Here is a 259972-nt window from a genome sequence, read left to right on the forward strand (position 1 = left end):
CATGGGTTTTCACCTCGCCCCGGACCCGGACAATATCCGAGTTTTTCCCATTTTTCCGCCAAATCCCCGCCCTTTGTGTGCCGTTCAGTCGTCCATTATTTGCCGTCGCCTGTCACCGTCACTTCCCCTTTGTCCGACATTGTTTGTTTTCATCCGTTTAATAATTGCAATGTTGCTAGTGATGTCTCTTTTCCAGCCAGGCCATTCTAATTTCCATCTGCCGGGTCGAAAGGAGGATGAGGATGTGAGTCCTAGGTGATGGACCACACCGCCGGACAGTTTGTTTTGCCGATTGTCTGCAGTTAATGCGAAATCCGCTTACGTTTCCCATATTTGCGCATTCGCCGAGTTAATACTTAAATTTGCAACTTTTTAATTATTGTAAGCGGATTTCCTTTCGGGAGACTTGTTCGGCTGGAAAACATAATGCACCTCGGCCTTTTCACTTGTCCGCGGGACTTTGTTCGCCATTTCAGCACCTGACGTTTTAAAAAATCTGTTTGTTTATTCAGTCAAGGAAAAACCTTTAAGCCAGCTAATTTATATAATTTTCACATCCTTCGAGCAGTTAACTTAATTCAAGTGAACAATATTGCCTGCCAGGAGAATCTCTTCCTGCCCACTTCCTCTCCCTTTCAACCAATTGAAAATTATTTTCTTGGAGCAGCAGCAGTCGCAGCATAATATGTAATAAGCATGGATAATAGCTCATTGTTAGAAACTTTTTTAATATAAATATGCACACATGCAGATGTACCGCATCCTGCGGATCCTGACAGGCTGGTTGTCTCTGAAAGACTGCGTTATTGTTAATCATTAAACAAAAAGTGAGACGAGACAAAAATACTCTGGCCGCAGCATAATTAAACTCGGCGCTGCTGCCTGAAATTAAAATAGAAAAGCGCCAAAAAGTTGGCTGACAAAAAAAGGCCAAGGAAAATAAAATAAAATAAAATATGTGCTCGCATGGCAAAAAGGAACCAAAGGACGGGCATAGTACATTGTGATAAGGACTGCGGCGAAATCTGAACAAAACCAAAAATATTTTAATGACAAAACCAAATGTTCGCAAACAAAGCGAGCATGCATCCAGGTCCCAGTTCCGAACACAGAATACCGAATCCCGAATGCCGAAAACCAAAAACAGAGCAACCACCACCGGAATGGAATGGAGCTGAAGCGCAGAAATACAGAAATACAGAACCAAAGGCCACAGCAACCCATTATGAGCTCGCCCGTAATTATTTGCATAAAAATATATGCAAAGGTCTAAACAAAACAGTTTAGCAATCAATTATGAAAACACGTTAAATAGCTAAGTGCGAGGCCGAATGTGAGTGTGGTATCGTATGGTGTGGTATGGGATCTCCCGACATAAGCATCTGATACAGGGGCTGCTCCATGGGATGGTTTTCGGCCTGGCTCTCTGGGGTCTTCGAAGGGCTTTGCGCACTTGAAGGCGAGACAATCGGCAGATGCCATTGTCGCCGAGGCGCTGGTTTAAACACACGAATATTTACCAAACCCAAACCCAAAACCAGACCCAACCCACCAATGCGGCGATTCACACTTACGCACATTAACACGACATCCAAAGTACAGTGTGTACTCTGCGGCAACACACGGCACATATAGTATAGCTGTAGCGCGATAAGTGAAGGCAAATAGCCGAGGTGATAAAAGTTTGTTTGCTAGGCCAAACAAAAGTAACGCCTCATGAGAATGGGTGCTTACCCAAGGCAAAGCCTTCGCTTCACCAATCAGATCTCGGTTTCATTAAAACTTCATTAAACACGGGAGTTTGTCAGGTTGACCTTTTGTGTTTGGAGAACGGTGTGTACTCATTTGGAACCGAACTCTTCCACTTTCCTAACACAACATTTACCAATAATGTGATTTCTGCGTTACTAAACAAATCAAACATTCGAGTAACCTTCTCTTATTTCATTTTGCTATCTCTGTTGGCAAATACCTCTATGATACTAAAATTACTATATCTATATGGAGATATAGATTCATTTAGATTAAAACTATTATTTTAAAAATAAATATTAAAAATAACTAAATTCTATACTCTAAAAAATATTAAGAGTTCTATAAAGTTGATTGTAATGGATTTTGCTATCAAAACTAGTAATAATGTTTCGTGACAATAGACTTGAATGTATCAGTGTTTATTAAATAGGTACCTCTATAATTATTAAGCTATCTGGGAATAACCCTCGTCTTCGCCGACCCATAACTTACTCAACCAATCCCGAAATAAAGTACACTCGAGAAGTAGAAAGTCCATTGTGCATCGAAGAGTTCGACATTGTAAATTACTTTTCCGTATGAAACACACATTAGACGGGCTCGCGAGAGCTTTCCTTCTATGGTATTTCCATTTCGCGCAGAGACCAATCAAAAACCCAGCCACGATTTATGGGTCTACATAAATTCAGGGAATATTGTATGCCGCTACCCACCGCAGTTAATCCGATTATGAAACGCAGCGTTTGGGGGTTCCGTTGGCGATTGTGATGTGAGCGATAATAATATCCCACATTATTTTGCATTGCAGATAGGCCCAAACACCTGGCTAGAGAATGCTCTCAAGATTTGGGCCCAGCCTAACCCATAGTCAAATCGGCAGAAGTCATCGTGTACGAGAAGTGTTAAGTGAAATGGGCTTTAAAACTTGGGCATTAAGCGATGCTGGGTTCCAGGACCACCCAATAATAAACTCCAGAACGTCCACTCAGCAGTGAGCAACTGCGAATCCTCGGCTCAAGTTGAGTTGTTATGCTTCAGTTGAGTGTTGGCAAATATTTAACGTAGTATAAATATCTCTCGGTCCCCTCGCCCAGAATCCCCATCCCGGGGCATTGTTATCTGCCCACTTTCGGGGGTGGAAAGCCCTCGGCCTGTGTATAACACAGAAAAAATCTAATTTTCCAACTTTTTACGACATTCGCTTGCCAGTTCTGCGGCAATTTCATAAATATTTTCCGCTTCTTTGCGTTTGCATACTTTGTATGCAAAAAAACATGCCATCATCAGAACATTATCCCGCCGCGTGTAAATGAAATTCTCCTTGTCTGCCCGAGTTCCTCCTGGTTTTCCCCCAGCCCCCGGGATTTATCCTCCTCCGCCGGTCCGCAGAAGCGGGAAAACGACTGCGATTGTGGTAACAGAAGCGAAAATGGGGGAGCATCGCGAGCCAGTCGAGGGTTGTTGACTTATATCATTTATCATAAGGAATTAGGTTCAAGCTTGTTATTAATATTAGACCCGGTACTGGGTGCTGCGTACTGGGTTCTGGGCACCCCGTACTCCTTGGGCGAGAAACTCCCCGGTCGGCGTGAAGCCGTTAACGTGCGAGAGCGTTAATAAAGTTCATAAAATAAACAAAGTCCGCAGTCAACATGTGAAATTAAAATCTTTGCCGCTGTCAATTGGCGTTGCAAAGAGCTCCAGCTCTCCGGCAGTCTATTAAAAAGTAAATCTTCCACTTTATCGCCCGGCGAGTGCGGAACTTCGACAGATCCCATTAGGCTATTCATTTTTATTGGTTTATGAAAGACGATATTGACAATCTGGCGCAATTGTTGCGTCGGTTAATTGAAGTATCCAAATGATAAGGAATTGGAGTAATGTGCAGCATATCTGGGAGCGATCAAATGGATCGGTTGAGATAAGATGGGAGATAATTTCAAAGTTTGAAAGTGGCTTATTATGTAGTTTATTATAAAGGATGCTGTTTAATATTGATTTAAAGTGTTATAATCAATGTATACTATTTGAAAAACTTTAACAGCTTTAAGAATGAAAGCCTATCACAATCTTTTTGTACCAATAGGAAATATTTCTATGAAATTATTTCAACCATAACATAAAGAAAAATTAGTACCATTTCCTTGGGAAATACCCATTAGTCACTTGATTATTGTTTTTAAGAGAATTGGAAAATTAAACGAATTTGCTTAACTGTGGATAAAACATAGAAACCCCCAATTGTATCATTGTAATCTATTAAAACCCTCTGAGGACAACTTAATAAATAAATTAGTAAATAGATTGTGTACCAAAAATCATGGGATCAGAAAACTTGAGGTCAAACAAAAATAAATAAGCTGGGCAAACTTGTTTACTTGTACCTTGATTTAATGCTGAGGCAAGAGAAAATAGCTGCCACTAGTTCTGGGCTGCGGAATAAAATCGATGAAAACAACAAGTTTGGATGGTACAAAGTACTACCTAGACGTGCTACCAATTTTCCGTGTTGCGTAATGTCCGAGTGGTTGAGGAGCCGACAACTGCACGGCATGCGATGACAATGCAGCAGAGTCCTCACGACTCACCGCATCCCCTCGAGATCCCGGTCGCATCCCTCGGATTCCCGCCATCCCTCTCGCATCTCCTCGGAGGTCCTGCGGCTCCTGCATGGCGGAAGGGAAGCGGAAAAAGCTGAAAAAGCAGCGGTACGTGTGCAACCCCCTTGAGCGAGTATATAGCCGGCTGCTTCCCCTAGGAGCGGCTTTATTTACCTTTTTTCCGTTCTCCGAATACCATACCATACCATGCCATTCCATTCCATTTTCGCTGACCGTAAGCCACGCCCTGTGCATGTTGAAGCGAGTGCAACAACACGAACAACTGTTAGATACGAGCGAAAAAGTCGAATGAAAAGAGCCAAGATAAACACTTAAGCCTAACAAAAAACGATAAAACCGCCAGGAGGAAAAGTTGCCAAAGGTAACAATCTATGTAGAATGTTTTATGGCCAAAAGCGGTGGGGTTCCGGGGGGGTATAGAGGGGGCCGGTGGCCGGGGGCCAGCACACATGTCCAATATTCTCTTAACGCGATAAAAATGAAGTAGCAACATTGAAATCTGGCCAAGAGGGAGCGAGAGGGGTGTTGGCCATTTTTCCGGGAGGTGGCAACAGACGGCCGAAAAAACACAGAAACATCAGTTACATTTTGTTCGGTCTTCGGTCTCTTTCTCTTTCTCGCCCAGCCCCTCTGGGATATAGATATTTCTGTGTATCCATGGGTCTAACCCACCCCCCGAACCACTTTCTCCCAAAATCTCCCCCGCCCCCCCTGAACTTTTTCGGGACCTGCACGCGCCCATGAACGAATAAAAAGATAGCGTGGTTAAACGCGCTTATTTCGGTTTATGATTAAATTTATTACGTGTACATCCAACCACAGCCCAGCCAAAAATAACGAAACAAAAGCAAAGAAAATGGGTTTTGGGGCTGGGAGAAAAGTTTCTTGTTTTTTGTGGTGCCCTTTTAAATTTAATTACGTTTTGCGGCCCCGAAAAAATCTAAAAGTTTGATCTAATTGGTCATTCCACTAAGCTTAACCCTTATTATTTTTGATGAGCGCTCTTTCTAATTAGGTTGGCGAAATTGATTTCAACGAGCAGAATTCCCAAGTGGCAATAGTCCTTCTCGTTCTGGCCAAGCGCAAAGGCGAGTGTCGCCGTGCAAAAGTATCTTTTTATCTGGCTGCCCGGCCTGTGTTTCTACGATTGCCAGCAGGGATGTGGCTGTAGCTGTAGCCGTGGCCTCGTAGGATGTATCTGTATCTGTGAATGTGCCAATCGAACCCCGAACTGGCGCTAGCTCCGGCGCTCGTGCTCGCTCGCTCTGCTCCTGGGGGACAAAAAAAGAGGAAAAACAGAAAAACAAAAAAGCTGGAAAAAATCGTAGGACCACCACCCCCCGAAGTATCTGCTCCCAGCGATTGTAGCTCGTCCTCTCTCTGTCGTGTCTTCGGTTCTCGTACCTTTCGGACTTTTTCGTCGCTGGTGCCTCGTTTATTTATGATTATCTGTGTACAACTTGTTCCATGTTCATCGCATGTCGATGATGGCTGTATGCTGTATGCCGTATGCCGTATGCCGTATAGAGAGCATCAGTATCTATCTGGTTTGCTTGCTACACTCCGAGCATTAAACCCTGCCCCGGGGTGCATACAGGTACGACTGCAGATATAGGTACACCTCCCTCTCCACAGATACACAGGCACTCGTGGCTGAGCCCCCTGCACCGTCTCCAGTCTTCATTCTTCAGTCTTCCAGCTCCAGTCCCACCGATTCGGATGCCCAGATAGAGAAGAGCACTCCTTTGTAGCGCTTTTGTCTTCGGGCTGGTCGTTCATTAATGGCTGGTTGGTCGGTTAGCTGGTTGGCTGCGTCTTGGCCCACTTGCCACTTGCAACATCTCGGATTGCAGCCGTGTAATCGTCAAGACGGCAGGCGCTTCCAGTTGCTCCTCCCCCAGAATGAAAATATGTTCTTGCTATTCAAGATTAACAATATTTCTCATTATTTCTTTACTTTTCATTGTTTAATGTCATGTTTCTTATTGTCAAATTTAATAATATTTACAATTTTTAACTCTGTTTTGTTAAAAATTTTTAAATTAACAGATTATAACTGATCCCTTACTGTACCTTAAGTTTTCATCTTTCGATTACACTGAACAAGAAATAAATAAATATTAACGTTGATATTGAACTCGAGATTAACGTCTTTATTCAAGGCTTACATAAAACAAAAATATATTTATTTTCAAACATTTAGTATAGATTGACAAACTCAAGGACAACATCTTTTAGCTACGATTGAATTTAAAATACTCAAACAATTACTAAATGATTGAATTTATCAAAAGATCTGTAACCCTGTCTTTTTCATTAAATAATAAATTCTCATTTTTCTTTACCAGTCCTTAAGTAATATCGTGACGTTTAAAACCTTTCTCTATAACCAAACTAAACTATTTTTTGAAATCTTAAGAAATATATTATAATAAATCTATCTATAAATACTATCATACTATTTCAATTTTAAATACTTCAACTACACTTTTTTTTAAATATTCTATTCTATTCTATTAAAGTAAATCAGAGTTCCTTCATTCACCATTAATTTCCATAACAAGTGTCTGAAGTTCCCCGGCCCCCACCTTCACTACATTCTTTCAATAAGAATCCTCGATTTCGGTACTTATTACAAGTTTTCACTGCTCTTCAATAAACCCCTCGAAGAAAATCAATCAAAAACATTGTATAAAGAGGCGAAATCCAGCCGTCGCACAGCACAGGCATAACCGCAGGCTCAAGGGAACTCCCGAGATAAGTCCTCCGGGAAAGGGGGGGATGTGGAGGCAATAAAATCCCCATCGAGGACTGGAAACGAATCAATACTCCAACTACACCGCTCCTTGGGAAGGCCCGATCCGATCCGACCCGGCCGACCGCAACTATACGCCCCAAAAGCCCGGCGAGTCAAAGCGATTACACCGGAGCGGAGCACACAAACACCTTTTCATTTGTATCTATTAGATTAAAATTCATGTCGACGTTTGTAGACGCGTACTCGCGTACGCACTCCGCACCGCAACACGCGCTTGCAGATACAAAGATACATAGATACGGAAAATGGTGTGCCTGGCTTGGCGCTCTCGACTCACAATCATCATTGGCCTGGTCGGGTCTGCAGCTCCTCAGCTCTCGACGAGCTATCTGCAAACAAGAAGAGATACATTTGGGAGGTGGGGGCTTGGCTACGTATCCCCAAGATACGAAGCCCAACGAAGCGAGGCGAAGCCATCAATACAAGCCGTACGACTACAGATACAACCACTACATGAGCGACACACAGATACTCGTACTCTTTGGCAACAAGCGAAGTACAAAGGATACAAATATATCTCGTGTTCGAAATATAAAAATCGTTAAACAAAGACTGGCGTTGTTTCTGGATTTGGATCGACTGCGACTAACGACTATGGAGGGTTGAGTGGGGTGGGGGGGTTTCGGGGGTTTCGGGGGTTTCAGGGAGTTTCGGGGAGTTGGCTTTGGCATCATCTTGCCCTCCCGCTTTTGCTTGCGGCCATTTGGGGCAACTTTTCCCCTGCAATCTGTCTCACTCTTTCTCGGCTCTCTTAGCGCCAGTAAGCCCGCCTCGAAAAAGGTTGCTGCTGCTAGCTGGCCAATCCCCCCCTCCCTTCACCCCTCTTACTTATTTTTTTGCGGCACCCCCTTTTCCACCATTTTCCCCGCCCATGGGAGAAGTTGCTGCTGTGGCTGCCAGTGTTGTTGCAGTTGTTGCTGCCGTGTTCCTCTTGTTGCCGCTGTGTTTCTGCACAGAAGGCGACGGCAATTTTGTAGGCGCGCCAATGGGTTAACGTGATCTGAATTTGTTGCTCGCGAGCCAATTAATGTCGCTCTGAATTAAAAAGAAGATACTGATGGCAGATACAGATACGGATCGTAAAAGTCACTTAAGTGGGTTAACCAGGAAACACCATTTTCTTTTTCTCAACAAGTATTTACCAAGAGTATTTAATGTATGTGTTTTATTTCAATTAAAAAGTTCGAAAAATTCTTAAGTCTCGCTAATATTTAAAATGTTAGGACATTTTAAAAATAAAATTTTTAATAGGTCATATAAGAAAATAAAATTTAATTTTTAGGTTTTAAAAAAAGTTTTTAAAATATAATATGATTTTTTCAACCTAAATAATTTATAACTCTTATTAAACTTGAAAAGATTCTTTAAATTTAAAAAAGTTAACTCATTTTGAAAAGTTTTATTAGTTAAGTTATTTTTATTCATATGGAAATACCATTACGAAGACAAAAAGAATATTTTTCCAAAATTTTGTGTTTTATATGATCCGACGCTATTTCAATATTTTTGTAACGGTGGTTTAATATGTAACTGGGTATTTTTAAACTATAAGTAAAAAATATGTTTTAGAAATTGATAAACAACATTTATTGTAAAATATTAAAGATTCAGTAAGGGATATTCTTTTCTGTGGAAATGTTAAAGTCACTCGGGATAAAATTCGCATATCCTGTTCAAGAAAAACATCTTAACCTCATGTAAGTGACCTTAATACGGTGGTTGGTTAAACTTTTATTTTGGCACCGTCGATCCATTAATTTTCATGAAAACTTGCGAGCCGTCGTCCCCGTGGACGAGGAAACCCCTAATAAATGACTATCGAAAAACTAATCGTTAATGTCGGGGCAATGGAAAAGGATAAAGCTCCTGGTGACTTCATTTAAATGTTGTAAGAATTTGTTTACTGCGTGTGCGACACCGAGCTGAGGTGGGCGGAAAATGGGGTGGGGAGGGGGGTGGCTATAACCACCGATTGCCGGGAACGACAAAGTAGCTTTCGAATGTACGAGTAGTCGGTACTCAGTAGGTAGTAGATACATATGTAGCACATAAACGCCATCCCGCTCTAGCAGCTGCCGTCACTCCTCTCGAGTGGCGTTTCAATTAATTAGAAAAAGTTAAAGAAACGCCACGGCAGGAGGCAAAACAAAAAGCAAATACCTACATAATAAAATGTAAGAGCGTATGTTGTAGCAGCCAAGGCAGCAAAGGCGGCAAAAGCGGCAAAAGCAGCGACGGCAGCTGCGGTGTCGTTTTTGTTGGAGCAGCGCGAAAGATGCCACCAATCCAGCCGAAGAGCCAAAGCGGTCAAGAGGGGGGGGGGGGGGGGCTCCATGGGAGGGTTCTGCAAGGGGGTTTCCAGAGGGGAACGTCAACTGCGACTGCGGCAGAGGCGGATGATAAAACATTACCCATTGCGCTGGGTTGGCCCAACCTCTTCACGAGTCTCTCGTTCATGTTCATCAGGCTTTTCTTTTTGCTTTCCACTTTTTTCGTTTTTCATCAGCGGCGAAAAGCGAGAAGCGAGCGTAAACACTTTGCTTTCATACGTCGCGACGTTCGTGTTGTTGTGTTGTTTATGGCAACAACTACACGTAGCAACACCCACGGCAGCAGCAGCAGCAGCAGCAACTGCGGCAGCAGCAACAGCAGCGGCAACAGCAGCAGCGGCAGCAACAACATCAAGTAGCAGCGTTGCAACAGCAGCGGCAACAACAGCAGCAACAACATCGCCTACAAATACATACATCGGCATTTACAACAACACGCAATAACAGCCATTTTTCTAGTTGTTAAGTTAATTTTTTCATGTTCTGCCGCTCGGTGTTGCTGCTGCTGCCGCTGCTGCTGTTGCTGGCTCGCTTGCACGCGAGCAACACGACAGCCAACGCGAGCAACTTGCGATATTGCTGCTGCCGCTGCCGTTGGATGCGATTCGTGGCCGGCTATAGCCGTCTCGCTCTCGCCGGCCGCAGCTGGCAGATACTTTATTTATGGTCACACAGGCGGTAGATACTTTTTTGCCCCCCCTTCACTGCCACTAACCAACCGGTCTCGCTCTGTCTCGCTCGCTCTCGCAGGGGTTCAGGGGCAGGGGAGGGGGGCTGTACGCTGTACTATGCCATACCGATCCGATTCCTATCCCCAGAGCGCCAGCCCACTTATAATGATAATCATTATTGCCGTTGTTGCCGTTCGTGTTGTCGTCGTGCCGCCTCGTTTGCTACTTTTTTCCCACTCACAGATACTCTTGGCACGCACACTTCACCCGCCTGCACACACAGATACTGCACACTCGCGCAAAGAGCTCTCTTCGCACGAATACCAAGGGAAAAACGAAGTGAAAACAGGGGGAGAAACCCGTTTGGGCTCTCTCTCTCCCTCGCTCGCTCTCTCTCTAGCCCACACAGATAGGCGAGCGGGCTATGTGGTGGTGCGCGGGCCCGTGGTTGTTGTTGCTCTTGCTGCGCTGTTTTTCGATTGTCGGTTGTCGTGTAATTCCCATTTGTCGTACACTTTGTAGTTGCTCAAGAAACTCATGTTAGTCTACTTTTGACTGTTACGCAGATTGTTCGTATCGTTCGTGTCCGCAGTGCCAGTGTGAAAATAGTGCTCTCTGCCCGCCGCTCGCCGTCGATCTGCGAGCTGGATTCGGAACTCGGAACTCGGAACTCGTAACTCGGAGTTCAGAGTCGGATTGAGATTCAGATACAGCGGCGCCCTCCTCGTCCTCCGGCTGCGCTGATCCATCCGCCAGCTCCTCCGTTCGATTCCATTGATTCTGGCCCGTAACGCCACCAAAACCCCCCGTCGGATTTACCGGATTTACCAGTGCCCAGTCGAGCGCCTGGCAATCGAACTGTTGGCCGAATTGGCATTGGCCAGCTCCTTTTAGCCGTCGGCAAGTGAAAAATCAGTGAAAAAATACGAAAAACTATACGACATAAGACCCCGGTACGGATCACCACCAAAAACTAGCTCGGATCAATCGCAGATCACCCCCGGATTATACATATACCCACAGATTATACACCTCCGTTTAGTGCGCGACTCCATCGGTGCATCGTAACTTTAAGATTTGCTTTATAGTTTTAGTTAAAAGCAGAAATTAATATTAAATGACAGTGCACAGTAATGAAACCGGTATCTGTTTAGTAATGGTGCGTATTCCAATTTGTTTTCAGTATTATTACTTGTAAGATGGCCCGTTTTAGCTTGTCTCTTGGCATTTGGAGTAGAGGCAATTAGATTGCACTCGGGCAAACCCGTTTCTTGGTCGCGAAATCCGCTTAAAGATCATCAGAAGTAAGCGAGTGCAACACATGTACTAGTGCACAAACAGTGGGATTACTCTCGGTTCTCTGGGTTCGAATGCCTTAGCATTTTGATTTGGCAAACGGAAGACATGGATTTAAAAATAAAACAGATCAAAATGTTCGGATCGAATGTACTGCCAAATCCGTGGGGAAATGTCAGGACCACAAGTGTGCTACATAAGCTGAACACACGAAAAGCAGTCTGCCAATTCGGAAAATCTCTTTTATCTGTGTCTTTGGTTGTTAACCAAGCTGGCAAGGTCACCACCTCCGTTCTTTTCCCTATAGCAGGCCCAATAGGATTTCGGCCACATTTTCTCCTCCCTGGCCATAATAATCCCGGTAACCCGATCCGCTGGCAAATATGACCAGCTAATATTGCCTCTGGGCCCAAATGTAATCACTTGCACTCGACACTCGAGCATATACACACACTCGATCGTCGAGTGCAAGAAGCAACTTGTGGCGCAACACGAAGGCTGAAACAGAATATCAAAAATATTAAATGCTCTTTAAGCAAACATGCCCAGTGACATGAATAGCTGTCATTCTATACCCTCCGCAATGGCTACCCGAAAATATAATAATTTCTTTTGGAGTCCAGATACATGGAGGCATAGCCTGCAGCTAGATGGTCGATAATCATCGGCGGCTGATTCAAAGAGCCAGTTGATAAGGCTGCCTATAGTGGATCCATCCATCCGTCCGGCAAACACCGGGAATTAATTTTTAATCGCATAGGGCCACTTGAGTTGTCACTTGATGAAAGCACGAGACGCAACAGCAACAGCAACAGCAACAGCAACACCGAATCCCAACAGCAACACATTGCGGCGGTATCAATCACGACCGATACAACATGCAGCTCTGTGACCGCCGGCCTGCGATAAAAATCGTATCTTACGCCTCGGATCATTTGTAAAATGTTAAACGGGAAGAGCGGCCCCAAGAAGTGGAGAAGTTAACCAAAGAGGCAGCGATAAACAAACCTGAAACTTGTTTGTCCCCCCATGTCGCATGTGCGAATGTGTACGTTGCTCTTGTCCACTGTTGTTGCTGTTGCAGTTGACTAAAAGTGTTGACAAAAGTGCGCGATAGGCTTATGTGCACACACTCACATACTATACCATACCATACCATACCATCCCATCCCATGCCATACTATATAGAGCCCCGATCCAGGCAGTCATTGGACAACTTACAATCAAATTGCTCTTAGGACGTTGCCGTTGCTGCTTGTCGATGTTGCTGGTTGTCGTTGCAGTTGTTGCTGTTGCCGTTGCCGCTGTCGTCGTTGGCAGCAATCGGCTGTGTAATTTAAATCAATGTTGTCAATCGAAAACATGATTTGTTGGTAATGGCGGCCCCACTTTGAAGATCGGCCAGGGGAAAGGGGTTCGAGGCCTGGAGTATTGGTGTTTGGGTCTCGTTTTATTGACTGAAGAAGACAGCGGTTCGGGATCTGAGTTCTGGTTCTGGTTCTGGGGATCTGAAGGGCCCGTGGACAGCAACCCACAACCCACTGGAGAGACTCGCTTATCGCGCTGATAAGGGGCTACGTTTTTAATTAAGTTTTAGTGCCAGCTGGTAGCAGGGCCCAGTAGACCCATGCCGTCTATGGGGCTTTTTATCCATCGCAAGAAGCAGCGCTTTAATGGGCCGCCATAAACTTGAGAAATGGATTCGAAGAGTCCAAAGTCGTATAATCAAATTTCTGAAATAAATATCGGAGAAGGGAAACTTTTTGGGAGAACATCGCTGTAAATTAGTCTCGTTTTGGGAATAGCTCTTAGTAGTTTTTATTTGGGTAAGGCTAATAATATTTATGTATTTTTATTTATTTAATTTTTAACAAAACAAAGAACTAGGATCTTTTTTTTAATCAGCACATGATGAAATCGTAGTTTTACCTACATTTATTAAATTCAACACCATTAGGATGCTTTCTTAAGATTTTAAAACCAAAATAATTTTAATAAGTCTACGAAAGTTTATTCAAAAGATTTAAGTTTTTTTAAACAATATTTTAAAGTAACTCGAACATATCTGTCTTGAATTTTCAATATATATTGCATATCCTATGTATCAATAAAATAAAAGATTTTATAAAATACCACTTTATTTTCTAATGATCACACTTTTTTGTTCAAACCTTTTTCCATTTGCAAAGGCTAGCATCATCCAGCCACAAAATATAACAAAAATATAGGAATAAAGTGAAAGGAAGACAGGAAATTAGGTGATATAAATATAAGTTTTTAATTAGGGGATACTCTTTTATTTTAGAAAATTAACCAACCACTTCCCTATCCCCTTCCACTTGCAGAATGCCGTTTCAACTCACCTTGCCACCTCGTCGCCCAACACGCCTCCAACCAACGCTCCGCAGAGTCCGCCCTCGACGCTGCCCACGCTCGCCTGTCCCGCCGCCCAGCCGCTGAGTGCTCCCGGGATCTCCGGGCCAGGCCACAGTGGCATGGTGACCTCGACGGTGCCGCCGGGCGCCCGCTCCACCTCGCCGTGCGGTCCGTCCGCCGGCCTGCCCGCCCTCTCGTTGGTCGGGGGCCCGCCTCCGGGACCGCACTCCTCCGCCCCCGGAGGAGCCCCGGCGCCCGGGGCGGGCAATCCGCCCAACCGCTGCTGTGATACCGGCCGCACCATCTACACGGATCCGGTCAGCGGCCAGACGATCTGCTCCTGCCAGTACGACATGCTCAACTACCAGCGCCTGGCCGCCGCCGGAGGAGTGCCCCTCGGCGTCTATCCGGAGGGCATGTCCGCCTACCTCTCCGGCATTGCGGCGGACCAGCCGCCGTTCTACGCCAATCCGGTAAGTGAGCTCAGGCAAGAAAAATCTGAAGAATTGGGGATATACGAGGGTCTTACACTGAGCCAAAACCGAGAGCAGAAGGCCAAAATGAAAATCTTGGAAAAATATACTTTGACTTTCATGGTTATAAAGATTTTACAATATTCTGATATAAATATAGGGCATCTAAAAAACATTTCAGAGAGGAAAGCCCGCTTGAAGGATTATTTTATTTTTAGGTTATCCTAAACTATAAATTTCATTTAAATTCAGATTACTTTGATATCTGTTTTTAAATATATTCAATTTCTAGTGATCATATCTACTATTCTAAGCTTCTAAAAATATTGTTCGCTGTGCACAATAAAGCCTGTTCATAAGTCATATACCCCGAACAATGGCGCAATAAATTTGTGAATTTGTCGACTCGAGGAGCGGGAGACCACCATCGAAGTTGAAGTCGCGTCGTCATTTGATCGTGAACCGAGTACCGAACACCGAGTACCGAGGGCCCCGTCTATGCTTCCGAACTTGTGCTGGCCTACAGCAGAGCCTCGCTTGGAGCGATTTGTCAGGCTGGGGGCCACGGGTCCCCGGGTCCCCGGGTCCCTGGTACTTAGGGCCTAAGCCTACGCCTGACCTTTCGTTCGCCCGGTGATATTTCAAGCCACATTGTGCAGGTCTCGCCTGGTCGGGAGTTGCGAAATATGGCTGGCTTAACTCGATCTGCAATTGAGTCGGGGATCCCTATCCCGCTGCACTGTCCGAATTCATGGACAATGGACTGGGGACTGTGGCACGTCTTGGTCACCACATGTCCGGCGCTTCGCCGTCGGCCCTTTGTTCGCCTCGCTTCTAATAGCATCATGTAATTTGCCTTTGTTTGCCAACAATTCTATTTGGACACAATGTTCTCGGGACCACATGCGGAGCCCAAGGACTGGACACCCAGTGGTTTGGATTGGTTTGGTTTGGTTATGGTTTGGGTTTTTGGCTCCGGCATGTGTTCCATTTCAGTCGAAAATTTAGGTGGAATCGGAGAAACTGCATTTACCAGTCAATCGAACTAGACACAATGTATTGACCCGGTTCCTTGTTTCCTTGTCTCATAAAATGTTTTGAGGAATGGGAGAGATGTAATTCAATGTGTATCTTATTTTTAATTGTCTGCAAAACTGTTAAGAGAATTGTAATTGAATGGGGCAAGACAATTACAGCAAAGGCAGTTGATTAATGTGCATAATGTACATTCCCTGAACTTGTTGAATTGCGGTGGAATTTGTCTTGAAATAGCTTAAAATTAGTTAAAAGTGGTTTGAAATATATTATAAATTAGTTGATGCATATTATAAAACTTCCCCTGCTTAAACTTCAAATGCCATTTAAAACGACTCAGGTATCTCCTCCAAATGATGTGTTCAAATTTGTCTCCGAATCGGTGGGCTTTCGGCCCTCCTTTGTCGAGGCCTCCTAACAGCGCCCATTAAATATGATCCGATAAAATGTCGCATTCAGAAGTGAACACATAAATTTATTTGCTTACAAGCCAAAAAGAAAAAAGTCTAAAAGCTGACGGCACTCGGGGCAAAAAGAAACAGAAGCAGAACTCGAAACGAGCTGACGACTGTGAAATTGAAACTGGGAGTTTAATGAATGGCCCGTTGAGTATTTAGAATGCCACTACTGGAGATGAAGTGGCAAACTGTATAGGCATACGGATCGGGAAATAGCTGGCTCTGCATAAGTAGTTGCTGTGACTAAACGCGGGTGGAACGAATATACTTTTTGCTGATCTCTGTAAACGCTAATGTGGGATTAAATATTATCGCCGCCAGGTAATTTAAGTGCAATCGCTGTCCACCATTGGTGTTTCGCCTAATCAAACACATGCTCGATAAAAAATTCAAAACGAAATTTGCATTTGAACTGGTTTACTTCGAGGGAATAATGTGATAAAATTAGAGAACCAGTCTGCTCTGCCGGCCAGTAGCTGGCACTTTGTATAAACTTAGCCATTGTCCGCGAAACAAATTATGAAAGTCGCAGCAAAAAGCATCGATCAGCCCGTAATCGCGATCGATCGCAATCTCTCGATTGCGGGGCATTATATTTTTATCCGGACGCTGACACAGCAATTTAGCAGGATGTGATTGAAGTGTCGTGTGTTCGGGGCACTTGAGATCACAGAGGATTTACAGGGCCGTATTGATGGCAGCGTTTAAAGTCAGAACAGGTCGGGTCGTGGCATCTGCTAAATAAATCATCCGGGTCGTAATTAGTCACTTCAGCCGCCGGCGCTAAACTGGAGCGATTTCTCTCCGCCGTATAGATACGGATATGTAGATACAGCCTAGTTGTAAAAGTGTCTGCTCAATGCGGTGGATTCATTACTTTGACACGAGCTGTCAAGCGGCTGTCAGTTTGCCGCAGCGCGGGAATATATATCCCGCTCCCAAAAACTCCGAGTGCGACTCCGGTTCGAGTTTGAAGGTGGATGACGACGACAACTCCGGTGGATGAGATGGCGATGGTGCACCGCTGTCATTTCGAATGGCAAGATACATTTGAAGAGCGCCGCCCGCTAACAAATAGGCCGAACCAGGGCCGCGCCCGGTGTTTTCCCTCCTTCGCTTTTCCGTTTTCCCGTTTTCCCATTTCCCGGTCCCCGTCTCGGTTTTTCATCTAGTGTTTTTGGGGGCGTCGACGGCCGATGCCGCCTCGTACCTTATTAATAAATTTGTCAACACGCAAGTGACAGCCTGTCAGGCTGTCCGCCCTTAGATCATCCCATTCCATTCCGCTCCGTTCATCCGTTTATCTGTTTATCCTTAAGTCCGAAATTGACTTCGACCTCGGCGCATATGTTGCATCCTGCACTCGCTGACACTCGGAGAAATTAATTTTGTTAATTGCCGAATGTCTGCCTTAATTTAAAATGGGTCTTTTGTTGGTTTCCTATAGCTGTACTTTTTGGAAATTATATTTGGTTGAGAGAAAACTGGCAGTTAATAGAGACAATTGGGTGTTTGACTTTAAGGTAATGCCTCAGCTGCTCTCCCAATTCAATTATATTGAGCCGGAAATGTATATTTGTGCTCCATATTTGTTTGATTAAAATATTTTATTGCATACTTTTAGACAGCTTTAGAAGTGATTCCAAATCTTAAGAGATTTATATAACTAAACTGTGTAATTTGAAGATTGTATATTTGTTTTTATGCAAAGTGGATATGATAATCTAGAAATAACACTCATATGTTGAGGTGCACCAAAGAAAAACAAAGGATGTTAGGGCCTAAACCACATATTTTCCTTTTGGCAAATTTTAAGTGCACTCACTTTCAAAGTCTAATGAGTGGCCTCCCCAGCTACACTTAAACTTTCCCCACGCGGGGCATTTTCGCAGAGCTCCTGGAGCCTTTTCCACCCGAATACGAACACTCAGGCCTCCCAAAAACAGGGCGGATGGGTGTTTTTAGACACTTGACGCCGGGCAAGTAGCCAAAATGGTATATTGACTTTTCCCCAGTTTAAGTGCCGCAACATCATCAACGACAACAATGCAAGCATGAAATTTCACACTCGACAACATAGTCGCACTGGGTTTTCGCCCCAACAAAGGACTGCCTGTGCCTGGCTGGCTCAAATGTGCGGTATACGCTCATATCCTGTGGGAGCTACAAAAACTTTTGCCCCCAGCAAGTTTGCTACGTTCTACAAAATGTAGCAGAAAGCAACTACAAATCGGACCACCCCCTCTCGCTTGGCACCGAACTGAAAACTGAAGCGAACCGAACGGAACCCACTCCAGATATCACACTCTGGCATTATAGAGAAAACAACCCCGAGATACTACGGCCAGCCTCCCGAATTCGAGTTCCCAGCTCCCATCTCCCGATCCTGGAACATCCTGCTCCTTGGAACCTTGGCTACATGCACTGATTTGTCAACTTTTGAAAATGTCGAAGTGTTGTCGTGTTGTTTTGGGGGTTGCTTTTCTAATGGCAAGGTGACGGCTAGTGGGTGGTGGGGAGTTCTATTCAAGGGGTGGGGACTTGAGTTAGGAGGTTGTGTGCCAAAGTACTAAATACATTTACTGCTCGCACCAATCTCATTGTTGTTGCCGTAAGTGTTGTGGAAAGTTTTTGTGTTGCTGCCGTTGTTGTTTGGCTTTTTGGCAAAGTTGAAAATGTTCGTTAACAGTAAATTTTGCACTTTTATATGGGTGGCAAAGGAAAAAGGAAGCCCGGCGCCTTGGTGTTGGTGCTGTGTGTGTACTCTGTGTGTGTGACGGCCTGAATGGCCGCCCTGCCTACAACAAACAAATTAGCAGTCATGGCAACGCATACGAACAACGCACAAACAAACAGGCAACACGACCAGCAACAAAAGCAACTTCGACACCAACAACAGCAACCTCAGTGGTACAACTTTATAAGCGAGTTGTGAAAAAAAGTGTCATGGGGAGTTGGGAGCTCCAGTTTTAAAAGGGGAACAGAGCGAGGGTGCACCGAGGAAAAATTTTATAACAAACTGAAATTCCGTATCTCACACAATATAACAACCATATATCTTTAAACTTAAAATGGGATAAACTCTTTCTTAAACAAAAACAAAAACTCTTTAAAATGTATAATATTTTAAAGATCATTCTTCTCGAAAATTATAATCCCTTTCTTATAGATATACTAAGAAACACTTGCTTTCAGTGTAGATTAGCTCTCCTAGCACAGAACGCATTCTTTGGCGCGACTCAAACTCCACGCTGTCGTCAATTTCAATTTCAATTTCGATTCCGACTCCCATTCAAAGTACGAATCCGATTCCAATTCCGATTCCATTCATTCTTCGCTGTACAGGCGGGAATGCGGCGGGCAAACGTGCGTTTATTTTTAAATCGAAGCAGCAATTAATTAACTCGACCCGTCATTACGCGCATCGCTCAAATCGTGGCGCATCAGGGCGACAGACCACAGGAGCCGGAGGCCCCTCAAGACCCCCGGTTCCACAAAACGGATCCCGACCATATAATCCAACGGGCCTGGCCCATTGACGTTTGGCGTGAAGGGAACACAGTCGCAGAATTTCCTTGGTAATGAAGACAAAGTCCCATTTTAATTTGAATTATTTAATTTGCTGGCAGACAGGAGGTGGAAGTGGGGAATACACTAGGGACCAGGGACCTGGGAGCCGGCAAACCGCACTTCCCGATGCGTGAAACGACGCACTCCGGTTGTTAAGATCCAGCGGATCAGACATCCAACCACTTGAGGTCTTGCGGCCAACAGTGGTCACTCATTCATGTTCTTGTAGTGTCCAGTGGGCGGGGAAAGTTTCTCGAGCTTGTTCCACTCATATTCTGACTTTTGCTCACAGTTTCCTAACCAAATATTAGCTTTGCCTTCACGGCGATGATTAATGGGAAATGTTAACAGGCCTAATATAAGAGGTTATTATGGGTTCTTGTGGGATATCGGATTTCGATTTGTTACTAGCCAGCTTATTTGCAGTCCTCCCTTTAAGGTATAGATATATTATAGGTATATTTGATTAATATTATTCATTTCTAACATCTTAACCATTTCTATAGAAATACAAAATGAAATCCCATTTATTTACCAGAGATATTTAAAGAAACCAGTGGGCAAAGGTCGAAATCTATCCCACACACAATTTACAAACCGAGGGAACAAGCTCTAGTGCCAAAACTACAAACATTTTGCAAATGCATAAACATTGTTGCGGAAGAACAAGCTATCGACAATATGCGATCTGCGCTACAGAGCGCTTTTACAATTGCAGTTGTCGTCGCCAGTGGTAATGCAATATTTAACTCGAAAACGAGTTGCATCTGTGCGGTGGCTGTGGATGTTGCTGCTGCAGATGTTGCTGCTGCTGCTGCTGCTGCAACTGTTGCATCGAAGTATTGGTTATAATAAACGCAGACGCAAACATGTCGAATGTTGTTAATATTAACCGCCGCCAGCGCAAAAATCCCGGCACGGGTGCGTTTTCCACCAGAAAACCAAGCCGAATCGGGCTGCATTAGCTTGGTAGTAGCTACTGTTGCTCCGTGGAGATACTTTACTTTAGCTGGTAGCCAACCGGCAACAATTTATTATATGCGCTTTGCCCGCATCGACATGGCCTACACGCACTCGCTGCCAAACACGCACGACACAGATTCGGATTGGGATTCGGGATTAGGGATGGGGATCCCATCCTCAGCCCCGACTTTTGGGGCTCCACAATTCCCGTGATAGCCGGGCGTGATTATTGTAAAGGTTGTAAAACGTAAACCGGTTTCGGGCTCGGCTCGCATCGAGCTTCCATTGAGAAATAGGAGCAGCCCGTGTAATTTAATATAGTCTGTCCCGAAATCGCTGTCCATGTTCGGCTAACTGACTTCTGCACTGGCAAGGAGTCAGAGAAAGAAAGACTCCACTCAGAAAATAATGTACATTTTTGCCAGTTAAAAAACAACAAACGACATACATATATTTATTCGAAAAAGTCCACCCATAGCATACCCACTCAGTCGAAATAGAATGAGGTATCATATCTCTTCTAACCGAAGACGGGAAGAATTATTTGGATCTACGGTTCAATTCCAATCGAAACAGCTTGGAAGAGCTTTTTGTGTCACTTAGAAGAATTCACTCATATTATTTCTATTAGACATTAATCGTATATCGTAAGCAGTGTAGACACTGGTTGGAATGTAATGATCAGTGTTACTATCGATTAGCTTGTAAGCTTTAAATGGGAGATACAAAAGTCCATCACTTTTATAACCGGAATCAGCTGGGCTATATCACTCAGTTGTTTCTGACAAATTGCTGTATTATTTGATCAATTAAAAATAATGTGCTCCCTAAGTGCGAGTTATAAAGCAATAACTTAATCTCTAAAACGTTTTCCAAGGGTAATTCAAAAGTGCATTCGTTTACTGTATATTGGAGAGATGGTTATTATTATTTTTCCGAGTTTCGGACCTGTCAAAGGGCCTTGGCCCTGCAGTTGGCCTGGCCCTCGAGATCTGTGGCTGTTGCTTTTGCTGTTTATCAGTCTATCGCCGCTGTACTCGCACTTACCACATGCTGGGCAGCCAAGCAACCAACCAGTCCCGAAACCTTTTGGCCAGCTCCAGACCCGGACCCCGGGAACGACTCCTACTCCTACTCTCACTACCAGTCGATGGTCGGCGATAGCGATGTTGCAACAGCAACAGCAACATTTTCGTGTTGGCGACATAAAAATATTTCCGCTTTGCAGCAATCTGGCGCAGACGCTCGTCGCGACACCGAGACAATAGATTTTGGGACCTGCATCCGATGCGAGCATCCTGCACTCGTCCTGCGGTGCCATGTAGATCCGTATCGGGCTCGTTCTCATTGATTTCGCATCTTGTTTTCGTACCCCCGCTGGTTTTCGGCCGGCGACTATTTGCAACATGCCTGTCATAACTGCGGCGGCGGCTTTCCGAATCGCCTCCACTGACGAATATGCGTCGAGTACTATATGGTATATAGTATAGCGTTTTAGTGCTCCAGCAGCTGCCTCTGTCACTCCACCATTATCGCCTTAACAACTGGCGAATGTCGCAGCGAGTTGGGACAAGACGCGCAGAGATAATTGTCGTGTTTTACTTAATCAGCGCTCTATATTACACGCCTGTCCCACGCCTATCAGTGCCAAAGTCTGTGTTCCTAAATGTTTTCTCTGGTTCCCCAGTGTGATTCCAATCGGGTGTCTAATGGCGAAATGTGCATGTAGCAGTGGCGCGATTAAGGGGCAATCGCTGACAACTCCAAACGCAGTGCTCCTAAAGTCACTGCCAGAGTCACGACATGCCCACATGCTCGCCTGATGCTGGTCAGATTGTTTCGGGCTTATCACTTCACTCTGTGGCACAGTGGGGCTAAATTTACGTTCTTATTAAGAAATCTATTCTATTAAAATTTCAAGGAAAAAGTACTTTCAAATATACTAATATATTAAGTACCATTTTCGTATTTAAGGTACTTCAAAAGCATACAAATTATTATAACAAAACCAGTTATCTTTCATTTTTCTCAGCACCCATACCCACTGTTCGCTGTTTTCTCTGATAAGACAGACACATAACAAGCCATCCATCGACTCAAAAATAAACTCAAAGACGTCTTAATGATTTGTTAAACATGATTCTTAATAATTTTGGTTCAAGGTCTGGCCCATTGCTCTCGGGTTCAAGCTAAAATCAGAAATTCGTCTAGAAATTAGTCTGAAATTATAAATAACAAAGCCACTAATCGGTTATCTCTGTTTCTTTTTTCCTACAGGCTGGCATCGATCTGAAGGAGAACCTGGTGGCCGGAGCATCGCCCTGGCCATATCCCTCGATGTATCACCCATACGACGCGGCCTTCGCCGGTTATCCGTTCAACAGGTGAGGATTAGTCATAGTTTGGCAGAAAGTGCGAGTACGACAGATACTTCCCCCATTCCCATTCCCATTCCCATTCCCTTTTCCAATCGATAAACCCCGATGGTGGTCCGCTGAAAGGCGTCGATCGGAACGTGAGCGGGATTGGGATTGGGATTGGACCCGGGATTGGGCTTGGGATTGGGATTGAGGTGCTGCAGGTGCGTGCAGGTGTATTTAAATTTAAATGCCGGCTCGGAAAAGTGCGTTCGAATAGTAAAAGTCTGGCATATTGGCACGCAGGCCCAGTGGCATTCGAATTTCGAATTTCCATTACCAGCCGGCAATTTATTCGCTTGTAATTGATCGTTTGCACGTCGGCGGGCTGCTTCCGCCGATCGCAGTGGAGCGCACCTCCAAAATCGGAGAAAAACCACAAGCACACTGCAGTGGCCAAACCAAAGTGACATAAATTTCCAAACACAATTGCCGGTTAAACAATCGACAACATCCCGTCACGTCACCTCACGATCGGACAGGTACAACGCTGGGCCCATTGTTTCCCCTGTAATTGACACTCATAACAAAATTTGATAGTTGACTCATGCAGCTACTGTTGATGTTGATATCGATGCGTTGTTGTCTATCGACTATACCCCGTACATCGTACATATTCGCCATAAATCAATTTTGAGTTATTTCGCCGTGACGTGCTGGTAGTTGGCGAATTCGATTCAAAATTCAGGAGGAATACGCGCGGCCCCACCTATAATATTTCGTTGTTTTTGTGCCCCGCAGCAGCATTACGAACTTACGGAGCGTTGGGGGCGTTGTTGTCGTCACCAATCATTTACAGCGCTGATAGGAAAATTAAAAAAATGTATTCAGCTGTCAGGTGATCAAAGGCAGAGTGCCTGTCTGCGCAGGTGTTTCGCATTCAAACTTAAATTAATTAATGCAGCGGACCCAGAGTCGTTCCCATATAGCATCCAGTTGACATCGTTGTCATCCTCTCCGCTCTCTGTTTGGATCGGATCGGATCGGGCAGCTGTCTGAAAACTACAAATGAGACAGCTACACATGTATGCGATGCGATGGCGATGGGTATTTCTCTCCCCCGTCGGTATTTTGCATTCCACGCACTGCAAAAAAATATAACATATTTCTTAGGTCCGGGAAGTTTCAGGTTTCAAAAAACTATCCAGTGAAATATTTTACTTCCGAATAATATATACATCACACTTAAAGGCAAAAAACCTCTTCGTCACTTTTTTCTAAAAAACAAGTTGGGAATTATAAGTCTAGAACAAAAGCTGCACTCCACACACTCCTAAATCAGGGATGTTATCTGCTTATCCGAAACAAAAACACTTTTTTTGCAATGAAATAAAATGCAATCCTTAAGATTAAAGGTCACTACTCCAAATTTTCTAAAAAACAAGTTGAGAATTATAACGATAGAACAAAAACTTGCAGTAAAGTCGTTCCATTTTGTAAGGCAACCTTGTTTATTTTAAACATAGTTTGAAGGCACCTTATCCCCCAGTGTAGTGAAGCATTGAGGCATATATGTATTTACACTCTGTTCCGCGATGTATATATACCAATATACTAAAAACGTTCATGTTAACTGCCCACAAAAAGCGATAAAGGACAGTTGTCGTCCGAGAGGCATGCGGCAACATTCGACCATCGACCATCGACCACCGATGGCACAGTGGGATGGGGAGCAATGTGTCAGACCGCAAACTGCACGGGCATAAATGTTCGGGCCCATGCAAATGCGTTTATGATGAACAAATTTAACGCAAAACAAAGCCGCCCGCCCACCGTCCCTGGAGAGTTTAACAAATTGCAACAATTGTTCGGCCCGGCGCATATTTAAAGAACTCCAAACGACCTGGCAACAGCTGGGTCTGCATTCCATTCCGGCCTTAATCACCTGCTGGCAATTCGGGGAATGGTTGGACTTGGGTCTCTGGGTTCCCGTTCCCTTATCGCGCAAATGATGTCCGCACCAGACTTGAAAACCCCGTCTAATTTGGCTCTTTCTTTCGATTTCTTGCAGCTACGGCATGGATCTGAACGGGGCCAGGAGGAAGAACGCCACCCGCGAGACCACCTCCACCCTGAAGGCCTGGCTGAACGAGCACAAGAAGAACCCCTACCCCACCAAGGGCGAGAAAATAATGCTGGCCATTATCACCAAGATGACGCTGACGCAGGTGTCCACGTGGTTCGCCAACGCGAGAAGAAGACTGAAAAAGGAGAACAAGATGACCTGGGAGCCCAGGAATCGCGTCGACGACGACGATGCCAATATCGACGATGACGACGATAAGAACACGGAGGACAATGATCTGCTAGGTAAGATAGGAACCGCACTCTATAAGCTCCTTAAGGGTATAGCTCTGAAAGCACAGGGTTCGAAAGACCCATTACACTTTCCACTTTCTCATCAAAATATATTGCATAGCATCTTAGATAAAGTTGTTGACCTTTACCAACTTAGAAATTAGTTTTCAAAACGGTATACTTGAAAAAAAGCTTAAAATCATGCGTTTTAAAGCATTTTAAGCAGTGGTCAACAGCAGAGGCAGCTCAGACTGTCCCATGGGATACGAATGCTCTCTGCCGACGCTCTACCACAGTTATACTCATTTAACACTCATTTATTTTAAAAACGTACATTGCTATATAAAGTTAAAGCTAAGTTGATGGTAATTGAAAGAAAGTATAAAAGAAAGGGTTTAGTAGTATTGTTGAAACACATTAGGGTTTCTTAAAATAGGCCACTATTCCGCCCTTTAAAGTAGGCAACTAAAATCTTTTTTTTATTTTAACCTTCTACAAACTTTAAAATATTATCTTGAGCTACCTCTAATTGTTTCCCCTCTCTCTCTTCCCCTTGCAGACGCCAAGGACTCCGGCGTGGGCTCCACGGACGACAAGGACCGTTCCGGCCGCCTGGCCGACATGATGGCCGACCGCCCCGGGGAGAGCAACAACAGCGAGTGGTCCGAGTCGCGGCCAGGATCGCCCAATGGATCACCGGACCTCTACGACCGCCCCGGCAGCATGCCACCGGGCGCCCACCCCCTCTTTCACCCCGCCGCCCTGCACCACCACTTCCGGCCGCCGGCGGGATCGCCACCGGACATCGCCGCCTACCACCACCACCAGCAGCAGCTGCTGCAGCAGCACCAGCAGGCGCAGCAGAACTCGCTGCAGACCGCAGTGGGGGGCACGGCGAAGCCGAGGATCTGGTCCCTGGCCGACATGGCCTCCAAGGACAGCAAGGACTCGAGCTCCGGGGCCAAGGACAGTCTGCCCGAGCTACCGCCTGCGCATCCCGGCTTCTATGGTCATCCAGGTCAGCAGCCCTCGCCGGGGAAGATTCTATCGCCCCTGGCCGCCCGGATTCCCAACTACTCGCCCTACGTCCGCCCGGACCTGTACCGAGGATTCTACGGACCAGCTGCGGCGCACCTGAGCGCTCCCACGCAGGAGTTCCTCGAGCATCAGCGCAGCTTTGGAGCCAGCCTGGCGGCCCACAACGGACCACTCGGAATGAATCCGCTGCTGTGGAAGGCGGCGGTGTCGGGAGCCGCCAATGGACCCCACTTCGCACCGCTCAGCCTGACCACTTCGGGTGGCTCCGGCGGAGCCCAGCAGGTGGCGCCGCCGCCCGTGGCCTCGCCCTCCGCCTCCAGTTCGTCCTCCTCGATGGGCTGCGATGTGGTCCACATACCCACGAGCAGCGGCCAGTCCGCGGCCCAGCACATGATGGGACCAATATCCAGCAACTCCACCGCCTCGTCATCCAGTTCGCACTCCGGAAAGATATCGCCCGGCGTGAATGTGACCTCGCTGAGTGCAAAGCCATGACATCCATCGGCGGCTTCTCCGGATCCGGCCGCCCCCGTGGCCTCTCCCATTTCCGCCTTCCGCTCGCTGATCGCCTTCCGGGAGCAGCAGAAGCTCACGCTCCTGCGCCCGTAGTCACTTCCAGTTTCGAATCAGATACAGATACAGACGCAGACGCAGATACCAAATCCGATTTCGACTTCGAGGCCCGGGCTTGAAAGGTATAATTACACTTTCGGACAATAATTTACAATGTGATTATTCGGTATTTTGATTAACGCCGCTTATACCAAATAGCAAGCAAAATGAGAGGGAAAAACCAGCTGAAATGCAGCGGTTCCTTTGGCATGGGCCCCCAAAAATGAGTAAACCAATAAAATTCGACAAAAAAAAATGTAATGAAAAACCGAACCGCTGCCCCAGACGTTGTGCAATTTTGTGGAGAAGATAATCCAAAAACCATTTGAAGATACGTTAATTTAATTACATACAACTTATGCAATCAGAGCTTATAGGATGTAAATTGGAAGATATATAGCAGGGCGACATCAATGAATACATACATACCCGACCACTAACATATAACCGAGACGGCAGATCAGAAACACCCACTAAATTATAGAAGCACAATTCCTGGCAGCTAGGTCCACTTCTATCACTTCCGTAGATTTCATTATATCGTTTTTACCCTTCCCTCCGATTTGAGTTCGAGGCCAGCGGAACTTTGAAAGGCCCTGTGGGAGGACCCGAAACATATCAACCCAAGTCTGCTGAAACCCCCAACCCTCCCCATCCCAACCGACCGAGCCCAAACCCAAGCCAAATGTACACGAGCAATCATTGATTTAGCTGTTATTGTTTTTTCGTCTTAAGTTACCAATTTGTTCCTGTCGTTTATAAATATAATTTATTTTACTTCGTATGTACCATAATTTTCTACGCGTGTAATTATTTCCTAAACTAGAGATCCATGTATTGCTGTACTTTATGCACAAGTTGTAAGTATGTAAGCTCGCGTAATTGTAGCGCCCTAAGCGTAGTGTAAATTAGTAAAACTGTATATACTTATAATAAAAGAACGATAATGAGACACATTAAACAAAAGCCACAATTATTGGTATAAATAAACACAATTGCATTTCATTATTTCAACGGGAGCTAACTTTCTAAATGATGGGGTCATCTTTATAGGTAGTTAATAAAAATCACTTTATATCCATGAAATACTTGTAGTTATATAATGTTTGCCTACTTTTCTTATAAAGAAGTCTAGACTGCATTTAATGGGACAGCTTACCAGTGCTTTTCGGTTTCTTTTTTTAATTCAAATAAATCCGAAATGAAAATAAACCAAGCTAAACAAAAATTTGAAGTTTCCACTAAAAAATACTTTTGATGAGGTTTGTATTTGCAAACCAATCACCACAAAATCCACTAGTGAAAGAAAATACCTGATAGCCCAACAAAAATATATAATTAAAAAAGTGCAAACAACAGCTATAACATTTAATCGAAGAATATATAACACAAGAACAAAGAGGTGTTAATAAATTGGAACACAAACGAGAACCGACGGTTCGTTTCATTTCCTTTCGCATATGCATAATACAGTCTTGTTTTATTGGTTAATCATAGACAGTCTCATGTGGTGATTTAAGGGCTTGCGATGGTGTACGATAAGCCGAAGAAAAAACAATATTTTGCTATAAACGTGTTTTCCTGTGTCGCTGACCGGAAACGCATTCGCCGACATAAACAGAACAAGAGCAAAGTGAGCAGAAAACTTATGAATGGAGGTAACAAAAGGCGGTATATGGAATGGAGTGACTGGAGCGGGCCAGGGGTTAATAAACCCTACAAGTTATTTATGGCCTTCCATTATCGGCTATCGAAGCTCGATTTGCTGGGACTCATCTGTGGTTAAGTAAGAGAGATTGGAGCTACAAGAGATGTGGCATCCTTTCGATATCAGTAAGGGATAAAGTATATTTATGATGACTTTAACTTTTTGCAATATCATTTTATAGCTTTTGGGTGGACTAAGATAGTGTCCTTCATACTACTTCTTGAACTAACTAACTAAGTACGTTGTCAAATGGAATGTTCGAACCCTGTTTCTCACTTTTCCACCACTAATGCTTCGAAAATTGGATCATACCCCCACACTCAATCGCATAACAAATGACCTGTTCCGAAAGCATTCAAACATATTAATTTAGTTGTTAAACAAATATGAATCGAGCATTCCTGTTTGGCCTGCAGTCGAAATGCCTTTTGGCTCCCGTGAAGGCCGTTTTTATAGATCCGACTCAATTCGAGTAGCGTAATCTGGGCTATTGAATAGGAAAAAACCAGTAGCACACAAAGGCGGTCCCCGAATTTTAAGCTGACATCGGTTTTTATGGAGTAGATTATTAATTCACGGGTACAGCTCTTTGTTGCATTGTGGCACCGTACAAAAGCCTTACTCAAAAGTAACAAATCCATATTGTCAGCGCCGTTAAGACTCAATCGTCATTGGAAATTGGAACGGATTTCGGTTGTCAGCTTAAATCAATCGTGTATCTTCTTATAGTTTTAGAGGCGGAATGATTTAATTATTGTAGAGCGATGCACATAATTTCCATCACAAAACACAACTTTCTTCCCAACAAATTGTTTATTCTCAGCCAGCTTAGGGAAATTCCAATGTTATTGGTAGTGTCTCCATTTGGACCCCGCGTCTTTAATCGGTTTACAGTATTCTCAAAGCCCAGATCCAATAGGTAGGCCATATATACCCACGTTTTATTGAGAAACTGTCGACATTCGAAAAGTCACGGCCTTTATGCTTTGCCAGCTTAAGCGTGTTTTCTATTGTTTGTCTAAAATTGTTTAAGCTTACACTGGTCATGGAAGTTACGATATTTCGGGGTAAGGAATGCAGAATTTGTTAAATAAAGTAAAGTAATATTATAGTACCTAAAACTAATTATAATGTTTCGAACGAGAAACTGCATTTTATAAATATTATTTGCAGAACTTGTGAGTGAAATTATAGGTGTCTTGTAGGTCTCACCTGAAACCATGATATTTTCCAATCCCGAACGAAATCCACAATTATGCTAATCTTAGCAGACACACTTAACATAAGAACATGTGTTTCGAGCATTTAGCACATTGCCTTTTTACCTCTGCGTACTACCATGATATTTATTCTGGAGATTCTCTTCTGATCCCAGAAAGAGCTGAGCTGGCAAACAAATAAAATGATAATAACATGTTATTATGCAGACAACGATCACACTGGAGCCCAAAACAATGATGGGACTAAAACAGAGTGCAGCAGACGGCTGTTCGGGCTTTTTCCAGTCGATAGGTGATGTGCAGCTTTCGCGAAGAAGTAAAACCCACATTTCCGTATTCAACCATGTGGAACTGCGACTCAAAAACATGTCCAGGGCTCTCAACCAAAGACAGTTCATTGTTTTTCGAAATTAAATTTGCCAACATCTCCATCAAACGTGGATGTGTATGTTTTGGACCGCACTTCGGTTCCTGTTCCTGTGCCGAAAACAGAGTGATAAATAAATTAGCCAGTTGAATGGTACGAATAACTAATTTTAGGTCGGAAAAACAATTAGCTTGCGTGGTGAGATGATTTATTCCTCGTAAGCGCATAACTACAAAGTAGTTTTTATCAGGAAATCCCATTTGTTTTACATGGGGGGAACGAGTATGTCACCTTCGCTGGATGGTAATTATATTGCACTCTTTCAACAATTATTTCGTTAATGCCGTCACAAATATTATGACACGTGGCCGTATCCCAACACTTCAGCGGCCTCCCTTTGATTTAAACTGTATTTTTGCAGAAAATTAAGAGATCAAAGCGTTTCCTGACATATGCAAGCCCGCTCTTATTTACCTCAGATACGTTCACACATCTGTAGCTAGAGTGCGTTCTATATCCACAGATACAGCAATATTGGGGAACGAAAAATCGTTCAAGGAAGGGGTGTTCCCGAAAAATAAGAAATGCACACTGGTAAAAGAATAATATAATAAATAATAACGAGTATTATTTTATAATCGAAAATATTATCAGGAATTTTTTATTAAAGTTTATAAAGTTTTGAAAACCTTAACCATGTAATGTCATTTTGTCAAAATTGCATACACCTAATTTGATACTATGCGCTTTCGTTAACATTTCGAGTACACTCAGAAAAAAATCAAGTATTTCGTGCTTAAATCAAGTATTCTCGGTGTCAAAAAGTCACCAAGCAGGGAAAATCCCAATCTCGAGAGCATAATATTTTAGGCGCCTCGTATACTGAACACTTTCATAATAAACAGTTGGGAATTTTTAGAGATGATCGTATATAAATCCAAATTGTGCTTAATTTAAAAACTTTCCTGTACGAACGTTCTTAAAATGTTAAGCGTGAAATTGTTCTTAGGTCAATACTGTTTGTATTTGATTTTGGCACGGTTTTTTTTTCTAAGTATTATCTACATCTAGAAGAAGTAAAGCTAATCATTCGAAAAGTTAAAATTCTTATATAATGTTCATATCTCGTTGATAACATTTTTTTCAATAAATATTTACAGTTTTCAATATCAATTTCACATTATTCAAAAATACAAATAATTAGTGTAAATTTTATAATTTTTTTTATTTTCTGTGTTTGAAAACAGCCTGTAACAGTTATTTAAAAATATCTTATAAGGTTGAAATTTATTTTTCTGACCGCATGTTTACTACATTTGTTGTGAAACCGATAAATCTAAAAATATTATTGCAAACTAAATATCAACCCTATTTTTGTAAGCCTTAATAACAGTATTTTTCTAACTGCAGTTCCACATTTTGTTGGGAATTTGGCAAACAGCTCCCACAGTACCGCCTCCGCGGGAGAAGTGTAACTGGGATTCAGTGACCATTTCGGGGGAGCTGGGCGGCCAGGAGTCGATCGCCTGATCGCCTGAACAACATGAGCTCTTGTTTACTCGCATGTGGGTGGAGTGCCTGGTGGCTCGGGATGTGACGGGACGGTGATTGCGATTGTGGTGCTGATGGTACTGGGGCTCGTACTCGAACTCGAACTCGAACTGCCAGTGGTGCTAGCAAGGAGTCCTGGTTCATTCAACGACTGCCACATTTCAATGGCAACCGAGATCGCTGTCGCAGATACCACAATTCGGATGTTCCTTATTGCATGTCGTGATTGCGTCAGCTTGTCTCCACTGCCTGGAGCTGCTCCTCCGGCCAATGCGAAAAATTAAGCGGCCACCAATCATTGTTGTGTATAATGCTCGGCCGAATGTTCAAATTGAAAAGTTGTAAATTATCGAGCACCACCATCGAGATCGGTTCATTCCAATTAAATTTGAATCCAAAGCGGTGACAGACCATCGTGACCCTATGAAGCCCACCTTTTTCTGGTTGGTTTCACACTTTGGAGTCTGCTTTCTATGGAACAGCTTTTCTAAATTAGAATTTTATATACCATATCTTAGAAGATTTACTAAGATACTATATTTAAAATACCTTTTCTATTTTGGATTTATAAATACATTTATTTAATATCATTCTTGCCTTTCTTTTCGTCTTGAAATATTCTTCAAAATCTCCATAGATTTATAGAAAACTTAGTTAAAAAGGTTTGCAGTTTTTAATTTTTCAATTAAAAGTAAAGACGTACAGTTAAAGAGCTTCCTCCAATAGTGCTAGTATTAGCACACCTTTTAAAGTTAATTCCGATCCCCTTAGCTATTATTGTACTTTGAATTACAAACGTCGACTGACTCGCTTACACTTAAACCAAATTGAAAGACACCTTTTGTGGCCAGCACGTTTGATTAGGCCATGTTCGGAGGAACACTCGCGGGCACATGGACGCGATAGTTGGGATAGCAAATTGTTTTACGCTCAAATAAGTGGTACATGCGGCTACAAGTTCCTCATGGGGATTTGAGCTGTTGTCAGCGTGATCGCGCCACATGAACACGATGGTTCTGTTGATGTGGATGATCTTAATCAGTATCAGAGATCCTACGGCCTCGCTAAGTGGATGCATACCCATATCATCGCATTGTCGTTGTCGGATCGCAGTTTTCTGGGGGCTTCTCTTCGGGCTTCTCTGGTATCTCGGGGATCCGCGGGAATCGGGGTTCGGGGGATCCGTAGAGGTGTGCGTCAGATGCTTAATTTAAATTACCCGAGGGGCGGGACGAGCGAGTCTGCGAGCAGCGCACAGCATGAGTAGCTGCGATTTGACACCTCGACTGACAGCTGGAATTGGGGAAAATTATTGAGCGCACTGGAACACAAGGGGCGCCCATTAGACGACGATGACTGGGCCGTAAAAACAGAGCGTCCCTGTGTTAAAGACCTGTGTCGAGTCGAGGCACAGTTGGAAGTTGTGAACAGGAGAGCCCGCAGACCGCTAATTTATTCCACATAAATTAGGCGTATAATTAAAATGTTTAAACAAGCCCGGCACTATATTGCAGCCTGAAACGCTTCCACAAAGAGATAATCAAATATTTTGTAACTCAATCCGCCCATCATTTCTGGGCGGGAGTACCAGAGCTCCAAAGTACCACCACACTGCCATCACAATTGCCTGAAACTCAAGCTTTTTAATTATTATTATGGGCACACAATCGTTTATTTGGCTTTATAAATATCTCGTTAATCGGAGCGGAGCGGAGGGTTCCGTTTTGGTCCATCGGTAGTTGAGCGAGTGCATAACCATTAATAATTTCAGAATCATGTCTTTTGTCGCCAAAACATTTACCGCATCGAAATGAACATAAAACTGTCATATATTTGATGACTTTATATTTATGAAGGCCAAAAATGTTGATCGCCAGAAAAACCAGTTGTTTTTACGATTGCGAATTATGATGAATTCATATTCCCCGACGACCAAGGAGTCCCAGAAATATGAACGTCGGGATGTTGGGATGTTGGGATGTCGGAACACACAGGCGGTACGTGCTTTACATTTGAAATGATGTCAAGTCAGGCGCACTAATTGATCGCTTTCGAGCGTGGAATCCTTGGTCCAGAGATAGGGACAGGGACTGTCTGCGGATCGGGTTGTGATGTTTGGACCTGTGCCCATGTCCCTTGTCAAAGAACTAGATTACCGCGTCCTGTCCTGTCCAAAGAGCAAACATCCCGACTTTCGTCCACCGATTGCCCATCACTGCCTGTCCGGGAGTAATTTTTGACGGTCCGCGCTCCACATTTCCCGATACTGTTCTTCCCATTCACTTAAGATTTATTAATTTATGTTACTTTCGGTCCGGTCTGGTCTGGTCCTCTTAAGCCTCCTCGAACTCATAATAACGATGTCGCTGGCGGGACAGAAACCAAGCAAACAAACAAAAAAACACAAAATATGAACAATAAAACACGAGTAGAAACATACAAAGTCGAACGTATGAGAATATTTATTGTCTTCCACCAAAGTACAACTTGTACAAATGTATATGAATTCCATTGTTTTAAATTATAAACGGGTTCCTCTAAATGAATTGGTATAAATATGAGCATCTGACAGAAAGGCTTGTTAATGCTTGTTGGGGGAAAACATACAGACCATTAAGTATTTATCTTGTCCTGAAAATCTTGGCTTGTCTCTTTAATAAAGAAAAATGGTTCTATTTAATTCTAAGAGTATTCGCTGGTTTTACTTTGTATTTTTTGCGACATCAAAAGAATCACTTCTTGCACGGGAAAAATATAAATAATCTGGAGTTTAGTGTTAGTTTATGTTAAACTACGAAGTGAGTTTAATCTTTTACATTTCAGTAAAATGTATATGGTTAAATTCTACATAGGGTTAATTCTAAATGAGAAAACATTTCTTTCTGCTAGTATAACATCCTGATAAATTAAAAGCATGGATATTTTCGCAAACAAATTCAGCAAATACATGAGCACGAAAATATCTCTATTGCTTAAAAAAACAACCTCAGCATGATCAAAAAAACTTTGACCGGCGTAAGAAACACAAATCACGGCTGTTCAAAAAATAAAAAAAGAACATGCGGCAACGTTTTCGCTGAGCACTCAAATTGATAGCGTAATGTCAACACCGCTGTTGTCGTCGCTTACCGCCTTACCGCACCCCTTACCGCTCACCTGGGCCGCTTACCACTCACCTGGATGGGCTAGGACGTCTCTGGTTTCCAGTCTGGCCCCGGTCCCGTTCGCTGTCGCCGAAATCGGAGTAATCCAAGCTCCAAGAGTGCTGACCAGCGGATTTGGCTGGTTTCTGCTGCTTTACACCGAATTCCGGTACATTTTCTCGGAACACTTTTTTCCCAAGCATTTTTGCAAACGCGCCACGGACTCTCCCCTCTCAAATTATTTATACTTTTTATACTGTTTCGGAATACCTCAATTTGGGCGAATAATAATGCTATCAGGTGGAATAAAATATGAGCGTCCTACAGCAGTAATATTATTGCTTCCTGCAGGAATTACGCCCCAAGAATTGAATTTGTGATGAGGTTAGGTGTTAAAGTGCGGTAAACGCGGTGGAACATGGCCAGAATTCGAAAGTGCTATACACGGGATGATGATCAATAATGCGCATTGTGTGAATGGGTTCACACAACCCCATCGCCTTACTATATTATTGTATGTATGGCCTTTCAGTTCTCGAGAAAGTGCGAGGCACTTATGATTACTTTGATTATGCTGGGCCAGGCCCATTTGTAGCACGTGCTGCTGTCACAATCAATTTTATTCCCCTTTCTCCGGCGTGCTGTAAAGTTTTAACACTGTTCTACATTGATTACCAAAACAGTGGTTGGGTGGCGGCAGCTTCTTAACCCCACAGTTGTTCAGGCTCTATGATTTGAAAGCGAACTGGCAACACACATACGCATACACGGAGAAAAAATATCAGTGCTCTTAGGGGTGAAATTACTAAACAAAATAAAATTAGAACTTCCTGGTCCTCTTTTTAATTTTAGTATTATGTTTAATAATAATATAAGATATTTTTAAACAATTATTTTAAAACAATTGTGTAAATATGCATTAATTGTGCTTCGTGATATTTAAAATTTGACAATGCATAAGGGCCTTAAAAACTTTAATTTATTTTTTTAACAAAATAAAATCGATATCAGTTTTAGAAATTCAATTTATTTACATATTTACATAATGTTTAACCTTTAATAATTAACTTAAATATTAGGCGTTATGAAATATTAAAAAATTTTAAAGACAGTGCATAAGTTTGAAAAAATTGTATTCTAAAATAAGTTTTTATGCATGTTCAATGAACATTGAATATTTTTCGTGTTCAAAATTAAATCTATTTTAAGTGATCTGTAGTTAAAAACATATTTTAATATTACGAACATATTAAACATTTTCCTAAGATTTGTATTTATTTTTTTTTTGTCATTTTTTTAGTGTAATTTGTATTAAACGCATACACTTGTGCAGCTGTGTAAAGGATTGTTTAAATTGGTGTAGCCACGTTTTCGGGGAAATGTCGAAGCGAAACAATCTGCTACATTGTGTAAAATGTTCAGACAACCGCCATCCGCTGCTTGCGTCAGGGAAATCTACGGAACACGCCCCTCAAAAGCGCTCCAAACAGCCAAACAGCCAAACACCCAAACATTCAAAGAGCCAAACATCCAAACACGACAATGTCGTCGACAAAAACAGAAAACGGCGACTGAAACAGCAAGCGAACAACGTCGACAAGCGAAAAGGCCCGCAACTGGAGGCCCAGGAATAAATGGCTTAAAACTGTAATGATTATTGACGCTCTTTATGTTTTAATAATGTGTCAGAGAAATATATTTTAAGGGTTAAATGGGCCACCCACGTCACAAGCACTCGTCGCGTTTTGTGCAATAAAACTTTGAAATTCGTTTAAAATGACGCCGGCTGTTCTAAATTTATAGCATCCATTCTCTGGCAACAGGCGCCGAATACATTTTAAAAGTACAATGTTAATATGTCTGAATAATATCCACCCCCCAAGAAAGGGTTAGGCCATATTTTTCCGAGCCCTTCAATCACCTCACGAATTTTCACTTTTCATGGACATTAATGGGGGGTTAATAAAGTCGTTACCCGTTTTGAAATTTTGTGAGGCGTGGTGAAGAAATATGTACTCAGCTCTTATGGTTGGTCATCAGCTTGACCACTAATGTGGAGACCCTTATTAGTGGCTAATTGAATTTCATGGTCTATGATGTGGGTGGATGTGGATGTGCATTTGATTTGGTATATAGACCCTTTTATTTTCCGTAAACATTATATTTTTAAAATTTTAAATTCTCTGTAAATTAAAGTAAGGATACACTGTTTCAAAACAATGCTTTAAATATACATAAATATTTTTTGATTTGCAGTAGGTTTTCATTTAATTTGGTTTATAAGCCTCCTTATTTTCCACAAATATCCTTTTTATTTAAATATTAAAATTTATTTTAAGTCCTTTGTTAGTTATAATTACAGAATGTATATATATTTACCTTTTTTTTAATGCTTGGTATATTTACAAATACTTTTTAGTACTTCCAGGAAAATATTTACAAATATTGCTTATGTCCCATCAATCAAACTCTATACCCTTTCTATTCAAAACCTGGACTTTTGCAGTCTTGATGAAACCAACAATTTTTTTATATATCGATTATATAGCGTTGGTCATCAGCTTGACCACCAAAGTCCTGTCCTTTATTAGTGGCTAATAAAATTTCACGGACCATTCTGTGGCCTGCCATTTGTTTTAGTAAATAAGCCCCAGTTCATAAATGCCCAAAACAAACATAATGAAATGTTTTCGGGCAGCCCGGGTGACAAACATGCTATGGAGTTTTTAATTCATGTTCTTATAACCCGAGGAGAGGAAAATAAATACATTTGTCATTTGTCGCCGGGAGCAGGAACTGGCCGTGATGGACCACCCGTGGCCGGCTAAGGAGCACATCCTGTCCTGATTGGCGGCCAGCACTGTGGTCCCGCACTAAATTCTGGTTTTCCTGTCCGAATCGCCACAATATCCTCTGCGACAATGGGCCGGGCAGAAGGCAGAAGGCAGTCAGCAGGATACTATGCGATACTGGTGCTGTGGTATCCTTGCACACTGGATACGGGGACCCACACAATGCCCGGGCCATTTATCACTTTGGCATATTGTCCGACTCCAAGATTGGCATCGTATTGAACCCATTTCCCGCTTCAGTGCCACATCTCCATCAGCCTGGCCATCAGTTGCTCCGTTCGCACTATCATAATAAATAAATACCAATGCCAATGCCAATGCCGAGCTGCCCGGCCAGATTCGATTGAATGGGATGACCTTTTCGCTGTCATTTAATTTCGAGCATTGTCTACTCGCTTTGGGAACGGAAACCCCTAATCTGGCCATGATGTTATTCGAAGTGGTATCATTAGGACATTTCGAGGGATGAAACTCGACTCTGCTCGACTCGATTCGAATCCAATGAAGGAGTCCAGTGCGAGTCTGTTTGTCTTATTTTGTTTGCTTTCCCGGGCAGGGAAACGCATTTGGAGTCAAAATATTTACTGTCAGCATTTTTCTTCTTCCGAAACCTTCGCTTTTCCCCGGTCGAAATGAGCCAAGTAACCCTTGGAGGAACAGCTTCATTACATTTATATTAACGAATGCCTGGATTCATCATTATTTATGACATGCGTTCGTTAATCCCGAGACTTAATTAATTGTCAAGACGTCGGGTTATAAGTAATGTAATTCCATGGAAAACCTGGCGACGATATTCGTCTTTATTACGCAAAGAAATATTTTGGTGTGAAATACTTTACTTTATTGGATTCTCAACAGTTGGGTATCACACATAAGGGGAGAACTTGGTTATGTCCAAGCTTTTATGCTTAGGTGTTATTTGATTGGCATTAAATAAAACTTAATGGTACTTTTTTATTGAGCGTATAATGGTCAGAAGAAAATGGAGAGAAGCGAATGTACAAGGAATTTTATAGTCGAGACACTCAAAGTTAGGATTCCCACTTCTTGTCATTGTGGTTTTACAAACCCATTGTTCGGTGGGTCCTGTAGTTGTCGGGACAGGACTGATTATGCTCGGTTGGACAGGGACTTCGTGACTTTTCGACGTTGCCGGGGATAATCAAAATTATAATTTGACTGATTACCCAAGCATGCCTCTCAATGCACACGCATGAATTGGCAACTCCCATAAGCTGACGTACAAACGGCTTCATTCTAACACACAATATGTTTACGTGTATGCCCACAAAAACATACGAATTAGTAGTGAATCGACTAAGGGATACCCTATAAATACCCTATAATTTTTAATATCATTTATGAAAATATGAAACTAATTAAAATCCCTTTATCAATGTTCATTTTCATATTATTATTAACATAAGTTATAATAACGAAATATTTAAAGGACAAACCATAAAGGATCTACGTTTCGAAATCATGTTATACCTTTCCACCCCGCAAAAAGATGACACAACATTTTTTTGGGTGTTCTGCGCATCTGACATTTTAAAGGGGTTGATTTCAGTTTTTGCCACTTCCATCCATCATATGTTCCCCTTTCTTGTTTAAATTTACATTAACACATATCAAATAAAAAGCTAACTAGCTATTTATCAAACGATTACAGTTGTTAACGGAAAATAAATTACTAACCTAACTACTTTGTTATTGTTGATGCAAAATATTAAATTATAATACAAACAATTCAAAATTTCAGTATTAGGTTAGAAATAAAAAATATAGAGTTTAAACAATATTTAAGTCAAGACATTGGTCCAATCCTAAAAACAATGATTTCTAGAATCTGATAATCTGTACTTCAAAGATAGAAATTAATTCCGGACATTAAGGCAAACATGAAGAAAAACATTATTTGCATTCAGGGCAAATTCGACCTATGTTAAGTAATAAAAATACTAATAGCCAAGGAAAATATTACGGCCAAACATTATTCCACAATAATTTGGGTACTTGCGCCGAAAACGTGTCCAAATTCTGTCGGCACGTGCTATTCGAACCGAAATGTGTAGCTTATTATGCAAGCCATGCCCTTCAGCCGGTTGCTGTTTTTGCAAATTGTATGTTTATGCTGGAAAATACGTTTTGCTAGCTAATTAGTACATTTGTGCGGTTCGATTAGGCCGGGGACACGTGACGTCAGATAATCCCTTTTTGCCGGCCAACTAACTTCTGTAGTTGGCCGGAAGTCTCATCTGCGGCATCCAGCCGAATCTCCACCAGACGGTAACCAAATTCGGCGCCCTGTGACACATTCACAGTCGCATTGTTATGGCCGCAAACCCAATGATGTTACATCCTCGGTTGCCTTTGCCTCGGGGCACTCAAAAAAGCAGGGGGTGTGGGCCACTTTGCGACTGGCGGAGTCCACCGCCCGGGGATAATACAAAACATGTGTTGACGTTGCCGCAAATACACCCAGCCCATTGCCAGGTCCTGCACCACCGACAGGTGCGCAGAAAATGTGGTGCGGGGCGGGGCAGTGGGTGGAGCCTGCGGATGCACCACCAGTGATGCCAGGGACTTAAAAATATAACCTAAAAATGGTCAGAACACTGGTATCCTTTGTTTAAAGTTATGAAACCACTACTGGTCATAGTTAATTCATAATTTCTTATACAAATTTATATTGACAATTCCGAATATGTATTAATATTTATTTTAATAAAGATTTTCAAAATGAGTAGGACTTACAATACTATGACTAACATGGGTCGTTTGAGTTCTAGCTAAAGACCTTCCACTTCATAGTTATAAAATTTACAAAATATAAGAAATATAAAAATAATGCTGATACAGCGGTCGGCACGGAATACAATGACATTTTGTCTTTTATGTGTGTGATTGATTGAGCTTATCGATAAGCGTGACATGTGTTCCACACTGTACGCGTGCCGGCAGAGGCTAAGCAGGCCATTCCCTGATTTTATATGATTTTGAAATTTTTATATTTTTCAGAATATTATTAAACTAATAAAAACCTACAATCGATTATACATACTCTTAAAAGCAGATTAAATTTATGTTCTATAAAATATCCTACAATTTCTGAATGATCATTTAGATTATTTTAAAAAATATTTTAGTTATTGTATGAAGAAAAGTATGTTTGCAAAGATCTTTAAAGTTTAAGCTTCTTTTTAAAAGCAATTGTTTTTCAGTTATCCTGGTTTAAATAATTAAGGTTTTAGAAATGGAAACTATCTGACTTTTAAAGTTCTGGATTGGTGCTATAAAGTGGTTGCATCCATCCGGAATTTGGCCAACTTGGCATCACTGGATGCACATGCACACATGGCCGCGGGGTATTTGGGTTCATAATACTCTCAATTTCGCCGGACGGCTGAAGGCTCATTAAATCGCTCGGTGGCGGGCGGGTCCCGCGATTCGGTTGCAATTTCCATATGGAAATTGAATTTTCGCCGGCCTTGATGTGGTTTTTCCAATGATGCGGGGGCGTGGTCGGGGGCTTGCATTTTGCGTGGGCGGCCGAAACGATGTTTTAATGCCCTCCTAGGCACTGTTGACACTTGCCAGACCCACTGTCGGCTGGATTAAAGGCCGCGAAGAAGCCGGCATAATTTAATTAAAATTGTAAAATATTTGTCGGATTTTGCATAAGCTTGTAAAATCCCATTAATTCACAGAGCAACCCATTGTTGACCGCAACACAATCAAAATATGCAAATTTATCGCATTAACTCGAGAAACTCCAAATGGCCGCCGCCAAACGAGCACCGAATGGGATAGACAGTCGGCGAAGAAATCGCGAAAGCCGGGATATTTAATTGGGAAATGAGCCTCCGCCCATGTACACGTACCTCCCCCTTTCTCCGGATCCCAGATCCGGGAAAGTAAGGACAAAGTGGATGGGCTCAGTTGGCGGTTCTAAGGTCGCTTGTTTCAGCCGCCATGATTTGCATTTTTAATACTTTCAACCGTCGACGGAAATCCATTGGTCCCACCAACAAATGCTTGCCAGATAAATCCGGGAGTGGCGATTCACTTTATTTATATTGTGTAGTACATATTTAGGCGTATCAAATGGCCGAATTAAACTGTCGAAGGCTTCTTTGGGCATTTTTTGATTACAACATTACATTAAGAGCCCTGCGGAATTTCGTACATTTTCAAATGTTCCTTGTGGCGGCCATAAAGCAGGCTCAAGTTCCGGTTATTTATTCTGCCCAATATGTCACTCCAAATCCTCTTTGACCGTCTACATGACGCCTGGAAAAGGTGTGATTGACCTAATCTTCGGCAAGCCGTAAGGATATCACCACCGTGGACTAATAAGCACATCAAAAATCCGCACACACACGCCCGAATAAAAAGTCAATCCTGTTTAAAATTTTCCATGCTTCACGGAATTCAATGAGAAGTAAAAGGAGCATTGTTGAGTAAAATCCCAACAACCACTCAGAGGCGTATATACATGTCCCTATATATATTATATCCGTTCGCATATGGACGTGTGTGTAACGCCTCATGTGTAAATCCTGAGCTCTCAAGGAAAACCTATGGCCACAATAAGCGAGTGTTCCCTTTCTTCTCGAAGTGTTTCCTTATTGTTACTTATATTCTGCCATAAAATGGACAATGGTTTTGTAAGGGATCCAATTTCATCGATGTGTTCAGAACCTTGAAACATATTTCGGAACTTTATGACAGATCCATTTGCAATTTACACGTTACAAACTTTGATATTACCTTTTTTAATAATTTATTTTATTTGGGGTCTGGATCCGATCGGCTATCCTTAAAATAATATAGTATAGTAGAGATTTACGATTGTTATTCCTTTAAACCTATTAAGTCATTTTCTTTTAACCTCAACTTAACTAGAGTATAAAAAAATGTACATAACCTCTCTTGTACATATGCCAATCTTTCAATCCTATATTTCTAACAGCTGCAGAAGTTGTTCCTGGCCAGATCTTCGTATCATACAATTAAGACTGACAAACCTTTATGCTGCAATTAACATTTGACGGACATGTTAACATTAGGATACCGATTCCGCAGGTGACACGCGTCACTCCCAGGTCCCCAAGGCCTACCAAAACTTCCCGACTATATCCCTTCGGTGCGGGCCAACTAGCGAAAGTGAAAAGAAGGCAGCAAAGTAGAAACACTTGTAAAGTAAGCCCGATCTAAGTGAGGAAAGACGTGTATTTGTCAGAACCACATGTTCGCATTTTCAGCGGAAGACTGGCGGAGCATGAGCGAACATTTGTGTACACTTAGAGTGCCGGGGAAATGGAGTGGGGCAGCGGCTAGCAAATGCGTGATATAATGTAAATGTAATGAGAAAGCATCATCAATTTCGGGCGAGAAGAAAATCCCCTTTAAAGCGCACGACGACAAATGAAATTGTCTAGTTGGCCTTTCCGAAGTCCTCCTCGCCCACTCTAATCCTTCAGTACATATAAATGAAATCAAATCCGAAAATTGGATTGCAAAGCAACGCCCACACATCCGCAGCTTCCGTTTCCACAGTCTTCGCCTGCACTTTTCCAGTCCGCTGCCAGTTTTCCGGGGTGGAAATGGAGATGGAAATGGAAACTGTGCGGACACTTAATGTGGCAGCCAAATGTTCAATTGCGGTGTCGCAGGACATGCCGAAGCGGGCGGAGAGCGGGATTTCGATCCGACTCCTTTGTGTTCCCTTCCCGGCAAAGTGGCTCGGCGATGCTGGTGCCGAAAATGTAAACAGAGCCAAATGGAGATCCAATTACTTAAACGGTTAGTCCATTGTGGAGTACACCAGAATTTACATATTTCTTATTTGTTTGTTGGTTTAGGCGCTGGCTTGAAGGCCGCGACGAAGTGCGAGTGCCAGAGGTAAGTTGAGGTTTCGAGATTTGCGTATGGTGCGTACTGGCAGGCGAAATCACTTTGGACCATTACAAAATAGCAATTCAATTTTTTGTAAAAAATATTGTTTTTTAAATGAAAAACAAGAGTAAACGCTATAGTCGACGGCCTCGGCTATCAGATACCCCTTACTCAGCTAGGAGAAGTGCGAGGAAGATGGAGACATGCAAGCAGCAAAGCAACTGTTCTAATATTGCACACCCCGCCGCACCGCCACCTAGCGTCGGTTCCATTATTTGCTTATAACTTATTATTGGATGGTCCGATTTGGACAATTTTTGGCATGAAGGTAGATATAATCAAAAAAGAATTGCATTACCGCTAGACAAGTTTTATCGAATATACATACTTTCGATGATCCAGTATATCCTTTTACTCTTTAAGTCACGGTATAAAAAATAAAATGAAAAATGCGAGAGTCTCCACTTCTTCAGACTTTAAAAAGATATTTTTACCTTTTTAAAAACTTATTCTAAGGTAAACATAAGAAGTATATACTAACTTCCCAAAATTTGTAGTACCAGCTTGTATTAAGGCTAACACACAATTTTGTAATACTAAGTTCTTAAAAAAAACAAGGAAGAACGCTATAGTCGAGTACCTCGACTATCAGATACCCGTTACTCAGCTAAATGGAGATATGCAAGCAGCAAAGCGAGATTAAAATGCGCCACCTACCGGCGGTAGACAGATTTAAGCGTTATGGGCGTTAGAGTGGGCGTGGCAAATTTATTTTTGGATAAATCGATAGGTATTGACGACACCAATACATTTCAGTTAAAATTTTTTATGTAGCATCAAAACTGTTGGATTTACAGTTTTGGGCGGTTTGTGGGCGTTAGAGTGGGCGTGGCAGTCTACTGAAACAAACTTGCGCTGCGTAAGAAGCTCAGGAATCTGTACGCCAAATCTCAATAGCCTAGCTCTCATAGTTTCCGAGATCTCAGCGTTCATCCGGACAGACAGACGGACAGACGGACAGACGGACATGGCTAGATCGACTCGGCTAGTGATCCTGATCAAGAATATATATACTTTATGGGGTCGGAAACGCTTCCTTCTGCCTGTTACATACTTTCCGACGAATCTAGTATACCCTTTTACTCTACGAGTAACGGGTATAAATAGTTCAAATCGTAGTTTCTATATTCCTTATTATATGAAAGTGATTTGTCCAAAAAAACATTCCAATCGTGACACTTCTTATGCTCACACCCAAAACAACCAAGATAGCCAAGAATTGTATTGTTCTGCTGAGAATTTTCAAAAGCCTTTCTGCGCAAAGTCCCAATACCATTGACACTTTCCCCATTTTAAAAAGAGAGCAGTTTTCTAATACTTATTGTCCCGAGACTACCTACTTACAATCCAAACGTGACACTTGAAGTGATTTCGACCGGACACGGACACCCAGAGAAAGTAAAATGGGACAACAGTATTTGTTACATCTTTCACATTATTCGAAGGCTGTTTGTTTGCCACAAACAGTAATGATAAAAAAACGAGACGTCGAAAATGAGTTGGCAATAATTCTTCGGGTCATTCAGGAAACATGTGTGGCAGTTGTCCATGAAGGATATCTATCCTGGTGGTCGTGCACCCAAAATATTGACTCCTACAAGCGTTATTGCATTTCATGCTTGCACGCATGCACCGTAAGTGGTCTTTAGAAATCACTTTCCATTCACATCGCTGCGTCGCCTTTAAGCGAGTGTAAACTGTCACGCGGAGAATGGAGTTCTGCCCGATTGTTGATACCCATATTGCGATTTATTTATTTATTCCACAGCCCCTCTTCACTTTTGTGGGCAGAAAAGGAAGTATTTCGCACTTTGTAAGCGAGTGCGTGAATGTGAATGCGTTGCTCATCACAATCAGCAGGCAGTGTGCACTGGAAGAAAAACAATACTTTTCTAAGTATTGAAATCAATGGTTTCACAGGCTGGAACCTTTAAAAATTTATTTTATAATTATTTGCATACTCAAGGGTAACTAAAGATAAAAAAGTACAATCCAATAACCCTAAAAATAATGTTGGAAAACTTCTCATGATAACAAAAGATTAATAAATATATTTTAAGGTATTTGATAAATGTACCCATTAAAAATATACTAAATACGGAATACTGATAATATACTAAAAAGTATAATTTATTATATTAAAGGATTGGGGTCTTATTAAGTTTTAGTGTTTAAAAATTATATTAATCCAATAAAAAGTACATATTTAAATTAATTATATCAAGTATGAACCGCTACGTTTTCAATTTATTGTTCAATATTATGATTCAATATAATTTGTATAAAAATATTTTTTGTAGATCCAAGAACTGCTACTAATATTTTATTAAATGATCCCGTTCCAAGAAACCTTTAAGAAGGTAACTTTAAAACACATATTATCAGATTTGTATTTCTTCTAGTGTATGTAAGGAGTAAGTCGCAGCAATTTAGTACTTCGTCAAAAAAGCGCTCGATGTACACATCTGTAGGAAGCATGTATCTGAGCAAGTCAAAAAAGAGGAGGATGTGACCGAGGCTGCACTGCCCAGGGGGTCGGAGTCCGCTGGTCGAGGATGCGAACTAATGCCCCAGGCGAGAAGCTAAAAGCGAAAAGCAAGATGCGAGATGCAACCCTCTTGTCAGGGCCATTGTTTGGATGTTTGGATGTTTGGACTTGTTCTTGCGAAACAATCCCGAGCCAAGGAAAACCCAGTCGATACCCGCAATGACAGGGAAATAAGACAACGACAAACTGGCAGCATTCGCTGTAGATTAGCCCGCCCGATCACCGCAAATAAACAAGTTCACAAATAAGCAAGCCGAGAGCAAAGAGCATTGTGTTATGTTAGCGGACCAGATCTCCGATGAGCTTTGGGCTGAGGATTAGGATGCGCCGAGCTGGGAACCCAGATTGCGGATTATGCCACAATCCACAGCCCAGAACCAAGAGTCAACTAGCGCCCGCTGTGCCATCGGAACTCGAACCTCGAACCTCGGACCTCGACTTCGGTTTCCCTGCTCTGCACGACACTGAATCACTGCGGACTTCAGTCCAATCCTACCCAGCACAGCCTATTACAATTGCAGAAACAATAAATAATTATTATGTTTATGTTGCGGTCTTTTGTTTGCCTTATTAAAACATTTTTCACGCAGAGCCGAAATCTGAAGGGAAACTGACCAGATTTGGGGTCTCAGCGAGACACTTGAACAAACATTGTTAATATTTTTATCAATCCAAAAATCTTTAATTTTAATTTTTTAATTGCAAAATCGTCGCTGAATAAATTTAGAAGTTCTCACCGAGCTGAAAATGTTCTTAATATTAAAACGACATTTATAAAGTTGATATTGTTTTCGTTTTGCACGAATCAAGTTAGTTGGGCGGTATTTACATTGTATATCTCAACAAATACAGTACAGTCAGTAGTAAATAATTTCTCACTTCTTTTAGAATTGAGAACATTAACACCAAAATGTTTTTACACGGTTTTTAAGAACGAATATTATCAATTCAAGAACAATGTACTTAAATATATCTCTCTGTGCTCCCTGAGAAAAATCATATAACGTTTTGATTGAATTGTATTATTTTGTTTTATTAATCTAATTACCTCCGTATTCTATCTCCTATGTTACAAAACAATCTCTAAAAATGAGAATTATTTTGGATTATTGGCGAAGTGTTTGCTACATTTTATTGCAAACTCAATGAATTTTATAAAACATCCCTTATAAATCTATATTAGTTTCATACACTCCGAGTTCAGATTAACTTATTCCTATACATACTCAAAACAATTTTAATATTATTTATTGTGAAATATGAAAAAGGTCGCACTACTTAGTATTCTGGATGGACTGTTTTGAGAGGTATCCGAACATAAAATCAAATATTATTGTTCCCATCCCCTGGGTTCCCAACTCGGATGCGTTAAAAGGGTTCGAGGTGCCGGCTATGAATAGCACTGCTGGAGAGCCCTAAAACACGTGCCGTTTGCCATATTGTTACCGTTGCGGCCCGGGGCTACTATCCAAGGTTGTGGAGGTGGGTGTGGATGGGTGGCACTGGGGTGTTAACACAATCATCGTGTGTCTGCTTGGCTTTTCCTCGGCCGACCACCGACCACCCCCGTGGAAGCATCCGTCGATGCTGCAAATGATGAGTTGTGCCTAATTCATAACCACATCGAACGAATTAACTCGCAGTATGGAACCGCCCGAAAGATTTCGCAGGGCGGGGGTGGTACAATGGGACATACGTACTCCATACAGAATGTGGGATCGGATCGCTGCTGCCTGTTTAAATCCGGCTCCTGATACACGTGTCGCAATTCGTCTGGGCGAGATATTTACAAGCGGACCGGGGGCTTGAAAGTGAAATTAATTACGGTAACGAAGGGTAAGTGTCACCAACCGGATGCGTACCAAATGGATGGCTGAGGACGAACTCTGTCTTAATATATTGCCAGATAAGTATCTGCCCAATGGCAGTTCCAGACAATAGACGCTTCCCTTTATGGGTTGCCTTTTGTAAACACCCATTAAACATCCTCTGTTCGTGTCGTTAAAAAGATACTTTGGGTATCTGAAAGATGCAGAATCAGAAGTTGAATAATCTATTAAAAGTGAAAAAGTCTTCTGCCTAAGCTTTTTTGTCATTCCTCAAAGTATAATTACCTACTTTGTGATAAAAACATTTTAAAACTAATTCAATTAATAAATTCAATGTTAATAAGAGTATTAATACATTGAAATATAGATAGGTGTTGATTAATATAATTAATTTTAATTTACGCTTAAATAAAATCGTCAAAAATGTGAGCGTTTGTTGCCGTTAGAATGGCGCAGGAATCTCTAGAATCTGTTTTATTATTCCCAACTTTATAGCTTTTATAGGTAGCGAGAGAGAACAGAGAGAACGTATACTTTATAGGGATGGACACGCTTCCTTTAATACAACAGAATACAATACACCCATTTTCTCCACGAGCTATGGGTATAAAAAAACTTTTATAAATATGTCAATAACCTAAGCGTTTCTAGGTAGGCTTCATATCAAAAGAATAGAACATTCTGATGTATTAACAGGTGAGTAAAACATTCAGTTTTTTCACATATCCCTACACATGAGTAGGATCAAAGAGAAATACTAGCAGTGGCTGTTTATTTGCCAGCAGTCACGGGCACAAATATTCATTAAGTTGAAATAGCGTACAACCCGAGCTTGGACGAGTGTTTACATAAGTCTTGAGTTTTAACTGAAAAACATAATTTTCCGTCTGAGGGCGCCGTGAAATCAAGTGGCTGCCGTGTCGCAGAGCTCCGCATTCAAAACTCGGGAGGGCCGGATGGCCGAGTGAGTTTCCGTGCAGCTGGCAGTATTTGCGAAAGGAATGGAACGGAACGCTAATTAATTTAATGAAACCTGTCTGTTGCCACAAGCTCTAAAGAGTCCTCGTCCGCTCTGTTCCTGCCCTCGTATTTACATGTGCACATTACGCTTGTACATTTGATGTGTAAAATATATGACTACTTGTGAAATTCTAAAAATGGGGAAGAATATAATAAACAGAAAGTAATTAAGGGACTTTTTATTGATATTTACCCTCCGTTTTACCAGTAGTTTGTACACAGGATATTATTTAATAAGCAATGAAGAATATATCTACTCAAATATCATCTCGTTTGCCAGGAAATACTAAGTAGTTAGCAGGGTAAATTAAAAATATCTAAAATAAATCAGTTATTTATACCCTTCAACTAAAATATAATAATTTTAAAAGTATTTAAATCTATTTAAAATATTTCCTCATTATTTCCTAATTAAGGCTTTCTTATTGAGCCATCAACATCACAAGGGGTTGGTTCAACATGAAAGCAACTTTGCTGAAGCTATCAACTTAGTATCGTTTTTATTTGTTTACCACCTTATCGCAATGTTAAAACGCGGCACGTGCTGCGTCGAAATGTCTCAGTTCGAGTTAAAAACAAATCCATGAATATATTACAGAAATAATTAACATTATCGCCGAGCAATGGGCAATAGTCGGACGCGTGCGCAAACTGGCTGGGCTATAATCATCGTTATCTAATAAGGGCACCGGGAACCCAGGGCTCTGCACAAATATTTGCCTACTTCAATCCGTCATTTGGAAGTCACATGCGTGAGAATGGTAAACAAACCGGTGAGTTCACGGGGGAGTTGGCACCCCTCCAGCCCCGAAAGTCGGACGGAGGCTGACTCAATGTTACGTTCAAAGATCTGGGCCGAATTGGAATGGCCACCCGGAAAAGTCAACCGAGGACTACGAAAGTTACACAGCATTTAGACTGTGCATTTCGGCGGATGGTCTGGTCCTCATCCGCAACACGTGTCACTGGGTCGCTCGACGTCGTCGTCCTCCCAGATACGCAGATACGCAGTGCACACAGTCCAACGATCCAGCAATAGCAATCCCACAACGCTCACATAAAAAGCAATAAACTAAAATTAAGTCGGAAAACGTGTCAAAGTCAGTACTCACTGCACTGACAGTGATGCAAAGACAAACATAAACAGCGAGCGTGGGTCCTTGTTTACCTTAATAAAGTCGGTTTCGATTCTCCTCAGTTCTCGGTTCGGTTTGGCTCAGACTTATATCGAATCGGTGGGTGCGTTTGCCTTGCGATTCTATGCGCTTTGGGCATACCCTGCTGCGAATTATCCTGCGATTGAGTTATGACACCAACTTAAAATAACACCGTCAGCACAGGGAGGCACTTTTCAAACAAGGGAGCATCGTACAGTGGGAACCTTTCCTTAATCTGGATTTGAATTGCATCATATTTTATGTTACTGTATCTAACACTATTTATTCTATTCAATGTTTCAGCTCGTTCAAAATAAGGCGATCGTTTCACTGTAAAATGAATCCTAAGATATTACAGCTTTATAATCCCTAGAAAAGGGATATTTATTGCGTAAAAATTTGCTTGTACTTATGTAAATATAATCTTTTATATCTGCAAAGTATTTCCACTTGTAATGTATTGCTAAAATAAATCCGAATGTTATTCTTAATATGTCACCTTCCTTTACTTTGTTCCATATGAAGATATTTGATGATATATTTCATCTACTTATTGCTTGTGCTCGATGCAAATAAGATTATTTTTTCAGTGTAATGGTATATATGATATTGCAGCTTTAGAATCCCTATAAAATTGATTCAACTTATGTTAATATAATATCTTTTATAATCTCTTTAGTATCTGTACTTATAAGGTATTGCTAAGGGACATTTGAATATTATTCTAAGTAAATAAAGGTTTATATCACAGTTTCGTATTTTTACAGCTTGCATATTGGAACTCTATGTTTGTATTTATGTCTAGACAAATATTATAACGCATTCCACTTCACATTGGACTGCAGGATACTTAACAAAGGTACTGTATCCTTAAGTGCAAACATTTGTTTGTCTGACATTATGTCAAAATTAATTTGGTTGTACCCAGTGGATTTTATTTCTCCTATCTTAAGAAGATGCTTATCTTGTTAATTTTGCGATTCATTTTATGGCAAACCTTATGCGGACCGCGGCCCTTTTTGTTTTATAATTTATTTTGATCAGGCCGCGGCATGCATTTTCGATTGATATTGATGGTTCCTTCTGGAGGAACATGTTTTGCTCATCAATGGATTTGCGCTGAACCTGTTTGCCCTGCCTCATTTAGTCTAAGGACCTCGGGTTTACGCAGTAAAAAAGACAAGGAGGCGATACAAACTTTCACATGGCGAAATACAGACACTAAATTACGATTCGGCTTTGTTTCTTGCCGAAGCATCATTATTTAACTGCCCCATAGTTAAATGTGACGCTCGAGTCTTGCGGAATATCCATTAATTTTTTACGATAAAACTTACAGCGGACTAATTTGAGACTGTGATTTTCATTTATACCAAGTAAAACACTTTACATCTTCACCGAAGTATTCTAAAGTTTTGATTCACAAAAGATAGCTCCATGTTTTCATGTTTTAAATAGAAATCAGATATGTAAAGCTCATGCCTGTTTCTCTCTATTATTTGAAAGGCCTTGGCCAGGGGAACTGTGGTATTGTGAATGTAAAACAACATATCGCCTTGTATTTCTTCTCTGAAATATAGGAAATTAAAAAAGGTTTCCAACCAAACAATATTTACTTACAGTAAGTAAACATTTCCAAAATTGGCTATCAAAAATTGTGCAATAACGTTTATTACAGCTTGATTACTTATTTCTGCTCGTCCGTACCTATAAAAAGGAGAATATATTAAATCGTTTTTTAGATATATAAATGTAAATACCCCAATTCGTTAACCAATGCATGAGGTCTAGCCTTGACCATTAAAATCAAGCCACGAGTCGATTGGTTTCTATAGCTCTCGACTGATCCGATTGCCATGAGTTTTCCACGCTTTATCAAAGCTAGTCGATTGCATAGGGACTGGAAATCTTCAATGTTGTTCGAGGATAGTAAAATCGAACTGCCACAATCATTCACGCTCTTCAGCACGTCCAAAACATCGGATCGATGTGCCTTCTCAACTCCAGCAGTGGGTTCATCCAGAATTATTAGGGGAGGTGTACCAATCACAGCTATTGCTGTACTCAGCTTTCGTTTATCACTTACGGTGTACATTTCCGACTTCTTGTCTAGATGTTCTTTGAAGTTAAGATTTTCTGCCAGTTCTTCGGATACATCGCGGACCTTTTCCGACCTTATACCTCGAATCAGGCAAAATACTTTTAAGTTTTCTCTTCCCGTAAACTTTGGCTCAAAGCTATCTTTTTGGGGACAATAGCCTATGTATTTGAATGCGTGATATTTATTCTCCTTTTTGTCTTGAACATCAATTCCTTTTACTGAAATACGACCACTTGACAAATCGCGTTCTGATATAATCATTTTATTAATATTCGTCTTGCCAGATCTTTCGCCAACCAACCCTAGAACATCCATACTAAGAAATGTATATTAAGTTCATTTTTAATATCTTAAGTTCTGACAAAACTCACGGCCTTAGACCAAAGGATATATCTTTTATCGATCTTCTAGACTGGTTTGACCTTACATTTTCCAGAAGTAGGGTGTGGTTTCGCATTTCGTTTCTTGTCATACTGTTTAAATCACAATTTCCTGGGCATTCCTCACCAGCAGTTCTAAATAAAAAGGATTTATAAACTGAGTTACAAATTATTATTTCCAAATACCTCCGCTGTTTTTTACAAGGAAATCCTTTTTCGTACATCATGAGCAATATAAAGTAAAGTATTGCTAAAAAAGTAAGTATCAAAACATATAATAATCCAGTCCAGTGTGAATGTTGTTCTGTAAAAGGAAATAAATAACGAATATATTTTGTTATTACTAAAAATTACAATGTGTTAATATAGATATGCATTTAATACATGTTTATTTACTCTGACATCCAAACGATGTTAAGTTAACTTAGTTACTAATAGACAAAGAACTTGGCCTGAAACAATTTCCCTTTATTTTTATACCCCTTATTTGTGAAGGGTGTAAATGTACAAGAAAATGCTTTCAACCCTTTTAAGGGTGAATGCATTCCCGAAATTGGATTTAATTAGATTATCTTGATTTCATAACTTACTGCACTCATCATACAAATTTGAGTTGTTTCCTTCACAAACTTTACGCATTTCATCCTGAATGCAAATTCTATGAAGCAGTGCAATCACTGAATAAGTGGGTAATAAATAGAGAACTCCAAATGGTATATCCGGAGCTCCAAGCTCAAATGGGATGGCTAAAAATATATAAACATTACGATTAATCAGCCAATATTAAGAACTCACCCAAGAGTAGCAGTAAAAGTATTGGTATTATCCAGCCATAAATTTCGCGATTAAAGAGATGCAATAAAAGATACAAGAAAGGCAATTGCGCCAGATTAAAAAACATCAATGCAATTATATAGGCAACTGAAATAAAATAGAATAACATAAATTTGGTAAAAATAGTTAAATGTACTTACCCATTTCATTATCGAAACTTTTACGTAGAATGATGGTCATTAAAACCACTAGTAATGTTGAAAACAGTGAAAGCCACATCCAGTCCCAAAGTAAATGGGAAAGCCAAAATGTTGCCATATTTATGCCCTCAACTTGTTGCATAAGTTTAAATCCAATGATGCGTTCCCTTATAATGTATGCAGCAAAAAACCCAGTAAAGATACTCAGGCATAAAAGTAGTAAGTATAATGCACCCCTTTTGGAACATTTGATTTCATATGGGGTAGAGTTTTCACTATCCTGAGTTGAGCGATAGGGATGATTATAAAAATCAATGGTTTTCTCCGACAATTTAGCTTCCCTATCATAACTCGAGCAAAATCTATCCAATAGGTCACTGAAAAATAAATCTTTATAGATAAGAAATAGTTTTGATAAATAATTTTTTACCCATTTGCCAAATATCCCATCAGTGCTGCAGCCACGGCCTCAGAATGCAGGTACTTCCGACTATAAAATATTTTATATTCGCACTTATCCATTTTCAGAGCAAAGACATATTTATCATTTAACAGATCTTGATTTTTATCTAGATCATTTTGTGATACTTCATCAGCTGAACAGCCTTGTATTTTATTTTTTAAAAGCGGTACTAGTGGATGCTGACTGCTTTCACTTTCCACAAATGCATAACTGCAGTCTTCTCCATAAGAATCTAAATCCAATTTTCGAGCGCTCTCCGGTGCCATATTTTTATTTTCTGCATAATGATGTTTGGGTAATTCAGGTGATTTATAAAAATAAGCAAGTAGCGCCGCAAAGGTCAAAAGCAAAAGCAAGGGAGGTCCAAGGAACAACAACGGGCTATGTTTGATGTGGTAGAACTTTTTTAATATCATCGCTTTCCATTGATTCCAGCACAATTTTTGTCCCTTTAGCAGACATTCATCCGGTTCTGGTAGGTTGCAAAAGTTACTGCACTTGTTTAAGTTGCAGCCAGCCGAAGTGGCATTAACAAATTTATCTATTACCGGAGTGGTTCCGATTTGAATGGATTCCATATCGACACACTTTTCGGATAGTTCCAACTCTTTTAGCAGGGGCACAATTCCACAACAACTGGATTGCGGAATATTGTAGGCTATTTCGCAAGGTTTGTCACAGGATGCACAGGAATCGGGTATATATTTCGTAACCAACGAGGTTATCTGAGGCTCTGGACATATTTCACCCTGCGAGCATACCTAAATAACAGTGTAGTCAAATTGATTTTCTAGTTTTTTAAATTATATATTTTAACTCCCTTACCAATTGATAGCCCGACCCATAAGAGTTCTTCAAGAAGACGGAGGTTCCATTGAATATTAATTGCCCGTCGCATAATATAGCCACTCGATCCGCCAGAACATCCGCTTCTTCGATTTGGTAAGTGGCTACTATTATAGTGCGACATCGTTTCTCAGACTGCAGTAAATCCCAGAGTAATCTTCGATCACAGGGTTCCAATCCTTCGGAGGGTTCGTCCAAAACAAGGATCCGTGGATTTCCACAAAAGGCACATGCCACCGATAGTTTCTTTTTGTCCGCTTGTAATAAATTTCGACTCTTCACATTCCTTACGATCAAGAGATCCAATGCTTTTAAATAGTTGTTCATGGAATTACTTCTGTACTTTCTAGGAGAATTTCGCAGAGATGAGTAAAAGTCCACGTGTTGTTTTACCGTCAAGGAATCGTATAAAGCATTGTGCTGAGGAGATAGTCCCAAAAATGTTCTGGAACTATTGGTTTTGATAATATTTTTATTGTCCACTTTAATCCACCCCGATTCTGGAGGACTACTACCCGTGATTGAATTAATTACTGCCGACTTTCCCGAATCGGAAAGACCCAATATAACGGTTATTTGATCATCGTACATATTCATGGTAAAATTTCTTAGGGGAGCCTTTCTTCTTTGCAATTTTCGCAACATATTAGCTTGAACAACTGCTGGAGTTTCATGCTGATTCGTACGGTTATCAGGTTTCGATCTTCTACATTTTGAAATTCCATACCGTCCCGGAAAACACAATTCAATTAGTAGGCAAAGTAGCAAAGATATAAATGCTACTATTAACATTATTAATATAATATCAACGAAATTATAAGTAAAGTCTTCACTATTTGTAGTAGAATTAAAGATATTTTCTGTTTTAGAAATATGATACCACTGCAAGCCGGTATTATCAAACCATTCGAAGTAAAGAATTAAACTCAGTCCCATTAGAAATGCATATTGAAATAATATGCAGAGCATGTGTAGCAAGATTAATAATTTTGGCTGCCAGAATACATAGAGAAAGAAACTAAGTATGCAAAAAAAAGCAACCACAATCGCTGCCAAAGTGACAGTCTGAGTTAAACTATATACTAAAAAACAAAAACAAATACCACACACTGCCCAGACTTCAAAGAAAAACAACAAAGCTGTGAAACTTGAGCAATTTAAGACGTTTCCATTTTCACAGAGCGGCGCCTAAAAAGAAGGGAAATAAAATAAGAAGTTTAATTAAAATACATAATTGCTTTGGTTCTAAAACTTGAAATTGATAACCGGTTGGCGCCAAACATTTAGCGAATGCACAAACCCAGGCCCCGATAAGAAATCGTAAATGTTTCACTCTTGCATTTCGATTAATTATCGGAACCAGTTTACCAGGAATCGGAATTTAAATGTCTTTAACGGTTACAGTGAATTTTTGTGCCTAAAACAAAGTCCTTTTATGATTTAGACCCACATTATTTTGTACATTTTGGAACATTTTTGATTATTATGTTAAAAATAAGTTATTCAAAAATATTAATTACTCTACCGAAGGCCATTTTTGCTGGGGCTCATCAAAAAACACCCATCATTCGACATCATCTCTGTAAAATTTTTCCATTAGTGTAGGAAGTATTTGAAAACAATGTAATTTGAATTTTTGACGAGACCTAATTACAAACTAACTTTCTACTTATTGGGTTTAAAAGAACGTACTATCCTTTGCTTAATATAATTCCTTCAATCAAAAAAGGCTAAGAGTTATTGTGGCAACCTGCTAAACGGTCTAAAATCATTAATTTCTACTCCTATATCTCCCAAAATATTGGGCCGATCGAATATAATTTTTGGGAGTGTGATTTAGAAATTTTAAATCAATCTATAAAAAATCCTTTCTTTTGAAAACTCTCTATAACCACTAAGTTCAAAATGATTTCAACTAAATACTGTTTTTGGATTTACATTGTTTGCTTACCGTTAATAAAAATATTGTTAGAAAATTAATCATAGTAAGTACAATTAAAGTGGAAAAGAACCAAGATAAATAGTGAAGAAACCGATTTGAACCAGAAATGTTCATTAAATCCACTTGTTGTTTGCTTTTTTCTCTCACCATATGCTGGAATATAAATTAAAATTAGGACTTTTGCAAATTGAAAAATATTTACTGATTATTCTTACCATAACTAAACGAATTAAGGGATATATGTATAATATACCCAAATAAAATGTCAAAATAGTTTTGCGAATTGATTTAATTGGGTCTAAGAGTTTTTCATTAATTTCACCCTTATATTTGTTATCCAAAATAAGTGGATTTGACGAGATTGTTACTCCATTGTCTTCGTATTTCTGGGCGGGCTTGCTTAAATCAGATTGACTCAGAAATGCAGTAATAGCATATAGTATTTGTAGGAATCCTTCATCTCTGTAAACAGAGGTCGGCCTATTTTCTCCTGATTCCGATTTATCCGTGTTCCACAGATTGTTTGGCTTAGTTCTCAATGAACTAGGAAATCTAAGTGTAACAACAGTGTTATCACCTTCAGCCTTCCAAATAACACCAGCCAAATAATTTCCTTTTCGAAGATGTTTTTCAATATTTCCCTCGGACTTTATCTGAATAATTTTCTTGAGCTTTAAAATATTTTTCAATGCAGGTATTAGGTTGTCTGACACAGATTTGTCGTTTGTATGCACTAAAAGTTCCTTTAAAGGACTTTCTTTGGACATTCTCTCCATTGAATTGCTTAAATTAAGAAGATTAATATTAGTTTAATTGTTTAAAAATCGAAAATTGATTACTGCTTCGGACTTACTAAAGTGGAGTAAGTCTGACATTATCCCCAAGCACTCCATCTCGCCGTGCAAAACAATGGACGGGGTTTTCATGATTTGGACCACATCGCATCCAAACTAAATGTATCATTAGCAAGGGAAGCAGTAAATAAATCAACATTTCAAGCCTAGTGTAGGTCCTAAAGTTCTTGACCAATAAAGTGACCAATTTTACAGCCATTGTATACGCATATGATAATTTTTGGAATGTTTCTTAAATAAACTAAAGAACAACATCGGTGTTAAATATCTTTAAATCATTTTCTAATATCTTTTTCAATACAATTCATAGAAGGCAATCTTCTTTTATGTATATTTTCTGAAGGAATCTACATCTGGTAAAAACACATTTCTCATGAGTTACTACAAATAATGATTTCTTAACAATTTGTATTCAGGTATAGTTCCTTTACTAGATGAAGTAGACAATTGTCAATTGTTCGATCATAAATGTATACAAGATAGATTTATCCAAAGAATATTTATATTCTATATTTATCGAATATTGTTTATTAGGTGTAGCAGTTACAAAGATTAACGTCGGCCCGAAGCTCGGCCCCTTCCACGACCCCTCGGTCCGCCCCGTCCGCGGGCGCCTCTGCCCCTGCCGCGATTTCCAACCCGGCCGCTGTCCTTCTTTTTTGTCTTCGACTTCGGGGTGTCGTCTATGAGCAGCGTCTCCAGCGGCAGGCTGTCCGGCAGAATGAAGTATCTGATGTTGTTGCCGCGAATGCTCAAGGTCTCCAGGTGGACGGGGTCCCGGTTCTTGATCGTCATGCGCACGCTCTTCAGGTGAGTGTTCATGGCCACATCCACGCCGGTGATGGTGCCGTGGATCTGGGTGCCGTTCTTCAGTTCGATGGTCACAGTCTCATGACTTAGTTTCATCAGGAATCTACAGGATACAAAAAACAATATATTATTATTAAATTTAACAAACACCAATGATACTCGAACAAAGATCCAATATATTTGGTCAAACAACTTTATTACTTATTGAATATGAAAAGGAGCCCTTACAGTTCACATTAAATACAAATCTCAGAACTGAAGCCTATAAGCTGGTGTACAATGCATGTTAATGTATCTTATTGTGCGGTTAGAAACAGGAGTACTCTGGAATAACTTACTAAATTCTTTACAAGTCTTCCCTTGTAAAGTTCGTATACTTCTCACAGCACAAAATAACAAGAAATGAACATCATAATAGTAGATTAACATTATTTTAATATCAGATTCATGGCTACTGTAAATATTGTGTACAAATACAACAAATGGCAGCATCGCTTCTACATGCGTACATGTGTGCCTATTTGCACATACCAAAAACTGAATGAAACTCACAAACACACGGTTTCTAACAGAATCGTCGATGCAGTAAGTAATTAACACATAGCATACCTTACTAATTTCATGTTTTTATTTGATTTCCAATGATTTTCTGCAAAGAAACGCGCACAAACAATGCCGGCTAGTTACTTGGGATTTTAGTAGGGATGAATATATCAAAATATCGATATATTTTGAATAAAAATAAATATTTATATCGTGATATTTTTAACACCTGATATATCGAGTATCGCTATTTTATTAAAACATAAATATTTGATTTTTTATAATTTATAGAGTGAGAAAGAAAAGGACACTCCATGGTAGTTTTGTTAGTAATTGAAGTCTTTAAGAAAATTTCAAAAATTACTTGATATATTTAAACTATTTGCTATTTTTAATAAATGATATATCGTTGCTACGATACTTTTATGCACATATTTCCACAATATATCGAGTGCTAAGGTAGCACCGCTGACGAATGAAGAAGAATATATAGCATACGAAACGGAACGGGAACAAAAATCAAATTCAATACTTAAATTATTTAAATTTAGGCATAAACGCAAGTGGGTGGTTCCCCTGAAAAACAAACCAGTATGAACGGCGAGAAGGACAACATCAGGGCTGGGATGTCAGCCCAAACGTCGATTGGAAGTACGACTGCTACCATCGGCGGGCACGGGGAGGAGCAATCCTCCCTGCGTGTCGCCAGCGGTCGAATCCCTGGGAAGCCGGGAGCAGGTAAAGCTACTTCCATGACGTCTCAGGCAAAGTTGAGCCGCACGGGTGTCGTTGTTGAAGTAGACTCGGGCTCGGAGAGCGTGCTACACGAAGCCGAAACCAGACATACCCGCTTGCCGGAACCAGGTTCCAACTCCACGCGTAGGGAAGGCCCGAAGCGTTCAAGCGAGGGGATGAAGGCTAAGGCGCAATACAAGGCAGCCCTCAAGATCAAGAGCCGGCTCCAGGACAAAGCGGACCTCTCCCAAGAGGAGAAGGAAAGGCTAGCCTGGGCAGAGCAAAGGATTGAGGAAGGAAGGCTGCACTTCGCAAGCAAACCGTCGATGGCGTCGTCGGGCGGATTTGCGAACAAGGTGGAGGAGATGCTTGCCAACAAGAGGCAACGCGCACACGAGAGTGCCGCCAAGGACATTTCAATGAGCAAGCGGAAACGAGGGCCCATGGAGGCAGGCACTCCGCCACCCAAAGTAGCAAGGATGCCCAACAGGAAGGCAAAGGTCAGTGATGTAGACAACCGACACCTGATCGTGGCACTCATTGACAGAAGCGACGAGAATGGAAAGATGACGGAGGCGCGCTGGAAGATCGTCCATGAGCGACTCGTTCAGGCTCTATTTGCACGGATAGAAGAGGCACCCACAGCCCCCATGCCCACATTCGATGGTGCAGGGTGGTTGAACGGTGTCAAAATCCTGAAGTGCAACGACGATCCAACCAGGAAGTGGCTGACGCAAACGGTCTGCCAGCTGGAGGCTTTGTGGGAGGGGGCCAAGCTAGAGGTGGTGGACAGGGAATTAATCCCATCCATACCGAAGGCGAAAGTGCTCCTCCCCATCGCAATCCAAGGGTATCGGGCGCTAAAGCTGCTTCAACGGCAGAACCCAGACGTTCCAACGGCGAATTGGAAGATTCTGCACATGGCCAGCCCACTACCCAACGAGGGGGGCCAAAGTGTGGTTCTCCAAATCAACAAGGAGGCGGAGGATCTGCTGTACCCAAGATTCGGGAAGATGGCGTGGGGCATGGGTAGTGTCTACCTCCGTCTTAGGAAGCGCCACCCTGACGACAAAGGCGCACACATCCTGCAGGCAGGCGAGGTGGAGAAGGACCTAGGTCTGGAAGCCGTCGTGGATGCCGCCCAGGACATTGCGGTAGACGACTCGGAGGACGAAGAGGACGGTGACCTGACTGTTATAGCCAATCCGTCGAGCGGAGATGAGCCAGCCACCTATGACACTGAGGGTGCTGCAGCTCAATCTCCATAAAAGCAGACTCGCGTCGGCGGAGCTCCTGATTGCACGTCGACATAGCCTTTGTTCAAGAGCCATGGATTGCCTTGGGCAATATAGTGGCCGGACTAAGGTCCTCCAACTACAATACATTCTACTTACCAATGGTAAGCAGGAACAGAACCGCCGTACTTGTGCGGAAGGGTATCCATGCTAGCCTCATGCCTCATTACAGCTCTGATGACTTGACTACTGTGATGCTAGAAAGCGAGGAGCAGCGCCTCTTGGTAGCCTCCTGCTACATGGCACACAACAGACCGGTGCCACCAGACGAACTGAGCAGCTTGGTGTAATTGGGCTCGAAGGATGACCAACTCGGGGGCAATCGAAACCCTGGAACATCTGATCTGCAATTGCCCGGCTCTCTCACGAGCAAGAAGAAGATACCTCGGTGCCCCAGAACTGGCATCACTAGGAGAAGCCTCCAGCAGGAAACCAGGCGAACTTCTTGCCTTCGACAAAAACACCTCGATCCTTGTGGACATAAAAACCTCTTAACTAATCACAAGGTTCATACACATCAACCGGACAACTAAGGGCCATATTGGCCTATGCGTGGCCCCTTGAGGACCATCCGGGTTAAGCTAACCTAACCTTATTTATATATATATTTAAAACTCTAGATTTTGTAGAAACGAAGAAAAGTCTTTGGGGATATGATTGTATTATTGAATGTAATATGTTCGTCAAATTAGCATCGATGAAAAAGCAACTAAAGTGGAACGTTGAAACTTATAACATGGGGGCTGTTATTATTATTACATTTTCTCTTTATTTTTATTTTTGAACTAATAGATATTTGGAGGCCTAATAAAAATAAATAAAATTCAAAAATTTTGAGAAAAAGAGATGTGATCATATGCTAGATCGTTACATCTTTTTGCCTCAGAAAATCCATAATTTGTACTGCTCCCCTTATGAACGACATAACAATATGAAAGGTAATTCAAGCTACTTGCCTTAAAATTAATAGTTTTTAAGAAAATCGCTTAGCAGTGAATCCACCTCGGATTTTTCTTATACAACAATTGGGGCCAACATAAAAATGCATAGGGCTCCATCCCTAAATGTTTTGCAAACTTGCGCGGTATATTAACAGATTGGGGTTAACCTACAAAAAAGTTTTGTTAAAATATCATGATGATAAATATGTTGGTTTTTCAGAAATTATCTTTACAGTGGGTGGTGTTTAAAGAGGAGGCGCCAACTTAAGAGTCACCATGCTCCAAGACATGAACCACAATGTAATTAATTTAACCCCATGTAAAATATGTTATCTTCGACACTAATGCAAGGAATCTTTAAATTCATTATTATTTATGGCTTTTGAGTTTAATTTTATAAAGAAAATGAAGAAAGGAAACGCAGGGTATTTATTTTTATTGGTACATTTGGTATATTCACAAAACCATAATGGTATAAAAAGTATATTCCTTAAAGCCGGGCGGTATAATGGACCACTTATACCGCGGTCACACTGGAAACAACAAATTAATGAAAAAAAATAACGATTAATGAATACTTCTTCGCGGTTGCCGTCTATTAAATGGTTTTTTTAAGAACTCCTCTTTCGGGTTTTCCTATTCGCCGCGTCATTAACGCAACATAGAGGACCTTTTTTACGGAACACAGACATCGAATATAATTTTTGACATATGTATTTATCCGGTTCGGAGTGAGAAATAAGCTAGCCATGGCGTTACTCCGCCGACGCATGTCGATGCTATTGAATATAGTCCTTGCATATATCTTCCTTTGTGCGATATGTGTGCAGGGAACGTTGAAACAAGGTAATGTTTCGCAAGGGAGTTCCTTGATTTTAGAATGGTCCGCAGGCCGTATAGCATAAATGCAGCTTACATACGTACATACAAGAATGGTTGGTGGGTGTCAACAAATTGCAGTGTCTCTTTTTTGTTTTTGCAAATGTGATGTGAATCTTTTTCTGCAGCTTATAACTAGATTTATTAATTAAAGGGTTGTAAATCTAAATGGGTTAACGAGATTCAGATACAGCGGTATTCGAACTATGTCGGTAACGCCCAAAGATTACGGCGATGGGGTGAGATTTCAATTGGGGCTAAACAAAAGTAGTCGACCATACGTATGTATGTACACTCTTCCCGGTGCACATACATACAGACGGGCCCATGTCTGTGCGTACATATGTACATCCGTACGGTTTATCTGAAATATGTTTATTTGTAATATTTGTGCAAGGAAATACGTGTTGATTCCGGAATTACATTGGATTACATCGCCAATTTTGTGCGCCATGTAAAGGGTGGAGTTTTACTTTTATGTCTGGCTTTTGCCGCCCATCGTTGACCACCCAACCCCCCTTTTGGGACCCATTATAAAGTTTGTAACTGATCAAAGAACCATAGAATTATGTATCGGATGCTAATTTTATTCATATTTAAAAAATATTCAAAATTAAAAAAAAAAAAAACTTAGTTTTAATAGTGAAATGCTTTTGCTAAGTACTATGTGTTGTATTTGATCCCAAGTAAATAAAGCCATAAACAGACTTTGTATATTTAAGATAAGTAAATGAAAATCTACTTAATTATTCGATTTTCTTTTATAATTTTTTTGGTAAATAACATAGTTTTGGGCTGAATACTTGAATAAAAAGTTCACCAATGAAACACCATTTCTATATTTATTTGAAATGTAAATGATAACTTTTTATTTATTGCAGAATGGGCAGAGATAGGAAAAAACTTATCTTTAGAGTGTACCTCTGAAAACGAAGGAGTAATTTGGAGATTGGGAAATCAAACTATTACCAAAAACAATACGAGGTAAATATCTTATATTTTGTTGTATAAATGGATGAACCTTATTTTTATGGTTATCAATTTGTTATTTTTCAGGTTTAAAATCAGAACTGAGCCCTTGAAATCCAACGACGACGTTAGTGAAAACAATGAAAGCCAAGACTTTATCAAGTATAAAAATGTCCTGACGCTTCTCGACGTTAATATTAAGGACTCGGGAAACTTCACCTGCACAACCCAAACAGGCCAAAATCTTTCGACTGAATTCCAAGTTAGGCCATACCTTCCCTCCAAGGTCGTGCAAAGTACCGCCGACAAGATAAAAAGAAAAATCAAACAGGATGTTGTGCTCCACTGTCTGATCGAGATGTTCCCGCAAAATGAGACGACGAGTAAAAGCCTGAAATGGCTTAAAGACGGAAGCCACTTTGAGTTCCTGGACACCTTTTCTTCCATCTCAAAGCTGAATGATACACACCTTAATTTTACCTTGGAATTTACCGAGGTTTACAAGAAGGAGAATGGAACCTACAAGTGCACCGTCTTCGACGAAACGGGTCTGGAAATTACCTCCAAAGGGATAAGCCTTTTCGTAATGGAAGTGCCACAAGTTAGCATTGATTTTGCCAAGGCTGTGGGGGCCAACAAGATATACTTAAACTGGACGGTGAACGATGGCAACGATCCGGTTCAAAAATTCTTCGTCAGCCTTCAGGAGGCCGGAACACCGACTATTACTTACCATAAGGACTTTATAAACGGCAGCTATTCATCGTATATTTTGGACCATTTTAAAGCAAACACAACCTATTTTTTACGAATTGCGGGAAAGAACTCGATTGGCGATGGCCAGCCCACCCAGTATCCCCAAGGAATCACCACGCTCAGTTTTGATCCCATATTTATACCGAAAGTCGAGACCACCGGCAGCACAGCGTCCACAATAACGATTGGCTGGAATCCCCCGCCGCCGGACCTCATTGATTATATACAGTATTACGAGCTGATTGTCTCCGAATCGGGAGAGGTGCCCAAAGTGATTGAAGAGGCCATTTACCAGCAGAATTCTCGAAACTTGCCATATATGTTTGATAAGCTTAAGACCGCCACAGACTACGAATTTAGGGTAAGGGCATGCAGTGATCTAACCAAGACCTGTGGACCATGGTCCGAGAACGTAAATGGCACAACTATGGACGGCGTGGCTTCGAAGCCCACCAATTTGACGATCAATTGCCATCACGACAACTTAACGAGGGGCAACTCAATCTCCATTAACTGGGATGTTCCCAAAACGCCAAATGGCAAGGTTGTGTCGTATTTTATTCACTTGCTGGGCAATCCCATGAGCACTGTGGATAGGGAGACGTGGGGACCCAAGATTCGAAGAATCGACGAGCCCCATCACAAGACCCTATACGAAAGTGTTAGCCCGAATACAAACTACACAGTGACGGTGTCCGCCATAACACGCCACAAGAAGAACGGCGAACCGGCCTCAGGAAGTTGTCTGATGCCCGTATCCACGCCGGACACCATTGGTCGAACACTGTGGACAAAAGTTAATCTGGGCTCCAAACACGTTCTCAAATTATACCTACCCAAGATCAGCGAACGAAACGGTCCCATATGCTGTTATAGATTAAATCTAGTTAGGATTAACAACGACAACAAGGAACTGCCGGAGCCGGATAAGCTTAATATCGCCACATATCAGGAGGTTCACAGCGATAACGTCACTAGAAGTAGTGCATATATAGCGGAAATGATCAGTAGAAAGTACTTTAGGCCCGAAATATTTTTGGGCGATGAGCAGAGATTTAGCGAAAACAATGATATTATCAGGGACAATGACGAAATTTGCCGCAAGTGCTTGGAGGGTACTCCATTCCTGAGAAAGCCGGAAGCCACGCCCCCACCTCCATTGAGTTCTCTATCAAGTAAGTAACTTCAACTTGATTTCTAAACCGTATACCAATGTTCGATATTCCTGCAGATTTTGATTCTGAGCTGCCAAATTCCCCCGAAAAAAACAACTTGATCCAAGGAGCTAATCTAACAGATCATGCTCTTAAAATCTTAGAAAGTAAGTTGAGAGATAAAAGAAACGCGGTGACTAGCGATGAGAATCCAATTCTAAGCTCCGTCAACCCAAATGTGCCACTCCTTGACACTAGTCGAGATGTTTTCGACGGTGAGATAGATATTAACTCCAATTACACTGGTTTTCTAGAGATTATAGGTAAGTGGAAATATAACATTTGTAATAAAAATAATTTATATTTTTCATTTCTCTAGTTCGGGATCGAAATAATGTGCTGATGGCATATAGCAAATACTTTGATGTAATTACTCCAGCAACAGAAGCGGAACCCATTCAATCCCTAAATAATATGGACTACTACCTAAATATTGGAATCAAAGCAGGAGCCGTACTACTTGGAGTTTTCCTCGTGTTTATCGTGCTGTGGGTTTTCCATCACAAGAAAACCAAAAACGAATTGCAGGGCGAAGACACATTAACTTTAAGAGATTCCTTGAGGTAACTACTTAATGATAAATATTTTTAATTAACTTATAATTAATAATTACCTCTCTTACTATCAAGCAGGGCTTTGTTCGGTCGCCGCACTAACAACCACAGTCATTTTATTACGTCCGGGAATCACAAAGGATTCGATGCTGGCCCCATTCACAGATTGGATTTGGAAAACGCCTATAAGAACCGCCATAAGGACACCGATTACGGATTTCTCCGGGAATATGAGATGCTGCCCAATCGATTCAGCGATCGAACAACTAAAAACAGTGATTTAAAGGAGAACGCCTGCAAAAATAGGTATCCCGACATTAAAGCCTACGATCAAACGCGCGTTAAGTTGGCTGTCATAAATGGACTACAGACAGCGGATTATATTAACGCAAACTTTGTAATTGGATACAAGGAGAGAAAGAAATTTATCTGCGCACAGGGTCCAATGGAGAGCACCATCGACGATTTTTGGCGAATGATTTGGGAACAACATCTAGAAATAATTGTGATGCTTACTAATTTGGAGGAGTATAACAAGGCAAAGTGTGCGAAATATTGGCCAGAGAAAGTATTTGATACAAAACAGTTCGGAGATATTTTAGTGAAATTTGCACAAGAACGAAAGACTGGAGATTATATTGAACGAACCCTGAACGTTTCTAAGAACAAAGCCAATGTGGGCGAGGAGGAGGACCGTAGACAAATCACACAATACCACTATTTAACGTGGAAGGATTTCATGGCACCAGAGCATCCACATGGCATCATCAAATTTATACGACAAATCAATTCCGTCTACTCCTTGCAAAGGGGTCCAATTTTAGTGCACTGCAGTGCTGGTGTCGGTAGGACCGGCACCCTGGTGGCACTAGATTCTCTGATTCAACAACTGGAGGAAGAAGACTCGGTGTCCATTTACAACACAGTGTGTGATTTGCGACACCAACGAAATTTTTTAGTCCAATCCTTGGTTAGTAATAATATAGCATACCACTGAACTATTTAACCTTAACCTTGTATTTCGCTTACAGAAACAATACATCTTCCTTTACCGGGCTTTACTAGACACTGGAACTTTTGGAAACACGGATATTTGCATTGATACCATGACGTCAGCTATTGAATCTCTGAAGCGTAAGCCCAACGAGGGTAAATGCAAATTGGAACTGGAATTCGAGGTTGGTACAATTCGATATCTACTTTCCGGCGATTTGCTTATTATCGTTTACTTCAGAAACTGCTGGCCACAGCGGATGAGATAAGTAAATCGTGTTGTGTGGGCGAGAACGAGGAGAACAATATGAAAAACAGAAGTCAAGAGGTTATACCCTACGATCGTAACAGAGTGAGTAATAATGTCTTACTTTCATGGAAATTCTGTTAAACATGTATGCCTGTTTTGATGAAATTCTAGGTTATACTGACACCACTTCCAATGCGGGATAACTCGACCTACATTAACGCATCCTTTATAGAGGGCTATGATAACAGCGAAACCTTTATTATTGCCCAAGATCCACTTGAGAACACTATTGGCGATTTCTGGAGAATGATCTCGGAACAGAGTGTTACCACCCTCGTAATGATTTCTGAAGTGAGTATTGTCTTAGCTTACTTTTTGGTTTCCAATTAAACTGATTGCTTAAATTAATATACAGATCGGAGACGGAGCCAGAAAGTGCCCGCGATACTGGGCGGATGATGAAGTCCAATATGACCACATACTTGTAAAATACGTGCACAGCGAAAGTTGTCCGTACTACACTCGCCGCGAATTTTACGTCACGAATTGCAAAATAGATGATACGCTGAAAGTCACACAGTTTCAATACAATGGTTGGCCAACCGTGGACGGAGAAGTTCCTGAAGTCTGCCGGGGCATTATCGAACTTGTAGATCAAGCATACAACCATTACAAGAACAACAAAAATTCTGGTTGTCGCTCTCCACTCACAGTTCATTGCAGGTAATTATAAAAGATTTGCTTTTATTACATTTATCACTAATCGACACTATTTTTCAGCCTGGGAACTGACCGAAGTTCAATTTTCGTCGCAATGTGCATTTTAGTCCAGCATCTCAGATTGGAGAAGTGTGTCGACATCTGTGCCACAACAAGGAAATTACGATCTCAGCGAACGGGACTTATCAACTCATACGTAAGTTAAACCTTAAAAATGCTTCGTACAATTAAAAATTAATCAAACTATATCCTTTTAGGCACAATACGAGTTCCTACATCGCGCAATAATTAATTATTCAGACTTACATCACATAGCCGAGTCAACATTGGATTAAGTTAGTTTTGTATATATACGAGTACATAATGCACGTGTTGGAACATCAATGCATAGTGTGCCATGATAAATTATTTGTATATTTATAAAATCTTTTAATAAAGTATTTACAAGGGCAAATGTAATTTTTTTAACGAATTAGGTTTGCCCGAAACATAATATACATACAAATATAAATGTAGTGTATACGTATCGTATTGATAAAACTACCAAAGGAAAATAAGTAACATATTTTATAAGATACAATGTAATAAAAACTAAGAATAAGAATTGTACTTTTTATGAGCTTGAGTGGAATGGAAGGCATTTTTTATCGTTGTGCTATGGAATGGAATGGTAGTGTTTTAAAACACATTATTTTTTACTAAACATGAAATCATATTTTGTATCTCCCTCACCTTTGTTTTTAAGCTGCTTCTGACTTTAGGTCGACCGAGGCTGGCGTATTGATACGGGAGTCTATACCAGGCTCCCACGCCGCAACTGATGTCCATTTCGAGTAAAGATGTCGTGTTGTGCCGGATCGTAACTGCTGATGTGATGATACCAAATATCTATAGGACTGTCACCAGAAAAACCTGAATAGATCGAATGGCTCTTAGATTCAAAGGGAACTCTAACTCTGCTCATGCAGGGCTATAGTAAATACACAGGTTCTAATAAGCCTTTGGTACTACGTTTTTTATTGTGGAAGTACAAAGAGTCCTTGGGGCCATGAGAGTGCCCTCAGAATGGATCTCGAATCTCGTGCGGAAGTTAAAAACAGGATTTTTCTCCTTACTCCTAAGTTCTTGCAATTAAAAAAAAAACACATATCTTAATTTAAAATATACAGTTTTAGGCTTACACGTGTTATCAACGTTATTTTTAAATAGTAAAATTAGATTTTTTAATTATTGGGTAGAGCATATTTGAATTGTTCCACATTCCACCATTCCAAATCAATAATAAATCGTGTCACTACCCTGACATAAAAATCAAAACAAATTTGTAAAAATATACATTTTTATATTAGTTTTCAGATTGGTAGTCATATAAAAAATAAGAAACCGAAAATAGTTGTGTACATTTTAAAATTGCAAGTCTTATCACCATGGATGTTTCTACTCAATTATCGATAGTGCGATAAGGCCATCTCCATCGGGTTTATTATTATTTAGGCAAGGAAAACAAAAATTCGGCATTCGGCAATGCCTCCTAGTAAACTAGATAGTCTCTACCGGCGAATGCTGATAACGAGGTTCTTCGAAAAAGGGTGGGGAAAGCCGGAGAACTTGCGCAGGTGAGCGTTCTGTTTTTACAGAAGAATCACAAGAATTTGGTACTCTTCAGATTTTTACGTAATACTATTATAATTTGTACCCGGTTAAGGTTATTTATTTGGATGTACAAAACTATAGAAAAAGAATAGTTTGGCATGCGTGTAATAAATAAAAGATCTGATTTAGTTTCAGTTATGCTGGAACAAAGGTTGAAGATTTATTGCAACCGGTGTCCTATGTTTTTAACAAGTTCTTAAGTCAAATGCTAATCGGAGTATTCTCCAGCGGACCTAAGGTTTTTCTAACTTATTAACTCAGGTCTTAATCCCACATGGCATTGATAAATTGGACAACTAAATTTAGACCGGCAATCAATCTTTATGGCCCTAATACACGTTGGCTAGAATGTGCATGCTTGTTATCACTAGACGTCGGATTATACATATGTGACATCATTTTAAAAACATCCATATTTCTGTAATACCTGATTTGTTATAAATTTATGGTATTAATCCATAGTTGAATTAAGGCTAGAGGTAATTATGATTTTTTAAATAAAATTATTAACCAATCAAGTATTACTGTAAACCGGATGTTAAGATTAGATGTAAAATCACTAATACCAAAATGAATATGTTACTAAATACAATTCTATCAACTTGGTAATTTATTGAACTTCAGGTTAACATTTTCTGTTATATCATTTCAAAAAGTATATTTAAATGGTCAATCATACTATGTTTACAAAAAAGGTGTGGTTTATACATGTTACAGTTTTTAGTTAAATTCATTACATGGAATTTTATATGAGATGTAGATTACTTATTTTTTTGTTTTACGAAGCCATTATTAATCTACATTTCAGTGCCCTTCAACCAGTGGACACTGGATATGACAACAATTTTTTATTCTCACGTACAGGTTAGTGGGAATTAAACTTTCAACAGAAAAGGTCGTTTTATCAAAATTGTATATGTTAATTGATCTAGGTTTTTAAAAATTATCGCTTCTCATTAAATGCATTAGCTTTTTAATTGCCCAGTTGCTTTTATTAATTAAAATTTCCATTCCTTACCCTAAGCAGCAATACTTTAGAAAAAATTTGGTTTAAGGAAATTGTATATTGAAAATTGAAACAGTAATTAGAAAAGATTCCTGAAGTTCAATCATGCATACACCTATTTTATCTAAAAAGTGCTCATTAAAATACCAAAATAGTTTTATTTTTTTTATTAGTGGTATTATTAGAGCCCATCTTTTAATATATAAACCTTCATTAATTGTCTTTGCTTTACAACAATTGTTTCAGAGTATTTCAGTTCCGAAAAATAATATCGAATAGGGAATTGTGTTTCAAGCTAGTTCCTCGGGACTATCCGGTGGAGATCACAAAGAAACATATTTATGCGGAGAGCACCCTAATAGAAGGCCAATTTAAAACCCCCCTTGAGTTACATTTGCCTGGAGTTGTTCCAAAAGAATCCCAACAGGCGCATTTCCAATTGTTGATCCCGAACAAGTGGAAAAATGAAAAGCACAAGCCGGTATGCATTCACTTGGCTGGAACTGGTGATCATGTAAGTACCATTGATGGGTCCGTGCTTCAAATCGAATAATGTCTGTTTACTTTCAATAGAGGCCAGATGTCAGGCGATCGGCCTATCAGCATTTAGCCAAAAGTGGGTCCCTCAAAATAAAAACTTTTCAGTTGTGTCACTTTGTATTATCTTGTACAATTTAGATTTCTTTTAACTTTTAATACCTCTATTTGATTTCCCTGAAATTAAGAGTCATTTAATTGGTGGATAATCTTTCTATTTTTAACTATTTTTGATTCCTGCATAAAAATAATTTCCTTTGGGACCATTTCAACCTTATTTTTATGACAATAGATATAAAATCCAGTTGTTCTTTAAATCCATAAAGTAACATTTTTAAATTTTTTCAGTTCTTTTGGAGGAGAAGAAATTTCATAGCGAAACCCCTTCTGAAGGATGCCAACATTGGATCCATAATACTTGAAAACCCGTTTTATGGTCTAAGAAAACCAAATAACCAAACGTAAGTTTAATTGATAAATAGATTCTCTTAAATTCTGGTAAATAATATTTTCTATTTTTATATAGACGATCCAACCTTCATAATGTGTCTGATATCTTCGTGATGGGTGGGTGCCTCATACTTGAGTGCCTTGTTCTGCTTCATTGGTGTGAAAGGAATGGATTCGGTCCTCTAGGCGTTACTGGATTATCAATGGGCGGACATGTAAGTTAATGTTTATGAAAACCATTACTTGATTTCTAAACCTATTTCTATTTTTCAGATGGCATCACTTGCTGCAACTAATTGGCCAAAGCCGTTGGTACTTGTACCATGCCTATCCTGGTCCACCGCCTCTGCTGTTTTTACCACTGTAAGTGTGGTTAAAATAATATCAACCAATCAAATTCAAATCAAATCCTTTCTTAGGGAGTAATGAGTCAATCCATCAACTGGGATATGTTGGAAACGCAATACTTCTCTGACGGACAGTATAGGGAACGGCTATCCAAAATGGTCACAGTGATAGACGATGCGTTTTCAGCGGGCCAAAGTTTCATCCAAAACTTCAACCAATCTCTGCAAGAACTGAAAGAAGACATAAGTGATACGAGGAAGATCCAGGAACATGAGAACAGCAATACCTGTGGCGACAAATATGAAACACAGGGCATATGCGCTCAAGAAGACAGTTCAATATTCCTAACCAAGTCTCTGAAGAACACAAAACTTGACTCTGAAAACCTGACAATAGATATTAAGGACACCCTCAGTAAAAAGGTCGCGATCGAAACAGATGAACCTTCTAAGGAGACGGGGTCAGCGTTGACAAACCTCATGAAATTCATTCTCCCCCTTTCGGCGCAAAACAAATCCGATAAAATAGATATAACCAAGACGAATTGGTGGGAACGGGAGGCGCTCCAGTTTATGCGTGGAATGATGGACGAGTGCACCCATCTGAAGAACTTCTCGGTTCCCTTCGATACCTCTCTGATAATTGCGGTATGCGCAAAGGATGATGCCTATGTGCCGCGGGAAGGATGTTCCAGCCTCGAGGATATATGGCCCGGAGCAGAGGTACGATACTTGGATGCTGGTCATGTGAGCGCCTACGTTCTGCACCAGAAACTGTTTAGGTGGGTACAACCTTCCCTTGTTTTATTAAAGATCTATAGTTTTTTATTTCAATTATTTTCAGATCCTGCATTATAGAGGCTTTTGAAAGGGCAAAGAAGGTCTATGAAAATGACATTGGCGAAGGCCCAAAATGTGATATAACCTATCAGCAATTGTTGAAAAAGTATGACAAAAATATTCAGTAATAATAAGTTAGTAAAATTTATACAAAATAAAGAATACGTTGCCATATAAAAAAAGGTTTAGAATTTTTAAAAATAAAGCTCTTTTTATTTTGGGGTGGGCACTGTTCAAAAAATAAAAAATGTGGGTTTACAAAAATATTTCATGTTTTATAAATCTTTTAACTAAATAACGATACAAATTCGGTAGTACAAATCTAAGCTTTTTCTTTTGGCCAAATCGGAACTTTGCACTGTTAAGATCTGGTCACACTCGAGTATAGCTTTTTGTTTTTGTTGACTGAAACAAATAAAGAAATTTTGATAAAATGGATCCGGTTGTCTTGGTTTTGTCTTACGGAGCTACTCCTCCTATGGAAATAGTCGAAAGTATGAATAGTTTACTTGATTAGTTACTAACAATTATTTAAAGGCATTGCATTGGGTGTCAGGGAATTCTCACGTTGTTGCAGCTTTGTTTATTTGTTTATTAAAATAGTTCCACAATTTTGTGAGTAATACCTACTTACCAAAGTTCACAGAAGGATGCTAATTAAATTAAACCATCTTGAACCAAAAAACACTAAAGGACTTTGAGAAAAGCATTATTGGGCTATAAAAGTCCTACACAGAAAGGGGGATAAGGCATTTATCTGAAAAGCCAAGATGTTGTTATTTATTCCTCATATCTCACCAATATATCATTTATTTTTTCAGATATTTTCTCCGAAGTGGACCAACCCAAAGAAGCTACTTCAACAGAGTGTTCACTGAACTGTTATAGATGCATTATTAAAACCAAGTACTACAACACCTCAATCAATTTAGTACCTTTTTCTGGAAAACTGGAAAGTGTTCCGGAGAAAATTTTACAGGCAACTGAAGCGTTAATCATTTACTTTGACTCCAAAGATGTAAGTAATATTAAATACTTAGAGAGCTTTGTATAATGAGATTCTTGCAGAGTTCGTTTATTGAAACTATTCCCAAGACGTTAGCAAAAAATGAGCAGATCCAATTGGGATTTCTGCTAACGTCTTCTACTTCAGAAGAAAGAGGATTGTCCTTCGGGGAAATAAAAGAGCGAACAAATTTCTTTTTCGACATCATTACACTGAAAAGTAATGTTGAGAGCGACTCTGATGAAACGGAAAGGGACTACGAAGAAGTTGTAGAAGGTTTAAAAAATGTAGTTTGGTCCAATGTCAAGTTTGGGTCTGGTAAGTACAAATACATTCTCTTGTAAACCATAATTAATCTGATCTATTTTATTTTCAGAACACAAAGAAGATATCAGTTCTGACGAGTTGGATAGTCAATTGAAAGACTTTGAAAACCTACTTCTCACTGCGCAAAGTTTACGTAATGATACTAGCCTTACCCGAGAACAATTTCTTGACAGAGCTGAGCAGTTTGCCGGAATTGTATCCTCAATTTTAAACGACAATGATAGCGAGTAAGCAAACTTATTGTACTGTTTGTTACCATTAATAAATTTTAAGTTGAATTCCATCGCAATTTATAGCTTTTAATTATGGACCACCACACACAAAAAACCCGTTTAGTTAAATATATTTGGTTTATTATTAAAAGCGGTACATATTTTTTTGACGAAATAACAAGGTATAAAACGTTGTTTATTTGCTAATGTATGCTTGAGAGCTTATGTATATTAAGGAATGAATAAATAAAGTGTGTGTTTGTTGTTAACTTTCAATCATAAACATAAAGATTCCGTTGTGGGCGATGAACAAATAATATTTTCATGGTTTCGCATTTTTCTGCAACGATAAAGATCAAGGTTTATAATCTGCGGTTAGCTATCAGAACTTGGGGTATTACCTCTTCGGAGAAATCCATATCCTCTTTAATTGCCTTTGATCGTCGCTTTTCGTTTGAAGTTAGCAGTTGTGAGACCTTTGTTTGTTTAGCTAGATCGTAGGCTTCTTTTTTACTTCTCATTGCACAGTCTTCCAGGGTCTCAGCAGCTTCAAACATGCCTTGACGCCGGTAAAGTGCTCCCAGATTTTTTAGAGTGGTTGTTACCGTGGGGGAATCCACTTTAGCAGCCTTATGCCAACCGCCGTATTCGCCGTATGGTGTGTTCTCCCTGTTATCAAATTTGTGCTCCTCACGCTCCTCGGCCACCTGAAAGTCAAGGTTTGCAGCCGGTCTTTGTAGTATTTGCTTGGCCAAAAAGTAAAACAAAAACTTACCTGCCAAATGGGCTTGTTTTTGCTGTCAATCGCTCCGAACTCACGTTCGTGGGCTCGCGTCAAGACCTGCTTATAAAGGATTTCGGCCTCGGTGTATCTTCCTTGCTTCAAATAGCAGCCAGCGAGGTTGTTCTTTGTCTTGGCCACATTTGGATCATCGGGACCCAGTTTTGATTCGTAGATGTCGAGAGCTCGCTGGTAGTACTTCTCAACCTCGTCGTATTTGCCCTGATTCTGGCACAGCAAGGCGAGGTTGTTGAGTTGCTTAGCAACATCGGGATGATCCTTTCCCAGGACCTTCTCGCGGATCTCCAAGGCACGCTTGCAAAGAGGCTCGGCATCTTTGTACTTTCCCCGTTTGCCGTAGAGGACGGCCAAATTGTTCAACGTGGCCGCCACGGCTGGGTGATTCTCCCCCAGAGTCTTTCCTCGAATCGACAGCGCGTCGTTCAGCAAATTGGCGGCCTCTTTATACTTGTTCTGAATGGCATGAAGTGTTTTTAATTAACGAATGTATGAATTAAGTTAATCAAAGCAAAGACGTACCTGATCACGATACACGAGTGCCAGAATATTCAGCATTGTGGCTACATCGGGATGGTCGTGGCCACTTGTCTTTTCGAGATCTTCCAAAGCTTGTTTGCAGAGGGGAACGGCTACTTCATACCTAAATATAGATACAATTATTATGAAAATGATTGAGAGATGTGCTATAAATAAAAACTTGGAGTTTTCAGTCGGTAAGTCAAATTAAATTAAATAAATTTGAACTTGCTGTTAACCATAGTTTTCTATCTTCTTAATCGCAAGTAAGGGAATATTTTTGGATGAAACGTACCTGCCCTGCGATGCGTACTGAATGACCAGATTGTGCAGAGTTCGCAGACGTGCTGGAATCTCGTAGCCGGAAGTCTGGTTGGCGAACTGGCTGGGCGGAGTGGGCGACATGTTGTTGCGGTCCTCGTTCTCCTCGTCCGGAAACAGCTCCACCACCGGATCGGTGCGCGACTTCTCGCATGTGTCGTCCTGCTCCTGATTTTCGTCGTACTTCTTCACGGAGGCCATGAACTCCAGGTGCTTCTTCTCCTCCTCCAGTTGGGCGACCAGCTGCTCGGATGCCTGGAACTTCTGCTGCGTATTAGCCAGCTCGTCGCGGAGCCAGGCGTTCTCCTGGTGCAGGCGGCGCACCTGTGTCTTGAGCTTTTGCTTCTCGGCCTCGATGTTCTGCAGATGGGACGTCAGGGCCATCATCACCTGAGCCTCACTAAGGCCCAGTTCGATGTTCTCGATGTTCTTCCGCAGCATGTCCGACTTTTCGTTGTCCTTCTGGACCTCTGCGATTCCGTTCATAATCGAAACATGCTCCACTCGCAAGGCTTCGAGGCCTTGGAGGACTGTTTTCGTATTGGTTATTATTTCGTCCTGCGACATTTGCGTCATTTTGCCGATTTTCTCAATTTTCTGTCTGCAAAACATACACAAAATCCTTATTAAAAAGTGCTTGAACCAACCTTGGAAATCTTTAAGTGTAATAACATGAATGATCTCTGATCTTATAGATGTTAGTTTCGGTATTTAATGTGTTTTACAGCCTGTATGATTTTATAGCTTTGGAGACAATCATTTTAACCGTGTATAAAATGATTCAAGCTGCGTTAATCAATACAATGAAAAAGAAAATTGGTAGTGCGCATGTTCGATAAGAAAGGGGGGTTGCAAATCGAAAACTGCCGCTTTATTATATTCGTATTTACGATAACTTTTGGGAAAGTAATATTAAAGGACTAAATCGTAGGAATAACATGAAATACAAGTCAAGTGTGGGTCTTATAGCCAATTGGAATTTATTCCTTAAAAATCCGATTTGGTTTGTAATGTTTTACAAGGGGAAAATAAGGGTGGGTAAATATTCGATTTATATCGAATATGTCCTTCTAGGACCTAAACTTGTTTTATTATTTATCAACATAGCCGGTGAAATTTACATAAACATGTCACTTTTATACAAAGTATTAATGCCTAATTGAATCGTTTATTATAGGTATAATTATGGGCGAAAGTTAATTACACTTGGCGTCATGCAATAAACAAAAAATGAATGAAAATAACTGCTTACATCAACACCAAGAAGACGATGTCTTTAAAGACCGAAGCTTTTAATACCCTAACAGACTTGTTCAAAATATTACCACAAGAGTAGTCTACAATTAGATATTGGTATTATACAGTATTTCTATTATCTTAGTCTTTCGTCACACGCCTTTCGAATTGGAAATCTATGTAGATTGCGTAAAAAGAGATTGTGAGTCGTATATGACGGGATCACTCGATTCTTTATCAAGATCAACAAAGTTTTCCCACCTTTTCAGCCGGAAAAGCTTCTGGCAGTGGGTTTAATATTACAAATAGGGTTAGAACACCCTAGCTCACTTTATTCCAGTCTCTTAAAAAAGTGAGTCACTTTATGTACATTAATCCATTAACACATAAACATAAAGTTTCGGTGCATTAGACACTCGATTCCACATTCGTCACTAGTACGGCAAGAGTAGGGGCGGCAAATGCGCCTCTAGTTTCTGTTTATTTTTGCCACACGAGATGCAGATGGGGTACTTTCCCAATCGGACTCAATTATTTATGTAAAATGGATCATATTTTCCAGCACAAACTTTTCTTCAAGTGGCAGCCGTGGTTATATTTACTTGCAACATACACACATACGCACCAGTACATATGTTTATGTGTGCGTGCATAGAATTTTGCTTTCAAAATGCCGTTTATTGCTAATAGATGATATCTTGGAGTGCTTTTAAATATTTGCCTTATTACCAGCTGTATTGCTTTGCAAACTCCTTAAATAATCCTAATTTAACAACGAATTTTTTATAAAAATAACTTACACTGCAACACTTCTAAAATAAAACCGAGTGTGACCGTAGTCAGGGCGTTGAGATATCTTCGTTACGATTCTGTATTTTTAGCCGTTCGACCAGCGGTCATACTGCCAAGAGCAGAAACGCAGTGGAATCGGAACACGAACTAGATAAATAACTTCGGTTTGATGAAAAAAGCGAAAATTACAATTTCCTCAATAATTAATTGAAAAATACATAATCATGATCCTTCAGAAAAACAGTAACCATCAATATAATGTTCGAAAGCGACAGAGAAACGCACTTTGTTGGAGGAGGTACATTTTTAGTTCAGGAACTAATATTAATAAAGAATTTAAAATTTTTGTGTACCATTTATATTAATTTAAATGTGTTTATATTTAAGCATTTGCAATAACATAATTGTTCATAGATCTACATTAATATATTCGCAAGCCGGCGTATTTATGCATTCAAGATACGGTCGCACTATTAATTTTGTATTAAATTTTGTAAGACTTTAACAAGTCTCTGTTTTTGTTCTATATTTTAATTTTTACAAACTGAACAAAAGAGTATGCCACCCCCAAGACCGAAGGGGATAGGATTTAATACAGGAGCTACCCAACCTAGATCGAATTCAAATACGCCGATGTCTGAAAGGCAGCAAATACGCCTTATTCAAATGACAGCCACCACCTCTTCGACAGGTAAATATACAAAAAGTGAAGTGGAAAACAATGTTTTCATGTTTGCTTCATCGGGTATCCGGAGTAGTTAGAATTATTTGCCCAGCATATTTTATTTTGGTCCCCAAAGCGCAATTCATGCCGTGGGAACTTAGCTTCCTACATATCTACATACAGAAATGGTACTACACCTTCTACATATGTACACAAATGTATCTGATTCTCTACGCACGTAAAACAGGAATAAAGTAAGGTACAAGTATCCGAAAAACTGGTTTCGACTTTTTGTTACTCAATTCCCTGCTAAGAAGCACTTCTTTCAATATTTAAATTTGTAATACATTGACTAAAACCAGAAAAGTTTTTTTTTATGAAATCAAACAAAATTACAAAGAACACAAAAAATAATATCTGTTTGATCCCATCTTACTATGCCACATATTACTGCAACATAAATCTCACAGCCGTCAAATGTATTGTATAAGATTCTCGCTCTTGCAGATTCATCCCGCACCAATTTAAAGAAGAATGAATCCAAGAAAGGAGACACCGATACTGATGAGACCTGCCTGAACGAGAAGCAAGAGGTCCTGGACAGCAAAGACAAGTCTTCGGCGGAGGAAAGCAGCAACGATGGTAAAAACAGCGATTCGAATCATCAGGGTACTTCGGCGGCCAAGCGTTGTTACTCAGACATAGAGGAGGACTACGAGGAATCTGGGGAGGACGTGAAGAAAAAGAAGCGCAAGGACTCGGAGCATGGCAAGGACCTGAAGGGGGCCTCCCTAAAACTTTCCTCCAGGGTGGAAAAGGGTTCCAAGCTAGCGGCGACGAAGGGATCCCCATCAGGAAATAAAAGCAGTACATCTAGCAGTGCCGACAAGGAGCAGGCGGAGACTAGTAAGAATGTGGACATCGAGAACGAAACTGAGTGCAGCGATGATTACAAGAGTAACGACAGCCTGTACAACGGAGGACTCAAGGTGCCGCCACTGAAGATTGTGATCCCGCAACAGAACTGCTCCATCGACACCGAGGGCAATGTGCTGAGGACCGGCAAGGTGACAGCCTCCCGCAATGCGGCCCTGCCCTATGTGGTTAGCTCCAACAGCGATTCCATCGACACCGTTCTAACCAATCAATCTATTAGTCCGCACGAGAGTCCCCAGAAGAGCAACAGCATTTGCTCCACAGTCCTGGACGACAAGAACATAAAGCTCTTTAATGATGAAAAGAATCTGAGAGTCCTGCGCAGCTCTCATCGCACAGGAGTGACTAGTGTTGAGCGCAGTTCCAATAACTCCTCCCCGCAAATGCAGAGCAGCTCCCCATCGCCGGCGTCATCCAATCATGCCAACGATCCTGCGGATGTGAAGCTACCCTATGGCAACATGACTTCTAGTCCGATCCCGCAAGGCCACCAGTTTGACCAGGAGACAATCACCAATGTTCCAAGCCCCTCGACGTCATCAACTTCCTCGTCTAAGGAGATAAATCCCTCAAACGTGGAACTCCATCCGCGAAAGCGTAAGATACGGCCGAAGAACACCGACGACAGTTCGAAGAACTCGAATGCCGCAGATTCCGGAGTGAATTCCGAAGAATCACACCCGCATGACCATCCGTTCACCAATGGCTTCCAGATGTTCTTGAGCATCCGTCGTCAGATCGAGAAGAAGTGGAAGAGCTTGTATCCGGTGAAGCCAAGACCTCCGCAGGGATACAACGACTATCTTCTGACGAAGAAAACGTACTTATTAAGTCGCAATGCGGATACTTCAAGTCCGGATATTCCTCGCACTGTACCGCAGGCCATGGAAAGTATTTATCAGGACCAGGAGAAGGCCAGGCAAAACTTGATCCAAGCGCACACCGTGGAGCGTGAAAAACTGTGCATGAACGTTGAGCAGGAGATAATACGGGTCCACTCGAAGGCTGCTAGGAGCATATCTGGCCAACCGGCTCCCTATTCCGTTTGTACATACTTAAAGGACGATGAGGTCTACAACATGATCACTCCAGAGCAGGACGAAAAGGAAAAGAGTGCTCGCTGTCGATTCAATGGGCGGTTGCTACTCAGCTGGTTGCAAGACGTCGACGATAAGTGGGAGAAAATCAAGGTTCGTTTACCCACTTAGTTAATTTCCTTTGCGATTATTTATTCATATTATTCTTTCAGGAATCCATGGTGTTGCGGCATCATAACGAGGCCGAAAGTCTGCACGCCGTTCAGGTCATGGATTGGAATTTATTCGCGAAACGAAATAGGCTCTGCGACAATCCGATTGATGTTAATTTGGAACACGTTCCGATCGTTTCAGTTGGAGACGATTTTGACACATTGCCGACATAACTGACAAATTGAAATTAATAAATTGTTACAAAATTAAAAGCACAGGAATGTGTTTTCCTAAAAGTTTTGTAAATTAGATATACTTTCGAAACTGTTTTATTTAGATTAGGTTTTACGTGAAAAACTGAATTGATTTAGCCCTTAACGTGCATTTAAGTTATCCACAATAATTCTTGCATATGTAACCATGTCCTGTAAATAAAGTAGGTATGAAATTTGATATATAGCAATATATATATTAAAATCTTACTTCACAATTTTCGGACTGTTTGTTCTTGGAAATGATTTGTTGGAGAGTAGACAGGATTTCCTCGCGTTTGTCGGTAGAAAGTTTTAGGTCTGATTCCAGCGAAAGTGATGATAGTGCGAAAAGAGTGGTTTCTGTTTTGATATCAAAGTCCTCAACGGGTTTAAGGTTGTCCACTAGCACCGGAAATACGTCTTCTTTTAGAAAATCATCTGCGGGATAAAGGTAAAGATTTCACGTAAATTGAAGAGTTTAAAAGCGATTCCCACATACCTTTAACAGATTGGTCGATTGATGATAAAGATGCGATGAGGAACGCAGCTTTAACGTAGACGTTTACATTTGCAATTTTTAAGCAGGTTATCAGAGCACTGATACCCTGGATTCGCTTAAACTCAAGGTATCCAGGCTCAAAGTTCCGTATCAGCGTTGATATTGCGTACAAGGAACATCGTACTATGTTTTGATCGGTATCACTCAAATTCTTCAGAAGAACAGGTAGGAATTTATCGTTTACGAGGGCGTTCTGGCAAAACACATTGTTTTGCGCCACCTCGGCAACCGTGTTGAGGGCCGCGGATCGTATTTCGATGTCCACACCAGTTGTTATATAGCGAAGTAATGTTGCTGTTCCGCCCAGCTTCACCAGGGAGATGGCATTATCAATGTCGTCGATGTGGCTCCTTATGACATCTAAGCTTTCGATCTGGTCGTCTGTGCTGGCCTGAGGACTGTCCAATATGAACAAAGCTTCTTTCATAACCGCCACAGCATCCACTGTCATGGCATTCAGGGCATTGGCCAAAAATTGAGTTCTCTGAAATAATATGTGTTTTACAGTCACAAGATTAAATAGAGCAAAGGCTAGGATTGACTAAAACGGATCTAAGCTTTATTATAGGGTACATATAAGCTGAAATTTATAAAAGGTTTGGCGGTAAAGATAAGATAATTTGACAGATGTCAATATTAGGAAATAACTTTTCAATTATATATGACGCGAATAAATAACATGCTAATTTTTTAATTATTTCGGGTTTCCAGTAATTTGAAGAATACCCTAAAATATGAATAGAATTCCAGCTGAGAGTAGCACATGGCCATTGGCCAAAGTTCTAGATTATTCGACTGACTTACTGTAAGCAGTCCCGATTATTGATCTATCTATCGACAAGTTACTATTATTCACTGTCATATAAATAATTATACATAACTCTATTGAAATTCAAGATAGAAATGTTTACAAACCTCAACATCTGCTGTTTCGTCCAACTTTGGAATTTCCGCATTAGGATTTGGATCGTGGTGTTGCACTGTATATTTCAGCACATTCTAGGGAAAGGAGATATTTAAATGGTTTTTCATAAAAAAGAGGGTTCTAATACAATACCTGCAAACTTAAAGCTCCTCTGGGTACGTTGGGATCGGCCATTTCAAAAAATAAACAGATTGCCTCGGAAACGCAAAATAATTTTTGTTTTTGACATTAATTAGTGATGGTATTGTGGGTTATCGCACATGACCGATAATAAAATTGTCAGTCAGAAAACAGAAACAAATATTTTTGAATAAAAAATTAATTTAACAAATTACACACACCCAATTTAATATAAATTAGTATTAAAACAATATTTTAAAATATATATTATATCATATTCTCATATATTTAAACCACCTGTTTTCTCAGACCCTCTCTGTTTTCCCAACCTGTTCCAGTTCCACGTTCCACCTGGTTTCGGCAACATTTGTGCGGTGCAGATAGTCCCCAATCATATGTTTATAGTTTTGGTTCCAAGGAAAGAAGTTAAAAACAAATATTTAATAGGATTAGCGTCCTCGGCAAATAAACAAGCATGTTGCGGGACCTCATAACTTGGGTGTTGAATACGTATCTTGGAAAGTACCTGGAGAACTTGAATTCCGCGCAGTTGTCAGTGGCCCTGCTATCGGGTAATGTGATATAATTGTTTATCTTTATTCCGCATCGAATATACCATATCTTTTTCTGTGCAGGCGAGGTTGAGCTCGAGAACATACCCATTCGCAAAGATGCCCTCCGTTCGTTCAATTTGCCGGTCGAAGTCACCGCCGGCAGCATACGCAAAATCAAACTGCAGGTCCCTGTCCGCCAGTTTAGGACCTCACCCTGGTGCATCTCCATCGAGGGTCTGTTCTGCATCATTTGTCCAAAGAACCTGAACAACTGGGACTACGAGAAAGAGAAGGTTCAGGATTTGGAGTACAAGCTGGCCGTCCTGGACGCCGCAGAAGCAGGATGGCGGTCCGAGAAGGGCAAGCAAATGGAGTCGTACTACTTCTCCTCCTACAACAATTGGCTCAAGTACGGCACCAACATGGCCACCAACATCATTGACAACATCGAGCTCAAGATATCCGATGTCCACTTTCGCTTCGAGGACATCGTGGACACCGGCAAGAGCAAGATATGCACGGGCATCAAGATCGGATCCCTGACCGCCCAGAGCTGCGACTGTGATTGGACCAATGGGTCGTACAAGATGAGCAACAGCGAAATGAACTATAAGCTGGTAGAGCTCAAAGAGCTCTCGGTCTACTGGGATCTGCTGCACGAGGACATCAAATGTCAGTCGTACTCCAACCAGGAGATCCTCGAGAAACTGCACGCGACCTGCGAGTTGAGGCCGCACAACTTCATCATCAAGCCCATTTGCGCAACGGCCAGGTGGAAGCGCGACAAGTGCCTACAGGTGATACGTACCAAAGACAAGCCCAGGGTTTCCTGCGAACTCCTGGTTCCCGAGGTAGTCATAGACATATCCAAGGTGAGTTGCGGAGCCAACGTTTTAAGAGGGAAGAAGAAGGGAAGTCTAAAGTTCATAGCAATAATTTTTTCAGTTTAGACACTTAAAATGCCTAAGCCAATTCGAAACTTTCCCCTCTACCGAAAAAAATGTCTATTTGGTGATAAAATAATATGGTAAACTTTCATTATCGAGTACTACAAAATGTGGTTCTTCCTACCTAACCAAGCCTTAAAATAAAAGTAATTATATGTCAGTTAGATAAACATTTAAGTAACTTTCCTATCCCCATATATGTATTATATTGTTTGTTTATATTTATAAACCATCCTTATAATTAATTTGTAATTTTGCAGGTCCAGCGTCTTCAAATGCTAGATAAGCTCTCAGACATCCGACAAGTTAAAAAAGTTCGGCAGTACAGGTTAAAGCGGCCCAATTGCAGCGTGGAAAGCAATCCAAGCTCATGGTGGAAATATGCTACCGTTTGTCATGGTTTTGACTTTAAAAAGAATGAAGAAAAGTGGTTGGTTCTTAAGGAAAACCTTCGTTACATGCTTCTCTATAAAACGATTATTCTGAATCCAAATGAAAATCTGTCCATCGAAGAAAAAGAGTTCAAAGCTTACATTGAAAGCGACAGAAATATCTCGGATTTAACCATAATGAGAAGGATATGTTTCGAAAAAGTGTTCACAAAAGGTTTTTCCTTTGAATCGCACAGCGAGCAAGGAAAGAATATGCTCTTTCATTGGTTTCCAAACTGGATGGGCTGGTACGCCAACAGTCCCAGTACCCCCAATAACGAACAAGATGAATCGTTGAAACATTTGGAAGACGATATTCTAGTTGCCTTGGAAAACTCACTTCAGAACTCTTCGGATTTAAAAAGCGATGCTGTCTTTGGGCACTTTTCAATAAAGCTACTGAAAGGATTGGTAATCCTTCAGACCGAAGATAAATTAAATGATGGCCGAAGGAAATCAATGGAAATGCAATTAAATAACTTTTCTGCCTACCTCCAGTTAAGCCCACAGTTAACTTCTTACACTGTGGGCATATCATTACAAGAAGTGTATTTAATAGATAAAACCAGTAGTGAAACAATGCACAATTATTTAATAAAGCCGCAAACAGGGAATATAGCCACACCCAACCAAGTAGTTAAGAATGCGCTTCAGGAGGATACCCTATTCCAATTACAATACGAAAATTGTAATCACTTACGATTTCAGCTGAATATAAAATCAAAAGGATTAGATCTTATCTATAATGAGGATGCAATTCAGTGGCTCTTGGATTTCTTGGCTGATGCAAATTCCAATAAATACTCACCGCCCGATAGAGTCGATAAGAAAACAGACTTTATGAAAAACTGGAATGAAATGTTTAGCGGCAATGAGGTGAGTAAATCTTTCTGAAATAAAATTTCACTGTTCTGATATTCTTCTTTTAGGTAAACCGAAAGATTTGGATGTTCGAAATTGAAATTTTCGCCCCTCGTATAATTTTCTTGGAAAATTACAAAGTTAGTAATTCGTTAATGGTCTTGTTGGACTTTGGAAAACTGGAAATGCGAAAAATGGAGGTTAAGAGAGTTATACCTGTGATAGAATCGGCTGTAACGGAAAATACAAGCGATGATGATGAAACCTATTTGACACCATGCTCTACACCACCTGCATCAGAGAAAAGTGGTTCAGAATCTCCTACCCTTCTTGAAAATTCGAATAAGGAAAGTTTTCTGAACAAAAATGTTCAGTTGGAGTACGTTCTGCATAACAAGATTTACGATAAATACTTGATAAATTTCACCAACCTTCAAGTTTTGGTTTGCAAATATGAAGAAAGGTGGCAAGCTTGCTTAAAAACATCCTCGAACTTCCATCTTATTGATAAATTTAACATAAACCTTACTCTTGAGCAGAGAAATATATTCACTGTCGATCCTGAATATCCTTCGTTTATGCTCTTTGGCACCTGTCCAACAATACTAATCCATGGGAATGAAGAACTCATAAATAATTGTTGTAACATTATGAAACCCATCATTAAAGCATCAAAGGAAATGGAAGATATTTACAGAGGAGGCAACACGATTTACGCAAGTGAACGAATTAAAAACTTGGCTGAAGACGATAGAAGTCGAGTCGTCATTGAGTTTGTAATGGACCAACTGGTTATAGAAATGCAGTCGACAGAAAGAAGCATTGCCGAGCTCCAAATTATCGGGGCACGAGCTGGATTAGTAAAAGAATCGAGCGAGACTAATATTTCCATGTCGGTTCACGGATTGCTCTTAGTAGATGCCATTCAGTCTTTCGGTCCTGATTTCGAACTATTAGTAGCTAGCCACCGACATGTCGGGTATGTACCTCTTTTATAGTCCTATGCCAACGCTTTATAGATTGCTTTTCATTTCGTTGCTTAGCTTAGTAATATTTTTTTTTTAATATCCGGTTGAATAATTTGTTCTGTGTGCATGATTGCTTGTGCATTGTATATGTTCATATTAAATTTAAAATAGTCAAATCAATTTTCAAAAACATTTATGCGTTTTATAGAATGGATAGTTTATCTGGCAGCCTTAAACATAGCGCAATTGTTTCTCCGACTTCGCCTGGATCTCCAAATTTTTTCGATAGAGCTACTAGTCCGCACATGATTACAAAAGCAGTTCAAAATATTAAGATGGGTATGTACGAATTGAGAAAAGGATAATTTATTTGTAATGCGAGCTAACTGCATATTAACAATTTAAATTGTGCTGATAAAAAATTTCGTTAACTAATATCTACTTAACATTCAACAAATTGTTATTAATTTATTTGTTAATGCATTTTTTTTTAGGAGATAGATCAACAGAACTATGCGAGGATGAGGATTCACAGGCGCTAATATCGGTTGACATTAAAATTGTTCCGCCCAATGATAGCAATTCAAAGCAACTTCACACCACCAACATCACGTTTAACAGTTTGGATATAATTGGTATTTACATGATTTGGTTTTTTCAACATCATACAACTTATTTTTCAACATTTTTAATCAGCTAATCAGGATACTATTCTTGAAATTCTTAACTTCGCAAAAAGGACTCTTTTGGCACAAAATATATTTCAAAATGAAAGCCTAGAGCCAACAAAAGAATCGACTGAAATACCAATAGAATTGGATGACCAAGTCGATCGTAAAAACCATAACGAAATATTCTTTGATTTTTTCCGATTGAATATTTTACTTTTGTATACCATCAAAAGAGACAAATTTAATGTTGGTCGAAAAGTTGGAACTGTCACTTTGACGGAGGCCAAAATCAATGCCTCTTTTCAATCGGATCTTTCTGTTTTCGGATCTCTTGGCGGAATACAAGTTATCGACATTACTTCTGAGGCCTTTTGCCATCCCAGGATTCTTTCTGTGGGCCGTGATCAAATTTTGAGAGCTTCCGACACAAATAAGCAAACTGTTCTTAGCCAGCTTTCCAATGAAATATACTCAAATAACTACAATGAAGAAAAGAGCGACGAAAGTGACGCAATTAGTTTTCAAAGTCATTGGAGTGACAAAACAACTTGCACTTTCCAAATGCGTATGGCTTCCGCTTCATATACTCATTGTCCCAGGTTTTTGCGGGATGTGAACGCTTGCATTACGTATTTCAAAAGGAGCCTGCGGTAAGTTTGAAATCATATCATTTTGCATATCTTATAACACTTCCTGATATTTGTAGAGAATTTGCCACCTCCATTGGTAATAAAGCTACGGATATGGCTAAGGAGTTTGTGCAGCAGATTAGGGCTGTCGAGCAAATCGGACCAGTTCATCCGCAGCGAAATCACCAGGACAATTGGTAAGCCTAGACATTTTTGAAATTTAAACAATTCAACAACTAAAATTTGTGTTTCTTAGGCTTGATATCATAATTAGTAGCCCAATAATTATTCTGCCGATTTCCAACGCGAGTACAAATGTACTGATAGCAAATTTGGGAAAAATAAGTTGCTCAAATGCAGTTAAATGTGATTCAGATGATTTCAACGAGTCGTATACAATTGAAATCAAAAACACATACGTTTACTCATTGAATATTGATGAACGGGAATACAGTTTCAATGTTCATCCTGCTAAAAATAAGGATGCCATTCCCATACTGCACGACACAGCAATTACTTTACATCTGTATGCTGGATATGGTGAAGATAGTGGTCAAGAAAAACAATTAAACAGCTTATCAGTAAGTATTAAATATGCTAGGTATAATTATTTATTTTTCAACTTCTTGAAACTCGCAGGTGAAAGGAAGTATGGTTGAAGCCCTGAAAGTATCCCTAAACCGAAAACAGTACGAGTTACTTTTGGAGTGCATTCGTTACGCCACTAATTTCTCAAATGGAGCTTTTAATGACTCGGAAGATCTTGATCAAAACGGAGATAGTGAACCAACTTTGAGTAGTGATGATGAACCCATCATTAGCACTACTATTCAGTTTTCAGTGTCTGTATTTCAAATTAACCTGCAGAATGAATACCACAACGACTTGATTAATTTGACATTTAAAGACTTTAATGTAAAACATATGGCCAAGGGTTGTGACAAAGATTTGGAAGTCGTGTTAAAGTCTGTACTAATGGAGGACTTAAAATCGGACCTAACATCGCCGTTTAGAAATATGGTGACTTCGGTTGATCTTGAAAAAACTGTTAAGAAAAATGAAATGTCATCATCTTCGTGTCCCGACTTACCAAGTTACTGCAATTCCCTGAAAAGTAGATCCAATTCCGTCCCTTCGTGCTTCTTCAACTATATGCAGGTCAAAGTTTTCAGCGGAGACAAGAAGTTCACTTCTTGTAACAAAAGTGAACTGGGTAGAAAAAAAGAAAGTCAAACCTTAGTTACTTACAAATCACATACAGGAAGATCTGCTCAGAAGGGTAAACTTGAACAATCCAGTTCAATTCAATTTAATTGCTTGAACTTGGCCATTTGCGTGGAACGCTGGTATACCATTTTCGACTTTTTTGGCCTTGTTTCGGTTGACAACTTCAATGAAAAGTACACAGAAGAGAAGAAGCTTGTGGAAAAACGTAAGTAGCCATTTGTAAATTATCCTCATTAATGCTAATATTTCTTGTTTCAGATATTGACCAATTGTGCAGTAAACTGAAGGTGTCAATAAGAAGTTTTAACTTTACCTTGATTCGGAATGAGTCTCTTTTATCTAGGGTAAATGTGTCGAATGCTGTTTTCATGATTCTTCAGGACCCCTTTTCCAAAATTGTTGAAGGCTGCCTGGGATCCGTGTCTGTCTATGATCTTACAAAGTATGGAAACATTTATAAGCAAAAGTTTCTTACAAGTGGGACAGAAGCCTTAAACTTTGTATTTAAAAAGTAAGTTTAAAAAAACTGTATTCTATTTTTATTTAAATATTTATATTTTTTAGAAAACTGGTCGACTTGGAAGCTTTAAAAACTTTGGACACCGACTCAACCCTGCGAATTAACATGTCTGCAGTGCACTATATTCACACCAAACGCTTTTCCACTGAACTACATGTTTTTGTTAAAGATCTGCTGCAACTGCAAACGGTAATATTCAAGAATCTTTGCGTGTTCCTTGTTTGTTTAAATCCTGTTTTATGTTTTTACAGCCTGTTATAAGAAAGCTAAAGAAACAAAGTCATGGAAATGAACAGAATATGCGTCCGTCGAAAATGAAGCTTGTGATTCAAGCGGATTCTCCAGTTATTGTACTTCCGTCTTCCTATAACAGAAACGAAGTGATAATCGCTTACCTTGGCAAGTTTACCTTGAAAAATAGTTTCCATTTTGCCAGTGACGATAATATAATAAGCAAAATGAGTGCAGAGCCCAGTAAAAGCGAAATCCTGGATGTAATGCGAATTGACCTGGTAAATATAAACTTATTCTCCGGCGAAAGGAGCTCAATGAAAGCAAAACTTGACCAGGAGAAGGATCGAATAATAATTGCTGATATGAACTTCCAAAGATTAGGTCAACCATTCTTTAACGAGTCGTGTTTCCTTCACCTGCAATTGGAGCGAAATCTTTCGGTAGATGTAAACCGTGTCTGTCCAGACATCAGTGTTCAAGGAACATTCTCCAAATTGAATGGCTTGATCAATATTCAACAATACAAGTTAATTCGAAGTTTTTTGAACAACAATATTGGGGAACAAACAGATGACATCTACATAAATTACCATAATAACAGCTGCACATCCATTGAGAGGCTATCGACAATTAACCTATTGCCGAAAAATGAAGTGTCAAAAACTGTATCGATTCTAATTTCAATAAGAATATTACTAGAAGACGTGTCGCTACTCCTTGCTTTAAACACTTCGCATAGCGCTGTTATAGAACCCTTGGCATGCATCCACTTTTTGAAGTCCACTCTGGAAATCGACTTGTTCAGCGACGGTTCACAAGACATCGATTTGATATCAAGCAATATTCTCATCGTTGATGAAAGGAACGAAACCGATAGGAGCAATGAAAACGTATTCAAAAACATATTGGAACCATCGAAAAAGGAAGTGCGGATAGAGAATTCCGTGCAGGTTGAGATCCACTGCAGGAAGAAAGGGAATCTAAGCAAATATACTATAATGCTCAATAACATGAGGGTGTTTGCCCTTCTCAGTTTTCTGGACCAATTAAAATCATACTTGCAAGAGGACTCACCGGCACCCGTTGTAAATACCGTGGCAAGTCAGATTCCACAAAAGCCTCAGATCGACAACACCATTTCCACGGAATACGTTGTAAATATCACAGATTCAGAGATCATATTTGCAGAGGAGTGCAGTCGGCTGGACTCGAACGCAATAATTTTGAAAAGTACAACTGTCATATGTTATAAGCCGAATAGTAATATTGTGCCGATATCCTTGGACATTAACCATTTGGAAATATTTTCTTGCACCCTAGACGCCGAAGAAGAAAGCGCACTGTCCATAATCGATCCGTTCACTTTAATTATAGAGCTGCGAAGTAATTGCTTGAACATCCTTATTCAGAAACACTTGAATATTCGGCTATCCTATGTGGACGTTAAGTTATTTTCCAGAATGGCTCGACTGTTGCCCGCACAAACATCGCGTTCAAAGAATGTTATAACAAAGGCTGACTCTGATCTGGAAAAGGTGGCTCCCCTCGTAGCAATGGGTTTCGAGCTTTCCGACTGTCTATATGCAATGCAAGTAAACAATTGGAAAATCAACGATGCAGCTCTTTGGCTGTCTCAGCAGAAACAGAACTCCTACCGAAATCCCGCCCTGGAAATGAAAACTGCTGTGGTAGACGCTAGTCTCATATCAGTGTTTATAATTGACGATTGCATGGATGCCGATGTGCCGCTGCTGGAAGTTTCCCTCTCGAAGTTCCTGCTGAACTTCACTTTCAAAACCCAGGATCCCAATCCCAAGGAGACCAACATTCGGCACTATAGCCTGGGTAATATAGACACCGAAGCTTCCGTGAACTATTACAATCGTCGACTTAGCGGCTGGGAACCGGTGGCGGAGACGTGGGAGTCCAACTTAAAGTGGAAGTACACCAAGGGTCACTTGGACAGTAAAAAAAGATTTGAGATTGGGGTATCCAGCAAGCAGATGCTCAAGTTAAATGTTACGTCCACATTCATAGAGCTTTTCAACATGGTTCTGAAGAACTGGACAAACGACTTCAATGACAATGGAGCCAAGAACTTTAGGCAGCGCTCTCCGTTTATTCCGTTCGCCCTGCAGAATCTCAGCGGAACACCCCTTCTTTTCAAACCGATTTATGCTCCCCTTGGGGATTTAACATGTTCCGACTTACACCAGTTTGAATTGATCAAGAACTGGTATTCTGTGCAACCCAATGAAACCAAAACATTTGATTTCACCCAAAAGAGTAAACTGAGACACGTACACTCGCACCAATTGAATTTACATCAGATTTTTGTACAAATCCATGGCTGGACTTTGATTGGACCAATATCGGTGGACAAAGTTGGGGTGTTCTTCCGAACCACTAAGTTAGATTCGCAGTTCTTAACGAAAAGCAGGATAGTCTTTGATATCTCATTGATTGGATCTGCCCAGAAGCTGATAAAAGTAAAGTCCTCGTTGGGGGTGATAAACAAGATGGATCGGAACGTGTTCCTGAAAATGTCCCTGAAGAGCACACACAGTGATGGACTTACCGCGATTAGTGTAATTAAACCCAACGAAGAATTAACTTTGCCACTGAAGTTTATCGAAGCATCGTTGCATGTGGCACATAATACAAGTGAAAGCGAGGCTTACGAGGACACTGGATTTAGTAATGAGGAAATTATGTGGAAAGAATGCGGCAAGGACGACACTCGACAGCTCCTCGTTGGCTATGACAATACCAAGAGTAAACTGTACACACTAGTAAACATAAGCAGGGAAATATACCACTCTAAGGAACAAAATTTACCGGGCCACAAGATAACTTTGTTGCCACCTTTGAAGATAAACAACATGCTCTGCTGCGATCTGATGTTCAAGATCCATGAGCACGCCACCGGAAGAATAAACTCATCGGAGAGTGCAAATATTTACAACGTTAACATATGCCAGCCCCTAAACTTGAGCATCACCCTGGACAACTTTCAACTCTCTGGTCAACTGAAGATTCCCGTAAGCCACAAGGGTGTTATAGAGCCGAAATTGAAGTTGGTTGATATCAAGAAGAGGGAGTTGCACTTGCGCGTATCTATACAATCGATTCAAGGCAAGGGCATGGAACTCTATATCAGTGCTCCTGTTTGGATAATCAACAAGACAGGACTGCCCCTGATTTGTAAACAAGAAGGAACCAATAATACAGCGGCAGGACAGTTTGAGGAGCACGAGACGGCGCGACAAGTGGCCCCGCTAATGTTCTCGTTTTCCGATCAGGAAGGATCACCAGCCCTAGTCCTACGATTGGGTAGTGCTTTTGGCTCTAACAACTTGGTAAGTTAGCTAGATCTATGAATTATTTATCATTCAACTTGTATTATCTATCTTTCAGTGGTGCAAAAGCTTTAGCACGCATAAGGACTTAGCTGACCGGGAACTTCGAGCCGAAAATACCAGAGGAAGCTATGCGATTGGCATTAGCGTTAGAAGGGGAAGAGGATTGTATGCTTGTACGACCTTCGTAACTCTGTCACCCAGATTCCATTTGCACAATCGAAGTGGCTACAAACTGGAGTTCATGCAACTGTGCGATATTGTTAACTATGTGAGTTGTAATGCTAACATTTAAATTAAATATCTGTTACATACAAGTTTTTATTATTATTTCAGGACCGCCCCGATCCGCGTAAAATTATTTCAGCACCTATAGATTGCAACTTCGCCTTCCATTGGCCCAACTGGGATCAAGAGCAGATTATTTGCGTGAGAATTCCGGAGATAGAGTGTTGCTGTTGGTCGAAGGGAATTCCCATAAATGATGTGCAGAGCTTGTATATCAATGTGCGAAACGAGTGGGGAGAAATGTTTTTCCTTCGATTGGAGATCATCTCTAAAGATGCCACTTTCATACTTTTATTTACGGACGCTCGCACCTTACCACCACCGATTCGAATTGACAATTGTTCGGAAGTCGTCATCAATTTCTCACAGCTGCGATCCAAGCCCGTTTGGATTACGCCAGTTAGACCGCAGTCCTCCCTGTCTTATGTTATGGATGATCCCTTGGGAGCGCAGACTTTGCTGATGGAGGCACCCGGCGGAAACATGATAGAGTTTCCAATCAACAACACACGCAATGTAAAGAAAACATTGACGTACACCAATTTCATTTACATTGCATTTCATGGCACTTTCGAGCGATCAAATGAGGAGGAAAACGTACACAGACATTTGGTTTTGGGCGTACGTGGTAAGAAGGTTGTGATAGTGGAAAAGAACTCGGGTGATCGCTCCCAACTGTGGCTGATGAACTCAAATGGTCAGTTGGAACATGAAGGATCCACTCCTCCGATTCAAACAAACGATGCGAATGCAGTGCGACTTGTTCTGGATTTAGAAAAGGCTCCAAATCCCATGGAGTTTACTAGTTTGGTAGTTCGAACACCCAATAAGCAAAGGGCTACCACGCAGACTTGGAGATTCGAGAATGGCCGACTAATGTGTCATGCCAATATGTGCGTTCAGGTAAGTGATCTTTTCACCATTTCTTTTTTAATTATTTATTGATAAATTCTACATTTCAGTCGCGTTTTGGAGAGAGTGGCTTGAAGCCCGACTACGAAGCAGTTGTGGGGCGAACTGAAAACAAGTCACAGTCGAGTAAGAAATACATACCGATTGGACAGCATATTGTGGCACAGAAATTAAGGCCTGGATCGGGTCAACTAGAGCTTTCAACAAGAATGGATGGACCCATTTCCACGATCGAAATATGTGATATTAAAATTAAACAAAATTCAGTATTCCTTACACCCGATTTATTATGGATGCATGCTTCTCTGAACAATAGGCAAATTACGGATAACGGGAAAGTCGCATTCGTCCATGAGTATCTGGTAAGTAATACTAAGAAATAATTTAAAGTATAACACAATTTTAATTTCTAACAATTTACTTTCAGATTAATATAGAGCTCGTTAAAGGAATCGGTATTTCATTCATAGCTCGAAAGCCTTGCGAGGAAATTATGTTTATAAGCCTTGACCACATCCATTGTGATATAGTGCAAAGTGGGTTGGAGAATTCTTTAGATCTGAACATCTCGTATATACAAATCGATAATCAGTTGTTGGATGCGGCGAGTCCGATAGCGTTACATACGCAAACTTCGAATGACCAGGACCCAACGAAAAATGCAGTCGTGCTAAAGTTTAAAATGTTACCTTGCCCCAACAAGAACGCGATCATATTTAAGTACTTAACGCTGGACCTGAAGCCCCTAACTGCGAATCTCGAAGAGAAGCTTATTCTAAAAGTGGCTTCATTTCTGGGATATGGCAAAATCAACCGACAGAACTTAAGTGTACAATATCAATTTGAAAACTCTGAGGATAAGCCAATTCTGCAGGATATGAAAAGATTCTATTTTGAGAATCTAAGCATTGGCGCAACACAGGTATGTCTGAGAAACATATATCTTAGGATCTTATAATGATGCAATTTTTCAATACAGGTTCGGCTCTCAGCATTCACTTCATCCAAGCTGCCGGTGGAACTGCACGAAACGAAAAAGGCACTTGGACTCACTTTAATCAAATTCGAAGATGCCTGCATTGAGCTAGACAGGTACTCCGATAGATTGCACTTCGAGACAATGGATGTTTACCTGAAGGAAATGAAAAAGCACTACATAAACCAAGTCAAATGGCATGCGGCTGCAATTTTGGGCAGTGTCGATTTTCTTGGAAATCCACTGGGCTTTGCCAACGATCTTTCTGAAGGAGTTTCCGGACTGATTTTTGAGGGCTCCGTCAAGAGTCTGGTGAAAAATGTTACGCATGGCATATCAAACTCCACGGCAAAGCTAACGGAAACGCTGTCCGACAGTCTGGGGAAAGTTGTGCTGGATGACCACGACAATGAGACGAGACAACGAATTTTGGAACTTCAAACCAATACATCCGGAGGTCACCTTGCAGCGGGTCTGAAAGGTCTCGGCTTCGGATTGCTAGGCGGAGTAACGAGTATAGTGAGACATACTTACGATGGTGCCCAAGCGGATGGCGTGCCTGGCTTCCTAAGTGGACTGGGCAAGGGATTGGTGGGCACAGTGACCAAACCCATCATTGGAGTGTTGGACTTGGCTTCGGAAACTGCAAGTGCGGTCAGAGAAACCAGCCGGGATAGTCACAGAAACGCTCCAGACAGGAAAAGGCTTCCCAGATGTGTTACTGGTGCTCCGGGCGGTCTTCTACCTTTGTACTCCAATCGTCAAAGCAAGGGACAACAATATCTTTACCTTATCAATCAAAAAAACTTTTCGGAAAAGATCATTTCATACGAAGCGAATCTTTGGAACGATAAAGAGGCTAGATTACGCCTGCTGGTTTCTACCGAATACGTACGAATATTTTCATTGAGCGACGGCATCCCAACTATTATGTTTGATTGTCATGTAAGTGAGATACTATCGTGCCATCCTGTGGTGACGAATGTGGGCACGACGCCATCTACGAGTAGTAGAGCGACAGCGAGCCACTACATTGAGATATCCACAAATCGTCCGAAAGTAACCAGGCCGAGGATACGCTGTCGATCTGAGGAAGTTGCAGAGGCTGCATCAAGATGCGTAAGTGAAACCTCCTCAAGATACATATTAGCATATAACTTTATTTACTTTTACAAATTTTGAAATGATTATCACATATATTTCATACTTGTTTCTTTTAGATAAACTACGCTAAAAGTGTCTTTGATGAACGTGAACATGCCGTTTTATAAAATGCAATAAGCCGGTTCGTGATAATAAACATAAACCTTTTGACAACAAGTTTTACATTTTATTTTCTTTGGCAATAGATGCTATTTTATTTTCCAATTAGTAAGCAAAATAAACACTTTAGAATTTGTAATCCCATATTTTATGAATGCTAGGTAAATAGGCATTTCGAAAAGAAATGATTTAATAAATACCGAAGATCCAAAAGTGATCAAAATGGAATCATTAACCAAATAATATTACGGAAGCATTTTCGGATGAAATGACCGTAGTGTACATATATTATTTGTCATGTCGTGCACTATTAATAAAAAATAAACTTTGTAAAGTTAGTAAGGTTTATAAATAATGTAATTAATAATCGGCATTTTTGTAATGCTCTTTTCTAAACGCCGAGAGTTTTAGTCGCTGCATTTGAAGAGCTTGTTCGGTTTCGAGTACTTTAACATGGATTTCCATTTCCATCGTTTTAATTTGTGATGGCGTTAGTTTTGAAAGTTCGATTTCACTTTGCTGTTCCAGTTGGGAGTTGCAATCCTTAACGGTGGCCACGAGAGTTCCTGTGGCCTGTGTTACACTTCGCGAGGCCTTCGTTAAGTCGGATAACTTTTGACTATTGCGTTCCGCCTTGACTTTGCTCGCTATAACCATTTGGGTTGTGCAGGCCGCGATTTCTTGGGCCGCCACTATTAGTTCAAAGTTTTTACCAGATTCACTTTCAATGGCTTTGTTCGCGGCCTCCACCAGATAATTGGCTGCCTTCGCCACCATTTTCGAAGCGGATATCAAGCCATCCGACCACTGACTATTTCGCCTATAGAACTCATTGGCACTGGCATTTCCTGAAATATTAAAAGCCAATTTGTAAGCTTCTGGGAATATTCGTATATTACTTTGTAACTACCTTTTTGGGATGCCACAATTTCGTGTTGCAGAAGACGTGATTTTTGGATTAAAGCCTTCACACATTCCATCAGTGTTGTACATGCGTCCACAATTTTTCCGTTCACCTCCAGATTGGTTTTGTTGTCCTTCTCCCGAGCCTTTGCGAGTAAATCTGTTATCTTTGAGGCTGCATCATCAATGGCAGCATCCATTTCGCGAAGCTCTATCTCGAGAAGTTTGTCCAGATCAATCTTTTGTTCAAAGGAGGCCTTTATTTTCTCAATTAACTTTCGAACATCCTTAAGCTTTGTTTCTATATCAGATATGATATGTAGCCTTTCCTGATCTTTTGTTTCATTGTTTAACAAATATTGAAACAATCGACAGACATCTGTACATATCAAGGATGTTTTCGTGAAAATCTCTAAGAATAAAAAAAACCTTTTTTAATCACATACTATCAATTTTTATAAGTTGGTTTTTTAGCTTACCCTGACCCGTCTCAATTGCTGTCGTTGTTTTGTAGATAACATCACACTGATCGTACAACTTTATAAATACGTAGCCCAAATACATAACATCCTTCATTCCTTCTGTTGAAGCTGTATAGCTTACAGCGGATGAGGTATTAAACTTATTTAAAAGAATATCCATTTCACTTATTATGCTTGGAACCGCATCCAATGGTTGCTGTTCCGAACCGCTTAACTTTGAGTTGCAGATCTCTTTCACAGTTTTGATTACCAATTTTCGGAGTTCGCTTAAATCGGTGCTACAGGATTGATACGAACTTGTAACGGATTCAATTTGTTGTGTTGCTTGGGTTAGTTTGTCCTCAGCAATGGTGAGTTTGCTTTGCAAATCATCATTACGTTGACCAACTGAAATATTGTCCTGCCTTAGTTGATTTACAGTTTCCAGGGTTTGCTGTTGATAAAATAATGTTACTACTTTTTAAAAGAACTGTTTTTCATTTATTTACCTGCAGTGCAGACTCCTTTTCCTCCAAGTTAGTAACGGTTTGTTGCAATTGAGCATTTATTACATCGCTGTTGTTTTTGTGCTCCAGATTCAATTTCTCGATTTTAGTTAAAAGCAATGCCTTTTCCGCTTCAAAGGCTTTTAGATTGTTTTCAATTTCAACGGTCTTCAAGCTAATTTGGTTTTCGGCGGTGGTGAGCCTAATCTTTGCTTCATTAAAATCTTTATCTCTCTGCTCTAAGTTACTTATCGTTTGTTGCAGTTGAGCGTTTTGAGCATCAATACTGCTTTTACTTTCGACATTTTGTAGCTCAATCTTGGTCAAAAGCGCTGTCTTTTCTGCTTCAAAAGATTTTGAAATATTTTCGATTTCTATGATCTTAGCATTTATTTGGCTTTCGGCGTTGGATAGTTTTTCCTTGGTGTCATTAAGAGTGGCATTAAGTTCCTCGATTTTTAAGCAATTTAACCGCAAGTTTTCAGAGGTGGAATTAATATCTAGTTCTTGAATCTCCTTTTGCTTAACCACATCATCGAACTTCTCCTTTATTTCGTTTTTGGTCACTTCGAGTTGAAATAATTTCTCCTTGTGCTCTTCTATTTGTTTCTGCAGACCTAAGTTAACTTTCTCTTTTTCCTCAACGTTTCCTTTAATTTTTGAAATTTCGTTGGTAAGTTCTTTTGTTTCCAACAAAAGCTGTGAATTTACTTGTTTCTCTTTATTTAGGGATTTATTGCAATCACTTTGCTGAAAATAATAGCTTTATAAAAAGTGAGCTGAAAATATCATCGTTACTCATACCTCTCTTAATAACTGAATGTGCTCATCCCGAATTTTCGTGTAAAGCGCTTTGAGTTTATTGAATTTTTCCGAGGATAACTTATGCTTTTCCTCTTCCTCCATAGCTTTTTCTAAAAAAGAGGTAATTTAATTTTGGGCAGTTCCTTGATTAAAAGTAACTTACGTAGGAGGATTGGGTTCTGGTTAAGCTGCATCTCAAGATCATCGTTTTGCATCCGGAATGTAGCGCACATTTCTCTCGCCAAAACCAGATCATTTGATAGGACAGTATTAGTTTGTTGCAACTCCTGAACGTCGTGTCTGTAACTTTGTTGCAGTTCATCGAAGTTCTTTTGCAGAGCAACCAATTTAAATGAAAGTTCCTCAATGCCAGCCTCTTTTTCACTTATTATACCCTCCAGCATGCTTAACTGCTGTTGGGCCTGACTAAAGGCTTCCGATTCGTGATTGTTGGTATCCACAAGATCCTCGACAACCGGATCGGGCTCCTGCGGTACGTGGACAACTGGCGGTACATAGCTGGTGAAATCGTTCTGGGATTTAAAGTTGGGACTTGAGTCCGGCAATTCCGGGACTGTGATTAAGTCCTTAAAATACTGAAGCGGTCGTACGTTGTTGTAGAAACTCTTTAACTTTAGAAAGAGGCCATGAAAACGATCTCTGTGTCCGGAAACAACATCGTATGGTACACCATCGTGAAGTTTAAACATTAATCGAACGCTTAAGTCGTACAGCGCATTTGAATCCTGGATAAGGCAAACTATTGGCGCTAATCTACATTGTCCTTGCGGTGTCATCGACGACATTCTGTATTTTTCCATGGAAGAAAATATTGTTAACTGCAGCGCAATGATATCCTCCAAGTAGTCGAAAATTTCCACGCATAGTTGAAAGCTGAAATCATACATTTTTAGTTCAATATTGTCAAAATTGTACAATTTTAAAGCCTAGCTTACCAGTAATTTAAATCCCTATCGACTGCAATAAAGAGTTCGGTAAACGAAATGTTCAGGGTTCCGGGGAACATTCGATTTTTGTCGTGGAAATTTAACTTTGTTGCCAGCAGCTTGCTGTACGCCTGTATACAGCATCCAATGTCATCTTGGAGCAGCCCCCACATTTTTCCCACTTCCAGGATCATCTTCTTGTGGCTCTGCGAGTGCCTTATGGAACTTTCGTGGGCCTCTCGCAAGACTTTGTGCAGCAGATGCGAAAACTTCCAGGCGGTAAATCTGTTCTGCATCAAAGGCTGCCGGGATATAATCATCCAGAATGTTTTGGCCTCCTTGGCCTTGTGGATCATAATAATAATGGAGCGGGCATGTTTGGTTTTAAGTGGCGCTTCCAGGCCATTTAAAGCTTTAGATACGCTGATGTTCTGGAATGGGAAGTTAAAATATTAAAATAAATTTGCATTCAACTAAGTGTTATCACCATTTATTAAGACTTGTAAGAGTTATCTAGAGAAACATGTGTGGAACTTCATTCATTCAATGAACTACTGACTCAGAAGATATGGAGGGTTTTGGCGGCCGATAACTGAACAATTTTTTTTTGGAATTTCAGCCGTCAGTAGTGATTCACTGATCGGCAATATGATTCGGTCTTAGAGGGGCTATCAAACAACATTGGGAATTTGGTGGCAAACATTTTATAGCTAACGAACAATGAAACATTTGAAATACAGAACTCTTCTTGAGACCCATATGTTTTATACAAAAAAACTTCTTTAATCTTAACATATGCATTCTAAAGATTATAAAAACACCTTATCTTGCTTAAATTTAACTCGGTAATCACAAAGTTTGAGGCTCCTTTGTTTGCAGTTTGAAAGACCGACAAAAGTTGATGTAGTTCACATAGTATTCACATTCATTGCAGTTTCTAGTTTTCTGGGTCACCGCCATCCGCATAGGAGAAACTTCGAATTAGCATGTATGGTCTCTATGATGTTGCAGATCGAGCGAAAACACAGTGATTTTTGGGGCTCCTTTATACAATCTAGTTCAAGGCTGACTTCTGGGTTAGAGTGAAATGTTTATGCAAATTCAAAGGCGTCTGAAGGTGTGTGTCTAAACATTTGCAAGTATCCCCTCATTTACACTATGACAACACCCGCATTCCAAAGTATGCACTTGTATATATAGAACATCTATAAACTTGTACAGATCTTCGTGGCGTTAGAAGTGGGGATCCTCGGGTTTACGTACCAATTGGTAGAACTCCTTCTCGGCGTGAGTTGCCATTGTTTACTGACGATTCTCGGCGTACTTGCTGAACAAATTCGAATCATTCGCACCGCGATATATGTGCATTAGAGCAGCGAAGACATTGGGATCGGGAGTTATCTTATCTTATCAACAATGTTGCCCATTGTTTTCGTATTGGCCACATTCATATTCATTCGGAACTGCGTGTGCGTGTGTATTCACAAGTCCACAAGTGTAAGTTAAAATTAGTCATATAAACAAATGTTGTTTTCGTGATATATAGAGATGGCAACGGGGAAACCGATATACGTGCTTTGCACTATCGATATTATACCCAAATGATAGGTAGAACTTTCACATCACAACTTGGGCGCCAAATACAATATTAGTAGGTTATTAATAACAATAATATACTATGGTATAATAATGTTAATCTTATTATTTTAAAACAATAAATATGATAATTCCGTTGGTAATAATTTGAAACTCTCGAGTAGAAAATGGAACTTAGTAACCTACACAAAAAAATGTATAAATGTAAATGTATCGTGGCTTGATTCCCTTCAGTGCGGCCTTTATAAAGTTTGATTTTCTGTCCCAGAAAAGAAAGCAATCCGAACGTCTTTCCCGTAGTTTATAAGAGTGTATCAATCTCTCTTTTGCGATTCTGCAAGATATAAAGCATACTTAATATTATTAGGTTAGGACAAAATTAATTCACTTACGAGTACCAACATATAGTAAATTGTGAAAATAATTATGATAAAATTTGCAACTGTTTTTATTTATTGAAATTATTAGTTACATGTTAGAATATACGGTCGAATAATAACAATCTTCATTAATAATTGTATATTAGTTTTTTTAGTTTTTATAATATTAAAGAAGCATAATAATGAACGCTGAGATCTCGAAAACTATAAGAGCTAGGCTATTGAGATTTGGCATGCAGATTTCTGAGCTTCTTACGCAGCGCAAGTTTGTTTCAGCAGCGTGCCACGCCCACTTTAACGCCCACAAGCTGCCCGAAACTGTGGCTCCTAAAGTTTGCCACGTCCACTTTAACGCCCACAAACCGTCCACAAACCTTAAAAAATCGTAAGTATGAACGCGAATATCTCAATAATATCAAAGAGAATTCGGATCTCAGATTTAGATTCCGTAGCCTTGAGCGCAGCGCGAATATGCCACGCCCACTCTAACGCCCACAAACCGCCCAAATCTGTGGCGTTCACAATTTTCAGGTAAAAATTTTCAGATAAAAAAGCATGATCGAGACTGATTCTGGACGCGCCTAGAAATGCACGCAGATGCAACAATTAAGACACATTCTGGACACACCCTTTTTTAATGCACCTGGAACATGTACCTAGGAATGCACCCAGATGCAGCAAACTAGACACATACTAGACGCACTCTTTTTTAATGCACCTGGAACATGTACCCAGATGGGCAAACTTTTTTTGGGTCTATCGATAAGTATTGTACCCTTTTGCTCTACGATTAAGGGGTATATATTCGACTACATATTCATTTTAAATTGATTGGAAAAACTATTCGTTTATTTTAATTTAGTAATCAAATTTGGTATTCCGATTGATCGTAGTCATCCAATTTTACACTTTGGTGACGGCAGAACAACGAAGGATGACTTTGCAGCTCAGATTGGTGTTGGTTCTGCGGCGGAATAAAGGGACGATTGAGGTCTGGAGCGGATCCCATTATCATCTGTTGTTGAAATTGATTGCTATATGGGCAAGCTGGGTGTCTAAAAAAAGGCTGCTGTTGGGCCTGAAGAAATTCGGGTATCAAAGGCGGCGGCTGAAAGTTTGAATCCATTCGCGTTATATTATATTTATTAACGGTCTGATCATAGAATCCCTCCGGAAGCATTTGTATGTTTTCTTTCAAAGTTTGGGAATAGTAGCCAGGATTTTCAAGCCCATTGGAACTTACAGCTGGATGATGTACAGGCTCCTGAAAATGATGGTATACACTATTAGTTGGCTGATAGTTGTTCCTTAGATGCTGATGCTGCTGAAATGGAGAATTCATCACGGGGGCTGAGGCTGGGGACTTAATAATACTCCACTGATCCCGTGGATCTATTAGATAATTTGCGTCAAAAGTGGTCCTATACTGTGGAGCACTCATAGATGTTTGCGGTTGTATAGAATGCTCTGTTGGCTTTGAAACTATAAATCCTTGGTGCAGATTCGGAGGAACCCCAGTATATTGCTGAGGACGGAAGTTACAAGGAGGTCGTCCACAGGCTTGCAATAAATTTTCCCTGTTGCAGGGCGTTCTTGTCTCGATAAGAACGGTGTTTTCAAAGCCCGTAACCTGGCTTTTGATCCTCGCACTTTCAGAGTCTCGAAGTTTTCGTGGTTGCATTAGAGTCACCGTCTGCAGAGTTTCCACATCAGTCGATCTCACCGTACCATTTGAGCGATTAATTGATTTGTTTAGACTAGGTGCATCCAAGGGAATTACTAATTTTGGAGTTCGATCTGGCTCAGTCCAAGTTAAGCCGGGGGTATTTGATCGGGTAATGCCAGTATCACGTAAACTTTGGAGACTATCTTGGTTATTCCGGTTACATCTATAACCATTTTGGCTATAAGCCTGATCTCTCCTTGGTTGTTTATTCTTATGTTCGAATAGTAATTGTTGGCTGTCTTCAAATTGCCGGCTATTGAAAGTACATCTAATCGATTTAGAGTGACAGGGAGCATCATTTGAGTCATTTTGCAAACCTGTAAGTCTAGTGTAAGATGGATTTCCTGGGGTCTTAGGTCTACCCCTACTTTCTATCGATGCACTAGATTGTGATGGAGGTGAATGGCGATATGAAGAAACAGAACTGTCCCTCAAGGTCTTGCGTTGACACTTGCGGGAGTCTGGACAACTTAATTGTTTTATATTCTGAAAATCGTTTTTTCTCTTTTCAACCGACTTTCGATGGGTCCCAGTGCTTGTGGGTTTTTGTCTACTATACTTTGTTCTAAAAGAAGAAGGAGTTGTAGGATAATTGTCTTCCGACCGACTAAAAGAAGTATTCGAGATTCTTTCCCTAGGGGTTTTCATTTTTTTGCCATATACTAAATTTTGAGGAGGAACCCGATTCGTTTTTGGTGCCACTTGAAATTGGTTGGGTTTAAGCTTAGTAAAGTTTCCCCCTTGATCTCTCCTGAAAAAATAATAATTGATAAATGGACTCATATTTAATAGGCCATATTTTACCATTCGTTCGGTCGGGAAACATTAAACAGCTCCCTCTCATTCATACGATAAGAAACGGGCACTAAAGTTGTGTTATCTCTAGAAATAAAGATATTTTTATTATATGCCTTTATTTATTATCGTTCTTACCTTTCTTGTTCTTGAGGTGAAATTTCAAAGTCAATTGGACACTGATTGTTTCTAGGAATAATACTAACATCCTGAACATGATTAAAAAGCCGTTCTTGCTCTTTGAGCTGCTTTAAAATGTCAGCATTGATACTATAATCCGGAGTTTTACACGTACAACACCTCGTATTTAAAGATTCATTGTCATCCATTACCAGTACACATTCATTTGATTCGCTTTCGCAAGTTTCATCCTGAAGAACAAGTACGTTTTCAGGATATGTGGTGTATTCTTTGCAATTTTCCTTCCTTGATATAAATGTTTGGTATTGTGGCGTCTGATTTCTTTGCGAGCATTGAAGTATCCAACATTCAGGAGCTGATTGTGAGCGCTGCTTGTAATACAATTCTCTATTTTCATTACAACATTGATAAGGAATATGGGTTAATTGATGTTTAAACTCGCTTTCTGAGGTCTCAGGCATAATCCCCTCAGTATACTCGTCCATCTCGCAGTAAGGTCTATACTCTCTGCTTTTTGAATAGTTTCTGAAGGTACTTATTTCATCCGAGTTCCTAGTGATATTGCTCGAACCTTCCTTAATGTCATTCATTTCCTGGTCAACACTAAACGATTCTGTCAACTTTTCTTGCTCAGATTCAATTTTTTTTGAATTCTTGCTCATGTCTGCAAAGTTCTTTTTATTTCTTCGATATGGATTATATACTCTCTGTTCTTCGGGTGTCTGTTCTCTTCCCTGTCGAAAGGTCTTCTCAGAAGTTATTTTGTCTGAATTTGCACCGATATTACTTCCGCTTTTATCACAGCTTTCATAGTCTATTTCTATATCACATATTGCGTCATTTTTACAAGTTTGAGTAAAATTAGTCGAGACTTCGGGAATAGTTTCGCTGCCAGACCTTATACGATTATTTTTTTGTTTATGCTTCTTATTTCTGCTTGCATTTCTATGCGACTTTTGTTTTTTTGATTTAGTACCTTCTAAGGATTTATCTGATTTCGAACTATACTCATGAACACTTGAATTAATATTTTTATGACTCCTATGAAATTCTTTTGATGATGAAATGGATTCGTTGCTGCTAATATTGGAGTGCCCTTTTTGAGAGGAGTATTCTGAGCCTTGAAGCTCGGTTAAAGATTCTGGATAATTCTCCCCATCACTGGGATTATTAGGTAGAGTCTTGTGTTGAGGCTTACTTTTTTCGCTGCTTAAAGGTCTATTATCGACGTGGTGTTGAGGATATTCCTCTCTAGGCATGCTGTTTTCTTTTAATTTGTTATCTTTCAATATTTTATTAGGCTGTTCCGGAACGCGTTTCAAACTAGTCATTTTACCTGTCTGTCTATCTGTACCGACATGTAATATTGGGTCTTGAGGATGGCTTGAACTAGGTTTAAATTCCTGGTTATCATTTCCTGGCAATTCATTTTCTTGGATAGAATTGATAGGTCTTGGTTTGATATCAACGTCTTCCTCTTTAAATGTAGTTGTAGGTGGTATCTGGCTTTCATTTCCTTGTTGTTGGCGTTTTTCAGGATATTGCCTCAACATATGAGATCTGTTCAAGCAGTGACACCGGCACACTGAGCAGGGGATCACTATTCTTGTACATTTATGAAGAACTTGTGAGAGCCTACAAAAACAAATGGCTGACTTTGAAACTGGTTTGGGAGCATAATTTAAATCCTTTTCTTTCTCAGCAATCCTTGGCTCCTCTGAAGGTATAGAGTCTGACTTTGACTGAGTTTTAAGTAAACCTTTTTTGGTTTCTAATTTCATAACCTGAGGATTTGGTTGCGCCAAAATGTTTAAAGAAGTAGTTGGTGATATTTTCTGGATACTTTCGGGCTTAGAAATTTTTAGATTGTCCTTTTTATCCATTATCTCTTGATGAGTCTCTTTGGATGGGGAGTTCTTTATATTTTCCATATTAGTTTTATTTGTATGCTTCTGAATACTTTTAACACTTGTAGACTTTTCTGCAAAGCAGCGATAAATGCATTTCTCTTGGTTCTCAGCAGATTTGTCAGCTAGTTGGTTTCTGATTTGTTCCAGGCAGCATAAAACAGGGTCGGATTCTTCGTCAATCGTTTGAGTGGATATCTCACAAGGACAGTGCTTTCTTTCTCGTCTACAGCACTTCTTCTTTGAGAATTTGGTTGCCTTGAAGCAAGTATCAGATTCTGGATCTGGTGAAGGTAGAGCAGGACACATTGTAAATTGAAAAGGACATTCCGATTTTCTATCTCTCTGGAACTTTCTGGTCGGGACAAGGGCTTTAAATATCTGTAAATTCCTATTGCCTGAAAATGCCTGGGGACCAAACAGATTTTTCATACTAATAGGAAACGGAATATTTATACGAAATGGTACATTGCACTCGAACCTAAAGGATTTAAAGAGTTTCGTTAAAACAAATGTTGAACCAGATAAGTATACTCACCAAATACCATCATCATCAGGGCATTGTTCAATATTTCCAGCTGTTGATCTTGCAATAATCTTTTTACCAATTACTTTTTTACGTTTCGGCTTGGCCTTTACAAGAGCTCTCTGACCTTGCTCCAATTCTGGTATCAATTTAGGACCTATTTTGTTCTTTTTGTTTACTTCTGAAGGTCTTTTAATACTTTGAGATACCATTTTTGGATATAACTTCATTGTTGAGCATGCAGATGAATTTAAGTTTACGGCAGACATCAGTTCTTCTACCTTAGTTGAAAATTTATATGTTAAAAGAATCTTAAGTACTTGGGTGTACGGAAAATTACCTTTTTTCTTTGGCCTCCTTGGCTTGGCAAAGAGTTACTAAGAGAACAAATCCCTTTACACGTCTTTTTACCTTTAAACTTCAAATGATTAGTATTTGCAATTTAATTAGTTCGTTTTTCGATTACCTGTTTGAGGAGTAACTTTTCCAGGGTTTACTTTTGCTAAGGCTTGGCATCTTGAATCCTTCATTTCCATCGATGAATCCCCAAATCGCTCCATGGTTTTACCCCTCTTACAAAAGCACGAATGCAATTTGTGGTGACAGCATAAATAGTTATGTCTCTGCAAACCGCCGTACATTTGATTAAAATTACACATTCCTTGATTAAAGCAGAGGCATGAGGAATGGCTTATCCTCTGACTATATCTTTAATATAAGAATCTGTAATTTGAACTAAATGGGACGACTGAGTCTTAGCTTCCTGTTGCCTAAAAGTTGGGAAAACTTTGAATTTATACGTATAGAAAATTCCGAATCTCTGCCAGCTGACAAAAAACTCAAGTTCTAACCCTTAAAATCGAAACTTTATTGGAGGCAAAAACTCGCCTTCATCGATTGCCCTCAATTTTAAACGGAAGAATTGCACAATTATGTGTGTACATCTGGAGACCTCTATTCGTAAGGTATCTTAACTTGATGGGACATTCATATTGACTGATCAAGGTAAGTTGCGCTACAAATGTTGGAGTGTCCAAAGGAAACCTTCAGCGCGGCCAACATCGCGGCATCATGAATCGCATTTGGGCATATCGCTGGCAACAACAACTGGGACAGAATTGTGGGGCACAGGAACACTTATTGGATTGGGACGGTTGACCAGATCTCATGGGTTGTTGCTGCTGCTGTTGCTGGCAGGATAATCGCTGCTGCTGCTGCTTCTGATGACAAGGAGGTGGTTTCAGTGGCGGTAAGGGCGGAGCTCTGTATTGCTGTTGGATCTGCGGGCAAGGAACCATTTGCTGTTGGATCTGCTGACAAGGAACCATTTGCTGAGGCAGAAAAGACGCTGGCTGTTGCTGCTGACAGGGAAATTGCTGAGGATCTGGCTCGAAGTATGTATTTGGATTTGGCATCGCCACTGGCACAGGATACAGGCCAAACTGCATGGGATCCTGTGAGTTTTGAGAAGCTGAATGCTGGGACCATATAGCATTCGACTTGGTGGAACCCGAGACTTGGCAGGGGAAGGATGGCTGCTGGTCTGCAGACTGCAAGGAAAACTCCTGACAGCTCATGGGATCCTCTTCACCACCGTTCTGCCCCATTTCATCTGGTATAGCAACGCCTGTATCCTGTTCTTCGGTAAAGGAACCTAGGAACTGGGTTTCTGGCGCCCAACCTGGAGCATCGGAGGCATTCTGGGTGAGCACATGCATCTGGCGCACTCTGGTGGCTCCACAGGCACTATTCAGCTGAAGCTGCACTTGGGCAATCTGCGCCTGGGCCTCCAGCATCTGCTTCTTCAGCTCCTCGGCCAGCATTTCGGTGAGGCAATAGTTGTTCTCCTCTATTGGTTGCTGTTGTACCACTGGCTGCATCTGCATTGTTGGTTGCACTTGTTCTGGGGGATTTCTTTGCTGGATTGGTTGTTGCAATTGCGGAAGAATCGCTTGCTGCACTGACTGATTCGGATTGTAAGCAAACGAATTGATGGATTGATTTTGATCCTGGCACTTGAGACAACTTCTTTGTTTCGCCGGGGCATTGGGACAGAGTGAATTTCGGCCACAATTTCTTTGTTGTTGCTGAAAGCAGGGTTGTTGTTGTCGAAAGCCGGGTTGTTGCTGCTGCAAGCTAGGTTGTTGCTGCTGAATTTGTGTTTGTTGCTCGTGGAAATTTGGTTGTTGCTGCTGAAAACAGGGTTGTTGCTGCTGAAAGCATGGCTGTTGTTGCTGAAAACAGGGTTGCTGCTGCTGAAAGCAAGGTTGTTGTTGCTGAAAGCAGGGTTGCTGCTGCTGAAAGCAGGGTTGCTGCTGCTGAAAGCAGGGTTGTTGCTGCTGAAAGCAGGGTTGCTGAAAGCAATTTTGTTGCCGCCTTACTGAAGATCCAAAGCGATTTGCATGCCGGTTTTGTTGTGGACAACCATTGCACTTATTGCACCTCGGAATCGCCGGCATGTTATCCTCCTCACAGTCGATGCTCAAAAAGTGAGCCTCGGTCACCTCGCAGGCGGTGACAATTTCCGCCTTGCCCATAATTTGCTGTTCCTCATCGCAGATGGTAACGATATTTCCGCAATTGGGAACTGCGGACTTAAACCACTGATATGAGCCAGGTCGATGTCGCGTGGGATATTCCCCCCGAAAGCATGGAATTATCTTTGAGTTGGCCGCACACTCTGGTTGCTGTTGATCCGGTTCCTTGGCGGCCTGATCCTCTTCTATTTTTGAGTTTGAGACTTCTTGACTACTCTTATTTAAGTTGTCCAGGCTATGCAGCTGTGAATTCTCCTGGGTTTCGGGTTTACTATTCACCAGGGTTTCCGGCTTGGAATCCTCCAGGGTTTCTGGCTTTGAATTCTCCCCGCTTTCATTATCTGCGTCCTTGACATCTTGGTGCATACTAGATACCTTGGATGGTATCTTTTCGAACTCCTCCTCTCGGGATCTGGCGGTCGCTGCTCCCGTCACCAACTCCGGTATCCTGTCGAACTCCTCTTCTCTGGTCTTGGCCTTGAATGATGGCGACTCACTGCGGCGCTTAACAGCGGCCATCACTGACTGCTGTCCATTTCTTCCCAGCCCAATGACCTTTGGAAGGAGTCGGTCCCCTTCTAGCACTTGCTTAACCGGCATTCCCGCCTGCAATCTAAGCGGTGCCCTGGTCCTGATCGATGGCTCCGGTTCCGGAGTACCTAAGGATCTGCAGGCACTAACTTGCCGGCGACGACGATGTGTGGGTGGGCAGGATGACCGTGATCGCGCGGGTTCCGTCCCAGAAGGTAAGCTCTGAACCAGGGTTCGCAGCAGGTGCTGTCCGATTCGGTTAGTCGTCTGCTCAGGAGTTAAGTCGAATTTGGGTGTTGTTGTCCTCCTCGGGGGGCTTGCGTGACGCCAATAGGGACTTGGCCTGGTGGGCCGAACTTCGCCGTTGGTCATCTTATCGCTCTCTTAAATCATGCGAGTATTTCAAGTCAATTATACAATACTTCCGTTTAAATTTGCTTTCTGGCGTGACATACAATTTTGTAATGTCACTTTTTGAAAGTTTAAAACCAAAAACAGCGATAATGGAATCGATATCCAAAGTTTAAAGACTAAAACCAAAGAAAAAAAAGCCTTAAGGAATATTTTTTAAAGAGTTCTTGTTGGCTCTGCCTGAAATCCTACATTATAGCTATTGTCAATTCCAATAAACCAATTCTATTTTTGTAAAACCTGTAACAAAATAGTCTTTGTTAAAGACATCAAAAATAATTGAGTCTACTTTTATACAATTTTGACTATAAATGTTGCTTTGTGAATTCCACGTAATTGGCCATGAGTGAATGTGGAATATTGAACGGGAGGAGGAGATTAAGGCCACACTTTTACGTACAAAATGTGCGATCCATGTCGATGTTTAAGGAGGTGCATCAGCTGCCATGGCGGGTAATTGTTATATAATGGTTCCTAACTTTATCGACTAAGTCTTTCATCTTCAGATGCTGTCCCATATCTAGTTGCTGTGCGCGACCTTGTCCTATTAATACGCGGAATTGTCGCGTGGTGTTTCCCGGGGAGTATCAGAAGTTCTCGGACATGGTGCCACCCAGTTTTCTTCAGAAACAGCCAAAGTCACCGAAAAGAAAGAAACGTTCAAAGAGTTGCACACCATGTGTAGAGCGATGTAAAGAGCCGTGTGCGGATATCTGTAAGGAAACAAGTGAAGATTGTGAAAAAGAAAAGGATGGAAATGAACAGCAAAATCCTGAAGAATTCGGGCAAGATAATGATGCAGGATATGGATATGGAGCTCCCGGTGTAGGATTTCATGGAGTTCCAGGAGCTGGCTTTGGTTTTCAGCCGGGGCAACCTACTATTATACCATGCTATGGAACCTACGGGCCGGCAGGAAATGCCATGATATTTGGGATACCGCCACCCAACCAATATGGAAACTTTGGAGTTCCTGGTCCCATGGTTTTACCAGTGGCTCAGTCATCTGCAGTGGGTCAGGGAGATGCTCGTCGTTCACGAGGTCCTCCGGCGGCAGGTCTACCCACGCAATATTCATCAAAGTTTAATCCCTGTACGGGAGAAGTTTACCAATGTGGAAATCAACAAATATCAGCTGGAAGACCAACAGAAATGGTACAAGGTCCCTCATATAACCAGTTCTGTGAGGGTATCGGCATGAATTTAGGACCAAACAGTGGGTATAATCCATTTAATGGGCCGCATTCAATAGATCCAAGGCAAGTCATGTCAAACAATATTTTCGCGGGAGTTCCGGCAGCTTATGGCCAGCAAAGTCAAGCCATGAATTTTGGACCCAACAATCAGAGCTATAATTATAATGTCGAACAGAGAAGTCTAGATTCCCGACCAGTTCCCCAATCTCAGCCATCAACGGGACAGGTGCGTCAAGGTGGTGCCAGATCAAAGTCCGTAGGTCAACCATCCGAATTTAGAGGAACCCAAGCATTTAATCAGCAGCATCCAGGAACTCACTCTGGACCTAACAACCTAAATAATCATCATAGTCAGGGGAAGACGACATTTGATTTAAGATCAACTGGGCAAGCTAAGTCATCTGTGGTTCATAATGATAACAGGTCAAAGTCCCAAAGACAACGAAACGAGTCTAGGGGTCGTACTATCGATAAACCATCCGAATTAAGGGGAGCTAAAGCTCCTAATAATGGCGGAGGAAGAACTTTAGATCCTAAATCCGATCCAAGATGTATGCCAACTGGTGGGCAATTGCGGCAAGGTGATACTCGAACGCACGACTCAAGAAGAAGAAATAAATCGATGGGAGCCCCTTTCAATAGACAACCCGAATCGAATATTGTTTATACCCAAAATAGTGTGGGCATGGGTATCGACCCATCAAATCAGTATTATCCATACAACGATTGTGCTCCATTAAATGCTACGTTTGTGCACCAGTTAAGCTTATCCAACGAACAGCCACGCCTTGATAATGAAAGACCAACTTCCGCGAAAACCAGAAATGTATCGAAAGAAAGACCAGAGAAAAGTAAAAATTCTACAAAATGTCAGTCAAGTAAGAAGGGATCGGAAAGACCGTCTACTAAGCAACCCATTAAATGTTACTGCACGCGGTTCGATCCACACAATCAATATTATCCGTACTACATTTCCGAAGAATCAGAATGCCCACCTCCTGAGAACGCGAGGGCAGCAAAAGAGAAAGCCCAGAAGAAGGACTGCTCGGAGCTTCTCAGCCGGTGAGTTTAATGTCACAGTTCGTGAGCTGATATAGCTCTAGAATTAGACTTACACACAATTCCTCAAACTTCTTTCTTACTACACGAAATACTAAACAATGCTGTAATGTCTTCCTTTTACATTGCAGCATCACCGAGTCCTGTCCTCCGTGTGATCTTCAAAAGTGGTGTCACCTCCTGATGCCAAAGGCCAAGAGCAAGGATCAGGTGAAACCGGCTGCCAAAAAGAAGAACAATTCGAATGGGGCGTCGAAGTCGAAGTTCAAGGCCAAGATGAGTAAGCAGGACTCGAAAGAGATGATCGGCGGTGTGTCGTATCCTCAAACACCAAACAACGCCGAGGAACCCGCAAGTTCAGCAGGAGATGAAGCCGAAGGACCTGAAGAGGCTAACTGCCCGGGCGGTTGCAAAAGTCCTTGTCCAACCGCTCCGCCGAAACCAGAAATGAAGAACTGCGGCTGCTCTGCCAACCTGCCTGTGTGAGTTGCATATTACAACTTATAGAATCTATAAAAGTCAACATCAAACTCCATAAAGGATTTTATTTTCATTAATCTTTAATGTAATGATTCGATGCCGATCCCAATTCCAGGAGTAAAAGTATTCATGCTGACAATACCGCAATTCTTTTTGTCTTATGGTTTCGTATTGCTAGTATCGTATCGTGTAAAATCGAATGACTAAAAATAATTATCTTTTGACGTCTTAATTTAACATTAAATATGAGATCTTTACATTTTTTGGTAAGAGTTCGCAGACTTATTTGATTCATGACTCAATCTGAAGCTAATTTTCAAAACTCAGCGTAATAAACATTGGTTCCTCTTGCTCTGAAGAATTCGCGGTTACGTTTTTAATGAATTGCTTGATGGTAAAATCGTACATATTGGTTTCACTTCCTAAAGAATTCGCCTGGTTAACGGTGTTATTAAAGACAATAAACCAATATGAAGGAACCTTTCTTATTTTGACGAATTTTAATTAATACGATGCCAATGCCTACGATTCTACGATGAAAGTTTTGACAGGCATATTGATCTCCGAGTATATTTTTACATATTTACCCGTGCTGGCCTGTAACATGTACCCCATTTTTCTGCAGAGAAAACGAATCCCAGCCATCTCCTTGTGGACCTTGTCCCGTAACCTCCGGCTGCACCGCCCGTTGTAACCCGTGTCCTTGGTCCTGGCACTACAATCCCTGCAACGGCTGCTATTACTACTGCGCGAACCGCTGCAATGGCTGTTGTAATTGCTGCAATTACTGCTGCAGTCCGTGTGGTTGCTGTGGCGGCAACGCCCCTCCTCAGCTGGAAAAGATCCCTCCAAAACCGAAGCCAAAGGAAAGGCCGGACAACATGACCAGCAGCAGAAGAAACTCCGCTGGGACTACTGTGAATTTCGACAGTATATTTAACGATCCGGGCTTCTGTGGCCTACCCCCTCCACCTGGTGTCCCAATGCAGTCGGTTTCAACTCTGCCAGGATATCGTCCAACTGCTCCGCCCCATTTCAGCTCCCCCTACAGCGGACGGTGGGAGGCGGGCGGAGTGGACATAAATCGGTCCAATCAGCGGGATAACCGAAGTCCTTCAAACATCACCTGCATGCGCCACGGATAATAACCATCATGTCTAAATTTTACGTTGAATATTTTACACTTTAATAATAAAAAAGAGGCGAGTGCCTCGACTAACACAGAGATCCCCTTTTTATATCGAATGATTAACAACTTACGATTTACGATTTTCCTTATTAATTTTTATTAGTTCAAGTTGGTATTTCTTTTTATACACTCTTTTATGTGTTTCCTTCTTTTGTATACCATATACATATATAGATTTTTTCGAAAGTTTTGTGGGCTTCGGTTGTAGAAAAACTTAAAAAGTTTCTTTAAAATATAAAGTTCTTGTCATAAAATTAAATACCTCTTTAAAGTTGTTTTAGAAAAGACCTAACTAAAAACTATGAACATAGCACATTGTAAACATGTTTGTGTAGTGCAGCCATAAATATTGTATGGTATGTTTATAATATAATAATAGGGGAATATTAGATTGTTAAATAAGAAAATAGGCTTTACAACTACGGGGAAAATTCTAGCACATGATAAATGGATCTGGGTTCTGCCGCTGCTTCCCTTAAACATAGAATTAAACTGAGTTTGGCTTGCATATTGCCCTTTACGTTATGTAATGTGGTTTGCTTGGTTAGCTTTCGTGTTGTACATATATATGTAAACATATATATATTTATAATATTATGGTTATCTTACGACTATATGGACTCTTATCTGCCCTTATTCATGTTGCATCTGCACTCGATATAAGCTTTAACAATTATGGTTGCCGCGCGGGCCGAAAATAATATAAAAAACAAAAACTACATATATCAGCATAGCTCAAACTATTTACATTGGACAGTTTTGGGGGGCTGAGAACTCCAGAAATAATGTGTGGGTGGTCTTTAAATTATTTGTCGGTATGTCTATGTATGGATAGTGTAGTTTTTGTTTCAATCACATGTTTGCACTCCCAACGAAAACGGTGAATAACTTAAGGAAATGATGTTGATGTTGTGAAGATTGCCGGTGCTAAATGGTTGGAATAAAGCTCTTTCTGCCCAAATAGTTAAGCATTCTCATCGGTCACGTAGATGTAGCCATGCTGCTGCAATATGCTCAAACGCTTCTCAACGGCATCGCGATCTGTTGGATTATAAACGGGTACATTAATAAGTTATTTATTACAGCGTTTAGTTATTCGGACTTACATTTGTTCAGCAGCATTTTGTCCTGCGGATGATTGCACTTTTGCACCAACGAATGCAGCAGAATGTGTGCGGTGTTGTAACGCTCGAAGCAATTCTTGGTGTTCTTCAGAAGCTCATCCAAAGCAGCCGCCTGGCACTATTTGTACAGAAATATATTAATTAATAAGACGAAGTTAACAAAAGTATAGAATTCCTTACCATATCAAGAGCGTAATCGTAGAGAATCTTGTCCGCCGTTATGTTAAATGCATTCGCCTTCTGCAACAGACCGCTGCCATTAAGGCGCTTCGACTCGAACAGCATGCTTCTGTACTTGGCGTTCATGGTGAGCAAAGCTAGGGGTAGCAACAGACATTATAGACTTTCATGCTCTGATTGAGGAGCTCTTCCACTCACCATTCTTCACATTGGACGACGGCTTCAGCTGGCCGTTGCGCAGCTGCTGGGAGGCCAGATTCATGCCGGACGAGAGGAGCTGCAGTCCTCGGACGAGCAGCACCAGACGCTCCGCCCGTTTGCAATGTTCTGGGGCGTGAGGCGGTATCTGCTGAGCATCCGCCGCCGCCGCTGCTGCCGCCGACTGACTGCCGGCCACCATGAGCGTGGAGAGCGGTGCACACCGCGAGTCGGCCACCTCCTGAATGCAATCGGTGAGAGCCAGCACGAAGTTCAGCTTGGACAGGGTCTCGTTGTGCTCGCGATCCATCAGCGTTTCCTCCGACAGCTCGGGGGCCTGGAATGCATGTGGTTCGCCACCACCGCCGGCTCCTGTGTCCAGCAGACTATGCAGCCCGCCAGTGGCCCCCAGTTCGGGCAGCGTGAAAGCTCGCGGTCCCAGCATATGGTGCTGGTTATTGTTCTCCGATCCACTGCCCGCCGAGCCAATCGAACCCAGTGATCCCGGAGCCACAAGCATCGTAGGACTGCCCAATGTGGGCAGCTTGGTGAGCGCTGCGGACGGCAGAACTGGGGAGCTGTTGCCACTCCGGCGCAAAGGCGACTGCGAATGCCCCGGCGACACCTGCCAGGTGCTCGGAGCATGCGGCGGCGGTGTCTCCGACAGCGATCCTCCCGAGGCGGAGCGCATCCGCGTGGGCGGCGTTCCAATGGCAAACTGCACTGCCGGCGGCGAGATCGAGTTAATGTCACTGCTCACACTGCTCTTGCGCTGATCCGGTCGCGGTTGCTTCACGCTAATGGGCTGGGATCGGGGTATTTGCTGACCGCCCAGAGTAGCCACCGTCAATGGTCCGGAGCCCTGCCTGGCCGGGGAGCTGGCCGGGTTGTTGGCCACCTGGCGACGGGCCGGAGCCGGCACTGGCTTGGGCTCAGAGATGGGCAGACTGCTGGGGCGTGGCGGACTGGATTGATTTTGTTGCGGCTGTGGACGCTGGCCACCGGAAGCGGGCTGAACTTGGGCCTGGGCCTGGGCCAGACCCTGGCGCTGATCCTCCGGAAGGTTCTTGGGCACCAGCACAAAGTCATCGGAGTCCTCGTGGGAGCTGCACGATCCGGTGTTGTTCTCGCTGTCGCACAACACACCCACGTTGGTGATGGTGGCACAAATGGCCGGGTTTGCCACTACAGACACTAAAAAATAATAGATAATTAGCATTGCATTTTGAAAAAACTTGTAGAACAAACACATAGGTTTTTCTAGTCTTATATGTGTAGGTATATACTTTACTCGCTTAAGGATATAAAGATATAACAGTGAGAAGAATATTAAATTTAAATATTATGTTTGTACATTTAGATATTAACAAGTAATAGCGATGTATTACAGAGACAGAGAGATAGACGGAAATTGGAACTAGAATCCAATTTACATTATTAACATGTAAAATTCACAATTTGGCACACTTTTACGTTCAATTAGACCACTTTAACTTCTTTTTAAATTAACACAAAGATGTAAAAGAAGCTTAAATGCTAATTCCTATATTTTCCCAAATAATTATCATTCTTTCTGAGTTTTATTGAGATATTCTTGAACTGTGGCCGTTTATGATGTTTAAAAAACACTCGATTAATGATACAAAATTTATAAAAAAAAAAGTACATTAAAAATAAAAAAGATTTTGTGAAAACTTTCGATAAAAATAATCTTAAATCAATCTTATGGCAATTCAAAAATATAAGATCTTGTGACCGTACAAATTGTCTAACTTTCTTAATTATGCAAATAAAAACAGTGCCGATTTTGGGGCACTTCGCAGGACACCTACCCGTGTTCTCCTCCTCCTGGGCCTCCTGCTCCTCGCGCTCCTTCTGCTGCTGCTCGGCCAGCTTGACCAGCTGCAGTTCCTGCTCCAGCTGCTGCTGCAGGGGGCTCTTGGCCTTGGCAGGCGGGGTTCCGCCCAGCGGTGGCATGTCAACTGCAAGAACACCACTCTTAGAGACTCGCCGCCGCAGGTTGGCTGCTAGGCTTGGCTCACCTGGCGACGCGGCCGCCTTCTTGCCCAGAAGGAAGGGGTGCACAAAGAAGCTCTCGTACGAGATGCGGTCCTTGGCGTTGCGGCGCAACAGGCACAGCAGCAGATCCCTCAAGTCTGGCGACACGCCACTTGGAATTCTAAAAAAGAGGTTTAAATAATCTCCATTCATGGTGGGGACTGTAGGGGATCTTACTTTGGTGCCAGGTTAGCATTCTGCTCGTAGTAGAACTTCAGTTCGTTGGGCGTTTGTGCATAGAATGGCGCCTTGCCAGTCAAACACTGGTAGACAATCGTTCCCAGCGACCAGAGATCCGCCTTCGAGTCGTACTGCAACGACATGATCACCTCAGGAGCCTGTGTAAATTTAATGTTTATATTATTATCTCTTCTGGTAGTATAGGGGTATTATATCTTACCATATACATGGGTGAGCCACACAAAGTGGCTGCCATGGCGCCCTCGTTTAGAAAACGCGCAAACCCAAAATCGGCTGTAATAAAGAAGAGTTTAAAGTAATTATTACTTGTTATTAGGCACTTAAAATAAACAAAATTCATAGCCACAAATTAATTTAATTGGTAATAACAAGTTTCGTACAAAATATAAAAAAAGACAAGAAGTGAAAGCTTTTTATGCAGCAAAAACTTGTTTTACACAAATATATTTTCAGTTAGCTTTAATCTTAATGGGTTTCTAAGTACTTTGAGATTTAAATTTCTCCGTGTATTTTATGTTGATATGTAACTCACCTATTTTCAGGGTTATTTTCGATGGAGCTGGCAATGTCTTGCCATAATTGTGCGATAGCAAAATGTTTTGTGGCTTGAGATCACGATGCACAATTCCTTTGGTATAAAGTGCCTTCATAGCACCAGCTGAAATTAGGAGAAAATAAAGTTAATTAGCTAACAAGTACACTATACATGTGTTTATCAACATTAAATGGAATGATTTGGTTATAATTTACAAATGTTAGTTCGGGATACATTTTTATCCGGGAAACACTTCAATCTCACCTAGTTGCACGAGGAAGAGTCTTACGGTATCCTCGCTCAGAGTCCCCTTAACACTCAGATAATCCGCCAAGTCGCCTCCATTGCAGTACTGTAAAGAGAAAGTCACACAGAGAAAGAGTGAGTTGGGCTATAGAGGTGGAAAATCGAGCTAAGAGAGCTGCTTCCCCGAGCACGAGTCAAGAGATCAGCCCGCACATAAATCTTTTGGGACCCCAAGACCTCAAAACAAAGTGCGACCCATGCAAATGAATTAGGTCCAATCAGTGCGAAAATGCAAGAGCCCCGAGATTCAGTCAGTCGGTCTTCCATCTGTCTTCGCCATTCAGATGAGCTTCTTTTGTCACAGAAAACAACAAGGTCAAAGCGAATATGTTTTATGACAATTTTCTGAATCAAGAACTGGAATTAGGGAAATGTTCATCAGCCAGCTGCTTTTTCTTTTGTCAGTTATCTAACAAAAGTTCAGTTCCGGTTTATTTCGGCAGAATATCTAGGAATACATTTATTTATAGATCGAAACCTACAATAAATAGTGATTTATAGGCTTAGGTCTCCACATTAAGAAAAAAGCCATTCGTAATCAAAGGGCAGAACATTATTGTAATTTTTATGTTATTTTTATAATGTCAATGCAAAGAACTCCAAAACCTTCTTTTGGATCCAATCAAGAAATCAGTCGAGCTTAAAGTTTGGATTTCTTTTCACTTTGGGCTATCCTTTTCCAAAGAATTCGCGACATTACTTTCGGAGTACGTAAGATCCGAAATATTGATTCATTTATTTCTAAAAACTTAAGTTACCTTGAATACCATAAGAGCCCCAAATGATTCTAAAAACCTCGGATTTATTTCCTAAGAAATTTTATAAACCTTTAAAAAGGTTTTCAGTTGAAAAATGAATTCTACAAGCAACCCTCGGTAAAATGTAAATAAAGAGAGCCCCAGTCTCTCCGAAATGCCGTTGTTTTGGCCTGAGCAAGTTGCCAAAAAGGATTTGCTATTTTTGACCTTGGAGCCGCCAATCAAAGACATGACTATAGAGCTCCATACATAAGCACTTCTAAAACCCACCGAGCGAACATTTTATGGATTTTTTGTTTTCCATGAGAAACTATATGGACCACTTACAGTTTAATGAGCAAACAAAGCCAGCAATGGCAGCGACAACAACAAAATTAGGCAATTAAACAGCCAAATTGAAATGACAAAAGATTTCACTCCACTCGCTTTTTGAAAAGCGAAAAAATTCCGAGTAGAGGAGCGGAGAGAAAAGAACATTAAACAAGTCATTGACATGTAAAGTGACATCAGGCAATGGCAAACACACATAAATATAAAAGTAAAAGTCCAAAAGAAATGGGGAAACACTCGCTACAGGGAGGGTTTTTTGAGTTCTGGGGCTTTTAACATCTAAAATATATGCAGAACCAGACTGAATTTTAAAATAACTTTTATTTCCCGGCAACAAGTGCGCATGAGTCAGCGAATTATTGGAAAATGCACTTGCGTAATTTAAAAACAATTGGGGTTCTCTGTTTTTAAAGCAGTGATTATGAAGAGAGCTTTCAAGAGAAGACTCTCTTCAGACCCCCGATTGTATCTCTCAATTCGCTGAGCTCGCTGCTTCTGCGGTTCCATTCGTACCTCATTTTCAAATCGACGCTCGACCGAATCACATGTTACCGCGCAGCAAAAGTCCACAAAAAACAAAGTTAGCTAAAATACTGGATGAAATATAACGCAAAGTTACAATCAAAACAGAACTCCTAAGTGTTTCACATCACAATAAAAAAGCGACGCGAGTCATTCCGAGTAAACGCAATGGACTAAAGGTCAACACAGTCTAGGCGATAAAAACAACGATCCTATACATTGTTCCCAGTAATCACAACACAAAGACCCTAGAAACGGAATTGAAACAAGAGTTTAACTTATTACCCAAGTGAATCAAGTGGTTCTCATTCAAATATTCAAACAAACTTATCACTCAAATCACGTATTTAACTTAATCGAAATGATTCAGCCTCAGCGTTTCACTTTTCCAGCAAATTATGTAAATAAACTGTGGAGGAACACTATCTGTTATATCAAAAGACAGCCCCGACTTGCAAGTCAAAGCAAAGTTCATTATGATTGACATTAGGTTTAATCTGACAAGTGCGAAATGAATTTTATTATACAAAGCAGTTTGTGTTTAATGGGTTTCTTGTTCTGCTTTTAATTAATATGTGTACATATATAACAAATAAAAGTGATGCGATCAGCAATATTTATAGACTGATGAAAGTGCCTTGTTTCAACCATGCATAACTTTCTATTCTTATCAATATTATTAATATACAATCAATGTTTTCCCTTAAATTTAAATTTTAAATTTAATATTTGTATAAAGCCCTCACTGAAAGCTAATGGCTATTTTTATTACGAAAAACCAAAAGACTTATTCAAAAATAAACAAATTATGTTCTAACTACTGATTAATAAACATTTTTAATGCCATTTTAACAGAGACAATAAAGTAAAACTCTTATAAATTAGTAATGCTTAAGTAGCTTGTTAGTAAAAAACCCGAGAGATGAGGGAATCAAATATAAAATATTAATAACTGATAAGATAACCATAGCACATCAAAACATTAAACTAAACATGGGATGATTAAAAAAGAGAGAGATAGAGGGAAGAGAGATAATACTCTCTCTTCGAGCTCACACACACCTGTAAAGTGGGGCCATCGGATTTGCTGGCGAGTTTTTTGCTCATTTGAGAATCGACAGCGAGTGGAAAAGTTGGTGCGAGCGGAGTGAAAAGCTTGCAAAAAGAATTACTTTATTCAGGAAAAAGTAGACCGGCAAATGCAATCAAACAAATACTCACACAAATAATTTCGAAACCAAAACAGAATAACGTTAAAAGTGCAAAGTGAAAAACAAGGCAAAAATAAGAACCCGAAAAATTAATAAAATCTATTTTCAGCTTGCTAATTTCCCCAACAACTTTGGCAAATACACAGAAAATGAAATAAAATCCCATAGATAAACACAAATTTCAACATTAAGCCTTGAAAACGCAGTGAAAACAAAAGCTAAACAAGTAGTATTAAACAAATAACAAATAACAATGCACGTGTATTACAAGTTTGGATTACTCCTGATATTTTTGCTGAGCGTAAGGTAAAATCCAACTGCAACTCTAACTCCAATAAATATTTAAAGATCTCGCGATGTATTAAACAAACAATTTGAAATTCTTATAGGGCCGGAAAAGTAATACATTTATTTATACTATATGCACCCATAAAAAAACCCTTGCTAAATTCGAAAGAAGAAAGACAGGGGCAAAGTTTCCGTTGAGCAACATTCGTAATGATTAATTCACTCGAATCGAAATAACGACAGGTGAACCTGAACAACGGGACTTTGACCCTCCTCAACTGAGATATCAATGCCGAATGGAATACTCACGCACGGGGTTATAAAAAAATAGCAACTTTTATTGATAGTCCACGGCAACAGCTCTTAATTGCCGCTGATTATATATTATGTGCGCGAATTTACACTCTACCTAATCATATCGCATAATCTGATAAAAATAATAACAATGCCCGGTTGCCCGATAATTTATACCGCTCTTCCTTATCAAATTTGTTTGGTCAGCGGTTTGAATTTCTCAAGGAATATCGAACCAATAGAAATAGCAATGCCAGAGAAATTTACAACTGTCTACGCTATCCTTATTTTCATGGTAAAATCAATTTATGACTCAGATTTGCCTTAGCCCCTTATAACTGTCTTTATTTTGTATAAAAACCTTTAGACCATTTTTGCAGTGCACCTAATACCATTTCCCTATTGATTTTTGGGCCTTTCCTAGCCTTTTCAGCCACTTCAAATCAAATGTCAAAGTAGAGTGCTTTTGAGTGCGTCGCTTCCGATTTTAGCCATTCGTTCAAGTAGTCAGGGGAATTACTTCGACTAGGTCGTCGTGCTTAGTTACTGTTTAGAGATCTTTCGCAACGCACATTAACTTGAGTGAGCTGAAGCTTGAAGGCAATTCGGTTACGTTCGATAAAAATATCTTTATTATCCGGTAGGAATTACCAATAAATGCAATTGTTATCAGCACTTCAAGGAACCGCACACTGGGAACACCAGTTTTGCTTCAAGCAAGTCGTTTACTATATCAAATTAGGCACTTTTATGGTCTGACAAGGGTCTTCAACAATCATTGAAACTTCACTCAAAAGTCACGCAATTGAAGAGAATGCTAAATGGCAGTTTTAAGACTCACTTGAGCTACTCTACCAACACATTCCCCCCTTTTTTCACACACCCCCACTAGAACTGAAGTCGTCTAAAGCAGGATAACGAACGATTTAGAATCAGGCGAGCCAAGTTAAGAGGGGTTAAAAATCACGGCAAAATACAAAACAGAAAAAGTGAGAGTAAACGAAATCGCAAAGTAAAACCAGTCAAGTTGTCTCTTTGCCATGAAGTAAACTGGTTTTTTATGTGTTTTTAACTGAGGTATATACAGTAAGTTTCGGGAAAGTAAGACCAGAAATAACCATGTTTTAAACAAGCAACAAGAAAGTATAAAAGTTGTTCTATGACACTTTCAATATCTTTCGTAAGTTGATTTGAATTTAAATATTTAACAAATTATTTTTGATTTTACATTAAATACATAACTATTTGATTGATTGCACTTCAATTAATCTATCTATCTATGTATTTCCCCTGATGAATTAGTCACTCTTGTCTAAATTAATCTGAGGCATATTATTTTGTCGGCAGCTGTATAGAAAAATACTTATATGTCTGCTCTCAAACATGTAGGTATATTCATTCATGCTCTTCCGCGGAGCAAACATAAACAAAAGCGTATAATGATAGTGGGGAAAACGAACGTTTCTGTGTGGCTATGGCGTGTCTATAAGAAAATAGGTCAAGAGCGTTTTCAGGACAAATTAGCTAGGTGTGTTCGCCTTCAAGACGTGAATGATGTAAGCACCTTTTGCCTAGAACCAGCAATATAAAGCCAAATATTGACAATTTTGGCCTTTTGGTAAGACCACTTTACGAATTTGTCAAGTAATTGCTCTACCAGAAATGCGAATCAATTTGCAATGTAATTGCCCTGCGATTTTCTTCTTAAGTAATGGGAATAGATTTGAAATTCAATGCTTTATAAGTCTTTAAGCATCGAGAAATATTCTAGAATTGGATGTTGTTTGTCTACTGCGGTTTTTAACAAGAATTCATTTAACGTAAATTATTTTTCAGCATTAGCCACACAAATGCTGCTCCAGCGGGCAGTGAGGAGTCAAATCGGTCACTCAGTGCCCCCGAGGATTTTGATTATAATGACGACGATGATTACAGTGATGTAACGACAGGCGAGGAAGCGCCGGAGACAGCAGAAAATAGACTGATGCCACTTTCATCCTCCACATCGACCACCACCACATTTCGACCAATATTTAGTGAGTAAAATTAAATGCCATAAAAGGAGCAAAGCTAAGAGTTACTTCACAGACATACCAAGACGCAGCAACCATGTCCTGGAGCCCAGTTGCCCGCGCAACTGCCTCTGCTTGGAGGACTTCAAGTACGTCCAGTGTGCGAATGCACATTTGACCCATGTGCCCCTGGACATGCCCAAGACGGCGGCCATCATCGATCTGAGCCACAATGTGATTGCCGAACTGAGGCCAGAGGATTTCGCCAATCTGTCCAGAGCGGTGGACATCAACCTGAACCACAATCTGATCAGCCACATAGACAAGGAGGTAGGTGATTTGTTTAAATTATGGGTACTCAACAAATGTATTTATAAGTCTTGGACCGGGTTTTTAAAGAGTTTTAAATATTTTAAGTGTAATTTCTTGTAAATATTTATTTTCTGGTCTTATAAATAGTGTCTTCGATTCCTTTAAAGTCATATGATTAATCTTTGAGCTCACTACTAACCAGAATAAGTTTATTTGTAACTAATTTTAGCCACTATTTTCCGTAAATGTAATGACATTATTTAAAATTTCAGGTCTTTCAAGGATCGGAGCGCTTGCAACGCCTTCGGCTGGCCAACAACCGCCTCACCAAAATCGATCCCGACACATTTTCGGCGGCTAAGGAACTGACCCTTCTGGACCTAAGCAACAATTCCATAGTCCAGCGACTGGATGGCTCCTTTCTGAATCAGCCCGACCTGGTGGAGTTTAACTGCGTCAACTGCAGTTGGACGGAGCTGCCGGAGCAGACGTTCCAGAACATGAGCAGCCTGCAGGTGCTCCGCTTGAACAAGAACGACTTCAAACAGGTGAGAATCGGGCGCCAAAAAGTGCGATAACACTGCTATCGTTTTGGAGCAATCGCTCTATCGATAGTTGGCGCAGCCTCTAAAACAGCTGTGTTTGCCCCCACACAACCATATATATAGTTGTCCCGCTCTCGCTTTTTCATTCCGACAGCAAATCAATACGAAAGCTTTCTCGCCGCTAACAAAAATAATTAAACTGAAGCTGCCGGAGCTGGAGCAGCAGAACATCGAGGAGCTGTGCGGCCTGCTGTCCTCCATAGACACGATCAGCTTCCTCAACTTCGACATCAGCTGCTACGAGTTCGTACTGGGCACCCCCTTCAACGGCAGTCTCATTTATCCCACGGAACCGCCGACCAAGGGGATTCCGGGGCTTCCGGGTCTTCCCATCGTAGCCACCAGCACTCCAAAGCCAGCTACTTCCACGCCCGCACCGCCCAGAAGTGGTGAGATGTCTTTATGACAGTAGATCCCATAATATAATACAATCTTGCTAACGTGGCGCTCTTCTTCCCTATATCTGTAGCCAATCGCAATCGGGGAAAGATGGATAACAGCACGGAGTTGGTCAAAGCCGGGATCCTCACTGCCGCCACCAACACAAGCGGAGTGTCTGTGGAATCGCCTGCCGAGAGCAAGACCAACCAGGTGGAGATCTCCCCGGAGGCCATCAACACCCTGCTCATCTGTGAGTACTACTCCGCTTAGGATTCAAGTTATATGTGTACCTCCAACCGCCATTTGTCACTTTCAAAACAAGTTTAGGAGTCGGCAGTAGTACCCATGATCTTTCTGTAATTTAAACTGGTTTGGTTCAATTATGAACTCCACATCAAATGAGTATCTTATAGAAACCCTAAAGTTAGGAACTAGTTAACTAGTTTTTCAAATGCAAGGCCACTTCCTACGATAAGAAACGTTTATAGAGAATATTATGCAATTAAATCTTAAACAAATGGTCGCTTGAGTTACAATTGCTTGACTCTGATAAAAACCGAACTAATTTGTCTAATATTTCCCACAGGCATCATGGCTTTGGCTGTGATTGGCATCGTCATCGGCCTCATTTGCCGCAAGGACATTGGCGGCATCAAAACCAAATGCTGCCGCACTAGCAAACCAGAACCAAAGGATCAGGTCCATCCCACTGAGGAGATACCATTGAATAAGCTAGCCTAAGGAAACCTTCCAAAAGCCAAAACAAGCAGAGAAGAAAAGTGAATCCTATCCTCCAGTTTCGAGAACAAATTCCATTTGCCGGCATTTTTGATAGATTATAAATAGGTATACGTCGTGTATGTATATGGCTAATTAGTTAACTACTTTGACTCGGTTTCCAGCCGTCGTCACACCTAATTATAGTTTCTCCTACATTGTTTGCCCGCACAACTGCTACAAAGAAACGAACTCCCCGATTCCATTGTTAGACTCTAATTGTTAGTCGGGGTAGGATAAGTCGCCTAGGCGCTTAGCGCTCTTTTCATCGGGGGAACTCGGTAAATGGGATCCCATTCAAACTCCTGGCACTGCTCTAGTTTTAGATCCAAAATAAATTTCCATCGCACACTTAAATTAATGTAACCCCTAGCTACTTTAGATACTCTAGCTATAGACTTTTGCCAAAATACAATAAAAGTAATTATTGTAAATAGTAAAGAAAATGAAATTTCATAATTAGTAATAAGAATTTAAGGTACGTATGTGTGTATTTGGGTAGGTAAGTAAATAAGTGTGGGTATGTTTACATTGCTTTTTGAAAGCAAACTGTGAAAAAACTCCCTGAAACATAACACCAGGTAACCTTGATTGGTATCCCACCCTCTTCCTATAGCATGCCTAAGCTCAGACAACAAAATTAAGCACCAAATAAACACATCGTAAAATGTTGGCAAGATACATAAACAAATCGGACGAACCAGAAGCAGCCAGAATGGTGGGAAAGCGGGATGGCACAGCACGTGGCCGCAGAACCAATAAATACTCATCAACAACACGAAAACGAACTGATTACAGACCGGGGAGCGGACTCCTCTCTGTCTCTCTGGTGGCAAACACATAAGAATACAAAGCAAACTAGGCGAATGGGGCCAAAGTCAGCCGATCGAATATGTACCAACTACTACAATAAACAGCAGATGAAACGAAACACTCCCTTCCTATCGCGTTTCTACCCCCATCAGCTATAGTCTGCTCCACCTATGTATGTACTACGATGACATGCAATCGTGTGGCCACAACAATGGGGCGTTGGAAGGCAAATAAAAAACAAAACAAAAAACGAGAGATTCGAGGTTCGATTAAAACTATTTCGAAAACACCCTTCCCCCTGATTTTAACAAACTATACCAGCTTTTCTTAAGTACAGACAAAATACGATACATTATTTAAAAAAATGGAACTTGAAAGTGTAATACAAACATTTCTTCAGTAATAAAGTTAATTACAACATTATATTATATAAAAATATTTAAAAATTCGGAGCAACTTTGATTTTTTAAAAGTAAAGTCGCTAGAAACCGTATCACATACTAGTCAACATTAATCTTCGGAGTATCTTTCAAGTTAGTATTCCCCTGCACGGAACATTCCTTCTTATAACCCATCTCATTCCCGTTTGCAAGGGTATTCATAAGAAAACAACCCTATCCAATCTTATCAGTGAAAATGCCAGCCAAAAGGAATCTAATTCTCGTGCCACGCGCATTTGACCTAATTTCAAGATAATAGACTGTATATAAACACTGAACGCTAAAAGCCTGCAAACACCTGTAACCCAAATTGAGTTGAACAAACTTGAGGTTAAAAACCAATCTATATAGGTATCCAATGCTCTCTTGTATTGTTAATTAACAAAATGCGTATTACCGAAAAAGAGAAAAGGCAACAAAACAAAAAACATATATGGAAAGCTAGGAGCATGGAAAAAAGGTATAGTATCTAATGTTAGGAATACAATCCAAAATAGATAAATGGCTAGCAGATTAGGCCTTGCTAAATATAGGTATAAAGTTCTATTAATTTATTTCTATTTCAGAAACTACATTTTTTCTTTTAGGAACTGTGAAATTTGTAGCACGTTTCCTGAGCTGTCAGTTAAAGTGTAAGCATTTCAACCGAGGCATTAGTGAGTACCAGCCATTCGGCGCAAATCGCTTTTACCATTCTATTCTTACTTTATTTTTGTTTACGAATTCATTTCGCAACTTCCGCAATTAATGGCGTAGCATTTTGGTCAAGAGAAGGAGGTCTGAAGTGGGTGGAGGCGGGATCTCTGGGGGAGGGGGAATGACGTGGAACTGGCCGACGTGCACTTCGCTTTGCACCTCCCATACGATATCATCTGAATGAACTGACTCACACACGTTTTAGCCATAAAAGCATTAAATATTTATGAATTTCTCGCTTCGCTATGCGGCTACTTTAATGTGGTTTAATGGCGAACTCACCTCCATGACCAGGCTGACGCAATCCTGGGACTCCTTGCAGTCCAGCAGAGCCACCACATTCTCATGGTGCAGCTCGGTGAGCTCCTTCAGGATCTTGATCTCCTTGCCGAGCAGATTCTGGGTCTTCAGTTGTCCCTTCTTCGTGATGCACTTGATGGCCACCGGCATGTGTTTCTGCAACAGAGGAGGAGAACCATTTCATTAATATTTAATCAGGGGTTACTCACTTCAAAGTCATCGAACGGCTAACCCAATTACAAACCAAAGTCAGCGAAATGACTCAATTTATTCGCATGGGAATTTAATTGACACAAAACTGGCAAAACCAAATACTGTATGTATTACCATTTCCCATTTTCAATTTGTTTTGAAATCGACCACAAAGGAGTGTTGAAAATATGTGTGAATAATATAAACAAATTAATTAAAAAAAATAATACAACTTTTTAGCGGTCATTCGCTTTTGAGTCTCTTGTATTGAACCGGATATACAATTTAGACTATTTGAATTTTTATAGGTTATTAATTCTTAACTGTTAAATCAATAACCTGGGTAAATTGAACTTAGCTAGCAATTGTGAGAATCGCATAGAAAGGTGGTCGATTTCATTTTAATTGGTTAATGAAGCGAAAAATTTTGTATTAAATTTGGTAAATGTAATTAAATAGCCATAACAATAATTAACAAAGGAAAACGCTATAGTCGATGGCCTCGACCATTAGATACCCGTTACTCAGCTAAAGGGATTGCGAGAGGGATAAAGGTATTGCACACCACTAACAGACGTTAGGAGCGCTATAGGCTTGGTGGCGTGTTAGTGAAAACAGCCGATTTAATGCAATGTCGATTGAATTTGCTAGTTATTGATTAATTTTTGGATATAACTTTTTAATGAATAAACCGATTTGAATAATTTTTGGCATACTGATGGTTATTAATAATAAGAACAAAATCTCATTTAGATTTGTACGTTATGGGCATTAGAGTGGGCGTGGCAATTTTCTGAAACTAACTTACGCTGCGCAGGAAGCTTAAGAGCCTGGCTACTTAACTTCATAGTTATATGGTTAGTTTCCAAGATCTCACCGTTCATACGGACGGACAGGCGGACATGGCTAGATCGACTCGGCTAGTGATCCTGATCAAGGACATATATATATATACTATTTAGAGTCGGAAACGTTTTATTCTACTTGTTACATACTTTCCGACGAATCTAATATACCCTTTTTCTTTACGAGTATTGGGTATAAAAATAGTTTATAAAAACGATGTATACCTCAACGAAAATGTTAAATATTTTTGCTTTTGGGTTTTTGAACTCTGCCTTTTTGGGAAGCACTGATTCCCCATGGAGCGTGCCTCCTTTTATCTAAACCCGATAATCTTTGCATACAGCTGCTGCCACAATTTGCCTTCCAAATGTTTACATTCTCCTTGAGCAAATGTCTTTGGCTTGCTTCAATTAGCACGCAGCGAAACGGGGAAATGCGAAAAATGCAAATCCCCCGTTTGAGAAACGAGGGCCCCAACACGTCGGAGGGACTCGCTCGGTTAAATGTTATTATTAGATACGCAAAAACGCATTCAACCGGCGGGCAGACAAAAGGAGCAGGGGCAGGTCCATAATTGCGGTGAATAAGACTGTTTACTCGAGCGCTCGAGTGACGAACTTGGCCGGGACTTGCAGTTAACAGCTAACGGACGGGGCTGGGTTGAGTTAACCGGTTGAATCGCCCCACTGATAAGGCCGACGTCGTTAACTGCGCCTCCTGATACCCCTATTCCCGACACCCCCTGGATGTGGTCACCTTATTTGCCATTAACTTAGCAGGTGACAATGACTCTTTGTCTGTGTTTGCTCTTTCCGCCGTCTGTCCCTGGCTAAAACTCAAAACAAAAGACGAAAGTGTAAACTTAAACAAGTTTTCCTACTACAAGGGAGCTCACCTCGGATAGTGGATGGTCTGGTAGGAAGGTATCGACGTGGATTTACCCTATCTCCATCATTGTTCTTACTCAGCTGCTTTTGGTATATTATACATTATCTCTGCCCATTCTCTTCCGCCACACCCACAGTTAACAAGATTAACATACAATTTTAAGTTAGTTAGTTAGGTTTAGGACAACTTGGGTAAGAGCAGATTATCCTGTTGGATTCCAAACTATTGTGATTTTAAGTTAGTTGGTATACCCTCCCAACATACAACTACTGGGTGTAGATAAGACTAGGCATTCCATAGGTTTCCCCTTAGAATATCGGATCACCACACCCGACGTTCACGCGTTGTTTGAATGAAAATAATAATCGATATGTTTCCTCCACGAGCACATAATCTTCTGCTGTGCATTCGCAGATGTATTTTTATAACATTTGCATTTTTATTTATTCCTCTTGGGTAAACTGCAATGAATCAAGCAATTCCTACAGCTTCTGACCGATAACAGAGCCCCTGCACTTTTGATTGTTTGCTGCAATCTTGAAGAGAGTTCAACTGCATCTGTTGCCAAGCATCTGGCCGTGTTTAATGGGGTACGACCTGTGGCATTCGCGAGATTACAGAAGGCAATTGGACCAGGTCAGTGAGAAAAGATTAAGTTATGAGCAAATTAAACAATGGGATACTTGGTTAGTTTTTGAAGATTCTCAATGGAGAACTCTAAGCTTGAATTACATATCTAATGGACCCATAAAACACCCCCTTCCTTTCCTGACAGAGCATGACAGTTTAAATATACCTTCCTTTTGTAACTGTTTAACATCCAATAAACCTCAATGAAATCCAAAATACATTCCAAATTTATTTGGGTCTTTACGTCACTGCATTATATTCTGTTTACCTTCTAGTCTAAGATAATAGAAACGCCCGAGATTAGATTACCCATAAAAACAATTGCGGACATGGGACTGAGGAAACCAAGCAGTTCTTGACCCAATCACCTCAATCATCCAAGTGCAGGCGAAAACTGTGTCAAAAGCGAATGGGAAAGTTGCCCCACACAGCTGGTCTGGGGAAAATGGGAAATTGGAGACGAGACCTCCGATCCCAGGGATCTCTGCAAGTCTTCGAAGTCTTCAAGCCACGGGGTGCAGAATTAGGCAGCAGCTTTTCGTCAAAACCTCACCCAAAAAAGAAAAGGTTCAACGAACTGGGAGGCTCGATAAGGCAAGGCAAATTGGATGTTTTGCTGGGGTTTTAGGTGCATTGGCCCCTCAACTAACTACAAGAAAGGAAAACATTTCTTTTGGCCAAAAATAGCTGGCGAAAAAGATAATAATTGCGCAGAAAATGCGAGAAAGAGTGAAAAGAGCCAGCGATAAATGCGAGTGAAAAAAAGTGCAGCACATCATCGTAGGCCAGGCCAAAGTATCTGATGGATACAAACAACTCCAACTGGTTTGGCGGGTGAAAATGTATCTGCTAACTGCCGCAAACTTTGCAAACAAATCGCGGAAATTCTCGAATGTTTCTGCGACGCAAAACTTTTATTTCATTAGCGCATAATTCATGCCCGATCGGATCACCAGTCAGCCGGCTAATTTATATAGAATACTACCGATCTGGAGCTGAACAAGACAAACTAGTTTGCGTGAGAATTGCCTGGGCTAATATCATATGCTGGAAGATGTCTGGCGGCGTTTACTGAATAATTTAAGCGTTCATTTCGATTTGTTTTGGTCTGCACGTGTTTAGCCTGTTGCTCCCACCATCACAAATTGGAAAGGTGGTTTCGATTTAATAGAGTGAGTTTCTTTTCATCAAACTTCCGTATACCAAGTTGTGATCAATTCTGAGTTAGATTAATAAACTATAAGGCTTGGAAAAAACATTTTTCAAACGAATGTTCATTGAAAAGAATTTTATAATTGATTTCTTATCATGATTAAAATTTAGACTAATAATTACATTTCATAGGAACAATTTACATGTTTTCCCCTAGACGTATATATGACATTGATAATCATTTTTATAAGGGGCTTGTCGAGAAGCTGTATTATAAAACATTCAAAATCCCTATAACTATCAGGTTTTAAAATCTAGACGATTAGAGGAACCCCTATCTGCATTTATAGACTTTGTCAAGACGCATTTTCACAGACAAATGCAACAAAATTAAATGCAAATTGCCATTGCATTTTCACTATGGAGAAACAAAACATATTAATATGCACATTGCGCAATGATTAGGAGGGTAAAGGGGTTCTGAAAATACAATAAACATTGCACGCTTAGAACGTAATTTTTGCATGATTCCGCCGCCGCCAGCTTATACAATTGGCGATAAAACGGAGCGTTCGTTCGGTGAACTATGAAAATGGAAACACGTGTCGTCTGGATTTCCACATGCCAGCGTATCCGCCAGATACAGATTGATGGGTTCATTCATGGCAAAGGGGAAAACTACCAGACGCTACTTAGTACCGCAGCTGTTTGTGGTTTATTTTTGGATGCAGATTCAGTTTCAGATCCTCGGAGGAGGATTTCCTTTCCCATCCGCAAGTTCAAGTATCTTTCGGGTGTGTATCTTTCGTCGCTGCACATGCTCGACTATTTTTAGCCAGTGTTCTGAGCACGTGCAGGCGAAAGATACTCTTTTGGAGACACAAATGCCAGGCACTCCGCGCCGCCTTGTCCTTCGAGCTGCTTAAGTAACCCAAGTGATTACGGCGACGTTAAGTCATGGAAAGAAATCGAAAACTGCCGGACCACGAAACCAGTTACTTGAAGTGGCCATAAAAGGAAAGACGCGGGAAGTCAACTGAGCTCAACTCACATTCCAACTGTCGCTGAAGTGCGCTCAAGTGGATGGAAACACTTAAAAGACATGTCTAATGTTTTAAGGTTTTTTTAATGACTTTAATATGTATCGTAGACATAAACATTATGAAAAAATAGTGACTATAAAGATTTATTACTTGATAATCATTTGTTGCTTTTATTTTGAAAAAATATTAGAGGTGTTGATCGTTTGAGTAAAAATAACATAAATTAAGATAAAATTTTACAATTTTGTTTTCAGATTTTGGCAAAGCTTTGAATCTTTAAATTTAAAACGAAACTCATTAGGAATACTGTACATATGAACATCTAAAAAATTCCAAAAGGCGATAAAAAGTATTTATTTTAAATAAACATAACAAAGAAAAACAGAAGATACGCAGAAAAAACCCATGCAAGATACCATGAATAGATTAATTTGTTTAATACTTGTTTTTTAAGACGTCACAACGAATAAAGCAATTCATCGAATGACACATACCTAATATTTGTCGGAGAAAATACAATTATTTATAGATCACTTTGGTGTTTCAATTAAATGATTAACGATCAGTAACAAGTAAGAAAGGAGAAAAACAGAAATGAAATCCACAGATCTTTAGTAACAGGGCGAATGAGAGGCCATTAACGACAAATCCAAATTGACAGAAAGAGAGGGTCTTACATCATTAGAAAGAGACGAGACGAATGTCTGGTCTACGTGTGAACCTATTTTTCCATTGTCATTGCAACTGCTATTTGTAGTGGTTGTTGTCACACTGCAATTGCAATTAATAATGTGATTTCATTTACCGACGAGACGAACTTGAGCAATTTAGAAAAACAAAGCACAAAACACAACTGCGTTGATAAGGGCGATTTTCCCCGCCTGGTTGCACCAACATAAACAAGATCGGCTAACAATAAAAATAATAATAAAAAAGAAACCCCCTGAATGATGTGTATGAGATAAAATTGGTCGGCATAATCATATGGTATTATATATTGTGTTGGATCAGAGTGGATCACCCATATGGTTTGTAGGTGCGTGTTTTAATGGATACAGAAATCAGCTGATGCAATAACTGGCAGCTGTTTCGAACAACTTTTCGCATCGAGCTTTTCACTCTGCGTGTTTTCTGTTGTTTTGATTTTTTTGCTTTCAATACTGAAAGAAAATAAACAAAAAACCATCACTCACAACAGTTTAGGATGTTTTTTTCGCTTTAAATTTTACTATTTATAGCAGTTTGTAGTTTTTATTGATAAAAGTTGCTTGACCTGCAGCATTTATTTGCCTAACTGGTTAAGCTGGTAACAATTAAAAGGCCTATTATGGCGTTTAAATATGCATGATTTATGGGAAAATTAAATTTTTTATTTTCAGATGCTCGCAGCAAATTTTGCTGATTATTTGCAAATAAAAAGTCAAAGGTTTTCAAGTTGCAATTAAAGCGTGCACTTACAAGTAATAGGCAATTAAAAAGCAGTGACGATTCAAAAATGGGAATGTATAGTTTTTGTAAAAGCCTTTGGATTTGTTTACTTTGTAATCCCATCGGAATTTCTCAGCCCTTTTGCGGGCCAAAAACGCGCCATTATTTTCATTATTTCTACGATGACCCTGAAGTAGTTCAACACACTTCTAGCCCGCACATTGTGTATCTATCATACGCAGTGGTTTTCAAGTATTTCATTTGTATCCCCAGAAGAAATCGCACGTGCGTGTGGTTCCCAAATTTTGCTAGAAACACCGAGGGCTTTCGAGAGGCAGCTATAGAGAAAATAAACAAAAGTAAAACGCAAATTTTTAAGAAAACAAAAAGTGGAGCCACTGCTGAGCCCTCAACAAAAGGGCTGTGATTTCGCTTTGCAAGTTAATTGGGCTCGGTACAGTGGGTCGGTAATCATTTGTTTTTGTGAATCATACTACTATAAACGTATTAAAATTATAAATTATTGTATAGCATGAAAGCAGAAATTTCGGCGTACATTTATAACTAAACAACAACAGTAAAAAATTTTATAAATAATAGTTTAGTTGTTATTTTGTATGGTTTTTTAATATTTCATATTATTATATGATGCTCGAAGCATAACATTTTTTTTTTTGGGTAAATAGTTATAAAGACAATGTTAAAATCTTTTTATTTAGTTTCTATGTTTTTTGTCTAATTTTTCTACCTAGACAGGTCTAGATTTTAGTTCTATATTGTTCTATACTCTAAAACAACATAGAAAAAATTTAAAAATGAAAATATATGTTTAGGTGACTTTTCTACCTGTACGATTCGTTGGTCTAGTACAATATTTTTAAAACTCGGTGTTTACATTCTAGAAATTAAATGAATATCTACATTAAATATTTTGCCCACAATAGTTTTTGATAAAATATACGAATTTCAAATTGTTTTATTGGTCCTGCGCACTTTTAAAAATCATTTTATCCCTTTCTTGACACCTTTTTTTAATGTTTTTTAGTTTATTCATATTAGCACTACTTGTAATTTGTAGCTGCACTGTGATCAGCTGATTTTCATTTTATTCGCGACGATTGCCGAGGGGCTTTTGGCTCTTGGCGATTTCTGCGTGTTGCCTTTGACAATGGCGCATTGTTAATAACTTTGGGGCTTGTGATTGTATTATTTACAAATGCGACCAAGCCCCGCATTAAAACGAAAACAAAAACAATAACAACGGATCCGTTGGTGGGGAAAACAGGTTAATAACATGACGGAATCGCTGTTTAGGGTTGTAAATAACGACTTGTGTGTACCGAGGAGCACTCTGCTTCTTACCTTGCGGTGACGTCCTTTGTAGACGACGGCAAAGGCGCCGTGGCCCAGCATATCCTTGGAGCTATATTCATATTCCCCGACAATATTCATCGCATGCGAGAAAGGAGGAGGATGCGACGCCTGGAAGTGCTGCTCTCTCCTTCGCCCGCTCTCTCTCTCTTACACCCCCTCGCTCACGCACACACACACACTTGCTCTCTTCCTCCTCTCCACTCCTCTTCTTTTCCCTGCTTTGCTTTGCTTCTTCCAATTGCAATTGTGGAAAATGGAAAATCAATTTCTTTCCCTTCAGCCAGCCAACAAAAGTGATTTTCTGGCCCTCGACGATCTCCGGGATTTTCACGTAACACCTCCGTTGGCTTCCCCGTCCACCTGGCCAGTTGACAATTATCGGGCACCACTCTAATTTCACTTGTAATTGAATTAAACTGTTCTTTTCCGTGTGTGATTGTGTCGGTTTTTCAGTGTGGTATTGCTTTTAATTTGCGGCCCACACTCGCATACACACACGCGACAGCAGGATGGATGGCACACACTCTCTCTCACACACACACACGGACGATCCGCACAATTTCCTTTTGGTTTTTGGAAAATTTAGTTTCTTGGTCCCAGCGAAAAACTTTGCAAAAGTCAATTTTCCAACTACTTCGCGAGAGACACACCGAAATTGTGGGAAGGCGGAGGCGAAAGACGAAAACACAACTAAAAGTGGGGTTGGAGAGTGTGGCTGCAGGTGTATTGGGGAAAAATACTATGGGGCCCATTAAATACTCAAAAAATACTATTAGCAACAAAGTAGTTTAGATTTGTATAGTGTTGTTAGATAACTTTTTTATTCCTCAGAAAATATTCGGTGTTTTAAAAAAATAAGAGAGACAATCAACAAATTTTAGGAGCTATATTTAACAACAATGTCATATTCTATTATTTTATCATTTACATACATATGTATTATCATAAATAAAAAAGTAACTTCATACGGAATCAACAAAATGCTTATAACTAGCAAACATATTTAGAAATCTGACCAGACTCCAAGATTTCTAAGCGAAATCTTCAACTTCGTGAAGTTCATTATAGGCAGGGGTTTTTTTTCTTAAAAGGGGGACACCCCCTATAATAAAACAGACCCATTTTTAAAGAAGCAAACAAACATATGGCTAAATTTGGTTTGCGATCTTTTTATAAATTGTATACACTCAAGTTAGGGTCTGTTTTTAGACCAAACAATATGGTATAAAATGTAAAGTAATAATGTAATCAAACAATCGGAGTACCAGGGGACGTTTTAAAAGTACAACTATCCATTCTAAACAATTGGGTTTCGAGAATGTAATAGGAATACCTAGAGAAACAGACCATCAGTAGTTATTTTCCCTGATACCTATATGAATGGATATGTTTAGTCCATATAAGCAAATACACACAAAAACGCCGACAGTTAACACAACTAATCATATAAACTGGGAAAACATAACATATGAGGAGAGCAAACAAAACCAAGCGAAATGTCAATGTTCGCACCCATCCCACACATGGCCTGATGTATTAAAATACCAATTGGTTGACCAAAGATGAGAAATATTTGAACCGCGACTTTTATGTAAGAGGTCATAGCATTACACTGAGAAATCATTACAATTGACTTTCTTGCTTTGACCAAAGGAGCAAACGTTGCTCCTCTCCTAAACAATTCGCGGATTATTTGTGCTTAATACTGGGGCAAAAATGCCTGGCCAATCTTCAAAGAGCTACCAATTCTTGGTCAAGGATTTAAAAACGCGTCTCTGTGAGTTGCCCCTTAATAGGCACAGTACGCAGGTCAAGCGTTGTGTTCAAGACATCAAGAAATTATAGCTTTAATGAGCACCAACATAGGCTTTTAAAAAACAATGTCAATTACAATTTTGCTTAGTAACATTTTGGAGTTCGATTTCTTACTAACATATATTTTCAGTAGTAATTTTATCTAATGATATATTCTTCAGTATCACTACTTTTGTTCTATGCCAACTCTGGTATAAATACACAAATAAGGTATTTTGTTTAAAATAAATTGGCTTTGTGGGACCCTATTTCGTAATGTTTTTTTTAGCCGATCAGCTGTTTATGCAGCAAGCCGCTTACAATTGCAACAGCTGGTGCAGTGGGTATTAGCAGACCAAGAATACTTTTGGTATTTTCTTCACCCAGCTAAATACTGAATATTCTTAAAACAACTATCGGTAAGCTGAAGCGATAGTCGGGAATATTTGGCCACAAACTATTGGTACTACTTCTTTGAGTGAAAAGAAGAGCAGAAAAACAAGGAAAATTCGTTCAATTAAGAGCAAGCGCTTGCAAGTTAAATCCGTTATTAGGCGGGCTTAAAAGGGCTTCTAATCAGAACAAAAGGCAAGTTCCTCCCTAAAACAGCAAAAAACCGCCTTTCTCCGTCTGTTTTCGTGTGCGTGCGTGTGCAGCAAATCTGTGGATACATAGGCACAGTGATAAGAAGAGAAAGAGAGGGTAGACGGAGAGGAGGCGAAAAGCATGTAAAACGTGGAGGTGGGATCTGATTCCGAAATTGTTGTGCCTTGCAGGAATCGCAGACCGAAGCTGGAACAATGAGTGCGTCGAGTGAAGGCGGCGCGGCGGGCGGGCCGGTGGGCGGTGGAGGTACAGCTACAGCGCCATCAGGTAAGTTCGCCAATATCCAAGTGGAATATCTTTATTTATATACCTACGTGTGTATATACGTATTAGCATTGTGCCCGTGTGTGCGTGTGTATACATAACATTTGTGCACCTCTCTTTTGCTCTCCCATACGCGCACTGTTTGTTTCCTATTCCTCTTTGTGCCTTACTTCGCAGCAAAAGCTGTTCTCTCTCTGTGTCACTGTGTGTGTATGTGTTTGTTTTGTTGTGTCAGGGTTGCCAACAGCCCTGAAATTGTCCTTGTCTTGAAGCTCAAATAAGTTAGTTTCTTAAAAAATTCGAAAAAAACAAATATATATTTGTTTGATTTTGATATAATCAACGGAACAATAAAATCAATAAATTTAATATTAAATAATTTTTAAAATCAAACTTTGTTTTATATATTTTTTATACTTACGTATATTCTTTGTCAGCATATTTACCTAAAAGAAGGTTTTAACTCATAATTTCCATTCGTTTCCTCTAAAACCTTGTTTTGATTAAAATGTCCTTAATGTTGAGTTTAATTAAATTCAAAAATATTATGTTTTAAATATCGAACCCAATTTTGTAAACTTTGTAAACAAACGTTTCAATCTGTTTAAAATTAAAAAAAAAAATTAGATTAATATTTTTATAATTAACCCGGGTTTGACAAGGTTGATAAATGATTTTTTTTTTCAAATTAAAAGGCCTTCCTACAAAGTGAGAACAAAAATATTGCTCCCTAACTTATCCTGTCCGTCCATTGTTCGTGTTCCATGTGGACCTTTTAACGAAATCTCACGAAGCCACACACTGCCACCCGCACAGCCCCCCTGAAAACCATTAAGATACGCACCCAACAACTGCATCCCCATGCACTGCCATCGTTGTCATTGCTGCCGTCTATATATCCACCATCATCATCATTGGCAGCCACTGGATCGTTAACCGCATCCGCAACCGGCTCCACATCTGCATCCGCATCCCTGGTATCGCACTCACATCCGCCCCTGCAGCTGCGCGGCGTCATAAACAAGTACTCATTGCCATCCCATTTGCCATCCTCTGCAGCGCACCCGGCGGTGGCCGCCAAGATCACCCACGTGAAATCCGACGGCGGCGGCGGGATATCGATTTCAGGCACCCCGATCCTCAGCGGAGGCACAATCAAAGTGGCTGCTGCCAATCCAGTTCAGCAAACCTCCATGGGAGGCACGCCGATTGCTCTGAGTGCAGGACAAGCGACCACGGCGGCCTCCATACGAGCCATTGGAGCCGGTGGCCAGTCCACGCAAGTCCGTGTAGTGATGCCCATGATTAAGCAGCTGGAGAATGTCACGGCCACGGGAAGAACTCAGATTACGGCCATACCAGCTGCTCCGGCCAGGAGTGTGGCAAATGCCTCTATCACGGTCACCAGGCCCGTGACCCAGGCTACTTACCTGCCGCGAGCCAGTGTGACGGCCACTCAGATGGGTGGCGTTGGAGTTGGACAGCGGCTCGTGACGCCCCTGAGGGCCACATCCTCGGCCACTGTGACGCCCACTGCCCCCACGGTTCTCAGTTCAACCGGTGGATTTGTTCGCGGAGCAACTGCATCGGTGAGCAGGAGTGGAGTGGCGCTCTCGTCGCAACCACCTTCGGCGGTGATCTCGTCCAGCAATAGTGCTGCCTGGATGCAGAGTTCCACGGGACAGGTACAACTGATACGTGCCATTCATCAGCCGCGCCAGAGGATTATAACGACATCCGCGGGGGTATCCAATGCCAGTGTGGTGACCACTACTCCAGTGCAGGCGCCAACAGGTGAGTCGTTATTTAGTAATCGCCTTGTATCAATCCTCTAAACGTGATCCTTTTTAGCTTTATCCGTCTCGGCTGGCCAGCCCTTGACGCCACAGCAGGCCGGTGGTCCGGGCGGAGGAGGACCTCAGGCTTATGTGGCCACTGTCTTGCCCCAGAGGCAGCACCAGGCCACACTAGTTTACTCCTCCAACGTGTCTACGCCCAATGTGAGTCAGAATCCGGGCCAGCAATTTAATCCTCGCTTCGCTGTGGCCACGCCCACAGGTGGTGTAACAACCACGACTCCTGGAGGAACCACAGTAACACCTCGACATGTGCGATCCACCCCACTGGGAAAGATTTTCCCTGGAGCCAAGCTGAACACCACGAGCATAAGTATCCGGGCTCCAAGCATCCCGCAGCTAAATACCAGCGTTACAGCTTCACCAACGGCCGTTAGTGTTTCTGGGGGAGCGACAGTGGCGCCCGGGCGGGGTCCCGGGGCCGGAGGAACTGCCCTGACGGCCACTAATTTGCCCACCACTCGGATCATCCAACTGCAGCAGCCTGCGACGGGAACGGCTCAGCAGATTATCGGATCCGGTGCCCGTTTGGCCGGGAATGTGATGCTGCAACCCTTCTTGATGAGCACCACCGCGGCGGCTAAGATGGGTAAGTTGTATACCCAGTGTGGGGATGGTGGAAAAAAAGGGGCAAGCTTCAAAGGAAGTTAGGGAAATCGCAGAAAGAAAGCTGAATTCAAAAAGCTTTTTTTCGCAAGAAGGCATTGACCCTTATGTACATTGTACAACGGATCTATTTAAATCAGTGGCCGGCACACACATACCATCACAAGTTTGCCGTGCATTAGTGTGAGTGTAACAAACACGAAGTTTGCGCGCGGCGTGCTGTAGCGAGACGTTTCTCTGCTTTGCACTGAGATCCTCTGCCGCAGCAACAAAAAAGCGCGCCGAAGTTGAGAAAAAATGACCCGATGACCCATGCCGAAGTCACACGAACATGTACGTTATACGTGAGCGAGCAGAGGATGGGCAGAACACTTCCCTATGCTCACTAGATAGGCCGCTTCCGACCACTGATTTAAATATACAGATAATATAAACAAAGACAAATTACAGTAAAAAAGTAACTTAGGGTATTCCCCAAACCTCGAAACTGTTGAATTGCTGAGGACCAGAGTTGTCACCTTATTTAATTAAAGAGCCATGCCAACTCTGTAACTTTTTAATATCTCCAGTAAAAAAGAATTATATACGTTTTTACTTAAACAAATTGGACAACTGGTTACAGCTGATTGAAAATTCAACAGGAAAAATTTAGGGTTGTTGATCTTTCAACACTTAAGCAAATTATAAGTTTTGGGAATATCCAGACTGTTCTAGAAAATTAGTTGCGTAACACTAAATAGTTTACAGCATGTATGTATGTTTATAGGGTTCTGCCATGTTAATTTGACATCTAGAAAGCAGTGAACTAAATGTCATTTTGAAGAAAGTAAATGACTTACTTTTATATAAGCCCTATTGGCTAGTCAACTTCACATTCGATTGTTAGATGCATTAAGGAGGATTAACAGACCCCAACGAGACGGTTTTCGGATCTAAAAAGGAAAAGAGATCGAGTTCCAAAGAGGAGCGTCGAGCCAACAATCAGTTTTACCAAGAACCTAAAGAACGCGAGCTAGGATTCTCAACCGACCAAGTTTCAGTGCGTGGATAACTCATTATCTAAACTTTTTAAGAAACGAGCTTCTTGAGGATTCGATTACCCCCGAAACAATGGCAAACCAAGCTAATTACAGCTTGCTGGCCCTGGAGGGGCAGTTCATCGAGCGTGAGCGTTACCTAAATCTTCTCCGTAATGAATGCGACATGCCGAATCCACATTCGCTGCAACCTACTCGACCTGAAGCCCGGCCAAATGGAAACCCTTCGACAAGTTCTTATCCACTGGAAAGAGTGGAGGACATTATTCTGGCTCTTGAACGACTTCTCATTTTTAACCGTTATCCATCCGGCAACAACCCAAAAGCAAGGCCTATTGCAACAAAGAAGTCCCTGGAACAACCGAAGCGCAAATCACTACCTTATGTTGTCAAAAGTGCCCGACAACGTCGCATCAACAGCTGCGCGTTTTTGAAGGATGACTATATCGAGCAGTTCAGAAAGCAAGCTTTGCAAAAGAGCAAGAAATTTAAAATATTTGTGGCACAAGCACTTTTCGAAGCTAAAAGAACCGAGGATGAACGCCGTGCCTTCGAGCAGGAAATGCGCAAGAATAAGTTAAAGAACTGCGGACTTACCCCTGAGTCCATTATCACCAAAGAGGATGAGTCGGAAAATAAAGAAGGCTTCGCTCTGCTGACCAATAAGACACTAAATCGCCCCGAGACCATCCTCATCAGCGAGGACGAATCCGAAGAAAATAAGGATTTCGCTCAGCTTACTAAACACATCGTCATCAGCGATGATGAATCAGAAGAAGAGGTGACCGCTATCGAGTCCTTCATCGTCAGCGATGATGAATCAGAAGAAGTGACCGCTATCGAGTCCTTCATCATCAGCGAGGATGAATCGGAAGTAGAAGAGGTGACCGCTTCCGAGTCCATTATCATCAGCGAAGGTAAATCAGATGAAAACGAAAACGAGGAGTTCGCCCAGCCGACCCAAGAACCCTTGAATCGTCCCAGGCTCATCACTATAAGCGAGGATGAGTTGGATGAAAAGGAGGAGTTCCCTCAGCTGACCAACGAGCATCTGAGTCGTTTAATGGAATTAAAAGAAGGCCATCCCGAGGAATTCGTTGTTTCTAAGTTCAAACTGGATGTCCACCTCAGCGACATTAAAATCCTAATTGGAGGCAGATGGCTCAACGACGTAGTAATCAACTTCTACATGAACTTGTTGATCGCTCGCTCGGAAAAGCGATCAGGCCAGCTGCCCAGTGTTTACTCCATGAACACTTTCTTTATGCCACGTCTGCTGCAGAGTGGTTTCGAGGGCGTAAAACGCTGGACACGGAAGGTTGATATTCTCAGCAAGGACATCATACTGATTCCTGTCCACTGCAAAGGCGTTCACTGGACCATGGCCATAGTCGATATGCGTAAAAAGACGATCCTATACTATGATTCGAAGGGGGGAGCCAACAAGAACTTGCTGGATACACTGGAGAAATACCTGCGAGAGGAATCGTTGGATAAGCGCAATCAGTCTTTCGACACCAGAAATTTTCGCATCGAAAAAGCCCGAAACGTACCGCAGCAGAAAAACAACAACGACTGCGGCGTTTTCAGCTGTATGTTTGCTGAGTACATTACTCGAAATGCTCCAATCACCTTTTCGCAGGACAACGTGGTCTATTTTCGCAAAAAGATGGCCTTGGAGATCATAGACGGCGAGCTGTGGAATTAGGCGTTCTGCTCTGTTTTGTTAAGACGAAGGCATCTTTGATGTAACAGAGAAACTTTATTTGTAATAAAGCTAGTCACATCTTCTTGATGTTGTAAATGTATCTAGAGTCGAAGGGGTTTCTGTCTATTTTCCTAACGGGTGTATTGCTTGCTCCTTTGTTTGGAAACATCACTTTATCTTATATATCTTATATTTCCTTAAAACCCTTTCCAGGCATTCGACCACCGGTTACCATGACCGCCAAAGTACAACCGTCGTTAACTATAACTCAGCTCAATCCTATTGGCAAATTGTCAGCCGCCGGAGGAACCACAGGGCCCACGATGACGCCGCAGGGTGTGGCCAGCATTCAGGCGGTACCAGTACCGAATGTCTCGGCTAGTGTGGTCAATCCGAGTTCGGTGGCAGGGGCCACATCGGCGGCCGGAGGAGCCACTGTGTTGCCACTGACGATCAGCGGTAGGGGAGCAGGTGTGGGACCAGGGGGTAATATCCTCACGGGAACTCTGACGCCCATCAAAAATGCCAGCGGCATTACCCTGGGCAAGATGATGATGACTCCGGCCACGTCTGCGCCTGGAACAGATGGATCCGGCACTAGCGGGGCAACAGTGACTGGCTTCCAACGCGCCTGGAATCCAGTGGTTGCTTCGCCGAGCCAGTTGATGAAGGTTAGCTTTAACTACAATGTATGAAATTGAGATTATTAAATTGCATTTCCTTTATAGATCGATGAGAAGGGAAGTGCTGCTACGATTTACTACGAATCCATGCCGGCCTCCGCCTCCACGGGTGTTCTATCATTGACCACAACCACGGTGACGCAGAGCACCCAGGCACAAGCACAATTGGTTAGCAGCGCCGGCGGTAGCAGCTTGTCAGTGTCTTCGCTGCCCTTCGCCAGCCATGCGCCCACGGGAGCAGGATCGGCCGGAGCCGGATCACAGGCTACTTTCACTGTTTTGCCATCAGGAGCTGGGGGAACGGCTACCAGGACTATTGGCCACCAGCAATTGATAATACCAGCAGGACCAAATAGTGCACCGCCGCAGCACATGGTCATTCCGTTGCATACCTCCGTGAAGGTGACAACAGGGGCGGGCAATCCTCAACAGGCAGCAGGAAGTGGAACTCTGGTGCCCAATTTCATGCGGAAGCGGGATTCAGACGGCTCTCCTATCAGAGCGGCCAAAAATTTGGGCCCTACTCTACTCTCAATGGCCAGCAATACTAGTGGACCAAATATGCCGCCAGCTCCGGGCACGACTTTCAATATTCAGCCAGTGTCAGTGGCAGTGCCTCAATCAGTTAGCTCCGCACTGACTGTGGAAGCGTTGGCCAAGAAGGAACGGGAGCGGGTCGCCCATGGAGTAGCAAGTAACGTGACTAGTGTGCCAAACACGGTGGGCACTGTATCCTCAACGAGAAATTCTAGAGCGGATTCGCCAGCTTCTTCGGATGGCTCAACGACAGTGTCGGCGAATTCCTCACCTGGTGTAGATCAGCAATTGCAGGACAGAATTGGCGATCCGCCAGCAACTGGAGGCGCAAGTGGACGTGATAACTCCACGCACTTTAATCCTATCAATGAGGTGGGTACAAAAATAGTTGCCCTTTGAAAAAGCCTACTAAATGTTTGATCTTTTTAAGTTGTACTCTTCGCACCAATCGATGCAGCAGAACCTTGGCCACTCGTCCCTTGGATCTCGGAGTGGGAGCAGTGCCTTTGTGGACGTTCAAGCACCGACGCCACAGCAGCAGCAACCTCAGCAGCAGGCACCTCATTTGGTGGGCTCAACCCAAATGCAACAGCAGGCGGGAACGCGTATGAATGGGACTGGCAATAGCTCGAGCTCCAGCTACGACTGCTCCTCAAGGAAGAAGCCACGCCGATCAACGTGGGTTATTCGAACTAAATTAGTCTGTGCAATTAAATAATCGATTATTGTATCTATTTCCCAGAAATGACAGCCAGCACTCCACCCAGAGTCAGGCATCCTTGTCGCTGCCTCCCCCCAGTGCAGAACCAACGCCGCCGGCTGGCGCATCCTACATGCAGAAACACAACAATGGAGGTCTACTAGTGGCAGCGTCGGCGCCGGGAGCTGTTCCTAATAGCACAGCAGGCGATGCCAACCATCGCAACAGTGCACCCGCTGTGACGGGCAACAAGGAGAACGCCAATCCGGTGGACTTTGTCATCCGTCGTCCACGCAATTGTGCGCTGCTTAATGTAAGCTAAATGGAAAACATCTTGTTTATTACTTTACTGATATTTCCAACGATTCACAGACATATAAACCCACGCATAAGTTGGCGAACAACCACTTTCATCGGTATACGGATGTTAAGCCAAGGGAGGAGCGAAAGGCCACGGTTATTGATCTAGCAAATCAGCCAAATGTCCAGGGCAAAATTAATGGATGGAAAATCTACCACTTGCGCTCACAAATGGAGGACTTGGTAAGAAATTTAGATGTAAATATGGATAGCACTTTTAATGAACTATTCTGATGTAGAATGAATCCGAGGTTGTCAGCCTGGGAAGGCTTGAGACCATGCTGCAGGATCTGGAGAAGGACAAGGAGAAGCACAGCGAAATGGAGCGTGTAACCGAGTTGCTAAAGGTGCGTTTTTTTATGTCATTAATTCCAGTAACCAATAACTATCACACCATTTTGTAGGGCAACATTCAGCGCAGCAAGATAATTACCGATGGCATCAACGAGGCGCAGAATCAGTTGATGAAGATCTTTGAGCACAAGCCTCACGTTTCGGACATAATCACCCGATGTGCCTCTAAGCGAAATTTTAAGAAGCGCGAAAAGATCTAAAATCGTTTGACAGAAGGAAGCCCAGCCAAGTGTATTATAAATTGCCTAACTTAAAGCAGCAGTTTAGTTTTAAGTTAATTACCTTAAACGCAATCGATTTGTAGGTCGTACATTTACAAAGATAGCCAGCAATATTTTTTCAATTTCTTAAGAAAGAAACGAAAATACAAGACACTCGAGTTGTATTAAGTATAAAATTGTTTATTATTTGAACGGATGTCCTTGATTCTGAGGATTGTGTGCTTAGAGGAATTACTTTACTTTGGACAACAAATAGTATGTGTTGCTCGATTACATGGGTGGCGGTGGTGGGACTCCATTAAACATGGGATGCATTGCCGGACGTGGAGGTCCTGGCATGGGGAATCCGCCGGGTGGGCCACCCAGTGCACGATGAAGACTCGGGGGCGGCGGAGGCATGATCTTGGGCTCGAACTTGAAGGCGAACTGCAGGAAGAACTGCTTTGTGTCCCGGTTCCAGTGCGTCCAAAACTTGCCCTCGCTCTTCTCCACTTCTCGGGAGGGAACTTTGAATCCAATCGTCTCATATGGCTCGGAGGCGAAGAGCAGGTACTGCCATTTGCGGTCTGGCGGCTCGATCTTCTGCTCGTAGGCAGACATGAACCGGTGACGCGGAACGATGTTCTCCGTAATTTCCGGATAGTCAATCTGGAAGAGCAGCGACTGCTGGCCATTGGTGGGTTCCCGCTGCTTGGTCACCCGGTAGCCGGGTCGTCCGATCTTGACGAACTTCTTGGGTTCCACGCGCGGCTTCTCGGGCGCCAGCAGCGATGACGGCGCCTCCTTGGCCTCTTTGGCAGCTCTCCTGGCCAGATTCTCCTGGTGCTTCTTGCCCTGCGTGTGGGCCAAGTAGCTGCCCTCGTTGTTGTGCAGCGTCAGGCACAATTTGCACTCGTAGGAGCCCAGGTGGTTCTTCATGAAGTACGGATCCTTGTTTAGATCTATAGTCTCCAGGGCCAGTTGACGCAGTCGCTCTTTGCGGTCGCGGTTCGTCTCCGACCAGGAGGCCACGCCTCCGCTGCCGGTCTTGCCGCCGGCGCGGTTCTGGAAATCCATAATTCGGGCTTTATTTTATTTTAACTCAGTGAGAAACAAAAAACGCTTTCACGCTGGAAACGAAAAACCTCTCGGAAAATTTTTGATGTACAGAATAGGGTTGTCAACGCAACTTTACTAGTGGTGGGAGTTCTAGACGCAACCGATAGTTCGTGGGCAGGATTTTAGTGTTTTACAACTTCAGAAACTTGAAATTTTAAATTTAAAATAACAATTTTTGCTATTGAGTATAACTATAAGCAGTGATACTGTGAGTTCTCATTATTTTAGTTATTTCATTGTTTAACTTGTAATTGCTTCCCTGCTTAATGTTAATAAATTATTGTGAATATATCAAGTCTTAAAAACATCGATGATTCCCTGCCAAACATCGATGTAATAACGATAATATCGATGCTTTAAAAACATCGATAACATTAATGTTCTCTCTATGCACATGCTTGATTCTTTTTATAATTTAAAAAAGTGAAAAATGTCCAGACAAGGGTCTGAAATAATGAAAAAATAGTGTTGGTGAGGAGAATTACTCCAGGAAAACGAGCTTTAATTGCTTATAAAAACCTGGCTAGTGACGGATAACGGGAAAACGAGATCAACAAAAGGCGTGCAACCAATTTAAGTGTGTGAAAGAATTGTGATTCCTGTCGTAATTTTCATGAAATAGGTGTTTCAATCTTACGGGATAACCAAATTGTAGCCAAAATGGATGATTCTAAGAGGCAGACTACCATGGGTCCACCGGCGCCAGTGGCCTCCAGTCCTAATCAACCAAATTCTCGTAATGCCAGTATGGCCCCTGCTCCACAAGCCACCAGAAATGCAGCTCCTCCCAAGCGGATAATTAAGAAGATTCAGCTGGATTTCAACAAGCTAAAGGAAGCTGGACTCGATAGGCAGTTGGCCGAGGTCCTGAGGAAGCAGAAACTGGAAGCCAAGAAGGTGGACACCCCGTCATCCAGTAAATCTTCCCCCTCAGCCGCTGCGCAGTCGACGTCGAACGCGGCAGAGAGCAAATTGCAGTCGCAACAGCAACAATTGCATCAGCCTGGTAAAAGTCTTTTTATTTAATTTTTTTATACCTGTGTGCATTTCTAAAAACCGTTAATTGGTCGGGGGTTTTGACAATTTTTGCAAAATCATCTGAATTGGTTGTACGAGTTTGGGACACGCGAGTGAAAACCGACGCGATGGCGCAGTTGTTAGAGGCGACGGCAAAGATTGCCAAAGAGTTGTGGTTTGCGCTGATTCTTCCCGGGTTCGTCTCACGGCGAATGCTTTCCATTTTTACATCTTCCAAAATATTATATTTTTCTTTTATAGTTTAAAGTATACTAATCAACTACCCTCAAGAGGGTTAGTAAAAATAGGGGGGTTCATTCGATTGGTTCATCCTTTATGGTAGAAACTGTTTATATAATACAAAACTCGAGTTAAAATTGTAAATAAAATATTAACTTTAAGATGTTAAAATAGATTTTTTTATAAAAAGTATATATTTTTTAGTTTTAAAAACATTTAAAGCTTAGCGTACTAAGCTTTATATAATTTAACCTCAACTTACAATTTTATATACACAGTATAAAATACCTTTGGAGGGGGTTACTTGCCCGGATGAGAAGTTTGTCTCTTAGTTTTCAAAGCGTTATAAACCAAATAAACCACCTGAGCATGGTGATTATAGTCTGAAAATTTTAGGGTATTTTGTAAATTTTTGTTCGGTATATTTATAACACATATTTGAAATAATTATGTAATCAAATTAATTTAAACATTTAAAAATTACACTTAACATTTTAAATATTTAAATTTAGTTTTTGTTAAATTTTAAATATTTAATATAGTGTTTATAAAAACTTGGTCTAATCGATTTTAAATGTCATGCTAATACTAAATTATATTAATAAACATTTTATATCGATAAAATTTTGCAAACAAAGTTTTTAGTAACAAAATCTAAAATTAAATGTTTAAAAATTTAAAGTGACATTATACCGACAAAAATAAACAAAACCCCTAGAATTCATAAACTATAATGCGCGTGCATAGGTGGATTATTTTTTTTTGAATACCCATCCTCTAAACTAGATTCAAGAGACACTTTCGCCACTCCCGTCTATATTCTTTCGATGGCCCAACCTGTAAGTGCGCGCTGCAAATGAGGTTAGGGACGAAGTGTCGATGTGAGGAGACATAGTTCGCTTTTTGGCCCGAGTTCAAATCCCGGCATGGTCAACTGCCATTTGTGTGTGCGATTGTTTTTCTTTTATGTATGTAAAAGCTTCATACAGCTTAATTTACTGTTTGCATAATGGTGATATGCATCTTTTACTATAGAAGTGTTTTATTTCCGTTTTCAAATTAATTTTAGCTCTATAGGGGCGGTTTCAATTTTCTGTACAGCCGTTATACAACTAAGTAGACTAGAAGTAGTTTTTATCATAATCATATTTACATTTTTTTTAAATTTAAGTACTCTTAACTAAAACCTATTTGTTACAACAATTTTATTGTGGATTATAGATTATATAAAAACATTTTATTGGATATTATCAACCAAAGCATTTTTAATCGAATGATTTAATTTCTTACTTTACAGAGCCGCAACCCTTAGTAAAACGTATTATGATCTCGGAATTTATCGAAAAAACGGTGCCGATCCAGCCGATCCCTAATCCGACGGATGGCGACCGTTCGAAGCAAGTCAAGGCGCTATTAAAGAACAGGATACTTAACAAGGCCATGGCTATCGGCACGCAGCCCCAGCAGCCGACAACCTCCAAGGCAGCTTTTAAGTTGCCAACATCTTCTCCCCAGTGTTCAGCTCCTCGCAGTGTAGGAATCGCTGCATCTCCTGCAGCCTTCTCTGTGCCTATTGCAAAGGCGGACTTGACTGTCCGCCAAAAGCAGCCACCACTGCTGCTCAATCTTGTGAATCAACTGCCCAAACATCGAGACTTGTGCGGATCGAGTAACAAGCCGCTGATGAATCAGAAATCTACTCCTGAACAGCAGCCTGCACAGTTTTCAATCCAGCAAGTTTCACAAAGTCCCCAAAGGATCCCGGTAGAGCAACCACCGCATTATTCCTCTCAACTTCCTCCCCAACATCATTCGTACCAGCCACCTCCACAAGTTTCGATAGCTCAATCAGCTACTGCAGTTCCCATACGACTCCACAAAAGCCCTTCACCACCACTGATTGTGCTAGAGAACAAGGTGTTGGCACCCAACGAGAAGATTGATTTAAGTGGGCTGCGACTGCCAAATGCTCCAGTGACAACCACTGTGATACAGGTGAAATCTACCGAAACACCCGTTCAACCCACTATCCAATCCAAAAAGATCAGGGGCAAGGTTATTATGAACGCCAATAAGCTAAAAGTATCGAAGGAGAAGCTGGCCGAGATGGCTAAAGAGATTCGTAATCAGGCGGAGCAGGTTAAACTCCCGCAAACACTGAAGCCACTTAATTCAAAGGACTTTTCTCCTCCAATTGAAACGTCTTTTGCCATTAACTCAATACTTCAAAGAAAACATACTCCACTGTTTGCTCCACAAACTGTTGAGGAAAACACCGTTCCAGTACATAGTGCTGGTTTAAATAAAATCAGCGAATTGTCACCTTGTACTGGTTCAAATCTTCGATCAAAGCCATTACCTGCAGATATTTCACCTCTTCAATCAAATCCAATACCGGCAGATATTTCACCTCTTCAATCATATGCAACTACAGTTGCAAAGGACCATCCTGAAGAGGAGTCAATAGACTTGCCAGTGTATATCCCATCAGCTCCTGAGCCTGAACAGTTGCCTGGATCTGTATCTGAGACATCAAGCACGCTTCTTCTTGCTACATCTGAACCAAAAGAATATTGTAAAGAGATGGCTAATAAATCAAGCCCGATCAAACACGCAGGGTGCATTTCATCAACTTTGGAAACGGAAGAAGTGAACACAGTTCCAAACTCTCTTGATTTCCCTGTATATATTCCCCCAACACCGGAGCGGACAGAACCAGCCTCGGCCTCTTCTGAAGCAATACAATATCCTGAAAAAAAAACTTCGGAATATATTTCTTTGACCCCGCAAATAGGAGAATCTACAGATGGGGCAAACGCAGCATCTGTCGCTGTTGTCTTGCCCGAACCAGAAAACTTGCAGGGGGATGTGTCCATGGAACCTAGTTATCTTGACTTGCCAGTCTGTATTCCTTCGACTTATGAAACGAAGGAGTTAACCGTAAAAGAATCTTCAGAACTTAGCCATCCCGACTTGCCTCCTTATGTTCCTTCAGCTTCAAAACTAGATGAGCTTCCTGTAAGGCCTACTACGGAGCCAAGCGCTTCGAATTGTTCAGCGCCCACTTCACCAGTGTGTAACATCAAGTCAAATTCTCAGGTGGCTTCATCACCAGTGCAAAAAGTCCAGTCCGCAGTGGATTTTATAGCCCAACTGACTGCAGAGAAAGATCTAGACGAAAGCAGCTTCATGGAACTTTCGCCGGAGGAACAAAGATTAAACGCTCTTTTTGGGGGAGGTAGTTGTTCTTTTACTGGTGCGTCGCCCGCCAAAAAGTCTCCCCAGCCTGAAAACGATTTTACTGGCGTGTCGCCCGTTAAGGAGTCTCCCCTGCTTGAGGACGATTTGCCTATTGGAAAGATTGTCAAATTGGATGATATGAATATACTGCACGCTACTTTAGATGTAAACAGTACAAACATTCTACGCATCAGTCCAAATGCGATGATGATGCAAAGCAGTGTGGCCACCATGGATATGTCATCGCTGGATGTAGAAGGTGTTGCAGATTCAGTTCCGGAGGAGACAAATGTGCAAGTCAACTTACCAAATCCTCCCGGTAAGATTGAAACTGAAACAAGAACTCTTGATGAAGCCAAAGAGGGAACAGCTAATCTAGACTTACCCTCAACAGTGGCAGGAGAACCTGAAAAGTTAAAAGATTCTGTAGGGCCTTTAGAGGAGATCAAGTCAGTTTCCGATCCAGAGCCAGTAAAGGAGACCATGCCCGTAAAAAGGGCATCTATCAGATCCAAAAAAGCTAAAATTAATTTAGTGCAACGTACAAAAAGACCAAGCATCCCAAAGCCCTTTGAAGCAAAGAAGACAAAGCTAGAATTTGAGGAGGACGATGAGCAGACGACGGCTAACGATCACAGCTTGCTGGAGGACCGTTACGGAGTCGCAGCAATCGAGGTAATAGTCAATTCTGATAGCCTTAGCTCAGACAAAGTAAATCTTAATTTATCTAGTGCTAAAAACAATTCAAAGGTGCCAGCAGATGAAGAAGAAGTCATTGAGTCCCGAGTAGAAGTTGCTAGTCCACATGAAGAAGATTCTGCAAATATTCCACCCGAAGAAGAGGAAGTCGAAAAAACAATAATGAATATCCAGGAAGAACAAGAAATTACAACCAAATCATCCACTGAACGAGATCTAACCCAATTGTATCATCCACCTAAAATGCCCAAAAGTAAAGCCAGTACAAAGAGCAGTAGTCATGAGGCCCTTGAGGATTCACAACCCGCAACATCAAAAAGTATTGTCTCCCTAATAGAAGTCCTCTCACAGGATCCACCTATGCCCCAAGGCGAGGCTCAATTGCCATTTCGCAAGGAGTCCAGCGAGTTAGATTCCAGTGCCTATAGCTCGCCTAATGTCACAGGAGTACAAAATTTACTTGGGCACTTGACCGCCGAAAAGGTGATTCCCCAAATCAAGAAGTTATCGCCAACACCTAAATTAGAAGAACCAACAAAACCAGTACCCCGCAAAAAACTTGTCAAAACGCGACCTGTTCTCAGCAAAAGATCCTCAAAAGTGTCGCAGAAAAATGCACAAGAAACCCTAAATCATTTTGAATTTCTCCATCCAGTTAGTGCAAATGTGGGTGGTCGCATACCCACTTCCAGCACAAGTGATGATGATGGTTCCATATTTCTGGGCTTCGATGACAAAGATGAAAAGCGTTCCAAAACTCCTGTACGAAGCAAGCGAGTTAAACAAATGAAGATCAACGAAACGGACATAAGCGATGACGCAACTCCCGATTACGACGAGACTGAGGAGGAGCAGCAGTCTGCAGAGACACGTGGTCCAGTTAAGAATTCCGAGGTTGATACCCAGTATACTTTCAAAAAGCATACCATCGTAGAACCGTTTTCCGATGATTCAAATAGCAGTTATGGCGCTCCTACAAGTCCAATGGATTTTGGGGATAACGTTTCAACGGATGGAAACCAAAGGTGTGACGAATATCCAACAAGGAAAGCAACTACTTGGGATGAACTAGTAAATGAAAAATCTACTGAAGTATGTAATAATGATGTGACAGCCGCTGTCGGTTCAATTATACCTACCGTAGACGATTCGAGAATTGAAGATACTCCCAAAACTGATTTGGAAACCAATTCATCTAGGAATATTCATAAAGAGTCATTTTTGGATCCTTCCAACGAAGACACGGAGCCAAAAACTCATTCTGTTGTAGAGGAAAAACAGTCAGAAGCGTTGATAAACGAAATCGATTTATCAATATCTGACAGTATATTACGGAGGAGTAGGAGAAGGTCATTTAAATCAATTGTAATTGCTGGTATAGGAACTCCAAGAGAAGCTTCTACAAGTAAAGAAAGTTTAACGAATATTAGAACCACGAAAAAACGACAGATGCGAAGTCGTTCAAAATCTCCAGCATCCTTAGAAAACACAGAGGTAAAAGAAATCTTGGAAGAAGTTAATGCGTCTGAAAATATAAATGTACCTTCACCGCCAGCTGAAATTTTGAAACATGTGGAAAATACAGATTCAAAGGAAAAGCTGGAAGAACAAGAAACCATTAATGGTTCTGGTAATACTATAAAGTCTAGGGCAAAACGGAAGTCTCGGAGTAGTTCTAAAGAATTTACTGCACCCCAAGCAATGAAATGTACGGAGCAACTTTCTGAAACAAGTGCTGAGAAAAAAGTGGAAGAAATTAAAGAACCCGAGGAAAGACTTGAAGTAGTGAAGGCTCCTGATATACATCCTTCGCCGACAGCAGAGAATATGGGAAACAAAGATTCTATAGAAATTCAGGAGGAAGAAAAAACCATTGAAAAACCAGAAAAATCAAGAGGAAAAAGAAAATCTCGGTGTATTGCGCCAAAAATAAAAGCTACTCAAACTGAAGCGGTGGCAAATCCAGAGCTCAATTCAGAAAATAAAGATGCTTGTACTGGTGATACAGAAGAACTTAAAGCACCAGAGGAAACCCTGTCCGATATGAAATCTCTTGAGAAAGATTTACCTCCAGCAACAGCAGAAAATATAAGTTCAGTGGAAAAGTCTAAAGATCAAATTTCGCCTGAGGAGCCACAAACATCTAAAAAATCAAAAGGAAAACGAAAATCCCGCTCCACTACACCGAAATCTAAAGTGCCACCCGTGATTCAACCCGAACCAGTTGCAAATCCCGAATTTCTATCTGAGAATGCCAGTTCTAGGAAGGAAGGGGATACAAAGCGGAAAACTCGGGGTAAAACGCCAAAGCTACAAGTTCCGTTAGTTACCGTACCTTCTGTTACCGAAAATGAACCAGTTAAAGGTTCAGAGGAAGCGAATGAAGCGGATAGTTCCCAAAGACCAAAAAGAAAAAGACAGTCCCGTTCTAGTAAAGTTGCGCCAGCTTCAATAACTCCCACAGTTTCTGAGCCTGAAAATGTATCCGACACTGTTAATAAAGATTCAGGGAATGTTATGATGGCCACAGTTATAGCTTCCGTGGAACCAAAAGAAAATCTCAGTCCGAAAGGAAGCCGAAAATCTCGAAGTAAATCGCCAAAACTAGTTCCCCATGTTGTCCATACTGAAGACGTTGTAGAAACTAAGGAAAACACTTTGAATTCGGATTTACAAGATAAACTGGACGAAGTTAAAGCCCCCGAAGAACCAAACCAGGCAACAAATTCTGTAAAAACAAAGAAAAAACGCCAATCCCGAAGTAGGACACCGAAAGTAACAGTTCCACCAGTTCCTGAAGTCGAGCCGCCTCCAAAACCTGACTTCAGTCCAGAAGAATCCTTTACCGAGATTAAAAATGAAACAGCTCAAGCCGCAGATGAACCTATCCAGCCAACAACATCTAAAAAGTCAAGGGGGAAAAGATCCACTATCAATTCAAAGGCATTACCTCCAGCAGAAACTCAGCCGGCAGTGGTGTCTATACCACCAGCTGAACCTCACCTAGTGGAAGCTGATTCTTTGGTGGCGCGGGTTAAACGGAAGACTCCATCTCGTTACGGTTCAGTCCCACCAGATACTCCCATCTCATCAGTTAGTGCCTCCGAAGAAAATGCAATTCCCGAGTCTGCTCCTAGGAAGGGCAGAAGAAGTAATGCAGCTACCACACCAGTGCTAGCATCAACTCCGAAGTCACAAAAATGCAGGACCTCAAATTTAAGCGAGACGATTTCACCCATGTGTGAAGAGCCAAAGGTTCCATCAAAAAGGGGAAGAAAGCGCGCTGCACCTTCTGATTTGGATTCGGAGTCAGCCAAGAAACAGAAGACTGAAGAGAGTTCGGAAACCGTAAGCGTAGTGGACTTTAATCTGCGGCTGCTGCTAATAAGAAAGCGAGAACAGTTGGACACGGAAGAAATCTTAACAGAAGATGGCAAGGGTGAGGGTCCTCAGCAATGTGGCTTGTGTTTGGCTCGCAGCGATAAGAACAATTGGCTTCGCCATCTAGGAGAGCATTATGGAGTCGGTTGGCTTGTGGGAGAAACACCCATGGTGCGTTAACCTACCATCAACTTTAAAAATAAGATTCTAACCACAATCCATTTGCAGAAAATCACGCGTACTTCAGTGATGAACATGATGAAGAATTATCTCCAGAATAGCGGCGAAAAGCTAAAATGTCGACTATGCAATCACCAACTGGGATCTTACCTGGGCATGATGCTTCACCTGGAGGGTTGTGGAAATAAGCAGCGCCTGCAGTGCGATTTCTGCCAACGCTCTTATACCAAACTCTCACTACCGAGCCATATACGAACCTGTCCAAAACGCCATGCTTCCCGGAATGATGAAGATTTGGAGCCTGCAGAAGGAAATGTTGGTGAACCGGTGTACAGCAATGCGGGCCGTGCCAAACGGAAATCTACCATCAAGTAAGTTTATTAAGTGGTTGAGAATAACGCTGTTTTGAGATCTAATTCCATTCATTTATTTTTCAGGGCTGAAACAAAATTAAAGAAAATAGGAGAGCATCTGACTTTGCATAAGCCGGGGGAAGAGAGTTCCGCCAAAAACGATTTCGATGGCGATTCCTCGGACTACGATATGACCAAGGATAAGGAGTCGTCTGAGGAATATGATTCGGAAGGAGTTGACTCCAATGAGGACTCCTTAAGCTCCGAGGATGAGGGCAGCCTGGGTGAAAACTCTTCTACAACCAAACGAAAGAAATCAAGCAGACGTGGAGACATTGACAGGAAGAGGACGTTTAAACGGGCAGTTAATCTGGGAGAATGTCAGCAGAAGCCTTGTGAGTAGAACCCCAATGATGAGTAGAAACTGCAATTAACAAATTTTATACACTACAGTACTCTCACGATATCACCACTTGGAGGCTAGGGCGACTCATAAATGGAACGAATTGTAAGTTAGTCAGGGATAACTTATTGACCGTTATTAAAATTTGGATTGTATTTTCAAGTGTGCACCTTAATTATAACGCTGATGTGTTGTTCACCCAACTGCTGCCAAGCTTTGCGAAGGTTTCTCCACAGGCGGCTAATGCTTTGCTGCCCTCTAAGGAGACGGCATCCATGCGCTATGCGTATGGTAAAATAACCAACGAAGACGAATGGAAGCAATTGACTCCGTTTGAGGGCTTCAACAAAGAAGGTACGTATAAGTAACGATACAGAAATGTAGACTTAATCAATATATCTTAATTTGCAGGTGAATATGTGGGCTATCTGGGGCAGTCTATTAAACAACTCGCCTGGGTGCCGCTACCACCAAAAGTTACGAATCAGTATTTGCTTTGCTCCCTGCGTCCAAAGATGAAATCCTTTGCAAGGCACACCAAATTAAAGGATGAAGATGCCCTCTTGATGCTGCTGAAATGCACGGTTTCTGCCGGCAAACAGACGAACAAATCATGGACCATTCGGCCGGAGCTTCATTATGGAATTCGTGTGACCCATGGGCCAGTCAACAGTTTCTGCTTTTTGCCCAGTGGGGGTTATGATACAACATCGAATCGTTTGGGTCTTTTGGCTGTGGCGAATTCCTTGAGTGATGTCTGCATTTATGCGCTGCCTTTGGAGCTGGAAAAAGATGAGAACGCAGAGGATAACGTTGTAATTCAACCCAAAGCCTTGATTATACTCAGTTTGGATGTGAACAATCCTGTTCAGGATCAGTGCACCAAAATTTGTTGGTCGCAGGTAAGTTTCTAAACTATACTTGTGTTTTTCTTTGTGAAATAAAATAGTAACTTTCCTGACAGTCTTTGGGACACAATTTCATAGCTACGGGCTATAGCAGTGGCTACATGGCGTTTTGGGACATTAGCGTGGAAGACAATATCAATTGTATTATCCGGAACAATCAGACCTACTTTGTGCCTGTGCATTTCTTTTACATAGGCGAGCGGAATATCCAATGTAAGTTCCATCACTACAGTTACACTAAGTAAATTTTTCAAATTAATTTGATTTTTCCCTTAGTTATGGATCTTCATTACGACAATAATGGACCGCGTTGGCTTGCAGTTGGCACTTCAATACGTCAATTAAAAATCTATGATATTGCGAACTGGTCGAAACCTTTCATACTGACACAAGACCCTATCTGCAATCTATACATGGCTACTTTAACCTGGTCTCCTATTTGGGAAACACTAGTCGTCAGCAGTTCACGTAAGCTATATTTTTTGTGACCAATGCCTCTTTAAGACTTATGAGAAATTCGTTTGCAGACTTCAGTCGTTCGATAGCAGTTAGTGTGTCGGGAATACAATTCGAGCACAGGACCCTTGATGGAACACTGACGACAATACGTGACATGCACTCGAATTGTCAGCAAAATCATATGGTGTTCGTAACGGACAACGGTGACCTAGTGTTCTTGGATGTGCGAGACCTCAACTGTGGTCCTGCACTGCTAAAGTCTGCGGTCAACACAAGAGCTGTATCCACTACCGAGCTGCATCATCTTGGCGAGACTTCTCCTAAGCCCAAGGATCCCATCAGTGCAGAGGAGTTTATCCGGGACTATGGGGTGCAAATCAATCCGCTGGTGCCTGAGCCCCATAGTCGAAAATCCGAATACCTGAGCGCTCAGCGTCGACCACAAAACTTACACTCCCTGGCCCTGACTAGATCCAATTGCGTTCGTTGCAATTGGAATTCGCCTGCTCACACTTGGGTGGCCATTGGCGCAGAACACGGCATGTTGCGAATCCTCAACTTCGAGCGGGACAAATTCTTCTAAAGGATTTCTCCCAGACTTTTCTCTGGCAACTGAATGTCTTTTGAACAAGCATCATCTGAGATTATAAATTATTGTTTTACCACGTAAGGTTATTATTTATAGAACTCGTCTTAGGACAGTTAAATTATAATCTAAAATTGTTTATATATAATTTATTTATAGGTGTTGTAAAAATATATATATTATATATTTTATATGGAGTTATTGTAGTTTATATCGAAATATACTTGCTTTGCAAACAAAGATTACAACTTGTAATATCTACTTTTTAATGGATTGTAAAATTATAAAATTCGAATGGTAACTTGGATCAACATATTAAAGGCTTCCCAAGAAATAAAACACGATCACTTACAACATATTAAATATATTGATATATTTGTTACTTTTATCGGTATTTTTAATTTTCCGTAAATACTATATGCAAGTTTAACAATGATAGACGGGGATTTCTTTTTAGCTTTCAGCGATTATAAAATCAAATTCAAATATCGGATGTAAAATTATTATATATAATGGTATATCTCGATTTTATTAAATAAAATGTAAACATCTCCCTCTCTCTAACATGGCGTAAATAAATATATTGGCAAAGGGCGCGACTTACAACATAATCGGGCTATGCTAAGTGAATCGACTGAATGCTTCATGAAATTTAGACACAAACAGCTACTGATATTTATCATTTACATAGACACACATATAGTACAAATAGATTAGGAATTCTAGAACAAATGCTTGCAAACACTTTAAAAATCCGAACATATGCAAATATGCCTTAAAATTTGGTAAAACAGAATTCGTTGGATGAGAGAATAACATTAAATACGCATACATACATTATATTGATTTATATATAAAGGTATATATGTTTTTTCTTAAATTGCTGTTGTCTTTTCTATGGCTGCAAAAAATTCTCGCGGCTTTTCTGCAGTTGACCTTCAGTCTTCGCTCTTAGTTATAGTTTGCTGCAATTTTACTCATCTTTATCTTCACAATCTGAATCTCTCGCTATGCCTAACCGAAAATCTATGCGAATATTAAATTCTATAAACAAATTCATCCATCGAAAACGCAAAAGGACTTGCACTTAACGCGAACCTAAATCGAACGTAAATTAACAGCAAGTTAACAGTGATTTCCGGTCCGTCATTCGGCTTCCGGTTTGCGATCTGCGATTAGGGCTCCCCCGGGTTTTCCCCGCGCCCGATTACTTTTCCGCGGGAATAGCTTGAGGAGTCGGCCGGTTGCCAGCCAGCTCCTGCTGGATCTCGGTGAGACTCTTGCCCTTAGTTTCCGGGACAGCGAAGAAAACGAATATTACGCCCAAAACCGTCAGGCCGGCGAAGAGCCAGAAGGTTCCGCCGATGCCCAGGCTGTTGTTCAGGTTCACGAACGTCTTGGTCACCACGAAGGCCAGCAGCCAGTTGGATGTTCCGGCCAGCGAACCAGCGAATCCCTTGATGTCGGTGGCGAAGAGCTCGCCCATCATCAGCCACGGCACCGGTCCGTAGCCCATCGAGAACATGATGATGAAGATGCACAAGCTGGCCACTGGGAGCCAGCCCAGGCTCTCCACTTGGGTCTTGTCCTGCTTCTGCAGATAGAAGTACACTCCGATGGCGGTGGTGGACAGGGCCATGGCGATTCCGGAGGCCAGCAGCAGGATGCGACGGCCCAGCTTGTCCACCACCAGGGTGGAGACGAAGGTGGCCACCACCTGCATGATGCCGATCAGGATCGATGCCCACTGGGCTCCGATGCCGGTATTGGCTTCCTGAAATGGAAGAAAATGGGGTAATTGGTTTTAATTGTTTTCAATAAAATGTCTTTTTAAATATTTGTAATCTCAGAAGTCTTAGGCTCACCATGAAGATCCTCGATGCGTAGAAAATAACAGCGTTGATGCCGCAAACCTGCTGGAAGAACATGAGACCCATGCTGATGGCCAAAGCCTTGCGGGTGACGGGGCGGTTCAGAGCAGCCCACACATTGACCTTGTTCGCCTTGGTTTCCCGATCGTTTTCACGCAGCTCCGCAAGTTCTGGCTCGTAGTCGTACTCCTTGCCACGCAGCCATTGAATGGACTTGATGGCGTTCTCCGACCGATCTTTGGCAACCTGTCGATGGGGATTTGGAAATAAGTCACGTTGTACCACACTCAAGGGGGAATTTCTGATTTTGATGGCAAACTCGTGGTGCTTTTCATATCTTTTCTAAGATAAATTATTGATTGACTGGCAGATTATATCTGAGAGATTATAATCTTATTTTTTAACGCGTGATTAAATATAACTATATTCCTTTTGAAAAATGCTCGGTTCACGCAAATGGTAAAGATGGGGATTTTTAAATAAGTCACACTGGATTACAGTCATGTGGGAATTTTTAATTTTGATGGCAAACACGTGGTGCTTTTCCAACCCTTTAGATACACATACGTGTAGAGTCTCTCAAGGTATAATCTTGGTTAACAAACTGATTATATCTGATCAATAGATTATAATCTTTGTCTTTAAAGATTCATAAAATAACGTTTTTTGCAGGGTATTTCCAATGGAAACGTTCTTGATTTACGTGAAACTCGAATGTTTTTTAAACAAATACGAAAAAAAATTATTTATGTTTCTAAAACATTTATTTTTTAACTTTTGGATTGTTTTACTTTCAGTATTTTAAAAATGTAATCTCTTGAATAAGAAGTCGACCTAAACTTTTACCTTTGAAGTAGACCAAGAAAATATTGCACCAAATCCAGAATAAATTCCTTTAAAATGTTGTAAACTTACCAAGTAGGTGGGCGATTCCGGCATGAAGAAGAAGATGGCACCGAAGATGAGAGGCAGAAGCCCGCAGATGACGCTCACCCAGAAGATGTCCACGCCGGCTCCGACGGCGTAGACGAAAAGGATACCAATGGTTATCATCAGCTGGAAGTAGCTGCCCAGTGTTCCGCGAATTTCCTTCTGGGCAATCTCACCCGTGTACATGGGAGCGGTCACACAGAAGGCACCGCCGGCAATACCCAGGATAAAACGGGAGGCGTAGAGCATACCCACATTGGCCGCCCAGATGAGCATGGCCCAGCCGAGGATGAAGGGCAGGACCAGGAACAACATGGTCCACTTCCGGCCAATAAGGTTGATGAGGAAACCAATGGGAATGCACACACAGGCGGCACCCAAGGTCATGGCCGATCCCACCCACGAGAACTGGTCCTTATCGACGGGGAAGCTGTATCCTTTGCCGAGATCCACGATCTCCGTTTCGGCCGGGGATGTCCAGCCCAAGACGGTACCGCAGGCCAGGGCGCCACCAGCTGCTGCCAATGCGGCCACATATTGCGTCACCTTACGGGAATCGTTCGACGTCGACGTGTGCACCATGTTGCCGAGTAAATTCTCCTGATCCTGCAAAGGATACAAATATTTGATTAGCCACTTTCCAATATTAATAATATTTTAAGCACTATAACTTTGATCAATATATTTTATAAAAAAGTTATTTTCATGTTGGAGTTTTAAAGTTAATAAGGCCATGGATGTCTTTTCTTCCTTGTTAAGCGTTACCTAATATTAAATTTGACTTATTTTAGAAAACCGTTTCTTAAATGTATACTTATTCCTTTAAAAACTTTACCTTTCCCAACTATTTAGAGATCGCTACTGTTTAGATCGTTCTGCTCTGACCAACTGACTTAGACTGAGGACCAGCTATTAGCTACCTACAATTATTATCATGCCTTGGTTAGTGATAAGGTCCAACCCCCCGCCCAGTGATTAGGACATTTATTGGCCCACACCATGCACCCATGTTTATTTCACTCTCCCAGCCCCAAAACAAAAGTTTGGGGCTATGATCTGCTCTTTCCGATTGTGCTCAAGTGCTTCATTATTTCATACCTACCGGTCACATAAACAGAAGTAGCCCCCCCCAATTGAACCAAGTTCATGAGCACCCGGTAGCCGATATCATTCATACGTCGGGTGGTTCGGATATTTATGCCTCGGACAGGAAAATACCTTAAGACCCTTGCGGAACCGGTGGAAATATTTGAAGTTGGGGATGCCGCGTAAAACTTATGACAGTAAAAAGCCTTAATAGCAGGATTCTATAGATTGAAACACAAAGTACTATAAATATGTTCACGTGCTTCCAATTGAACGTTTTAAGGCCAGCACTTGATCAATGAAACTTCTTTTACTTATAAGCATAAGCTGATAAAGCTGAAGAGATATGGGAGAGATTAAGTGAATGGAAATTACCCAATTAATCGAATAAGTGCATTATAGAGTCCGATTATTATCAAGATGGTGGAATTTCAAATGATTATAAATATTTAAGTTGCATTGTAGCTGTATTACCAAAATTACCCATGGGTAATTGGCTCTCATTCGGTTCCATTCTCTTTATAAGTACTTCTAGGAAAAATTGCATTCCCTTTTTATTTTACCCCCTTCAAGGCGTCAGGAATCACTCAAGCAGCACCAATTAACTATATCTGACCACCTCGTTAGCAGTACTCATTGACTTCCGTTCGATGGGCTATAAATTACTGTATAATCGGTATAGGTATATAGCAGAGGTTATTATCGCCTACCTAATCAGTAAATTGCCAAAATTCCAGCCATGAACGTGTAGAAGAGTAAAACAGACCGGGAATCAGCAGGCTATATCAGAGCTTTTGTTTATCAAAAGCTTTTCATAGATATTTTTATGTTTATAAACAAAACCAAGTCAGGGTCCATGATATGCGATATGTGCTTTATTGCGTGGGCATAAAAGAGGTGTGTTTTGTATTTTTATCCTGAATGGCTGGCTTGTCTTTTGATAGAACTTGACCTTTGACAAGAAGTTCTAATTATGTCCACAGTGTATTTTTTGTAGAGAGATACTTTTGATAGAACCTGACCTTTGACAACAAGTTATAAATATGTCCACAGTGTATTGTTTGTAGAAGGGTGCTTTTCTTTATGATAGCAATATTCATTTACAAAAATTGTTATTAAACAACTTTACATATAATTTGCATTATAATTTTGAGTTAACCATTTTTTGCAGTTGACATTGGAATCGAAATAGCATTTTTCTACTGGTCTACTTATCGCACGTGTGGTACGTGATTTGCGCCTTTTGCTTTAACAAAAAGGGGCCTGTTGGGACTGTGATTAGTGAAAAGAAAAGTTGTGTCTATGTAGTACATTAAAAAAATGTATAAAACTGATTTTTAAATACAAAATGTTACCTTGAAGTGGGCCAATTTAATAATATAAAGGAATGTTATTTATAGATCATAATTAAAAGTAAGCATTTTAATGGGATTTGCAATTATTTCTTTCATATAACAGGATACCGGTGTTAAAGCCATGTCGCGGCGCATATGAGTAATTTATGGCCATTTTCTCTTCGCCAATTTCTTGACAGATCCCAAGTGTCGCCGCCCACTGAAAGAGCCCACTCAAAGTGCCATTGCCAATCCCGGCCCACGCGAGAGTAGGGAGTAGGGAACAAATCACTTCCGTGAAAATGCAAGCCGAGGTTTGCAGCTGGAAAAAGGAGAAGGCCATGTGGAGTGGGGCTGGGCGTACGCCCACATATTAACTGTCATTTATTGGGGTCGACTGGGACACACCTCCAGATTGCCAGTGGAGAGTAAACGAAGCGTTCAAATCGCGTCTGAAACGACTGAAATCGATATCTGTCTCGATTCTGTGCCTCGGTTCGTTTGAGTTCCGTCTGCGGCTAATGTGGTCAATCCATTGGCTGCCCTGTCGTTCTGTATCTAAATTTAGCATTACTGTCAGTTAAAGGCAGCTCTAGGAATCCGAGTTCCCCACTTTCGGGGGCTAAAACCCACCACCCACACCACCGAACCCGAGGATGAGAGCTGCGCGAGCGGAGGTCCAAGTTCGTTTCAATGTCAGTGGCAGGCGCAACAGTGCGCGCCATAAGCATGGTAATTACATGTGCATTCCACGAAACTGGTTCACTATAAGCCAAGCATAAGCTGAAATACTTCATAATTATTGAGTTGCCTGGGTTAATTTATGTACAATAATCCCGGGCTATTAGCAATAACATTTGCATAAGAGGAATTCTAAAATTTCCTACCACATTTTCTAAAGAACTTTTTTATACAATTTCAAATTACGAAAAATATTTCCATATAAAGGTTCGGAAATACTCTTGAGGCATATTGATGGGAACTGGTATTCTTAACGAAGGGAGAAAATATGCATGGGTTTTTATATTGTCCACTTTTTTATTTAAAAAATAAAAAATATACTATAAATTACAAAAATATTCATATGAAGAAATATGCATCGATTTTATAAGATATTTCTCCAGAAATGTTGGTATCTCAAAAGTCTTGAATATTTACTAAAATATGGTATAATTTCATTATAATAATCCCTAAACCAAAGCCTTGAATATGGGTTTATAAATACAAAACTGGAGTAGTTTTAATGATGACTCAATTTGGTAATTTTAAAGTTGGCCAATGAAAGTGTCAACAGCTTGATGGCTTAGTAAACAGTTTAACCAACCATTTAGGGTAACTCATTGATATTCAAATAATGTGCTACTCTATGTTATCGAACTGGTCAAGCTTTCATAAGTTTTGTGGGTCGCATTTTAAAATGTTTTCAAATGTTGCTCATTAAAACTTGCTGTTGTGCGTATTTCAGTAACCGTATGAGGTACGGCATTTTTAATGGTTTCGAAGGGGTGCGTGTGTTATTTTAACTAAAATAAACACCCACAAAATTGTTGACTCATTTTGTGCCCTCGGAGGAACGAGTTTCAATTGAATTTGTCTGGTTAAATTATCATTTATGTGTGGATTGTCGAAAACAAATCCGTATCATGCTCATTGTTATAAAAAATAATTTTTTCTTTGGGATTACGCCCCTATTTTTGAAGTGCCCACTTATCAGTATTTTCTTTGAATGACTTTCCTATGGATAATGATTAGCATTTCGTGGTCTTGTATCGGTTTTTGTGACCTTGTTGAACATAAAAACCAAACAAAAATAGTAAGTTTCCACATAGGATTCGGAACTCATTAGGTTGATAAGCGGAGCGATCCATCAATGGAGGCTTAGCTCCATGCGAGTAGAAAAAAAAACGAAAACCATATCGTGCTATAATTGTTTATCGTTTGAAATATGTGAACCGGATATGATGCTTGAAAGGTATTTGAACTCGTAAAGAAAACAAAATAATGTGAAATTATACACTCAATTCGCTGTTGGGGTTCGGTTGATAGAGATAGCTTTTGGAGTGAACAATACACATTTCTGCCTGATAATTGTCTGGTAAACTATTTATATCTCGTATCTTTTTTGCCGCAACATCTTTCTGCTTTCAGCTACGCATTTGCTAAACCAACAGTTCAGATTGTTTGCGTTTTCTGTGTAAATATCTTTAAAAATGCAAGGTTTTTAAATGCTCTTACTCTGAAGAAGAGCATTAGTTTATTAATTATGAGATTAGAGTATCTGAAATTTGTTGCTTATCAAATTTGATTTCCTGTATCGCTTTTCACACTGCGTTAATTGGACTTGGCCAAGGTCAACATTAAAAAATATGTATTAACTTGGCCAGCCATCTGGATAAGACAAATTGACTTAGCTTATGTAAACACAGGGAGAAATAAGAGATGTAGTCATCCATTTAAGATATTTTAATTCAATCTAGAGTACTTTTTAAAATAAAATCTTTTTATCTCTCCTTATTAAAAAATTTTTTATTTTTGGAAGCTATTTAGATGCAATTTCTTGATTTTTCTCAGTGTTTATATCTATGAAAACATGCGAATCTTTGCCTACATGTGGGTTGGAGTTGGTGCGTCCATTGTCGCTGGCCTTGACGATTTTGACCGCTTGCCTGGAGCCGTATTTGGCTCCATTCTCGGAGGATTCCAGCAGGTGGGAGCTCTCCTCGTTGTTGGAGCCGGACTTCTTGTTGGGCTCCTCGCCGCTGGAGTTGCTCGATGATGCGGTGGACATGTCGAAGGGATTATGTAAACTTCGGTAGGGTTACAGAGTTACGTTGGGGATATGTTTTCTATATTCTTCGGTGATGTTTCGCTTAATTTCACCCGCTTTTCTTTCACTTTTCACTGCACTTTGGTTGGCAATAAAGTAATGTTGAGTAACATGTACGTCAACGTCTGATAAATGTCCTTTGACTGGCGTTTTTGTCCTATAACACGTCGTCCACCCACGTAGCATAGAATACTTTAAGGCGCATGCGCATCAACAATCAAACATGTTGCTGGCCAAAAAATGTCTTTTTCGACGTTTCTTGCACTCCCAATTAGCCAGAAAACTAAGTGATATGGTTTGGTGTTTTCAAAGATATATATTTTTGGATATGTATCGGTTGAATCCTCGATGTTTCCTCGAGTGGCACTCGCGAGTATCTTTGTGCAGAGGGTATCTTTGTATCTTAACCGCACGCAACGAATGCTGGCTAGCAAATGGCGCGCCAAACAATAAAAAGGCCTCCGCCGGGCTCTATGTGGACTCGCCGCTCTCCCAGTTCCCCGAATTCTCGGATTCTCCCAATTCGACGCTCTTGCCCGCTCTCCGGCTCTTGGGTCTTGGGAGGTGGGCCTCGGGAAACTGGTCCCGCTCTCCAGCGACTATGGGCCCTGAATGGGCGAAGACGGGGTGAAGACCATACCCATACGAGGCTATTGACTCTTGGCGGCAAAATCCAAACTGGAATTGCAGGCGCCTTCGTTCGCCCAGATTTTATTTCGGATCGTCGGCCGTCGTTCTGCTTGAAATTGCATTCAACGCGGCGTGAATGTGGAAGTGGATGCAACTTCTGCTGCACACCACATGGAGGCCATCTCCTAAATTTCGATGCATTGCCCCTGCCTTTCCATTTAGTCAAGGCAATGCAAATTTATGCATCTGCAATTGATCTGCGAATTTACTGGATGCCCTTCGCAGTGGAAAATTTTAGCTTTCCGAAGGACAATTTCATAGTTGCACTTAATTTCTCAATAAGAGCCCATTGATAAACTTACGACTATAATCGATTGGCAGAAAACCGCAAAAATTACATTTAAAGCATCAGTAAGTGCTCTTAATTTGTGAAAATATATTTTAAATACAAATTACAAATACAACTCTAAATTCAACAAAAATATTGTAACAAAATATGTATATTACTTATAATAATTAGTAAATAAAATTAATCTACTAAATATTTTTCAAATTTTCCAAAGAATTTAATTCAAGTAAGCATGATTACATTTTTAGTAAAACGATTAATGGCCGCATTTAACGTATCTAGTTAATAAAGAATATTTAACGGATTAACCGATAAATTTGTTCAGATTTCTTTATCAGATCGCAGAACTACAAAGAAAGGAAATTGTAATATAGCTATATAACACGTGTCATTCTGTTTACTGTACTTCCGTATGCACAGAAAGATTATACAGAAATAAAGGCAGCCGAACAGAGTGCGACTCTCCACCTTCAGAACCGGGGTGTAAATGTTCCTATAGATACAAATTTTAGAATTTCCATTATCATTTCCAATTCCATTTGGCCAGCCGGGGAATACTATTTGTCTAGCTGCGAACACGTTCAATGGATCACGTTTGTTGTGCGGCTAGAAAATTCGACCGCCACTGAACATAATGGATTGCCTCTTATGGTGGCTCATAGCGGATGAAAAAGGCATTTCCATGCTTGGGGACTTTTCAATAAACAAACATGACACCGCTTCAAGCCACAAATGGGTCAGATAATGGGAAAACACTTCTCATATCGAAATAAGGGAGAGCCTAAAACAATTTCTCGAAGAGAATGTATCTTCAATACATTGCTGCATACAAATGGTTTATAAATAAGCACGTGAAATTACTTTTATGATGCAGGAATTCATATTGAGACCTCACAGGTATTAAAATGTATACGAGAAATGCTTTCCACACTTTATAATTAATTCATACACGTGGGTAATTTGAAAAAATATCAAGACACTTAAGAAGCTTAATGTACAGGGATACAAATGTTTTAAAGTAAATGTAAAATATTTAAGGTTTATTTGTACATTATTATTAAAGATATATTAAATATTTTATATTTATTTAAGCTCAGCATAATTATTTTTATTATTGTTTTATTTTATTTAAGTTTAGCAAAAATATTGTATGAAATGTTTTATTTTAGGTCCAAAGATATTTTAAAAGTAAAATATAATATATGAAATTCTTTTAAAAAGAAAAAATAATTTTTTTTAATACTATTAAAAGAGTGCCCCCAATTTTTATTTAACAAAAATCAAAATAATGAAAGTGGTATCAAAAATTTTAACTTCTTGATATCGAACCATATTATTTTAAACTCAGAAATATATATAACAAACGAAGATTCAGTTGTAATTTACATATGCATTTTAACCTGAGAATAAATAAGTAAATAAATATTTTAATCTCAGAACAGAAAATAAGTTTTCCCTTCGCTCTTACAGTGTATCTAAAAGATGGTCATTATGAGCGTGTTCTGGCGCAGCCCTGATATCGTATTGTGTACACGCTCGGCAAACACCCTTAACCTTGTCCCCGCCACCATTAACCCCCCACTGGCCCCCGGGGGCGTTAACGCAGCTCATGGCGGGACTTGAGATACAACCAAACATTTGGCACGCTCCACGCTTGGAACAGGCTCGCAGAGCGCCTAAAAGCAGGCTCACCTGCTGCGAAAGCGTTTGCATAGATACAGAAAGTATCTGCATCTACAGAAAGTATCTGTATCTACACCTAGAGCACGCAATGCTCTGTACTCACTATACATACTAATTACACGGGGAAAATGCCAAAAGGGCGAAACGAGTCGACGAAATGATAAAATACCGGCGTTATGCAACAGAAAGCTCATTAGCACTGGGCCAAGTTGACAAAGGCCCTGCGATTTGGTGTGGACTATATGAGTTCTACTACGTCAGCAGCTACGTCACGGCACGCAGACATGTATCTGATAGATAGATATATCGCTGTTCAGAGGGGCGTGCGCCGTGTGACGTCACAGAAGCCAAGCCCCAAAAATCTCGACCAATGAGAATGAGCTGTATCTATAGCGCAGAACGAGCCCCTCGCACGCAAAGAAAACTAAATGAATATGTATAATACTTTTACGTCTCTTTGCCTGCTTACAAATGTAAATATTTTATTTTCTCTGCAGTTGCTTTGCTTGCTGTTAGCCCGCGAAAATCACGCGATTCGGTTGTTTGGTTCAAGTGCAGCCACCAAATATTTCTGCTGACCCACCATAATCATCCACAAGTCAAATCCATTGCATTGTTTTTTTTTCAACTACGACCTACATTTGAACTTGTGACAGGGCCAACATGATGTAAATACCTCCGAATTTTATGAGTTCTAGTCTACCACCCGCAAGCAGGGCCCAAAATCAATAGTTCGTCCTCGACGACGACCTCAAGGTGAATGTATCTATAGATACATTTTGGGCCACAACTGTGGGTGCCTTGTCCTTGCACAAAGACGGGCAATTTACCGGGAAACTGGTGAAATTTCTTTTAAAATCTCTGCTTTTTATGGGACTTTTATACATATCGTAAATTACATTTTACATTAAATTTTTTTGCAGTAAATTTAAATCTTAATTGTAGGTCAATGTCTAGCTTACATAGTATAATTAAAAATTTCATAAATATTTTACTGCTAAATGAGTGTTCTTTGTTTACTCACAATTAACGATCACAGATTGCGAGTAAAAAGTGTGGTTCCTGCAATAAAAAATCGTATATTCCAAATGAGAATGAGGTCAATAGTAGAATTTGTAATGTATATACATAAATCTTACAGTCAGATTCGTTAACTTAATAAGAAATTGTACAAATAGGTAAAACTTTTCAGTATAGAAATTTTGAAATCAGTTTACTAATAAAAAATGTTTATTTTATTAAAATTGTATTTCTTTGTGTTTTTGTAAAATAATTATTGTAGCTATTAATATTTCATTGTTGCCTACTTATACCTGTATAGAGGCAGACATTTAGTTTAAAAAATTGGAACTTAGACATTTTTATTAATTGTTAGTATAAAACATAATTGACTGACTAAAAATATCTCATATATTGTTATTATCGTTGAATATTATGTTCAAGGTTTAAAAATATTGACCAACGGACAAAACGCTTGTATCAATCAAAAGCTTTCCACAACGAAAAGCTTTGTTCCTATATTTTACCTTATGACAATACCTCTCAAACTGTGAGTTCCAATTGGGGGAAACCAAACTGTAGTTAAAACAAACAGTAGAGGATAAGCAAAAATAAACAAAAAATTTGGTCTTTATCGGAGAGAAAATTTTTGAAACTCTTGTTGCTTTGTTTTCATAGGAATGAATCATAATATTAGCCCAGTGGCTTGTTATTGTTTGTACTTTTGGTTTCCAAATATAAAATAACCCAATTAATGTTTTTCTAATATTACTTCCTAAGAAACATTTTCAATAAAATTGATGTCTTACCATCCAAATTATTTTTTTAAATTGATGTAGCAGTTTCTAGATAAGCTTTCAAATATCTTAACCCATAAACATTTGTCAAGTCATATTTTATCAACGCGGTGCACAGGTCTCATCTGCACCCAAGTGGGAAAAAAAGTATTGGATGGCTATAACCATCGATCAAATTGTTTATGTGGTCAGACAATCTGGCAGACAGAAGAAAGAAAGGTGATGTTTGGCATGTGGGGGGTGCTTTTATCGCATATCCTTATCACCGTGAAAGTTCGAGCAGCGATATTGGATCCCACGGGGGTATTTTGGTATCGGCAATTGGTCTTATCGCACCACCTTATCGTAGTTATGTCACCCACGATGTATTTTGACTGCCAAATCGATTTACGAACCAATAGATTTCCATAACACTACATTCCAGATATGGTTCACGTTAAGGTCGAAGTATTTATATACAGCCACAAATCGCAAGTCGAGTGCATTATAGATCGATCGATCGGGGCCTAGGTCCATGAGTACATGTCCCCAAATATTTTTGATTGACAGCTTGTAGAGCTATAAATATAACAAGGGACACAATAAAAATAGTCCGATTCCAGTGAAGAACTGGCGCCGAACACACCCCCACATCATAATCGCCGCAATAACCACACGCAGCGCAACCTTAACTAGAGATTTCCTTATTAAATTCAGTAAAAAGCGAAAATATTTCAAATATCTGGGCATTACGGGTCTACCTAGCTGGGAATTTATTAGTCCCAATTGAGCGCACTTTACTTTGATTAAAAGAAATCTTTATGATCTGCTTGCACTGAGATAATGGAATAAAAACATTGCGAGGAAAGTCATACCAAAGATATAGCTTAACACGATAAGATTTGACAGTTAATTGGATACCGCGACACTGGGGGTGAATAATGGAAAAAATATCGAGGAATATTTGTACTCCAACTTTTCCACTTTGATGATAATACGATAATATATAACGGACCCAAACTTGAAATCAATTCAATAAATCTCAGTACTATAAAATATTATTGTTCTGTAAGAACTTTTAGATCACTGATATAAGTTGTTTACTTAGTACTTTCAATTTCGATACACATATATCACCACTCAAAAGCACCAGCGTAGGTTCAATATGAAAGTTATAGCTTATCAACATTCAATGCGTTAAATTCTCCAAGATCGTCGTTATCAATATTTGCGATTACCACTTCAAAATTCCCCGCGATCGATCTTTGAACTTTATTGAAAACAACAATACTTCGTCCTCCCTCCGTTCGGAGGAATTCTGAACAGCAACAGTCTATCTATAGAGCCCGACTTAATGGCAATAACTGTGAGGCTAGTCTGTGGCTTAAGAATTGGATTGCCCCATGGACGTACTATTAGGCTATGGCTATGCCCAGTCGATGGGCGTTGGTCAACCGTGAAGTTGCTAGGTCGATGAGCTGTGTTCTTGGCCGGCACAAGTTCAAAGTCTTTGCTATTGATTTGCGTAATGAGGCACGGCAAAAAGTGCGATAATCCTCACAGAGTTCTTATTCCTTAGCTGCGGTTGACATAATCTGGTGACCACTTGTTGATTTGATTGTTATTTATGGGCGGAATTTGTGGGCTCGTACTGACGTAGGCTGGATCTTGGGGACGAGCCCCAAAAGAGGGCGGGAAGGTCAGTCATTTGTCGACGGGGGAAGAGGCGTGCGTTTGAGGCTAGTGCATTCGCCGGGAGATCACTGGGTTTATCAGTCCAAGTGGAACGACGTCTCGTACCGGGCGATTCCAATAAATACACATTATTAACTTATAATATACACATTTTTTCTGCCGGGTGGGCACATTTTCCCCCATCCGTTCGCAGACTATTTGTGCTGGGATCCTAGTAGCTGGGAAATGTTGAAAGCTCTACCGATTGCGAATCCCAGTCCCAAGGTCCCAGTAATCCCAAGTGCTACTGTTGACATGGGGTTCTACGGTAGCTGCAGCTTATTAATACTCAACTCAAATAGATGATAAGACGCTCTGAGATAGTAATTAGAACTAATGTGTCGCACAAGTATTTTATTAGATTTCCATGCATTATTAGCACACTTTAGTCACGGACCCTTATCACCCCCATTTTGCACTTGAGCTTTGTCATTTACAAGGCACTCGAATAAAGTGGCCTAATTTGTGTCATTATCGTATTGAATTTCAAAATCCAAAGCCTATAACCCATATCAACGAACTCTTATCACTCTTATTTCACTGCCGTTCAACTTATCGGTGGAGGATATGGCAGATACCTTTGGCATATCTTTTGTTTACTTGATTAGTTGTCGAATTGCACAATCCAACAAGCAACTATCAACTGTAACGATGGATAAACAAGATAGTAAATGTTTTCGATTAGGCCCGCAAATATTTGCCCCACTTGAACTTTAATCGCATGTCATTACATTCCTGGAACTGTAATTTCACATTTCCCAATTTAAGCTATGGTAAAGTGAAAGATTACTGAAAATGTCTTTGAAATTATAGTCGTTCTCTTTGATTTACTATCTGCTTCTTGGCGCGTGGGGATAGAATTTGCTTTGACACTTTGTCGCGTGTTTTCTTTGCCTGATAAGAGAAATATGAAAATAAACACATAATACATTTTGATTCGAACGACAAATAATATTCTAAATGAAATGTCACTTGGAAACATTGATAAGAAATAAAGACGGCACGAAGGCTCGCCGAAATATTCCACAGAAAATTTTAAATTTTATAAAATACATAACGCCTCCGCCTACAAAAATCTCTAATCAAAACGAACTTGAGTCCAAGGTTAGAACTAATAGTTTTGTTTTTGAATTTGTGCGTCTCCAGGTCAAACTGCTGAAGTCCGGATTGAACAGATGCCTAAAATAACCGACTTTAAATATAAGTATCCCTATCATCGATTTCCGTATTTCTTGAAATTCAATTAATTAGAAGGCGAACTGAGAGGAACAAAGATTCTTTTGAAATGAGCCGATACAAAAAACAAGTTTAGCTGCAACGATAATGAGCCAACCCCGTTACGAAATCCAAGAAAACAGATGTAAATTTATAAATACATCCGAAATGAATGGAATATCGTTATTCGAAGCGTTAAATATGCGACAGAGAGAGTTGAATTTATGTAAGTTGGGTTTTGTATTTTGTAAACGAGAACAAAATCAAGTGAAATATAAATAAAGGGAGGCACATAACTGAAATAATAATATATTGTTAGTAAAATAAGAATACTTTGAATTTCAAGTATTTTTAACAATTACAATTTGTAATATTATGAGCCCCTTTAATTTTAAGTTCATATAGATTAGGTAAAAACTAAGTTTAACTGACATTTAAAGCGGTAAATTAAAATTTCACATTTGCACTTATTTTTGCACCCTCTAATCTGGCATTTAATGATCCATTTCCGTTCGTTTAATTGTGAGCCAAATACTATAGGTAATCTGATATATGTCAGTGCGTAACTCGCCAGACCCATAAAAAGTGAATTGAAAAGCATTCATCAACGTCAGTGCAGTTGATTGACTGATTGTTTTTGTTGAGTGAAGTTCCGGGGTAGGGGTGTGAAAATTATTTGTTGACGTTCCGAGTCTGGCGAGATCTGATCAGTATTCCCACCGAATTTGCGGAAAACCCCAAAACTTCCGTAGATGGAAAGAGGAACTACATTTTTATAAAAGTTCAAAATGTGCAAAACGAATATTAAATATCAAAATAAATAATTATCCAGGTGAATAACTTAAATGCTCACACGTAATAAAAAAAATTATTGTTGACATGTTAAACACTTTGACAAACCAGAAATTCTTTAAACGAAGTGAGTTAAAAGTAATTAACAGTTAAATAAGATGAACTTTAAAAAACTCTAAGCAATATGATGCTGTAAATGCGTTTGGCTTTTTCATTCATATTAAAAGCTGACTTTAATTTCTGAGACGTGAACGGAATTTCAGTAATGCACTCAACAGAGATCATTGATCCAATCCCGTACATAAACGTGTCAAAGTTGTAAAAATAAAATCACGAGTAAGGTATTGAACTCTTTTCGAAAGTGTAGAGTATACACACATTTGGAATTTCCATAGAGATATATACATATATTAACAAAGGGGCTCGGTTTTTGAATTGTAAGTATATTTTATTAATTGGAAATCATCCATATGTATTGATACATATACCAGCTCGAAGTCTATAAATATTTCTAGCAATAACAACATTTCCTCTCTGCTGAGAATTTGCCTTCTTGTTTGGATGCAGGAAAATATCTCAAATTTTCCCAGCCAATGTGTGGGTGTCGCCAGCTTTTTATGCGCCTTTGACTTTCCAACTTGACGTCACAGAAAATGCTTACTCACTATTTTTAGCTTCTCCCAGCCAGTGCGTTAATTTAAATAAGACAAACAAAATATAAGTAAAGGAATTAGGATACATTTTGGGGGAAATGCGAGATTATCTGGCTGAACTTGACAGAGAAATGTTGTTTTTCACTTTCGTTGTGCAAATAGTTGTCGACACCTTTCATTGATTAAAAGCCAATCACACAAATGAGTCAACATGGCCAAGGCCACCGGAATGTATCTGTATCTTGTAATCGTATCTATGTGTGGGTCACTGCAGTTTGTTTACATTTCGCAGGTGAAACGCCTCAGTTCCCTGACGTCACAGTGCTTCGATTGAATTACAACCCCCCCCCAATTACGCCCACTCCGCCCCCTTGTCAATTACCTGTCGCGACACGTGATGTTAATTTTCCCCGTTACTGGCTTGTGTTCATTGTGGCTGGGGAAAATCTCGATTCCCCCGCCAATTTTCTATATGCAAATTGGGTCTGTCACTTTGGGATAGCATCTCCATTTCGCCGAAAAGGAATCCCCTTTCAAGTAAATTGTAAATACCTAATATGCCCTTGAACTAGACCGAGTTAATTGGATTTGGTTTCGCTATGTGCAACTGCAAAAAGTGTGTTTTTGCGGATAAGCAACTAGCTCGTAAAATAATGCAAATGAAATTGACTTTAATGAACTAACCAAGTTTTGCTTCGAAAAGCAAAAGCGGAAAAAGGGATGAAAGCTTTACTGATATTTTCTTCTTGTTTTCTCTGATTCATTCAAAGGGATCGCATTCCTATACATATTGTTAAATTATAATAATATTAAAGCATGTTTTCAGTTAGTTATAATCTGACAAATCTTTTTTTTTATTTTTCCTGATTCACTTATAATTCAAAGCGCTTGCAAACTAACAAACAAATTATAATAAGTTGATTAAATTATAATATTGAAGCATGTTATAAGTTAGTTATTCTTTTCATGATTCACTTATTATTCAAACGGTTCAAATTACTAAACTAACAAACAAATAATAAATAGATTATTTAAAAGCAAAAATATTATTCCTAAAAAGTGATAAATTATAATAATATGAAGCATATTTTAAGTTAGTTTTAAGTTGAAGTAATCTACACTTCGCACATTACAACAATTTCGTTGCTTACTAATAAAATTAAAAATAAAAGTTTATTTCTCGAGTAATACGCCAAAAAGTTAAGAACTTTGATGAAGTACTTTTTTTAAAAATGGTACCGCCCTACTTGAAGAATTACTAACTTTTTGGATCAGGGTCTACAAGTTAAAGTGCACGTAAGGCCCTTGCAATCGATCCCATCTAGTTATCAGTAATGAAGTTGTTGCCTATCAACTTATCTAGAACATTTCAACTTTAATAGAAGGAGAACGCTTTTATTTTTATGCAGAAAAAGTTGGGCATTTCTCACGAATCCCCAAAGTACGTGACTGTTTTTCATTTTCAAAATACCGCTTCCCATTTTAAAATCGAATTGTAATTACATATGTATAACTAAATCAGAAAGGTTCGCCGGGGATTTTTTCAGATTGCTGGGTAGATACCTGGAAGCACTTTGCGGTTGGGAAACTTATGTTCGGGAATTCAGCTCGAACAGAGTGGGATCATGCCATAAATAAGTGTGTAGATCGTGAATTTTATCAATCGAATTTGTTTATAGCCCATGTTGACATTTGGCACGTTCCAGTGTCTCATCAAATTTACGCTTAGCTCAGCACAAAGCTTTTCCCCCATCGAAAACGGAATAACATGTTCTCCAGTGGGTTCTTCATAAATAGTTCAGTTCCGAAACGCATGGGGCTGTCCCTAATTAATCATTGTTGACTGTCAAAACATTCAAATGGGAAGTGTTAAGACTAGGGGACTCCAACCCCTGACATCTACTCCTCAAATGCTCCCTTGTTCCGTACGAGTGAAATGCACTGATTGACTGAGTGCACTACTTTCAGTTTAACCCTTTGACACAAAAAAAAACTGAAAAGCGGCTTAAAAATAACTCACCTCCCCGTTTTTCTGTTATGAATTTGTGTCAGTTGTACACTGTTTGTCTTTCCATTTAGGATGGCAATTCAAAAAGTATTGAGTTTTTATACATTATACTCTTATTTTTGTGCAAACAAAACATTTCTTTATGGTTGACGCTCGTTAGAACATTTTCGGTTTAAACTTTGACGTCAAAACAATATTACCAAATGGTCAGCAAGTTTCCTGAATTTTTTTCTATTCGGCTGCTAATCTGTGTGATTTGTTGTTTGATTTTCAATTTCTCGTGACAAGCTTAAAAAGTGTATTATGACGCCAAGCGTTTCATAATTTATACATTTTTTGTTTATTTCAATTATTTCTTGAAAGCCTAATTTTTTTAGAATACTATTAATTTAATAATGAATTTATATTCGCATTACTTTCTGCCTATGTGTATTTCAAATATTATTGAAAAAATAGGGATTCCTATTGCCATTTGTGGATTGGAATAAATTTCAAATCGAATTTATTTTAGTAAGATTAAAATAAAGCCAACTTATATATTCAGCCAATATTCTAAAAATATATACTCATAACGGTCAGGTTGCACATTAGCGTGGCATAATATTAGAAAATTACTTTTCAAATATTTTCAAATTGGTGGAATATATAAAATTGTTTCTCTCACTCGGTTTTCATATTCATTTGCTTATATTCGTACAAAAAAGTGTATTCAAGTTGGATTCAAGTTTCTCTGTTTATTTTCAAATATTTTTCTGTTCTTCACTTTGCGAGTCATTTTCGTATACATTTTTGAGGTTCGTGTTTTATTTCGCTTTTTGAAAAATTCAGTGGTTCCCAAACTGTGCTTAAAAGACCGGGTGAAACTCAAACTTACCCGCCGAAAAAAACAAGCACGTGCTTTGTTGTTGCCTTCGCAGCTTCCTAAGTGAACTTGAGTTGTCCTTCGAAAGAGCTGGAAAGGAGAGTGTTCTTTTTTTCCGACCTTTTCCCGTTTCTTATTTTGCACAAAGAAAGTGCACGTAATTATATTAAAATATACAGCGGCAGACAAAATTACAGTTCACATTCACGCACATAAAACACACGCTGAATGGCACCGTTACATGGACATGGGCAAGAAAATCAGTGGCTTGTTCGGATGGAGTCCTCCTCCGGCTTTTTGGAACAGAACCGCGCGCCTCGGATTCGCAAAAACGACTGATAGCGTTGATATAGACGGGCCTCCCTCATCGACGTCGACGTTGGCAGTGGCAGTGGTAGTGGCAGAGCGGCTGAAAAGCACTCGGAACACACCGATACACAGAGAGAATAGGGTACTTCATTCTAAAATTTTACTCAGCCATTTGTTTTGGCTAAAAATCTCAAACCTTTTTGTTTAAGCAACCTTTTTGAAATTGAGAAACTTAAAATAAAAAATTTATTAAGTTAAAAACATATTAAAATATATATTTCCAAATGGTACATTTTAATATAAATAATATATTTAATCTTTGTTTTTAATCTATACCATAAAAATACAAAAGTCAACCTAGAATTTAGATCTGAATTTCTTCCAGTGTAGTGTAGTACTTTGTTCTTGCTTTGGGAAATTTACGCTCATGTTCTTGTTCTCTCTTTCATCTCCCCCCTGCTGTTGTTGTTGCTGCTGTACTTTCATCTCTCAGTAAATTTGTTGTTGTGGTTACGGTTTATGCTTAATTCCCAAACGCGCTTTAATACGATAAATGACACATTGACGTCACAAATATTAGGGAAATTCGAAGGCAGACTATGGGATTTCATCAAGTCACAGAAGCTCCAGTGCACAAGTGCGTGGGAGGAGGGGTTTAGAAACCGAGGGATGCAGGATGCTGTTGGGCATTGTCCTTGGCAGAGGACGCGCAGCTTCTTTTCGCGCACTTAATAACGGCTTACGCAAGCAACGTAAGCTTTTCACGTAATATTTTAAAGTTTACTGCAGGATAAAAGCAGATTTCATCAGGTTGTAAGGGATAATAGCAGATTTCATGAAAACCATGAAATATTTCTGCGTAGATACTAAAAAGATTTTAAATCGTTACTTTATTTGTTGTTTTTTTAGCAATCTAATTTTTAAATTCTTAAAAATTGTTTCCCAAAAATAAAATTTGAAAATTCGAATTAACGTAATTTTAAGCAACACTTTCGGCTTGAATTAACATACCATGTTAAGCTTCCGAGTCAGGAAGTCCAAAATTTATAACTGGAAGTTATAAAACAAATTAAGTTAAATTTAAATCCAGCTATATAACCAAAAATGAAACTCAGAATCAAAAATTAATATGGGAACCCAATTGAAATGCCTTCATATTTTCATTAATCGAATTGATAAGTTTGTTGTTTGAATTTTCAAGTAGAATTCTCGATATACAGTGGGCCGAGATACATAACACATAATTCAAATAGAGAAAGTAGAATATTTTCTGGAACACTTACTAAAAATGCACTTCCTTTTCAAAGAAATTTGTTAAAATAATCAATTTAATATGTTTTGAAACATAATTCTAGTTCTATTTTTCTTTATATTAAACATAAATTCTTTAACTAAAATTAAGAAAATAAGTTTCTTGCCTCCCCTTTTTTGGAATAAGTGATAATCGCACGTAGTTTAGCATAAAATTTATTTGGTTCCATTCTTTTGCTTCTTGTTCAACATAAGCAACACGACTTTCGGCCTCTCAGCTTATTTAAAATATTGATGTATATATATTTGTATATATTGAATTCATTTAGCTTAAGTGTATACATATCCTTTAGGTTGAGTTATTTAAATAATTGAAACGGTAGTTAGTTTGTGGTGTCTTTCTTCCGATAGAGTTAACTACGAGTACTTGCCCTTAAAACTGGAACTGGTCTCATTATATTGTGATTGCATCGAAAAACTTTCGCCTTTCCATTGCTTAACATTTCACTTTTCTTCCCGCTTACTCGCTATGCATTATGATATAGATGTAACATAATTAAAGCATTCAATTGTCATCTTATTCGAGTTAACATTCCGCACTCTCCACCTCACTTTGACTCCGACTGAGATTCCGTAGGTTCGCTGAAGCCACAGAACCTCCATTTGGCCTGATCCGGCTTAAAGAGATTTGTGTACTTTCCGAGTATATTTGCAAGATCTTCATGATTATTGGGGGCAGCACCGTTGCACAGCATTCCGCTTAAGTAACTGGCTATGTTGGCAATATCAACGCCATGGGGATGGAGCACCAGGTAGGCGGAGGCTAGAGCAATTATCTTGGCCTCTGTCAGGGCCAGGGACTTGAAGGTGACCTAAAATGTAGGGGAGATAGAATAATAATAGAATAATTACTTAAGGAGAGACCCATTTGGTCCATGTCTTAATTTATACATTTTCTATATACCACATTTGGACGAATTCCAAGTGATTTTAATACATATTTCATAAACAAAATTAATTATGTCTGTTTGCCTAACAACTAAGCTGTCCTTCGACCAACCTCTTTCCCGGGCGATGGCGGGGTGTGCTCCGTGCTGACTTTATTTATATTCTCCTCACTATTTGACTTTGAAATACTTTCTATAATTGACTTCGTTGCTTTATTTCCCGCAGAATCTATTGCAGGTTCCAGCTTGTCGTCGTCCTCGATTTCGTGAATCTCCACCACACCGCTTTGGTGCTCTATGATGATGGTCACATCATCGTCCACCTTATCGATGTCAATTATTTCTGGTTCTGGCTGTTTTTGGTGTGGTATGATCTCCGTGTCTTCCTGACTGCACGAATCACCGCTGCTATAGTCAAGATTCGAGGCGTTGGAAGCATTCGAGGCACCGGTACTGTTTGCCTCTTTGTCCTTTAACTTGTCTGCAGTTTCCTTGATCTTGGTCTTCAACAGAAGTTGCTTTACGCCGGCATCCTTGAGATTCCGCTCCAGCTGCTCAATGACCTTGGTGTCCTTCTGTTCGCGCAGCTTCGTCTGCAGCAGCTGAGTTTGCATGTTGCGAATAGTTTCTTGGAGCACCTTTATTTGTTTCTCACGTTGGACATAATCACTGCGCTCCAGATTCATCTCATGCCTTATGGCCTCCAGCTGACAGCGGAGGGAGTCGTTTTCGTCCTGAAAAGATTTACAATTAAATGTAATTGAAGGTACATTGCAGACAATATATATTAATTAATATATTTTCTTACCTTTAAGCCCTCACTGTCGTAGCGAATTCGCTTGGCGCTGGGTCCGCGTCTGTCGTAGTCACGCTCATCGTCGGATATTTCCATTTCATCATCGTCGGTTATCTGGACCGTTCGAAGTTCCTGCATGGCATGCGAAAAGAACTTTAATTATTTACCATTTCTATTAATTGAATGGGTTTCTTTTGTTTCGGTTCCATTGCTTACAAGATTATAAATCTATAACCTAGCTCTAAAATTTGTGTATTTAAAGAATGCATCAAATTTGTTTCCTGTCTTACGACACTGTTCTGGTCCGCTTACTTACCTCGCCACATTTTCAAAAAGTTTTAGAATTGGTTTTGATTAATTTTTTTGCTATTAATAATTAATTTGTATTTGTTGCACAAATTATGTTTCTCAGCAGCAATGTATTTTAGTTCTTCTTTTGCTATTTACCACAACCAATCGATTTCACTAAGTGCCCATCAAACCTTCAAGACTTCTAATAATTTTAAATTTCTAAAAGAAATTTGAAAGCTTGTGGACACTCGGCTAAAGTTTAGTTTTAAGTTTTTAAAGCTTATCGAAAATGTTATGCAAATGCTTAGTTAAAATTAGATAATCCATTAAAAATGATATTTCAAAGCCAAGAAAAGATAGACTAAAGCATTACAGATCAAGAGCGAAAGCTATAAATGCGAAAAGACCTGATAGAAAGAGACTTATAAAGGATTACAAAGAGGAAATTGTTTAAAGTTAATTCACTAATTTTTAAACAGTTTCCGTTCTGATAATCTAATTTGTAATTCTTACTCTACATAAGTTAATTGATATTAATACTTTAAAGCTTGCAAATTACATCGATGTTAAACGGTTTCTTACTTTTGTTAGGTGATATAACAGCAGATATGGGAATTTTGATAATCATACGTACAAGCTACTAAATAAAGTATTAATGCACAGGAGAAATATGGAAAATTAACAATTAATAAAGAGCAATTAGCAACCATAAGCGTCAGCGATGGAATTGAACGTGTTGACTATATAGCACTGGTAAATGAACGACATGCTGACTGAAACTGATAACACAAAAACGGGTTAGTATAATGCTTAAACATCTACAGCAACTCGTCAACAATAATAACAACACCAACAAGAACAGATACAACATGAAATCGAGGGATACAATAATGAATCAAAATTATTGGACAGTAAATGACATTTGGTTTTTATACACATTTTGAAACATCTTTGAAGTTGTTCGTATTTGATTATTTGAACATTTTAGTACGTACCGTGGCTAACTTCTTCCATTGATCGATGTTTTTTCTTTGGGCTTTGGTGAAATGGTCCCAAACCTTCTTGTGACTAGCGGCATTGAACACTTTTTCAATCTGAGTGACTGAACAATAATGCAATAATATATAATAATATTAAGGGAGGACAGAGGGTATTTTTTGTTTTTCTTGATTGGTTTTTAGTTCTGCTCTTCACCTTTGTCAAACTAGACTTTTTCTTTTGCGAATAAAATGAGTGAGAAATGAAAAATTTAATTAAACTACAGGAGAGACCCTCGCATAGCAATTATTTATGTAATATAGTTACGGTTATTTAAGGTTGATATATTATGTAGGTACAATCTAGAGAGAATACAACAGCGTGATTACCTATCTTTATGTTTGTCCGAGTCTGATAGTTTTGGGTCTACAAAGGAAGTTAATTCCTTTAACGTTCCAATGGATTGTTTAAATTTGCTCTCTGCCTTGCGGCTTACAAACCTTTGGGCCAAATAAGACTTGAGACTTTTGTGGTGGTGTCGAGACACAGTGGAAATGAGTGAGAATCAGCCGCACAGTGGAGCGATTCAGTGAATGAGGCAATCAACGTGGTGCAAACAAAATCGGTTGTTGACTTTGCAACGTCCACATCCTTTTTTTAATGTATTATAATAAGGATACGGCTGACTGACAACATGCACAATGTGCATATTTGCATTTTGAATTATAATCAGGGAATCAAACTGATCTTTAATTAGATTTTCAGTTTTGGTATTATTATAGTAAAGGCATGTATGATTTCGCAAAATGATTTACTGAACAATTTTAATAGCACGGTAAGCAGGTCTTAAATGAATTCTGGTTAGATGTGGTTTATTAAGTTTGTTAAAATTAAGTATTACCTTTTCTAGTAAAGGTTAACAATTAACTTTTCAACAGCTAACAATTATGTTTGATTCCTTGATAAACTTAGTACAATATGTTTAACGCTCAACATCTTTATAAAATACCAAAGAAAATTTGGAACAAATACACTTCGATGATCGCCTCTTCCATTGAACTTTGCACCGTGCGGCGGTTTTGGGCTTTGTCCTCTTTGGCTTGTCTTTACCTGATCCTGCTTGGATTCTTTGGTCTTGCTTCTCCGACTTTTGGCGAGCAAATTTTAGACGGTAAGTTCTTATGTGGAGTTTTGGCATTTAATAATTCGATGACTAGATTTGCTAAAGAGTGTGTTGGGTGGGAATGGTGTGTTTGAGTGTAGGTGTTTGTGGTTGTGTAGTACGCTGGTAGATTGTTCAGATATACAGACGCTAAAAGGCTAACCCGGGCGCAACGAAACAGAAAAAAAGGATTTCAAAGTGGGAGCGGCACCTAAATTCCCGTCTAGACTAGAGCTAAGAAAGCTGATCCTCCGTCTTGAAGGCCGGAACACTTACATTGCGTGGACATGGTGCCCATTTGGTTGCGGTAGCTATCCCTGGCCTTTTTGAGATCCTCCTCCAGTTGCAGTTTGTCAGCATGGAGCCTTCGTACGTGGGCATGAGTGCTCTGGATCATCGAATAGAAAACATTTGCATTCCGCTTGGTGCAATCTCCCCGCTCCAACCAGGCAGTGATCGTCTGGATGGCCTTAACGAAGGTCTCGTTGGTGCGCAGGTGCTCAGCCACGGCCGTGGCCTCGTGATCCGTATAATGCGGTATTGGTGGCGGCGACTGCGATCGCATCCTGTCCATCGACATGCGCTCCCGATGCCGCTGCTCCCTCTGATGCTGCCTCTGCCTGCACTCGTAATCGTACTGATCATCTCGTGCCTGTGCATAGTCCACATGCAGGCGTCCAAAGTTGGGTGGTTCATTAAGAGCCGATATACGCAATCGATAGCCGGATAGGTAGATGGCTCTGTCTATTGCCCCCTCCTGGCGGTAGCGAATGTGGCAGAAGTTCTTCTTTGACATGCGCAGCGTGGTGATCTCTCCGCACGACTCGAAAATCTCACGGATAACCTCCTCGGTAATGTTCTCCGGAAGTCCACCCACAAAAACGGTCCGGCAGCCTGGTGGTCGCTCCCTTATGGTGGGTGGTGGGGCGTTCGGATTGGGTGGAAACAGTATGCAGTTCTTGGTCTTGATCACCTCCTTGAGGCCAGCCGGTGTAACGCCATCTGAGGAAAGGTTTTATTAGAGAGGAGCTCTTAGAGGTATTATGTGATTGGATTCCTTACCCGCACTGAGTGCTGCTTCTAGTCCTGCTCCAGCTTCTGTGGTCATTCCCGCTGCAGCTGCCGCTGCGTAGTGCATTTGTTGCATCTGCTGCATGGCCGCTGCCATCATGGCCGTGGGATCCATTAGCATCTGGGCATTGGTGGCGCTACCTCCTGAAGCTGCTGCTGTGGATCCGCCTCCTGTCGCGGGTGCATTTCCGGGGGCAGGAGCACCACCCGCCTGGGCAGCCGGAAAATACAGATAGCCCGGAGGCGTGTGCATCAAGCCATTCAGGTATAGTTGAGCTGAGTCCGGCAGGGACAGCGATGAGGATGTGGCCTGCATTTTCGGATCCTTGTGGGCCGTCGTAGAGCTGACATCCGCGGAGTGTTCATTCTCATTTTCCAGATCCATGGGCGCACTCCCCTGCGGTTGCTGTTGGGGCTTGGCCATCTTATTCTGGTTTTGTTTGGGCGGCGACGAGGGATTTCCCACGACCGATGTCGTCGAGGCTGCCGTGGAAATGGCAGCCGCCAATTGGTTGAGGAAGTTCGGGTGATTTGGCAAACTTACGCCATTCGGCATGGTCCCAAAGAGCGGTACTGCAAGAGGTTTATAGATATGGTAAGTTAAGTCAACAAAGGGAAGTCCCAATGCGAAGCCGGTAGCAAAACAAAAGAGCCAATCAGCTGAGACCCCAATTTTCGATAGACCCAGAAAACTGGGGGTGGCAGGGCTCCAAAATGGCGTAAGTCCCCCGCTGATAAAAGTAAAAAAATAACACAAATGCAGCGAATCTTGACTTTTCCATGGGTTGTCCTGGCTTCGCATTGCTTTGCTACACATTTTAAAAGCTTTTTTAACTCATTATCTTATTACTTACGCATATTAACGCCCCCAATAATTGTACGGCAGGTAGTGGTAAGGTAAAAAAATAATTCCTTCTAGAGATGAGCGTTTCCGCGAACTGGTCACCCTAAGTTTAATATCGATTGCATCCAGTGAATCACGCACGACTAATTCAGTGTTTCCCTTGGCGTTGCCACACTTTTCTCTATGAATCATCAGCTGTCAAAACAAAACGTAGTTGGGTTGGTGAAATTCGTGCAAATTTCTGTGAAAATAGTCGGAAAAACCACTTGATATGTCGGTTAATACGGCCCACGCCAACAATGGCGTGCTCATCCACGCTGGAGAGTAGTAAGTAACCGGGAAAGTCCTTAAATTACCATCGAAAAGATGAGGGCACCCTGACGTCATGAATGTAAACACTGACGTGTGTGGCTGCTCATTTATTGGGAATATATTGGGAATTCGACCGGCAATAAGATAAGAACCCGGCTAATGTCACCCTTTCCCTCTGCTCATAGCATACTGCTCCACAGCGACAGCGTTTCAATGGAGTTTTCCGGTCAGGATAATCCCATTTTCAAAGGTTCCAAGGCGGGCAGGATTTACCTCACCTCCCACCGCATGATCTTCAATACCAAGAAGTCCTCCGAGTCGATGCAGTCCTTCAGTGCTCCCTTTGTGGCCCTTTCGGATGTGGAGATCGAACAGCCTGTTTTTGGGGCCAACTACATCAAGGGAAAGGTGCGCGCCCAGCCAAATGGAAACTACGTGGGAGAAGTCAAGTTCAAGCTTCATTTCAAGGCAGGCGGCGCTATCGAGTAAGACGATTGGATAATCTAATCTATTTTGAACATAACTTTCGGAGGCTAGTTACTAGAAAGCTATTTACCAAATCCAATCAATTTTTCCAATATCCTTAGAAATTTTGGGACATACATACAGATGTTATATTTTCCCAGACTGTAATTTTTACATCATTTAAGTTTTTGTCGAAACCTTAAAATAATTCTTTATTAATTAAGTTTTTTTTATTTCCAATGTCGTTGGCAAAACCCGTTCGTAAGATATTTAGTTAAATACCAGAAATAGTAATAGCCATATTCATAAAAAGCTAACGATTGTGTTACTTTGAAGTATGTAATACTATAATGTAAATTGAGTATTTCTAAATTGTTTTGATTAATCAATTTGAAAGATGCAAATTTCTACATATTTTAAAAACAAGCTGCAACTTTTGTAAATTTGCAAGGGTATTTTTAGTTTTCCAATATAACTCTTTCCCTTGCTACCTCACTTTACTTACAATTCTATATGTTTATAGGTATGGCCAGGCGTTGCTGAGGTCTGCCAAAACGGCAATGAACAACTACCATCGCGGTGGACTGGCCGGTGATGATCCGCCACCCTACCAACCGGCTGGAGCCTGGAATGAGGCCCCTCCGCCGGCGTATCAGCCACCACCCGGCTACTACGGCTGGCTGCCGCAGCACGATGCCTTCAGTGGCCCGGCGCCGAATACGGTCTTCATGAGCGACAATCCGCCGCCATACCCGGGGATCGGTAAGTGAACCAGGCGGTCATTCCACCCAATCAGCACTCGGCTTTTGTTCTGTCACTGCATCGCGAATTGGCAAGCTGGCTTACCCACGAAATTCACGCTTCGCACAGGCTTCGTTTAACCCACTGGGCACTCCTCTCTTTCTCGTCTTAGCACCACCGGCTCAACAGCCACCACCGCAACAGCCGCAGGCAGCGTCTTCGAATGAACCCAATTGGTATGGTTTTTCAGCACCGCCGCCGCAGCAGCAACAACAGCAGCCGGGTTACGGCCCGCAAGGATGGGCCGGAGGCTATGTTCAGCCCCCGCCGTACGCCTCCTGCGCGCCCAATTGTCCCCCTGGACCGCCGTATGCCGCTCCGGCTCAGACGTACAATGGACCGCAACCCTATGGCGGATACGGCAATGTTCCCGGTGGATTTAATACCCCGGGACTACAGCAACCAAATGGATATCCAAATGGCTATCCGGCTGGACCACCGCCTCCGGGCCAGCAGGCTGCGGGAGCAGCCGGAGGAGCAGCTGCATCTGGAGCCAGCTTTATGGGCTTCAGCTTGCCCCCAGGAAGTGAGTAAAACTCATCCTCCATGTAGTTGTTTTTCTCATCATTTATTTATCATTCCCTTCCTTAATGCACTTTATTAAATTGGTTGATTCTTGCAGAAGAGAAAGAAACAAAAGAATAAGAAGAATGAAAAGCAAGAAATTAGAAGCATGAAAACCTTTAACCTAATGAACACAACTTTTTTAAAGTCATTTAAAAAAAGCAGGAAATCCGGCAAACTAATCAAAAATCAACTAAAGTTTCAAGCACTATGGAGAAGATTCAAGAGTAGCATCATCTGCAAGCTAATGAATACATCTTTAGTTTCCCCTATTTTCTTGGTTTACAAAAGTGTTTGATAATTTTTGGTGCTTAGAAAAATGTATATAGTAAATTTTGTGTAAAGCCGAGGTCTTCTTTTAAAATAACAAATATTGAAAGTGTATGTTTTAAATATACCTTATACACTTATGCCAGATTATGATTTTATTACTATTACGATTACAAAACTAATTAGTAATTTCACCTAATATCCAATACTCGATTTAACCTATTACTAAACCAAACAAATTTATTCTCCAGTCCTAAAAGAAAACATTATTCTTTTGACATATTTTACAGTGTAATTAAACGCAAACTACTGTACCTCAAATAGCCATCCCGACAAGTAAGATTTATTCTTTCGATATTACTTATGCCCAAAGAAAATACTAACAAAAGCCGAGTCTTAAATTAGTTTAGTCTACCCCTTTTGGTTAAGTGACTTGTTTAATGGTTTCTTCTTTAACTTTTTCTTTACCACCCACAAAATGCGAACCCTTAGTAGCAAGATTTGGCAGCACTCATCATTATTTCTATCCAATCCAAAGACCCATGTGTGTTGTACTGATTCCAGCTATAATACCATAAACACAAGTTGTAAGAGGTGAATCGCATTGGTTTCAACTAATTATATTATGAATATGTTTTCATTATAAATATCACTGAAGTGGATTGTGCTATATATGCTCCGTTTCCTATTTCAACCAGATTCCAAAGAAGAAGAAGCTGCAGCAAGTGCTTATAACACACCCTACAACCAAGGCAGACCCAGTGGATCAGGAAACAGTGACTTACCACCAAATTATTTTGTATGTATAATACAAATACATATTGGACAATGTCTTACTCTGATATTTTTTGTTACTTTTAGAACTTGCCACCCAGCTATGATGATGCATCAAAAAAAAATCACTAATAACGACTGCATACTATATTCCCCTATTAAATAATACAATATAAAAAAGTAATTACAGCTCATTCCGTTGAGGTTATTCAATCACAAAATATTCTACAACTAAAAGTTATCTGTTGTTGTTTTCAAGCATTCTCAAATTGCTTGATATTTGGAAGTATTGTTTTACAAATGCTTTTTCTTTATATGCTTTAAATTCTGGTCACAAAATTTTAATTGGCTTTTTGGCTTGATAAATTTTACATTTTAAATAAATATTATATGAATCAAATGATTGTTACATGAGAACTACGAACCTATTTTATCCGTTATTAAATATATGTCTATGTACTGTGTAAAATTAATCAATCATCAAAATCAGTCGTTTCTGTGCTATCGGACTCGGACTCTACTGGCATTTTTTCCGGATTTCGAACGAAATGCTTGGGCTCATCGCTATCGGAAGTGTCATCTGATGGTTCAAGGAAAATTTCGTCATTGAAATCATCAATGGGTGGACGCGTTTTAATTTTAATGGCCAAGATGGATTCATCAACGCTGTATTGCTACAAAAAACAAAAATTATGGCGTAATATAAAGGGAATAAACTCGTAATTACCTGTTCAACAGAAATGCAATAGAGGCTGTCAAAATACATCTGCAAAGCTGGCTGATTGCTGGGGTTTCGAACAGTCTTTAAAGTATCCATGCACTGGCTTATAAACCCAGTGTTTATTTTTTCATTACGTTCTAGGAAATGGATTTCCCGCAGCTTTCGGCAGTTTTTTAGGATCTTTATAATATGATTGACTCGGAAAGTTTTATTTTTAATTTCCAGCACTTCAAGCTCAGTTTGTTGGGAAAGCAGGTCAAGGCTCTCGAGATCGCTGAAACCAATTTTCAAAACTCTTAAAGACTTTACTTGCAGGAGAAGTTTAGTGGGCTTCTCTGCCAAGACGTTGTTAATTAGCTCAAAGGAGCAGAGCACATGCGGATCTTTGTCGCTCAAAGCCACGAGGAGAGCTGTGATATTAATTTCTTGAGGGCAGTTCAGTTTCAATTCGCTCAAATTTAAAAGGGCCAAGCACTCGATATCACTTGCGTTGTGAATTATGATATCGAGGGTTCTCAGACTCGACATCAAAGCCAAGCTCTTAAAATCGTTAGATCCCAAGGATCTGTTCTTGATCACCAGCTTCTTGAGGGTTTGTCGTTCCTTGTTGGCCAAAATTGCCAACGGATTTCGATGGATTATGCCAATTGATTCGATGACTAGCTCCTCCAGCAATGGCAGACGTTCCAGGATTCCTATATCCCTGGCATTATCTAGGCTGCATTGAAGTGTCCTCAGCGTTCGTATACCCTTGATGGCTTTCACTTCCCTGGTGGTTAAACGGCAACCCCGAACGATCAGGCGATGGAAGTAACTCATGGGCTTGATGGCCCTGAATAACTCCACCAGGGAACCACTTTGATACGATTGAATGTACAACTCCTCCAGCAGAGAGTAGACGCTCAGCTCCGTGAGGGACCATTCATTATAGGGATCCACAAGGCCACACCTAAACCGTCGCAGGGAGCGGATTCTGGACACTTCTGCCAACTCTTCGGGCTTTAGATAAACCTCCAGAATAGTCAGGGTTTCGAGCTTAGAGGTCGGCACCCGTTCCGCTAAGTCATAGAATAGGCATTCCAACGATCCCGGCAGATGTACAGTGATGCAAAGCCATTTCAGGTGGGGCAAACGTGCGAGGAGCTCTACTTTCGAGCGTTGGAGAAATCCAACTGTAATTTTTGTAAGGGATTCCATCTGGGCCACAACTGGAATCTCATGGGGCTTGAGCCTGGATATCAGCAAAAGCTCCAATTTATTGTGGAGGAGTACGCCTTCAAGGAGGGCTTTAAGATTACCAACGGCCGGACGGCCGCTTATCCGGAGCTGTTTAATATTACCCAACCATCCCAGCAGAGTGCACAAATCCGCGTCGGATTCCTTATTTTTAAAGACCACAATGACAAGGCCTTCGAGTTGACTATATGTCACACAGCAGCCACGAAATTTTACCTGTCCTTCCTTTTGGCAGTGTACTAGAAACCGTAGAAGATTTTTCGACAGCTCGGTGGACTGGTAATTCCTCTGCCTCACAGTGATGTAGGCAAATTCCAAATGGGGAAGCTCTCCGATCCGATCGAGGGCCCCAACATCTTGAAATCTGCATACCAGATACTTAAGGGACTTTATGTTCACCAGCTCTTCAGTTTCCTCGCAATGCAGCATGCCATCGGTTAGAATAAAGTACTGCAGAGTGGGCTCCTTTTTGGAGGCCAGGGCTGCAAAGAGGTCCTTCATAGAGCCCTTGGGCAAGTTTACAATGCAGAGTTCCCGCAGTGCGGTGGGATTCGAGAGCTGTTCGGTATTCAGTGGTTTTACGAATCCACATTCCAGCACTTTCAAGGGTTTAATGGTAGCAACGGCGGCGGTCTCTTTGCCAGTTAAGAATATATCACTGTATATCACAACCTCCTGCAATTTGGACAAATTAGCAGCCCCGAAACCGCGAAAAAGATCCGCCAGCGAGCCACTCTGATGGGGTCCTCGTATAGTGAGGTATCTTATTTCGTAGAGTTCCGAAAGGGGAGCCAGCACGGTCATATCAACAGGATCGTGTTGGGGTAGGTAAACAACGAATAGTTGGGCCTGCCGTTCCATACGGAACTGAAACCCCCTCTGTTTTAACTGTACCCTCATATCACCTTTGGCATTCTTGAAGATTATAGCCACTTGCTTCGCAATTTCGTTGTTTAGCTCGGTGGTTATAATCACCGTATTCAGACTGGCCATTTTGGATAGAAGTCCGATGGACTGGTGATCACTGAAACCGCATTTCAGTGACTTCAAGGAGTTGATTGAGGTCAGTGCAGCCACCTCATCCATATCAAGTTCCGCGGTGTCGAGATGCAGGTGCGCAAGGAAGCCATTCCTAGCTGCATTCTTTAAAAAAGGCTCCAAACTGCCCGGCTCATGCCGTCCTAGTAAGGTGAAAGTTTTTAGATTGGGCCAGTCGGTCACTGCTTCGTACTCTTCGATGTCATGATTCTCTTTTACTTGGACTGTCAGTTGCGAAAGATGTTTGCAATATGGTTCTATGGAGGCCAATGATCCCATAATTTCGGTTTCGGTAATGCTTAACGAACTTATATCCTTGAAACTTCGACATTCCTCGACTAGTTTCTTAATGGACATGGGCACAAAAGAATCCTTCTCATTCTGCTTGTACATTTTGGTCAGGAGTCACAATTATGGTTGTTGAATTTAATCCTGGGTCCAAAAGCAAAAAATATATCAATTTAAAAAACGTTTCAAAAATGTGCAAGTCGTTTGTATTGATGTATTTGTCAAGGTAGCTTATGTTTCTGTGTTATCAAGAGCTTAAAAAGAGAAGAGTTCAAGAAGATAAAAATGCAATTGGGATTTATATCCAATTATTTTTAGAAAAAAAAAGAGTTCATGAAGATAAAAATGCAAATTGGATTTGTAACCATTTCGAATTTGGTCATGCTACAAGAAAAGAGGAAGAGTTCCATTCACTCAGCCGACAAAACAACAACAGGCTGGTAAGTAAGTTGAATAAAATCAATCATACGCCACATGCGCAGTGGCGGGCGTGGTGAGAAAAATGCCAGCACTTTGACAACCGAAGGATTGGCAAGCAGATGTGCCTCGAAAAGCGGTTGAAATAAATCCAGTGAACAGTAAAAGTGCTAGAGCTAAATCTAATTTAAAGGCCCAACCAAATCATATGATATATGGTTCTATAAAAATGCCAAGTGGCTAATTGCGAGGGCAGCCACTTGTGTCTGTTTTGTATCGATTTGTGTAAGGTTAAACCGTATAATCCGCACCCTGTATGCAAGTACGGCAGGGAAAACAACAGAGCCCCCACGCCCACTTAGTGGCCAATCTGGAAAATAATGCCAAGGTCCAAAATCCATCGGGTCGTCTAACAACGGGCAGTAATTAAAAACAGATTTTCCACCGGAAATCACGACGCAAACAACAGTTTGAGGCCATGGATGTGGGTGGACAGGAAACCACCTATGAGCCGCTGGATGGACGGGGCTCTGGGCGTTCGAGGAGCACCCATTCCGCAACTGGACCCGGTCTGAGGCATCCTGGCAGTATGGACAGTCCCGAGTTCGACACACGGGCCCCCAAGGATCAGCGGCACTCCGTCTACCTGGCTCTTTTGGCAGCGGGCATTGGATTTGTTTTGCCCTACAATAGGTGAGTGTATGTTGAAGACGGGTCCCTAAGTCCCCGAAAACACTCTGTTTAGGATAGGACATTTTAAATGGATTTAATATTATTAATATTAGTTTAAAATAGAAAAGAATCAATATTTTAGCCCTAAGAAAAGCTAATTTTAAAAATAATTACAAACAATCCAACTATAAATATATTTGTTTGGATAATATACTAATAAATATTTATCTTTGCAATGATATCATTGTTTTTGTAGAATTTTGAGATATATTTATTCAGACTTAGCTTTTATCTTACTTCAAATGCTTTATCAAGGAAATACAATAAATAAAAACAATTTATTTGTTGTAATCTTTTAATCGTAGTAAAAACTATATATCAGTTTTATTTCCAATGAATATAAATGTAATATTTTCCACCTTGCAGTTTTATCATTGCGGCGGATTACTGGCAGGCTCGTTTTCCTGGTCGTCCGGTGGCCCTGGACATGTCGATGACGTACATCTTCGTGGCTTTCGCCACCGTGCTGATGAACAACATAGTGCTGTCGGTGGCCCCTTTCCAGTCGCGAGTGCTCTTCGGCTACATGATATCCTTCACCACGCTGATCTTCGTGGCCGTCTGCGAGGTGGCCTGGCACATGTTCGCCTCCAACACCGCCTACCTGGTGAACATGTCCGCCGTGGCCCTGACCGCCATCGGGTGCACCGTGCAGCAGTCGAGCTTCTACGGATTCGCCTCCATGCTGCCCAAACAGTACACCCAGGCGGTGATGGCCGGCGAGAGTATCGCCGGATTCCTGGTGTCTTCCAACCGAGTCGTTACCAAACTGCTGATCAACAACGATCGCGTGTCCACGGTCATCTTCTTTCTGACCTCCACGCTCTACATACTCTTCAGCTACCTGTTGCACGTGGCCACCATCAACTCGCCGTTTGTGCGGTTCCATGTGGAGGCCTGCTCAAAGATAGTCCTCCGGCCGGATGAGGTGAGCCAGAAACTCCTAATTTAAGAGATTACGAAAACTTTTTTTATTTTCAATCGATTTTCGTTGGCTTTAATGGAATATAATTTTGAAGCTTGAAACTATTATTAAAACGTTTTATGGAAGCCATACACTTTTCCATTTGTTTCCATTTAATTATATAACTTAACTAAGAAACTAAAATATTTATTTCATCCATAATTTTGACAAACGTATATCCATATCATGTAGTTCCAAATCAGTACCTCTACCTCTTTATTGAGAGAGCTTTTTAACATCAGATATATGTATGTATATAAACTATACGAGTATCACGGACAGCAAGTATCTTCGTATGTCAAAATAAATGAATTTTTTATCTTATAAGACATATCTTAACTCCAAAGAGTTTTGTTTATTAGAATTAAGTTCTCTGTCCTAATTATTTTATTAATTTAAATAAAAACTTAATACCTATAATATTTTTATTTTTCTTTTTCAAATACAGCAGGAGGTAGATGGAGTTCCAAGTAGTACTCGATACGGGGTGCTCTCAATGGACGGCACGCACACCACGACCACAGCGGTGGGTCCACCAGGCACCGGAAATACCCTGAGTTTTAGCAACCCCGTCTACGAACTGTCCAATCCGACTGCCGGCGAGAGCAGCATCGAAGCCTTGGGACAACTTCCCGAGCTTCCGGCCACACCCCCCGCACAGGAGCCCACAACGCCCACGACTGTGGCCTTTAAGGTAATATTTATCTACCATCACTTATGCTTATTAATATTAAGTTAATAATTTTTATTAATAATTCTTTACGGTACCGTAATTTTACTTATTTTTACCCTTGTCTAAGAAAGTGTTAGATAACACTAACTATCTCAGATCTTTAAAATATGAGCTACTTAGATCTCAAAACATAACAAGGAAGAACGCTATAGTCGAGTACCTCGACTATCAGATACCCGTTACTCAAAGGGAAATGGAGATATGCAAGCAGCAAAGCGAGATTAAAATGCGCCACCTACCGGCGGTAGACAGATTTAAGCGTTATGGGCGTTAGAGTGGGCGTGGCAAATTTATTTTTGGATCAATCGATAGGTATTGACGACACCAATACATTTCAGTTAAAATTTTTTATCTAGCATGCAAATTGTGGGCGTCACAGGTTTTCTCGGTTTGTGGGCGTTTAAGTGGGCGTGGCAAACTTTTTTTTTGGTCAATCGATAGGTATTGATGAGAATAATACATTTCAGTTAAAATTTTCTATCTAGCATCAAATCTGTAGGAGTTACAGTTTTGGGCGGTTTGTGGGCGTTAGAGTGGGCGTGGCAGTCTACTGAAACAAACTTGCGCTGCGTAAGAAGCTCAGGAATCTGTACGCCAAATCTCAATAGCCTAGCTCTCATAGTTTCCGAGATCTCAGCATTCATCCGGACAGACAGACGGACAGACGGACATGATCGACTCGGCTAGTGATCCTGGTCAAGAATATATATACTTTATGGGGTCGGAAACGCTTCCTTCTGCCTGTTACATACATTCCGACGAATCTAGTATACCCTTTTACTCTACGAGTAACGGGTATAAAAACATATATAATATTTTTTAAATTATTAAATAAAATTACTTCTATAAAAATTTTCAAGGTGGAGCACGTGATCACCCCACGCCGTTGCCGACCGAGTAAGCTGGGGGACATCCGCGAGGGGTTCGTGACCCGGTGGCGGGTGGCCCAGGTGATCTACCCGCACATGGTGTGCATCGCCCTCGCCTACTGCGTGACCCTCTCCCTGTATCCGGGCATCGAGGTGGAAGTGCAGTCCTGCGCCCTCCGCTCCTGGATGCCGGTGCTGCTGATGTTCTGCTTCAACACGTCGGATGTGGTGGGAAAGATCCTGGCCGCCAGTCCGTATCCGTGGTCGCGTCGCCAGCTGATCCTGCTGTCGGGGCTGAGGATCGTCCTGGTGCCGCTGCTCCTCCTCTGCTGTGCTCCTCGCCAGCGGCCAGTGATCTCCGGCGAAACAGCGCCCTTTGTCTTCACCATCGCTCTGGGTATCACCAACGGATTAGCCGGCAGCTTGCCCATGATGTTGGCCCCGGCAAAGGTGCCGGGAACTCTGAAGGAGGTCACTGGCAACATAATGACCTTGTCGTATAACGTGGGCCTGACGGTGGGCTCCCTGATTGGATACGTCTTCGAGAGCATGCTGGGGCCGCAGCTGGTGAATCCCTGTCCCTCGTATCCCTACGTGCCCGCCTCGATGCTGGAGCAGTTCCATGGTCACGGGCATGGACATGGCCACCTGCCGCATCCGCTGCCGCTGACGAGCACCAGCACGATGAGTCCACCAACCACGGGGGCCACCACGCTGGCGCCACTCCTGCTCAACACCACGATGCTCACCCTCGGCAGCTCCAGCTCCACCACCAGCACCGCCAGTCCGGCACTGGCCACCGTGATCACCACCACGGCCCTGGCGCTCTACAGCACGGTGGCCACCGGGAGTGCCGAGGTGATCAACGCCACCATATCCTCGATCCTGTCCACGGTGACCAGTTCGGTGGGCGATATCAGCGACGAGATGACCACGGATCCCCAAACGCAAGATGCGTTGCTGGATAGCATCTAAGGGGGGATTCTTCTTTGAGATTCGGAAAAAGTCAACATTCTACACAGCCATATCTACGTTAGAATGATAATTTATACTTTTATTGCAAAACTTGGTACTTAAAGATTGTATAGATTGCTCGTAGAGTTCTAGGTGTAATGGGGAAATTGTAAATCAATATCACAGACGGAGAAAAAACCTCACTAATGTTTTATGTAATAATAACAGGTAATTGTAAAATACCTCAATTTTTCACATTCTAAACCAGCGTTACAATGGCAGTAACCAGAGTTTTAAAGGTTTTTGATTCTTTACTTAAAGAGTTCTTTAAGTATTTCAATTAGTTGAAATTGTTCCCATACTGACGGTTGCCTGTTAGTAGAACACCATTATAGTGAAATTTGGAATTGCTGGGCTGGTCGATGAATTGCTTAATTCAACGAGAAAATATTCTTCAATATATCCAAAAAGTAAGACAATGTTTATTAATGATTAACGCAAATGAAGAGCAAACCAATTTGGTCGTCTGAATACTTTTTAAATCCATTTTTTTAGAGCTTTCATATGGCTAAGAAACTAGATAAAATTTCAAATTTTTCAAATACATTTATATTAAAAGCTCAACATATAACAAATGTGAACAAAGATTCCAGTTAAAAGCAAGCGCAAACTTCTAATGATAGGCAATACTACTCCTGTATGTACTAAATACTATATATCTATAACTATAGAGTGTCTAGGGTATTCTCGCTTTTGGTTTGATTTCAGCGTCTAGCGTCTAAAGTCTAGGACCCAAATATTTATCTCCGAATATACTCCAAGTGCTATGGATTTCAAATTGCAAACCTGTTGACTTAGAATATATGAGTGTGAATGGGTGTCTGTTTATTTTTGTAAGAGTGAGAAATGGGCTAATGCAACTGATAAATATGATATGCCGACAAAAAGAAAGTCCATCAGTGAAAAAAGGAATGAAAATCCTTTGGTTTGAGTTAACAGGCAAACAAGAAGATTGTAAGATATCTGAGTGTCGGGTACCATAAGTGTTGTAAGCATTGTATGCCACCAAGTGCAAAAGCTGGTCTTAAATTAATTTGTTGCTTTTATATTTATTGATTTGGCTAAATTTGTAAGCAAGAGGGCAATGGAAACATCCGTGTATCGATAGATAAAAATTAAGACAACAGAACCTGCAAAAACATAAATAAATGTTAATATAGAAATATTTAAATACCAGTGGCTTTTGGATTTACTCGTATATCTCAGTTACATATTTTAGCAAAAGAGTTGGCCTGGGCAGAGTTTTTTAGTTTTTCAAATATTGCTGAATGGAAAACTTGTTTGAAAACTAGAAAAACATTGCATCCATGGCTTCCGCTGTGAATTTTGTTTGCCCTTGTTTTTCAGACTTTTGTGTCCTTCCTTTTATAATCGTTACTCGTAGAGTACTAGATTCGTCGAAAGTATGTAACAGGTAAAATGAAGCATTTTCGACCCTATAAAGTATATATATCCTTGACCAGGATCACAACCCGAGTCGATCTGTTCATGTCCGTCTGTCCGTCCGTCCGTCCGTATGAACGCTGACATCTTTTAATCTATAAAGGCTAGAAAGTTGTGCTCAAGTTTGCTTTAGCAGGGTGCCACTCCCACTTTAACGCCCATAACGCTAAAACTTATTTAGCACCCACATTTTTTTTATATTTTTGAAATATTTAAATGGGATTTTGCTTTGATTCAGCAAAAAAAAGTGCAATCTTGTGAACAGACGCTTTGCTTCTTGTATATCTCTATATGTCTCGCTCTCCCTGAGTACTCCCAGTACACTTAGCTTAGTAACGGGTATCTGTCGATGTCTTATCAGTCGATGGCATAGACTATAGCGTTCTCTCTTGTTGAACTCGAATAGATTTGATCACATATAGTCAAACTAATTGATAAAGTTGTTTTTTACGATTGAACTTAAAAGTTAAGGTGAATTATGTCAATCTCGTAGCTCCTCTTTGCCGGTTACCATGGTCTTTTCAATTTATATTCTTGGAATTTCTTAATAAAAAGTTTTATCTCGAGCAATTTCGAAATGGATTTAAAACAATGGGCATAGGAAATTGCTCGGCTCGATCTCTGCCGCCACACAAATAGTGTAGAATACGGGCGGCACACACACAGGATTAAGCTGCCCCGTGCGAATTGTTTTGGATGACCGCTATAACTTGTTAAGCCAAATTTAACAATTCTTATTTGGGAAAAACTCTCGTTGATCCTTTTAGGTCATAAAAATTGGCTTTGTTCTTTTGTATTTGCACGTTTCTTATAGAGAGGCTTAGTAAGTTGTCAATTTTCCAAAAAGCGGATTACCTGCAAGTAAGTTATCTACCTGTCTGAGTTTCAGATCAAGAGCACCTGGTTCATCTTCTTGCCTTCAAATTCGACCAATAAAGTACTATTTTATCTTCTACCTAAGCCTCTTTTGGAATCTTAACTTCTTATAAAACCCACTGTATTGAAACACCCAGCATCAGTAATTTTCTAGTCATGGCCCGTCGAACACAATCGCGCTTTATCTTCGAGATCGTGGAAAACTCGCGAGTTTTTCGCCACCAGTTTTTCGCCAACGGTTCAAGGAGAGCGGATTGTGCCACCTGTGAAAGTCGAGTTCCAGCCAGCGAACCCTACAATCATCACTGGCGAAATGATATCAAGAACAACAGAAGCTATTGCATTCAGCTGGGTTCCGAGGAAAAGCAGATCCTGAAAACGATCGAGGATCAGGCTATCGAAGAATTTATCCTATGCGATGGAAGCATCACAGCCAGAACAAACGACTTTCTCTTGGATTCTGGGATCGATGCGGTTCCCCAATTGCTCAGATTCTTAAGTTTTGCTACTGATAAATTAGAGGCCTCTGTTGGGTTCTATGTGGACGTGAAAAAAGAGCGTATGTACTACGAAAGCAGCCCATTAAATATTGAAAACCACTTTGATATTGGCGAGGCGGTCGACATGATATTCTCCATGCTTTTGGAGAAGATAAGTAACTATGTCCTGCTTCATCATAAAGATCCATTGGAGGCGTGTGTTATCAGAAGGATGAAGGTGACTGTAAAGAGATTTTGCCACTCCCCCAAGAGCAAGTCCATACCTGTTTCCAAACTTCCTCTACAATATCAAGTGAAAAATGCAGCTGAATGCCTTGAAAGAGGAAGTAATAAATTGTCCTCCGATTTAATAAAGCTTGTGGAAACGTATATTAATCAGGAAGAACCTGGACGACCTATTCCTTCAACTCTGAAGGTAAACCTCTACAGCTTTCGGGTTTGTAGCACCTCCAAAGAATTATATGTTGTGCCCCATTTACTTAGTGGAGACGACGTGGACAACACGCCCACCTTTATTATTCAAACGGACGTGGTTGGTGGATTTCAGGGTCTGCTGGAAGTCAGGAATATAAGGAAGTTTCTGAAAGTGGACAGCCAGGATAGGGTATTCGAATGCCGCCAATGCCAGTCCCACTTCGTCGACCGCGTCCATTTCGCTCTCCATAAACAGATCGCCTGTGGGCGAAACTTTATGGTGTGGAGCATGGATAAGGACGCCATCGAGTTGCACGAGAACTGTTTGCCCTTGCCAAAGGAATACTTCAAGTACGAGTGGGTTGGATTGGCTAGCAAGCGAAATTAATTTTAGTTTTAAAAACAAAATTCATAGTGTACTAAAATAAATGTTTGAATGTGTGAATCTTTTTTGTTGTGGGACTTTTGTTCACTGGGTTAAATAAGTTTATTTTTAAATTTTTTTGAATATTAAATCGAAAGTATCAACTTGATACACACAGAGTATTTGTAATGCTATATTTTTCGTAATTTTTTACATGAGAGTGTACGTCCAACAGCTGTAGCCCTGACGAAAATCTTTGAGAAACTACAACTTTTGAGCGGGACTATTTATTTATTTATGTATCGCCAATGGATAAATCCTTCTCTGGCTAAAATGATTTAACTTAAAACTTTTTTTTTAAAATCATTTTAAAAATATTCCCAAAGGGTTTGCTGAGCATAAATTTTTTGGACCCCAAGTGTTTTTAAAATTTTTAAAACTATTCAAATGCAAGTTTAAAAACAATTATTACTTTCTTTGCTTTATCTCGTCATCGTAGAGTTTTTTGTCAGAGCTTAAGGTTCTGTTTCGAAAAATCAACTGGTTTAGATAGTAAATAAAATTCTTTATTAACTTATGGTTAATGATTTGACAGTAAATATTTATTATACAAAATGCTGGTTAAAATTAAAAATATCAAAATTGGCTGCCTAAAGTCATCTTTCTTTCTTAGTAAACTCATCCCTCGGAGAGTAAAAGGGTATGTTGTTTTTTATTGTGGTTTCTCTAATAATTGCAAACCAATTACAGCGCTACAGATTAAGCCTATACCTTTTCGATGTCCGTATCGGTGGATTCCTGGAATTCAAGATAGTAAATTGTAAGTATTTAAAAAAAATAAGAGAAATGATTGGATGAAAAGATGTTGGGGCTACCTTCCTTCTAGAATTTCTCACGGGTTCTTCTAATGAATGGGAGAATAATGGAGAAACGGTTCCGGCCTTCCTTCTAGTTTTTCTGGCCGGTTCTTCGTCTGCATTTTCCACCGGAGCCCTCTTCCTCCCTTTTCTCGGCGAGACCACTTCGATTGAGTTGTCTTCGTTACACTCCTCCTGCAAAGGTCTCCCACGGAGGACTCCACAGTGCAAGAGTGTGACGAAGACAACTCGGTCGAAGTGGTTTCCCCGAGAAAAGGGAGAAAAAGGGCTCCGGTGGAAATTGCAGGTGAAGAACCGGTCAGAAAAACTAGAAGGAGGCCGGACCCGTTTCTCCATTTTTGCCCACGGAGGCGGACTCTACACCAACATCGATGACAACGATGTTTTCGAAACATCAGCAAAATCGATGTTTAGCGGGGCAACATCGATGTATTTCCGTCTCCAAGGCACATAGAGGAATACTTACGAATTGTAAGTACATATATCATTTAATTTCATTATAAATTATTAACAGAATATTTTTATTTTAGTTATACTTGTTGGTGGTGTTGGTGTGAGTGTGGTGATACTTAAACATGGACAGATTTTTGAAAAGTAAGTATTAGATATGGGCATATCCGGTAAATGGTCAAACAGGACCGAAACAAAAAAAATCTTCATACCCATCGTATTTTTTGCGTGTTTTCATAAATAAATAAACATATTTTCATAATACAGTGGAACCATAGCAAATTTTATTTGTTTTGTTTAAGAAACTTCCCTGAAAACTGAAAAAATTTACTAATTATTTCTCAAGGAAAACATATAATTTGTTTGCACTTTTTGTACCAAATCTCTTTATTGCAATCTAATAAGATAAAAATCCAAAGAGGGCGAAAAAAATTTTCCATTAACTGTTAATAAACCAACATGGAAAAATCGTACGTTCGCGAATGGTACTTAATTCAATAAAAAAAAACAAATTGGGGTATTTCCTTGGGAACAGACTCGATAAAAAGCTACATAAATCCATTTTAAATGTAATATTATTGCTTTAGAATATTCTGTCCCGATTCGCAGACTTTTGCATTTTACTAGATTAAGCCCAAGTCGACTTCCATTTTGCGTACGTTCGCGACCGCATGTTTTTGCCAATATTATGAAAATGATAGCGCAATAAACCCCATCATTTACACTAGGCAAAGAGCTAACAAAATACTATCGAACAGCAAACAAAAAAATTAGAAAAGCTTATATTCTTTTTTTTAATTGCACTAAGTGCGTACGAACGTACGTTCGCGACCCGTGGATATGCCCATACCCGAATTTATCTTACTGTGAGGAACTTAAGTGATGGCACACTTACCATCTTAAACTTCAAGTGCGTTTTTCTACCTTTATAAATGTTATATAAAATTCAACATAATTATTTTGGATAATGGGAATAATATACAATTAAATTAATTTATTATACCCGTTACTCGTAGAGTAAAAGGGTATACTAGATTCGTCGGAAAGTATGTAACAGGCAGAAGGAAGCGTTTCCGACCCCATAAAGTATATATATTCTTGACCAGGATCACTAGCCGAGTCGATCTAGCCATGTCCGTCTGTCCGTCTGTCCGTCTGTCTGTCCGGATGAACGCTGAGATCTCGAAAACTATGAGAGCTAGGCTATTGAGATTTGGCGTACAGATTCCTGAGCTTCTTACGCAGCGCAAGTTTGTTTCAGTAGACTGCCACGCCCACTCTAACGCCCACAAACCGCCCAAAACTGAAACTCCTACAGTTTTGATGCTAGATAGAAAATTTTAACTGAAATGTATTGTTCTCATCAATACCTATCGATTGACCTAAAAAAAAGTTTGCCACGCCCACTTAAACGCCCACAAACCGCGAAAACCTGTGACGCCCACAATTTGGATGCTAGATAAAAAATTTTAACTGAAATGTATTGTTCTCATCAATACCTATCGATTGACCTAAAAAAAAGTTTGCCACGCCCACTTAAACGCCCACAAACCGCGAAAACCTGTGACGCCCACAATTTGGATGCTAGATAAAAAGTTTTAACTGAAATGTATTGGTGTCGTCAATACCTATCGATTGATCCAAAAATAAATTTGCCACGCCCACTCTAACTCTAACGCTTAAATCTGTCTACCGCCGGTAGGTGGCGCATTTTAATTTAGCTTTGCTGCTTGCATATCTCCATTTCCCTTTGAGTAACGGGTATCTGATAGTCGAGGTACTCGACTATAGCGTTCTTCCTTGTTTTTCATTAAATTATCTCTTAAAACTCATTAAAACTTAACCGATTTGATTGCTTTTTTTTGCCAAATCCGCTTTGGGTTTATATCTTAAGTGGTATAATGCTAAATTAGTATAATAAAAACCATTGGATAAATCCTTGCTTGGCTACAATTATTTAATTTAAATCTAGTTCTAAAAAATATTCCCTAATAGCGTCTTCCAACAGAGATCCATCCACGGATTGTACATAAGGTTTTGCTGTTCCGAAATTTCCCAGTTAGTTCCCTTTCCAAATTTGACGGACTATTTTATGCGATGATTTTTCGGTGCAACTCTGAACTCTTCTCCTTGAAAGTGGAAAGTGAAACATTCACTACGAAAACGTAAACAACGATGACGGGAAATTTTTGAAAATGGAAGTCGCCGAAGCAATAGGTATGAACATGCAGTCAATAATACGCGAACCGCCGATGGCAAGCTGAGGTGGACCATGCAGAAGCAGCTCCTGCTGATCGATATTTGGTAGGAGAGCATCAAGAAGTTGCAGGGAGCCCGAAAAACTGCCCATGTTTACATGGAGATGGCCCAGACCTTTATGGAAGCTGGATTTGACGTGTCCTACAAGGACGTCCGGTTGGAGCTGTTGAGAAAATCAACGAATTCCTAAAATTTCGAACAAATAGGTCAATTTAAAAATAAAATGAAATGTGATGTTATAATGAAATAAAAAAACAAACATATTTATATTAAATAAACTTTATTTGTTACCGTTTAGACAACATTTAGAAATAGCTGCTCTTATTTTTTCAGCAGGCTGGCTAAAATCTGCAGACATATTAGTCCGATTTGTGTGTGTGCGTGTAGGTCACTTGCAGCCTGTTGCCAAGTTTCATTTATAGCGCTGTTGTGCTCATTTAAAATGTTGTGCAAAATGCAGCAGGCTAGAATGACTGCATTATTATTCTGATAGTGGCTGTCAAGACCTTTCCCAATCAACCGAAATCTTGCCTTTAAATGGCCAATAGCATTTTCTACTACTCGCCAAGCTTTGGACAGATTGTAGTTAAAATTTAGCTGTTCTTCGGATGCAGTTATGGAAAATGGGTACGGCTTTATCAGCGTTTGGGAAAATCGAAATCCCAAATAAGTAGCACCGGAACTTGAACGCCACAAATTTCCCTTGTTTTTTCGTGAAGAAACGGAGAAGACACCATTTTTCTTGCCAAGCTCGAATTTTGAAATATAGTGTAGTCGTTGCAGCGCCCAGCAGAACCTATGTATGTTTACATAGGTTAATCTATATCTATAGTAAATTTAGAATACAACGCGTTTAGAGGATTGTTAAGCTCTTACAAAAAGGCAGTTTACCTGTAATCCACGAGAGCGAACAGTACTATTGAGTACCAGCCTTTGTAGTTGTGGTGATTGACTCCTTCTGCTGCTGACGGTTTTATTTCGATGTGACAACCATCTACACATTATACATTGCTAAGACCATAGACTGATTTAATGAATTTTTGTCTTTTGTCTTAATTTTAGCCAGTTGGTGTCCTTCTTCCGCTAAACACCTAGTCGGTCCACCAAAAACGAAAAGGTCCTCTTCTCCATACGAAAGCTTTCTTTGAAGAACTCGTCGTTGTTCTTCGGTATATCCTTTTCCAAAATGTCCCGTATCGCTTCTGTTTAATATAAGTCGCATTCTTTAGTAGTATTTTTAATTTAATTTAATTTAAGAGCACATACCGGCATCCACCCACTTTGTGGCATTTGCTCTTTTGCAGAAAAAATGCATTCGTACAGATCCAATTCGTCGTCATTCCACTCCTCTAAATTGGCTGCCAATAAAAGCTGATTCAACTTCAGATTTTGCTGTTGTACAACATCCAAATAGTTGGTAAATTGTTCGTTTAGGTCTGGCAAAATCCACTTTAACAAGTTTTGCTCCTGTTTTTATTAGCCACTGCTGTTCAGATCAGTTATCGGATGGTAGATGGTGGATGTGCCCTGTGGGAATCGGAGTTTGTCAAAAATCCCAACCGTTTTAAACGGAGGGTTTGCCTGAGCCTATCTTTACTGGACCCCAATATTTTTTAAAACTTTGATGGGCGGATGCTACCTCAAGAGGTAGCTGGAAGCAACACGATGTCCGAGATGCGATTCCAGCCATTCCTGATTGTTTAATCACCACACTTTTTATAAACTTGGATATGCAAATTTGCCTACAAAAAAATCATTTGATTAAAAAAAAACCCCCCCGAAACATGTATGCGGGAAGGATAATTAGATACAACAAACAAACCACGACGTTTTATATTCTTACCCGACCGAATATAAATAATAATAACTATGCTAAATAATAATCTAATAAATAGAAATAAAAAAACTTACAGACTTGGGTCTTCCATTTCGTTTTGTTGTTTTTATAAAAACAGTGTGCCAAAACGAAGAAGTGATGAACCGATCGTGGGTGTAAAATTATCGATACAACACGTAAAATGTAAATAATGGTTAAACAAAATTTTAAACTACATTAAATCTTGAAATGAAATAAGCAAAATAAATTAATAAAATAATAATAAATAAAAAGTATGTATGTGTCTAATACATTAGCACATTTATTTTGAAGTATAACATGCCAAACTCCGATTCGATATCCGACCCACTAAAAGTTTTCCAGCATTGTTTTCGATTCGAGCAAGAACGCATGCTTTGCTTTTTTTCTTTTCGTGAAAAAAAGTTAAAGAGTTAGTTTAATTTAGTTATTTTTTTAAGATGATCGTGGAATGGGCGGATATTAGCCACGCCGGTACCACTATTACCAACCACCCTACGCCTACGCCCCGGCACTTGCCCCCAGGCCCTACCGACACCCTGCACCGGCCGCCCCACTTCCCGTGGCAACACCACCACCAGCTCCAGCTCTCCCATCGAACAGAGCCGGTCGCGAGATGCGGCGGGCCTTCGCAGCGTTGGTGGTGGATAAGGTGGCGGCGGACGAGGCCACGGTGGATCGGCCGATCCTCCGGTGGGAGCTGGCAAGGGTGCTCGAGCGGGAGCGCGAGACGGCGGCCGGAGGGGGGCGCGGAGGCGACACTATAAAGGAATTCATGCGTCTTGCCATAGACAATCCAGTGAAGGTGGCTGGACTCCTGGACTCAATAAAGGTGCCCACCCCGGAGTCCCAGCAGTTACACGCAATCCAGCAGCAGCTACAGCAAATTCAGGGTCAACTGAATTTACAAAATCAGTAATAATCAAAGCAAAACAAACAAAATTTGTATTACCATTAACTAATGGTAGTGGTATGCAAATAAAAGAAAGTAAAATAAACGTTTTCTGAATTTTTTTTAACTTAGTGTAAATGATGGGATAAAAAACATACGCATAATGGAAGTCGATAAGAATAGAGTGTCGCAATAAAAAATGGACCCAGCGATGTGAATACTAGACTTAATAATACAAAGCTATATATCAAATTATAAATAAATAAATTAAAAAAAAAAATATATATATAAATAAAATATATCGGGGTGCTTGTTCCTGAAAACAAGTCTTTGAAAAACTCATGCTTTCCGGAACACACGAATAGTGTAAAAAGATTACTACTACTACAACTACAACGACAACTTATACCCAAAAATGTATTTCAAGCCGTGTGATATAGAAAAAAATCACAGTAACAGACTCTTCATTCAGAGCGAAATTTGTATTAGACTTTCATACTATAAAGACAACTTTTCGCAAAAATAATAAATACATTTTTTGTTTTAACACAATACATAGGATTTTTTCCAAATAATCCTTATTGACAAAATAGATAGATCTCTATGCAATTAGTTTCATAAATGTCTGTTATTCTACGTTTTCTTTCTTTCTTTAATGTTAATACTATAACTATAGTTAACATAATGGACACTTCGCAGAATAAGGAAAGAAAGTAGGGGACTAAAAGTCTGAGGACGATGGGAACCTTTATAGAATTGACCGGAGAAACTAATGACACTTCACCCAAAGACCCAAAGATGACGAATACCTTGAATTTGGAGGAATTCGACTGTAAAATAACTACAAAAATATCGATGGTAATGTTGAAAATATCGATGGTTGGGTCCCGGTAACCGCCATCGATATTTTTCAGAATAGCACGATAGTTTTAATGCCTATCACACAGAGGGGTCTTCGCTTCAGCGACCAAATTCCTCTTAAGCGGGTAAGTCGCTACAACTCGCAATAGCGGAAAATGGGACCGAACAATTGCTGCCATTAAAAAAGGCAAAGTTTCCTTGGCTATACCTTGCAATAAAATAAAAGGCTAGATATGGCAGTCCCGGACCGAACACGCAAATCGATTCAGTGTTTCAGTATTTATATTCAACACTTTTTACGAGTTGAGGTCATTTTTGTACTTGGCGTTTCGGGAACTTTTTGATAAGCAAAATTGACCCCAAAGAGGAACTGGTCATGCTGGGGTTTTTTTTAGTGCCAGACTCCATAAAACCAGTACACGTAGAGCAGAACGCACATGTACAAGTACTTTGATAACCCTGTTTAAATGTACATATGCAAATAAACAGACAAATCACTTCATTTTGGAATCAGTCCGCACTTTATAAAGTTAATTAAATTGGAGTTCTAGAAATCGGTACTCTAATACAACTTAATTTAAACATTTTTTTTTAATGAAAAAAATTCGTTTACCGTGAGATTTCTTGTTTTATTTTCGTCCTGTTGATCTTCCAGGGTTTTAAAAAATTTAAAGGTAACATTTTGTATTACTTATCCCTTACATAGCGAACTTGACGCTGTGCTTTTAGGTGGGATGCATCAATATTTTTGGTGTGGAAAGCTACGCCACATGGGCTAAAGATTCTGGTGGACTTCCGGTGGTGGTATATCGTTTTTTTATTGTGGTTTATCTAATAAAAGCATACTCCACATTGCAAACCAATTTCAGTGCTACAGATTAAGCCTATTCCTTTTCGTTGTCCGTATCGGTGGATTCCTGAAATTCAAGACAGTAACTAGACTAGTTTTTTTGACCGGCTCTTCATCTGCATTTTTCATCGGAAATAATGGTGAAAGGCCTCAACCATTGGATCTCAGCTATGTCGACGTATCTGTTAAAAACGGCTCGCATTTTAAACGAGCCGCTAGTCGCTAAATCCACAAACTATTCTTGCCCCTTTAGTATCCTTACTCCACACTCCCTTTTGCATTTTAATTTTTTTCCTAAAAATTGTAGGCCTTGGTTGCTATCAATTCGTGTTCTTATATTCTGCTTTCATTAGTTACTCCAATTCGGCATACCGATTTTTTTTAACAAGTCCCCTGGAAACACTAAGTAGCAGTGGAATCAATGGATTTGGATCTGATCAGTCTGATCAGTGCTTTGCGTTCGAGAAGTTGTTCGAAGACAAAAATGACTGTCCAGATTAACCTGGAATCGACATATTAGCTGGATGGGCGGATGCTTCCTCAATAGGTCGGGTCCTGGGTTGGAAGCAACACCATGTCAGAGATGCGACTCCAAGCTTCACTTTCCAGCCATTCCTGATATATTCGGAAACGCCAATTGAGACAGACTAGCACTCTTATTATTACTTCCCGGCTTCTATCTTGAAATAGATTATTTCCAAGGGCATCTTGAACTGGTCAATCACGTCGACCCGGTAGTGTGCAATCGGATTATTTCCAAGGACCTCCAGCTCCTCGACCTCTCAGCTAGCTTCAATCATCTCCTCAATCTGCTGCTACAGGACAATAACGTCGATTATTCGGTTGAATTCGCGGCTCTTGTTCTCTTGCGACGGCAGATTAATGTAAAGATGGAAAACAGCCGTAATGACGGACCCAGCCACGAGAATCATGATCTAGATCATTGGGAAATTTAAGAAAAAAATTCGATCTTGGACTAAAAGAGCGCGCGAAGACGAAGGAACTGAAGCCTAACTTTCAGCAAGAAGCGAAACACACCTGCATAATATGTTGAATTCAGCTGTAAGATAAAAGAGACTACTTCTTAGCCTTGTTGTGGTAATTTAAGGTGTCCCGCACAGACTTCCAAGCCAGCTTTGCAACTGTTATTTAGGCATAATATATATATAATAAATAAATATTGTTGATGGACATTTCCACCAGAAATTTGTTATTTAAAAAATATTGATATATAATTTTTTATAAATATTAGTTTCTAAGTAGATGGATTCTTCACATAGAAACGTAATTTGTATATAATTTTATTAACTATACCCGTTACTGGTAAAGTAAAAGGGTATACTAGATTCGTCGAAAAGTAGAGGTAGAGGTAGAGAAGGAACGTTAATATGTGAACAATTTGTAAACTCAATGCCACATTTACATCCAAGGGCAAAAAAAACCCCTCGCCAAAACGCTAAAAAAAATGTCTCAAGCGATAAAGTTCAAAGCCAAATTTAAAAAACTGCTTGCAAGTCAATCCTTATCTATTTTACAGTGACACTATGGAGAACATAAAATTGCATTTAAATATTCAATCAGATTCGCTGAAACAAAGGGTTCCATGGACTTCCGCAACGACAGAATTTTGAAGATATTTTAAGAACTAACAAGAGAGAAAGCTATAGTCAATGCCATTGACTATCAAATTCCCGTAACTACACATGGTCAGATTTTAATAATTTTTAGGATGCAAACGGGTATTTTTGTTAGAAATAAAGTCCTGTTTAATTTTTTAGAAAATATTATAAAATTTGAGTACTATACAGGCTTAAGCGTTATGAGCGAAATAAATGTCGAAATTAACTTTCGCTGCGCAAGAAGGTCAAGAATCTAAATGCCAAATCCCAATTTTTTTGCTTTTGTAGTTTCCGAGTTCTCAGCGTTCATACGTACTCGGTAAGTGATCCTGAGCAAGTATATTTATCCTTTATAGGGTCGGAAACGCTTTCTTCCATCTGTTACAAACTTTCTGACGAATCTGGTATACCCTTTTACTTGACGAGTAACGGATATAAAAATTGGACAAAATCAAGATTACTATACAATATAGAGCTTGGGAATAGTAAAAACTAAGGCCCATTATCGAATCAATTTGAAATGTTTTAAAATGTATAATACAAAATTATAACATAAAATCTTTTCCCAAGATTTGCACTATTTCGTCCAGATTTTCTTCATAAAGCAACAAAGTGATTTTTGTGGGTCAAGTCCCACAATAATGTGCAAGTTGGATAAGGCGTAATGTTTCCTCTGCGCAAAAGTTAATTTTTCCCTCCATTTTTAATTTTCACCGGAATTCACTGACGAATTATGGTATTTTTTATTATCTAAGAACCGCGATGAAACAAGGACCCGACGATAGGTACTAGGCTTAAAAACACAAAGCTTAATATATAAAATAAGTTTTATCAGGGTTGTTAATTGTATAAAGTTTGATGCCAGTTGCAATATTATGTAAGCCATGGTTAGGGAAAGCCTACACAAATTGCAAGAATGCACCTTATATAGGACGTCCTGCAGAATGGTAAAAGCTTAAACTGAACTCCATATATTTGGAAAAAATCAAGTTCGGATCCACGTTTGTCTTATTAGAAAGATATGTTTCATTAGAGCATTTACATGGGTAGCCAGAGAAAGTAAAATACGAAAACTGGTCATCAATTGCATATTTTTGCATATCGAATTGCCATATTATATTGATATTTTCGAACATATCAAATTGATATTTTCAAACTTATCAAACTTGAGAGAAAACGATGGTATTTTGAAACCAGTATGGTATTTTCCAACTGATATGCTCTCATATCAAACTTGTATGCTTTCATAATAAACTGCTATTCTTTTATAAAAAACGGTTATGCTTGTAATATTAATATTAACCTGTTTTGATTTTGCTTCTTGTAAAAAGATAAATATTAATCTTCATTAAATTTGTTCAAATTCTTTATTTTCAATATATTTCGGGTCCATTACAAACATAAATAAACGAGTCAATTTTTTGATTCTGGAACTTCTATTCACTGGGTCTGGGACTTCTATCAAACGTTGAATAAGTATATATATATACCTATATATATAGGTATATTTACTTGATACACACAAAGACATTTTAATGCTATATTTTTCGTAATTTTTTAGCTGTAGCCCTGACGAAAATCTTTGAGAAACTACAACTTTTGAGCGGGACTATTTATTTATTTATGTATCGCCAATGGATAAATCCTTCTCTGGCTAAAATGATTTAACTTAAATCTTTTTTTTTAAAATCATTTTAAAAATATTCCCAAAGGGTTTGCTGAGCATAAATTTATTGGACCCCAAGTGTTTTTTAAATTTTGAAAACTGTTGAAATGCAACTTTAAAAACAATTATTACTTTTTTTTCTTTCTCTCGTCATCGTAGAGTTTTCTGTCAAGGCTTAAGGTTCAGTTTCGAAAAATCAACTGGCTCTGTACCTGCTTATACTATAATGGAGAAACGGTTCCGGCCTTCCTTCTAGTTTTTCTGGCCGGTTCTTCACCTGCAATTTCCACCGGAGCCCTCTTCCTCCCTTTTCTCGGCGAGACCACTTCGATTGAGTTGTCTTCGTTACACTCCTCCTGCAAAGGTATCCCACGGAGGACTCCACAGTGCACGAGTGTGGCGAAGACAATTCGGTCGAAGTGGTTTCGCCGAGAAAAGGGAGAAAAAGGGCTCCGGTGGAAATTGCAGGTGAAGAACCGGTCAAAAAAACTAGAAGGAGGCCGGACCGTTTCTTTATTTTTGCCCACGGAGGCGGACTCTACACCAACATCGATGACAACGATGTTTTCGAAACATCAGCAAAATCGATGTTTAGCGGGGCAACATCGATGTATTTCCGTCTCCAAGGCACATAGAGGAATACTTACGAATTGTAAGTACATATATCATTTAATTTCATTAAAATTTATTAACAGAATATTGTTATTTTAGTTATACTTGTTGGTGGTGTTGGTGTGAGTGTGGTGGTACTTAAACATGGACAGAGTTTTGAAAAGTAAGTATTAAATATGGGCATATCCGCCAAATGGTCAACCAGGACCGAAACAAAAAAATCTTCATAATCATCGTATTTTTTGCGTGTTTGTATAAAAAAATAACCATATTTTCATAAAACAGTAATATTTGGTTTGTTGAAGAAATTTCGCTAAAAACTGAAAAAATGTACTATGTTTCATTTTTAGCTACTTTTAAAGGCATTTTTATGTTTAATTATTTCGCAAGGAAAACATATGATTTGTTTGCACTTTTTCTACCAAATCTCTTTATTGCAATCTAATAAGATAAAAATCCAAAGTCGAAAAAATTGTCAATTAACTGTTAATAAACCAACATGGAAAAATCGAACGTTTGCGAATGGTACTTAATTCAATAAAAAAAACAAATTGAGATATTTCCTTGGGAACAGACTCGATAGAAAGCTACATGAATCCATTTTAAAAGTAAAATTATTGCTTTAGAATATTCTGTCCCAATTCGCAGATTTTTGTATTTTACTAGATTAAGCCCAAGTCGACTTCCATTTTGCGTACGTTCGCGACCGCATGTTTTTGCCAATATTATGAAAATGATAGCGCAATAAACCCCATCATTTACACTAGGCAAAGAGCTAACAAAATACTATCGAACAGCAAACAAAAAAATTAGAAAAGCTTATATTCTTTTTTTTAATTGCACTAAGTGCGTACGAACGTACGTTCGCGACCCGTGGATATGCCCATACCCGAATTTATCTTACTGTGAGGAACTTAAGTGATGGCACACTTACCATCTTAAACTTCAAGTGCGTTTTTCTACCTTTATAAATGTTATATAAAATTCAACATAATTATTTTGGATAATGGGAATAATATACAATTAAATTAATTTATTATACCCGTTACTCGTAGAGTAAAAGGGTATACTAGATTCGTCGGAAAGTATGTAACAGGCAGAAGGAAGCGTTTCCGACCCCATAAAGTATATATATTATTGATCAGGATCACTAGCCGAGTCGATCTAGCCATGTCCGTCTGTCCGTCTGTCCGTCTGTCTGTCCGGATGAACGCTGAGATCTCGAAAACTATGAGAGCTAGGCTATTGAGATTTGGCGTACAGATTCCTGAGCTTCTTACGCAGCGCAAGTTTGTTTCAGTAGACTGCCACGCCCACTCTAACGCCCACAAACCGCCCAAAACTGAAACTCCTACAGTTTTGATGCTAGATAGAAAATTTTAACTGAAATGTATTGTTCTCATCAATACCTATCGATTGACCTAAAAAAAAGTTTGCCACGCCCACTTAAACGCCCACAAACCGCGAAAACCTGTGACGCCCACAATTTGGATGCTAGATAAAAAATTTTAACTGAAATGTATTGTTCTCATCAATACCTATCGATTGACCTAAAAAAAAGTTTGCCACGCCCACTTAAACGCCCACAAACCGCGAAAACCTGTGACGCCCACAATTTGGATGCTAGATAAAAAGTTTTAACTGAAATGTATTGGTGTCGTCAATACCTATCGATTGATCCAAAAATAAATTTGCCACGCCCACTCTAACTCTAACGCTTAAATCTGTCTACCGCCGGTAGGTGGCGCATTTTAATTTCGCTTTGCTGCTTGCATATCTCCATTTCCCTTTGAGTAACGGGTATCTGATAGTCGAGGTACTCGACTATAGCGTTCTTCCTTGTTTTTCATTAAATTATCTCTTAAAACTCATTAAAACTTAACCGATTTGATTGCTTTTTTTTGCCAAATCCGCTTTGGGTTTATATCTTAAGTGGTATAATGCTAAATTAGTATAATAAAAACCATTGGATAAATCCTTGCTTGGCTACAATTATTTAATTTAAATCTATTTCTAAAAAATATTCCCTAATAGCGTCTTCCAACAGAGATCCATCCACGGATTGTACATAAGGTTTTGCTGTTCCGAAATTTCCCAGTTAGTTCCCTTTCCAAATTTGACGGACTATTTTATGCGATGATTTTTCGGTGCAACTCTGAACTCTTCTCCTTGAAAGTGGAAAGTGAAACATTCACTACGAAAACGTAAACAACGATGACGGGAAATTTTTGAAAATGGAAGTCGCCGAAGCAATAGGTATGAACATGCAGTCAATAATACGCGAACCGCCGATGGCAAGCTGAGGTGGACCATGCAGAAGCAGCTCCTGCTGATCGATATTTGGTAGGAGAGCATCAAGAAGTTGCAGGGAGCCCGAAAAACTGCCCATGTTTACATGGAGATGGCCCAGACCTTTATGGAAGCTGGATTTGACGTGTCCTACAAGGACGTCCGGTTGGAGCTGTTGAGAAAATCAACGAATTCCTAAAATTTCGAACAAATAGGTCAATTTAAAAATAAAATGAAATGTGATGTTATAATGAAATAAAAAAACAAACATATTTATATTAAATAAACTTTATTTGTTACCGTTTAGACAACATTTAGAAATAGCTGCTCTTATTTTTTCAGCAGGCTGGCTAAAATCTGCAGACATATTAGTCCGATTTGTGTGTGTGCGTGTAGGTCACTTGCAGCCTGTTGCCAAGTTTCATTTATAGCGCTGTTGTGCTCATTTAAAATGTTGTGCAAAATGCAGCAGGCTAGAATGACTGCATTATTATTCTGATAGTGGCTGTCAAGACCTTTCCCAATCAACCGAAATCTTGCCTTTAAATGGCCAATAGCATTTTCTACTACTCGCCAAGCTTTGGACAGATTGTAGTTAAAATTTAGCTGTTCTTCGGATGCAGTTATGGAAAATGGGTACGGCTTTATCAGCGTTTGGGAAAATCGAAATCCCAAATAAGTAGCACCGGAACTTGAACGCCACAAATTTCCCTTGTTTTTTCGTGAAGAAACGGAGAAGACACCATTTTTCTTGCCAAGCTCGAATTTTGAAATATAGTGTAGTCGTTGCAGCGCCCAGCAGAACCTATGTATGTTTACATAGGTTAATCTATATCTATAGTAAATTTAGAATACAACGCGTTTAGAGGATTGTTAAGCTCTTACAAAAAGGCAGTTTACCTGTAATCCACGAGAGCGAACAGTACTATTGAGTACCAGCCTTTGTAGTTGTGGTGATTGACTCCTTCTGCTGCTGACGGTTTTATTTCGATGTGACAACCATCTACACATTATACATTGCTAAGACCATAGACTGATTTAATGAATTTTTGTCTTTTGTCTTAATTTTAGCCAGTTGGTGTCCTTCTTCCGCTAAACACCTAGTCGGCCCACCAAAAACGAAAAGGTCCTCTTCTTCATACGAAAGCTTTCTTTGAAGAACTCGTCGTTGTTCTTCGGTATATCCTTTTCCAAAATGTCCCGTATCGCTTCTGTTTAATATAAGTCGCATTCTTTAGTAGTATTTTTAATTTAATTTAATTTAAGAGCACATACCGGCATCCACCCACTTTGTGGCATTTGCTCTTTTGCAGAAAAAATGCATTCGTACAGATCCAATTCGTCGTCATTCCACTCCTCTAAATTGGCTGCCAATAAAAGCTGATTCAACTTCAGATTTTGCTGTTGTACAACATCCAAATAGTTGGTAAATTGTTCGTTTAGGTCTGGCAAAATCCACTTTAACAAGTTTTGCTCCTGTTTTTATTAGCCACTGCTGTTCAGATCAGTTATCGGATGGTAGATGGTGGATGTGCCCTGTGGGAATCGGAGTTTGTCAAAAATCCCAACCGTTTTAAACGGAGGGTTTGCCTGAGCCTATCTTTACTGGACCCCAATATTTTTTAAAACTTTGATGGGCGGATGCTACCTCAAGAGGTAGCTGGAAGCAACACGATGTCCGAGATGCGATTCCAGCCATTCCTGATTGTTTAATCACCACACTTTTTATAAACTTGGATATGCAAATTTGCCTACAAAAAAATCATTTGATTAAAAAAAAACCCCCCCGAAACATGTATGCGGGAAGGATAATTAGATACAACAAACAAACCACGACGTTTTATATTCTTACCCGACCGAATATAAATAATAATAACTATGGTAAATAATAATCTAATAAATAGAAATAAAAAACTTACAGACTTGGGTCTTCCATTTCGTTTTGTTGTTTTTATAAAAACAGTGTGCCAAAACGAAGAAGTGATGAACCGATCGTGGGTGTAAAATTATCGATACAACACGTAAAATGTAAATAATGGTAAAACAAAATTTTAAACTACATTAAATCTTTAAATCCAAATGAAATAAGCAAAAGAAATTAATAAAATAATAATAAATAAAAAGTATGTATGTGTCTAATACATAGCACATTTATTTTGAAGTATAACATGCCAATCTCCGATTCGATACCCACTAAAAGTTTTCCAGCATTGTTTTCGATTCGTCTTTTTTTGTCTTTTCGTGAAAAAAAATTAAAGAGTTAGTTTAATTTAGTAAATTTTTTAAGATGATCGTGGGCCCCACCCCAAACTGGGGGGTATAGGTGGAAGACAGTCGGCCGCCAGCACCTCTGCAAAGTGCGCGCCGGCGCCAAAAAACTGCAGGAGGTATGACTAAGACGGTCGCTCCAACCACCGAGCAAAGTAAATTCACCTATGCGGAGAAGCGGACTGCCGCGCAGACACTCCGCTCACATAACAGGAGCAAGATTGCCAACCCCTCAGCCGAATGGCTGAAGAAGGTGGAATGGGCAAGAGAAGCCTAATGCTGTAAGTGCACAGCCAAAGAGACAACGATCTCTAGAGTTGCCTGGACCTGCGGCAAAGAGATCTAGGGTCCAACAGAACCTGTCATTTGCGGAGATAGCGCGGGAAAAGGTTCTGATTGGACTGGTTGACAAGGGAAACCCCGGAGGCCGGATCCCAAGAAACCAGTGGAAGGCGGTCGAGGAGCAGCTAGCGGTCATCTGCATGGCTTTGCTCCGGGACTTCCCCCAACCGACGCCATGTTGCAAGGACGCAGGCTGGTTCCAGGGCAGCGTCAGAGATCAGCTGACCTCTACAAGAAGGCGACGGAGAATCTCGGAGAGGTGTATTCTGGGGCGGAAATCGTTGCACTAGATTGGTGCGACGTCCCCAGCAGACCACAAGCGAGGATATGGCTGCCGTCGTCTATCAAAGCACCGGAGGACATCCTCTTTATGTTGCAAAGATGCAACCCAATTTGCCCAAGCACGACTGGGAAGTCGTAAAGGTGGAACCTCACGAGGGGCCGATCAGCCAGGTCATCGTGGTACTGAACAAGGAGTCAGTATCCCCAATAGAGGCCGCTCACGGGGAGCTGAACTTCGGATTCAGTGCCATCCGCATCAAAGTCTATAAGGGAGACTCTAACTCGAAGGAGGACCCGACCGGCAACCCAGCCGAGCAGGTCTTTCCCGAGGAGATAGAGGCTCCTGGAGATGATGAACCGGAAGATGGCTACTCAACCGACGCGTCGCTAAGCAGAGGGATGCAGGCGATGAATCCGGCGGACGAAGACGACGGAGACCTCAGCGGCAGCGAGGAAGCGGACGTCACAGTGGTGGAGGGGAACTCGGCAGATGTCGCTAAGACTACTGCAAGTGAACCTCCATCACAGTAAAGCAGCGTCGGCTGCCCTCCTGCTCCGCCTGGCTGACGGCGGGGCAGACCTAGTACTCATACAGGAGCCTTGGGTGGTAGGACGTAGAGGAGGAAGATGGTAAAATTCGAACCTGCATTTTAGCCAAAAGGCACCTTAGAATATTTCTGATTCATAATTACAGCAACGGAGACAACACCGTAGCAAGTCTGGAACTTCCAGCGGCTACAATGTGATATAGAAAAAAATCACAGTAACACACTCTTCATTCAGAGCGAAATTTCAGTTTGTCGAGCTGAGGCCAACATTCCCTAAATTTGTATTCGACTTTCATACTATAAACACAACTTTTCGCAAAAATAATAAATATATTTTTTGTTTTAACACAATACATACGATTTTTTCCAACTAATTCTTATTGACAAAATAGATAGAACTCTTTGCAATTAGTTTCATAAATGTCTGTTATTCTACGTTTTCTTTCTTTCTTTAATGTTACCTTTATGTTAATACTATAACTATAGTTAACATAATGGACACTTCGCAGAATAAGGAAAGAAAGTCGGGGACTAAAAGTCTGAGGACGATGGGAACCTTTATAGAATTGACCGGAGCAGCTAATGACATTTCACCCAAAGACCCAAAGATGACGAACCCCTTGAATTTGGAGGAATTCGACTGTAAAATAACTACAAAAATATCGATGGTAATGTTGAAAATATCGATGGTTGGGTCCCGGTAACCGTCATCGATATTTCTCAGAATAGCACGATAGTTTTAATGCCTATCACACTAGAGGTGTCAAAACATCGATGTATTGAGACATCGATGTTTTCGATGTTTTTCACCCAAAACATCGATGAAACATCGATGTTTTAAAAAATTAAAATTAAATTTTGGTAATTCTTAAATAGTCGGGCCGGAACGACCCGACTAATTAACAAAAATCCATATTTAGAGGGCGATGAATCATGAATTTTGGTGTAAAAATTATTTTGGGGACGCGCTTAGTTTAGCTAGGAGAAATTTTTAAAGTTTGACCAAATTGCACTTAAAAAACCGTTGGCGATCGCCGAAAACCAACAGCGGGCACGCACACAGACACACCACACACATAATTTTACGTTAATGTTAATGTTTTTGCTTTTTTCTTATTGTTTTTAATTTTTGTTTTTGTTGGTTTTGTTTTTAGTAATTTGCAATGATTTAAGTTGCATTTAACATGTGTGTTTTAAATAAACACCAATAACTGTAAGTGTGTCTTCACTTATACACAAAATATACATACATTTATGCTTATATGTGACAAGTTATAAATCATTTGAAATTTGCAACTCTTTAATGAATATTATGTAGCCCTGAAAAGGGTCGATTTGGTAAAGAGGCAAACTTTAAAAATAAAATAATTTTTACACCAAAATTCTTGATTCATCGCCCTCTAAATACGGATTTTTGTTAATTAGTCGGGTAATGTTCTATTACTGAAAAACAGCAAAGAGGCAAACTTTAAAAATAAAATAATTTTTACACCAAAATTCTTGATTCATCGCCCTCTAAATACGGATTTTTCTTAATTAGTCGGGTAATGTTCTATTACTGAAAAACAGCAGAAGAAGAACTTTAATATTATAATAGAAAAAATGAAAAAAAATCTGCTCTTTTACGTACCTTTCCTTTGCCTTTTTTCTTAATAGTGACGGCACAGAAACATCGATGGTTGAAAAAAAACATCGATGATTTAGAAAATTTCAAAAACATCGATGCATCGATGTTTTCATCGATGTTTTGACACCTCTATATCACACAGAGGGGGTTTTCACTTCAGCGACCAAATTCCTCTTAAGCGAGTAAGTCGCTACAAGTCGCAGTAGCGGAAAATGGGACCGAACAATTGCTGCCATTAAAAAAGGCAAGGATAAGCAAAATTGACCCCAAAGCGGAACTGGTCATGCTGAGGTTTTTTTTATTTCCAGACTCCAAAAAACCAGTACACGTAGAGCAGAACGCACATGTACAAGTACTTTGATAACCTTGTTTAAATGTACATATGCAAGTAAACAGACAAATCACTTCATTTTGGAATCAGTCCGCACTTTATAAAGTTAATTAAATTGAAGTTCTAGAAATCGGTACTCTAATACAACTTAATTTAAACATTTTTTTTTAATGAAAAGAATTCGTTTACCGTGAGATTTCTTGTTTTATTTTCGTCCTGTTGATCTTCCAGAGTTTTAAAAAATTAAAAGTTACATGTTGTATTATTTACCCCTTACATAGCGAACATGAGGCTGTGCTTTTAGGTGGGATGCATCAATTTTTTTGGTGTGGAAAGCTGCTCCACATGGGCTAAAGATTTTGGTGGACTTCCGGTGGTGGTATATCGTTTTTTTATTGTGGTTTATCTAATAAAAGCATACTCCACATTGCAAACCAATTTCAGTGCTACAGATTAAGCCTATTCCTTTTCGTTGTCCGTATCGGTGGATTCCTGAAATTCAAGACAGTAAATTGTTGGGGCTGCCTTCCTTCTAGGTTTTCTCAGCGAGAACACTTCGATCGAGTTGTCTTCGTTACACGCCTGGCACGGTGTGGAGTCCTCCGTGCGCTTGATGGATAATGGGATCCGACCGACCTTCCATCTAGTTTTTTTGACCGGTTCTTCATCTGCATTTTTCATCGGAAATAATGGTGAAAGGCCTCAACCATTTGATCTCAGCTATGTCGACGTATCTGTTAAAAACGGCTCGCATTTTAAACGAGCCGCTAGTCGCTAAATCCACAAACTATTCTTGCCCCTTTAGTATCCTTACTTCACACTCTCTTTTGCATTTTAATTTTTTCCTAAAAATTGTAGGCCTTGGTTGCTATCAATTCGTGTTCTTATATTCTGCTTTCATTAGTTACTCCAATTCGGCATACCGATTTTTTTTAATAAGTCCACTGGAAACACTAAGTAGCAGTGGAAATCAGTGGAATCGACATATTTCATATTCAATATGCGATGTAAACAGCTGGATGGGCGGATGCTACCTAAGAGGTCGGATCCTGGGTTGGAAGCAACACCATGTCAGAGATGCGACTCCAAGCTTCACTTTCCAGCCATTCCTGATATATTCAGAAACGCCAATTGAGACAGACTAGCACTCTTATTATTACTTCCCGGCTTCTATCTTGAAATAGATTGGAAATGGCATCTTGAACTGGTCAATCACTTCGACCCGGTAGTGTGCAATCAGATTATTTCCACTGACCTCCAGCTCCTCGACCTCTCAGCTAGCTTCAATCAACTCCTCAATCTGCTGCTACAGGACAACGTCGATTATTCGGTTGAATTCGCGGCTCTTGTTCTCTTGCGACGGCAGATTAATGTAATCGAAATCAATTTGAAATGTTTTAAAATGTATAATACAAAATTATAACATAAAATCTTTTCCCAAGATTTGCACTATTTCGCCCAGATTTTCTTCATAAAGCAACAAAGTTCTTTTTGTGGGTCAAGTCCCACAATAATGTGCAAGTTGGATAAGGCGTAATGTTTCCTCTGCGCAAAAGTTCATTTTTCCCTCCATTTTTAATTTTCACCGGAATTCACTGACGAATTATGGTATTTTTTCTGGTATTTCTTAATCTTATCTAAGTACCGCGATGAAGAAAGCCCCCGATAGGTACTAGGCTTAAAAACACAAAGCTTAATATATAAAATAAGTTTTATCAGGGTTGTTAGTTGTATAAAGTTTGATGCCAGTTGCAATATTATGTAAGCCATGGTTAGGCAAAGCCTACACAAATTGCAAGAATGCACCTTATATAGGACGTCTGGCAGAATGGTAAAAGCTTAAATTGAACTCCATATATCTGGAAAAAATCAAGTTCGGATCCACGTTTGTCTTATTAGAAAGATAAGTTTCATTAGAGCATTTACATGGGTAGCCAGAGAAAGTAAAATACGAAAACTGGTCATCAATTGCATATTTTTGCATATCGAATTGCCATATTATATTGATATTTTCGAACATATCAAATTGATATTTTCAAACTTATCAATAGGGTATTTTTCATACCAGATTGATATGCGCACATATCAAACTTGAGAGAAAACGATGGTATTTTGAAACCAGTATGGTATTTTCCAACTGATATGCTCTCATATCAAACTTGTATGCTTTCATAATAAACTGCTATTCTTTTATATGTTTTGATTTTGCTTCTTGTAAAAAGATAAATATTAATCTTCATTAAATTTGTTCAAATTCTTTATTTTCAATATATTTCGGGTCCATTACAAACATAAATAAACGAGTCAATTTTTTGGTTCTGGAACTTCTATTCACTGGGTCTGGGACTTCTATCAAACGTTGAATAAGTATATTTTTGAATATATATATTTTCAACACATATCATATATAGGTATATTTACTTGATACACACAAAGACATTTTAATGCTATATTTTTCGTAATTTTTTAGCTGTAGCCCTGACGAAAATCTTTGAGAAACTACAACTTTTGAGCGGGACTATTTTTTTATTTATGTATCGCCAATGGATAAATCCTTCTCTGGCTAAAATTATTTAACTTAAATATATTTCTAAAAACCATTTTAAAAATATTCCCTAAGGGTTTGCTGAGCAAAAATTTATTGGACCCCAAGTGTTTTTTAAATTTTGAAAACTGTTGAAATGCAACTTTAAAAACAATTATTACTTTTTTTTCTTTCTCTCGTCATCGTAGAGTTTTCTGTCAAGGCTTAAGGTTCAGTTTCGAAAAATCAACTGGCTCTGTACCTGCTTATACTATAATGGAGAAACGGTTCCGGCCTTCCTTCTAGTTTTTGTGGCCGGTTCTTCACCTGCAATTGCCACCGGAGCCCTCTTTCTGCCTTTTCTTGGAGAGACCACTTTGGTCGTGTTGTCTTCGTTACACTCCTCCTGCAAAGGTCTCCCACGGAGGACTCCACAGTGCAAGAGTGTGGCGAAGACAACTCGGTCGAAGTGGTTTCCCCGAGAAAAGGGAGAAAAAGGGCTCCGGTGGAAATTGCAGGTGAAGAACCGGTCAGAAAAACTAGAAGGAGGCCGGACCCGTTTCTCCATTTTTGCCCACGGAGGCGGACTCTACACCAACATCGATGACAACGATGTTTTCGAAACATCAGCAAAATCGATGTTTAGCGGTGCAACATCGATGTATTTCCGTCTCCAAGGCACATAGAGGAATACTTACGAATTGTAAGTACATATATCATTTAATTTCATTAAAATTTATTAACAGAATATTGTTATTTTAGTTATACTTGTTGGTGGTGTTGGTGTGAGTGTGGTGGTACTTAAACATGGACAGAGTTTTGAAAAGTAAGTATTAAATATGGGCATATCCGCCAAATGGTCAACCAGGACCGAAACAAAAAAATCTTCATAATCATCGTATTTTTTGCGTATTTGTATAAAAAAATAACCATATTTTCATAATACAGTAATATTTGGTTTGTTGAAGAAATTTCGCTAAAAACTGAAAAAATGTACTATGTTTCATTTTTAGCTACTTTTAAAGGCATTTTTATGTTTAATTATTTCGCAAGGAAAACATATGATTTGTTTGCACTTTTTCTACCAAATCTCTTTATTGCAATCTAATAAGATAAAAATCCAAAGTCGAAAAAATTGTCAATTAACTGTTAATAAACCAACATGGAAAAATCGTACGTTCGCGAATGGTACTTAATTCAATAAAAAAAAACAAATTGGGGTATTTCCTTGGGAACAGACTCGATAAAAAGCTACATAAATCCATTTTAAATGTAATATTATTGCTTTAGAATATTCTGTCCCGATTCGCAGACTTTTGCATTTTACTAGATTAAGCCCAAGTCGACTTCCATTTTGCGTACGTCCGCGACCGCATGTTTTTGCCAATATTATGAAAATGATAGCGCAATAAACCCCATCATTTACACTAGGCAAAGTGCTAACAAAATGCTATCGAATGGCAAACAAAAAAATTAGAAAAGTTTATATTCTTTTTTTTATCCGCGACCCGTGGATATGCCCATACCCGAATTTATCATACTGTGAGGAACTTAAGTGATGGCACACTTACTACCTTAAACATCAAGTGCGGTTTTCTACCTTTATAAATGTTATATAAAATTCAACCAAATTATTATTGGATAACGGGAATATTAAACAATCAAATAAATTTTTTTTCATTAAATTATCTCTTAAAACTAAATTTAAAAAAATTAAAAAACCAAACTATTTCGTTAAAACTTAACCGATTTGATTGCTTCTTTTGCCAAATCCGTTTTGGGTTTATATCTTAAGTGGTATAACGCTAAATTAGTATAACAAAAACCATTGGATAAATCCTTGCTTGGCTTCAAATATTTTATTTAAATCTATTTCTAAAAAATATTCCCTAATAGCGTCTTCCAACAGAGATCCATCCACCATCTACAATCCGTTGCACGGATTGTACATAAGGTTTTTCTGTTCCGAAATTTCCCAGTTAGTTCCCTTTCCAAATTTGACGGACTATTTTATGCGATGATTTTTCGGTGCAACTCTGAACTCTTCTTCTTGAAAGTGGAAAGTGAAACATTCACTACGAAAACGTAAACAACGATGACGGGAAATTTTTGAAAATGGAAGTCGCCGAAGCAATAGGTATGAACATGCAGTCAATAATACGCGAACCGCCGATGGCAAGCTGAGGTGGACCATGCAGATGCAGCTCCTGCTGATCGATATTTGGTAGGAGAGCATCAAGAAGTTGCAGGGAGCCCGAAAAACTGTCCATGTTTACATGGAGATGGCCCAGACCTTTATGGAAGCTGGATTTGACGTGTCCTACAAGGACGTCCGGCTTAAAATGAAAAATTCCAGTCGGATTTGTTGGAGCTGTTGAGAAAATCAACGAATTCCTAAAATTTAGAATAAATAGGTCAATTTAAAAACAAAATAAAATGTGATGTTATAATGAAAAAAGAAACAAACATATTTATATTAAATAAACTTTATTTGTTACCGTTTAGACAAAATTTAGAAATAGCAGCTCTTATTTTTTCAGCAGGCTGGCTAAAATCTGCAGACATATTAGTCCGATTTGTGTGTGTGCGTGTAGGTCACTTGCAGCCTGTTGCCAAGTTTCATTTATAGCGCTGTTGTGCTCATTTAAAATGTTGTGCAAAATGCAGCAGGCTAGAATGACTGCATTATTATTCTTCTGGACAGATTATAGTTAAAATTTCGCTGTTCCTCGGATGCAGTTGTGGAAAATGAGTACGGCTTCATCAGTGTTTGGGAAAATCGAAAGGCAGAGTCCCCAATAAGCAGCACCGGAACTGGAACGCCACAAATTTCCCTTGTTTTTTTTGTGAAGAAACGGAGAAGACACCATTTTTCTTGCCAGGCTCGACTTTTGAAATATAGTGGAGCGCCCAGCAGAACCTATGTTTACATAGGTAAATCTATATCTATAGTAAATTTAGAATACAATGCGTTTAGAGGGTTGTTGAGCTCTTAGAAGAAGGCAGTTTACCTGTAATCCACGAGAGCGAACAGTACTATTGAGTACCAGCCTTTGTAGTTGTGGTGATTGACTGCTTCTGCTGCTGACGGTTTTATTTCGATGTGACAACCATCTACACATTATACATTGCTAAGACCATAGACTGATTTAATGAATTTTTGTCTTTTGTCTTAATTTTAGCCAGTTGGTGTCCTTCTTCCGCTAAACACCTAGTCGGTCCACCAAAAACGAAAAGGTCCTCTTCTCCATACGAAAGCTTTCTTTGAAGAACTCGTCGTTGTTCTTCGGTATATCCTTTTCCCAAAATGTCCCGTATCGCTTCTGTTTAATATAAGTCGCATTCTTTAGTAGTATTTTTAATTTAATTTAATTTAAGAGCACATACCGGCATCCACACACTTTGTGGCATTTGCTCTTTTGCAGAAAAAATGCATTCGTACAGATCCAATTCGTCGTCATTCCACTCCTCTAAATTGGCTGCCAATAAAAGCTGATTCAACTTCAGATTTTGCTGTTGTACAACATCCAAATAGTTGGTAAATTGTTCGTTTAGGTCTGGCAAAATCCACTTTAACAAGTTTTGCTTCTGTTTTTATTAGCCACTGCTGTTCAGATCAGTTATCGGATGGTAGATGGTGGATGTGCCCTGTGGGAATCGGAGTTTGTCAAAAATCCCAACCGTTTTAAACGGAGGGTTTGCCTGAGCCTATCTTTACTGGACCCCAATATTTTTTAAAACTTTGATGGGCGGATGCTAGCTCAAGAGGTAGCTGGAAGCAACACGATGTCCGAGATGCGATTCCAGCCATTCCTGATCGTTTAATCACCACAATTTTTATAAACTTGGATATGCAAATTTGCCTACAAAAAAATCATTTGATTAAAAAAAAAAACCACCGAAACATGTATGCGGGAAGGATAATTAGACACAACAAACTTACATATCAAGCTTTCACATTAATCCACGACGTTTTATATTCTTACCCGACCGAATATAAATAATAATAACTATGCTAAATAATAATCTAATAAATAGAAATAAAAAACTTACAGACTTGGGTCTTCCATTTCGTTTTGTTGTTTTTATAAAAACAGTGTGCCAAAACGAAGAAGTGATGAACCGATCGTGGGTGTAAAATTATCGATACAACACGTAAAATGTAAATAATGGTAAAACAAAATTTTAAACTACATTAAATCTTTAAATCCAAATGAAATAAGCAAAAGAAATTAATAAAATAATAATAAATAAAAAGTATGTATGTGTCTAATACATTAGCACATTTATTTTGAAGTATAACATGCCAATCTCCGATTCGATACCCACTAAAAGTTTTCCAGCATTGTTTTCGATTCGTCTTTTTTTGTCTTTTCGTGAAAAAAAATTAAAGAGTTAGTTTAATTTAGTAAATTTTTTAAGATGATCGTGGGCCCCACCCCAAACTGGGGGGTATAGGTGGAAGACAGTCGGCCGCCAGCACCTCTGCAAAGTGCGCGCCGGCGCCAAAAAACTGCAGGAGGTATGACTAAGACGGTCGCTCCAACCACCGAGCAAAGTAAATTCACCTATGCGGAGAAGCGGACTGCCGCGCAGACACTCCGCTCACATAACAGGAGCAAGATTGCCAACCCCTCAGCCGAATGGCTGAAGAAGGTGGAATGGGCAAGAGAAGCCTAATGCTGTAAGTGCACAGCCAAAGAGACAACGATCTCTAGAGTTGCCTGGACCTGCGGCAAAGAGATCTAGGGTCCAACAGAACCTGTCATTTGCGGAGATAGCGCGGGAAAAGGTTCTGATTGGACTGGTTGACAAGGGAAACCCCGGAGGCCGGATCCCAAGAAACCAGTGGAAGGCGGTCGAGGAGCAGCTAGCGGTCATCTGCATGGCTTTGCTCCGGGACTTCCCCCAACCGACGCCATGTTGCAAGGACGCAGGCTGGTTCCAGGGCAGCGTCAGAGATCAGCTGACCTCTACAAGAAGGCGACGGAGAATCTCGGAGAGGTGTATTCTGGGGCGGAAATCGTTGCACTAGATTGGTGCGACGTCCCCAGCAGACCACAAGCGAGGATATGGCTGCCGTCGTCTATCAAAGCACCGGAGGACATCCTCTTTATGTTGCAAAGATGCAACCCAATTTGCCCACGCACGACTGGAAAGTCGTAAAGGTGGAACCTCACGAGGGGCCGATCAGCCAGGCCATCGTGGTACTGAACAAGGAGTCAGTATCCCCAATAGAGGCCGCTCACGGGCAGCTGAACTTCGGATTCAGTGCCATCCGCATCAAAGTCTATAAGGGAGACTCTAACTCGAAGGAGGACCCGACCGGCAACCCAGCCGAGCAGGTCTTTCCCGAGGAGATAGAGGCTCCTGGAGATGATGAACCGGAAGATGGCTACTCAACCGACGCGTCGCTAAGCAGAGGGATGCAGGCGATGAATCCGGCGGACGAAGACGACGGAGACCTCAGCGGCAGCGAGGAAGCGGACGTCACAGTGGTGGAGGGGAACTCGGCAAATGTCGCTAAGACTACTGCAAGTGAACCTCCATCACAGTAAAGCAGCGTCGGCTGCCCTCCTGCTCCGCCTGGCTGACGGCGGGGCAGACCTAGTACTCATACAGGAGCCTTGGGTGGTAGGACGCAGAGGAGGAAGATGGTAAAATTCGAACCTGCATTTTAGCCAAAAGGCACCTTAGCATATTTCTGCTTCATAATTACAGCAACGGAGACAACACCGTAGCATGTCTGGAACTTCCAGCGGCTACAATGTGATATAGAAAAAAATCACAGTAACAGACTCTTCATTCAGAGCGAAATTTCAGTTTGTCGAGCTGAGGCCAACATTCCCTAAATTTGTATTCGACTTTCATACTATAAACACAACTTTTCGCAAAAATAATAAATACATTTTTTGTTTTAACACAATACATACGATTTTTTCCAACTAATTCTTATTGACAAAATAGATAGAACTCTTTGCAATTAGTTTCATAAATGTCTGTTATTCTACGTTTTCTTTCTTTCTTTAATGTTACCTTTATGTTAATACTATAACTATAGTTAACATAATGGACACTTCGCAGAATAAGGAAAGAAAGTCGGGGACTAAAAGTCTGAGGACGATGGGAACCTTTATAGAATTGACCGGAGCAGCTAATGACATTTCACCCAAAGACCCAAAGATGACGAACCCCTTGAATTTGGAGGAATTCGACTGTAAAATAACTACAAAAATATCGATGGTAATGTTGAAAATATCGATGGTTGGGTCCCGGTAACTGTCATCGATATTTCTCAGAATAGCACGATAGTTTTAATGCCTATCACACTAGAGGTGTCAAAACATCGATGTATTGAGACATCGATGTTTTCGATGTTTTTCACCCAAAACATCGATGAAACATCGATGTTTTAAAAAATTAAAATTAAATTTTGGTAATTCTTAAATAGTCGGGCCGGAACGACCCGACTAATTAACAAAAATCCATATTTAGAGGGCGATGAATCATGAATTTTGGTGTAAAAATTATTTTGGGGACGCGCTTAGTTTAGCTAGGAGAAATTTTTAAAGTTTGACCAAATTGCACTTAAAAAACCGTTGGCGATCGCCAAAAACCAACAGCGGGCACGCACACAGACACACCACACACATAATTTTACGTTAATGTTAATGTTTTTGCTTTTTTCTTATTGTTTTTAATTTTTGTTTTTGTTGGTTTTGTTTTTAGTAATTTGCAATGATTTAAGTTGCATTTAACATGTGTGTTTTAAATAAACACCAATAACTGTAAGTGTGTCTTCACTTATACACAAAATATATATACATTTATGCTTATATGTGACCAGTATATAAATCATTTGAAATTTGCAACTCTTTAATGAATATTATGTAGCCCTGAAAAGGGTCGATTTGGTAAAGAGGCAAACTTTAAAAATTTCTCCTGGCTAAACTAAGCGCGTCTCCAAAATAATTTTTACACCAAAATTCTTGATTCATCGTACTCTAAATACGGATTTTTGTTAATTAGTCGGGTAATGTTCTATTACTGAAAAACAGCATTAGAAGAACTTTAATATTATAATAGAAAAAATGAAAAAAAATCTGTTTTTTTACGTACCTTTCCTTTGCATTTTTTCTTAATAGTGACGGCACAGAAACATCGATGGTTGAAAAAAAACATCGATGATTTAGAAAATTTCAAAAACATCGATGCATCGATGTTTTCATCGATGTTTTGACACCTCTATATCACACAGAGGGGGTTTTCACTTCAGCGACCAAATTCCTCTTAAGCGAGTAAGTCGCTACAAGTCGCAGTAGCGGAAAATGGGACCGAACAATTGCTGCCATTAAAAAAGGCAAGGATAAGCAAAATTGACCCCAAAGAGGAACTGGTCATGCTGAGGTTTTTTTTAGTGCCAGACTCCATAAAACCAGTACACGTAGAGCAGAACGCACATGTACAAGTACTTTGATAACCTTGTTTAAATGAACATATGCAAATAAACAGACAAATCACTTCATTTTGGAATCAGTCCGCACTTTATAAAGTTAATTAAATTGAAGTTCTAGAAATCGGTACTCTAATACAACTTAATAAAAAAAATTTTTTTTTAATGAAAAAAAATTCGTTTACCGTGATATTTATTGTTTTATTTTCGTCCTGTTGATCTTCCAGGGTTTTAAAAAATGAAAAGTTACATGTTGTATTATTTACCCCTTACATAGCGAACATGAGACTGTGCTTTTTTAAACGAGCCGCTAGTCGCTAAATCCACAAACTATTCTTGCCCCTTTAGTATCCTTACTCCACACTCCCTTTTGCATTTTAATTTTTTTCCTAAAAACTGTAGGCCTTGGTTGCTATCAATTCGTGTTCTTATATTCTGCTTTCATAAGTTACTCCAATTCGGCATACCGATTTTTTTTAATAAGTCCCCTGAACACTAAGTAGCAGTGGAATCAATGGATTTGGATCTGATCAGTGCGTTGCGTTCGAGAAGTTGTTCGAAGACAAAAATGACTGACCAAAATGACTGTCCAGATTAACCTGGAATCGACATATTAGCTGGATGGGCGGATGCTACCTCTAGAGGTCGGGTCCTGGGTTGGAAGCAACACCATGTCAGAGATGCGACTCCAAGCTTCACTTTCCAGCCATTAGCTGGATGGGCGGATGCTGCCTCAATAGGTCGGGTCCTGGGTTGGAAGCAACACCATGTCAGAGATGCGACTCCAAGCTTCACTTTCCAGCCATTCCTGATATATTCGGAAACGCCAATTGAGACAGACTAGCACTCTTATTATTACTTCCAGGCTTCTGTCTTGAAATAGATTGGAAATGGCATCTTGAACTGGTCAATCACTTCGACCCGGTAGTGTGCAATCAGATTATTTCCACTGACCTCCAGCTCCTCGACCTCTCAGCTAGCTTCAATCAACTCCTTAATCTGCTGCTACAGGACAATAACGTCGATTATTCGGTTGAATTCGCGGCTCTTGCTCTCTTGCGACGGCAGATTAATGTAAAGATGGAAAACAGCCGTAATGACGGACTCAGCCACGAGAATCATTATCTGGATCATAGCGAAATTTAAGAAAAAAATTCGATCTTGGACTAAAAGAGCGCGCGAAGACGAAGGAACTGAAGCCTAAATTTCAGCAAGAAGCCAAACGCACTTGCATAATATGTTGAATTCAGCTGTAAGATAAAAGAGACTACTTCTTAGCCTTGTTGTGGTAATTTAAGGTGTCCCGCACAGACTTCCAAGCCAGCTTTGCAACTATTATTTAGGCATAATATATATATAATAAATAAATATTGTTGATGGACATTTCCACCAGAAATTTGTTATTTAAAAAATGTTGATATATAATTTTTTATAAATATTAGTTTCTAAGTAGATGGATTCTTCACATAGAAACGTATTTTGTATATAATTTTATTAATTGGTAGAGTAAAAGGGTATACTAGATTCGTCGAAAAGTAGAGGTAGAGGTAGAGAAGGAACGTTAATATGTGAAAAATTTGTAAACTCAATGCCACATTTACATCCAAGGGCAAAAAAAAACCCCTTGCCAAAACGCTAAAAAAATGTCTCAAGCGATAAAGTTCAAAGCCAAATTTAAAAAACTGTTTGCAAGTCAATCCTTATCTATTTTACAGTGACACTACGGAGAGCATAAAATTGCATTTAAATATTCAATCAGATTCGCTGAAACAAACAGTTCAATGGACTTCCGCAACGACAGATATTTTAAGAACTAACAAGAGAGAAAGCTATAGTCGATGCCATTGACTATCAAATTCCCGTAACTACACATGGTCAGATTTTAATAATTTTTAGGATGCAAACGGGTATTTTTTTTAGAAATAAAGTCTTATTTAGTTTTTTAGAAAATATTATAAAATTTGAGTACTAGACAGGATTAAGCGTTATGAGCGAAATAAATGTCGAAATTAACTTTCGCTGCGCAAGAAGGTCAAAAATCTAAATGCCAAATCCCAATTTATTGGCTTCTGTAGTTTCCGAGTTCTCAGCGTTCATACGTACTCGGTAAGTGATCCTAAGCAAGTATATTTATCCTTTATAGGGTCGGAAACGCTTCCTTCCATCTGTTACAAACTTTCCGACGAATCTGGTATACCCTTTTACTCGACGAGTAACGGATATACCGATTTTTTTTAATAAGTCCACTGGAAACACAAAGTAGCAGTGGAATCAATGGATTTGGATCCATATTATTTTTTTTTGCAGTCTTAACAATTTGGAATTCTCATTTTTTTACATTTTCATTTTTTCTCTTTTTTTGGCATTGAATCCACCAATGTTTTAGTCATTCAGTAACTCAGGTGACACATATGTTTCTTATTCTCTAAAACGCTCAATCTCAATAACTCTAAAAGTGTAATTTTTTAATTTTTTTTCTTGGAATGTCCACGTTTCTTTTTTATTCTAAGCGCTAATTTGCTAATTGACTTTCTGCACGAGTCGCAGATTTTTGATCCAGCCAATGCGGGAATCTTAGCGCTTAGTGCATTTGAAATATTGCAATGCCAACGTTTTTATGATTTCATTTATTGAATGGATTGATGCACCGGTTTTTGAAAATTCATTTCATTTTTCTATTGATCAGAATTTGAAATCACAATTAAAAACGATGGCGTAGATTTTACTTTTTAATGGTAGCCCACTTTCTTATTTTATCTCAATTTAATATTTGTCAATGATTCTACAAAAATGAGTTCTACCAGCGCAAGACAAGCAATAAAGTTTTCCGACTTGTCCCAATCGGATATCTTAAATTTTTTTGGGTCCCGTGCTGCTCCGCAACATAAATTTTTGTGGGACGAACCTACAATACCTCAAAGCTAGTCGCAAACAGTCGAAAACAGTTCGTTACAACATAACTTAAAAATAAAAACAAGAAAAGACTGCTTTGACTTTTATTATACCCGTTACTCGTAGAGTAAAAGGGTATACTAGATTCGTCGGAAAGTATGTAACAGGCAGAAGGAAGCGTTTCCGACCCCATAAAGTATATATATTCTTGATTAGGATCACTATCCGAGTCGATCTAGCCATGTCCGTCTGTCCGTATGAACGCTGAGATCTCGAAAACTATGAGAGTTACAATACTGGGATTAGGCACGCAGATTCCTGAGATTCCTGCACAGCGCAAGTTTGTTTCAGTAGAGTGCCACGCCCACTCTAACGCCCACAAACCGCCCAAAACTGTGGCTCCTACAGTTAATAAAATAATAATAAATAAAAAGTATGTATGTGTCTAATACATTAGCACATTTATTTTGAAGTATAACAGCCAATCTCCAATTCGATATCCTACCCACTAAAAGTTTTCCAACATTGTTTTCGATTCGAGCAAGAACGCGTGCTTTGCTTTTTGTCTTTTCGTGAAAAAAAGTTAAAGAGTTAGTTTAATTTAGTTATTTTTTTAAGATGATCGTGGAAGGGGCGGATATTAGCCACGCCGGTACCACTATTACCAACCACCCTACGTCTACGCCCCGGCACCTGCCCCCAGGCCCTACCGACACTTTGCACCGGCCGCCCCACTTCCCGTGGCCACACCACCACCACGGTGGATCGGCCGATCCTCCGGTGGGAGCTGACAAGGGTGCTCGAGCGGGAGCGTGAGATGGCCCGCATCCTCCTGGTGGCCGGAGGGGGGCGCGGAGGCGACACTATAAAGGAATTCATGAGTCTTGCCATAGACAACCCAGTGAAGGTGGCTGGACTCCTGGACTCAATAAAGGTGCCCACCCCGGAGTCCCAGCAGTTACAAGCAATCCAGCAGCAGCTACAGCAAATTCAGGGTCAGCTGAATTTACAAAATCAGTAATAAGCAAAGCAAAACAAACAAAATTTGTATTACCATTAACCAACCATTACCAAATGCAAATAAAAGAAAGTAAAATAAACGTTTTCTGAATTTTTTTAACTTAGTGTAAATGATGGGATAAAGAACATACGCATAATGGAAATTGATAAGGATAAAGTGCCGCAATAAAAAATGGACCCAGCGATGTGAGTACTAGACTTATTAATACAAAGCTATATATCAAATTATAAATAAATAAATTAAAAAAAAAAAATATATATATATAAAAATAAAATATATCGGGGTGCTTGTTCCTGAAAACAACTCTTTGAAAAACTCATGCTTTCCGGAACACATAAATAGTGTAAAAAGATTACTACTACTACAACTACAACGACTACCTATACCAAAAAATGTATTTCAAGCCGTGTGATATAGAAAAAAGTCACAGTAACAGACTCTTCATTCAGAGCGAAATTTCAGTTTGTTGAGTTGAGGCCAACATTCCCTAAATTTGTAATCGACTTTCATACTATAAACACAACTTTTCGCAAAAATAATAAATACATTTTTTGTTTTAACACAATACATACGATTTTTTCCAACTAATTCTTATTGACAAAATAGATAGAACTCTTTGCAATTAGTTTCATAAATGTCTGTTATTCTACGTTTTCTTTCTTTCTTTAATGTTAATACTATAACTATAGTTAACATAATGGACACTTCGCAGAATAAGGAAAGAAAGTAGGGGACTAAAAGTCTGAGGACGATGGGAACCTTTATAGAATTGACCGGAGCAGCTAATGACATTTCACCCAAAGACCCAAAGATGACGAACCCCTTGAATTTGGAGGAATTCGACTGTAAAATAACTACAAAAATATCGATGGTAATGTTGAAAATATCGATGGTTGGGTCCCGGTAACCGTCATCGATATTTCTCAGAATAGCACGATAGTTTTAATGCCTATCACACTAGAGGTGTCAAAACATCGATGTATTGAGACATCGATGTTTTCGATGTTTTTCACCCAACGACCGGAACGACCCGACTAATTAACAAAAATCCATATTTAGAGGGCGATGAATCATGAATTTTGGTGTAAAAATTATTTTGGGGACGCGCTTAGTTTAGCTAGGAGAAATTTTTAAAGTTTGACCAAATTGCACTTAAAAAACCGTTGGCGATCGCCGAAAACCAACAGCGGGCACGCACACAGACACACCACACACATAATTTTACGTTAATGTTAATGTTTTTGCTTTTTTCTTATTGTTTTTAATTTTTGTTTTTGTTGGTTTTGTTTTTAGTAATTTGCAATGATTTAAGTTGCATTTAACATGTGTGTTTTAAATAAACACCAATAACTGTAAGTGTGTCTTCACTTATACACAAAATATACATACATTTATGCTTATATGTGACAAGTTATAAATCATTTGAAATTTGCAACTCTTTAATGAATATTATGTAGCCCTGAAAAGGGTCGATTTGGTAAAGAGGCAAACTTTAAAAATAAAATAATTTTTACACCAAAATTCTTGATTCATCGCCCTCTAAATACGGATTTTTGTTAATTAGTCGGGTAATGTTCTATTACTGAAAAACAGCAAAGAGGCAAACTTTAAAAATAAAATAATTTTTACACCAAAATTCTTGATTCATCGCCCTCTAAATACGGATTTTTCTTAATTAGTCGGGTAATGTTCTATTACTGAAAAACAGCAGAAGAAGAACTTTAATATTATAATAGAAAAAATGAAAAAAAATCTGCTCTTTTACGTACCTTTCCTTTGCCTTTTTTCTTAATAGTGACGGCACAGAAACATCGATGGTTGAAAAAAAACATCGATGATTTAGAAAATTTGAAAAACATCGATGCATCGATGTTTTCATCGATGTTTTGACACCTCTATATCACACAGAGGGGGTTTTCACTTCAGCGACCAAATTCCTCTTAAGCGAGTAAGTCGCTACAAGTCGCAGTAGCGGAAATTGGGACCGAACAATGGCTGCCATTAAAAAAGGCAAGGATAAGCAAAATTGACCCCAAAGCGGAACTGGTCATGCTGAGGTTTTTTTTATTTCCAGACTCCATAAAACCAGTACACGTAGAGCAGAACGCACATGTACAAGTACTTTGATAACCTTGTTTAAATGTACATATGCAAGTAAACAGACAAATCACTTCATTTTGGAATCAGTCCGCACTTTATAAAGTTAATTAAATTGAAGTTCTAGAAATCGGTACTCTAATACAACTTAATTTAAACATTTTTTTTTAATGAAAAGAATTCGTTTACCGTGAGATTTCTTGTTTTATTTTCGTCCTGTTGATCTTCCAGAGTTTTAAAAAATTAAAAGTTACATGTTGTATTATTTACCCCTTACATAGCGAACATGAGGCTGTGCTTTTAGGTGGGATGCATCAATTTTTTTGGTGTGGAAAGCTGCTCCACATGGGCTAAAGATTTTTGTGGACTTCCGGTGGTGGTATATCGTTTTTTTATTGTGGTTTATCTAATAAAAGCATACTCCACATTGCAAACCAATTTCAGTGCTACAGATTAAGCCTATTCCTTTTCGTTGTCCGTATCGGTGGATTCCTGAAATTCAAGACAGTAAATTGTTGGGGCTGCCTTCCTTCTAGGTTTTCTCAGCGAGAACACTTCGATCGAGTTGTCTTCGTTACACGCCTGGCACGGTGTGGAGTCCTCCGTGCGCTTGATGGATAATGGGATCCGACCGACCTTCCATCTAGTTTTTTGACCGGTTCTTCATCTGCATTTTTCATCGGAAATAATGGTGAAAGGCCTCAACCATTTGATCTCAGCTATGTCGACGTATCTGTTAAAAACGGCTCGCATTTTAAACGAGCCGCTAGTCGCTAAATCCACAAACTATTCTTGCCCCTTTAGTATCCTTACTCCACACTCTCTTTTGCATTTTAATTTTTTCCTAAAAATTGTAGGCCTTGGTTGCTATCAATTCGTGTTCTTATATTCTGCTTTCATTAGTTACTCCAATTCGGCATACCGATTTTTTTTAATAAGTCCACTGGAAACACTAAGTAGCAGTGGAAATCAGTAGAATCGACATATTTCATATTCAATATGCGATGTAAACAGCTGGATGGGCGGATGCTACCTAAGAGGTCGGATCCTGGGTTGGAAGCAACACCATGTCAGAGATGCGACTCCAAGCTTCACTTTCCAGCCATTCCTGATATATTCGGAAACGCCAATTGAGACAGACTAGCACTCTTATTACTACTTCCAGGATTCTATCTTGAAATAGATTGGAAATGGCATCTTGAACTGGTCAATCACTTCGACCCGGTAGTGTGCAATCAGATTATTTCCACTGACCTCCAGCTCCTCGACCTCTCAGCTAGCTTCAATCAACTCATCAATCTGCTGCTACAGGACAACGTCGATTATTCGGTTGAATTCGCGGCTCTTGTTCTCTTGCGACGGCAGATTAATGTAAAGATGGAAAACAGCCGTAATGACGGACCCAGCCACAAGAATCATTATCTGGATCATAGCGAAATTTAAGAAAAAAATTCGATCTTGGACTAAAAGAGCGCGCGAAGACGAAGGAACTGAAGCCTAAATTTCAGCAAGAAGCCAAACGCACTTGCATAATATGTTGAATTCAGCTGTAAGATAAAAGAGACTACTTCTTAGCCTTGTTGTGGTAATTTAAGGTGTCCCGCACAGACTTCCAGGCCAGCTTTGCAACTATTATTTAGGCATAATATATATATAATAAATAAATATTGTTGATGGACATTTCCACCAGAAATTTGTTATTTAAAAAATATTGATATATAATTTTTTATAAATATTAGTTTCTAAGTAGATGGATTCTTCACATAGAAACGTAATTTGTATATAATTATTATTTCTTCAAAAATTTTATACAAGATAAAATGTGTACAGGACGAAAGAGGAGGTTTTTATTTTTGATTTTATCGTTAGCCAGTCAAATGGATTTCACTTAACAATTTATTTGTGCATGAATAAATGATGATAACAGAAACGTTTTAAAGCCAAAATAATTTAAGTTGTGGATTCCTTGACAAGGGCAAATAACTCGGTATGTTTCGCAACCGTTTAGTTGTGCTTTGTTTGAAAAAGTCATTTAATGTCTGCCAACCACAAGTGCCAATTAAACTTGAATTTACGATTTGTTTCACACATTACCATTATGTGTTCGTTGTGTTAACTTCCCAAAACCTTAACGGCTTGAAAATCAGTCTTAATTGCCGTTTTTAGCTTTCACTTACTCATTTGCTCGGCACTTGGGTTTTTCCCGCCTGGCCATCCCCCACTAATTGCACACGTTTTTGCCTTCGTGCGGATGATGTTCCTCAAAGAAACAGAGCAGACTCGGATAGCTGTCTGTCCGCCCTGAACGCTCCACTGACTGACACCCAGTCGTGAGGACTGAAGAATGAAGCCTTCCCGGAGGAAGGAAGGCCGGCGGAAGGCGAAGCATTGTGTGCGGAGGAAAAAGTATCTGTTATTATGATTGTTTAGTGCTGTCGCCGGAAATTTCATTCAAGTGGATGGAGAAAGACAACAACAGCAGCCGTAGTGACGACTGCAGGCGACAAAACTGCAGTTCGTGGGACGTCTGAGTCCAGGGGAAGGAGAGTCACAGCTGAGGCACACTAAATAATAACTGCACTGCAGAAAAACGCAACAAAAAGGTCCCTCGAAACATCCAAAATTTAAGAGCCCGAGGGAAGTGCACACATCCCATTTGATGCAATTATCTTGATTCTTCCGGTTCGGGTGGGTAAATACCGTTCCTTGAGGAAGACGCCCCCAAGCGAGCGCAAATAAACTGGTCCTAACTGATGATACAGTGTAAGTACCCGACTACATCTGCTGCTGCAACTGCATCTGCAGCCGTATCTGTATTTATGGTTACACTGCCCAGATGCTGGTGCACGCTATGAGAAGTTGCTTTGCATATTTCATGACGTACTCGGAGGAAAGGCGGAAGGGGTTCGACTGCCAGAAATTTCAGCATTAACTCGCACGACCTGAGGGGTCTCGGGGACCTCGGGACCCCATCCCACTGCTCGAGATCCTTTTCGCCTCCGCTCAGTTGGGCACAACTCAGCTCGTTTCGTCATTGTCTTGCCTCATACTTTGTTCGCCATAACAGTTTAATCATTCGAATTACATGCGTGAGCACGGGAACCGGGCCAAAAAGGAGGCGCACCCTCTCGAGCCGAGCGTGTGTATGAATTATACACAGATGCGTTCTCGAGCTACCAACCGAGTTGCTACAAAAGTTCCCCACCGGCTGGAAAGGATTCATTCTTCGATTAATACAAATTTCCAAGAAATATGGGCTCATAAATTTATTCTCCCATAAGTTCAATATGAATTAATTTACTTATTGCTGATCTACCCCGGTTTAACCCTGAAATATCTAACATTCACACCATCACGCTTCTCTTTAAGACCTAGTCGGACTAAGTGAATTAATTTGTAAAATGAGAAATCTTTATTTATTCTTCGAAATCAATTTCTCCCGATAAAATACACTTATGCCAACGTTTTTTCCAATCCTCGAAAGATGCCAAATAGTCCCTTCTGGTATAGCCATCAGCGCCATCTTCGATTTTTTCATCGCCTCAATTCACTTGAAACGCGTTCCCCGGAGCGGTCTCTTGAGTTTTGGGAATAGCCAGAAGACACTCGGAGTCAAATCAGGCGAAAACGGTGGTTGCGGAACGATATGCGTCGAAATTTTGGCAAAATGGTGACGAAGATCGATGAATTATAAGCCGGTGCATTATGGTGATGCCTACATTTTGGTCTCGTATAACGCTCAAATAAATACTAGTATTACGATTTTATTGGCTTTAAGTTGACTCCCAACCTATTTTGCTTACAGTAGAGTAAAAGGGTATACTAGATTCGTCGAAAAGTAGAGGTAGAGGTAGAGAAGGAACGTTAATATGTGAAAAATTTGTAAACTCAATGCCACATTTACATCCAAGGGCAAAAAAAAACCCCTTGCCAAAACGCTAAAAAAATGTCTCAAGCGATAAAGTTCAAAGCCAAATTTAAAAAACTGTTTGCAAGTCAATCCTTATCTATTTTACAGTGACACTACGGAGAGCATAAAATTGCATTTAAATATTCAATCAGATTCGCTGAAACAAACAGTTCAATGGACTTCCGCAACGACAGATATTTTAAGAACTAACAAGAGAGAAAGCTATAGTCGATGCCATTGACTATCAAATTCCCGTAACTACACATGGTCAGATTTTAATAATTTTTAGGATGCAAACGGGTATTTTTTTTAGAAATAAAGTCTTATTTAGTTTTTTAGAAAATATTATAAAATTTGAGTACTAGACAGGATTAAGCGTTATGAGCGAAATAAATGTCGAAATTAACTTTCGCTGCGCAAGAAGGTCAAAAATCTAAATGCCAAATCCCAATTTATTGGCTTCTGTAGTTTCCGAGTTCTCAGCGTTCATACGTACTCGGTAAGTGATCCTAAGCAAGTATATTTATCCTTTATAGGGTCGGAAACGCTTCCTTCCATCTGTTACAAACTTTCCGACGAATCTGGTATACCCTTTTACTCGACGAGTAACGGATATACCGATTTTTTTTAATAAGTCCACTGGAAACACAAAGTAGCAGTGGAATCAATGGATTTGGATCCATATTATTTTTTTTTGCAGTCTTAACAATTTGGAATTCTCATTTTTTTACATTTTCATTTTTTCTCTTTTTTTGGCATTGAATCCACCAATGTTTTAGTCATTCAGTAACTCAGGTGACACATATGTTTCTTATTCTCTAAAACGCTCAATCTCAATAACTCTAAAAGTGTAATTTTTTAATTTTTTTTCTTGGAATGTCCACGTTTCTTTTTTATTCTAAGCGCTAATTTGCTAATTGACTTTCTGCACGAGTCGCAGATTTTTGATCCAGCCAATGCGGGAATCTTAGCGCTTAGTGCATTTGAAATATTGCAATGCCAACGTTTTTATGATTTCATTTATTGAATGGATTGATGCACCGGTTTTTGAAAATTCATTTCATTTTTCTATTGATCAGAATTTGAAATCACAATTAAAAACGATGGCGTAGATTTTACTTTTTAATGGTAGCCCACTTTCTTATTTTATCTCAATTTAATATTTGTCAATGATTCTACAAAAATGAGTTCTACCAGCGCAAGACAAGCAATAAAGTTTTCCGACTTGTCCCAATCGGATATCTTAAATTTTTTTGGGTCCCGTGCTGCTCCGCAACATAAATTTTTGTGGGACGAACCTACAATACCTCAAAGCTAGTCGCAAACAGTCGAAAACAGTTCGTTACAACATAACTTAAAAATAAAAACAAGAAAAGACTGCTTTGACTTTTATTATACCCGTTACTCGTAGAGTAAAAGGGTATACTAGATTCGTCGGAAAGTATGTAACAGGCAGAAGGAAGCGTTTCCGACCCCATAAAGTATATATATTCTTGATTAGGATCACTATCCGAGTCGATCTAGCCATGTCCGTCTGTCCGTATGAACGCTGAGATCTCGAAAACTATGAGAGTTACAATACTGGGATTAGGCACGCAGATTCCTGAGATTCCTGCACAGCGCAAGTTTGTTTCAGTAGAGTGCCACGCCCACTCTAACGCCCACAAACCGCCCAAAACTGTGGCTCCTACAGTTAATAAAATAATAATAAATAAAAAGTATGTATGTGTCTAATACATTAGCACATTTATTTTGAAGTATAACAGCCAATCTCCAATTCGATATCCTACCCACTAAAAGTTTTCCAACATTGTTTTCGATTCGAGCAAGAACGCGTGCTTTGCTTTTTGTCTTTTCGTGAAAAAAAGTTAAAGAGTTAGTTTAATTTAGTTATTTTTTTAAGATGATCGTGGAAGGGGCGGATATTAGCCACGCCGGTACCACTATTACCAACCACCCTACGTCTACGCCCCGGCACCTGCCCCCAGGCCCTACCGACACTTTGCACCGGCCGCCCCACTTCCCGTGGCAACACCACCACCACGGTGGATCGGCCGATCCTCCGGTGGGAGCTGACAAGGGTGCTCGAGCGGGAGCGTGAGATGGCCCGCATCCTCCTGGTGGCCGGAGGGGGGCGCGGAGGCGACACTATAAAGGAATTCATGAGTCTTGCCATAGACAACCCAGTGAAGGTGGCTGGACTCCTGGACTCAATAAAGGTGCCCACCCCGGAGTCCCAGCAGTTACAAGCAATCCAGCAGCAGCTACAGCAAATTCAGGGTCAGCTGAATTTACAAAATCAGTAATAAGCAAAGCAAAACAAACAAAATTTGTATTACCATTAACCAACCATTACCAAATGCAAATAAAAGAAAGTAAAATAAACGTTTTCTGAATTTTTTTAACTTAGTGTAAATGATGGGATAAAGAACATACGCATAATGGAAATTGATAAGGATAAAGTGCCGCAATAAAAAATGGACCCAGCGATGTGAGTACTAGACTTATTAATACAAAGCTATATATCAAATTATAAATAAATAAATTAAAAAAAAAAAATATATATATATAAAAATAAAATATATCGGGGTGCTTGTTCCTGAAAACAACTCTTTGAAAAACTCATGCTTTCCGGAACACATAAATAGTGTAAAAAGATTACTACTACTACAACTACAACGACTACCTATACCAAAAAATGTATTTCAAGCCGTGTGATATAGAAAAAAGTCACAGTAACAGACTCTTCATTCAGAGCGAAATTTCAGTTTGTTGAGTTGAGGCCAACATTCCCTAAATTTGTAATCGACTTTCATACTATAAACACAACTTTTCGCAAAAATAATAAATACATTTTTTGTTTTAACACAATACATACGATTTTTTCCAACTAATTCTTATTGACAAAATAGATAGAACTCTTTGCAATTAGTTTCATAAATGTCTGTTATTCTACGTTTTCTTTCTTTCTTTAATGTTAATACTATAACTATAGTTAACATAATGGACACTTCGCAGAATAAGGAAAGAAAGTAGGGGACTAAAAGTCTGAGGACGATGGGAACCTTTATAGAATTGACCGGAGCAGCTAATGACATTTCACCCAAAGACCCAAAGATGACGAACCCCTTGAATTTGGAGGAATTCGACTGTAAAATAACTACAAAAATATCGATGGTAATGTTGAAAATATCGATGGTTGGGTCCCGGTAACCGTCATCGATATTTCTCAGAATAGCACGATAGTTTTAATGCCTATCACACTAGAGGTGTCAAAACATCGATGTATTGAGACATCGATGTTTTCGATGTTTTTCACCCAAAACATCGATGAAACATCGATGTTTTAAAAAATTAAAATTAAATTTTGGTAATTCTTAAATAGTCGGGCCGGAACGACCCGACTAATTAACAAAAATCCATATTTAGAGGGCGATGAATCATGAATTTTGGTGTAAAAATTATTTTGGGGACGCGCTTAGTTTAGCTAGGAGAAATTTTTAAAGTTTGACCAAATTGCACTTAAAAAACCGTTGGCGATCGCCGAAAACCAACAGCGGGCACGCACACAGACACACCACACACATAATTTTACGTTAATGTTAATGTTTTTGCTTTTTTCTTATTGTTTTTAATTTTTGTTTTTGTTGGTTTTGTTTTTAGTAATTTGCAATGATTTAAGTTGCATTTAACATGTGTGTTTTAAATAAACACCAATAACTGTAAGTGTGTCTTCACTTATACACAAAATATACATACATTTATGCTTATATGTGACAAGTTATAAATCATTTGAAATTTGCAACTCTTTAATGAATATTATGTAGCCCTGAAAAGGGTCGATTTGGTAAAGAGGCAAACTTTAAAAATAAAATAATCTTACACCAAAATTCTTGATTCATCGCCCTCTAAATACGGATTTTTGTTAATTAGTCGGGTAATGTTCTATTACTGAAAAACAGCAAAGAGGCAAACTTTAAAAATAAAATAATTTTTACACCAAAATTCTTGATTCATCGCCCTCTAAATACGGATTTTTCTTAATTAGTCGGGTAATGTTCTATTACTGAAAAACAGCAGAAGAAGAACTTTAATATTATAATAGAAAAAATGAAAAAAAATCTGCTCTTTTACGTACCTTTCCTTTGCCTTTTTTCTTAATAGTGACGGCACAGAAACATCGATGGTTGAAAAAAAACATCGATGATTTAGAAAATTTCAAAAACATCGATGCATCGATGTTTTCATCGATGTTTTGACACCTCTATATCACACAGAGGGGGTTTTCACTTCAGCGACCAAATTCCTCTTAAGCGAGTAAGTCGCTACAAGTCGCAGTAGCGGAAAATGGGACCGAACAATGGCTGCCATTAAAAAAGGCAAGGATAAGCAAAATTGACCCCAAAGCGGAACTGGTCATGCTGAGGTTTTTTTTATTTCCAGACTCCATAAAACCAGTACACGTAGAGCAGAACGCACATGTACAAGTACTTTGATAACCTTGTTTAAATGTACATATGCAAGTAAACAGACAAATCACTTCATTTTGGAATCAGTCCGCACTTTATAAAGTTAATTAAATTGAAGTTCTAGAAATCGGTACTCTAATACAACTTAATTTAAACATTTTTTTTTAATGAAAAGAATTCGTTTACCGTGAGATTTCTTGTTTTATTTTCGTCCTGTTGATCTTCCAGAGTTTTAAAAAATTAAAAGTTACATGTTGTATTATTTACCCCTTACATAGCGAACATGAGGCTGTGCTTTTAGGTGGGATGCATCAATTTTTTTGGTGTGGAAAGCTGCTCCACATGGGCTAAAGATTTTTGTGGACTTCCGGTGGTGGTATATCGTTTTTTTATTGTGGTTTATCTAATAAAAGCATACTCCACATTGCAAACCAATTTCAGTGCTACAGATTAAGCCTATTCCTTTTCGTTGTCCGTATCGGTGGATTCCTGAAATTCAAGACAGTAAATTGTTGGGGCTGCCTTCCTTCTAGGTTTTCTCAGCGAGAACACTTCGATCGAGTTGTCTTCGTTACACGCCTGGCACGGTGTGGAGTCCTCCGTGCGCTTGATGGATAATGGGATCCGACCGACCTTCCATCTAGTTTTTTGACCGGTTCTTCATCTGCATTTTTCATCGGAAATAATGGTGAAAGGCCTCAACCATTTGATCTCAGCTATGTCGACGTATCTGTTAAAAACGGCTCGCATTTTAAACGAGCCGCTAGTCGCTAAATCCACAAACTATTCTTGCCCCTTTAGTATCCTTACTCCACACTCTCTTTTGCATTTTAATTTTTTCCTAAAAATTGTAGGCCTTGGTTGCTATCAATTCGTGTTCTTATATTCTGCTTTCATTAGTTACTCCAATTCGGCATACCGATTTTTTTTAATAAGTCCACTGGAAACACTAAGTAGCAGTGGAAATCAGTGGAATCGACATATTTCATATTCAATATGCGATGTAAACAGCTGGATGGGCGGATGCTACCTAAGAGGTCGGATCCTGGGTTGGAAGCAACACCATGTCAGAGATGCGACTCCAAGCTTCACTTTCCAGCCATTCCTGATATATTCGGAAACGCCAATTGAGACAGACTAGCACTCTTATTACTACTTCCAGGATTCTATCTTGAAATAGATTGGAAATGGCATCTTGAACTGGTCAATCACTTCGACCCGGTAGTGTGCAATCAGATTATTTCCACTGACCTCCAGCTCCTCGACCTCTCAGCTAGCTTCAATCAACTCCTCAATCTGCTGCTACAGGACAACGCCGATTATTCGGTTGAATTCGCGGCTCTTGTTCTCTTGCGACGGCAGATTAATGTAAAGATGGAAAACAGCCGTAATGACGGACCCAGCCACAAGAATCATTATCTGGATCATAGCGAAATTTAAGAAAAAAATTCGATCTTGGACTAAAAGAGCGCGCGAAGACGAAGGAACTGAAGCCTAAATTTCAGCAAGAAGCCAAACGCACTTGCATAATATGTTGAATTCAGCTGTAAGATAAAAGAGACTACTTCTTAGCCTTGTTGTGGTAATTTAAGGTGTCCCGCACAGACTTCCAGGCCAGCTTTGCAACTATTATTTAGGCATAATATATATATAATAAATAAATATTGTTGATGGACATTTCCACCAGAAATTTGTTATTTAAAAAATATTGATATATAATTTTTTATAAATATTAGTTTCTAAGTAGATGGATTCTTCACATAGAAACGTAATTTGTATATAATTTTATTAATTATACCAGTTACTGGTAGAGTAAAAGGGTATACTAGATTCGTCGAAAAGTAGAGGTAGAGGTAGAGAAGGAACGTTAATATGTGAAAAATTTGTAAACTCAATGCCACATTTACATCCAAGGGCAAAAAAAAACCCCTTGCCAAAACGCTAAAAAAATGTCTCAAGCGATAAAGTTCAAAGCCAAATTTAAAAAACTGTTTGCAAGTCAATCCTTATCTATTTTACAGTGACACTACGGAGAGCATAAAATTGCATTTAAATATTCAATCAGATTCGCTGAAACAAACAGTTCAATGGACTTCCGCAACGACAGATATTTTAAGAACTAACAAGAGAGAAAGCTATAGTCGATGCCATTGACTATCAAATTCCCGTAACTACACATGGTCAGATTTTAATAATTTTTAGGATGCAAACGGGTATTTTTTTTAGAAATAAAGTCTTATTTAGTTTTTTAGAAAATATTATAAAATTTGAGTACTAGACAGGTTTAAGCGTTATGAGCGAAATAAATGTCGAAATTAACTTTCGCTGCGCAAGAAGGTCAAAAATCTAAATGCCAAATCCCAATTTATTGGCTTCTGTAGTTTCCGAGTTCTCAGCGTTCATACGTACTCGGTAAGTGATCCTAAGCAAGTATATTTATCCTTTATAGGGTCGGAAACGCTTCCTTCCATCTGTTACAAACTTTCCGACGAATCTGGTATACCCTTTTACTCGACGAGTAACGGATATACCGATTTTTTTTAATAAGTCCACTGGAAACACAAAGTAGCAGTGGAATCAATGGATTTGGATCCATATTATTTTTTTTTTGCAGTCTTAACAATTTGGAATTCTCATTTTTTTACATTTTCATTTTTTCTCTTTTTTTGGCATTGAATCCACCAATGTTTTAGTCATTCAGTAACTCAGGTGACACATATGTTTCTTATTCTCTAAAACGCTCAATCTCAATAACTCTAAAAGTGTAATTTTTTAATTTTTTTTCTTGGAATGTCCACGTTTCTTTTTTATTCTAAGCGCTAATTTGCTAATTGACTTTCTGCACGAGTCGCAGATTTTTGATCCAGCCAATGCGGGAATCTTAGCGCTTAGTGCATTTGAAATATTGCAATGCCAACGTTTTTATGATTTCATTTATTGAATGGATTGATGCACCGGTTTTTGAAAATTCATTTCATTTTTCTATTGATCAGAATTTGAAATCACAATTAAAAACGATGGCGTAGATTTTACTTTTTAATGGTAGCCCACTTTCTTATTTTATCTCAATTTAATATTTGTCAATGATTCTACAAAAATGAGTTCTACCAGCGCAAGACAAGCAATAAAGTTTTCCGACTTGTCCCAATCGGATATCTTAAATTTTTTTGGGTCCCGTGCTGCTCCGCAACATAAATTTTTGTGGGACGAACCTACAATATCTCAAAGCTAGTCGCAAACAGTCGAAAACAGTTCGTTACAACATAACTTAAAAATAAAAACAAGAAAAGACTGCTTTGACTTTTATTATACCCGTTACTCGTAGAGTAAAAGGGTATACTAGATTCGTCGGAAAGTATGTAACAGGCAGAAGGAAGCGTTTCCGACCCCATAAAGTATATATATTCTTGATTAGGATCACTATCCGAGTCGATCTAGCCATGTCCGTCTGTCCGTATGAACGCTGAGATCTCGAAAACTATGAGAGTTACAATACTGGGATTAGGCACGCAGATTCCTGAGATTCCTGCACAGCGCAAGTTTGTTTCAGTAGAGTGCCACGCCCACTCTAACGCCCACAAACCGCCCAAAACTGTGGCTCCTACAGTTAATAAAATAATAATAAATAAAAAGTATGTATGTGTCTAATACATTAGCACATTTATTTTGAAGTATAACAGCCAATCTCCAATTCGATATCCTACCCACTAAAAGTTTTCCAACATTGTTTTCGATTCGAGCAAGAACGCGTGCTTTGCTTTTTGTCTTTTCGTGAAAAAAAGTTAAAGAGTTAGTTTAATTTAGTTATTTTTTTAAGATGATCGTGGAAGGGGCGGATATTAGCCACGCCGGTACCACTATTACCAACCACCCTACGTCTACGCCCCGGCACCTGCCCCCAGGCCCTACCGACACTTTGCACCGGCCGCCCCACTTCCCGTGGCAACACCACCACCACGGTGGATCGGCCGATCCTCCGGTGGGAGCTGACAAGGGTGCTCGAGCGGGAGCGTGAGATGGCCCGCATCCTCCTGGTGGCCGGAGGGGGGCGCGGAGGCGACACTATAAAGGAATTCATGAGTCTTGCCATAGACAACCCAGTGAAGGTGGCTGGACTCCTGGACTCAATAAAGGTGCCCACCCCGGAGTCCCAGCAGTTACACGCAATCCAGCAGCAGCTACAGCAAATTCAGGGTCAGCTGAATTTACAAAATCAGTAATAAGCAAAGCAAAACAAACAAAATTTGTATTACCATTAACCAACCATTACCAAATGCAAATAAAAGAAAGTAAAATAAACGTTTTCTGAATTTTTTTAACTTAGTGTAAATGATGGGATAAAAAACATACGCATAATGGAAATTGATAAGGATAAAGTGTCGCAATAAAAAATGGACCCAGCGATGTGAGTACTAGACTTATTAATACAAAGCTATATATCAAATTATAAATAAATAAATTTAAAAAAAAAATATATATATATAAAAATAAAATATATCGGGGTGCTTGTTCCTGAAAACAACTCTTTGAAAAACTCATGCTTTCCGGAACACATAAATAGTTTAAAAAGATTACTACTACTACAACTACAACGACTACCTATACCAAAAAATGTATTTCAAGCCGTGTGATATAGAAAAAAGTCACAGTAACAGACTCTTCATTCAGAGCGAAATTTCAGTTTGTTGAGTTGAGGCCAACATTCCCTAAATTTGTAATCGACTTTCATACTATAAACACAACTTTTCGCAAAAATAATAAATACATTTTTTGTTTTAACACAATACATACGATTTTTTCCAACTAATTCTTATTGACAAAATAGATAGAACTCTTTGCAATTAGTTTCATAAATGTCTGTTATTCTACGTTTTCTTTCTTTCTTTAATGTTAATACTATAACTATAGTTAACATAATGGACACTTCGCAGAATAAGGAAAGAAAGTAGGGGACTAAAAGTCTGAGGACGATGGGAACCTTTATAGAATTGACCGGAGCAGCTAATGACATTTCACCCAAAGACCCAAAGATGACGAACCCCTTGAATTTGGAGGAATTCGACTGTAAAATAACTACAAAAATATCGATGGTAATGTTGAAAATATCGATGGTTGGGTCCCGGTAACCGTCATCGATATTTCTCAGAATAGCACGATAGTTTTAATGCCTATCACACTAGAGGTGTCAAAACATCGATGTATTGAGACATCGATGTTTTCGATGTTTTTCACCCAAAACATCGATGAAACATCGATGTTTTAAAAAATTAAAATTAAATTTTGGTAATTCTTAAATAGTCGGGCCGGAACGACCCGACTAATTAACAAAAATCCATATTTAGAGGGCGATGAATCATGAATTTTGGTGTAAAAATTATTTTGGGGACGCGCTTAGTTTAGCTAGGAGAAATTTTTAAAGTTTGACCAAATTGCACTTAAAAAACCGTTGGCGATCGCCGAAAACCAACAGCGGGCACGCACACAGACACACCACACACATAATTTTACGTTAATGTTAATGTTTTTGCTTTTTTCTTATTGTTTTTAATTTTTGTTTTTGTTGGTTTTGTTTTTAGTAATTTGCAATGATTTAAGTTGCATTTAACATGTGTGTTTTAAATAAACACCAATAACTGTAAGTGTGTCTTCACTTATACACAAAATATACATACATTTATGCTTATATGTGACAAGTTATAAATCATTTGAAATTTGCAACTCTTTAATGAATATTATGTAGCCCTGAAAAGGGTCGATTTGGTAAAGAGGCAAACTTTAAAAATAAAATAATCTTACACCAAAATTCTTGATTCATCGCCCTCTAAATACGGATTTTTGTTAATTAGTCGGGTAATGTTCTATTACTGAAAAACAGCAAAGAGGCAAACTTTAAAAATAAAATAATTTTTACACCAAAATTCTTGATTCATCGCCCTCTAAATACGGATTTTTCTTAATTAGTCGGGTAATGTTCTATTACTGAAAAACAGCAGAAGAAGAACTTTAATATTATAATAGAAAAAATGAAAAAAAATCTGCTCTTTTACGTACCTTTCCTTTGCCTTTTTTCTTAATAGTGACGGCACAGAAACATCGATGGTTGAAAAAAAACATCGATGATTTAGAAAATTTCAAAAACATCGATGCATCGATGTTTTCATCGATGTTTTGACACCTCTATATCACACAGAGGGGGTTTTCACTTCAGCGACCAAATTCCTCTTAAGCGAGTAAGTCGCTACAAGTCGCAGTAGCGGAAAATGGGACCGAACAATGGCTGCCATTAAAAAAGGCAAGGATAAGCAAAATTGACCCCAAAGCGGAACTGGTCATGCTGAGGTTTTTTTTATTTCCAGACTCCATAAAACCAGTACACGTAGAGCAGAACGCACATGTACAAGTACTTTGATAACCTTGTTTAAATGTACATATGCAAGTAAACAGACAAATCACTTCATTTTGGAATCAGTCCGCACTTTATAAAGTTAATTAAATTGAAGTTCTAGAAATCGGTACTCTAATACAACTTAATTTAAACATTTTTTTTTAATGAAAAGAATTCGTTTACCGTGAGATTTCTTGTTTTATTTTCGTCCTGTTGATCTTCCAGAGTTTTAAAAAATTAAAAGTTACATGTTGTATTATTTACCCCTTACATAGCGAACATGAGGCTGTGCTTTTAGGTGGGATGCATCAATTTTTTTGGTGTGGAAAGCTGCTCCACATGGGCTAAAGATTTTTGTGGACTTCCGGTGGTGGTATATCGTTTTTTTATTGTGGTTTATCTAATAAAAGCATACTCCACATTGCAAACCAATTTCAGTGCTACAGATTAAGCCTATTCCTTTTCGTTGTCCGTATCGGTGGATTCCTGAAATTCAAGACAGTAAATTGTTGGGGCTGCCTTCCTTCTAGGTTTTCTCAGCGAGAACACTTCGATCGAGTTGTCTTCGTTACACGCCTGGCACGGTGTGGAGTCCTCCGTGCGCTTGATGGATAATGGGATCCGACCGACCTTCCATCTAGTTTTTTGACCGGTTCTTCATCTGCATTTTTCATCGGAAATAATGGTGAAAGGCCTCAACCATTTGATCTCAGCTATGTCGACGTATCTGTTAAAAACGGCTCGCATTTTAAACGAGCCGCTAGTCGCTAAATCCACAAACTATTCTTGCCCCTTTAGTATCCTTACTCCACACTCTCTTTTGCATTTTAATTTTTTCCTAAAAATTGTAGGCCTTGGTTGCTATCAATTCGTGTTCTTATATTCTGCTTTCATTAGTTACTCCAATTCGGCATACCGATTTTTTTTAATAAGTCCACTGGAAACACTAAGTAGCAGTGGAAATCAGTGGAATCGACATATTTCATATTCAATATGCGATGTAAACAGCTGGATGGGCGGATGCTACCTAAGAGGTCGGATCCTGGGTTGGAAGCAACACCATGTCAGAGATGCGACTCCAAGCTTCACTTTCCAGCCATTCCTGATATATTCGGAAACGCCAATTGAGACAGACTAGCACTCTTATTATTACTTCCAGGCTTCTGTCTTGAAATAGATTGGAAATGGCATCTTGAACTGGTCAATCACTTCGACCCGGTAGTGTGCAATCAGATTATTTCCACTGACCTCCAGCTCCTCGACCTCTCAGCTAGCTTCAATCAACTCCTCAATCTGCTGCTACAGGACAACGTCGATTATTCGGTTGAATTCGCGGCTCTTGTTCTCTTGCGACGGCAGATTAATGTAAAGATGGAAAACAGCCGTAATGACGGACCCAGCCACAAGAATCATTATCTGGATCATAGCGAAATTTAAGAAAAAAATTCGATCTTGGACTAAAAGAGCGCGCGAAGACGAAGGAACTGAAGCCTAAATTTCAGCAAGAAGCCAAACGCACTTGCATAATATGTTGAATTCAGCTGTAAGATAAAAGAGACTACTTCTTAGCCTTGTTGTGGTAATTTAAGGTGTCCCGCACAGACTTCCAGGCCAGCTTTGCAACTATTATTTAGGCATAATATATATATAATAAATAAATATTGTTGATGGACATTTCCACCAGAAATTTGTTATTTAAAAAATATTGATATATAATTTTTTATAAATATTAGTTTCTAAGTAGATGGATTCTTCACATAGAAACGTAATTTGTATATAATTTTATTAATTATACCAGTTACTGGTAGAGTAAAAGGGTATACTAGATTCGTCGAAAAGTAGAGGTAGAGGTAGAGAAGGAACGTTAATATGTGAAAAATTTGTAAACTCAATGCCACATTTACATCCAAGGGCAAAAAAAAACCCCTTGCCAAAACGCTAAAAAAATGTCTCAAGCGATAAAGTTCAAAGCCAAATTTAAAAAACTGTTTGCAAGTCAATCCTTATCTATTTTACAGTGACACTACGGAGAGCATAAAATTGCATTTAAATATTCAATCAGATTCGCTGAAACAAACAGTTCAATGGACTTCCGCAACGACAGATATTTTAAGAACTAACAAGAGAGAAAGCTATAGTCGATGCCATTGACTATCAAATTCCCGTAACTACACATGGTCAGATTTTAATAATTTTTAGGATGCAAACGGGTATTTTTTTTAGAAATAAAGTCTTATTTAGTTTTTTAGAAAATATTATAAAATTTGAGTACTAGACAGGTTTAAGCGTTATGAGCGAAATAAATGTCGAAATTAACTTTCGCTGCGCAAGAAGGTCAAAAATCTAAATGCCAAATCCCAATTTATTGGCTTCTGTAGTTTCCGAGTTCTCAGCGTTCATACGTACTCGGTAAGTGATCCTAAGCAAGTATATTTATCCTTTATAGGGTCGGAAACGCTTCCTTCCATCTGTTACAAACTTTCCGACGAATCTGGTATACCCTTTTACTCGACGAGTAACGGATATACCGATTTTTTTTAATAAGTCCACTGGAAACACAAAGTAGCAGTGGAATCAATGGATTTGGATCCATATTATTTTTTTTTTGCAGTCTTAACAATTTGGAATTCTCATTTTTTTACATTTTCATTTTTTCTCTTTTTTTGGCATTGAATCCACCAATGTTTTAGTCATTCAGTAACTCAGGTGACACATATGTTTCTTATTCTCTAAAACGCTCAATCTCAATAACTCTAAAAGTGTAATTTTTTAATTTTTTTTTCTTGGAATGTCCACGTTTCTTTTTTATTCTAAGCGCTAATTTGCTAATTGACTTTCTGCACGAGTCGCAGATTTTTGATCCAGCCAATGCGGGAATCTTAGCGCTTAGTGCATTTGAAATATTGCAATGCCAACGTTTTTATGATTTCATTTATTGAATGGATTGATGCACCGGTTTTTGAAAATTCATTTCATTTTTCTATTGATCAGAATTTGAAATCACAATTAAAAACGATGGCGTAGATTTTACTTTTTAATGGTAGCCCACTTTCTTATTTTATCTCAATTTAATATTTGTCAATGATTCTACAAAAATGAGTTCTACCAGCGCAAGACAAGCAATAAAGTTTTCCGACTTGTCCCAATCGGATATCTTAAATTTTTTTGGGTCCCGTGCTGCTCCGCAACATAAATTTTTGTGGGACGAACCTACAATATCTCAAAGCTAGTCGCAAACAGTCGAAAACAGTTCGTTACAACATAACTTAAAAATAAAAACAAGAAAAGACTGCTTTGACTTTTATTATACCCGTTACTCGTAGAGTAAAAGGGTATACTAGATTCGTCGGAAAGTATGTAACAGGCAGAAGGAAGCGTTTCCGACCCCATAAAGTATATATATTCTTGATTAGGATCACTATCCGAGTCGATCTAGCCATGTCCGTCTGTCCGTATGAACGCTGAGATCTCGAAAACTATGAGAGTTACAATACTGGGATTAGGCACGCAGATTCCTGAGATTCCTGCACAGCGCAAGTTTGTTTCAGTAGAGTGCCACGCCCACTCTAACGCCCACAAACCGCCCAAAACTGTGGCTCCTACAGTTAATAAAATAATAATAAATAAAAAGTATGTATGTGTCTAATACATTAGCACATTTATTTTGAAGTATAACAGCCAATCTCCAATTCGATATCCTACCCACTAAAAGTTTTCCAACATTGTTTTCGATTCGAGCAAGAACGCGTGCTTTGCTTTTTGTCTTTTCGTGAAAAAAAGTTAAAGAGTTAGTTTAATTTAGTTATTTTTTTAAGATGATCGTGGAAGGGGCGGATATTAGCCACGCCGGTACCACTATTACCAACCACCCTACGTCTACGCCCCGGCACCTGCCCCCAGGCCCTACCGACACTTTGCACCGGCCGCCCCACTTCCCGTGGCAACACCACCACCACGGTGGATCGGCCGATCCTCCGGTGGGAGCTGACAAGGGTGCTCGAGCGGGAGCGTGAGATGGCCCGCATCCTCCTGGTGGCCGGAGGGGGGCGCGGAGGCGACACTATAAAGGAATTCATGAGTCTTGCCATAGACAACCCAGTGAAGGTGGCTGGACTCCTGGACTCCTGGAGCCGCTAGTCGCTAAATCCACAAACTATTCTTGCCCCTTTAGTATCCTTACTCCACACTCTCTTTTGCATTTTAATTTTTTCCTAAAAATTGTAGGCCTTGGTTGCTATCAATTCGTGTTCTTATATTCTGCTTTCATTAGTTACTCCAATTCGGCATACCGATTTTTTTTAATAAGTCCACTGGAAACACTAAGTAGCAGTGGAAATCAGTGGAATCGACATATTTCATATTCAATATGCGATGTAAACAGCTGGATGGGCGGATGCTACCTAAGAGGTCGGATCCTGGGTTGGAAGCAACACCATGTCAGAGATGCGACTCCAAGCTTCACTTTCCAGCCATTCCTGATATATTCGGAAACGCCAATTGAGACAGACTAGCACTCTTATTATTACTTCCAGGCTTCTGTCTTGAAATAGATTGGAAATGGCATCTTGAACTGGTCAATCACTTCGACCCGGTAGTGTGCAATCAGATTATTTCCACTGACCTCCAGCTCCTCGACCTCTCAGCTAGCTTCAATCAACTCCTCAATCTGCTGCTACAGGACAACGTCGATTATTCGGTTGAATTCGCGGCTCTTGTTCTCTTGCGACGGCAGATTAATGTAAAGATGGAAAACAGCCGTAATGACGGACCCAGCCACAAGAATCATTATCTGGATCATAGCGAAATTTAAGAAAAAAATTCGATCTTGGACTAAAAGAGCGCGCGAAGACGAAGGAACTGAAGCCTAAATTTCAGCAAGAAGCCAAACGCACTTGCATAATATGTTGAATTCAGCTGTAAGATAAAAGAGACTACTTCTTAGCCTTGTTGTGGTAATTTAAGGTGTCCCGCACAGACTTCCAGGCCAGCTTTGCAACTATTATTTAGGCATAATATATATATAATAAATAAATATTGTTGATGGACATTTCCACCAGAAATTTGTTATTTAAAAAATATTGATATATAATTTTTTATAAATATTAGTTTCTAAGTAGATGGATTCTTCACATAGAAACGTAATTTGTATATAATTTTATTAATTATACCAGTTACTGGTAGAGTAAAAGGGTATACTAGATTCGTCGAAAAGTAGAGGTAGAGGTAGAGAAGGAACGTTAATATGTGAAAAATTTGTAAACTCAATGCCACATTTACATCCAAGGGCAAAAAAAAACCCCTTGCCAAAACGCTAAAAAAATGTCTCAAGCGATAAAGTTCAAAGCCAAATTTAAAAAACTGTTTGCAAGTCAATCCTTATCTATTTTACAGTGACACTACGGAGAGCATAAAATTGCATTTAAATATTCAATCAGATTCGCTGAAACAAACAGTTCAATGGACTTCCGCAACGACAGATATTTTAAGAACTAACAAGAGAGAAAGCTATAGTCGATGCCATTGACTATCAAATTCCCGTAACTACACATGGTCAGATTTTAATAATTTTTAGGATGCAAACGGGTATTTTTTTTAGAAATAAAGTCTTATTTAGTTTTTTAGAAAATATTATAAAATTTGAGTACTAGACAGGTTTAAGCGTTATGAGCGAAATAAATGTCGAAATTAACTTTCGCTGCGCAAGAAGGTCAAAAATCTAAATGCCAAATCCCAATTTATTGGCTTCTGTAGTTTCCGAGTTCTCAGCGTTCATACGTACTCGGTAAGTGATCCTAAGCAAGTATATTTATCCTTTATAGGGTCGGAAACGCTTCCTTCCATCTGTTACAAACTTTCCGACGAATCTGGTATACCCTTTTACTCGACGAGTAACGGATATACCGATTTTTTTTAATAAGTCCACTGGAAACACAAAGTAGCAGTGGAATCAATGGATTTGGATCCATATTATTTTTTTTTTGCAGTCTTAACAATTTGGAATTCTCATTTTTTTACATTTTCATTTTTTCTCTTTTTTTGGCATTGAATCCACCAATGTTTTAGTCATTCAGTAACTCAGGTGACACATATGTTTCTTATTCTCTAAAACGCTCAATCTCAATAACTCTAAAAGTGTAATTTTTTAATTTTTTTTTCTTGGAATGTCCACGTTTCTTTTTTATTCTAAGCGCTAATTTGCTAATTGACTTTCTGCACGAGTCGCAGATTTTTGATCCAGCCAATGCGGGAATCTTAGCGCTTAGTGCATTTGAAATATTGCAATGCCAACGTTTTTATGATTTCATTTATTGAATGGATTGATGCACCGGTTTTTGAAAATTCATTTCATTTTTCTATTGATCAGAATTTGAAATCACAATTAAAAACGATGGCGTAGATTTTACTTTTTAATGGTAGCCCACTTTCTTATTTTATCTCAATTTAATATTTGTCAATGATTCTACAAAAATGAGTTCTACCAGCGCAAGACAAGCAATAAAGTTTTCCGACTTGTCCCAATCGGATATCTTAAATTTTTTTGGGTCCCGTGCTGCTCCGCAACATAAATTTTTGTGGGACGAACCTACAATATCTCAAAGCTAGTCGCAAACAGTCGAAAACAGTTCGTTACAACATAACTTAAAAATAAAAACAAGAAAAGACTGCTTTGACTTTTATTATACCCGTTACTCGTAGAGTAAAAGGGTATACTAGATTCGTCGGAAAGTATGTAACAGGCAGAAGGAAGCGTTTCCGACCCCATAAAGTATATATATTCTTGATTAGGATCACTATCCGAGTCGATCTAGCCATGTCCGTCTGTCCGTATGAACGCTGAGATCTCGAAAACTATGAGAGTTACAATACTGGGATTAGGCACGCAGATTCCTGAGATTCCTGCACAGCGCAAGTTTGTTTCAGTAGAGTGCCACGCCCACTCTAACGCCCACAAACCGCCCAAAACTGTGGCTCCTACAGTTAATAAAATAATAATAAATAAAAAGTATGTATGTGTCTAATACATTAGCACATTTATTTTGAAGTATAACAGCCAATCTCCAATTCGATATCCTACCCACTAAAAGTTTTCCAACATTGTTTTCGATTCGAGCAAGAACGCGTGCTTTGCTTTTTGTCTTTTCGTGAAAAAAAGTTAAAGAGTTAGTTTAATTTAGTTATTTTTTTAAGATGATCGTGGAAGGGGCGGATATTAGCCACGCCGGTACCACTATTACCAACCACCTTACGTCTACGCCCCGGCACCTGCCCCCAGGCCCT

At 40.0% G+C, this 259972-nt stretch overlaps 29 protein-coding genes and 3 long non-coding RNA genes across 57 annotated transcripts; 17 read left to right on the plus strand and 15 right to left on the minus strand.

Annotated features, from left to right (window-relative positions):
* The first annotated feature begins 10891 nt into the window (after window positions 1-10891).
* On the plus strand, window positions 10892-27726 carry mirr (iroquois-class homeodomain protein mirror). Of its 3 annotated transcripts, none has more exons than XM_036815737.3 (5): window positions 10892-11354; window positions 13837-14340; window positions 22644-22750; window positions 24795-25093; window positions 25641-27726. In XM_036815737.3, the coding sequence occupies exons 1-5, from the start codon at window positions 11313-11315 to the stop codon at window positions 26612-26614; spliced, it is 1926 nt and encodes a 641-aa protein (XP_036671632.3). In that variant the 5' UTR covers window positions 10892-11312; the 3' UTR covers window positions 26615-27726. The 3 variants fall into 3 exon arrangements, with proteins under 3 accessions (XP_036671632.3, XP_070851820.1, XP_036671633.3); XM_070995719.1 differs by lacking the exon at window positions 10892-11354 and adding an exon at window positions 11478-13317; XM_036815738.3 differs by lacking the exons at window positions 10892-11354; window positions 13837-14340 and adding an exon at window positions 21089-21244.
* Window positions 27727-51828: 24102 nt separating this feature from the next.
* On the minus strand, window positions 51829-52869 carry LOC118877214 (nod factor export ATP-binding protein I-like). Its single transcript, XM_036814587.3, has 3 exons — window positions 52758-52869; window positions 52563-52706; window positions 51829-52507 (listed from the first exon to the last, which is right to left on the minus strand). Exons 1-3 carry the CDS (start codon window positions 52796-52798, stop codon window positions 51829-51831), a joined length of 864 nt encoding a protein of 287 aa, XP_036670482.3. The 5' UTR covers window positions 52799-52869.
* A 115-nt stretch (window positions 52870-52984) lies between these two features.
* On the minus strand, window positions 52985-53917 carry LOC139352913 (uncharacterized). The gene is made up of 3 exons (XR_011603956.1): window positions 53546-53917; window positions 53367-53492; window positions 52985-53317 (listed from the first exon to the last, which is right to left on the minus strand). It is a non-coding gene; the product is annotated as an uncharacterized lncRNA (long non-coding RNA).
* Window positions 53918-53971: 54 nt separating this feature from the next.
* LOC139353265 (phospholipid-transporting ATPase ABCA3-like) lies at window positions 53972-56035 on the minus strand. Its single transcript, XM_070996937.1, has 2 exons — window positions 54834-56035; window positions 53972-54769 (listed from the first exon to the last, which is right to left on the minus strand). Exons 1-2 carry the CDS (start codon window positions 55821-55823, stop codon window positions 53972-53974), a joined length of 1788 nt encoding a protein of 595 aa, XP_070853038.1. The 5' UTR covers window positions 55824-56035.
* A 1928-nt stretch (window positions 56036-57963) lies between these two features.
* SmD1 (small ribonucleoprotein particle protein SmD1) lies at window positions 57964-59220 on the minus strand. Its single transcript, XM_017070919.4, has 2 exons — window positions 59070-59220; window positions 57964-58563 (listed from the first exon to the last, which is right to left on the minus strand). Exons 1-2 carry the CDS (start codon window positions 59081-59083, stop codon window positions 58203-58205), a joined length of 375 nt encoding a protein of 124 aa, XP_016926408.1. The 5' UTR covers window positions 59084-59220; the 3' UTR covers window positions 57964-58202.
* Window positions 59221-59491: 271 nt separating this feature from the next.
* On the plus strand, window positions 59492-61768 carry LOC118877379 (uncharacterized). The gene is made up of 2 exons (XM_036815937.3): window positions 59492-61137; window positions 61206-61768. The coding sequence occupies exon 1, from the start codon at window positions 59597-59599 to the stop codon at window positions 61004-61006; it is 1410 nt and encodes a 469-aa protein (XP_036671832.3). The 5' UTR covers window positions 59492-59596; the 3' UTR covers window positions 61007-61137; window positions 61206-61768.
* Window positions 61769-62499: 731 nt separating this feature from the next.
* On the plus strand, window positions 62500-68918 carry Ptp69D (Protein tyrosine phosphatase 69D). Of its 2 annotated transcripts, none has more exons than XM_065864272.2 (12): window positions 62500-62820; window positions 63735-63837; window positions 63910-65753; window positions 65810-66055; window positions 66112-66355; window positions 66422-67316; window positions 67378-67524; window positions 67581-67691; window positions 67761-67940; window positions 68005-68312; window positions 68370-68505; window positions 68567-68918. In XM_065864272.2, the coding sequence occupies exons 1-12, from the start codon at window positions 62724-62726 to the stop codon at window positions 68642-68644; spliced, it is 4389 nt and encodes a 1462-aa protein (XP_065720344.2). In that variant the 5' UTR covers window positions 62500-62723; the 3' UTR covers window positions 68645-68918. The 2 variants fall into 2 exon arrangements, with proteins under 2 accessions (XP_065720344.2, XP_036671099.3); XM_036815204.3 differs by having other exon boundaries at window positions 66425-67316.
* Window positions 68919-69725: 807 nt separating this feature from the next.
* Window positions 69726-73347, plus strand: LOC108007273 (protein ABHD18). 3 transcript variants are annotated; one of them, XM_065864380.2, is made up of 9 exons: window positions 69777-69925; window positions 70771-70826; window positions 71215-71482; window positions 71542-71584; window positions 71854-71966; window positions 72032-72170; window positions 72229-72318; window positions 72375-73084; window positions 73147-73347. In XM_065864380.2, the coding sequence occupies exons 6-9, from the start codon at window positions 72069-72071 to the stop codon at window positions 73268-73270; spliced, it is 1026 nt and encodes a 341-aa protein (XP_065720452.2). In that variant the 5' UTR covers window positions 69777-69925; window positions 70771-70826; window positions 71215-71482; window positions 71542-71584; window positions 71854-71966; window positions 72032-72068; the 3' UTR covers window positions 73271-73347. The 3 variants fall into 3 exon arrangements, with proteins under 3 accessions (XP_036671764.3, XP_065720452.2, XP_070851978.1); XM_070995877.1 differs by lacking the exon at window positions 71542-71584; XM_036815869.3 differs by lacking the exons at window positions 70771-70826; window positions 71542-71584 and having other exon boundaries at window positions 69726-69925.
* A 132-nt stretch (window positions 73348-73479) lies between these two features.
* Window positions 73480-74764, plus strand: LOC108005724 (alpha- and gamma-adaptin-binding protein p34). The gene is made up of 4 exons (XM_036814961.3): window positions 73480-73636; window positions 73964-74160; window positions 74211-74466; window positions 74525-74764. The coding sequence occupies exons 1-4, from the start codon at window positions 73576-73578 to the stop codon at window positions 74704-74706; spliced, it is 696 nt and encodes a 231-aa protein (XP_036670856.3). The 5' UTR covers window positions 73480-73575; the 3' UTR covers window positions 74707-74764.
* Window positions 74765-74806: 42 nt separating this feature from the next.
* On the minus strand, window positions 74807-78490 carry Klc (kinesin light chain). 2 transcript variants are annotated; one of them, XM_065864653.2, is made up of 6 exons: window positions 78363-78490; window positions 76301-76927; window positions 76009-76129; window positions 75463-75942; window positions 75089-75394; window positions 74807-75027 (listed from the first exon to the last, which is right to left on the minus strand). In XM_065864653.2, the coding sequence occupies exons 2-6, from the start codon at window positions 76900-76902 to the stop codon at window positions 75010-75012; spliced, it is 1527 nt and encodes a 508-aa protein (XP_065720725.1). In that variant the 5' UTR covers window positions 76903-76927; window positions 78363-78490; the 3' UTR covers window positions 74807-75009. The 2 variants fall into 2 exon arrangements, with proteins under 2 accessions (XP_065720725.1, XP_065720726.1); XM_065864654.2 differs by lacking the exon at window positions 78363-78490 and adding an exon at window positions 78292-78309.
* A 24-nt stretch (window positions 78491-78514) lies between these two features.
* On the plus strand, window positions 78515-81634 carry LOC108016225 (ankyrin repeat domain-containing protein 11). The gene is made up of 4 exons (XM_065864652.2): window positions 78515-78652; window positions 78910-79045; window positions 79526-81144; window positions 81204-81634. Exons 2-4 carry the CDS (start codon window positions 78913-78915, stop codon window positions 81375-81377), a joined length of 1926 nt encoding a protein of 641 aa, XP_065720724.2. The 5' UTR covers window positions 78515-78652; window positions 78910-78912; the 3' UTR covers window positions 81378-81634.
* Window positions 81458-83159, minus strand: LOC118877215 (uncharacterized). The gene is made up of 5 exons (XM_065864655.2): window positions 83015-83159; window positions 82873-82956; window positions 81898-82441; window positions 81628-81836; window positions 81458-81569 (listed from the first exon to the last, which is right to left on the minus strand). Exons 1-5 carry the CDS (start codon window positions 83054-83056, stop codon window positions 81519-81521), a joined length of 930 nt encoding a protein of 309 aa, XP_065720727.2. The 5' UTR covers window positions 83057-83159; the 3' UTR covers window positions 81458-81518.
* A 249-nt stretch (window positions 83160-83408) lies between these two features.
* Window positions 83409-96981, plus strand: Vps13D (vacuolar protein sorting 13D). The gene is made up of 19 exons (XM_065864651.2): window positions 83409-83574; window positions 83638-84428; window positions 84764-85810; window positions 85864-86774; window positions 86972-87102; window positions 87258-87398; window positions 87460-88084; window positions 88141-88260; window positions 88320-88644; window positions 88703-89495; window positions 89549-89801; window positions 89855-89999; window positions 90062-93403; window positions 93462-93674; window positions 93740-94594; window positions 94654-94965; window positions 95031-95525; window positions 95583-96698; window positions 96800-96981. The coding sequence occupies exons 1-19, from the start codon at window positions 83478-83480 to the stop codon at window positions 96848-96850; spliced, it is 11763 nt and encodes a 3920-aa protein (XP_065720723.2). The 5' UTR covers window positions 83409-83477; the 3' UTR covers window positions 96851-96981.
* Window positions 96720-102010, minus strand: Hip1 (Huntingtin interacting protein 1). The gene is made up of 8 exons (XM_036816251.3): window positions 101727-102010; window positions 100473-100894; window positions 99680-100410; window positions 99517-99626; window positions 98716-99462; window positions 98225-98660; window positions 97753-98157; window positions 96720-97690 (listed from the first exon to the last, which is right to left on the minus strand). Exons 1-8 carry the CDS (start codon window positions 101760-101762, stop codon window positions 97203-97205), a joined length of 3375 nt encoding a protein of 1124 aa, XP_036672146.3. The 5' UTR covers window positions 101763-102010; the 3' UTR covers window positions 96720-97202.
* Window positions 102011-103259: 1249 nt separating this feature from the next.
* On the minus strand, window positions 103260-106782 carry LOC118877203 (bromodomain-containing protein DDB_G0280777). Its single transcript, XM_036814545.3, has 3 exons — window positions 105099-106782; window positions 104970-105047; window positions 103260-104916 (listed from the first exon to the last, which is right to left on the minus strand). Exons 1-3 carry the CDS (start codon window positions 106652-106654, stop codon window positions 103305-103307), a joined length of 3246 nt encoding a protein of 1081 aa, XP_036670440.3. The 5' UTR covers window positions 106655-106782; the 3' UTR covers window positions 103260-103304.
* On the minus strand, window positions 106666-108280 carry LOC139353266 (uncharacterized). The gene is made up of 5 exons (XM_070996938.1): window positions 108001-108280; window positions 107875-107945; window positions 107547-107815; window positions 106766-107489; window positions 106666-106686 (listed from the first exon to the last, which is right to left on the minus strand). The coding sequence occupies exons 1-5, from the start codon at window positions 108191-108193 to the stop codon at window positions 106666-106668; spliced, it is 1278 nt and encodes a 425-aa protein (XP_070853039.1). The 5' UTR covers window positions 108194-108280.
* Window positions 108281-108420: 140 nt separating this feature from the next.
* LOC108007281 (PAX-interacting protein 1) lies at window positions 108421-111183 on the minus strand. Its single transcript, XM_065865118.2, has one exon. The coding sequence runs from the start codon at window positions 110972-110974 to the stop codon at window positions 108581-108583; it is 2394 nt and encodes a 797-aa protein (XP_065721190.2). The 5' UTR covers window positions 110975-111183; the 3' UTR covers window positions 108421-108580.
* A 67-nt stretch (window positions 111184-111250) lies between these two features.
* Window positions 111251-114975, plus strand: LOC108007275 (uncharacterized). Its single transcript, XM_036814546.3, has 4 exons — window positions 111251-111466; window positions 111520-113271; window positions 113400-113750; window positions 114374-114975. The coding sequence occupies exons 1-4, from the start codon at window positions 111417-111419 to the stop codon at window positions 114891-114893; spliced, it is 2673 nt and encodes an 890-aa protein (XP_036670441.3). The 5' UTR covers window positions 111251-111416; the 3' UTR covers window positions 114894-114975.
* Window positions 114976-115010: 35 nt separating this feature from the next.
* On the minus strand, window positions 115011-137529 carry Atg1 (serine/threonine-protein kinase unc-51-like protein Atg1). 2 transcript variants are annotated; one of them, XM_065865117.2, is made up of 12 exons: window positions 136820-137528; window positions 129261-129434; window positions 119498-119585; window positions 119231-119356; window positions 118898-118971; window positions 118675-118835; window positions 118482-118618; window positions 118272-118421; window positions 116440-117633; window positions 116242-116378; window positions 116044-116179; window positions 115011-115978 (listed from the first exon to the last, which is right to left on the minus strand). In XM_065865117.2, exons 1-12 carry the CDS (start codon window positions 136907-136909, stop codon window positions 115902-115904), a joined length of 2544 nt encoding a protein of 847 aa, XP_065721189.1. In that variant the 5' UTR covers window positions 136910-137528; the 3' UTR covers window positions 115011-115901. The 2 variants fall into 2 exon arrangements, with proteins under 2 accessions (XP_065721189.1, XP_065721188.1); XM_065865116.2 differs by having other exon boundaries at window positions 118272-118618; window positions 136820-137529.
* On the plus strand, window positions 121150-127480 carry LOC108007282 (leucine-rich repeat and transmembrane domain-containing protein 2). 3 transcript variants are annotated; one of them, XM_070995738.1, is made up of 8 exons: window positions 121150-121207; window positions 122470-122666; window positions 124779-124978; window positions 125031-125284; window positions 125539-125814; window positions 125966-126260; window positions 126341-126502; window positions 126839-127480. In XM_070995738.1, the coding sequence occupies exons 2-8, from the start codon at window positions 122614-122616 to the stop codon at window positions 126991-126993; spliced, it is 1395 nt and encodes a 464-aa protein (XP_070851839.1). In that variant the 5' UTR covers window positions 121150-121207; window positions 122470-122613; the 3' UTR covers window positions 126994-127480. The 3 variants fall into 3 exon arrangements, with proteins under 3 accessions (XP_070851839.1, XP_036670435.3, XP_070851838.1); XM_036814540.3 differs by lacking the exon at window positions 121150-121207 and adding an exon at window positions 121208-121328; XM_070995737.1 differs by lacking the exon at window positions 121150-121207 and having other exon boundaries at window positions 122261-122666.
* Window positions 137530-139060: 1531 nt separating the features above from the next.
* On the plus strand, window positions 139061-147733 carry Sap130 (Sin3A-associated protein 130). Of its 3 annotated transcripts, none has more exons than XM_065864179.2 (11): window positions 139061-139213; window positions 139402-139498; window positions 140312-141289; window positions 141347-141940; window positions 144916-145373; window positions 145431-146294; window positions 146353-146600; window positions 146665-146935; window positions 146995-147165; window positions 147222-147329; window positions 147387-147733. In XM_065864179.2, the coding sequence occupies exons 2-11, from the start codon at window positions 139426-139428 to the stop codon at window positions 147534-147536; spliced, it is 3915 nt and encodes a 1304-aa protein (XP_065720251.2). In that variant the 5' UTR covers window positions 139061-139213; window positions 139402-139425; the 3' UTR covers window positions 147537-147733. The 3 variants fall into 3 exon arrangements, with proteins under 3 accessions (XP_065720251.2, XP_065720252.2, XP_065720253.2); XM_065864180.2 differs by having other exon boundaries at window positions 140417-141289; XM_065864181.2 differs by having other exon boundaries at window positions 140555-141289.
* Window positions 143029-144802, plus strand: LOC108007285 (sentrin-specific protease 1). Its single transcript, XM_065864182.2, has one exon. It carries the CDS (start codon window positions 143068-143070, stop codon window positions 144700-144702), a length of 1635 nt encoding a protein of 544 aa, XP_065720254.2. The 5' UTR covers window positions 143029-143067; the 3' UTR covers window positions 144703-144802.
* Window positions 147717-148699, minus strand: Sf3a2 (splicing factor 3a subunit 2). Its single transcript, XM_017089221.4, has one exon. The coding sequence runs from the start codon at window positions 148611-148613 to the stop codon at window positions 147828-147830; it is 786 nt and encodes a 261-aa protein (XP_016944710.1). The 5' UTR covers window positions 148614-148699; the 3' UTR covers window positions 147717-147827.
* A 346-nt stretch (window positions 148700-149045) lies between these two features.
* LOC108020840 (uro-adherence factor A) lies at window positions 149046-160376 on the plus strand. 3 transcript variants are annotated; one of them, XM_036816262.3, is made up of 11 exons: window positions 149046-149661; window positions 151210-153827; window positions 153903-157403; window positions 157461-157783; window positions 157850-158160; window positions 158219-158273; window positions 158332-158522; window positions 158580-159070; window positions 159133-159289; window positions 159353-159544; window positions 159604-160376. In XM_036816262.3, the coding sequence occupies exons 1-11, from the start codon at window positions 149316-149318 to the stop codon at window positions 160116-160118; spliced, it is 8700 nt and encodes a 2899-aa protein (XP_036672157.3). In that variant the 5' UTR covers window positions 149046-149315; the 3' UTR covers window positions 160119-160376. The 3 variants fall into 3 exon arrangements, with proteins under 3 accessions (XP_036672157.3, XP_036672156.3, XP_016944715.4); XM_036816261.3 differs by having other exon boundaries at window positions 151210-157403; XM_017089226.4 differs by lacking the exon at window positions 149046-149661 and having other exon boundaries at window positions 153620-153827; window positions 153884-157403.
* Window positions 160377-160469: 93 nt separating this feature from the next.
* nebu (solute carrier family 2 member nebulosa) lies at window positions 160470-180210 on the minus strand. 3 transcript variants are annotated; one of them, XM_017089224.4, is made up of 5 exons: window positions 179883-180209; window positions 171856-171893; window positions 162908-163528; window positions 161987-162238; window positions 160470-161895 (listed from the first exon to the last, which is right to left on the minus strand). In XM_017089224.4, exons 3-5 carry the CDS (start codon window positions 163502-163504, stop codon window positions 161329-161331), a joined length of 1416 nt encoding a protein of 471 aa, XP_016944713.3. In that variant the 5' UTR covers window positions 163505-163528; window positions 171856-171893; window positions 179883-180209; the 3' UTR covers window positions 160470-161328. The 3 variants fall into 3 exon arrangements, with proteins under 3 accessions (XP_016944713.3, XP_070852698.1, XP_016944712.3); XM_070996597.1 differs by lacking the exon at window positions 171856-171893 and having other exon boundaries at window positions 179883-180210; XM_017089223.4 differs by lacking the exons at window positions 171856-171893; window positions 179883-180209 and adding an exon at window positions 167951-168397.
* A 1420-nt stretch (window positions 180211-181630) lies between these two features.
* LOC108020269 (ecto-NOX disulfide-thiol exchanger 2) lies at window positions 181631-187665 on the minus strand. Of its 2 annotated transcripts, XM_036814797.3 has the most exons (7): window positions 187530-187662; window positions 186667-187248; window positions 185881-186606; window positions 184460-184566; window positions 183186-183305; window positions 182491-183111; window positions 181631-182302 (listed from the first exon to the last, which is right to left on the minus strand). In XM_036814797.3, exons 1-7 carry the CDS (start codon window positions 187531-187533, stop codon window positions 182039-182041), a joined length of 2424 nt encoding a protein of 807 aa, XP_036670692.3. In that variant the 5' UTR covers window positions 187534-187662; the 3' UTR covers window positions 181631-182038. The 2 variants fall into 2 exon arrangements, with proteins under 2 accessions (XP_036670692.3, XP_036670693.3); XM_036814798.3 differs by lacking the exons at window positions 181631-182302; window positions 182491-183111; window positions 184460-184566 and having other exon boundaries at window positions 183180-183305; window positions 187530-187665.
* Window positions 187666-187672: 7 nt separating this feature from the next.
* Window positions 187673-191178, plus strand: Wbp2 (WW domain binding protein 2). 9 transcript variants are annotated; one of them, XR_010654155.2, is made up of 8 exons: window positions 187674-187846; window positions 188017-188316; window positions 188820-189058; window positions 189210-189623; window positions 190222-190267; window positions 190424-190525; window positions 190630-190730; window positions 190793-190899. XR_010654155.2 is itself a non-coding variant. In XM_036814799.3 (6 exons), exons 1-6 carry the CDS (start codon window positions 187791-187793, stop codon window positions 190835-190837), a joined length of 1077 nt encoding a protein of 358 aa, XP_036670694.3. In that variant the 5' UTR covers window positions 187673-187790; the 3' UTR covers window positions 190838-191178. The 9 variants fall into 9 exon arrangements, 5 of the variants coding, with proteins under 5 accessions (XP_036670694.3, XP_016943885.3, XP_070852862.1 ...); XR_010654156.2 differs by lacking the exon at window positions 190424-190525 and having other exon boundaries at window positions 190793-191178; XM_036814799.3 differs by lacking the exons at window positions 190222-190267; window positions 190424-190525 and having other exon boundaries at window positions 187673-187846; window positions 189288-189623; window positions 190793-191178.
* LOC139353221 (internalin I-like) lies at window positions 190793-194220 on the minus strand. The gene is made up of 2 exons (XM_070996760.1): window positions 191433-194220; window positions 190793-191379 (listed from the first exon to the last, which is right to left on the minus strand). The coding sequence occupies exons 1-2, from the start codon at window positions 194091-194093 to the stop codon at window positions 191179-191181; spliced, it is 2862 nt and encodes a 953-aa protein (XP_070852861.1). The 5' UTR covers window positions 194094-194220; the 3' UTR covers window positions 190793-191178.
* Window positions 194221-194485: 265 nt separating this feature from the next.
* On the plus strand, window positions 194486-199888 carry Ent3 (equilibrative nucleoside transporter 3). The gene is made up of 4 exons (XM_017088395.4): window positions 194486-195098; window positions 195504-196065; window positions 196550-196795; window positions 197695-199888. The coding sequence occupies exons 1-4, from the start codon at window positions 194884-194886 to the stop codon at window positions 198676-198678; spliced, it is 2007 nt and encodes a 668-aa protein (XP_016943884.3). The 5' UTR covers window positions 194486-194883; the 3' UTR covers window positions 198679-199888.
* A 1304-nt stretch (window positions 199889-201192) lies between these two features.
* Window positions 201193-202554, plus strand: LOC108020268 (protein terminus). The gene has a single exon (XM_017088391.4). It carries the CDS (start codon window positions 201193-201195, stop codon window positions 202336-202338), a length of 1146 nt encoding a protein of 381 aa, XP_016943880.4. The 3' UTR covers window positions 202339-202554.
* Window positions 202555-202820: 266 nt separating this feature from the next.
* LOC139352947 (uncharacterized) lies at window positions 202821-205993 on the plus strand. Of its 2 annotated transcripts, none has more exons than XR_011604010.1 (5): window positions 202821-203014; window positions 203073-203134; window positions 203201-203663; window positions 203723-203786; window positions 205638-205993. It is a non-coding gene; the product is annotated as an uncharacterized lncRNA (long non-coding RNA). The 2 variants fall into 2 exon arrangements; XR_011604009.1 differs by having other exon boundaries at window positions 203065-203134; window positions 205638-205992.
* Window positions 205994-214093: 8100 nt separating this feature from the next.
* On the plus strand, window positions 214094-216695 carry LOC139353280 (uncharacterized). Its single transcript, XR_011604474.1, has 3 exons — window positions 214094-214296; window positions 214356-214419; window positions 216291-216695. It is a non-coding gene; the product is annotated as an uncharacterized lncRNA (long non-coding RNA).
* Window positions 216696-259972: the final 43277 nt, after the last annotated feature.

This window comes from Drosophila suzukii, chromosome 3 (genome assembly GCF_043229965.1).
Source record: "Drosophila suzukii chromosome 3, CBGP_Dsuzu_IsoJpt1.0, whole genome shotgun sequence".
NCBI classification, from domain to species: domain Eukaryota; kingdom Metazoa; phylum Arthropoda; class Insecta; order Diptera; family Drosophilidae; genus Drosophila; species Drosophila suzukii.

Excerpts from the sequence above, each read along its gene's own strand:
- mirr (XM_036815737.3), top strand. The coding sequence starts at position 11,313 with ATGACAGTGCACAGTAATGAAACCGGTATCTGTTTAGTAATG. Across the intron at positions 11,355-13,836 it reads CCGGTATCTGTTTAGTAATG|AATGCCGTTTCAACTCACCT; the intron begins GTGCGTATTCCA and ends TTCCACTTGCAG. Across the intron at positions 25,094-25,640 it reads GGAGGACAATGATCTGCTAG|ACGCCAAGGACTCCGGCGTG; the intron begins GTAAGATAGGAA and ends TTCCCCTTGCAG.
- LOC118877214 (XM_036814587.3), bottom strand. The coding sequence starts at position 52,798 with ATGATGTACGAAAAAGGATTTCCTTGTAAAAAACAGCGGAG. Across the intron at positions 52,707-52,757 it reads CCTTGTAAAAAACAGCGGAG|AACTGCTGGTGAGGAATGCC; the intron begins GTATTTGGAAAT and ends CTTTTTATTTAG. Across the intron at positions 52,508-52,562 it reads ATATCCTTTGGTCTAAGGCC|TATGGATGTTCTAGGGTTGG; the intron begins GTGAGTTTTGTC and ends TACATTTCTTAG.
- LOC139353265 (XM_070996937.1), bottom strand. The coding sequence starts at position 55,823 with ATGCTCTGCATATTATTTCAATATGCATTTCTAATGGGACTGAGTTTA. Across the intron at positions 54,770-54,833 it reads ATGGGTCGGGCTATCAATTG|GTATGCTCGCAGGGTGAAAT; the intron begins GTAAGGGAGTTA and ends ACTGTTATTTAG.
- LOC118877379 (XM_036815937.3), top strand. The coding sequence starts at position 59,597 with ATGAACGGCGAGAAGGACAACATCAGGGCTGGGATGTCAGCCCAAACG.
- Ptp69D (XM_065864272.2), top strand. The coding sequence starts at position 62,724 with ATGGCGTTACTCCGCCGACGCATGTCGATGCTATTGAATATAGTCCTT. Across the intron at positions 66,056-66,111 it reads TGGTTTTCTAGAGATTATAG|TTCGGGATCGAAATAATGTG; the intron begins GTAAGTGGAAAT and ends TCATTTCTCTAG. Across the intron at positions 67,525-67,580 it reads AATTGGAACTGGAATTCGAG|AAACTGCTGGCCACAGCGGA; the intron begins GTTGGTACAATT and ends CGTTTACTTCAG.
- LOC108007273 (XM_036815869.3), top strand. The coding sequence starts at position 69,834 with ATGCCTCCTAGTAAACTAGATAGTCTCTACCGGCGAATGCTGATAACG. Across the intron at positions 71,483-71,853 it reads TGGCTGGAACTGGTGATCAT|TTCTTTTGGAGGAGAAGAAA; the intron begins GTAAGTACCATT and ends AAATTTTTTCAG. Across the intron at positions 73,085-73,146 it reads CTGCACCAGAAACTGTTTAG|ATCCTGCATTATAGAGGCTT; the intron begins GTGGGTACAACC and ends AATTATTTTCAG.
- LOC108005724 (XM_036814961.3), top strand. The coding sequence starts at position 73,576 with ATGGATCCGGTTGTCTTGGTTTTGTCTTACGGAGCTACTCCTCCTATG. Across the intron at positions 73,637-73,963 it reads TCCTATGGAAATAGTCGAAA|ATATTTTCTCCGAAGTGGAC; the intron begins GTATGAATAGTT and ends TTATTTTTTCAG. Across the intron at positions 74,467-74,524 it reads CAATGTCAAGTTTGGGTCTG|AACACAAAGAAGATATCAGT; the intron begins GTAAGTACAAAT and ends TTTTATTTTCAG.
- Klc (XM_065864653.2), bottom strand. The coding sequence starts at position 76,902 with ATGACGCAAATGTCGCAGGACGAAATAATAACCAATACGAAAACAGTC. Across the intron at positions 75,943-76,008 it reads CACTCGTGTATCGTGATCAG|AACAAGTATAAAGAGGCCGC; the intron begins GTACGTCTTTGC and ends CATGCCATTCAG. Across the intron at positions 75,395-75,462 it reads AAAACAAGCCCATTTGGCAG|GTGGCCGAGGAGCGTGAGGA; the intron begins GTAAGTTTTTGT and ends CTTGACTTTCAG.
- LOC108016225 (XM_065864652.2), top strand. The coding sequence starts at position 78,913 with ATGCCACCCCCAAGACCGAAGGGGATAGGATTTAATACAGGAGCTACC. Across the intron at positions 79,046-79,525 it reads AGCCACCACCTCTTCGACAG|ATTCATCCCGCACCAATTTA; the intron begins GTAAATATACAA and ends TCGCTCTTGCAG. Across the intron at positions 81,145-81,203 it reads ATAAGTGGGAGAAAATCAAG|GAATCCATGGTGTTGCGGCA; the intron begins GTTCGTTTACCC and ends TTATTCTTTCAG.
- LOC118877215 (XM_065864655.2), bottom strand. The coding sequence starts at position 83,056 with ATGGCCGATCCCAACGTACCCAGAGGAGCTTTAAGTTTGCAG. Across the intron at positions 82,442-82,872 it reads ACGAAACAGCAGATGTTGAG|AGAACTCAATTTTTGGCCAA; the intron begins GTTTGTAAACAT and ends ATATTATTTCAG. Across the intron at positions 81,837-81,897 it reads AATCGACCAATCTGTTAAAG|ATGATTTTCTAAAAGAAGAC; the intron begins GTATGTGGGAAT and ends TTTATCCCGCAG.
- Vps13D (XM_065864651.2), top strand. The coding sequence starts at position 83,478 with ATGTTGCGGGACCTCATAACTTGGGTGTTGAATACGTATCTTGGAAAG. Across the intron at positions 85,811-85,863 it reads AAATGTTTAGCGGCAATGAG|GTAAACCGAAAGATTTGGAT; the intron begins GTGAGTAAATCT and ends TTCTTCTTTTAG. Across the intron at positions 93,675-93,739 it reads TGTGCGATATTGTTAACTAT|GACCGCCCCGATCCGCGTAA; the intron begins GTGAGTTGTAAT and ends TTATTATTTCAG.
- Hip1 (XM_036816251.3), bottom strand. The coding sequence starts at position 101,762 with ATGGCAACTCACGCCGAGAAGGAGTTCTACCAATTG. Across the intron at positions 100,895-101,726 it reads AGAAGGAGTTCTACCAATTG|AACATCAGCGTATCTAAAGC; the intron begins GTACGTAAACCC and ends TTCCCATTCCAG. Across the intron at positions 98,661-98,715 it reads AAAAGGAGTCTGCACTGCAG|CAAACCCTGGAAACTGTAAA; the intron begins GTAAATAAATGA and ends TTTTATCAACAG.
- LOC118877203 (XM_036814545.3), bottom strand. The coding sequence starts at position 106,654 with ATGTTGAGGCAATATCCTGAAAAACGCCAACAACAAGGAAATGAAAGC. Across the intron at positions 105,048-105,098 it reads TCACCTCAAGAACAAGAAAG|AGATAACACAACTTTAGTGC; the intron begins GTAAGAACGATA and ends CTTTATTTCTAG. Across the intron at positions 104,917-104,969 it reads GTTTCCCGACCGAACGAATG|GAGAGATCAAGGGGGAAACT; the intron begins GTAAAATATGGC and ends TTATTTTTTCAG.
- LOC139353266 (XM_070996938.1), bottom strand. The coding sequence starts at position 108,193 with ATGTGTAATTTTAATCAAATGTACGGCGGTTTGCAGAGACATAACTAT. Across the intron at positions 107,816-107,874 it reads AAGGAGGCCAAAGAAAAAAG|GTAGAAGAACTGATGTCTGC; the intron begins GTAATTTTCCGT and ends TTTTCAACTAAG. Across the intron at positions 106,687-106,765 it reads TAAATTATGCTCCCAAACCA|TGTGCCGGTGTCACTGCTTG; the intron begins GTTTCAAAGTCA and ends TCCCCTGCTCAG.
- LOC108007281 (XM_065865118.2), bottom strand. The coding sequence starts at position 110,974 with ATGACCAACGGCGAAGTTCGGCCCACCAGGCCAAGTCCCTATTGGCGT.
- LOC108007275 (XM_036814546.3), top strand. The coding sequence starts at position 111,417 with ATGTGCGATCCATGTCGATGTTTAAGGAGGTGCATCAGCTGCCATGGC. Across the intron at positions 113,272-113,399 it reads TGCTCGGAGCTTCTCAGCCG|CATCACCGAGTCCTGTCCTC; the intron begins GTGAGTTTAATG and ends TTTACATTGCAG. Across the intron at positions 113,751-114,373 it reads TGCTCTGCCAACCTGCCTGT|AGAAAACGAATCCCAGCCAT; the intron begins GTGAGTTGCATA and ends ATTTTTCTGCAG.
- LOC108007282 (XM_070995738.1), top strand. The coding sequence starts at position 122,614 with ATGCACGTGTATTACAAGTTTGGATTACTCCTGATATTTTTGCTGAGC. Across the intron at positions 125,815-125,965 it reads ACAAGAACGACTTCAAACAG|CAAATCAATACGAAAGCTTT; the intron begins GTGAGAATCGGG and ends TCATTCCGACAG. Across the intron at positions 126,261-126,340 it reads GCCCGCACCGCCCAGAAGTG|CCAATCGCAATCGGGGAAAG; the intron begins GTGAGATGTCTT and ends CTATATCTGTAG.
- Atg1 (XM_065865116.2), bottom strand. The coding sequence starts at position 136,909 with ATGAATATTGTCGGGGAATATGAATATAGCTCCAAGGATATGCTGGGC. Across the intron at positions 119,357-119,497 it reads ACTCTTCCTCGTGCAACTAG|CTGGTGCTATGAAGGCACTT; the intron begins GTGAGATTGAAG and ends TCCTAATTTCAG. Across the intron at positions 118,619-118,674 it reads AATGCTAACCTGGCACCAAA|AATTCCAAGTGGCGTGTCGC; the intron begins GTAAGATCCCCT and ends CCTCTTTTTTAG.
- Sap130 (XM_065864179.2), top strand. The coding sequence starts at position 139,426 with ATGAGTGCGTCGAGTGAAGGCGGCGCGGCGGGCGGGCCGGTGGGCGGT. Across the intron at positions 145,374-145,430 it reads CGCCGAGCCAGTTGATGAAG|ATCGATGAGAAGGGAAGTGC; the intron begins GTTAGCTTTAAC and ends TTTCCTTTATAG. Across the intron at positions 146,295-146,352 it reads ACTTTAATCCTATCAATGAG|TTGTACTCTTCGCACCAATC; the intron begins GTGGGTACAAAA and ends GATCTTTTTAAG.
- LOC108007285 (XM_065864182.2), top strand. The coding sequence starts at position 143,068 with ATGGCAAACCAAGCTAATTACAGCTTGCTGGCCCTGGAGGGGCAGTTC.
- Sf3a2 (XM_017089221.4), bottom strand. The coding sequence starts at position 148,613 with ATGGATTTCCAGAACCGCGCCGGCGGCAAGACCGGCAGCGGAGGCGTG.
- LOC108020840 (XM_036816261.3), top strand. The coding sequence starts at position 149,316 with ATGGATGATTCTAAGAGGCAGACTACCATGGGTCCACCGGCGCCAGTG. Across the intron at positions 157,784-157,849 it reads AAACGGAAATCTACCATCAA|GGCTGAAACAAAATTAAAGA; the intron begins GTAAGTTTATTA and ends TTTATTTTTCAG. Across the intron at positions 159,290-159,352 it reads AGGCGAGCGGAATATCCAAT|TTATGGATCTTCATTACGAC; the intron begins GTAAGTTCCATC and ends TTTTTCCCTTAG.
- nebu (XM_017089223.4), bottom strand. The coding sequence starts at position 168,130 with ATGTCCACCGCATCATCGAGCAACTCCAGCGGCGAGGAGCCCAACAAG. Across the intron at positions 163,529-167,950 it reads GCACCAACTCCAACCCACAT|GATCAGGAGAATTTACTCGG; the intron begins GTAGGCAAAGAT and ends TATCCTTTGCAG. Across the intron at positions 161,896-161,986 it reads ACGCATCGAGGATCTTCATG|GAAGCCAATACCGGCATCGG; the intron begins GTGAGCCTAAGA and ends CTTCCATTTCAG.
- LOC108020269 (XM_036814797.3), bottom strand. Across the intron at positions 186,607-186,666 it reads AGAAGCAGCACTCAGTGCGG|ATGGCGTTACACCGGCTGGC; the intron begins GTAAGGAATCCA and ends ACCTTTCCTCAG. Across the intron at positions 183,112-183,185 it reads ACGACAGTGAGGGCTTAAAG|GACGAAAACGACTCCCTCCG; the intron begins GTAAGAAAATAT and ends AAATCTTTTCAG.
- Wbp2 (XM_017088396.4), top strand. The coding sequence starts at position 187,791 with ATGTCGGTTAATACGGCCCACGCCAACAATGGCGTGCTCATCCACGCT. Across the intron at positions 189,059-189,209 it reads GCCGCCATACCCGGGGATCG|CACCACCGGCTCAACAGCCA; the intron begins GTAAGTGAACCA and ends TTCTCGTCTTAG. Across the intron at positions 190,731-190,792 it reads ACTTACCACCAAATTATTTT|AACTTGCCACCCAGCTATGA; the intron begins GTATGTATAATA and ends TGTTACTTTTAG.
- LOC139353221 (XM_070996760.1), bottom strand. The coding sequence starts at position 194,093 with ATGTACAAGCAGAATGAGAAGGATTCTTTTGTGCCCATGTCCATTAAG. Across the intron at positions 191,380-191,432 it reads ATTGCATTTCTGTTGAACAG|CAATACAGCGTTGATGAATC; the intron begins GTAATTACGAGT and ends TGTTTTTTGTAG.
- Ent3 (XM_017088395.4), top strand. The coding sequence starts at position 194,884 with ATGGATGTGGGTGGACAGGAAACCACCTATGAGCCGCTGGATGGACGG. Across the intron at positions 196,066-196,549 it reads TAGTCCTCCGGCCGGATGAG|CAGGAGGTAGATGGAGTTCC; the intron begins GTGAGCCAGAAA and ends TTTCAAATACAG. Across the intron at positions 196,796-197,694 it reads CCACGACTGTGGCCTTTAAG|GTGGAGCACGTGATCACCCC; the intron begins GTAATATTTATC and ends AAAATTTTCAAG.
- LOC108020268 (XM_017088391.4), top strand. The coding sequence starts at position 201,193 with ATGGCCCGTCGAACACAATCGCGCTTTATCTTCGAGATCGTGGAAAAC.